Source organism: Antennarius striatus, chromosome 6 (assembly GCF_040054535.1).
Source record: "Antennarius striatus isolate MH-2024 chromosome 6, ASM4005453v1, whole genome shotgun sequence".
NCBI classification, from domain to species: Eukaryota; Metazoa; Chordata; class Actinopteri; order Lophiiformes; family Antennariidae; genus Antennarius; species Antennarius striatus.
In genome coordinates this window covers 18,657,261-18,945,618 of record NC_090781.1, presented here as the reverse complement: position 1 = coordinate 18,945,618, position 288,358 = coordinate 18,657,261, and the positions used below count along the sequence as shown (strand labels likewise).

General features: G+C 41.0%; 6 protein-coding genes across 23 annotated transcripts; 5 read left to right on the top strand and 1 right to left on the bottom strand.

Moving 5' to 3' along the window:
- The first annotated feature begins 25,285 nt into the window (after positions 1 to 25,285).
- Positions 25,286 to 34,160, top strand: LOC137596644 (sodium channel subunit beta-2-like). The gene is made up of 6 exons (XM_068317334.1): positions 25,286 to 25,775; positions 31,562 to 31,722; positions 31,848 to 32,064; positions 32,828 to 33,020; positions 33,207 to 33,261; positions 33,406 to 34,160. The coding sequence occupies exons 1-5, from the start codon at positions 25,688 to 25,690 to the stop codon at positions 33,214 to 33,216; spliced, it is 669 nt and encodes a 222-aa protein (XP_068173435.1). The 5' UTR covers positions 25,286 to 25,687; the 3' UTR covers positions 33,217 to 33,261; positions 33,406 to 34,160.
- Positions 34,161 to 41,733: 7,573 nt separating this feature from the next.
- LOC137597046 (sodium channel subunit beta-4-like) lies at positions 41,734 to 49,175 on the top strand. The gene is made up of 5 exons (XM_068317963.1): positions 41,734 to 42,301; positions 46,683 to 46,846; positions 46,930 to 47,149; positions 47,259 to 47,388; positions 47,549 to 49,175. The coding sequence occupies exons 1-5, from the start codon at positions 42,208 to 42,210 to the stop codon at positions 47,640 to 47,642; spliced, it is 702 nt and encodes a 233-aa protein (XP_068174064.1). The 5' UTR covers positions 41,734 to 42,207; the 3' UTR covers positions 47,643 to 49,175.
- Positions 49,176 to 57,984: 8,809 nt separating this feature from the next.
- On the top strand, positions 57,985 to 179,468 carry mecom (MDS1 and EVI1 complex locus). Of its 16 annotated transcripts, none has more exons than XM_068316932.1 (18): positions 57,997 to 58,590; positions 96,978 to 97,324; positions 154,808 to 154,942; positions 161,805 to 161,907; positions 162,027 to 162,140; positions 162,345 to 162,456; positions 162,540 to 162,687; positions 162,838 to 162,991; positions 166,167 to 167,559; positions 167,739 to 167,826; positions 169,202 to 169,228; positions 172,415 to 172,581; positions 172,666 to 172,743; positions 174,153 to 174,322; positions 175,128 to 175,272; positions 176,940 to 177,179; positions 177,261 to 177,444; positions 177,544 to 179,468. In XM_068316932.1, the coding sequence occupies exons 1-18, from the start codon at positions 58,554 to 58,556 to the stop codon at positions 177,676 to 177,678; spliced, it is 3,777 nt and encodes a 1,258-aa protein (XP_068173033.1). In that variant the 5' UTR covers positions 57,997 to 58,553; the 3' UTR covers positions 177,679 to 179,468. The 16 variants fall into 16 exon arrangements, with proteins under 16 accessions (XP_068173041.1, XP_068173037.1, XP_068173032.1 ...); XM_068316930.1 differs by having other exon boundaries at positions 167,736 to 167,826; XM_068316927.1 differs by having other exon boundaries at positions 162,838 to 163,015; positions 167,736 to 167,826.
- Positions 179,469 to 185,562: 6,094 nt separating this feature from the next.
- Positions 185,563 to 229,023, bottom strand: egfem1 (EGF-like and EMI domain containing 1). The gene is given in 34 exon segments (XM_068316883.1): positions 185,563 to 186,518; positions 187,183 to 187,311; positions 187,452 to 187,580; positions 188,511 to 188,639; positions 188,721 to 188,849; positions 188,946 to 189,074; positions 189,995 to 190,123; positions 190,323 to 190,451; positions 190,547 to 190,680; positions 191,631 to 191,751; positions 191,860 to 191,988; positions 192,086 to 192,214; positions 193,428 to 193,449; positions 193,451 to 193,599; positions 197,272 to 197,403; positions 197,605 to 197,730; positions 198,530 to 198,664; positions 198,859 to 198,993; positions 202,793 to 202,921; positions 203,271 to 203,399; positions 204,904 to 205,032; positions 205,122 to 205,349; positions 205,450 to 205,572; positions 206,304 to 206,426; positions 206,534 to 206,671; positions 207,262 to 207,384; positions 207,767 to 207,889; positions 208,199 to 208,324; positions 209,337 to 209,459; positions 213,667 to 213,789; positions 226,404 to 226,508; positions 226,655 to 226,764; positions 227,679 to 227,813; positions 228,785 to 229,023. Coding segments are annotated over 34 exon segments (4,227 nt in total). The 5' UTR covers positions 228,862 to 229,023; the 3' UTR covers positions 185,563 to 186,450.
- On the top strand, positions 199,619 to 202,708 carry LOC137596392 (EH domain-containing protein 2-like). The gene is made up of 6 exons (XM_068316879.1): positions 199,619 to 200,004; positions 200,102 to 200,278; positions 200,523 to 200,620; positions 200,961 to 201,373; positions 201,465 to 201,629; positions 201,707 to 202,708. The coding sequence occupies exons 1-6, from the start codon at positions 199,784 to 199,786 to the stop codon at positions 202,265 to 202,267; spliced, it is 1,635 nt and encodes a 544-aa protein (XP_068172980.1). The 5' UTR covers positions 199,619 to 199,783; the 3' UTR covers positions 202,268 to 202,708.
- Positions 229,024 to 229,646: 623 nt separating the features above from the next.
- mffa (mitochondrial fission factor a) lies at positions 229,647 to 235,025 on the top strand. Of its 3 annotated transcripts, none has more exons than XM_068316881.1 (8): positions 229,647 to 229,727; positions 230,416 to 230,677; positions 231,066 to 231,232; positions 231,338 to 231,429; positions 232,232 to 232,396; positions 233,281 to 233,337; positions 233,547 to 233,637; positions 233,734 to 235,025. In XM_068316881.1, the coding sequence occupies exons 2-8, from the start codon at positions 230,464 to 230,466 to the stop codon at positions 233,863 to 233,865; spliced, it is 918 nt and encodes a 305-aa protein (XP_068172982.1). In that variant the 5' UTR covers positions 229,647 to 229,727; positions 230,416 to 230,463; the 3' UTR covers positions 233,866 to 235,025. The 3 variants fall into 3 exon arrangements, with proteins under 3 accessions (XP_068172982.1, XP_068172981.1, XP_068172983.1); XM_068316880.1 differs by having other exon boundaries at positions 229,653 to 229,844; XM_068316882.1 differs by lacking the exon at positions 232,232 to 232,396 and having other exon boundaries at positions 229,653 to 229,844.
- The last annotated feature ends 53,333 nt before the right edge of the window (positions 235,026 to 288,358 follow it).

Below are 288,358 nucleotides of genomic sequence, written 5' to 3'. Positions count from 1 at the left end.
GTGACAAGAAGAGTTAAAACGGCACCCAAATATGAGTTGTATACAATCAATATTTCCTTGAACAGAATCTTATTTATGCAAGAACTCTATATATGATTTGCAAATTTTATTTCCTCCTGCTGGTATCTAGATTTGAAGTCCCTTCCAAGGCCTACAAGAATCATGTCATGAATGTGGCACAAGGGAATACAGGACTCAAATGCACAACTGAGGCCGGTGGAAATCCAAATGACAGGCTAATGACCAGGCAGAGGTCGGTAAACAGGAATACCGACCAAAAAAAAGCAGTGGTGTCCAAAACATGAGGCAAAAGGCAAGGTCAAAAAACAGGCAAGGATCATACACTCAAACACTAAGTCTGAAATACGACCATCTAAGACAGTATGTCAACCACGGTCAGAACCATTAGAGGGGATAGACCAGTAACAAAGTCCATGGATATGTGGGACCAGGGTAGTTGAGGGATCGGCAAGGGCCTGGGTTCTCCTGAGGGCTTGCAAGCACACAGAGAACACACATTGACATAGCTGTTCACATTCTTAGCCATCTTAGGCCTCAAAACAAGTGGCAAAAGGCAAGGACAAAGAACAGGCAAGGATCACACGAAGACTAAGACAGGACAAGACTATGACTGAGTGCAAACGCTGTAATGTGAGCAAAGGGCTACGACATGACACAAAGGGGAAATATAAGCAGGACTAACGATTGGACACTGGAGCAGCAGACACAATCAGGGATCAGGTGAACACAGACGAGGAAGGACCGGTCAGACAGGAACAGACAATGAAACAGACAAATCGAGGTCACGACCGAGGAAGAGGGAAGGTGGGACAGGAAAGAGAAAGAGACAGGAAGTGGATTTTTACTATAATACTTGATATTCTAGGTTAATTTTGATATAAACATCTCTGCAACCTTGCAAGTGTACATATTTACTCAAGGCTTTGTTAGAATTTACTTCACATATTCTCTCTCTCCCTCTCTCTCTTTCTCACCATGGAAGTACTTACATATTAGTTAAATTATTAAATTTGCACTTAGCTGTCATGAAAACTTAAGACTATCCTCTGGTTACGAAATTTGGTTTTGAATAAATCTTTAATCAATTAAAGCACTCATCGGAGGCTATTGTACAAAAGTTACAAGTGTCACTTAGAGTGGCAGTAATTATCTCATACACTTAGCTACTGATGACTGTATTGCATTCTGTATTATGTAGAAGTCCATAATGAAGTAAAAACTTTCTTCAATGAACTGCTAGTTTTACGAGGTTTTAAAATTTCAGAGACACTGCAGTAGTCGTGATTCTGAGTCCATTTCTCAGCGGGTGTGCCCGCTGATGGAAAAGAAAAACTGTAAAAAAAGCACACTGCTCATGTACTTTGCTGACGTGACTTTTTATTTTGTGAGTAAAACATTTTGATGAGCCGCAAGTTGGCATTTAAGATGACTCGTGCCCTTTTTCATTCTTTTTGACTCACTGCCCTTCACCATCGGGGAAATCTTTATTTATAGCACATGGATTGAGAATACATGAGGAAAAAACAAATCTTGTGTGGTGACGGATGTGGAATGGGGCTTTGCATTAAAGAAGTAATAGTACTTTTACATTGATGCTCAAAGACATAATGCTAACTACATTTACTGGACATCACATCTGTTAAAAACAGACCGAGATCAAGTTGAGCACTTTTAAATATGAATCTTTATATCAAAAATACTTTAGAATCTTTACAGTACCGGTCACTCTCTATCTTTAGAACCTGGATTAACAAAAGGGACCTCTCCCACTTTACCTATAGCAGCTTCTGTTCAGTCACGAACACTTTATCTTGACATTTAATCATTTATTACAATGAGTTGAAACTACAGTTACATTTTATTTAGACGCCACGATTGTTAAGTGGCTCCCTGATTCAGCACCATGCAAAGAAAATCCATAAACAACACAATCCAGTGCATGGGCCAAACTATAGGCATTATGTGTGTGCAGCAGTAAACCTACTGCAGACCTGCAGACAATCCTTATCTCAGCTATAGGATGCAGGCATAGGCTGCACTCTGGAAAAGGTCATTGCACAGTCTAGTGAATTATGTGTGCAAGCAAGTCTGCGGCAGACCTCGGCTATTAGATCTGGCTTTCTTGTAAGTGATGTAGGATTGCAATGCGTGAGAGGTCATGCTTCTGAAAGCAGATCACTCTACTCAACCAAACCACTTGCAACATGTGACTTTTTTAGTAGCAAACGATGAGGCGCTTAAGTCAATTCAATTCAATGTAACTCAGTCACTTAATTTATGTACTTCCTCGTCTTTTTACTTATTTATTACCTCAAAAAGCAAATTTGGAATACATTTTTAGTCTCAATCACAATTGAATTCATCAAAACAGCAGGATGTTCATTTTGTAAATTTCAGTCCCATTTATCATGAAAATTGATCAGTAACAGAATCATCCATTCATATATTTAAGTCTGTTGCATATTTCTGATAAACAAATACTTTCCTCTTAGGCTTGATTGAAACATGTCAAAAACATCAAATATCGAACTCTTACTGAATTGCAAATCATTCCAGCTACTTTGTCCTCTGTCACTTGGTGATGATTAAAACACGTCGGCACTTGATCACTCAACTTCCAGGTGATCACAGTTGATATGTATGAAGACCCCATCCTGCATAAACTAGTATATTTCATTTAAAATTCACAGGACGTATGATTCTATGATTAGAGATGGAACATTTGGATAGTAAAACATTAAGAATCTGTGTCTGCCAGTACCCACTTACAGACCTACAGTATAGTTGCTTGGAGGAAAGATAGTCCCCAAAACAGCTGAAAACATCCACACGGCGTCTTCTCCCTCTAACAAATACTCATTGTCATTGTCATCACTCCTTAATCCTGATCGGACTTGATTCCACTATCATTTTCACTGTAGTTCGACAAACACATAAAGTTACACATCCATTTGTTTATTCCTTAATTCATAATTCATGGGTTTTGATCAGCCAGAATGTTTGATAAGATTTACAGTCGAGGCATTCCCCGGCATAAAAGGAGAAAACAAAAACAAACAGTCATACACATGGAAATATCTGCCGGATCATATAAAAGTTAATGTAATGATCCTATTGGAGGTGAGACACTGGATTGGAAGTGAAGGGTGAGATGTTTTCCAAAACTTTATGGACTTTATAAGAAAAGAAAATTAACTTAGTTTCACAACAATAATCGTAACACTGTAAATATTTTCCCCTTCTCCTAATACACAACACTCTGTCTGTCTCAAACAAGCACAAGCTGGAAATTAATTTTGAGAAATTCTAATTAATACCAATTTCCATCCACGGCTGTTTTGTGAATGTTTAGATTTGCTTTGGGTTTTTTTTTTAAAGACAAACAGCTGGAGGCATTAATTTTCCAGTTGGATGGCACTAAACCAATGCCGAAGAAGAACACACAGGAAGATGATGCAAATAAATGGGTGCCAGTCAAACCTTTAAGTGGTGAAAACAATCCAGAATGAAGCAAACATGATGAAAATACAGTTTGTTTGCTGAATTAAATTAAAGGTTGCACACGCACACACACACGCACACACATACAGTGTGTGTGTGTATGTGTGTGTGTGTGTATATATATATATATATATATATATATATATACACATCATATACATACATACATCAGGAAGAAGGAACACGAAAAGATTGAGAAGTACCAAGGGTTGAAAGAACAGCTGGAACAGATGTGGAAGGTCAAGGTTAATGTGGTCCCCGTGGTAGTAGGAGCACTTGGGGCAGTGACCCCCAAACTGGAAGAGTGGCTCCATCAGATTCCTGGAACAACATCTGAATCCCCAGTCCAGAAGAGCGCAGTCCTAGGAACAGCTAAGATACTGCGCAGAACCCCAGACTCCCAGGTATCTGGTAGAGGACCCGGGCTTGAGGATGATACACAGATACCACCCCACAAGGGTCAGAGGGACATTTTTTTAATATATATATGTCCACATTTATTTTTAACATATTCTGTGGTGTTTGTGTAACATCGTGTCAGGCATGTTGTCTTTTGTTTCCTCTTAATCTCATTTTCCCCCTTATCCATGAATTGACCCCCCCCCCCACTTCAGCCAAATTCAATATTTCTTACTTAATTTTATTCGTATTTTGTTATGTAGAAATATGGACAAAAAGATGGAAGGAAATGAACTGAGTAGAGGGAGATAGCAGCAGAGATTGGCATGAGTATGAGACAGAGGCCCAGACAGAGGTTTATAGGAAAAAGTAAATCCATCCTAAAAATAAAGACTAATTCAAATTGAGTCTGATGGATAACTTGGTAAATTGTGTAAACAAGCTCATCCCTCTCTTCATTATGAGACACTGGGAAATATATATGGTCAAACAAATAGAGCAAGTTGGTTTGGGTCATATGGGGATAACCTTGGATGAATTTAAGTTTAAGACAGGATGGGCAAGAAAAGAATGGAATAAACACAAACTTTATACATTATGGGAAAGAAAAGAAACCTTATTTTCAAAATTTGAAATGGGAGCAAAATAGACTCTGATACCATTCATGGGAGGCTGTTACAAAAGGTTTTTGTTCTGACATCTCTGTCATCTCCAGCAAATTTTGAATTAAAATGGAGATGAACATGAAAAAGGGAACTAATACAGATCTCTTTAATCAAAAGGGGGTTTGGTACACAGGAAATCCACAAAACAGGCAAGCAATCCAATAAACAAAAGGCAGAGGTAAGATCAATATAGGTAGGGTCCAAACAGGTAACTCACACACTAAGGCTGTTTTTACCCAGCAGGTCTGGATTGCCTATATGTGTTTTGCTTTGTGTTTTGACCACCTGCTTGCATCTGCTTTTAAAATTGACCCTTTGACTTCTTCAGCATTTCATTGATTAAGACTTGTAGTCCATTAACACAACCCCGGTTATATGGAGGACCAAACTCAGGTTCTTTTATCTATACTAAGGTCTTAGTTACTTCATATGACTTCACATCAAGTAATGTGTGGAGAGAGATCTGTTGAACAAACTGTTCAAATTTCCTCGCAAAAAAAACAGCGAGGTGTCTCGCACCCTTAAAAAACACAGCTAGAAATAGTGTCGCTCTTTAAGACAGAAATGATCATATTAGAACAATAACAAAAATGAATCAGTCAATGAACCAAATTCAACGATTCCAATGAGTTATTGGGTAGGCAAATTCAGGACTTCAGACTAATCCTCATTACCGTAAGTGATGCCTTTATGCCACATGCAGAATGCCTACTGCTATGACAAACACTACAATGCTAGAAAAAGCTCCATCTTCTGATTGACTTGCATGCATAGGATATTTTCAGTGCAAACTCATCATTTGCTCTTCCTCTTTCCTGGTTCTCCCAGCCAATCAGCAGCCTAGTTCTCTTAAATCACCAATAGGAATACTAACATCACATCAGTCACATACAACTCTGTTCTAAATAATACTTACAGTAGACATGAAACTACATTAAATATTCAAGAGTAGACATTATTTTGACTACAGTGCATTAACCTGAATAAAAATTGTTACCTATTTACTACCCATAAATATATACAGTAATCCCTCGCTTATTCATGCTTCAAGACACACGGCTTCACTACATCGCTGATTTTTGGTAGGTAGTCACGTGATACCATTTGCACATGCTATTGGCTGACAGCATTCACATGTGCGCTGCATTCCATTCCGTGTATTAAAGGAACTTTTTTTTTATTACAAAAGTGTTTTAAACAGTCTATAAGAGAGTGGGAAAAGGTATTACAGATATAAGGTGATTCAATATCAGTATAGGGAGGATTCATAAATTTTAAAATTACCATAAATAAAAAATAGTTTGTCCCTATATCGAGGATTTTCGTTTATCACGGGTGTTCCTGGAATGCATTAACTGCGAGTAACAAAGGATTACTGTAATCATATTTATTTCCTACTGCATCGTTTACATATGGGGACTGTATTAAGATAGCGACACTCCTTTTTCACACTTTTAGGGGTAACAGTTTAATTTTCAGCTGTGTATGACACACATCAATAGATGACAAACGCAAACTCACACATCCGATTTACATGGATTTAAAAATTTACTTGTTTAATAAGTCATTACAGTGATAATGTTTCCAGATATGAATGAGGCCTGTTTCCAATCCGATTCTACACTGTTCTTTTCCTCCTTAGATATTTATGATGCATATCCAGTCTGTGCCACATCAGAGGAAACTATTGGAATTGGGTCACTTGATCCATGTAGTGTCAAGAGAGGCTGGCCCAAGAGAATTGGAGATACTTCACAAAGCAACGCACATGGATCAGACAATGTTCAATAGGAAGCAGGGATAATGAGACACAGGTGATACCAGTCATGGAAGGGAGATAATCATAGCAGCAGGAGGACGTGGCAGAAGCAGGAAGTCTGAAATGAGAGGGAAGTTGGTGACAAGACAGGAAACGTTAAAAAAAATTTGAATTTCAAAATAAAACACCTTGCCTACCTTGGAGAGATGTCTCAGTTCCAGGATCAGCCACTGACTCAAGACCGCTGGGAAAGATCAGGACTGCAGCTTGCTTTTTTGGCTAAAGATACATTATGATGGGATAAACAGATAGTTATTCTATTATGGCTCTCACCCAAAAGTCCTGACGTTGAAACACCCTGCCAGCATGCACACTGGCATTTAAGAGGGACATCAAATCACCCATTATGAGTTTTATTACTTACACCTGTGCTTTTACTACCATTTTATTTCAAAATGTTCATTAAAAACGCAAAACTTTCAACATTTTGTTCGTAAAGATACCTGAACATCCAAAGAATATCTTTCCAGTCCAAGTCAGACCAACCAGCAGCAGGGGCTATTCATCCCAACAGCCCACAGAATACACATCACTGCATGTTTGGTTCACATCAGCTGGGGTATTTTTCAAATCATGGCTCTTTCTATAACCCAAACACACTTTGTTGATTTAGTATGGGAGCAATAAAAATTAATCCTGTCTTTATACAGTAAGGTTAGTAATATATGCCAAAGATTCTCTTTCATATATAAATACATCCAACGAGAAAAAATACGAAGTTAGTGTTACTATAAAACGACAAAAAAATGAAGATGTTTTCTTATCATTTTTTTTATATCATTCAGAATTTTTCTTTTCCCAACTATGCTTGGCTTTTGAACATAGAAGTATATTTGCAATAGAAAGATGTATTGGTGGTTGGGTGGGTGGGGGGGGGGTGGAGTGTCTGTTGATTTTTCCCTCTTTTGCTCTTCTTTCCCTTAAGATGGAGCTGAAAGGGATGGGGACATGTGGCCGTGGCAGAGAAGAACATATGGTATCTGCTCGAGTAGAAAACCTTAATACGGGGTAGAATATTGGCACCCGCTGCCTCACTAGCATTAACATGATGTCAGAGTTGTTCTGGCAGAACACTAAGTGGAGCACAGTTGCCCAACACTGCTCCCAAGAGTACTGCAGTGTGTCCCTTTCCACTTGCCATCCATCTTGGGCCACATTATCAGAGCTATTATAGAGAGGCAAGAATACAAACAGGGTCTGTTTGTCAGATCTGAAGCCATAGATTCTGTCATAAGTACTGTTCTAGTTAACTTGGTGAGTAAACAAAGAAAACGGAGGTTAAATAAAATCGAGAGGCCAAACGTCAATGAAAGTGACAGTAACAGTAGCAATAACATGAGAGGTAGTGCACAGTGGAGGTTATTATTTATTTTACAGTGTTTACAGCTAAATGTGAAAATGATTACAAAAAGATCACACAAGCTTCAACACGAGCTATAGATGACAAGTAATTACTTGCTGTAGAAACATGTATAATAAAAAAAATGGATTTGGTTCAGCTGCTGTAGTTTTGGCTCCCTTGTATTTAGCGTATCGCTCAATGGGCTAACTGGGAAACTAGATTAGAATGATGTCTGTGTCATTAGTAACACCTGTTCTGTTGTGATGTATATTACCTACCAGGATGCAGGGGATGAAGGTGTAAATTATGATTTCCAGACAGCCAATGTTTGAAATCTCAGTTAAATGTGGTTAGCTTGCATTAAATTAGAAGATGCTACTAAATATCGTTGTTACAATGCCATTAAGATGTTGCATCCCATTTAGATTCAGAAATGTTTCCTCCTGTGGGGGCATTTGGACCCTAAATAATTTTTCTACTCCATAGAGAGCTTTCCCACATCATTAAAACAAGAAAATACCTGATAATAATACCTGAAAAATATTGTCTGTGTACATCTCCTTTTCATAGCTCCTCCTTATCTTTTAGTTTATGCAGAGCTGATGAAAAGCGTTCCTAGTGTAATATTAATTTGTTTTACGTATTTCCGTACATCTCTTGCAGCCTCCGAAAGTTTTGTTCATGTGTGAACACAAAAGCTTTAAATATTCATAGTACTCCACTTTGCCTTGATATTAATATAGTTCTGATCTAATCTAATCTTCCTTACCCGCTTCTTTCGCTGTTGCGTATCACATGGTTGCTGGAGCCTATCCCAGCTGACTGGGGGCATGAGGCAGGGTATATTCTGGGCGTGGCGCCAGTGCATCGCAGAGCCACACTTATGACAGACAAACACACTCACGTACAGGTTTACACCTATGGGTAATTTGAGACTGGCCAATTAATCTGAAGGGCATGTTTTTGGAGGTGGGAAGAAGCCCGACAATTCACACAGACATGGGGAGAACATGCAAACTCATGTGGTACATTAATAAAGTTATTTACCCCCAAAAAATAGTGCTAAAGCTTTTTTTTGTTTTGTTTTGTTATTTATCCTCCTCTTCCTGCTTTCATGTTGGGGGAGAAAAAAGTGTGAAAGGAAAGAGAATAACATCACATATGTTGCTCCATGACTTTACAATACATAAGTGGCTTCCTGTATTCATATTCTTATTTATTAAATGTGTGGAGGGAATATATGTTTACTCAATTAGATAATAACCTTGTAGCTTTCATGTTATTTAGAACATTTCAGGACTGATATTTTCAACACTTCCATGTGTTCTGAAGGCTTTTATTAATGACTCCCCATTGTTAATCCATGGGAGCTGAAATGAATTAGTGAATGAATGCATTCTCTTTTGCACCCCTCCAAGCCCACTGGCTGTGAGAATTTAAATTAACAGATTCCTTTAAGGGAAGCCAGATTTTAGCAGTCAGTCACCATGTGAATGATGGACAGGTGTGAATGGAGTGAAGCGGTAGGCAGTCGCTCTATGATATTGCTGGAGTCTGAAATCCATACTGATGTCAACGTGATTGGCTGTAAATTTAAAATGTCTGAACAATTTGCTGATGTTGATTCGCAGTGGACCTTTTAACCCCCCGCAAAGGCTGACTGGTGTTACTCCTTAGGTCATAAATTGCATCACCGTCTGTCATTATCGCATTAACTCTCAACAGAGGAGCTGCAGCATGCATGCTCCTTACCAAACGCGTGCACACATGCCTTTCCTCTTGAATAAGCTTCAAACAAAATTGTTTATATCGGGGGGGGGGGGGATTCCCTGAAGACCAATAAAAAAGAAAAATGCAAGATGAAGAACAAAAGAGTGCTGGCTTCTGCTTTGATTGATGCAGTGTTTGGAAGATGCCTTGTGCTTTATTTGAACATCTCACAGCACTGGTTGTCAGCATCTGTGTGTCTCTGTGTATATGACTTAATTGTTTTCACTGATGCACATGCATGCAGAGGAAACACTCATCAAGCATTTGGAGAGCATCTTTTGTACCCTGCATGCCAACTTTATAGAAGAGCTTCTGCAGCGTCATCTCTTCAATGCTTATTTTGGATAGTCCTCATTATCTAAAAGCTGGAGTCCTCATTGTGTAATCTGTCTTGTGTCCTTTAATAAGCTGTTAGACTACCTTGATGTTTTACAAAACCACAAATTAGGTTAACTGGAATCCCACCACTAATATCGTTTTTCACAACTAATTAAACATTAAACCTCATTCTCTGTTACAGAGTCTTAGTGGCCTCGACTCATTTTTCAAATCAAACACTCTTTTGGCCAAACCTTAAATGCTGTTCAGGTACTTAGACTCAATTTTTCTTTGCAAAACTTAAAAAGCCCTGAAAACTCAAAAAGCCCTGAAAACTTAAAAAACGTTTAAAAAAATATTGTCAATTACTAAATACATTGTGATACAGTTGTGTTGCAAAATTGCAATCACTGGCAACAAAATGTGAACACAAGTCCGACACAACTGTCTTCTTTTCCACACTACATACTAACATACTAAACAAAAGTGTTTCTATGTTTCCTATAATGTCCTGGGTACGATGTTAAACTGCCTCCAACCTGGAGAAGGATGGGCGCCACCAGGTTCAATTGCCAAAGACACATCAATATGATGACAACCGTCTCTGGTATTGAAACAACCCTCATGAGTTCTGGGATAGGCAAAAGTCGAAGAAGCGAATAAGAAGTTGAATGAATGAATTGTGTACCATTTGGTGCAAATGTGTGATTTTGATACTATATGTAGTATCAGTTGCAATGCTTCATTTTGTAGGATATATGAGGAATTTTGCAGTTTGTGTGTGTGCTTTTGTGAATTGTGTTAAGTATTCGATAAAACAAGCCTAGTTTACATTGATCATGAACTACATCTCCCACAATGTATGTCACCCGTGATGTAACGGCACCCCGACACTAGATTGCAGTGTAACCACAACAGTGTTTAACCAGCAAATTTACCAACAAGTATAATTGAGCAATATCTGCAAATGATTCCAAAATGTTCTGGAGGGCAAAAATAGATGCAGAGGGAAGGCAGTTCCAAGACAGATGGGAAAGAGAACAAACATGTATTTGTGATCCAAGGTTGTATGCTTTTGTGTCATGCTACAGTGTTGGTTGCCAAAACGTGGTCCATTTATGTTCAATCTTACAATTGTATGGCAAAAGAGAGAATATAGCTTCATTGTTTTCTAGAAGGACCCGTGTAAATTACAGACGTTGTTGGATGTTGTGTACACGACTCATGCATTCTAATCATAAAGTGATTTCAGGCAATGTCTATGGAGCTAGTCATAGGTTTTAATAAACCTAAAATCTCCTAAGAGCAGGGTGGGGATTGTAGGACTGAAAATTCACTTTCATGTATTGCTTTTATTTAGCATGTAAATGACAATGTGATCAACCTAAGAGGTCTATAAATTCAATAATCATTCCATAGAAGTCAAAGAGGAAAGAATGATCTCAGAAGTGTTCCTGTTCAAAATGTAACAGCTGTATCAAAAGGTGCAATAGACCCGGAAGAACTCTTTTATCTGATGTAGATAAGAGCTTTTCCTTTTGCCTAAGCCTCTTCAATTATAATATACAGTAGATTGTATTTATTCATCACATTGATGGTTGAGTTAGAGTTATGGTTAAACTGCATCCAACCTGGAGAGGGATGGGCACCGCCAGGTTCAATTGCCCAAGACACACCACATGATGAGAACTGCTGGCCGTCTGTGGTGCCCCAACAACCCTCTAGGTTGATGGGCTAGGCTATTGATCTGTCAATTGGAAGGCATGTGTGAACAGTGAGATCAGCTCAAAGTTATGCTTTGCAGACTAAACCATTGCTGTAGATTATTTGTTCAGGCCACACATTGCAAGGCCAACTCTTGTTCTTGTTTCAAACGTGAGCCTTGACTCAGTATAAGAATTCTTTCACTGTCTTTGTAAACTTTTTGAAGCAACAATCAGGACTTGAGGTATCGGAGGTGGTATCAGGGGTTGCTTGAGCACCTTTATCTGCCCTGATCTTTATATCACTGTTACTGGGACATCTTCCAGTGGTGACGCAGATATCTGGATCTTCAAAAACAGGAGGTAGTTGTCTCTTATTGTTGAATCTTTCAACCCTTTTCAGTAATTTTTTGGGGCGACCACAGACACCGGAGTTGTTTGGTTTAGTGACTACTGTTTCCCCAGAAGAAGTACAGCTTTGTGATTCTTCAGCTACTTTGTTAGCTGCATCTTCACTGCTGCGGTGAGAGCCTTCAAGTTTCCCTGTGGTGAAACCATCAGAGAGCGACTTTAAGCTTCTGGTCTTGGTTTGAAGACGTTGGCATAGAAGGGTATCTCTCTGAGATAAAACCTACCTGAAGACACTTGGCAATCTGTCAGTCTGCTCACTTGTTCTGTTGACAACGCTGGACACATGTTCATTGTGTCCCGAGACAAGGTAAAACTGGAAAATTTTGAGAGACTAGTTAGTGAATCCATGAATCAGTGACAAAAATCAATCAGTTGATCCACCATTATATTAATCTCTACCTGTAGAACAGACACTTACTAGTCTGTTTCCTCAAAAGTCCTGGTTAGGTGCTCCATTGTGATAAATGGGCTTCTCAGAGCTTCTTCTGCAGAGAATCTCTTATCCATCTCAACATTCAGTAGCCCTTTCAGTAGGAAAATAAAATTGAATGTGTCCCACGACTCGGCAGATCCACTTGATGGATACATCTGGATTCATTAAGAGATTCACTTCAGTTCACAAAGTCACTCTGTCTCACAGATACACAATTACCAACTGTTCTCACAATCTAATCTCATACAACAAAACATGCTTACATCCATAAGTTCAAACAGATGCTTGATCCTTTTTCTGCATTTTACTTTTGATTCATCTGGTGCCTAAAGGCAAATACATGAGAACCATTTTGAAAAAAAGTTTCAGTAAAACATTCAATTCAAACAAAGGTGCAATAATATGGTTACTCAACCCTGAGCTTCCATGTGGGACCATCAGCAAATTCCTCCTCCATGAAAAACTCATTGGTAAACATCCCCTCACAGAGCAAATGGTCATTTGGTTGACCCAAAAGTTCAACAATCTCCATCTGAAGATTCAAATTTCATTCACTTCAATATACATTCTGCATAATGTCCTCAAATGACTGTACTTTTTTTGTGTGTGTTTACCATCGCAATAAGGTCGTTTCCATGGAACAGGTGCTGAGCCATGTAGAGGAAGGCCAGGGTGCAGCCAACTCCCCACATATCGATGGCCTCATTCAATGGAAGGCCCAGCAGAACTTCAGGGGCCCTGCAGGAATATAAGAGCAATATAAGTAAGAGAAATGTGAGGCTGCAATGAACAACTGGAGAAGGTGTATGTTTAAGACATATGCTGGTTTAAATTATTGAATGGGTTTTGCCACACAGATACCTGTATCCATCTGGCTGAACAACCATGTTTGGCTGGACTCTGCTGGCTTTTAAAGCCCAGCCAAAGTCTATCAATTTTATCCTGTATGGCTGGTGTACTTTATCAACAAACATAATGTTGTCTGGTTTTATGTCAGTATGCAGGATATTGGCAGCCTTGAGTTCTTCAAGCGCTAGGAACAACTGCAGGAACAAGAAAGGACAAGTTAGAGATTCAGCTTTCTCATGACTAATATTTAAGATTAGTGTTCAGGTTAGGGTTTTCTTCAGTGATGGCTGAGTAGCAGTTTTGCAGAACAACAGATCAGTTCCATACTACAATCTATGTGCAAAGCACACACATTTGAATCTGATCTCGTCATCTTTTGAAAATAGTGTCACTTTCTATGATAAGATATACCTTAATTAGTCCCACAGTGGGGAAACTTCCATTATTGCGGCAGCATTATCAGAGGTAAGTTAGAGGTATTTCTATACCTCTGTAACTGAGCACACAACAATAAAGATAAGTAAGACAGTCAAGAAGGAACACTATATGCCTTATTATAAAGTTGCAATTTAACAATTAAAAATGTACACTGTATTTACAATGCAAGTGCGGCAGTAGCTGAGTCCATTAAGTCTTGGACTATGGACTGGAAGTTGCCAGTTTATGGCCTTGTGTGGATCAAACTCACTTGGAGTTTGAGCTGGGAGTGGGAAGCATTAGTTCACCTCCAGAGCTCTACTGAGCTGCCCTTGAGCAAGGCACCACCCCCCTACAAGCTGGTCATTTGGGGTGCACCTCGATGTAGCATCCACTGCACACTATCATTACGTTTTCAGGCATTAGCCTTGTCTTGTTCTGTGGTATTGACTTTGAAATATTGTGCAGCAAAGTACTGGCCAAGCATGCATGCAAAACCTTCAGACATTTTTGTGGGTCCACATGCACGCTGGCCATTTTCGCAAAATTATTACAGGAATGTAATTGTAGATGGAAATAGTGAAGTGAATTGGTGATCCTAAATTGACATTCATTCATATGTTCATTCATCTTCAATACCCTCTTCTACTGTCGCGAGATGCTGGGTTGCTGGAGCCTATCCCAGAAGAGTTGAGGTGTAAGGCAGAGTGCACACTGGGGGTAACGCCGATGCACTGGGGAGCCACGTGAAAGACAGGCGAACGCAAAACTACACACTTACACCTCCAGACAATTTGAGACTGGCCATTTCACCTGGGGTGCATGTTTTAGGAGGTGGGACGAAGCCAGAGAACCCACGCAGTCACAGGGAGAACATACATACTGTGATTGATTTCTTGATTGAAGGAAAACAATAATAAATACAGAAGAGACAAAAAATTAACCTTGCAAACATAACCCCCTGTAGGTACTATTACCAACCTGCTTTGCGATAGGCCTAATCATACGCAGACTCATTGGCTTACAATCTTTGGCGATCAGGTCAAAGAGAGACTCGTCTAGCTTTTCAAAAACTAGAAAAGTCATTTCATGGTCCACGAATGATTCAAAGAAATTGATGATGTATTTGCTGTCCTTGTTCTTCTTCTTCATGTACTTTAAGGCAGACAGCTGGGGAGAAAACACAGGCATAACATCTCACCATACATCCAGGAGGGCAGCCGGAATCAAATAGAAATCAATTGTGAATGAACTGTGTTATGTATGAATCACATGGAATCTACCTCTCTTTTTATGAATCGGTCATCAGTTTCATCCCTAATCTTCTTCAAGACCACTTGCTTTTTTGTTGTCTCGTTTCGGCCCCTGAACACTTCACCGAAGGTGCCTGAACCAAGCTTTTGGAAAACAGTGTATTCAGCAGTATTGCTCTTGAGAGTATATGTAGTATCCTCTTCCTCAGTTTCTGTCAATGTTAGTGTGAGAAGAGATGTTGATGGTGAGTAAAACGCATTAAGTCTGTGTATTTTGTCTGTCAGATTAATTGAAAGATCACAGCATGCCTGTACGTAGGCACATCCAAACCATAAACAATTTTCTTGAAAAATAAGTAAATGGCTTTTAAGACATTTTTTAAAAAAAGAAGATCAAATACCTGGTGGATAATTGTTGATTATTTCACACAGTGTAGGATTTCCAGAGATTTTCTGAAGATCGCCATTAAGCACCATCTGTCTTAATTCTTTAATTTGATGCCATAATTCCATAAATTGAGGATGATTGTCAGTGTATCCCTGGAATAACATTCATTTCACTTGATATGATTCGTACATCTCAAAGACATAGAATGGTTGTAATTTTCAAAAAGAACGGCTCTATACCCTCATATGGTATACCACCCTAATAGGGTAATAGAGGGTAAAAGAACATCTGTATTACCCTCGTAGTGTTATCTGTGTCATCCCAAAGCTCAGGTTCTCTACCAGAGACCTGGGAGTCCCTGTGGTAGTGGAGCACTCAAAGCAGTAACCCCCAATCTGGAGGGTGGCTCCAGAGATACCAGGAAAAATGTCTGGAGGCCTCCACCCAGGGCACAGCTAAGATAGTGCACAAAACCTTCAAACCCCCAGGCCTCTGACAGAACACCTGAGCTTCAGAGGGACACAGAGATAACTCTACGAGGGATGTTTTGGGTTTTTGTTCTTTTTTTAAATTATTATGAAACAGAATACTTCCATCCATTCATCCATCTATTTTCAATACCATTTCTTCCACTGTCACTTTTTGCGGGGTGCTGGAGCCTATGCCGGCCAACTGGGGGCATGAGGCAGGTTACGCTCTGGGCACGATGCCAGTGCACCATGGAGCCACATGCAGACAAACACTCGCGCACACAATCACACCTATGGGCAGAGAATACTTACATCCAATAATTCAAACAGTGCTTTGAGCAACTTTGTTTGTATGACTGGACTTATTATTTTATTACTGTACATTTATTATGTGTATGTGACATATTTGTTGAAGTCATTTTTGTAAGGACATTAAATATTTAAGTATACATCTTCAAAGGCTTTATTAGCCCTCATCTTTTTTACCTTTGATGACTGCTTTAAATTTTTTAGCTTTGATGTACATTCTGTTTGGTGCTGCAGAAATCCTACATTTACACATCATCACTCAGTTTTTTTGACTGTCACGTGACGGGGAGGGGCGGCACGGTGGCGCAGTGGGTAGTGCAGTCGCCGCGCAACAAAGCAGTTCCGGGTTCACGCCCCACTCTGCACAGTTTGCATGTTCTCCCCGTGTCTGCGTGGGTTCTCTCTGGGTTCTCCGGCTTCCTCCCACCTCCAAAAACATGCGCTTCAGGTTGATTGGCTGTTTGAGTGTATGTGCGTGTTTGTCTGTGTCTCTGTGTGGCTCCACGGTGCACTGGCGTTGCGCCTGGAGTTTCCCCCGCCTCATGCCCTCAGTTAGCTCGGATAGGCTCCAGCTCCCCACGACCTGCTACAGTGGTAAGAGCATGAATGAATGAATGAATGACAAGGGAGACAAATGGCTGGTTGAGTTTAGCCCATTGACAGAGGGCTTGTGCTATTGGCTTTGATGTTATGGCAGAAATGCTGCAGTCAGAAAATAAGTTGCTGAATTTACTCAATCCATTTATGTGAAGAATTTCCACTGAACAGAGTTGTGTTATACTGTATGTACAGTGCCTTGCGAAAGTATTGCCCCCCTCCCCCCAGAACAATTTTGACATTTTGCCACATTTCAGGCTTCAAACTTAAAGATAACAAACTGAAAATATTTTTTCAAGAATCAAAAACATGTGAGACACAATCGAGAAGTGGAACCAAATTTATTCAACATTTTATTTTGTGTTTAAAAATAAAAAACTGAAAAAAAAGGATGTGCAAAAGTATTGGCCTCCGGTTTACTCAGCTCAGCTAAACGACTCCAGAAGTTCCCCAATGACTTCTGAATGATCCAATGTTGAACTAAATGACTAGCAATGACAGAGTGCATCTGTGTCATTTGGTCTGACATTTGCACGTCCTACTTTTCAGTTTATTTATTTGTAAACACAATATAAAATATTGAAAAATTTGGTTCCACTTCACGATTGCGTCTCACGTGTTTTTGATTCTTGAAAAATATTTTCAGTTTGTTATCTTTAAGTTTGAAGCCTGAAATGTGGCAAAATGTCAAGTTTTTGGTGGGCCAATATTTCTCAAGGCACTGTAATTGAATAATATTATTTAGCTGACAATAACTTACTTTGTGATCATGGCGACAGATAGTCTTGTCACCATGACCTGAATTCACCCCCACCCAATCCACTCATTCCTGTCACCTGTGTTGCTGCAGCCACCTGCTTAACAATCTCTAGTCGGGCTCCACCCTGCTTACGCTTTGCTCAGACATCTGTTCACTGCCAGATTGTCATTCACTCATTCTACCTTCAGCTTTTTTGACTACAATTTGATTTAGCTTGTTTCATGGATTTTGACTGTTTATCTGCTCCTTACCTTATCTTCTGACAATTTGATGTAGGGTTTCGGATGATTAAAATTATGAAAATGAACTTCTCCCTGTGTGTGTTAGATTGTTCTAACCACACCTGTGGCAGAGATTGTGTTGGCCAAGTTAAGCAAACTGACTGACAACTATTCTCTGGCTGGCTTAAAGTGTGGAATCGTATGAATAGTCACCCTTAAAAGATACATACACATATCTGGTAATCATTCTTAATTTTTATTTGACTTTTTGTTGACTCAATGTCTCTTTGGGAAAGAGTGTAGAAACAAGACAGAATATAACATATACAGATAATATATAATGTATTATATATACAGATCATGTTCAAGGAGAGACCTCTGACAGGGATAGACATTTTATCCACAATCTGCTCATTTATGATTCTTTGGGATTCTTGGCACCTGTTGTACTATTGGTTAAAAGAGTCATTCAAAACTTGTAGAGATCTAAGCTGGGTTGGGATAATGCTCTGCGACCTGCTGTTTCCAAAGAGTGGATAGCTTGGCTACAGGAGCTCCATCAGCTTGTGGATTTTAAGGTTGATAGGTGCTTGAAACACTTCAACTTTGGAGAGGTTGCTTCTGTGCAGCTTCACCACTTTGCAGATTCGAGGGAGATGGATATGGGACGGTCACTTACTTGTTGCTGCATAATATCCATGGAGAAGTGCATTGTGCATTTGTGATGGGAAATGATTGCATCACCCCATTCAAACCCATCATCAGGCCTCGCATGGAGGTGACCGCTGCAATGGTTGTAAGTAGAATGTAGAAACTGTTTAGGAAGTGCTGGGACAAGGAATACTTGTCACAACTTCATGAGTAGCAGAAGTGGCAGAGCACCAGAGGAAATTTTGTTCCTGGGCTTCTGGTTATCATCATGAATGACTGGAATTGTTGTGGAGTCTCTCTGATAAAGGAGGATTTGCAAGCAGATTTCAATGCGTATTTGCATTATAAAAATCTAAAATGGCTATTTAGATAGGCCCGTCACCTATCCCGCATGGAAACCCGCATGGCCACTGTCGCGGAATGTGCATTTGCATTTGGTTTCATGTTTGTCTCCTGCATATTATTATTAGTGCAGTTATTGCTTCAGCAGTATTGGGGGCTGGAATGTAGGAGTCATCCATGTGAGTTTAAATTAATAGTCTTATGCTAAACCTGCTTGTGCATTGGTACTGGCTCATGCTGGAAAGGGAGTCACTGTGGTCATACTCTGTAATTAATAAGACATTCCACTCACCTCTCAATTATGGGATAGGGTGGTCACCAGGGTGAAATTTCCTGTTGACCACATTTTGAGTTTTTATGTTTTCTGAGTCATTGTCTTTTATTTTATGGGTACTGTAATATGATTGTAAGAGCTGATCAGTGTGAAGCATGAAAATACAGTAAATAAGAGACTATTGATCAGAGCCAGAGGTAAATTGGAGTCGATTGGTTCGCACATCATCAGTTTTGTCTGCAGTGTTAAGCCTGCTGCGGCTGTTTTCTTCATTTGTTCGTTGGTCAGCTGCAACAGCAAAGTTACAATATGGTACAAAAGTATTTTATTTCATTTATGTGTTGTTTTCATGTCCTATTATTGTTTCTGGTTAATACTGTTGCCTCTGTGACCCTGCCTCAGATAATTGGTTGAAGATGGATGGATGGAAATATGTTATAGAACAATTGACACACACAATTAAGAGTCAAGAAGAACCATGCCAAGAAAAATGGATGAAATGGATTATCTTTACAACAACGACAGATCTTCTACCAGTCCATCATGTCCATTGTGCTATTCTATGTGAAAATGTGCTGTAGAGGTGGTGCCAGGAAAGAGGACACAGATTGCCTGAACAGATTCATACACAGACCTGGTTTTGTGGTTGATCTGAGCCCAGACTCTGTGGAGGCAGTTCTGGAGAGGGGGATAAGAGTCAGGGCAATCTGGGAACACACCAGCCACCCCAGGCACATACCTTCTCATAGCTGTGGAGCTGCTTCACTGGTAGATTGCTGTAGCAGAGCTTCTGCAACGATACCTCCTGAAGACCTCCTTTGTGCCCCAGGCAATCAGGGGGTACAATACAACTCTTCGGAAAGGGGGGGTAATGCGTCCAGTGTGGCAAACAGCGAATAAAAAAGGTGGGAAAATGGAATTGCGGTGAAATTGGGATGGTGACGTGTGTGAGGTGAATGATGATGTAGAGGATTTATATGGTTCGTTAGCTGCATATTTGTTTCTTTCTTGATTTATGTTCATATCTCCTTTGTTGTGTATTTACATGCTCCTTGTGTATTTATCTTGTCTCCTTTAGTGTATTTATATGTTTCTTCATTGTGCTGTCTTGTGGAATGTTTCTGAACAGATGGTATACACAATGTCTTTTGGGGTAAATAAAGTATCTGTCTATCATCTATCTTGACACAGCTGTTTCTGGTTCCTCATACATTTCACCTCTTCTTAAATGTTTCTGACCAGTCCACCACTGTCACATATTGCTCTCCACGTGGCATTCCATTTCTGAAGAATTTTGACCATGTCTGTCCCCGGATCAACCACTTCCTAAAGGGTTATGACCCTGCCTGATCTCAGATACCCATTCTGTCCCTGTCTTTGGATTTACTTCGGCTTTCTGTCCCCAACCACAAGTTTGCATTTGGATCCCACTGTCACGTCCGATTACAATCTGGCCAGCATGGATTCAGCAAGTTTCCAACTGCCTTGTACCTTTGAAAGGATTGAGTAGACACTACAAAAGTCCCCCCAAAAATTAAGTTCATTGGGTTTTTACTTTCTCTCATTCACACATACTTCTACTATCATGGACTATTTCCATATAGATATTATCAGCAATCTGATTTCAAGTTATGTACAGATTGACTGCAACTGAGCAGAGCTGTTGTTGTTAAATTTGAAGCTTTAGATTGCTGGGAAGTTTATTTCAATTTAAAAAGAGCGTGCTGCCTCAACATATCTTCAAAACAAATATCTGTTCTCCAGAGCTAATTTTTTTTTCTCTTCACTGTGTGTGAGAGCACCGCACATGCTCAGTTTTCACTGCTGATTGGTTATACACAGAGCCATGTCCCCGGTAATAGCCAATCAGATGGTGCTGTAGGTGGGATAATGCTGGAGACAGAGTTGTGATCGGAGAAAGACCCAGTTTTAAATTAATCTCTTATATCTGATTTTTTTAAAAACGGATGGCTGATATGTAAAAATGCCAAATATTGATTTCTAATTGGCTCCTAATGTTGGAAAATTGTTGAATATTTTGTGTTTTTCCCATTGATCAAATCAAGGGCGCTTATGACAAAAAATATATTTAAAAAAATATAATACATGGGTAAAAAGTTATTAAGGGGGGCATCAAGTGTTCCACTTAATGTACAGAATATTGTGCATGAATGGTTGTTCATCATGCCCTCAAGTCCACTGAGATAGGCTCCAATAACCCCCATGACCCGAGAGAGCAGAAGAAGAGGTTTGGAAAATGAATGAATGAAGTTGACATAAACAACTGTGTTTGAAAAGTTGAGCGGAGGGAAAGAAAACACCTAGTTGAGCAGGACAATCTGGATTCTGTTCTTGTTTTCATTCAGGCCTGGTTTGTTACAACACTAAGATATTTGCATAGACTGTCGTTGTTCATGGCGTGGGCGGCTATTATCATCCCGTCAGCTTTGTTTCCACACCTGTGCGGTATCTCACGTACATTCTGTGTGATCCGAAGTGCCTCCCTTGCATATTTTCCTGTAACCTAATTGTTCTCGCAAATGTGTCTCTAAAAAGAATATCTAAATATAAAGCAGACCTCCAGAGCCAAGCTGGCATATAAAAATGATCTTAAGGGTGATTGGGCTACCCAGCGAATCACCAATGAAAATACATGCAGTCATGTCATCAAGCTCTAGAAAATACAGTGAGCATTATCAGTATGAAATGGATGAGGGTTATTCAGTGTTACTGCAAAGGCTGTGGGAACAATGAAGGCTATCACCACAAGGATGTCTGCAAACATGACAAATGTCAAGGTATTTCAATAACTTGACAGAAGATTACATTCCTGGAGCTCTCCCTTTGTCAGTTAGAGCACTTAAAAGATGTTTGGCTCGTTTTATTCAAACGCATTCCCCATTGCCTCCCTCCCACAGGAGCTCAACATAATTTGAACCCAAAAAGAAACACAGTGGATCAATCAGCAGCGGCATCTTCTGTGGAGGAGACTGCTTCTTGTCACCTTGACAGATGAATGACAGGCATCCTTGTTATCCCATTAAACATCTTTACTTTTATCATTTTCCTACCTCTGTTTTACCAGCACCACCACCACCACCCTTACCTCCATCCTCATTTCTCTCTATTTTTGTTACCGTGTCTTTCTTGTAGTCTTTCTGTAACTGCCATAGATTATTTCGTTTTCTTCATTTGAATACACTTTATTTGGTCCTTTACTCTGGCTTTCTCCACAGGTTTTGTTTTTTTTGTCCCTTCATCTTCTGGTTATTCAAGGACACACAATAGTGCCATGTCTCAGGTCACTGGAGGACTTTTCGAAGTCAACAAGAGAGAGACTGATATGATCTCCCAAGTTCCTGCTTGTGCCCACGCAGACACACACACACACACACACACACACACACACACACACACACACACACACACACACACACACACACAATTTAACTCACACACACACACAATTTAACTCACACACACCAGTGTTAAGCTCTCAAATTCCCCACAAAGAGCTTCACTCCCAAAAGGCATGGCGCCACAGAGAGAAAAATAAAGAGATGGAATGTTTTCCCCACATCCTCCCCTTTTCTTCTTCTCCTCTGCCCGCTGTAGTCTTCAGTACTTCTCTGCAGTCCAGTACAAACATAAAGAGTGATCAAAGAGTGTGGGATCTCAGAAGCGAGGGACAAGATGGACGTGTGTGGAAGACAAAATGAGAGTGGCAGGAGAACGAAGCTGTCAATCAAACATCCTCCCAAACTCCATAGAGCTCGTTTCCCAGCAGCACAACGGTGGATTTTTGTGCTTACCTAAAGGACCATTAGGGCGATGTCATCCTTCCTAATTTGCTGGTGTTGCTGAACTTTATTGCATCTAAATCTGTTAATATTAAAATACATTAATACAATGCATGAGAGGATGAAAGGAACTTTCTCATTTCCTACTGAGTCAGCAAGGAAAAATGGAGGGCATGTTCTTTAAAGGTGATTATGATGCAGTTTGAATCTGCACCGACAAAAGTAGTAAGTATTACATTTTATTTGACAAATCTGAATTAAATCCTAAAAAAATAAATGTTGCAGTGTAAAAATGTGTTAAGAAACCTATCAGAATATAGTAATAAACTATTCATTAACTCACCTGGAGAAATGCTGTTTTTTATTTTAATGTTTTATTTTTGTTTGTATGTGCATTGTGATTTTTAATAGCGCAAAGAAAAAAAAAGAAGAAAAAAATGGTCAGACAGATAAATCGTTTAATTTATTTCGTCCCAAAACACTGCTGAGGTTTCATGGAGTCCCAGCGCCCTCTTGTGGAAGCAAATGAAACAAAAATACAAATGAAGTTGTTTTGTGTCTGCTTTCACCAACACCTGCGTGAAAACAGAAATATATGAATCATGTCTTATTTTTACTCCGGATAAAGTTTATTATAGTGGTGTTAAACTTCTGAATAATAAAGATTGACTCCATCCCAATTAAAATAATTTGTACTTGAGCAGTATCCCAGCTACGCAGCAAAATAAAATAAATAAATGTATTTAAAGTGTTTTACAAGGCATCCTGACTCAAAACACCTTTTCTTAAATGTTACTGAAAGAATATAGCCAAACATATTGGCCCTCTTCCTTAAATCAAATGACAACTCAGTTACAAATCCCAAAATGCACCTCATCAACTTCAAGGTGTAATTGATCAGAGGAAGTTTACATCTTAAATATAACTGTGGAAGACACTTTACTTACCTGCTAGCTGCTGTTTGACTGGAAATATTTTTGAATTTCCCTTTTGAATTTCTTTTTAGTCTATTACTTTACCAGACCTTACCGCTGATTATACAATCAGCAAGAGTCAGAGCAACAACCATACGTAGTTGTACAATATTCCTGCTGCCTAGCAACAAAGGGGCACGCTTTATAGCAGCGTTTCTTCTCTCTGCAGGAAGACAGGGAAGAAAGGGAGAGAAAATAGTTCCTCTATTAGTGTACAGATTTGCTTTAGCCTAATAAGTGTTTGTTGTAATGTTTTGATAAAACCTTTCACAGGTTAAAATCCGTATATAATTTACAGTGAATGCTGGATGCTTGTATGTGCAGTAAAAGTATTGCATCAAACAACATTGTTGTTAGGTTGCCCTTAGAGATGCAAAAAGTTTGCAATTCATACATATAAGTTCAGCATGCATGGAGAGCAACACCAAGAGACACGACATCTCATTTTGTGAATGATTTGAATCAAATTTTTTCCAACATCAAAGTTAAATATTTTTGAAGTGTTCTTAATCATATATGGTGTTATAAGCAAATCACATTTACTGCAGAATACTGCAACATAAGCACAAACTGGTTCTGTTGTTGTGCGAGAAGCACAACGTAAGTTGTTTTTTCTGCTGACATTATTTCACAATGTGTCATCACTTCAGACACAGAAGTTATTGAAATTAAAATAGAATTACTGTACCTGTATTATACAGTGTTTAATAATTTTTTTGTTATATTATTTTTTGTGTCCAACCATCATACATAAGGCTATTTCATAAACTGTAATCTGTCATTATAGTCACATGAAATGATTAATCACAGACTGTAACCCAGATCTTCCTTCTCTGCCTCTGTTGCAGCTGTAATGGTTTAATATTTTCAAACCTCTCTCTCTCTCTCTCTCTCTCTCTCCCTCTCTCTCAGTTTGCCCCTTGTCTTAGCATCACAGCTTCTCCCTGTATTGCTCCTTATCCTGCATCAGCTTCCTTCTCCCTCCTCATGGCTGACATTAACCATTTTTGTGGGAGAGGGGTTCAGATGATGACTTGTATCCTCTTGCATCACTTTTGTTTGTGAACATCTCTGTTCACCTCAAGTGAAAGAGAACACAGACATGTGACCACCATTCAGATCTCCTCTCTTCTCTTCCAGCCTCTAGCCTTCTGCTGAGGAGGTGGATAGAGAAATGCATTACAGGAGCGATGGTCTCTCTGCTTAATTTTCTGTTTGGCTGCATGGCAGCCTTCTTCCTCTCAGTGGATCCTCCTCATCAGTATAACCTGTAAGACAAATCCCTTCCTATTTCATCCTGCTTTAAAATGGTTGTCACACAACATACGTCATTTACATTTCATCTGTAGCACATGAGTGACAACCAAAGGATGGATGATGGATGACAGTTTCTATAAAATGTTTCTACAGTCATTGCAGCTCTGGTGGGGAAAAAAGCTCATTTATTCACAATAGGTTTAATGATGGCTTCTAACACACTGTTCTGAGATGCCTCATAGGTGTTAATTTTATTAATTATTATTATTATTATTATTCTGTTGATGTTGTTGTGTTAGTGGTGGTGGTGCTTATATTATTTTTATTTTATTATTTTTATTTTATGATATATTGAGCCATATTTCGAGTCATCCCAGGCTTTTATTAGCTTTAAACAGATTTTACTATGTCTTTGAGGATGTACACATTTATTTTTTATCTTTATATTTAAATGATTTCTCCATCTTCACGTTTTCTTCAAAAAAGTCATTTCTTTACAAACAATCTGGTGTTAATGTTAATGCGGATCCCGCCCGCCTGCCGTCCCTCCTCCACCACTAGCGCACTAGCAACCATGAGACCAACCATCCTAGGGCTACAGCCACTGCCAGCCATGTCCTGCCTCTGAAACCAAATCCTACTGTTTTTACTATTTTAACGCGCACGCCACCAGATTCTTTTTTTATTATTATAACAATTTTTCTTTATATAAAAGCGGTATTTTTTGTAATAAAGGACAGAAGATGTCTTCCCACGCTCAAGAAAGGAGGTCTGGCGCTCAGCTGATAAACGCGCCGCTGCCGCTCCTTCTGCTGCTCCTCACGCTCTCCGGTAAGAAACGCAATAGCCTGAAAGATCGATGCTTTCATACATTGATACGCGGATCAACAGCTCAATAAGATGATACCCTACACACCGTTCTGTATTTAGGCCTCCACCCCCACCCCACTTCGCTTGACTGTATGAGGGGGGGGGGGGTTGACGGTGATGTTTGTAATGTCAAATGGAATTTCTCCATTTTGATAAAGGCGTCCGAAAAAAGGGGATTGTTGTGGGCCCTCCCCAGGTGAAACTCAATTTCCGATCACTGGTGGCAGCTGTGGATCATTCCGCCCCTTCCATCTCTATTAAGCCTGCTGATGGCTAAATTAGTACCCTGGTGAATCAGAGCCTGTAAACAGGATTATGGTGCACTATATAAAAATAAATATGTGCTTACTCTGCGCACAGAAGGTCTCACTGATGATGAGCAAAAACGGGTCTATAATAAGGCGCTACCAATGTGCTAATGGTATTTATAGGCCCTCTATTTACTGGCTAACGCGCAACCCGACTGTACACTTGTCATCTAACAACGTTATGAATTTATATTCGGGGGGGAGGGAAGCATGAAGCAGAGAGCAGATGTGGCCATAACCAACCCAACCAGTTCATAACCATTAAAAAAAATAATAAAAAACACACCAAAAAACAACAACATCAAAACATCACGTGACCCGCATCTGCCAGCCAACAGCATCATCGCTCCAGTCACAACGATGAGACAGGTTCAGGTGGGCAGCCTGTGCTCTCTGTTGATGGTAACAAACAGCTTCCTGCTGCATCACCAGTGGTCCTGATGCGTCATTAGTTTCCACAGTGAAAGAATTCCCATGGAGAACCCAGGTCGAGAATGAAAGAAAGATAAGAAACATAAGGACGTGGTGTTAAATCTTATCATACATCATTAGGGATGGCTGATCATGTAGAAAAACAGGAGATGGATTTATTCTAATTTGATCACCAGTTTTATTATCACTTATGTGCTTTGTTTTGTTTTTACAAAAAGATACGGCTTCTGTTGAAGTCAGAGTGATCAAATGACCATGGTACTGCTTTATCTTTATTTACTAGTAAGTATTGTGATTGGTCAAAATAAAGACGATTGCATAGATATACATTGCAATGAAACCAACAGATTTGATTATAGATAATATTATATATATATATATATATACACCTGTACTTACATTTACCAGTAACGTCCTCCCTTTACATTTCTCAGCGTTACTGCTGCAGTTCCTCCAAGTAGGCGCCAGAGCGCAGCAGCGCGCTGAAATCGAAAGGCATGCACAGTATTTCCTATTTGGCATCAGCAAACACAGAAGCATCAAATTATCACAGATAGAGTCAAGTCCTTAACGTCATGACTTCTATTTATTTTATTTTTCTACAAGATAGGTGCTCTAAGCATTAATTTTGCATGGACATTCAGTATTCATGTGAAGGGTGGCTGCTCTGTAGTTTAGTTGCTTGAAGCACCTGCTTCATAAACAGATGTTCACATCGCAGCTGTTCTTGAAAGAGACATTCACTTTAAAATAAAAACTAAATTGAAACTAAGTTTTTTTAGACTAAAATCAGTTATTAAATGTGGAATTAAAGTCTAAATGTTGTTTCACTAAAACAAGTGGCGATTGCATGTACACGTTTGTGTTCATGTGTGTATTTGCATGTTTCTACACACCTACATGCATACCGGATGTAGATTCCATCTGAAGCACATGAGTGCTTCTTGACGGTTAAGACGTGGTGCAGCTTAAAGAAGCCAGACTATCTGACTCTGCTATAAGTGGACCCGACTGTCAATAATGCATAGCATTGAAAGAGCAGAAGGGAGAGAACAAAGAACGTAAAGCACATTTCATCTGTCACTTAATCCAGTCGATAGTTTCCAAGTTGTGTTTCCAGTGAAAGAGGACGGGACTGTGTATTTATTTACGGGAAAAGAGGTTTGCACGTAAGCTTGTAGGGATTAACCGTGTTAAATATGGAGCTAAGGTTAAAAAAAAAAATCATTATGTAGGATGTCAAGATCCTCAGGTCTTCAATGGAGCTGCCGAAAGAAGCTGCTGATTGAGTTAAGCAAAGAGACTGAAAGCTCAAAGACGGGTAATAATTTGGAGATCAGCTGATCTCTTCATCCAGGCCTCTAAAAATAGTTCCTACCTAAGAAAAAAACAACATTAAGTGTCCCTATTTGATAACCCAATAGTGTAAACACACTCAAGAACAGCAGTTACTCCATCACAACTTTCCAGATCAGCATCAGCACCTCATCATCATCATCTGGAGAACCAACATTTGTTCTCGTTCTGCGTTTTGATGCAGAGTCCCTTAAAATGAGATGTTTAACAGACATAGAATAAATGTCCACCAGGAGGAACCTCTACTGGGAATGTATGTAAAGCCTAAGGAAAAGGTGGACACATGCGGCTGGAATGGGGGGGCTCAAGAAAGATGATGTAACACACCCACCCTTGTTATTACCTTCTCCATGGTGACCTGGTGGGGATTGATAACTGAGGCAAAGAGACAAGTGTAAGAGTGAAAATGCGCTGGTGAAAACCAAAATATTTCTTTTTCGAGGACAAACGAGGGGTCAGATGGAAGAGGTAAGAAAGATGGCAGAGGACCGAGGGGGGGCAGAGAAAGGGAGGAGTCAGAAGAGGCTCCACTGCAGTATTTCATCTTTCAGCAGGTCTCTCTCTCTCTCTCTCTCTCTCTCTCTCTCTCTCTCTCTCTCTCTCTCTCTCTCTCTCTCTCTCTCTCTCTCTCTCTCTCTCTCTCTCTGTGTCTCTCTCTCTCTCTGTGTCTCTCTCTCTCTCTGTCTGTATCTGCCTCCTCACCATCCACAGGACTGCTAAGTCAGCAGGACATTGTATCAGACTGTTACTCAAGCTGTTTATCAATGTACAGTGTGTGTGTGTGTGTGTGTGTGTGTGTGTGTGTGTGTGTGTGTGTGTGTGTGTGTGTGTGTGTGTGTGTGTGTTTGCGTCCATGTGTTGGTAAGTGTGTCATCTGCTTGAATGTGATGCGGTCAGGTGTGTTCAGGTCAGTGTTCTGTGTTGACATTGACGTCAGTGTGTGTGACGGAAAAGAAAAGGCAGACAGCATGCTGCATCACAAGACACCAAATGTTTGCATGAAGGAGAAAATCTGTGTGTGTCTGTGAATTATATATATGGACAATGGGAGGCCAGTGGAGTGGTGCAACAGCAGTGGGAAGGGAGCCAGAACACCCGACTGCAGAGACGAGAATGCTGCAGAATCCCATCACACACACACACACACACACACACACACACACACACACACGCACACAGAGTGAGACAGAGGCACAGATTCCGTCTTAGGAGTGTAAGTCCATGCAGAGACAGAATTCTAGAAGGGAAGAAGGAAGTAAATGATTTTAACTTCATATCGGTTCACATTAATACAATTTTAGGCATTAAAATTAATATACTAAAGGTTAAAAAAGGTTGGAAACGGGACACTGAGCGACTTGACAGGCTCATCCAGAGGGCTGGTTCTGTGATCGGTCAGGATCTGGACCCTGTACAGACTGTCCTAGAGAGGAGGACTATGTCCAGGTTTAGATCGATCCTGGGTAACACCACCCACCCCTTGCACACCACCTTCGCCCAGCAGAGGAGCTCCTTCAGTGGCAGACTGCTGTCACCGAGCTCCTCCACTGAGAGACTCAGGACCTCCTTTGTGCCTCGTGCCATCAGAGGGCACAACCACTCTCTCAGAAGGAGGGGGGCCGAAGCTGCAGGCTCATCAAGGTCGGCTGAGAAGGGATAGACGAGGGGTGCCTGGAATGCACTGTGGATGCACTGTGGGATACTTTGTGGGGGTCCTTAGTGTCAGTTTACAGCTCGGTTCATCCACGTGTTTCTGATCATACATCGTCTATACCCAATGCTTCGTTCTTCTTCATGTCCCTATGCATGTCCCTATTCCTTTTATTTTAGGTTCTTCTGTTGTTATAATTATTTCAGTATGTAAATTATGTAATTTATACAATGTCTTTTGGCTGTGCCATTTTTTTTCTGTCACTGTTATGTGTAGTTATTGTATCTCTTGTGAGCAGATGTCACCTGAATTTCCCTTGGGATTATTAAAGTAGCTATCTATCTGTCTGTCTGTCTGTGTCTGTCTGTCTGTCTGTCTGTCTGTCTGTCTGTCTGTCTGTCTGTCTGTCTGTCTGTCTGTCTGTCTGTCTGTCTGTCTGTCTGTCTGTCTGTCTGTCTGTCTGTCTGTCTGTCTCTATCTATCTATCTATCTATCTATCTATCTATCTATCTATCTATCTATCTATCTATCTATCTATCTATCTATCTATCTATATCTAAAAACATCCAACAAAATGGTTTCTAGCACGTCTACAATAGTCCACATTCTTTTGGGATTTCCCACACAAAATCCAACTTATAATAAAAACTAATAAATTTGCTAAACATATACTGGCAATAAATTGAACAAAATGGGATTTTTTTTTAAAAAAATCGTAAAAGTAAAACTTAAATGTGAACAGGATCAGCCAATATAGTTGGAGAGGGGAGACTGGTACAGATAGGACAAGCTATTGTATCACTTCAAAATACTTCCTAATTACTTGTTCGACGACAATAATTGTAATTACATAAATAAAGAAGGCAGTCAGAGACTGCAACATCCCACGACACCCCTGAATTCAGAATTTTACCCTGTCTTACTTTCATAGGTCAAGGTCATTTAATAAAAGACCCTGGATCCAACATGTAACTGGTGCATTCTACTTGTCGTGAAGTTTCAGAGATGTGTACCTAAAAAGGTATAAAAGTGAAAATGTGACCTTGACCTAGTTTTTCAAGGTGATCGAATTTTCTTCCCCTTGCTTCCCTGAATATAACGCCTTTTGTTTCGTCTTTCTATCTTATCCGGTTCCTGAGATATGTGTAAAATGTCTCTGGATAGAAAATATCTCAGACCACAGATCACACTGACCTTCTCCCTCTTCTTTCTATCTTACCCGGTTCCTGAATGTACTAAAGTTGAAATTTGACCTTGACCTACTTTTCTGAAGGTCATGGTCATCATCTTATTTTTATTTTTCACCTTTGCTGCCCGAGTAATGTGGTTTTTCTTTCATCTCTCTATCTGTAACGGTTGTGAAGATATTTGGTGGACGGACAAACACACGAACACTGACAATTACAATACATCACCGCTTTGAGGGATGCAATTAAAGGTGCTCCTCCGATCCGAGTGGTGACTAAAATATTACACGAGTCAAATTATGTAAGTCAGTACAGGGACAGAATTGGAATCCGTCTGCCACACATGATTTGCGCAAATGATGCATAAATCACTAAGTCATATTTTATCCTTGCACTGGGCTCACACCCACTTTCCCTGAAGGAGCGTAAGTGAACCATACATCTTGGTTTCCACCACGCTACTCGTCTGCACCGCTCCACACATGAGGTTTGACATATTCCAGCAGAAGCATTACTCGATATTAATGACAGAATTCCATCAGCGCCCGCCATCGAGCCGTCAGGCCCCACACTAATGTCACAGAAAGTGATTTGAAAGTTAAAATCCCTGCTTTTCAATGAACTTCACCTCATCTGACTGCGAAAGATCAGTAAAACCATTTGGAAACTGTAGAGAGAGATTGGAAGTTGCTGTGTGAACATTCTGTATATAGAGAATTCATTTCATCCAGAATTGTCTCTTCCAGTTGTTGCAGCTTTAGTATCTTCCATTTGTCCTGGGATGAATAACTCCGGCTTGGTTTTTACGTGCAGGTTGTTCGGCCATGGATGTGACCGTGTCCAGTTCTATCAACGCCCTGAATGGGACGACCGTCAGAATACCCTGCATATTCACTTCATGCTATAAGATGAATGCTGCCAAGTTTGCCATGAACTGGACCTACCAGGAATCATTAAACGACACAGAGGAGATAGTAAGATGGCTCGTCTTTACGCAACCAGGGTGGCAACATGTTGATTTCTAAGTCAGTTATGGCCCATCTCTCACTCCCTCTCTCTCTGTCTCCAATTATCTCTGTCTTTTTGTGTGTCTCAATAGTTTATGACATACTCTAAGAAAAAGGGAATGACGCCCATGCGTTCAGAGCGCTTTGGAGACAGGGTCATGTTTGCCGGGAACCTGGACAAGAACGACCTCTCCTTCAGTCTATCAGATGTGCAGCTGGAGGATGAAGGGGTGTACCACTGCTATGTGAGAAACCCCCCCGACCGAATCCAGGGACACGGCGTCATACAGCTCAACGTTGTCACTGAACGTAAGAAAGTTTTTTTTAACAATCCATAAACTTTGAAATTTAGCATCAGTATCAAGTCAGGATATGTATTTTTACCCCTTGAAAAACATTCTGTGTGGAGGAGGGCCGACCCAAACTCTCCAAAGCTCCTATCACTGCTGTAGTAAACAGCATAAAGACATGAGGAGCATGAAGCTGGAGCTCCACCTTGACTTTGAAGGAGTCTAGAAGGTTTTCCTCGAAACACACCGACTGCCAGGTTTTGGATTGAATTTATCCATCAGAGCTAAAAATGATAATCTTACTCTTTCGTTTAATTTATCTGAAATAAACACACTTGCAAACTATTAATCTGGCTCTTTCTTCCATCAGTGGCATGGCGGAACCATTTACACTGCGAGCTAGTGATGGCAGTGAATGCCAGCACTCTGAGCTCTCTCACCTACTGCACTTAAAGGCTCTCTCGCCCACTGTACTTAAAGGCTATCTCCCAGGCAATAATCATATATAACATACCGCATAAGTGACTGTGCGTGTGTGTGTGTTTCCTGGAGTGTGAGGACCACGTCGTGATGAGTCAGCTGTTTACTTATTAATGACCACCAAGACATTGAACTTAGTAGATCAGCATCTCTTCGGCCCCCACTTGTATACACCGCAGGCTAACTCAGCACCACTTCCATGCCTTCCACTCTGTTTAATCAACCCAGTGGAGCTTTTAGCCGGCACTGCACTTCTCTGTATCGTTTGTCTACAAACTATTTTAACCCTCTCCTCACCTCAGTTCCGCCTCCGAGAGATTCCACCATCGCAGTTGCGATTGGGGCGTCGGTCGGTGGAGCGTTGGCCCTACTCATCCTTTCCATGGTGGTTGTGAAATGTCTTCGCCGACACCGGAAACAGGAACTGATATCGGAAGAGAAGATGGAGGAGGAGGGGAAACTGGAGGCTGAGGGTGTTGCAGAGGAGGGAACCAAGTAAGAAATATCACCACCAGTTCATTCTCAGTTCAGATTCTCACTCTGACCACAGGCTTTTCAACCTGGTACATGATCTCATCACAAACACAAAGACCGCACATGTCAAATGTGTTGACATGACATCTCCTTTAATCTGACTGGAAATCTTCTGCCTGACTGGAAACTCTCTTCTTATGTCAATAGACAGCCCTAGCCAGCTCCTGGGACTGAGCTTGGAGCTTCTTCAACACCTCACCTGGTAAATACTCCCTCAGGTCAACTGATCTAGACTGAGGTTGTGGTTTTTCTGTCATGTTTGTTTGTTTATTTTTTTGACATGCTTCTAGGAGCATTAAACCCTAATACCAGATTGGTTCAAAAGCTCTTTTGTCTTTCCTTCCAGACTTGTGCACCACCACCTCCCTGAAGATCTATAGTAGCCACTGCTTGAACCATCTTCACTGATGCTACCACCCCTTTTGCATGTGTGTGCATCATCAGTATACAAAACTGTGCTATTGTGTGTGTGTGTGTGTGTGTGTTTATGTGTGTGTGTGTGTGTGTGTGTGTGTGTGTGTGTGTGTGTGTGTGTGTGTGTGTGTGTGTGTGTGTGTGTGTGTGTGTGTGTGTGTGTGTGTGTGTGTACAGGTCTTTCTATACTGTATTGTGTTTGAAATTTGTCTTTTTACCACTAAACACATCTTACATTCTAAATTTGTCTCCTGATGAGGAATAGCGTTTTCTCCACAAAGTATTTGACAGGTTGGGGCTTTGAGGTAAATGTTATGCGGCAGTATAATTTAATCCTACAGTTTACAATTCTTAAATGTTCTGGTTTAACATAAAGTGAGTTTATTGTGTGTGTGTGTGTGTGTGTGTGTGTGTGTGTGTGTGTGTGTGTTTTTTTTTAACATTGCCTTAAAGTCTTATCTCTCATCTGCCTGTATGGGCACCGAATTCTCTATGGAGATGAACAGTTAGTACATGAGTGATGTTCTCACTCATGTCTGCTTGTGTCAAAGCAGAGCAACTTTTCCCAACCAATCCTCATACATTAACAATTCATCATATATCACCTATCATGTACATTCTGATATTTGCTACTTTTGGGATTGATGAATGCCTGTATGACACTAAATGGAATTCAACCATCATGAATTTTGATATTTATTCCTGTGGTTTTTTTCTATTGTGACTTGAAAAAAGAATCTGCCGTGAATAAGTCAGGTGAGACAAAGTGCTATCCAGTCATCTCAAATCTTCAAGCCTCTATCGTCTCGTCTCGTCTCGTCTCGTCTCATGATGTTTTAATCTGCTTATTTGGTGACATGAAATGAAGAAGGAGCAGGATTATCATAATTCATATGAGTATAGTCTTAGAAATAGACTAGATAGACTCTAATACCTACAAACAGTAAACAAAACTTTGACAGCAATAAATTATACCAGGAATAACAATAATAACACTAATCAAACTTAAAATAATATTTTTTTTACGTTTTGGTCACTGAAAATTTTTATTGTTGCTGTCCACTAAAACAAGTCAAATTTGTTATTTTGAGGGTGAATCATGAAAAAAACAGACATTAATATAAAACCACTGAAATGCATGTTTGAGCTCTCAGTGATATTATTTTGATTTCATTGTAATGCATATATATTTTTCTCACATATAAAATAGCTATCTGGTTGCACTATGATGAGTTTCATCGGTCTTCTATATCAATACAAACAAACAATGTTTCATACAATGGAAACTAACACTTCCGTAGTATTTTATAGTCAATTGTTATCATTTTTTATTCCGACTACGAGTCTGACAAGAACACTGTTTTATAGTGATGTTAAAAAACACACATTTGAGCCATTATATCTTGACGAACATGTATTTTAATGTGAATTTTTAACCAGATTAAAAACATTAAAACTAACTCCATGGCTTCTTCCCCAAAGTCATGCTTTTACCTCAATAGTGCTTAAAAAGTATAGTTATTTTATTTGCACATTAACACATTGCTTCTTATAAAATCATAGTGGAGAGCATGTGCATTATGGTGATGAGGGAAAAATATTTAAGTCACTTTATTAAGATTATACTGGAATGTGAGGATATTGTAATAAAACATGGCATGGTGATTGTATGATTAATGTGAATTGTACTGACAGTGTTTATTTGTTAGCAGCACCATAAATGTTTAAAAAAAAAAGTTTTACTATATCAGAGGTCACTATTTAGTGTCAGTTTTACATGTTAGAGCATGAGAGCTTTATTAACCTCTGAATGTCCTATGATGTTCTAGTTATGTTGTAACAACACACTAGTTAGTGGTGCCTCATTGATGTTTGGTTATTCCATGATGGGGGGGGGGGGTTAGCGCTTCCACATCTGGTGGCCTGGTTAGATCTGGTTTATGACACTGTTATAAAAAAGCCTGTGGAGGCGGATTGTTTCATTTATTGAATCTAATGAAAAGACTTCTGTTTTCCATTACGGGTGATTGTGTGATTTTTATCTAAAGCACAATTTCAGCATCATATTAATTTGATATTCATGATTATTTGGTGCTCTGTAATGACCGTTAACCTACTATGATCATTTAGCACAAATTTTAAAATAAAAGAACATTGGCAAAATGGTCTTTTCTGATTATGTTAAGACATGCTTACAGATTTGTTCTGTTGGGAGAACACTGGTTCCGTCACATTTCCTGTTGGGTCATGCATGTTTAGGCTGAATATGAGTATAGTTTAACCATAAGGTGATAGCAATCTAACATCTAGGGCAAATTTAATGCAGTTGTTTAAGGTACGGTATATTGTCAATGTGTCTTGTAGAATACACATATCACAATGATCAAAAACAATGTGACAAGAATTCTGTACACGTCGTGCACAGATTTGCTATTATGTATCACTGTTCCCCACCTCCGGCTATAAGTTTGTCCTGACTAGTTGCTGTTGTATCACTTGAAATGTTAGCAAACACCAAACTAATGCTTGCACTGTGCTGCTTCTGAAGCGGCTGTCATTACAGTTTTTTTTAAATAAAGATGATTTAGGAAAACACTGCAATTTTTTGGTGGTTTCTTTTTTATCCATCCATGATGTAGTATGTATAGGATTATCATGTGTAGGAGCTGATCAAGAATATAGAGATGCTTGACAAACAGTTAAAACTACAGATGAATCAGACACGAGGGTTCAGATAATTCAAATCTCCACCAATGCTATCACATTTGGAAGTATTTTTGGAGGAGTGCTTTCCTTGTTTTTGATTGATGTGTTCTTTATATGGTTCTAACTTTCTAAAACACTGCCTGTCCACAAGTACTTTCAAAAGCTTCCTGAATTCAGAGCCTCGTTATCACATAACTCACCTCTAGGACATGCTAGGGTACACGTCTCATGAATATTTCATGGACATCGTTTCATTCAAAATAAACACTAACAGACAATTCAAATGAATCACATAATTGACATAATAATAAACAATCTGAGACTTAGAACAGAATTTATACTAGACACAGTTGATCTAAACTCAGGTATCGTCATCCTGAGAGCAGGAAGTAGCCTCAAACCCAGAAAGCAGACTTTATTCTGATCTCAGTGGACAGGATGAACAGATGCTACCCTGCTAAAGACTGCCAGGGGTGACTTTGTGAATATTGAGTATGCATGTTCAGCGTTTTCATCCCACAGAGAAAAATCAGTACAAAACAGTACAAAACACTGAAAAACATGTAAAACATGTTTCTGGTTAAAGCAGCAATTCTGTTGTTAGGAGAAAAATGTGACAGTCCTCTAGTAAAAGATACTACATGGCTGTAGGCAAGTCATTCCATGAAAATTGTTAAGTTTGGGTCCCCAACATTCAAAGGAGAATAGGAGACATAACAGAGCAGTGATAGTTTCAATGGCTGAAACCATTGATTCAAATTTACTTGTTAACATGAGGTAAAATACAATTAAATAATAAGTATGCAATTTTCTTCTTTTTTTTAAACTTTTTGTGTTAAACTACAATAATTTTCTCCAATGTCACACATTTATTTTTCTTATACTTTTCTTTTAGTAGAGATTGTGTTAATTATATTAAAATTTGCTATTTTTTGGTTAAAATTGTATGATTTATCTGTGTCCATCAAATTCATGTTACATCCAGTCACACTAATTTAATTTTGCACCAAAATACAATACGCTTCCTGTAAGTGACATCACTAACAAGAAGTGACATAATTCAAGAGTTTGAAGGAGAGAAGTTCAAACAATGGTGAGTTTTGGTTTTTCTTTCATAACATTTTTAATAGATTTTCCTTTCAAAACCTTCATTAAGCATTACATCACCAAGTCATGCAAAGAAAAAAAATGGGAAAACAATGTTTTAATCAAATTTGATCTAAATTGTGTGGTTTTTTAAATCTAGTTTCATGCTTTCATGGTGTTAGCCTTTAGCACATCCAGCATTTCTGGCAAATTGCTTAGAATTTCCCCCCCATCACATTCCAGAATATAAATAAAATTAAAAAAAAAGAAAGAAACTCTGATCTTTGGATAAAACGTGTTAAAAACATTCAGAAAATCGTGCCTGAGTTTGAAAAATGTTTTACTGGAAGTTTTACACCTTCTGCATGGTATGAAATTATACAATTCCAAAGTCGAATCTTAACACTTTCCATGGAATGACTCATGCAAACATCCAACAACAACAAAAACAAACACTTAATTAAAAACCTGCAACAATGAAAGTAGCATTCACATTTCACTTAAGAATATCAACCTGGCCCCTCCCGACCGATTCAGAGGCTTAGGGTTACCTAACGTCCTCTTGGTTACCTTCCTCTTGGTTACGTCCAAGAGGACGGAGGTACTCTTGGGACAGAGACCCTAACTCTAACCCTAACCCTAACCCTAACCCTTAATGGATAATGGGATTGACCCACAGCAAATTAGAACACAAGCATGAGGCAGCGCCATGCTAGTTTACATGACAGCTGAACAAACAGAGCCCAAACTGTGGATCAAATGATAGCCTAGTAACTACAACAGATTTGTAGTTTAGAGAAGAGATTAGCGTGTTGCATTTTGTCATTACAACTATGAACAACCCAGCTTTCATATATGCCTACAACAGACATTGTTGGTCTGTCCCTCTAGCGTCTGAATGAGACTTGTGTCCACTTCAGATCCACACACAGATATATCACCATCAGTGTAACCGCACAATGAGACCCGACGTTAAACAAGAGGTAGAGAAGACAACAGTTCAACACCTCTGTGGAAGCAAATGTTTTTTTTCCAAGATAAAACCGCACAATTTTCATGCAAAATCGTGTGTGTGTGTGTGTGTGTGTGAGTGTGTGTGTGTGTGTGTGTGTGTGTGTGTGTGTGCGCGTGTGAGTGTGTGTGTTTGGATATGTACATGTGTTCCGCAAGCAGGTTCTTTACTTTAGACAGGACTCACCTTTCACAGTCTGTGCTCCCGGTCGGACAGACAGGACGGACAGGAAGACAGGAAAAGCACAAACCGTAGGATGAAAAAAACAAAACTGAGAGGCATAAAAGGACAGAACTGAGAAAACAACACATAAACAAAAAATAAGAGACAAGACAAGACAGATTGACCCGCTCACATTGAGGACAAAGAGGAAGAACAGACAACCAGAGGTCGACAGAGGCCCACCCCAGTGGTCCTCCTCCACTCAGGATGCTCTCTGGAATCTGCTCACTCACCGGCTGGTGCAATGAGGAAGAGAGAGAGGGAGAGAGAGGACGGAGTGAGGATTGGGGGATGGGGGTGGTGGTGCGGGTCGAAGGATGGGGTGAGATGAAGGTTAATCAGAGTGGGAGGTTAAAGTGGTGGCTGGGAAAAGGACGGAGGTATGGAGAGATGGAAGGAAGAAATGTCTCCTCCAGGCTGTGATCAGCTGTGTGGCTTCACTGCAGCATTTTACTACCTTTGCTGTCCCAGAAACAGATCCTCCACTCCCCTCCCTCTCTCGTCTCACCCCCTTTACCTCCTGTCATCTCTCCTCCCTTTTGGTCCCATCGTCCCACTACCTTCTCTCTCTCTCTCTCTCTCTCTCTCTCTCTCTCTGTCTTTTCCTTTCTTTTTCCTCCTTGAACCTCTCTTTCCTCTCTCACCCTCCTGATCCCGAACATCCCCCTCTCCTCCCATCATTGTAATGTCCTCTTTTGCTCCGCCTCCCTTTTATACACACAGCTTCCAAGGTCACCCTGTCCAAAGGCAGGTGTGTGTGTGTGTGTGTGTGCGTGCGTGCGTGCGTGCGTGTGTGTGTGTGCATATGCTCACTAGTCATTATGTACTGGTGTGCATTGTTTGTATTTGACTTCCCTTTCCTCATATCCATGTGTGTCTAGGATCTTATCACAGGCATGAATGTATCTGCATGTGGCTCCAGCACGAGGTATCTTGTCATCTATCACCGTCCCCAGTGCACACTTGATGTGACATCAAAATGTCAAGAGATGAATCACCTGACCATATGGAGATGTGCATTGGTTCATGCATGTGTGTATGTGTGAGGGCTGCAAAGGCGAAGCATCCATCATTTTAAACGGAGTAGATCAGGAAAATTTTCAAAAAACCTGACGCTGAAAGTCAAATCTATGTCACGCATCTTTTTTTTTTAGTTTTCTAATTTGAGATGCAAAGTGAAACAATAATGAGCTTGAATGCTTGATTAAGCAGTACAGCATCATAAGATATGTCGGGCTACAAGACAATCACAGTATGCTATAACACACCATGTAAAAAAAGCAAAGAGAAAGTGATACCAAAATATCTCACATAGCTGTGGCACCATGTCATTACAAAAATTTCAAAAATGTGTTGTGCGATCCCTAGACCAAGCCAGCACAGGGTCTAGGGACATCCCAGAAATGTTTCGTCTCAATTTCAAAAGGCATCGGCATGTATTTGAAAGTATCAGTGGCATTTAAACATTAACACATAAGAGGACCGTCCCAAGTAGCATACCAAAAACTCTAACAAAGGTATGAACGGATACAGTTTCAGCGGTTAGCAAGGAGAGCATTCAAGCGTCAGCGCCTGCAGCCAGATGAGCCTTCTGTGGAGGTGCAGCGGGTGTGCTGATTCTGTCACTGAGGTGACTTTGTGTATGGCTGTTTTGGTGCATAAATTATTTTTGATGTATAATGTGGTCCATCCAATTGTCGCCGGTTACTTTATGTTCCATGTTGGAATTGTGCATGTCAGTTTGGCTGTCAGTTTACTAATAATGAACAGTTCAGTTTAGCATACCTGTACAAGTATGGGTTTAATCCACCGATGTCCAACAAGATATTTGACCTGCAACAGAGGGTTAATCCCCTGTCCCTGACTGTAGAAGAATGAGCTTCTGGTCTGGTCCTGTGTGACCGGGATGTTGGTAACAACGCTGTCGATGGTTTGTTTTGTGGGTTAGGAATTCATGAATCCTGCAAAAGCAGGGTCAGCCTCCACATTCAAGTGGTGGCCTTTGATTGCTCTTCACTGCTACTTACCTGTCTTGAGACTAATGACAGGTACACAATAAGTCATTTATGCTCCATGACGGTGTGAATTACACATTTTTATGTCTATGCATGCACCTTGCAGGAAAATTTGGAGGCATGTGAACTTCAACTAGTTTTTCAATGTCAAAGACCATAAGTCACTGAATCCTGGAAACGGGGAAAAACAGTCTTCAACTATATAAGTACCTTTGCCAATTGTAAACATTCTATGAATATATGATAGGGGAAAAGACTCAATTTTTGTTCACGTACTGAATAGAATGCTGTCAGAGCCTTACGTCCGGTTTGACTTGCATCTACAGAACTTTACACAAAATGCTGTTAACAACTTTCTTTGTAGAAAAAAGAATTCACTTGGTTTACTGGAGGTGTTGTGTACAGAACCACTAACAGCTGACTGCAACTGAGTTTAGCTGCAGCTTCAGAAACTGGCTTGCCGTCAAATGATCCAAGGTCATTGTGCTATCATTAAAAAAAACAACAACAAAAAACTGACAGGATGCATTAGTCACAGGCTACATTAGTATATTGTAATTCAAACACACGAAAATAAACAAAGCACAGCATGACCATGCCATTAGGCTTTCCACAAAGTCTTTCTGATGCATCATGGAATGGGAAATGAAATGTGTGGTTTGATAGAAAGCATGTCTGTGGATGTGCTCACATCTGAAGAATTAGTCTCCCCGATCAGAGGTGTAGGCAGACCATGTAACAGGAGACACCGGAAAGTGGAGAACAGGAGTAAATGATGTGGTGAAGTCAGAGACGCGTGGTATGGGTGAAGTCCAGGCACGTACCCGACCCTCCTGAGTAAGGCTGACTCAGCTATAGGTGCAAATATGTGTGTGCCTGCATGTAGCAGCAGATACCTCCCCTCCACACTCACACACACACACACACACACACACACACACACACACACACACACACACACACACACACACACACACACACTTCCCCTCCTTCTCTCTCTCTCTCTCCCTCTTCACCCCTACCTCTGCAGTATCTCTCTTGCTCAATCCTCCCTGTGCCGGCTGGGGAAACACATTTCTGCTTTACTGCTGGCTCTGCTCCAGCATCCTTCCGTGCCACTCGTGTGCTTTTCCTCCCCACCTCCAGCCTATGAACCCCCCCCCCCCTGAAGCTGCTGCTGCTGCCGGAGCAGTAAAGCCGTCTGCTGCTGCGTTGCCATTCTGCTGCCGCTCTGCCTGACTTCCCCGATCTGCCTTCCGCCTCATGCTCTCTACCCCTGGATAACCGCTGCCAGGGTCTGCGGGAGGGGAAGGAGTCAGGCAGAAATCTCAGGATCTTCATTCAGCTGCTGCGTTCTTCAGTTGTCTTTCCCAAGCTGTGTCTTTTCCTGAACAAGCGGAGTGCAGCACAGGGAAAAAAGATTGTTCAGGAGAGACAACCCCCCCTGAAGGAATTCATCCTCCTCTCTCTCCACTTCCTACTGCTGCTCATTTCTGGGACAGAGTGCGGAGGAAGAGAGAAGAAGGAGGGAGAGGGCAGGACTTGAGACTCAGCTGCAAAGATCAGTGTCGCACCTTGCGCCCTAAGATAAACACACAACACACACATTTTTATTTTTATTTTGCATTGACTAGACTCAGCTGAGGCTGACCACACTTGCAGACCAGAACAGAAAACAGACAGACTTGGTGTCATGGCGTCAGTGGACGGCACCGGTTCCACTCTTTCTGGTCGGCTGAGATCAGGGGATCTGCTTCATGCCGGTCTGGTAGTTGCACTGCTGCTGGGTGAGTTGTGTACTTGTCTCTATACCTTTAGTTGCCCGTCATTCCTCATGCCACTGCTTATCTGCATTACACCACAGTTCTATTCTGACTACCAGCTTGTGATTGGGTGAAATCATCCAATTTCCTATGTATTTAAACTTGTTTCAGTGTCCTTGACACCTCTTTCCCTTGCTCCTATGGGTGCATTTGGTTTCTTAATTTCTTATGTCCATCTGGGTGGGTGGTTCTCAGCTGTCACATTAAATCCTTACCTTTTTTTTTATTGATGCATACCAGCATCCTCTGTTCTATCTGCTTCAGCTGTCCTATGTCATCATCCTCTGTGCTAAAATTTATGGTGATGTCACATGACATTTACTTGTTGCTGTCCAGAGGGCATGAAGGTCATTAAAAGCCAACCTTTAGATCTAAATAGCTGAGTGAAGGGCCGAACGACTCGCCATGCGTGTGCTTAATAGGAAGCTTTTTCAAAGGGTGTGTGTGTGTGTGTGTGTGTGTGTGTGTGTGTGTGTGTGTGTGTGTGTGTGTGTGTGTGTGTGTGTGTGTGTGTGTGTGTGTGTGTGTTGTGGTATAACTTGTAGTGATGTAGTGGTGCACCACTGATCTGTGCTGTGATTTTGTTTTAGTGCTCCCATATACTAACATATCCTCCTTGTTCTCAGTTCATAGTTATTAATCTATCAGTTTACTATAACACAAAAATAAAACCTAATTTTGATCCCATTTTATCCAACAAAATATGGCTGATCATATTCTACTGATTGTACAACCACAAATCTTATCACAGAGGAGAAAATAATTGGACCGATTTTCTTCTTGAATGACTTAGATTAAAATTCTGTGTCATAAAACCCACAGAATGACAGATATGACCCAGGTTTTAAGAGAACCAAATAACTGTTCAGCTCCAGCCTTAAACCAACCATTTGCACAACATTTGGATTTGCAGCAGCCAATCGTTTGGTTGTCAAGTTGCATTCACCCTTTGGGATACTTTCTGTGATAATTAGCGGGTCATCTCATTTCATTGTCAATAGCTGAATCAGAAATGTCAACACAAAAATTCTGTAGTGTAGTGACATGGAATTTTACTTCTCTGTTGTGGTCCGTTGAGATCTTCCCCTAGGTTCCGGTAATCTTTATCAAAACCACAGCCAAGAAAAACAAACAAAAAAGAAAATAACACCTCAACTGAAATTTTTGCAGCCCTAGAAACGAAATCTTACTGCTTTAGACAAATTCTTTCTTCTTGTTTTGATGCAGTGATCAGGCGTGAAACAGTAACCATCTGTTCCCTCCCATCCAAATAAAAAGCTTGTGTTCTCATACGTTACTATTCATCCTCAGAATCGCTCATCATCCACACACTGATGACACAAACCATTAAAACAGGATTAAAAATTAGGGTCCGTGACAACCTTACAGACCAAACATGTCTGGCCAATGAAGAAAAAATAAGTTCTGTCCTGTCAAAGCTAGCAGCTCCTCTTCTTCTGTGGTGCCATGTGCTCATTTGGGCTGATTTCAACGTTTCAATAGTAGTCAGAATGTAAATGTGATAATTACACTGCATGCTATGACTTGGTCGCGTGGCTGTTACATAACCGTGTGTCCGTACGTGTGGGTGTCACCACTGTCGCCGCTGTTGATTGGGTTATTTGGCCTTGCCGTCACTCGTTCACCTTGCAGAGGACATCTCAATCCCCTCACCTTTCCTTCATCACCCCTTCCATCATTATCCCTTTACCCCATTCATCTCGCAACTCCCTGTCTATTCCCTTGCTTCTCATAACTACTCTCCCCTCGCCGTTTCTCGTAATAGTATCCTCGGTCAGTTCTCTACGGGTTCACTATAGGAAGCACATTAACCCTTCAATGTCTGGCCTACTTAGAAAAAAAATTAACCTTGCCAATCAGCCAAGGACACACACACACATACACACACACTTATAGTTTGCTATTCCTTCCATCAGCAATCCAGATATTGCAGATATGGATGTTCCTCAACTACAACAAAGAGACATGTGATAATGGAGCTAAAAATACCAGGACATACAGTAGCTCATATACACACACAAGGGACACGCATGTACAACTATGGTATCTTACAAAAGTATGTTGATATGGAGGCGCTGTCATGACAAATTGCAAAGATAGAAGAGTAGAAAGGAAGAAGGGGGTGGAGAGAAAATAGGATAGCCAAGAGAAGAGGTGTAAAGAGAGGGAGGCGTGAAATCTATTTCTGGGCAGGAGGGAAAACACTACGGTCAGATATTTAAAACATTATCATGCGGCCCAGCGTGAAAAACACACTGCGTAACACGTTTACAGTGGAGATTCTCCCTGCAATGTTCTGAGTCTTCCATCTTTATCTGATCTTACATTCAACCCTTGCTCAATGTTGCCAGTGATTATTGATAGAGGGTAATAGATGATTTAAAAGGAACCCCAGTGATTCAGATTGGCAGCAACTACACAAAACCTTCATGTCGACTGATCCCAGCATTGCACCACGTCAAAAAAAAAAAAAAAAACAGACTCAAACATGCACAAGTCTTGAGTCAGTCAAGTCTCGTCTTCATTATTGAATTCCAAAGGAGTAAGTTCTGAGAGTAAGACACAAAGATTCATAAGGGAAAGGACATAAAGTGAGAAAGTGTCTGGCACAAAAAAAAGAAGAAGTTAAGAACCATTTAAAAGAGGGAAACCCCAGAAACAGGAAAGAACCAGAAGAACTTTAAAAGTTTGCCTCTGTTATGGAAAGTAGTCGAGAAAAGTCCAACGAAAGAGCAAATCCACCATGAAAAACTGGAATCAAACTAACAGCTCGTCATTTTTGTATGCTAATTATTTTTGTGAGGTGTGACAGGCTGATACATCTACTTTGAATTTGTCTTGAAACGCAACAGAGAGCTGAATTAACTTAATGACAGCACGTTTAACAGCTGAGAGCTGGAGTCTGAGAGAAGACTGACAAATCACAGCTGTGGTGCATCCGGTTCATTACCAAAGGAGGGAACAACAGCAATGACGCATCTGCTTGCTTCAATGCAGTCATACTGTGTTTATCACACTGTGTTTATTGGATCTGGATGTAATTTTTTTTAATCTATTTATAACTTAAATTTTCACCGAAGCATGAAATCCTTCAGAAAACTAAGAGTCTGAATTATTCTTCAAAATATATGTTTTAACCTTCCAGATCCATCCAGTTGAACAGATCGATATCATGAGTTATTTTCTCAGTGAGGAGGATGATGTGAGGATGTCCGCCAATCAGAGACGGAGTAGGGCATGCGTTCATGTTTTCAATTTGATGCAGCCAGTATGTGATCCACATTCCACATTCCTACCCATCCACGTCAGAATTTAAACACCTCTTCCTTAGTCCAAGATCCACCATATACAAAATTTCATCAAAATCCATGGAAAAACTTTTGAGAAATCTTTCAACTTTACATCAACTCCTGATGGAGGATGTATTATATATGTCTTCTTCTTCTTTTCCTTTTGGCTTTTCCTTTCAGGGGTCGCCACAGCGAATCAATTGCCTCCATCTAGCCCTGTCCTTTGCATCCTCTTCACTCACACCAACTACCTTCATGTCCTTCTTCATTACATCCATAAACCTCCTCTTTGGTCGATGTATTATGTATGTATTATATGTTAAATCTCTACCACGTCAGCACAAAGAACTGAAATAGCAAGATGATGCTAATGGTTTATGTATTTTTTTATTTATTCTTTTTCATTGCTATATGAATTAATACATTTTTAAGTTGAGAAAATGTTATTTGTTTTGTACGAAGACATACATCCTCCAAATCTCCTGTGTCGTCCATACACCCTAACTGTTCACACCATGTCCAAGTGTGACATGATCCAGGGTCGGTCGTGTGTAGAGAACAGGGTTTAAAAATAGACACCTAAGTGTTCGAGAGACATCAGATCAACAATCTGAGAGTTACCATGGCTGATGTTACCACGTAACATCATGAGATTAACCTTCCCCAGCATAACCAAAATTCCACCATGACTAAAAGCAGTTCTGTTGCTTTACTTGCATCACACAACAACAGCATAGAACTCCAGAAATGTTTCTGAATCCATGATTTGGTTTTGATTTGGGAGAATGTTGTCTCTTTTGTAGTCATTACTTTTAATCACTCCTAGACAATCACTATTTAAGTCTGGACTTTGAAAGAAGAAGCAAAAACAAACAGCCTGCTTTGCACAAGAGTAATTTTGACTTGAAACTTTTGTTGCTTCATAAATGTTGTTTTTAATTTTTTTAAAACCTTATTTTTCTTTCTTTAAATCCAAAATAAATCTATTTAATTTCTTAAAGCTTTCCTTCCTTCCATGTTCTCCACTGGTTCAGGTGTATGGAACGTTGGTGGACTGGAGCTGTCAACGGGTAAAACGTCTTCGATTGAAGCAATGAATGGATCCACAGTCCTGCTGACATGCACCTACTCCTCCTGTATCGGCATTAAAAACCTTTATTTTAACTGGCACTATAATGACAACGGAACCCTGATCAAGGTATGACACACATTTCTGCATGCATGAGCAGCTTCCGACTTCCTGTTTATGCATATCTACGGTATGTTTGTTTGTGTGTGCAGCTGTGCGAGGGGGTGATTCGCGCTGAGGGTGTCAAACCCAAGGTCGACATCAGCCATAACCGGGTTTCATTTGTTGGCTCCTCTGAAAAAACCGACATCTCCATCCTGCTGTGGAACATCACCTTTGAGGATGAGGGACAGTACATCTGTTTTGCCAGGAATCCAAAAGAGAAGAACCGGAACCACAGTGCAATCTTCACTCTTTACGTGGTGGACCAAAGTATGGAACACACAAATACTTCCTTGCAGCTGCACATAAAAACAAAACTTCATCTCTCATCCTCTACGTTCTTCATCATGACATCCCTCGTTTCTCTCCCTCGTTGCAGTGAAGGAGGTTGACAAGACGCTTACAGTCATCATTGTCTCTGTGTTGGGTGGAGTCATTGGCTTAGTTATCATTGTCATGGTAATAAAAGCCTTGGTTGTTCACTTCCTACTGAAAGACGATGAGAAAAAGTAAGTAGAACCCTGACTGCATCCCTACCTGAATATCACCAGACCTCCAAGAACATTTATATACTGTATATATATCTATATATACCTTCTCCTGTATCCATGGTTGTAGTTTTGAGTGCTTTTAACATGATGACCTTTGGTTTTGCCTTTCTCCTGTTAGTAAAGAATGCCTGGTGAGCTCCTCGGGGAATGACAACACGGAAAATGGACTTACAGGAGCCAAAGCTGAGAACAAAGGGACACCAAAGGCGTGAATGTAAAGTACGTCTGTATGTTTGTGTATATGTTAAACAAATGTACGTGCTGAGAGGAAACGCTGTTATCACTGGACTGTTTTATCTTACTAGCGGCTAACTAATACATGTAAAAGCCTTTTTTAAATCATGCTTGAGACTTGGAGAGTGCACAGGCCTGGGTCATTCCGTCACCTGGCAGCCCATTTGTTACGTGTTGGCTCATTGTTACCTAGAATTCCGCTCCTTAACGCAACACTTTCTGGATACCAGAGGCTCCGCTTAGTATTCTTTATTCTGGTTTACATCTCTTAAAATAGTCCACAAATGCAGTTTACAAGCTTCAAGCGCTTACATTTGGCTCTTAGATTGGAATTCATGGAGCAACAATGTAATCTACAAGTCAAAATCAAACTTGGATCCAAATAGACCTTTGGGAAAACACTTTTAGTTCATGATGCAGGGCAAAACCACTGAAATGCTTCCCTCTAAAAACTCTTTTGATGCGTATCAAACACTGTTAATCTGTAATCTAGGTATTATTACTGGGTGACTATGTGTGAACACAATTTATTCATTTTTACTCATCAAAAGAATTTAAACTTTTTTCCAGATTGTTCCGTCCTGATTTGACTATCAGAACAAGGACTTAAGTGCTATCATAGCCTTTATCTGGAATGTATACCGTCGATTCGCTGTTGGGGAGAACAGCTCATGAACTCACAGCCGATTCAGTCAACTAGCAGTTGGCTAATGCTAACAGCTGGGCTTTCTTGGGTGACCGAAGAATCCAGTTCTGCACAGGTTTTTATTGTTTGCTTTAGAAAAACACAGGTGCCTGTTCTGCTTCTGCATCCTCTGCTGGTGGGGGGATAAAAAACACAGAAAATTAAAAAAAAAAAAACAACCAACCTGAATGCTCATCAGAGACAATGCCCAAGATGATCTGAGTGAACTTAATCATGCTGCTTCTGACAAATTACGAATGCATTTCTAGCATGTGCGCATTTTATATAACTTCATGTAGGTATATGTTGTCAAGCACCACATTTCAGGAACATTTCACAACGATGTCTTCTAACTGAAACTTTATCAGTTCTTGGACTACAATATTTTTTACCTCTCGAACCAGTTAAGTGAAAGCCAGATCTTCCTATGGGGTGTGTTCACACCAAATATGAAGCTTTTTTTTGTGTGTGTTTGTATGTTTTTAGAAGGTCAGTTTGTGAGTACACAACTCAAAATTTACCAGTCAACACGCAAATTTCATGTTACATTTATGCAGAAATGAAACAAAACTTTATTTATATACCACCTTTCAAATAGCTTGCATGCCAACCAAATAAAAGAGTGGAGGAGACTAATGCACGCCATTTGAAAACAAATAACTAAAGCTGGGCTTGGAATAAGGTGAGCACATTTCTGCACAAACTCTAACTGGATACCATCCAATCCACACTTTCTGCGATGATTGTAATTGACCCATTTTACACAGACAGCACAAAGATGTTGCATTTATGAACAGAACTGGTCTCTTAGCACTTAAATTTTTATTGTTTTAAATTGGGAACATATTTTTATGATGTAATAGAAGGCGCTGGGAGCTGTCAAGAGTAAAGAAAATGGAAAAAAAAAATATATATATATATATATATATATAAATGGAAATGCCAGAACACACCGATATTAAATGGCTTGTAAGAGTCTGGAAATGAACACATTTAGCTTTGCTAAATCCTGAATAGTATAAGTTAATGAACTTGTTAGTGCTGAGCTGCCTGTTGGGAACTAGAACCGACTCTCTCTGTGACCTGCCACGCCCTGACACATAACTTAGATACTGTAGCTATAACAGCTGAATGCTACAGAGAGATATTCTACCGCACTGAAAGCAGAGAGTCGTACGCCGGCCATTCACACTGACAACACAGCACTTTGTCCCAGTTTAAAATGGACGCACAAAAAAAAGTAAATCTTGGATGTAACTCAGAATGATGGCTCTTTTGTTTACGTGACTTGACATGAGATGTTTGTGTCATTTTTGTCAACTTTGACTTTAAACATCATGTTGTCTCACTGGAATAGAGCACTGTGGCAAGATGGGATGTTATTATGAGTTACTATCATCTCAACTTCCAGCGCTCTTCTGCTGGAGTGCATTTCCCTTCTTGCTTTCAATGGAAGCAATAAGACACACATCGGATTATGCAATAACCTGTCATAAGGCACTTTATAGCTGTGTCTGGACTGACCGTGGTGGCAACTCTGTCTCTCCAAGGCACTGTTCATTGTACCAATATATGTACATATGTTGTACTAATGTGCTAATGTTGCAGCTGCTAACAATATAACTGAACAGTGTTAAAAGCAATGTTGTTTGCTCATTGTGGGTTCAGCAGGTGCTGCACAAACACTTGACTTCTTGCCGTGTGCAAACCCCTCATGTAAAGAGGGTACGTACAAACATTGAAAGTCTTCCTGTTGGGAATAGCAATATTGAGGGGTGACGGGGTGCTTGCATGTCCTGACCCTGCGCCTTTGACCATGACATATTTGCAAATCTGCGATTTCATGTGGGGATTGTGATGCATGACTTGTGATGTATGTTCTTGGGCACAAGTTCTACTGCTCATTCTTCTATTTATTTTTAATTATTTAAAATGTTTTCGTGAAATTCCTTTTAACCCTATGTTCCAATAATAATTCTTAAATTATATTATATTAATATACAAAAATAATAAAATATGCATTGAAATTCTTCCTATTATAACATAAAATGATCATGATATTTAGCTATGATAATAATTACACAATGACAGTGGAAAAGATCAAGTATCGAAGTACAGCCATATAACTAAATGCATATGCAGGTATGTGAGGAGGGGGAGGACATTTAAGACTCCCCCTCCTTATTATATTAAAGGCAAATTAGATGTGAAATGGATGGAATATACAATCTGCTGATGCAGTCTTTATCTTGTGAAACCACGTGACCCTGTGGAATTGTATCTGGCTGTGAAACCACAAAAAGTGTTGATTTTTAAGACATTATTCGTGTTAACTAACATCTTCCCTTTGGCGATTTCACACAAGTTCCGTCTTTGTCCATATCCGTGTTGAACATGCCCAATTCAATGCGAATGGTTTTCTGCAGCGTTGCAGACAGCACTGTAAAATCTGTATGACTGCCACCTAGTGGTGGAAGGCAAACATATCAAGTCTGTCCCCACGAGGAGGCGAATCAGACACATCATACACTTGTGGCATTTTGAATCAGACTGCAATGGCTCCGTAGTGAACAAATACAGCTAAATTATTGACTAAAAATAAAGTTTAGATGTAAATGTCCTGAAACTGAGTGTTTAAATTTAAATGCACAATTAGAAGAAAATATTAAATGGTGTTAGAATTATTTTTATGCTCTTTAGATACTCCCATTGCTGCACACATTGGGCATTTATTAAATATGAGTGACACACTTGTGCGAGTTTACAGTAAGACCATACATGCAGCAAGTTGTTTATCATATGTAATGTATATGTACATATACATTATTCACTAAAATAGCATGGAGTCTTAAAGTTATTACTGTATTGACCTTACTGCCAGAGCGGCTGAAACTCATACTGCCAGTCCAAGAGTCTCACGTCTGCTATTGTTACCACACTATTACAGTAACATTAGTATGCACTCATCACTGAAATATATTTAATAATGTATTAATGGTCCTTCAGTGTTAAATTGTGGTTGGTATTGCTCTGTACTACTTCTAGCAGCTGAAACTCACACTGCCAAGCAAAGTGTCTGATGTCTGTTCCCTGCTTCCCACATTCCACGCAGATCAAATCAGATCTGATGTCAGTGCAGCGCAGTGGAAAAGTTAACTGTACAAATCTGATTCTAAGAGATGTTTCAAATGAATGACATGAAACAGATGTATTATGAAAAATGTATTCTGGGCAAACCAATATTGTTCTTCTTGTGAGAATTATCAGATGGCAATGCATTCATGACTTTTCTGTGGTATCCTGTAACTCTAGGACAAAGATTATTTTATTGACCAACCTTAGAAGGCTAGAGATTTGAATCATAAGCATAATCTGACACGGAACTCTTCAGCTGTCCTCGTTGTAGTACTGTATTTTTAACTATTTAAGTTACATTTTTCACACATCCAGTAGCTATAAATATAATTCTATCTTAATCAAAAAGAAAATTCAAATTTACACATTTATTCTAAAGTTATCACATCTGCAGCCACAGCTTTCCTGGATCAAGTTTCCTCTGAATGTCCAGCTGTTTTTCTGTATCTTTCAACATGTTGCTCATGCTCCCTTCATGACTATGCACCACAAACTTCTGATTTGTTAAAACAAAATGCATACAGGAAATAAAATGTTCGTTGAAATTCCAAGAGTGTCAGTGCGTCTTCATTCAACAAGCAAGATTGTATTTGTTCAACATGTAATGCTCATAAAATATTCTCTAAATGGAGTTGTCGTGTCTTATCACACTTTACAGATGACAGAAAGAGAACAACTAATGATCCCTTAAATCAAGACATATTATAGCTTTTAGATTATTATTTTACTCTCTACTCCTATCTTGTGGATATCTGATAGAAGTGCATTTTGTTTTTTTCTCAGAGACTTCTTTGAGGAGCAGAACTGAACGGTGCCCCTGGCGGCTAGTGGTATATAAATATCAGAAACCTGGTTAAGCTTTTAAAATATTTATCAAATGAAAAGGGAGAAGTAAAGTAAAAGGAAATAGAGCAATTTATTAGAATATCTTATCTTTAACGTCCTGTTTTTAATGTTTTGTGCCAGGAAAACTGAAAGTAAAAGTTTGTGTTTTGGAAAGCTACATCCTATTAGGCTGCCATACACCGGCGAAAAGTTTAAAGAAAGAAAATTTAGTTTGTGTGGGTTTGTGTATTAAATGCCTTTTGTTCCACTAATAAAAGACAAAAAGTTTCATCCTGAATTTATTGTAATATTAAAGTTCTTACCAACAAGAAAATTATAGTTTACAGTTTTAATATACTGTAGTACCATGTACAGTATACTGACTTTAAACTGCACGTGCGCCCCCTACTGACAGGATGTAGCATGTGCCAACTTCAATGGTTAAAAAAATGTATATTTGTCTATTTAACAAGGTAACAAACTTTTTTATATGTTTCCAATGCTAGTTAGAACTTGGTGATGAAACAGTCTTTTAATTTTTATTTATTTATTTATTTATTTTTATTTCTATGCTTCCTGGCCTATTCTACTCTATTTTTGATTGCATGAAAGTATGCAGCATACTCTAAAATGGAAAAAAGATGACACGTTGTGGCGGCCCATAGCGGGACAAGCCAAAAGGAAACTTTTAGTTATGCAGCGTACTGTCATCTGATAGCTGAGCATGAATACTTTTTATATACTATTTGCTTGACTAGCAGGAAAAACACATGTGTGGCAAATCATGCTGATTATACCTGTGGAGGTGTTTGCTGCCAGGCCTCTGTTGTTACAGTGAGTGTTCATGTGTGCTAACACCTGGAATATGACGAGTCATGGTTACGGACTGGCAGTAAGAATTAATGAATTTTCTTCCCCTGTGCTTTTGCGTTGGTGTGGAGGGCGATAATGAAAGACTTTCATTGATCTCAGTCCACCTTGAGCCTTTCTGAAGCTAACTGCTGCTAAATGTCTTTTGCTGTATAATTGACTAAATTGACCATCACTGGCCTAACAGGCCATTTTCACAGCTGGTGTTTGTCACTGACATCTCATCATGGTATGAAAAACACAGCAGGCCTCGGTAATCGTCCAGCCATAACAGTGAGTCAGAATGATCAACATTACAGGAGCCCGAAGCAGCTGAGAGACTTTCAACCTGTCTTAATTTGATCATTCACACCTGTTCTGTTCTTATTATGACCTTAAAGAAAAAAATGTGTATTATTTTTGGCTGTATTTTCAGCTTTTGACTCAGTAGCTGCAGGGAAAACAATCACACAAAGTCATTTTGATACCTATCAGCTGTTTCAAGTTCAAATGGATTGTGTAAGCACCGTCCAGCTTATCGACCAGTTGTCTGTCTACATCCCAGCCATCTTTAATGGCCTTCATTCCGGGAACTTGACAAGGATGCACTGCCTGCCCTTACTGGAAACGAAGATAAATTAACCTGATCGAGTGTCCCATTGATTACTCTTAACATGTCACTGTTGATGGGTTGCTAAGGGAACATCGGTTAAAATTGATGAGGATGAGTTTGTATCTCGCAGTAAGTGTATGTGTGGGTAACATCCTCTCATCAGCAGTCCACAGAGATACAGTATATCTGTCCGCAAGTGGACACCGGTCTTATCAATACCACATCCGTGAAATGCCTCGATGGCGAATTGTAATCTGTCAATGCGCTTGTTAAAATGCACTTTACTTCAGATCAATCAGTCACATGTTAGCCTTTGGATACATACCAGGTTCAATGTAGCTGCAGGATTTCTTTAGGAAATTTATTTTCCTTTATATTTGTTAACTTTTGACTGATCTGCATTAAAGCGCGCTCAAGCGGAGGAAGCGGAATGAATGAATGAATGAATGAATGAATGAATGAATGAATGAATGAATGAATGAATGAATGAATGAATGAATGAATGAATGAATGAATGAATGAATGAATGAATGAATAGAAGGGCACAGGAATGTTTTGTGGCCCCGCTCAACAGCGTCCCATAGTGGGTGAAGCAGTACACGTGGATGTCCACTAGAGAGCAGTGCATCACAACAAACGTTCGACAACCAGGTCGCCGCTCTGCCTGTGGAGGACGGACAAGCGCCGACTCAAATCACGCAACAATTTGTAGTTTTTGGTTCTTCGCGTTTGCGGACTTTTACAGATGTTAAACGTGCAAATTAAATTAAATTCAAATTTATTTGTAACTTAATTTTTGATGTTTTGTTGAAAAGCCCATTATTAGACAATGGAAAGACCTTTATTTTATATTATATATTATATTTTGAGGTGACAACCTACATATGGACAGAGATATAGGAAAGGACAACCCTCAACGTCTTTTTCATGTAATATGACACACATACATCGTCATGGTTTTATTTGAATAATTATATTTTGATTACAAATACGAGGCCTACATCGGAGGTTCAATGAATTTTAAAATATATGAGTAAAAACTTTATATTCACTAATACTGCATTAGCATTAGATCATAAAATATCGTTAAAATTGTGAGATTTTCAGACACGGATGACGGGCTTTCTCTTTCTTTAGATCGTCTCACTCTAATTCACATCTCTACTGCCGCAGCGTTGTCCATATTCTATTTGTGTGGAAACACATCGATCTGTCATACAGATATCTTATGGACTGCTAGGACCTCCTTATTATAAAATTTATAATGCCTTTACGCCATTGTTTTACACGTGGAGCTGTACTCAAATTTATGTTGTCAGAAAGGCAGCATAAAATTCCATTTAATTAGAAAAAATAAATATAAATTTTAAGCTCTATTAATCTTCTTTTCGTCTTGATTTCTTTTTTAAAATTCGTTTATTTAATATTCGCTATAATAGGCCTATCATACCAGATTATAGGCCTTTGCCCACTGTGTGGGATTAGTTACTCCATCAGGGTATTATTCCATTGAATTAACTGCTCACTGGAATCTTTCACTGCGTTTGATTGGGTCGATAAATCTCACACTGGGGCAGCGCGCATTGGGCCAAATGGTGGAAATCTTTGCATTTTTAGCACCAGACCGGAACAAAAACCAAGGACGTAATTGTTAAAGGTTTACTCCAGTTTCATGTGAGAATATTATTAAAAGAAAAAAACAAGAGTTCCACACGGGTTTAATTCAGCAGGAAGATCTTTAGAAATGACCGAGACGGAATGTGGTCCTGTCAGTGTGGCGATTTATAGGCTATCGATTTTTATTACTAATTCTAAAATAAATTGATATTGTCGTTATTATTAATATTATTTATCTTTTGAAAAGGAGTCATCTTTAATCATAAATTTGGATTATCTTCTTTGTATTAATAATTATTCTTTTATTGTAGTTATAAATATTATTATCAATATATTCATGTTATATTTTTTCTTTTCTTTTGTATAGTCACGGCTTTGGTTGGACAAAGCAGTGATAAATATGCCTGTTGATCACTTGATTGATTACCTTGCTCAAAGGTCAGGCGGGCGCTGGTAATTTCCTTTCGCCGGAGGCTCTCTTTTCACTTTTAGTCTGCCTCCACAGCCCCCCAACACAGATCGTGTTATTTTTTAACCCCTTAATAGCTGGATTTACTGCTACTGTAATCTAGTTTTGTTTTTCAAAGCACACATCTCAAACCGGTTTGCTTGAATCCACCTCCGTCATTTATTAACCGGTATTTGCGGTACTCGGTACAAATGAAAGTTTTTGCCTTACAATCTCAATCGCGGGGGTCTCGAACCTATTCATGTCTAATAATTACTATCCACGGGACTGTGGCGATGCCTGCGCCGCTCCGCCCTGCCAGCGGGATCAGAGCGAGATAGTTAAATATGTATTGAGAAAGTGTTTGAGAAGGGAGGATAGACGAGGGAGGAAAGGGTGAGTTATTTCGGTGAATGGAAACTGTTTCCATTTAGGCTAATTGAGCGCGCCGCCTGAAGCTCTCTCTCTCTCTCTCTCTCTCTCTCCTCTCTCTCTCTCTCTCTCTCTCTCTCTCTCTCTCTCTCTCTCTCTCTCTCTCTCTCTCTCTCTCTCTCTCTCTCTCTCTCTCTCTCTCTCTCTCTCTCTATCTCTCTCTCTCTCTCTCTCTCTCTCTCTCTCTCTCTCTCTCTCTATCTCTCTCTCGCTCTCTCTCTCTCTCTCTCTCTCTCTCTCTCTCTCTCTCTCTCTCTCTCTCTCTCTCTCTCTCTCTCTCTCTCTCTCTCTCTATCTCTATCTCTCTCTCGCTCTCTCTCTCTCTCTCTCTCTCTCTCTCTCTCTCTCTCTCTCTCTCTCTCTCTCTCTCTCTCTCTCTCTCTCTCTCTCTCTCTCTCTCTCTCTCTCTCTCTCTCTCTCTACGTCAGTTTTCCTTGACGCTAGTGTGTTTGTGCGTACGCACGGCACACCACCTTCTCAGGCACGCTGTATAGGCACAGCCCACTTAATAGCCCCATTTATGTCATTACAGTAGAGGTAGAGTGAGGAGCAACCTTAATAAAGCATCGGCGTCAACCTCTCTCAAGTCGACCATTTAAATGAGGACGAGCAATTCAGAGAAGAATGTTTGATTTATTCTGGAGTTTAGATATGAAAATTCATATTTTTAAAATGACGTTTGACGAAAAATCTAATGATTCATAAATAATAAATTGTCGTTTTATTAGCCTTTATTAGTCTTTTTTTTGGGGGGGGGGGGGCTGACCAAATATGACTTGTTTCGTTCCCACGTGTCGAGGGATGATGTCACGATTTCAGTCAGTTTCGACACACTTCGGAATCGATAGGTCGAGTTCGCAGGAGTTCATCTGCGAGGTCAGCGTGATCTCACTACGATCTAATTAACTGCCAATTAGTTTAATTGCGCAAAAATGCAATTACGCAAAAGTTTGAGCGCAATTTTTATTATTTTGTTTGTTAAATGATTAATAATACAAACAGTGATGATAAATAATAATCGGCTTTTGTATCTGGCTGTAACCGGTTCTATTTGCTGCTAATTATAGGCCCACCTAAAATGTATTTTTTTTTTGGTTTTTAGTCTCTGACAGGAACGTCTTCATCAATCTGATGGGATTTTTTTTAAAAATATTCAGAGCGAAAACAATTAATTCGCTCGTTTTATACCGAGATTCTTTTTTTTTCTCGATAGAGATGTTCATCTTCCAGTTAAATCGAGTGATAACATCCTTTTGAGCCTTCAGTAATTAGCAGGTGATGAGAATTACTCACTGCAGCAGAACCGTCCGTAGCAGACATTAATACAAAGAACTTATGAATAATTTCCAGCACATACACAGAGAAGGGGGGGGGGGGCTCTCATATTAGAGCTATCAGTCGTGTGCTCCATCAGCAGAGGGTGGGGTGGGTGTTGAGGGTGGGGGGGGGACATTTTTCATTAATTTTCCAGTGGTCGGTATAATGGTCAAAACACAATTAAAATATATAAAAATCTTTAATGACTGTATCCAGCAGTGGTAATTTAAGTGAACATTGATTAATGTGACTTCATTTAAAGAGAAAAGGTGCGCAGTAAAGGACCGAGCATAACGTCATAATTAATGTCCCGGGCATAGACCGGTGGTCCAGACTCACACTGTAAAAAGTATCCACGTCAGAAAGCTTTTTATTTAGTGCTCAATGTAAAAGTTGGTGTGTGTTGTTGTTTTTTTCTTTCTTTCTTTGACGTATCTCCGTTACAACTGGCAGATTAACTCGATTTTTAGTCGTCGGAAGCAGGCTGGTTGAATTTGCTGCCTTCTCCAGCCTTGAGCTAAACGGTCCCTTGTTTCCAGATTAAGTCCCGGAACAAGTCAGAACTGCGCTCATTTACAAAGTTTCCTCAAGTGCTAATAAACAAACGGAAAACGGGAACGAATTCCAGGCTACAACAACGACGGACATTTATTTTATTTTTATTATTTTTTTGCAGCATGCTCCGCTTTTCTCGCCCAGTGATGGTTTGAAACTCTCGACACGAAAGGAGATGCGCACGATCAGGTTCATATCAAAGTGATAAATCGTCCCAAACTTTTTCTGGCACTTGCTGCCGGCAAAATTTCGTGCTGTGCGCATGTGCGAAGGTGTCCAGACTGACAATGCTGGAGAGATAGCGCGTTTGGACTGCGAAACCCAGAGAAAAAGGACAGAGAAAAACAAAAAGGAAGGAAAAAAAAAAAAGATCCAAGAAAAATCCAAACAAACCACGCCGAGAGACTGGCACCATGAGGTCCAAAGGCAGGGCACGGAAACTGGCCACGAGTAGGTGCAACATCCCTTTCTTTTTCCTTTTCAAACATGCCTTCTCGCTGTCGCTGTTATCACCGCGTTGATTAATAGTTTCTGTAACGATTTAATCTCCGTCACAAAGACACGATCCTCACTTCTGTCCGTTAACAGCAACAACAAAATAATGACATAGTCGCGGAGAAAACAACGACACGCTGTCACCAGAGGAGTGAAGTTAAAAGTTTCTGGAGCGATGGAGGAAACTTTGCGCCGGGTGAGGGTTCCAAGCAGCTCTCGAAGCGCTCGTTGCATGTAGTGGGCGCTGTAGTGTTCTAAGTGTGCTCCAGGTTGGAGTCCCAGCTCCATCGAGCAGTTGTGTTGCCAGTGCTTCACGCCACTGCTGGAAGTCGCTTCGGATTTTCGGAAGGCAACTCGGGAAAATACAGGATGATGGAGAGAAATAAGGAGAAAGGAGGATTTAGACAGGAATGGTAAATGTTTCAGGGCTTCTTGTTTGTTTGGGACTCTGTTTTTGAGTCAGGTACTTTATTCGAGCTCTTATAAACACGCCTATGTCTTCTGATTAATAGATGATGTGATCGAGGGGGAAAAAAATCTTAATTTTAAAAAAAATTATAATTATTTATTATTTTCGTGCATGAACGTTTGCAAGTCTTGGAGGTAATGTTTATTTGATCATTACAGGCTTCTTATCCGTTTAACGAAATTAATTTTGAAAAAAATTAAAATAATCGATAGGTTTTTTTCTAAATTAAGTTTAAAATCGAGACTCACTCTTCATCACATCGATTTAAATACCTGGACGTAATCAGCCAGAAGAATTGATGCCATGCAGGAGATGATTGATATGTGCATTCACCCACTGATTTGCTTCAATAAATTATGGATATTGTTCATTTTAAAGTCCTTTTATTGCTGTTTGCTCTGAAGTTGTGTATTGTGTCGACTTTTAATTAGACTTTTATCCCATGAATTGTTGAGATTTATCCTCAGACAAGCCATGAATGCAGAATTGTGTTGTTAGACTGAATTTAGAGGGAGGTAAAAACGGCCTGAGCCTGCAGCATTTTAATTCTTACCAATGTTTTATATGTAGAGTTAAAGGAGGTTATAATCAATCAGTCGCTGTGTTCACGCCTGCACTGACTACATGCATCTAATACGTCTAAATAAAGTTAATAATACAACATGCTGCATTACGTGGTGCAGCGTATGACTTTGGGCATTTAACGCCATCAGCATTAATTTATGGAAATAGTTGCTCCACGTGATCACAACAATTTCTAAAAGTAAAAATAAATATGGACATGTTTAAGATTAATAAACGCAATTGCGTGGTCATAACGTCTTTATTGTGATACTATGAACTGTTTGGCAATACTGTGGGACAAATAAATTTGTAATAAATATACACACACTTGCACAAACACACGCTCATCGTCAACGGAAACGGAAATGTTGGCATTGGCTTTGAAACGATCGAAGCACGTCGTCTTTATTGTGTGCAAGAACACGCACAGAGAGGAAAAAGGCAACAAATTGCATCAACTTTTTTTTTTTTTTTTTTGCACCGATCCAACTGTAAAGACTCTGAGCACCGGTTCCTCGTTTATTTAATGGTTATCTACTCCAGATCAAATACAAAGTTTTCTTGAATCACAATGAGGGGACGTTTTCCCGCAGGAGCGGACCCGCTCTGGCCCCCGGCCAACAGAGTCAGCGATGAATATTTAAATTTCCAGACCTCTCATAAGAGCTTCGCTTCTAAATGCGTTCAGTGTGCGACTCCCCGCCTGTCCGGAGAAGTCGTGTTATAACGACCATACACGGGGCCTCCTTCGCAGAACAGTCGTGTAATTAGGAAAAAGGGGTGGATGTAACAGAGAAGGTGATGGAGAGGTAGTAAACGTAAGAGTGGTGGATGGATGCTGACTGATTAGCGCGCACGTCCAGATGTAATGCGGTGCGCCGCAAAAACTCGCGTTTGCTTCCCAGCGCTGAGGCGCGCAGGCCGCACCCCGTGGTGACTTGTGGGCTACAGAAGAATTGTGGTGGGGGGTTGACGATCCAGCCGAGCCTGGTATAGGCCTAATTAAAAGTCCACTTAACATATTTGTGTCTCGATTTAAAAAAAAAAAAAAAAAAAAAACAACCTCTCGGTTATAATTTGTTCCAGGCTCTTTGATAACTTGTGCGTAATAATTACGCGTAATCTCAAGTTATATTGTGAATTGAAGGACTTCATTCTATTTTTAACGCGGTGCTGAGAAAAGTAACATGTAAGCATATGTTCCATTAAATTCTTTCCAAATTTAACAAGTGGCAGTGGGTCTGCTCGCATCCATTGTGCGCTCCAGGCCACGCGTTTGCGCATTTGATCATCTTTGAGCGCAATTTGATAAGTATTTTTCACAGTTTGCAAGATGGTGTCAGCAATTGGTCAGTTCTTCTTGCCTAAAGGAAGGAAGATGCACATATTGCATATGAACATTTTGATTGCTGCGCGCAACAGAGAGAGAGGGGGGGGGGGGTGGGGGGTCGCAGGCCTCAGGGTCTCGCCGTCTATCTGCGCCTCTCCGAAGCTGAGAAGCGCGTCATCCTGCTCACATTGTGCAATGGGCCATGCATCTCGCGTTTGTCTGGCGGAGCTCATTAAAACAGTTAATAGATCAGCCCATTTAAAAGGTGAAAGGGAGCCGGCCGGCGCGAGGAAAGTGAAATAGAGACCCCATTAAACAGTCCTTGTTGTCCCGGAGCGATGCTCTTTGCTTGTGCTCCGCTTGATGCCAAAGCTCCGTCCCGTATCTCCTTCCGTAATGGACTGGGTCAGGAATCATTGGGGCCCATAGCAGAGGTTACTGCGCCTGCTTTTGAAGTTGTTTTCTCTGAGTAAAATCAGTTTATCTCTTGTCCCGCCCCCCCCTTTTTATTTTATTTTTTCATTTTCATCTGGTGACATCACTAAATGCATTCAGATTAGGGTCACACCATGAACCCAGTGGAGGTCAGATAAATCTTGTGCTTCTGGAATTACATAACAAGACAATTTTTTTTTTTTGCCAGCTGCAGGTCATTCTATTTTAAAAATGTTGTGTATTTATATGATTCGATACCATGTGTTTGTGTATTTGTGTGCAGGTGTGTGTCTTTTTAGAACCTAACGTGTGTAACAGTTGTGTCGTACATGTATATGAACAAGCAGCAGCATCTCTGAGCTGTCAGGAGTGCCGCTGGGGGCCTGTCACACCAGGTGTGAAGAGCATCACAGACATCTTTGTGGTTGCATTATTCATATTTTAAGGTACAAGCGTGCTTGTTTGTGTGCGTACATTTGGTGCGATGGGACTTGGGGGGCGGGGTGACTACAACCCAGACCCTCTCATCTATCAACGCCCCCATCTGTCTGACATGTCGTCCACTTTCTTCCTCGCTCAGAAAATGGCTCTTTTGGAAGGTCTCAGATATTAATGAGTGGTCCTGGAACCGGTCTCAGGGCTCTAAACAGAGGGCTGATGAGGTTAGTAGTTCTGTTTATGCACTTCTGTCACCCGCTTGAAGGATGGGCCCTGTCCGGGGCAAGTAGCGCTTCCAGGCCTCGTCGTCACCCCCCTTCTCAGGCCCAGATGACCAGGATCCCCTCTCTCTCTGTCTCTCTGTCATGTCTGCTCCCTCTTTTCCACCCCCCACCCCCCCATCTCCTTCTGTCCTGCATGTGAGGACATTTATGACGTTTAAAATTTCTCAACAATGTAGGTAAAACAGTTTGCTGTCACTTTGTGTTTGAGGCTCTGTGTGTGTGTGTGTGTGTGTGTGTGTGTGTGTGTGTGTGTGTGTGTGTGTGTGTGTGTGTGGTGAGTTGTTATTGTTGTTTGGGGGGTGGGGGGTGGGGGGGCTGTCCAGCAACCCAGACAGGGCAGTGTGGGAACACCAAGGGATGGACTGAGGGAGGGGAGAAGGGTTGGTGGGTGGTGGTGTGCAGCAGTATGTCAAGCCTGGGAACCGCTGTGTGTTTACCACAGGGAAACCGTACCAACACAGAACAATGAGCAAAGCTCACTCCTTTTAAATAAAAAAAAAAAATGCATTGCTGCGTTCATGTCCCTTCTAAAGGTCATGGAGTTAGAGATAGGGAGTCCACACAAAAGCCTCCAGTCTGCCGTCAGTCCGGCCCGGCCCGGTGCGGTGCCAAGGCTGAGGTCATTATCAACAGACCGGTCCCAAGCTAAGCATATTTTTATAGATTGTGCTTGTGTATGTGTGTTTAGAGGCGAGGTGCTCGAGTGTGTGTGTGTGTGTGTGTGTGTGTGTGTGTGTGTGTGTGCGTAGGTGTGTGCACGCACAAAACAAAAGCGCTCTGCTGAGTGTACGCCGTAGCCGTCAGACGTGTGTCACGGTGCCATTTTCTCATCACAAATTGGCCTGAAATAAATGACATTTTGCTGAGTTTACCCGCACATCAAACTGATTTGTGCGTCACCGTGATGTCCGAGGAGTTATATTGTCACCGGAATGCTGACGGTAGCAGTTCAGTCGAGCTATTAATGAGGCGGGCGTGAAGTTAGCACTCCCTGGCGTGGCTTTGAGAAGAGATGTCTGTTAGCTAATTAAAGAAATTCAATCTTTTTTTTTTTCTTCTTTTTTTTTTTAACATTTCAATCAATTACCTGAATCAGGTGTTAGAACCAGGGGCCTGACATCCCAGCTTCATGTCTCACGTCAGCTAACTATACACGAGCTCACTTTACTACACCAGAGGATCGAAACAAATTTATTCTAGCAGTTAATCTTTGTTTCCTTCTATTTACTCTGTACTGCAGATGCGATGCCATATTTTTGCATGTGGGTTTGCAGGGTTCTGTCTTGTCAGATAATGAAGAATATGCCCACTGTGACATAGTAGATAGGCTAAACTGGATACGATTGTTTGTGGACGTTCATATTCATCATCACCGGTGAAAGGCTGACGGCGAGAACACGACCTTTTTTTTTTCACTCTTACCCGCCGTAGGGAGCACATACTGTAGCCATAAACAGGAATTATCCAACAATCGCTTTGTGAATGCGGTAATAACAGTGTGTTCCAGCGCTGCTCGGGGATCTCCCTGGGTGGGGCAGGCTGGCCTGAGGGATGGAATGAGCGAAGGAGGGATGGAGGAATGGAGGAAAATCTTTTCTGATTACAAAGGTAGAAAAAGAGGTTGATGTTGTGTCCATCTGACAGTGATAAGGTTTGTGTGTGACTCCTGTACTCTTGTAATCAGTCAAAACAAGTACACAAATACACACACACACACACCCATCTCCACCACCACCCACTTTCTACCCTGAAGCTCATTTAGACGTGACCTCTCACCCTTCCAGGACAAGAGAGATGAAAAGAGGAGATGGGATCAAAGCTGAGGCCTTGTTGATGAAGTTTTTTCTACGCCACTCTGACATAGCGACAGGCGCTACATCAGAAAGTGTGTTGTAGTTTGGTACCCAAACCTTCTTTAGGCCCCCTCCCAAGTGCATCCCAGCCAAGTTTATGGGAGGTGGATGTTCCTGTCGCACCATAGGTGTTAACTTCACCGTTCCCCCTCCCCGGCCCATGCCTGAGAAAAGGAAACACCATGTTTCTGTCTTTAGAGATCGCCGTTGATGACTTCCCTTTCAGTGTATGCATGTGTCTCTATTATCCACGCACCTTTTGTGTGTGTGCGCACAAGTGGTGTTGGTCCGTCAAGGTCGCGGTAAAGGAAAGAATGCAGCCGTGGAAAGGAATGCAGGGCTGATTAGCGCCGCTTACCTGTAAGTGAACTGGACGTGCCGGCGTGTGATGAGATCGAGGAAACAAGGGAACAATAGGACAGTAGAGATTCCTTTCCTCACCGCATTCCAGCGATCCTGCGGCCGGGGCCCCCCGCTCAGAGCTTTGATGAACCTTCCTTGCAGCTTCCTGGGATTGTCGCTCCTCTGCAAACACAAAAACACCACAAAGCGGCCGGTGAGCGAGGCCAGGGCAGAGAGAGCACGGCCCTCCTCAGGATGTCCTGTTTTGATTAGTGTGAGCATCCTTAATGCACCATAGAAATATTATTGTAACAAAGAGAAGAGCAGAGTGGTGACACATCCACTTCTTTCCACACTGTGACCTCTGGGGTCTGATGCGCTACAGTGAGCCAGAAACCAAATAGGTGCTCCTCACCCAATGATCCGACGGAGGAAATCATGTGAGGAAAACAAGGTGATTAAATGATAAGAGCCTTCAAGGCCCATCAACAGGTGGAAGCTTGTCGGGCCAGCGCTTTAGAACTTTTCTTAGAAGTACTTTACAGTTTGATGTCCGTTTTCAGACATATCAAAGTAGGTAAAGACCAATATAATTATCCTTATTGTGGGAATTAAACGGCTGGAGCCTCTTTTCCTCAACACACACTCAATGGGAGCGTAGAACACAAACCCAAAATCTTCTGCTGCTGCAAAAATAAAACTTTCAAACTCATGGGTTGTCTGTTTGACATGTTCTTACTGTCCTGTAAATCATTTAATGAAACCCAAACAGCTATTCTCATGTGTTATACCTTACTGAGATAAATATAATCAAGCTGCAAATCTGAAAATTACTCTTCTAGCATTTATTCTCAGAAAACGTTGAATCCCGTCGTCTGAAAATTCTTTATGCACAAACAATATTTTCCTAAAAGGAAACATTCTCGTTTTGTATTTTGGGCAGCAGCTCTTTTCCTGTGTCGTCTTTCTGCAGCCCCCACCACCACCACATCTTTCCTGTCTCCTGTGGAATCAGAGAGCGATGAGGCGTTGCAGCACAGTTTGTTGTTTCTCTGGCGCTTGAAGGCTTTAGTTTGACGGGAGGGCACCACTTTGTTCACCTCAGTGTCCAGAGGGGACCCCTGGGGGCCTCGGGGGCCTGGACGTCTCTGTCAGAGCTGTGGCAGGATTGGGGCAATGTCGGTTGGGGAAGGGGAGGGGGGGTACCGTTCACTGGGTCAGTGGACAAGCTAATCGATTTTATCTCCGTTTCACACATGACGCCAAACCCCTACTGACCTGATATTCATATGTTCACCGTTCAGAGGATTACGCTGCTTTTTTTTTTTATCCTCCTCCGCTTTCGTTCTTACTATTCCACCACATTTCGTGTTCCATACTTCTGTTTCTTCTCTGTTTTGTCTACATCCCTTTCACAGTTTCTCCCCCTCCCTCACTCCGTCCCATATTCGCCTTCTTTGAGGAGAGCATTTTAATTTTAGCACATTCATGCCCATCTCGGCTGGTTGGCGCTCCCCCCTCGAAAGAGCCTGATTGGCGGATGGAGGAGTCCTTGTTTTCTTGGCCATTCCTTTGGATGAAGCATTGGAACAAGGGAACGAAAGCTTTGGGAAAGGTCTGGAAACTTCCCATTCATCAGTGTAAGGAGACACTGCGCTGACAGTTAGCAGACGGCCAGCCAAGTACAACACGGGATGGCCGCGTGGGCCTGCAGTGCTCGGCTCAGCAGACAGAAGGAGCAAGACTCTACCGAACACCCCAACCGATCATATCGTTTGAGGAAAGTAACACATGTTAGCGTTTTAGGTATGTATTCTGGTCCTCCTGTGCAGGGTGACCCATGAACCAACAGTAGTATAAGTGAATGATTAAGGATCCAATCATAACTAATATAATCATAAAAAGGGCAAGAGCAGAAAACGGATAGCACAACTGACAAATGGTGATGACAGTCATCACCCACTGGATCAAACCGTCAAGTTATTTTAGCAGGTTTAGCAGATTTTTAAAAAATTATTTTTCCTGGTCTTAAAAGGAAAGCGTCTTGCCTTTCAAAACCATTAAAATGGTTTGTTCTCCGCTCTTCATTTGCATCATGATTTTTCTATTGATTGACCTCTACCTTATCCTCTTAGCCCCTCTGACACACCCTCACATTGTGCCTTTCCCATAAGCTACTGCAGCGGCGTAGAATGCTTGCATGCCCCCAAGGGGCAGTCGAACATGTACGAAAGCTAAGATTTATACGCACCCATAAACACATGCACCTAGACATGTTTGAATATTCATCCGTCCTTTGGACACAAGCCATTCACGTACATAGCCAGACATGTACCTGTGAGGCCGAGCTGAGATGGGACAGCACATTGGTAGGGCAGTTGGTGGGGGGGGGGTTTGCAGGTGCGTGTCTGTGTCTCTCTGCCCAGCCATCAATCGCTGCCATCTGACAGTTCAATCTGCGAGGGGCCGAGCGGAGCAGCCGGCTGGTTACCAGGACTGGTCATTACTGAGCATGGAGGCGGCCAATCGCATCAGCGATCAATGACAAAGGCTGTAGAGAAGGGGGGGGGGCTTGAAAAGTGAGGGAGAAGCAGAGGGAGGTCGGGTTGAGAAAGATAGAGAGTGAGAGAAGCAATGAAGATGTAGGGAGGGGAGAGGAGAAGTATGGCAGGATAAAGGTAGTTACGCCGTTGAAGGTCAGCTCTTAGCTGTGGAGCGGATGACAAACAGGCTGTCAGCAGCCAAGAAATGGAAATATTCATTCGATGCCGCACCATGAAAAATATGGCCCCCTTCACAGGTACACACTCCTAGATGCACACAGAAACAGTCAACGCCATAACAGTCTGAACAAGAGCAGCGGAATCCCTTATCTACAATGGTCGAGTCTCCTGCCATCTTAATGGTCAGCTCCGCCTGTGATGTAGTAAAAGTAGAATAAAAAATAACTGGCTGTGAATGTAAAAAAAAAAAAAAAATCAGTGCATGAAAAATGCCACAACCCCCCCCTTGACCCCGCCTGCCCACTGTGGGTAGCATGGGAACGGCCTCCACGGCGAGGTTCCTCCACTGGTATTTACCTAACCCGGAGAAGTCAAACGCAACCTCACCCCAACAGAAGGAACTGCATTTTCTTTTAGGTATTTATCATATTTCACAACCTATAGTGAAAGCTATTTTCACTTTCTCACCCTTTTCTCTTCAAAAGTTGTCTTTTAAAAATGTTGACACCGGGTTTAATTGATGACATGGGTGACATTGTTTGACCGGGGCTCTGATAAAACAACGGAGAGATCACCGCTCCCCAGAGGCTTATTATAGCTGGACCGGTCATTTATCCTGCACTATCTCACAGAAGATCCAGATCCTTCTCTCAAATACACACACACACACACATACACACACGGGCCATATCATCATGGACACCACTGAGTGATGATGACTCATTATAGTGAGTGTGCCCTTCGACCTCCTCCAGTCTTTATGGATCACCCTCTGGCAGGATCATATTCCCTAATGCCAAGTTCCTGTCCATCTGCCTGCATGTCTGTCAAACGGTCAGGCCTCTTAGAAACTCACTCTTTCTCACTCTCTTTCTCTCTCTCCATCTCTTTCTCGATCTCTCTCTTGCCTATACTCTCTTTTTCCCTCCCTTATATTTCACACACCAGTTCATTCCAGACTTCTCTGTCTCTGTTTATTATAATAACAAACAGGGACAATAAAAAAAAAAAACCTCCTTTTCCCATCACCAAATGTTTGAATGTGATCGTTTTCATGTGTTTTACAGTGAGAATAATGGACAGAAGTATTGATTTGATCCTGATTGTGTTTAGATTAGCTTGAGGAGAGCTTTAAAACGTGTCTGTTATCTAAGGGCGCTGTAGGCGGAAGCATTAATTGTACCTATTATCATAGCCCAACATCATTCGGTGTTGATACTGGTATGCATCAACACTTCAGTTGAATTTCGAGTAACCCAATGCATATCTTTGTATGTTAAGTGTCTCCCCCCCTCTCGTCGTTGCCGTCTTGATTCCTCAGTGGGCAGAGGAGCAGGGAAAGCAGAGGAAAGGAGTCAGTTTGCATTTCTACACATCGTCTTCTCTTTTTCTTTGTTATTTTGATAATCCAATACTACTACTGTGTCAAGGGTACGCAGCGTAGATGAGGCTGCTAATATGTTTTTCTGTGGCCGCTTGGATTTGATCCTTCTCTCGACAAATGCAATTTGTTTGGCCTGATTTGATCAGCTGCAACAACATAGTTGTGTGCAGACAGGAGCGCATAAACCTTCTGTACAATGGAAGCTAAAATGTTTTTTGCGTCTGTGAGGAGGGAAACTCTATTAGAGATATCTTGGGCCACGGAGTCGTGACGGCTCTGATTGAATGCTCTGTGGTTTGTTAATTCAATTCTTATTTTACCTATCCATGAGAGACGCCAACTCTGGGGGTTTAAAACTCGCTCTGAAAGGCACAAAACAAAGTCTGATTGTAAACCGTACAATTACATTGGCCGAAACTTTCAAACGCACTTCCTGATACAACATAGTCATCTCCCTTTGGACAGCAGAGAATGCTGCTGTGTAATTTTGGTAATGTTTTTGCGGAATAAGCATTGTTACATGTGTGCACAGTGCATGCAACTGGTAAAGTGGTACAGCTGCATAGCCAATTACATTTGGATTGTAGGCTTTTGATATGGAACAGACTGAATGGGATTGGCAAGCATGTATAAACAACATGAATAACATGAAAGTCTAGGAGAGCATAAAAACTAGATGTTTGACGGAGGTACTTACTGTTGAGTGTAGAGTCGAGGGATCTGCAGGGACAGAAGGGTTCTATTTCTTTGTCACAAGAACACAGTTGATCTGACAACAAGCTGAAATCACTTGTGTCAAAAACTACAACTATGCAGTCGTCCTTTCATCCAACGCTTTCACCAAATGTACAACATCTGCAGCGACACTGCAGCATCTCAGTAGCTTTGACGATTTCAAATATGATAAGATAGTTCATAGTAATAGTTCACGGTTTTCTCAGATTAGTGCAACAATGATCCTTCCACATCTCCTCAATAACATTTAATAACATTTAAACTACAAACTTGCTTTTTCTTCTGACTTTTAAAATTTGCAACAAAAGGCAGAATTTAACCGTACCAGTCCCCAGATTAAATCCTGCTGGAATTATGGCTGGCCTTGTGAAACAAGTGACCCGTTTAAATCCCCTTAAGGACTCAGAGATATGGGCTGTATGCTAGCTGTCAGACCGTCAGCCAGCCCAGAGCCCTGCAGATCAAATACAGGTATGATTTATGTCCCCTGTCCCAGATTTCACACCGCATGTTCTCCTGCACCGGAGCTGATGGTCAAACCCAAAAGCAGCAGTAATTTGTCTCCTTACATGTGTAGGAGGTGAGGGTCGAAGGTCGGGGAAATGAAAATGACCAGACCTGACTTAATTGTTGTATCTATTTGTGGTTTGAGACAGGATGTCTGTCTGTGTGTCTGTCCATCTGTCTTTCTCACATTTTGGCGCCATGTTTTGTTGTCAACGGGTCAAGATAAGTTATTGCAAAGCAGTGATCTGACCCTACTTGGTGAATAGATCTGTGTAGGTCAGATAGTATCATCATCACAACATGCAATCTGATGGAAAAGCTTCCTCTCATCCATCTGTTTCTTATTAAAGTTAATTTCTCATTTAAGTCCAGTCGTTATTATTGGTTTATTTATCATTTATTATTGGTTCATTTTTTTCATGCTGCAAAATACAATAAATGCTGTAAATTTTAGTAAATGCGGAAAAGTTTGGAATCAAATGCTTTAACACCTCCTTATATCCAATTTCCTCACCAGTTCAGCACGTCTGACAAGGTTAAGCCACAAAATGGAGAGACCTGCTTCCTGTGTGTGATTGTATTTATCATGCATAATTAGTAAGTTCTGCTCTGTCTATGCATGATGTCCTCTGACCCCCTCGCTCCCTCCCTTAACCCCCTATGCCCCTCAAGTATGACAGTTGATGCCAGACACCCAGATGTGCTGTCCAGAAAGTCTAGTTTCCGCTGCAGGATCAAGTGTCTTTGATTATTTAGATGGTTTGAGACCAACTTAATTTCACCAGGTAGACTTGTTCTTTGGAACATCATTGGTAAAACAATGACACCAAATTTTCATTTTTCTTTTTTAAAATTATAGACTGAGACTGGCCTGATCTGTGCTGCTTTAGTTGTAAACATATGCAAATACATTTGCCTCAAAAAAGAGAAAATATTTTTTTGTACCAGATTTATCTACTTGTTAGTTTCCAATTGTCTCTTCAAACATATACAAAACACCATGTAAAAAAACAATGCAAACACTAATAAAAACACAATGAGAAATGTAAATGAGATAATACTGAACTCATAACAACCTGCTTACAGAGGAAGTGACAATAGTGTGAAACCCTCAATGCAGCATTTCCTTAACTTGTTGATGCAACTGTAAAACTCCCCATCTGTGGTCCCTTTGTTGCCCAGGATATAGTTTTCTAATTATTTAAAACCTCCTGTAAATGTTAGTCTTTCCTTCTTCCTTTGTTTTCTCTCCTTTATCTTTTTCTCCATTTTTCTCCAGAGTCCATTGCTCTGGCTTATGTTTTTCCTTTTCCTCTGTTCTTGTACCTTTTTTTGTGCGTTATAATTCCCACCTATTATTTCTGTCCTGAGCCCTCATTAGTCATGTCGCTGTCAGCCGCCAGCTGCAGACACACACACACACACACACACACACACACACACACACACACACACACACACACACACACACACACACACACACACACACACACACACACACAGCCACATGTATTCTTGCACATGCACAGGTATGGAAGTCATCAAGGCAGGGTCAAAGGTCTGTCTCATTACCCAGCTCCAGTGAAAACTTTTGGTTGTGGTTTGCTTTATGCACCGGTATCAAAACGGTGGGGGGAGAAATGAGGAGAAGGAGTGAGATAGTTAATAGGACTGATGTGATTTTAGGAGGAAATTCGAGACAGGAGAATGAGCGACGGAGAGCGAGAAGTATAGTCAGGCGGCAGAAAGACCTCTGCTTCGTCTCATCATCTCTGGGGGTGGGTGTGCCGTGTGTGTGTGTGTGTGTGTGTGTGTGCGTGTGTGCGTGTGTGTGTGTGTGTGTGTGGTGGTGGGGCGTGTGATAGGGTTAGTTGGACGGTTTGGGAGGTTGAGCTCTGGCCATGAGGGACTACTTGTCTCACCCAGCCCTCGCCACAGATGCTGCTAGCGGCACACATGACCGGTGTTTCCTGACGTTAAACACAACATCTCTAAATAAAGTCATTAGGAGCAGTTCGACAGAAGCCCATTCATTCATTCATTCATCCTCTTCTGCTCACACACACACACGCACGCACACACACACTGCGCGGTACGTGATACTCTGACATGTGACATAAAGCAAAGTAGACGTGTGTGTGTGTGTGTGTGTGTGTGTGTGTGTGTGTGTGTGTGTGTGTGTGTGTGTGTGTGTGTGTGTGTGTGTGTGTGAGTGTTTGTGTTAGGGCATCAGCTGGGACCGGTCAGGGGGACACTGGTGATGCAGACTGACATGGGACATAAACACTTAGCGATATCATGAAGGGGTCCATTGTCTCGGTCGCCGCCACGGTCGTCTCTCTGTAATGGAACGTTCTGTCTCTGTATGTTTGTCTAATTGCTCAATCTGTCCCTCCGTCTTCTGATACGTCTATCTCAGCACTTTGCTGCATCCTTCTTTCCCTCTTTTCTCTTTGTGTTCTTTTTTTATCGATATAATCACCCACCGTTTGCTCATAAAACTTTTCATCCCAGGACCTGCTGGATGATCTGCCGACTCCTGGATGCCTGCGTCTGTTTCTCGTACACTCGTGTGCTCTTAACATGTTTTTTCCCTCTATCTCCTTGTCAAGTCATGTTAGTATTTATGATGCATGTTTGTGTTTATCCTTGGCTGTCACACGCCTGGTGTCCAGGAGAATGAGCTCACAACAGGATGACAAAAGGAAAAAAAACAGACCAAATGCAAGAACCGAACGAGGATTTGTCATTCTATGCTTCAACGAACCAAACTTTGGATTTTGGATCACAAGAAGTGTCACAGTTAGTAGCAGGTGGAATTGTTAACAAGTCCAGGGGTACAGAACATGCAAGGGAGTTATGAGCTGTGGGGCTTCAGAGATGCGGTTGAGCCCAAAAAGGAGGTAAAGGTGTGGGGAGGATATGAGATCTTTGGGGTCGAGGTGCCGGGACTGTGATGAGGTGTGTGAGATTAATGGAAGTAAAGTTGTAAAGAGAGGGGGTAGGCGGGTAAGGGTGAGGTGGCGAGGACATGCAGGGTAGCTGTTGAGGATTTGTGCTGTGGTGGTTTGCGTGTGTGGCGTTTTCTACCGTCTTTCTGTCTGTTGCGTTTTCATGCTCCTTTAGTCAGATCCTTAACCCGACGTCCCGTTATATCAACTTCAAATCCCCGCTGCGTAATCTTAAAAATAGGATGGATTATAAAATCCATACGTGGCTGTTTTATGCACACCCCAGGAAGGATTCATTCAACAGCAGAAACATGTGTCTGAAATGGAAAACAGAGAGTCCGAAACCATTAGGATGTCACAAGTCGGAGCTTTACAGACGAACAGAGCGTTGGAGGGAAGGTTTAAATTCATCCACGTCTCTGGGCTGTTTTTATGCTTCCTTAATTCACAGCTTCAAGCACCATCTTGACTTTCTTAGTTAGATACTACTTCAGATTACATTGTTGAAGTCCTTTTTTCATTCTTCACACTGCTGATTGTTAGGCTTGTCACACTTAAACAAAGGCAAACAGCATTTCAGCAGCTCAGACACTCACCGGGACTAACTTGTGTTGTTTTTTTTCATTTTCTTATCCTTTCTTCACACAGTTACCAGTTAGACTACTAACACATACTAAACTGTGTTAATAATCCAATTAGAGTAGTAAGTACTCCAGTGATTGACACTTAAGTCAAACACTGATGGGGTTTGGCGGCCACATCTTCTGAAGGACATTTCCATATGTCGTCTCTCTCTCTCTCTCTCTCTCTCTCTCTCTCTCCTAACGACTATTTGAACAGTTTCTTTTCGCCTCTCTCTCCTCCCTCGCCGATAGTGGCGATTTATTGTAGATGAGGTGTGGATGTTTGTCCTCTCTACACTTGAAGTGTGATGTGATTCTAAAATAATCCTCCCAGCACTTCACTGGATTGTGTTCTGCAGAACACGCTTATTGTAGCTGTTAAAATACATGCTGTGATGACTGCTGTGTGTATTTGTTTTATTTCAGTTTATTTATTCCACAGGAAAAGCTGAGATGTTTTATTAATTTAAAGATCCTCCAGCTAAAAGTCCGGGAGTGTTCATTTGAATTATCCATGATATCTATAAGGCCAAGAGCGTTTCTTTACACATTGCTTAAAGGCCGTATAATGTTTGTCGTTCCCTACAGTAGAAAATGTTTCAGGAACAGTCAGATGTTTGCAGACTGAGCGGAGCATCTTCTTGTTAGCTGATTGATAACTTGTATTAGTAGCGCTTAAAGCTTCCGGGCCTAAAGACTAAAGATGTTGAGGTTGGAGTTAGACACTTTTGAAATCAGTGTATATTTGACCAAAATTGTGTCAGAGTTCAACATCGTGGCCTTAGACCACAACGAGCCTGTTTATTATAGTTCTATTTTTAATTTTGCTTTTTTATTTAGAATTAATTTAATTTTTATTACTGAAATTATTTCATTTTGGTCATTGGTGTTCACCTGTCAGTCCCAACAAGCCTATAGTCTTAGATCACTGGCTGACATCAGTCAAAACTAAATGAATCATTCATATCCTGATATTCATGCAAATCACTCAGTTCTTTTCAGTTACATGATAAAGAGAAACAAGCTCAAGTTAAATTTTATCATGAAATTAAAAACAGTCATATTGTCGGGGTGTCTTTCACCTTGTCTGTAGCTTCTTTTTTTTTAGTGTTGATATAAATACATCATAGAAACACACACAATGGCGGAGGAGGGATAGATGTCAGTGGTCACAGCAGATAAGAATGACAAAGCTCTGCTCTAAGCCACGTCACCGCCGGGCCTCTCACCTGCCTGTCTGTCACACAGACGCATTCAACCATCACCGACTGATTGTTTGTAACCGTGCATGTGCGTGTGTGTGTGTGTGATTGATGCGCTCAACTTTATGGTCCCCCCCACCACCTCCACCGACACCCATCCACCTCTTATCCCACCTCATCCTGGACTGTCAAGGAAACATGGGGCCTCAGTAGATTGCGCCGGGCTCTCCGGGCCGGCCCTCGGCCCACTCTGTCTCTCTTTCTCTTCCCTGTGCCAGTCACCTACTGCTGTGGGAAAAGCAGAGGAGATGAGGCCTTAAAATACAGATCATTGTCCGCCTCCTAGATTAAAGCCAGAGAATGTGAGCATTGTCCACTGAATGGCTAAACCTTCCTGCTGTCACTCAAATGCTGCTCTGAGCGCTACTTCATGTCTAAGAGGCTTATCTGCTCTGAAAGGCCCCTGGCTGCTCTGGGGAGAGAGGACGTAATGAAGCGTGTTTTTTTTTTCCTCTGTAGGGAGAAACCTGCTGCTGGGGTGGATGCGGCGGTGGGTGGGTGGGTGGGTGGTAGGGGATTCAGAGGGTGGACGTGGCCAGTGGGACAGCTGCAGAGCCAGCCCCCCCCCACCACCACCATCACCACCCTTCCCCACTCCTTACCCCAGCAGCCTCCACCCCTTCTGACTGCCTCTCTCCAAAGAATTGCATTTTATCTAGTCTCACATGAAAGGGGAGCGCTGTATACGAGGCGTATGCTACTAAACCCGTTACCGGTGTGATGGAGGGACTTGGGGACATTATGCGGGGACTCGCCTAGGGACCTGCCTGTTGTCCACGCTCAGTCGTCTATGAGGATCATCAGCAGGCCGCTGATGTGGTCCTCTCTTTGTGCTCCGCTGTTTGAAAAGGGGAAAGTTTAAGTGCTGCTCGCATTCAGGGCTGAGGGCCGGCCAGGCTGGGAGGGTTAGCTAAGCCTCCTGGCCTGTGTGTGTGTGTGTGTGTGTGTGTGTGTGTGTGCGTGCGTGCGTGCATGTGTGTGTGTTTGTGTGTTTACATTATCATTGACTGTAAACTTTAAAAAAAAAACTAGGTTCCCTCACCAGAATCATGCACAGTGTGATCACATGGCTCAAATGAGTTATTTGATAAAGTTTTAGCGATCAAAATGTTTTGATAATGTCTTCAAATCATTTCACTTCATGGCCAATTTTCCAACGAGCTGCTCATAAGGAAACCTCATCTATTCCCACAGTACTCCACTTGTTGAATTATGGAACATCTGACATGATCCTTGCCACTGCTGTGTCGAGGGGGCACGTGGGTTTCCCCCAGTGGGTCCACATATTACTTTATGGATGATTTACAGAGGTCAGCAGACCCCGAGCCCCACCGTCCTGTTCTGTCCGCCGTCTCTGCGCCGCGTTTGACTTTGTGCTGCGACGGACACACCTGCTTCCTCGACGGCCTCCTTTGACCCATCAGCTCCGTCCAGTTCCTGCCTGCAGTAGCGCTGCTCCTGATAGTAAAGCAGAGATGCAGTTGGGCTCTTGGCACATACGTAGAAATGTGTTATAACCACTCCAAATGTTTTTGGGTTTGTTTGACCTTCACTGCCTCTTTTTTGTAAATATTTTGCTGCATGCATAACAAAGAGTTTCACTTTATGAGCACAGGGATGGTGCTTGCTTTATCGTCTCCCCTATTGGACCCACGAGTCCTATGTGCACCCTCTGACCTGGGCATCTTTGTGGGGTTAGGGCTGTCTGTGCCTATTCTGTGCTGTGTCAGGAGGTCGAGTGGGCTTAAGAGTCTAGAAGACCGGAGGGCTTGCTGGCTGGAGCGGGACGGGAGGGGGACGTTAAGTGGTGTGGACCAGCTGTGACGAGCAACCCAGCGGTCCATTTAGAACTCCAACCCCATGCCGGGAGGTGGTGCATCCTTACAAGCTGAAAGGACCCAACCCTGGTACCAGCACGCTCTTGGCTCTGTCAAAATGTCAAAATATGAATGTCCAAATGTAGAAACATGGCTTCTGCTGCATGTTAAAATGAATGGTCCAGGTGTCCCGCTGCGTACTATCATTTGTTTGTGGCTATAAGAGCTTGAAGGTACAGTCGAAAGATGAGGAGGAGCAACTCCAGGAGAATTTAGATGTGAAGCGCAGCCCGTTGTGCAACGATTTTACAACGTTCAAACGATGCCCTTTATCTCACAGACTTTTTGTCCATGTCAAGAGGATGAAAATCGGATTCCTGAGAATTTGAATGCTAACTAGAAAATGATTCCTGGGAATGATCGCTACATATCAGCGATTCACATTATACAATGCATCCATGCACCCAACAGTGATAGTTGCCACATTGTGCAGGAGACGGAGAGTGGATTTGAAGGTTCTTTTTCAGTAAACATTTAAAAGAGTGGAGAAGTGAACAAAAGCATTAAAAAGGAGCTGTTTTGTTGCCCCTTTTTTAACCTAAATAGGCGGTCTGTCCGACCGAGGCCTTGGCTTCAAAGTATTATCCCACACATGCAATTACCATTTCTATCAACTAGGGAGAAAGATTATGCTTTTTGGGTGTTCTTCTGCATTTCTTCCAGTGGATTCACTTGGTGAATGTGACACGTTTTGTGTCTCCCACCCCCTATTGAATTTTAAAGTTCTCTATTCTCTGAGTGAGTTGAGGAGAGTCCTACATGCAAGCTGAATAGACACTAAATCTTTCAAGGTTAGGACTTAACCTTCTCCCACTCTAATTCATTTTCAAACTTTAGTCTGAAGCCAATCAATATCAGATGATTGGTAAACAATGTGCAGTGTCTGATAGGCAGGTACCAAGGGCCCTCAATGGGATTGCAAATGCTTTGTGCGTCCTGAGTCGCTTTTGCTCTAAAGCACTGTCACAAAAAGTGAAATTACCATTCGCTTGGAATGATGCCATTCATCTTTGTCAGAGCGCCAAGCTCAGCACGAAAGCCGCTCCCCTCAAATTAATTCCTTGTTTTGCATCAGCTGAATTTGCCCAAATCCAGGAGGATGGCTCCGGCTACACCTCGCCTGCATTCTTTAATATGGCAATTCCAGCTGATTTCACTTTGCACAAGGCCCCACGGCTTTATTTGCTGCCTAATTCACAAAGAAAAGGAAGTAGATATGAAAATAGGTTGGGGAAAATAAGATAAATCTGGTTGTGAAATTTCAGAGACCCTGCATGTTCAAACTAGGAGAGTTAGAGTTGCAAAATATATATCGGTGGCTCCTGAGAGCCCGGTGCGATGTGATTGTCGATTTGTCATTTCATGTTACAAGAGTCCCTGTACATTGGTAATTTTATGTTCTTCCCAGAGGCTCTTAACCATGTAATAGAAAGGGAAAGCATTGTAGAATGAATGTCTGAGGTTTTCATTTGTTATCATGCGTGAGATACTTCACAATATGGCAAGACAGTTAATGTTTTTTCATTGAACAAGATTGTAAACAGAACACATTTCCTTTGTTATCACTTTTTTCATGCGCAAACCCCAACTAATGTGGATCACTGCAAATCACATTGTGTCGGGTCAAAGAACAAAAGAATTAAAGTTCCTGGAAGAATGTACAGTGCGCACTTGTTACTCGCAGTTAATGCGTTCTGGGAATCACACGCAAATAAATTCAAACTATTTATCTTATTTTTTACAGTAATTTATATGTTTATGAACCCTCCCCGTACTGATATTAAACCATCTTTTATCTGTATCACCTCTTTCAACACTCTTTTGTCTCACAGAAATGCGCTGCCTTCTGAGACTCACGGAACGTAGCACACTTCTGGGTACCGTCAGCAAATAGAATGCATGCACAGTATCATGTGACTACCTACTAAAAATCCATGATGAGGTAAAGTCGGGTGTGTTGATGCGTGAATGTGCGAATGTGACTGTACTGGAAATGTGACACTTTGATGAAGGAGTATGTAAAGTGGTAATGTCCCAACTTTTGGATGTTCGACAAAGACAAATGGTCAAGGCGTTTCCACTAGGGCAATGTGACGTGTTCTTTCCTCGCCTCTTTCCTATTATCTCTGAAGGTTTTAGGAAATCCAGTCGCCGCCATCATGAGCCATCTGGCATTTTCGTGGTCACATCTTTGTTGTTTTCTCTCTCCAGCTCATGGACATATAATCCCAGTGTTGCTTCATGATGTGGAGGCCACAGTGACAGCAATGATGTGATTTTAAAGAGCGGGTTGTCTTCTCCTTTCACTGCGTTTTCGCTGTTGTACTGCGATGCTAAAAACAGTTCCAAGGCTAATTTATGGTTGTTGTGACCATTGCCACTGATTTGTGATCCCCCCGTGTTTGTGTTTTTGGAACATGGCTTATTTTCTTCATCTTATCTGCATGCAGATGGACAACATGGTTTGACAGAGTTTATTTAGACGTTTGCTATTTCCGGCACCAAGTATGATGGAGTGCAATTACCAAGAATGTCAAGAGAAACCCTTGGAGTCAAAGGCCTTTTCCTGTCTCCCTCCCTGGCATGAGCAGACCAAAGTCCCATGTTCATACCCATGTATAGGTTTGGCTGTCATTTTTTGACATTTCTAAGCATAGCAAAGGAAGGTGTATGTCCGTGTTACATGTGCGCTTTAGGAATGTCAAGACGCTCTTCTTTGGAGGAATGTGACCGGCGATGATAGCAGTGGGAGACGAAGAAGAAGAGAGGATAGGAGCTGTTGGAGATAAGTAGGTCCGGTCTGAGAGACTGCTCTTCACCTCAGACACCTGCACCTCTCCACAGACCCTCATCAAGGACTCACTTTGTCCCTGGGCTGTGCCATTGTCTGCTGAAGGGTCCTTCACATTTTGCCCTGAATACCTCCCTGTGCTCCTCCAAGTGGACTCAGCACAGCTCCTCCGAAAAGATGGACAAAAAAAAAAACAGATTCCAAAGCGTTGGCCCCTTGGCATTCCCCTGCCTTTGGGGAGATAAAGAGGAGAACTTGAAGATGAGGAGGTTGGGGGAAACAGGAGACTTGCTAGGGGGTAGTGTGAGGGGTGGTCTCAAGGTCTAAGAGTGATTAGTGAAGAACAGAGTGGCGCTCCTTTTTCCCCTTTGGTCCTCTTCCACTGTGGTCACAGAGAAATGACTTCCACTGGGCTTACTGGGGGAGTGTGGGCAGAGAGGGAAGTGGAGGAATTATTCCCTTCAGTATGTCTGTCTGGACTATATTTAACCTGCTTGACAAGACGAATATCTCCAAGGGAATTCTCCCCTCTGTATAAATGAAGCCATTATACTCTGTTCTCTTGTCCTTTCCTTTGCTTTTCATTAGAAGCTGAGGGTTTATGGTGAAATTTCAGGAGGACATTCAAAATACAACCTGAGCAAAAACATGCAGACGTGCTGGGTCACTGCAAGCTGCGGTATGAGTACTGCAACTTCTAATGCTTTTTTTACACAAGGCAGGGATACATTAGTGCACAGCCACACAGAACAATAGATGTCACTTAGTCATGCATCCTTTTTTATGTAGCAGAGCACATATGCTCACTCAAAAGCGCACTGCCATTTATACCCATATACACCACACATACCGCACTTCAGTCGGGTATGTATGGCCAGTCAGTTCAGGCCATAAGAGTTGGAAGTGATTATGGAGAAATATGCCTTTCTCCCTGTAATGTCAGTAATAGGCAGCAGCACATCAAAGTCCGGGCCTGTCAGAATGATCCGGATCAAACCGGCCCCCATCTGGAAGCCATAACTGACTTTTCACTCATTTAAACACTCTTAAAACACACTGAACAGACATGGAGCTCCCGTCTTTGCTCACCACTCACCACCACTCATATCAGCACCCTCTGCCCACCGCATCTGTGTGCATGTTGCTCTTTCAATGATTTGCCCGTCTGCGTGTATTTTTGCAGTCGATGGTCGAAGTCCATATGTTTCTCATTTGTGTATTAGGCTACTAATTTTTGATGATGAATGTTTTCAGTCACACTTTTCACAGATCAGAAGAAATAACATCAATGCTGTGCCAATGAGGCTGTTTTGACAAGTCATATCCAAAGACTGCCAAATGCACAGCTATTTTTAAAGTACAAACATCTGTTGAATGACAAAATGAATGAAAATAACATTCTTCCAGGAGGGCATAGATTGCTTTTCTACTTTTTCAGAGTCAAAGAGTATCTTGTGTGTGCAACAATGACAGTCTAAGACAATGATGCAAATGACCTCCCTTCTTGCCTGCCTGCAGACACTGTGCTGACTGGACTCCTGGACATATATTATCTTTCCAAACACAAGTCGGACACAGCTCTAAGTGTATTTTAATTGGCTCTGAGCCACCTTCCTAAAGCAAACAGCTGATGGTGTAGCTGTTGGTGCGGTGTGCTTGGTTACAGACAGGGTGGCCTGTAGTCACGGTGGGGTGGAGTTCGATTGCCTGTCTGTCCTCGCCACCGACAATCAGTCCAATACAGGACTCCATTGTATGTGTGTCTATGTGTGTGTTTGCTTGATCTGACTGCACACGCCTCACTGCTGGTGTGGGTGAGGCATGCAGTGACTCTAGGGTGTTTCACATTTAAGACAGGCATAGTAATTTTGGTAAAAGTCCTAATGCCTGGTAGATAGCATCTTGAGTTAGAGTGCAAGTTATTTAATACCAACAATTAAAGCAGGCATGTCAGCAGGCAGCCCAGGCCCCTGCAGTGACCAGACAGGGAGTGGACCCTCTCTCATATCTCCACCAGACAGGGAGACAGGGGGCACCTCTGGCTCCAAAAACCGCTGATGCTGCTAATGCACGCTAGCTTTCATTTCCAATTTTTTTCTACTTTGTAAAAACACATCATCGAGAAGAAGTTCTCATTCCTGCTGACAAATTTGCAAATTTCCCTTTCACATTCTCTCCTTCTTCTTCATGCGTCATTTCTTTTATATTTTAAATTTTATTATATCTGTCGTTGAGTCAAAAGCAAGACCTCTTTCAGGTTTGTAACATGAGGTCAAGATGATAACGCAGTGGAGTGACGGAAGGAGGGATCACTAGCTAACGAAAAACGTTTTAGTCTGAACTCGGCGTATGGAAAAAAATCCCTGAAAATGTTTAATTTCCAAGAATCAACATGGTCCAACTCCATCCTCATAAAATCTAGAGACATCCATTATAAAACACCCGGGCCCTTATGAACTGCTTCACCCAAACCCAGCAGCGTAGCCATCTGCTGCCCAAGTTCCCTTTGGAAGTGTTTTAAAAACAAAGCAGGTCTTCGCTTCAACCCCATTAACTAGTTATAATAAACAAAACAATGTGGTTTTAATGGATGGCAAGTCCCGTTCCCATTTTTTCCCCTCCCAGCTCTGGTCCAGAGCGACTGGCCAGTGGTGGGTTTCCCATGACTGCAGCGTGTAGTGTCACGATGATGGATGAGCAAGGTTGGTGGGGGCTGCCTCTTGCCCCTCTCCTCTGGGATGCCCCGTGGACTGACAGGCACATTGTGGCCCTCGATTCATGCTGACACACAGCTTTGCCTGCTGGCACGGCCCTGGACGGCCCCAGAAAATGCCCGTTTTCGAATTTTGCATTCTAGCATATGTTGCCTCACATGCAGACACAGAGGCGCGGACACGTATGCAGAAGCATGTGTGGCGTGTTAGCAACAGGGTGCGTACACTCCACTCATGTTCCTCACCTGAGGTCAGAAAACGGGGATGCAATTCATGTCTGTTGATGGGTAGGCAGATATTTAGTTTTGCAAATGTCTGCAGCTTTTGGTTAGTGTGCACAGACCCCCCCCACTGCTCCACCACGACCACCATCACCCCTGTTTACCTGAGGACCCCAGCTGAGCCCTCAGCGGGGGACACATTAGCTTCCTGATGAATAAGCACCAACAGGAGCCCAGCAGCCACAACACACGCTCCCAGCACCATTACACAAGCTTTAGAGTGACATGCGCTCACACACACGCACACACGCACGCACGCACGCACGCACACACACACACACACACACACACACACACACACACACACACACACACACACACTCTGTCCAGTACTCTCTTTCCCTCACTCTGTGACTCACTCGAACACACAGCACTCCTCTGGAATAAAATTCTCCCAGCTAGTGTAAAACAATCCAATAACAGCACCTCTCAAAATAAAACAATAGCTCAACTCATACTGGTGTTGTAAAACAGCTCAGCCTTTATGTGCGTATGTGTAAGTGTGCTGTAAATGTGCCCTTTGGGTTACAGCCCATTTTTCCTTCACTGGGTGATTTTGGGATTATAGTAATAGCAATAGCTGGTGTGTGTGTGTGTGTGTGTGTGTGTGTGTGTGTGTGTGTGTGTGTGTGTGTGTGTGTGTGTGTGTGTGTGTGTGTGTGTGTGTGCGTGCGTGTGTGTGTGGCACGGTTAATTCAAGTGTGTGTTGCGCACATGTTTTCCCCACATTGTGTTTTATGCACAGAACATGCTTCTGGTTCCAGTTGCTGCATAACATTGCTCAGCCAAACGGGATGCTTTGGGAGGTCAAGGGTTATTTGAATATAGTGATAAGGTACCAGACTCAGACAGACATCACAAGAGTGTGAGCGACCATGACCCCCGCGACCCCGTTCAGCGTGTTTGTAAACAGGATGTCATTAACACTGGGAACCAGCCAGTCTCACAATGACTTTTGTCTCCTTTTCTTTTCTTTTCTTTTTTTTTTTTGAGAAGAGGGTGGAGGAAGGGCGGGGAGCCCAAGAAAGCGAGAGAGGGTGGCGACGTTGAGGTTGATAAAATTTCAAATAAAACACTTCCAAAATCAGCACCCTCGCAGCTTTCTCAGAACTTCCCTTGTACTTTTCTATTCAAAAAAACATCCAGGTTAACTTTTGTCGCATCAGATAAGCGGCAGCTAGCGTGAGGAAAGTTATGGTTTTTGGCGTTGCTGCTGTACTAATGCAGCGGTGGATTGTGTGAAGCTGTATTAAGTGCACCCAACTGTCAGCTCTTATTGTAGTGTCAGTCCTTCCTTGTAATTAGTGTCCTCAGCAGGCAGGAAGTGGGCCTGGGCTGGACTAATCTGTCAGTGAGGCCAGACCATCCTCGCCCCAGTGACTGTTTCCTTAGATAAACCCAGAGCCCTTTATCTAGAGGAGTTGCGACACTCAGGGGGTCTGGGAAGTCCCTAGTGATTCACATACTACTTCATGGATCTACATTTTATGTATCTAATCCAAAACTGGATGGAATTTATGTATAGGAATTACACCCATTATCATAAAAAGCGATTAGTGATTTGATTTGCAGTGTGTGGACACTTCTACATTCACATCGGGGTACTGATTGCTTCGGTGACAGGTGTTGATTGAGCATTAGAGGGAGGAAGCGTAGTGAAGGACACTTCCTGGCAGACATTTTTATCAGAGAGGGAGCGGACGGGTCAGAGAAAGGGTGGATGAGGTTATCGCAACGTGGTGGTCGTGTACTGTAAGCGACTGGTGCGGCGAGAGGCTTCGGCGGCCTGGCACTAGCCCAAAGTTGCTGACCAAGGTAGTTGTCTCGTTCATGTAAACACTACGTGAATTATAGCTACATGTTGGGACCATCAAGTGCAGAAGTTGTTTTTTTTCTACATGGTTTGTACTGTTCTGCTGTGGTTCAACAGGTCACCAAATAGGTGGAAGGGCTTTCTCCGGTATGTCCAAGCAGGACCCCAGGTTGTTTGTGTATTGTCTAAGGGCGCTGACACATCCTGTAAGATATCTCATGCTTGTCTGTATTGCCAGGCGGTCTTCAGTGATGAATGTGTGAAGCAAACAGGCGATTCAAGAAGGAGGATGTATAGTTTAAAGACGTTTTAGCTGATTTACACAGCTGTCACAAAAACAAAACTAGGTAACAGGCTCTGTCAGAAAAAAAACGAAAGTGAGAGAATTGGAAAGGGAGAGTGATGGGGGTGATTTTCTTACCCCGTTCCCTTGTCTGTACTCTCCCTCCTCCATCCTTCTCTTCCTCCTTTCCTCCCTTTCTCCTCCTCTCATGACCAGCAGGGTCCAATTCCTCTAGTTGAGCGCTCAGGGCTAGGACTGGGCTGATTAGACCTGCACCCCCAACTGGGCTTCGCCGAAGACTCGTCAGCAGGACGACTTCAAATGCACCTCGCTCCTGCCACCCCAAATAAAACCTGACTGGTCCTAATGGACACGTTTTAATCTCCCTGGGTTATTTGAAGATTTCTCCAGCCTGCTGCTGGCCACAGCAGAAACAAATTCCTCTGGCTTTGTTGATTAAACCACCTCCTCTCCACCGTTGCTTATCATCCAGCAACGTGCCGTTCTTTTTTAATTAAAAGTGAGACACCACAAGTGTGCAATTAACAGCTGGTAATTAAAGAGCTCTCCAGAAGTGCAACACTCCACCTTCATTTCAATTATATAATGGACAAGTGGCTATTTGATCTTCAAATTAGTGAAGTCTTGTAATATTTGTTTTGTGGCAGATTTAGAGGGTTAATAGTGGCCTCTCTCTTCCATGATTGATGTAAGAGCAGAAAGAGGGATATTATAAACCTGGAAGAGTCCATCAGGAAATGCAAATCACACCTTCATGTTAATGAGCAGGCAATGGGCCGGGCTGGCCAGCCGTATAGCGTTTCAAGTGTGAAAAACAAGCGCCCACTCTGCCGCAAACTGATTAGTACATTTGAATTTGAAAGTTTAATTAACTGCTTCTAATACAGATCGTTTTGGAGAGTGACACATAACATTAAGTTGTTTGATACTTAATTTGGCCGCCTTTTGATTGCAAAGCAAGCATGGGTAAATTTGCAAAGCAAGTAAGCAGTGAGCAGCTATCCCAAAGGAAGCAGAAGCCACACACTTAAAAACCTTTGACTGATAACTGATGAAAATGTATTTAATGACCGTTGTGCTCTTTGAGCGTGTAAAGCGGAACACTTGTTCACTTTTAATTACAATTGATTTTCATCTATGTACATGGCTGTGGTATTGTTAGTTTGGAGTTTGCATTCTTTCACTCGGTGCAGTCCATCAATATGAAAAAAGTGGGTCTTGATTGATTTTTTGGCTCCTCGAGCGCATGCAGCAGTTTGAAATGAGGCGATTATTAATTTGCTGCCACACTTTAATGTCTTTGGGGGATGTTTTCCGTTCAGGCCCTTTTTACCAGATTGTCAATGTATCAAGTGGATCAAAAGAAGTTTAATCTTGTGCTGTTGTGATTTCTAATTGCATTATTTCCCTAGTTAATATACTTCTTATAAAAGTGTTTTTCTATTACAGCAGAGTGCCTTGCCTTGCACTTTTTTTAAGTCACTAAAATGTTGTAGATTTACATAATCAGACCTATTCTGAAATAACGTAAACATTCTTTCACGTAAGCCCTAGGAAAAAGATATCAGGATTTAATTGAGTCACTTTGCTCAGTTAGAGATGTTAAAAATGAAGAAATGCAATTTTAGAAATATTAAAAAGCATTTTTTTTGTTTCCAACATACCGAGGACTAAAAATCCTCTTGAAGAAATAGTGCAGTATCAAATCTGAGATCTCCTGGTAATCTGTTTGACTTTTACTAAACATGATCGCGTTTGAGCAATCTGTCATTAATTCTGCAGTCCTGCCTCTCCAAATACATACACACCAGAAAAACCAAAGAGAAACAAAAAGCATGAAGTCAACAGGCTCAAGTCAATCAAGCATGTCAGATTTTTTTCGTTGGTGAATATTGGCAACTCATTGTGAAATAAACACTGAACATTTAAATTCAAAACAGGTCATTATGGATGATTCTTAAACAAGATGTCAGTCATTAAAGGAGGCCATGTGGCTCTGCTTAGAGTCCCTGCTTGCTTGAATTACGTAGAAGAAATTCGATTTTTGGGATCATTCTCATCCGTCTGAATGACACTTGTTAGCGGACCACAATTCCCATCAACCCCCTGAAGTAGTAGTGATGTGCTTTGTGTGTGTGTCTGTGTGTGTGTGTGTGTGTGTGTGTGTGTGTGTGTGTGTGTGTGTGTGTGTGTGTGTGTGTGTGTGTGTGTGTGTGTGTGTGTGATCTCAGTTTAATCTGGGTTGCTGTTACTGTCATGTTCCTCTCCCTCCCTCGTTGTCCTCCCGCATTCTCACCTCAATCTCACTGTCATTTGGCAGCAGTCACTCCCCATTTATGTCACTGCTCCCCCCACCCCATCACCCCTTACTCACATGGACATGTTAACACACAGCCATTCCTTTAAAGGCAAGCGAGTCAGAGAAATACGGCCGCTTTATTATTTTTTTTCTTAACTGTTTCATATTCTATGAATGTAAACAAATAAAAAATTAGAATTTTCATCCATTTGTCTTCCACCTGTTTCAATGCATTAAATTGAAACAGGTTTTTAATATTTTATAAATTGAGCAATTTGAATATTCATATATATCTCATAAATTAATTAAGAGTAAATCCAGCTTTTTTTTTTTAAGTCTTCAAGCATAATTAATAAAATCACAACAGGACAACATGTAAACATTAAAATGTTAATAAATGTTAATAAAGCATTAGATTGATGGATAAATGTTCCTCTTGGTCTTGACTGTAGCCCACACTGTTCATCCACACACCCGCTCAGAGATATGCAGTACTCGAGCACTACTGTATTGCCGAGTTAAATCACCTCCTGAATAGAGGGAAATCGACATCTATAACAAATAACATAAACATCTTCATGGCTTCGAGGGGGATTTTGTTGCTCGAGGCTCATGGCCGAATGTTAGCCTTCCAACAAGCACTAAACAAACATCCTCTCCTGGACCTTTCCATGCTCGGGTCTATTCCACATGTCCCACTGTGGTTTGGAAAGTCTCTGCAGGCGAGGACATTATTGTATGTAACAAGTTCTGTAACAAAGTTAAGGTGGAATTGGCCTGCTGCTGCGGTGGTGCTTGAGGCAAGCGTACCCAGCCAGTGGAAAAGCAACCCTCAGACAAAGTCTATTCATATCCAGAAATATTAAATGGAAGATGTCAGGTTGGTAGTAGGTGGTCAGCTTGTCACATTAAAAATACTCTTGCTTTCCAATTGTTTTTCTTTCTTTACCATGCACAGACCTAGTTTCTAATTGAATTCAACTTTTTTAAAGGAGTTTCCGGCTTGCTGCCTTGAATTTAAGCACATTCAGACTTCTTTCAGTCTCCATATGCTCATGCGTCTGAAAATTGCAAAAGGATTCTTTTTTTTTTCTGAATTCTTGTGGCCCATTATTAAACAATGGTTGTATTGGTGCATTCTAACCTTTTGTGGTGCCACAACAACAAAATCAACCGTTCCTTTTCAACAGATTCGAGTGGCAACCTGAGGTGAGAGATTCAAGAGATGAAGTCAGGCAAAGAAATATGAGCTGAGGCTTTTTAAAAATCTGTTATTTTAAGATATTTGAATTTCTAATACCATAGATTCTTTTTTGCTAACATGATGTTTCATAAAATGTCTGTGTGTGTGCGTGCGTGCATGTGTACGTGTGTGTGTGTGTGTGTGTGTGTGTGTGTGTGTGTGTGTGTGTGTGTGTGTGTGTGTGTGTGTGTGTGTGTGTGTGTGTGTGTGTGTGTGTGTGTGTTGCTGGCTTTGTGGCCTCCGGTGTGTGTTTGAGATGTCCAAGTGAAGAGTCTGAGTTTGTCAGATGCCTCAGCCCTGAGTTGAGGGCCATTTGTCATTGGTGGGATTCATTATTCGTGTCCCTAACTCCCCTCAGATGGCTACTGTGATCACCATTGACCGCCCCCCCCCCGTGACAACCACGGCACCTTCATTATGTCACTGTGGCCACACTGCCACGGCAGCAACTCTCTAACTGTCTGGGTGACACCCCTGGGTGGGACTCCAATCTCTCATCTGGAGGCCTGCCTGTCAGGAAGGTTGTGTGTGCGTGTGTGTGTGTGTGTGCGTGTGTGTGTGTGTGTGTGTGTGTGTGTGTGTGTGTGTAAGGTGTGTGTGTGTGCGCGTGTGTGTGCGTGTCTTGTTTATCAGTTTGTGTGTCTGAATAAATATCTGAATAAATATCTGAATAAATCGATATGAAATTTATTGTTGGAATTGTTGTTCAATTCATTTTAACAGATTGTTTGCCTGATTTCTCCGGATACATCCACTCGTCTGTTTCCTGTGTCAGAAAACACACTTCTGTTCCAGAATGGCACCTTTTCATCAATTATCCATTAACAATTCTTCAAATACACAGACTGGCCGTTGAATTAATGGAATAATTCTCCATTTTGGTGTGTTTCCTGTTATCCATTCCTGTGGCGTATTATCACATTCTCATTCCCACTGGGATCATTTCAGATAGCACAGTGGACACTGTTATACTATTAATCCCCTCCTATTTTCTAATCAGCAATTATTTAATTATGTCCCATTAGTTGGAGGGTGTTGCCAATGTCTGCGCCCTGGGCGTTTAGCCCCTGCTCTCTGTCAAGAGGGGACCCAGAGGGCCCTGCAGAACGCCTGTGATTAGTGTTGCGTCTGCAGAGAGGTGACAGAATCCCTCTTCAAATATTTTGTCTTCATTTTACGGCTCTGAGATGCAATTATGGAGCAGCAGTTCATTACGGCGGCACGCGGCGCTTCATGTTTTATGCATGCCGCCTCATTTAGGGCCTTTATTAACGAGTAAGGTCTGACTGCTGCTCGAGACGATATTGCCGGCTGCCCTATGGCCACCGCCGCCTTTATAGGCGTGTGCTTCTGTGTGTGTGTGTGTGTGTGTGTTTGTGTGTGTGTGTACACCGGTCATATGAGTAAGCAAGAGTGACGAAGGGAGTAAAACAAATAGAGTGGACGAGAACGAAGGCTAGGTGGAATATAATAAAGAAAGAAAAATGTGATTGAGGGGAAAATGAATGAAGCCGTGAGTGTGTGTGGTCAGTGTAGTGGTCACTTCACCGCCGTGGCCTCTTTATCCCAGCAGCTGGCCTCATAACGTAGTTCTATAGCGCCGGGTTCGGCGCAGGCTTTAAGGCGCTAGATTGAAGGGGTGGGGGCAACAGGGGTGACTAACTGCACCTCCCTCTGCAGAAGAAAACTCCATCTGCATCCAACATTGAGACAGATGAGGCCAATTTGGCTCCTTAAATTTCTGGGCTGTGATGGATGTGGAGAGGCTGAGCACAGCGAAAGGTTCATAGAGGGGTGTGAAGGGAACGGGGGAGAGAAAAGGGAGACAGGTGAGGAAAAGGGAGAAGGAGGGAGAATCCAGGGTGAAAGACAGCGGAGGAGGAGAGGGGTGAAGGAGACGTAAATCCGAACATGAGAGGTTATCGCTTATATTGGATTATTGACCGTATTGGCGTTTCTGTTTTGTTATCACACACAGAATATTATATTATATTATATTATATTATATTATATTATATTATATTATATTATATTATAGAAAGTAAATGTTTGAAAAGTTTCAACTTAAAAATGGTGGAAAAGTTCAGCTGGACTTGAATAGACTGTGAAAAGTTGTGACAGCGTTGCAGAAAATTTCCAAAAGTCACGTGATGCGAACCCCTGAACGCACAGTTTAAGGTAACAAACAGCGGTGTGTAATTACGTGTGGAGCCTAAATACAGTTATGTGTCGACACGGGCTTTCCAGATTTCAGATGAAGGAAATTCAAAGCTAATGCACCATTGCAGGAAATTTGTGTCATCAAAAATTGAATTTGATGGAAAATTTCTGTTGGGAGGGCAGCCAACGACATAATGCACTCAATACCCACTGGGCTTTTTCTTTTCTTTTCAATTCCATAGCATTCAGTGTTTGTTTAACAACCAATGCAAACATGTGGGGATGAGGTTATTGATTTACTGATATACAGTACGGCTCTTTGCATCTGATCTCAATCAGGTGTGTGTCTGATTGTTCTTGTCAAACACTTGAATGTGCCCGACTTGTTCACTCGACTACAAAAAAGCAACCTTTTTTTTTTTAAAGTTACAAATACAAATTTCATGTAGTCCGGTTTGATTCTTGCCAAGCTTCATCTGACTGATGACCCTCTCCAGCCAGACTGGAGCTCCCATCTGTGCCGCAGATTTGCCATCCTTTGATAAGAACTACCATCCTCAGGCCTGCATAAATATTATATCAAGTTTAATGGCCATTGTCAAATCCATCTAATTGTGTAATGTTTTATGAAGACATCAAACTTAAACAAAGCACATATGTTATCATTTCTGTTAATGGCTGGGCAGCCTGGGACGGTCTGGGCTGGCAGTTTTGGTACCCAGGGGCCCTTTCACAGGGCTTTTGGGGTGGGGGTGGGGGGGCAACCCAGTCTGGATATACATCTCCCTCTGCTCTGCCTAGACCTGCCTCACTCACATTTCATCAAAGGAATCAATTTTTCAAATGCGCACAACTGTGAGTCATAATTATATTAGAGCCCGATGGCAGTTAGCCATAACATGAAAGAGAAAGAAGGAGAGCGTGTGTGTGTGTGTGTGTGTGTGTGTGTGTGTGTGTGTGTGTGTGTGTGTGTGTGTGTGTGTGTGAGTTTGTGTGCGTGTTGGGTGCATAGTTGCATCGGTTCAAATTGTATTTTTACCATTATAACTTTAGATTAAACATGTTGCTTCTATTTTGGAAGACATCAGTCTCAAAAAGATAGATGTTAGGTCGGAGGAACATCAGGATAGTTGAAAGGAGCGGTGCAGAACAAATGAATCAAAAAGCTTGGGATGTGCGACACCTTTGTTGGGTGGTGGTGATAGGACTGGTTCAGAGGTGGAGATGGGAGAGATGATGGGATTAAGGGTGTTTGACATGTTCTCTCCACTGGAGGATAAAACAGTCCATGGTCTTGAAATGAAGACATTCATGCTTTAAAAATAAATTCACATATTATAATTTAGTTATTTTTAGCACCCGCCCCCTCTCCCCCACCTATTTTTTTCCTTATTCTCTATCAGTGTCAGTTGGTGAATCAGACACCCCCTTCCAGAGCCCCCCCACCCCCGTCTGATGTATGGCCTGTGGAAACAACTCGAGCACCGGGTTGTTATTCTGTTTGCTTTACATTTGACAGGCTTGAGTTAGCGTCCGACTGGGATCCTATCTCATTAGGCCAAATGCGGGGCTAAAACAATCATCAAAATCATTTGGCAACTGGCATCCCACTTAGGAACACCTGTCAACGTTACAGACGGAGGAGAAACTCGGCACATCAAACTCAGGACCGGGATTGAACCTGGGAGAAGGACAATGATGGAGGGAGGGGGAGGAGGCCCATATGCTCCCTGTCGTTGGCGTTAATGATACGGAGTGGTCGGTTTATGTGGAGGCTTCCTGGTTGATGATATTGATTGCGGTTTTAGTACATAAACTCTTGTGCGTGCGTGTGTGTGTGTGTGTGTGTGTGTGTGTGTGTACGTGTGTGTGTGTGTGTTGCACATCCATCTCTGCATTCATTAAGACTTCATTCATTTACATTTCATTAAAAATAAATGTGGTTTCTTAATCCTTCTTATTGATTATCCCAAACAGCCACAGTAGTAGAAGCACAGCGATTTGTCTTTTGGAACAAAAGCTGCAGGAAACCTGCTTTAGTGCGCGAATGTGAATCACTCAGTAGCCTAAGATTTTATGAATTTGCGTCTCCTCTCACTCTCCAACGCTTTATTTTTTCTTCCTTCGTGCAAACACTCAGCCTTCGCACGAACCCACCTCTCCCTTTTCCTCCACTGTATCGTTCCCTCCTCACCCTGTCCAAACATACATCTTTATCAAGCGGCTGTTGTCAGACAACATTAGATAATTAATAGGCCATTTGTCAGGCCGGTGAGAAACATGTTAAAATCCCAGAGCAGCTCCCCTGATAAATCCTGCCGCGCACATAGACGCCTTTGTTGTGTCAGGCTGCCGTCGAAGCTGCAGATTTACCATTAAAGGACCCTCATTATTAATCACAACTAATGCTAATTAATTGTGTGTCTGTGTGTGTACTCAGAGGGACCGTCTCTGAGTTTCAGTTTATGTATGTTAATTGGTAACTCGGCCCAGAGCCCTTAATGGACTGTTTTCCATTTGGAGCAGTTGGCTAACACAGAGGTGAAAAAACATAGACAATGCTCTCATTAATTAATACTGCGTAAAGAGTGCTCATGCTTTTGTTACTCTCTACACTGTGTGTGTGTGTGTGTGTGTGTGTGTGTGTGTGTGTGTGTGTGTGTGTGTGTGTGTGTGTGTGTGTGTGTGTGTGTGTGTTTAAACAACGTGTGTATTAGGAGCAGATGAATGTGGAGATTTCTGATAACAAATGCACAACGTTACCTAATTTTATTGTTATTTAAAATCAGCACCGTAAGGCAGGATGTCTCAGGTTTCTGTAAGCAACAGGCAAATATGGTAATGAAAGTATATTATAATAAAATGTAAAATAATGTTGAGGGCTTTTTTTTTTTTAATTTCTATTTACAGTCTATGACAACATGAACATCTGTCGTAATTTAATTTCGGTTTAATCAACAACTATATCGTTATGGATTTCTGGTGTTAGTCTAAAACCGTTTGGCTATAACTACCATTAATGCGCTGAGCAAACATAGTTCCTGGTTTGTTTCAATCAGAACCGCAGTCACCTCAATGGACCCGCAAACCAAAAGACTCCCCAAAAGCGGCACTAAAGCCTCCATTAAGCACAAAGACAGAGTTAATTACGAAGCTTATTGCCTCTCCTGAGGGCATGGGGCTCCAAACACTCTCCTATACACCCTGCTGAGGGAATTTGGACATAAACTGATGCACTGTAATTAACAGTGCCTAGAAAATCAGCAACAGCCATTCGCTGTTTGGCAGTAGGTGTGAGAGTGTTAAAATTAAGGAAATTCTTTTTTTTTTTTCATTTGAATTCAATGCCTGAATCTCCCTCAAGGTATAACAGTTTGGGGTTTTTTTTAAGCCAAATTAATGTACAATCACATCATTCACCCCCCAGAAAATACATACTTCTGGTTCTGGTACGCCAGCACAAACATAGTCCTGGTTATCCTGGTCTATAGATAGAAATAGAAAGCTGCAGAATGATGAATAGCACTATTTCAGACTTTAGATGTGATGATAAATGGGGGAGGACGAAGGGGGGTGTCATGTGTGATTATGTTTGACCTGCAGTACAGGGGCGAGCCCCTCGTCCCATTTGTCTGTTATCATAGGCAACAAATTATGTCCACAGATAAGCATAAGGGCCAGTCCTCAAAAGGTGAGAAGTTCATTTCGATATTTCATGATCTACGACGCCATCAGTCAAATGTTACACCTCTATAGGCCACATGAAGTGATCTGTTGATCGGGTTTAGGTGATGAAGATGACTAATGTCCTCATCTAATAAGTCACAGTATTCTGGTCTAATTATGACAAATTTCATTAAAATAATTCTGTCAAATATAAAAAAGAAATTCTTGAGATTATAAAGCATGTAAAGTCTATGAGAGTCAGTCGTGAATGATTACAGTTATGTTTTGTTCAAAGTGGAAACCCACACCTCCTGGGAAGCAACCCAACAACAACCAAAGCCCAGTGCAATCATTTTTGATATGTCTTGGACCTCCAGAACTTTCTACAAAGTGAAGGTAGTTAAAACTTATCAAATCTGTCAACGTGAAGTCTTCTCAGGCCCCGTCGACTTGTTTTATACGTACCGATAGTAGTTAACCTCTGACGTGGTTGGACGTAGATGTCCTGTTGACAAATGTATCTCAATAACCAATCGTGACCAGGGAAACATGGAAGAAGGAGTGTGAAGGACAGCGGTACAAAAGAAAGAGAAAGGGTGGGTTAACCATGTCCACAGGTAGGTTATTTCTCTGTAAACATGTGTATCCATTTGTCCCGTGGGTGCTTCCCCCTCGCCGTCCCGTGTGCAGTGGCTGGAGCACACCTCCATTAGGGGCTTTGTCACAGTGATTAATAGCTCTTTCTATCATCTTTAATTCACTCCCTGATGATGAGGGCCCTGCGCGCTGCTCGGGGTAATCGTGTGATGTATGAGTCAGCCCAACACCCCGTAGCAGAGGTGAAAATCATTCCACCCAAGCAGATAGCCGTCCTGGGAACAAATGTTTTTCCTTTTTTCCCTCTAAAAATTAATGAATTAGGCGTATAGTGCGAACATTTAAATACATGGGATGTGTCGGCGTGTTGTGTTTTTTGCAAAGGGCCGTGATGTATTTTCATATGTTCCCGAGTGATTTCGATGACGAGATAATATTGTTTTCCTCATTATTTTGTGGTTAATTATTTGTGTTGTCTTTGGCATACATCAACTTCAAAGTTTTGCTTTTTTTGAAAGTCACATTTTTGTACTATCACAATGTGCCATCAGTGGTAATGATGCAGTCGATGATGCCACGATGCTGCTCCCAGCTGGAGTTCCCCTTCTCTACCCAGAACTCTCTTTGATGAAGGGCGTCAGCTTGCTGCGATGAAGTAACTTGTGTTGCTGAAAAAACAAACAGGGCTATTTGCTACGAGTGTGCACGGACGTTAAGACGTGCAGACGTGCTCACGGCAATCCCATCATGTGCGTTCCTGCAGCTCCACGCCTCTTGCAGAGCTACGGACTTTGACGTATCAATCATCTGCACATGAAACCACAATTTTTAGAACTCTGAGCATTGAATATTTGCTTTCGGCTAACGTTTACCTTACAGAAATATATATGTTTATGAGCTGAAATGTTTTCATTGAGTCCGCCGGACCAGGGGAATTCCTGGTCTAAATCAAATATAAACTTGGAGACGGGCATGAGGGGGGAAATGTTAGTAGAGAAACAGCAATGAAGGGATACAGTTACCTTTAAAAGCTCTTGTCCTTCTAACATATGGCAAGCTTCACATCCAGGAATAAAAGCACGTCACACATTCTTTGTGCTGAAAATCATTATACTGACTTCCAGAGCCACACTGGGTTTCCTGCCTGGCCCGGTTCGTTTCAACTGAATCTTTCCCTTCAAATATGCTGTGCCAACATGGTGTGTGTCAAACACAATAGTTTCACAGGCACCGCCATCAGGTAACGCTGCAGGAAATGGATGTGAAAAATACTGGAGACGTGGATCAGATTCGACAAAGTGCACATATGTACCGTATCACTCGGAAATCTCGGCCAGATCGCTGGAATAAACCGCTGATTCAGCACAATCTGTCAACATTTTGACATGTGTTAGACTTCCAACCAGCAGACGAAAACAGCTCGTGTACTACTTTTGAAGTAGTCACAGACGTAATACTTTGATCTTGCCAAAGTTGAGGTTACACATAATTTAACATATTTATATGCCTCATCTCACATATGCATCAAAACCTGCAGATTTTCTTAAGTTGTGAACACATGGAAAGCAATGGTTTTTATCCAGACCTTGAGTTAATCTCTCAGGTTTTAGTTTATGGCCACAGTGACCTGTTGGGTCAATCAGAAGCGCGGTTACTTCATGGCCAGTGAACACAGAGTGTGTGTGTGGATCCGTGTGGATCTGAGATCCCGTGGCCGACGGCGCAGCAGTACAGTGTCACACCGGCAGCCCTTCCGGAATGTTCTTCAGCGTAGAGATGGGTTGTGGAGCCTCATTAGTAGAGAGTCCCTCTCGCCGTGTCCTGTCAGCCCACATCAAGCACAATCCATCTCAGTTGCGCCCAACTTCCTGTGAATCATTTCCATTCTTGAGTGTCTGCGCCACACCTGCAGCACGCTGTTGACATAGATGGCTTCTGTTATCCTGCCCCTCCAAAAACTTATCTTCATGCCTGCTTGTTTAGTGACTGCTCGAACACTGCAAATCTCCATTATGCTTTTACGCTCCACTAGCCACGTGTACCGCTCCGAAGAAGCCCCGTGTGGGTTCAGAGGTCATTCTGCTATGTCCTGTTTTACTCTATTCTCAATTAACCCCAGTATGCTTCCCTCTGTTTTCACTGTAGAGTTCAGGAAAAGGAAATATAAAACAGTCAGAGCAGTACAATGCTGAACAGACACTGCTTACTCACCTTGGCATCTGCTCAAACAAATGGCAAACATACCATATTGTTGCTGTAAGGTTTCCAAAAGCCTGTTTTTGACATCGAGTTCTGTTTTTAATTTGGATTATAAATCAAAATGTGTCATACTGATATTTTGTATGGCCAGGAATAGACCCAATGATTAGAAATTGGAAGGAAAATGTTGACGTTTGAAGGAAGTGCGCTCCTTTAATGCTATCCTGGTCTTTATTACTGAACTCAATTAAAAACAAATCCGGACTTTGTCATATAACACCATGTTGTTCCAGTCTTGTAGGTCCTTCTGCTGTTTATTTGACTGCATAAAGTTGTTACATGTTCAGTTTTCAGGAAGTATTTACTCGTTTCCCTCTACAGTAGAAATAAGAAGTGTAGGAAATTATTTATAAAATAATAAAGAAAGAAAAACAGCCTTACCAGGATTAAAGACATTACTGAGCATCACCCTCACATGGAGACTGTTTTCTTCCTCAGGTGATGGTGATGACGAGATTGCCCTTTACCCATCCGACGTCCTGGATGATGTGTGTGGCTCTGATGGTGATCCAGCTCCTTCCTCAGCATTGGTGGAGGACCCGGCCTCTCCGTCTCTCTCCGATTACGAGTCTTCACCCCAGGATCCGCTGTCTTTCCAACACCAGAGCATCTTTTTACATCAACAATATTTAACTGTTCCCCTAGACTTTGAACTACGAGAGTCAGCAGTTTCAGGCGGAGGCCTGGGCATCTGGAGCCGCAGAAGGGTGGCAGCCGGGGAGCGCTTTGGACCCTATGAAGGAGAGCACCGGCCTTCCCTTCGAGACTCCACCCAAGGCTGGGAGGTAGGAAAACGGCAAATGAAGTCTCCATGTGCATAGTCCTCATGTAATCCAAAATTACTGCTTTCATACACATAAATGGTGAATGTATCGTAAAGAATTCTGTGAATGTTTAATATTGACACATGAGGAAAGGTATTTTGTACGGTGACGTCACAGTTTTTCATAGTTAAACACATTTTCTCATGTGCAACAGAGCAGCTTCAGTTTTACTTTAAGTCATCACAAAAAGTGCACTCACAGGTTTTTGTGCAACAGTAGTCGAATTCTTTCTGACAAGAGGGGTTTTCCTTGGCTGATCTACGCCGAAGCGTTCACATCAATACCGTTTTTATTTCCTCCCATGGCGTCATGTTCACATTTAGCGCATTGACCACAAGGCTGCTGGTGTCGCTTGTTGCCTAGTGATGTAATGTTCACTCAGCGTTGCTGAAAGAAAGCGAGTCGAGTTTGTGCTCTTTACTCAATTAAAATAAAAAGCCATAAATATCTTTTTCATCCTGGTTAGGGACCCAATGCAGCTATTGGCAAATCACATATTGGTCAGGCGGCACAAAAAACAAAAATCGAAGGCTGGGTCACAGGACAAGGTCAAAGGTTGGATGTGGTCTCTGTCAGTGTCAGAGTGCTTGGTTTTATGGAGCAGGATTCAGGGACCAGCAGAGAACCGGCCTCATTTAGTCTGTCAGAGCAGATCATCTTCACTTTGGATGGGAGGATTTAGCCCTTCGTATTCACAACTTTGTCCCTTTATATACGGGAACCGAGCTCATTAAGACACGCTAACCGCACATTTCATAAAATGAAAAGTCACATTTTAAAATAAAAAGATGATTCAATACAGCATTAAGTCTCTCGCTAGAGTCTCTCTAACCTCTAAATCCATTTTAATGTTACACTTTAAAACCAACTGAGAACGTGTTGGTAAAGCATCAGCATTCGGCTCATATAAATAGTTTTGGCTTTGGACTGCTGCTCCTTGGGCTTCAATCATGGAGCACTGCTCCAGCCGATCAGCTCTGACTCAGTGGTTTCTGGCACAAACCAAACAAAAGTAGATTTTTTTATCACTCTGGACTACATTTTCTCCAATAAACTCCCTTATTATCAACTGCCGAGTGAGACGCAATATATAAATGTTTCCTAAGTTGCACTCTGCATTCTTGCCCATTTTAGTAACAGAAAATGTTAATAAAAAAGTGTCTGCCCCCATTTACAGCTGGTTGAATAAGCTCTCTGGCTTATTCTTTTTCTCAGGGAAGAAAATAAAGGAAAACGATGTTTCATGAATTTTAATCCTGTGGTAATTTATAGGAATCTCAAATAATAATACGTATTTGAAAAGCTGGGGAGGTGGGATGTGTGAGTGTGTATGGGGCAAGCGGGTGGGGGAATTGAGGGAAAAGATGGGATCCTGGTGAGGCAGCACTGTATCACGATGTTTAATTACCATCCTGACAGAGAGCCATAACTCTTTCCATTAAGTAAATAAGTTGTAAAGAATTTATGATGAAATGCCACATTATTCAGAATGGATATTCAGTGATGACATCCCTCTGCATTAAATATGGTAAACGCCATTAAGCCCTTCTGACTCCCCACCACCACCACCACCGCCCCCGACATTCACCAGTTTACCGCCCCTGAGCCATTGCATCCAAAACCCGACCACCCCCCTCTCCCTGCTTGTAAATCGTCAATATGCCAATAAGCCCACGGAGGGTCTGTAAAAATAAAATTGATATGGTAAATGTGAGTTAAGATAGATATGTTTGCTTTCATCATCAATTCTGCGCTGCGCAGTGAGGTGATGTCACCGACCGTGGAACACTAAAGTGGCGTTCCCATCTGGAGCATTTGATGGAGGGTCCTGTGTGGCCCAGGCCGGTCGTGACAGACTGGGGGAAGTTTGTCACCGGGGAGGCCACCGCTCCTCAGCTGTATCATCATAAATTTGGGGGCTTTATTCATAAAGGGGAAGAGTGAGTTACGATGTCCATAATGCTTTATGAATACAGGAATGGTGACTTATGGGAAAGATAGCTTCAGTAAATAAGAGGTAGAGAGGCAGCTGTTAGGGGTCTGTCAGGCTGAGGCGCTCACCTACAACGTTTGTGGAACGGCAGTCCTGGCTGTCGGTAGTTATATGCTCGGCGAGTGCGTTTGACCTGACACAAATCTATTAATTAATGTTTCTGTTGAGCTTTCAAGTTTGTGTTTAATTCTGTGTAAGGTTTTGATCAATTTGTTCAGATGATGTCATTTATACCAATTAAAAAATACATTCATCGATTTAATACTATATATACATGAATAAATATTTCAAATCCAGATCTTTTTCTTTTGAATGCGGGATAATAGAGCACCCATTTAATTTGCTTCCAGTCCAAGAAATTCAAATGGAATTTTGATCTTTATAGCATTTATAAATATATGTGTTTTATTTCATTTGTGCCTATCCCAAACTATAAAATTACTGTCTTTAACTTAAAGTAAATGGAATAACATATTTCAGTGTGAAGTGAAATATAAGTGTCAATTCTCAAGTCTCTCTAAATCAAGTTCATGTTTAATTTAATCCCGCAATTTCTTGTAAAATGTCATTTAAATTATAAGAATAAAATGAAAACCTATGAATTACAAAGCATTACATTCCAGCTTGTTGGCAGTATTTGCATGTATTTCTTTATGGTCTCAGAAAATGCTCTTAATGCCTGGATGCCCACCAGTCCATATTTTGCTGTCTCTCTCCGAGTTGTTGGGCACATTTAAATTCAAGCTCCATTTGTGTGTGTCCTCTTCTCAGCTGCAGCAACAATGAGATAGAGAGCTAGAGCCTGGGAGAGAGTTCCCCAAGACTCAATGAGCCATTGGACTCACCCAAACCTACAGCCCCACAGGATTATGGGTCCTGGACTTAGAAAGCTGGGTGCCTCCTGCTGCAGCAGCTATGGGCGGAGCAAGTCAGGGGTGCAAGAAGGGTTGGGATGGTGAGTGGGGCAGGATGAGGGGGAACGCTTTGGGGTCTTTGTGCACCTCTTGAGTGAGAGGCGGAGGTGGAGATGGATGTGGAGGCGATAGTGTCGGTGGTAGAGTTGGTGGTGGGAGGTGTTGAAGGAGATTAGCATTGACGGTGAATGGAAGAAGAGGATTAGGTGGCTGGGCAGTGCCTTTCCTGTCTCTGCCTGTCTCCTGAACCTCCTGGTCAGGAGAGGATGGGAGGATGGAAGGAGGCCAGGAGGAGGCCCATCATCAAGAATGGTGTCAGCTAAAAAACTTACATCTGCAACGGCCTGCTGAGAAGAAGTACGATACCAGTTTTCACTGAGTGTTGTTGCAAAGTGTAGGTTTGGAAACCTTAAAGCTGACTTTGAAACAGATATTTTATTTTGAAAAGTGAGCCAAAAAATCCTGCGGTTGTAGAGTTCATACATGATTTGTCATACTTAGAGAGTTCACAGACAGTTTTCGAGCAGTTTAGCAAGTGTGGTGAAACTAAACTTTTGCCATTTTGCCATTTATACTTACAATGTGAGCACTGGCAGAGGTGGAGATTTTTGTGTATCTGTGTTGCTTTTGAGTCCACATACACTATGTGCATGTGTGTGCAAGACAGAATGTGGGAGTGTGGATGGAGGGCGTTTCGAGAGGGCGTGTTTTTTGTGCACGGATAAGCCGCTGTCCTGAATGAATGCAGATGTCTCTGGCTGGCTGTCCGCCTGTCCCTTGAGCACTGATGGCCCGTCGCCTCTCCCTGAAAGAGCCACTCTCAGCCCAAGCCAAAAGCCCCTTAATCCCCGAGCCCCTGCCACATCCCATCCACTGTCAGTGGAGATGGCCCTGCCCTCAGCAGCGCTTAGAAAGGCAGGCGCTAGGGATGAACCTCTCTGTCACTCACACACCTCTCAATGGACACACATCATCACTTTTTCACATGCACATACACACACATGTAGTTTTTTGGGGGGAAATTCAAAGGGGGAAAAAGTCCTACAGCTGCAAAGGCGATGTGAATGGAGGTTGTCAATGCATTGTGTTGTGTGAACACAACGGCTGCTCTGACATCCTTGTGGGACCTGTTTTCTCTCATGAGAAGAGCACCAACCCGGTGACTGAGACACCGTGTCCAATAATGAAGGAGCCCGTCTTGGGTCTCATTGACACTTAGCAGAATGTCAAAGTGGATAAAAAAAGACCATAAGAATCAAATGTGTGTGACCAGGAAGTTAGACAAAATGCTCTGGATATGGTTGTGTTTGACTGCTTAACAGGAGCTCCTCCATCAAGGAAATATAACCTGGAATGTTTCCTTCTTTAATTGTTAACTGTTTTCTATTACAGCAACTAAAGCTACACCTCTTATCTTATAAAAGTTGGGATTCATGGGTGTGTGAGCCTGAGGCTAATATAAGGGATAATATGGACAATACATGAAGACTGGCACAATGGTTTTGGGGCATGAGATAAAGCCAAGACTTAGTAGAGATTTTTTTTTTCTTGTTTCTTTTTTCCTTTTTAAGTCATTTTTAAATCAAAAACAAAAAGATTCCACAGTTACATTCAGCCTGGTCATTGGCTTGGCTAGAAATTAACCCACCAAGCAAAGTGAAGTTTATCTTTCATCCTAATTTCCAAATCTGTTCGAATGGAGAAAATGTCTGCTATGATTCTTGTTGTATGGAGTAGAAGTTATTACACAAAGAATCTGCCTCATCAAGGCTGGTGCTCCGTCCTTACCCCGTTTCAATTCATTCATTTAACTTCATCATAGTTAATTTAACATATTTTTTCTTATCCTCAGTTCTGCAGTCACAAATCTTTTATTCATAGTGTTTTCTTTACATAATTCAAAGATGGGACTTAATTTAATTAGTCCAACCACTTGTGAGTAAATATCATGTCCTTTCTTTTGCTTCTGGTGCAGAGTGCAGACCCTCCCGTTGGTCAAAGCATCCCATAATGCCTTCAGCAGCATGTGTCTGTGTTTGCTTTTGTCTCTCCTGTTGTCTGCAAGGGAGATGAGCCTGTTGGAGCTCCCAACTGGAGCTTGATTGACTTGAACAGGAGTGATGTCCATTCAGAATCCCAAAGACAAAACGAGCAGGGGGTCCGTCTCCCTGCCTCTCAGTTGATTGGTAATCCCTTTCTTTGGGTTAATCTGTTGTTTGTTGGTGCTGGTTGAGGTTTCTGTGTGTGTGCGTGTGCGTGTGCGTGTGTGTGTTTAATGATGTTCTAATCTCATCTCATGTGAGGGGAAGTGTGGAGTTGATGAGGCACATTCATAAAGAGAGTTAAGATTAAGTGTAAAATGCATGCAGGGTCAGTGAATTCCTCCACTTTGTTCAGAAGTGGCTTTACAAGTTTCTCATTTCCCCCCTCATTCCTTCACATACACACAACAACCCCCCTTCCTCCTCCTCCATCACCTTTTCCTTGTCTCGCCTCCTCCTCCTTCTTTTTCTGAGTTCCCAGCGGGGAGGGGAAGCTAGGTTAACTAACTGAACAAAGTCAGAGCGAATTGCTGAAGGACAAAGGCGGGCATAAGAAGGGGCTATGCCAGTTGGAAGGTGTAGCCGGCAGCACAATACCAGGTGAAGGAGGCTCTCGTCAGGGGTCCGTCCAAGCATGACAAAGGTCACGGGCCTCATTAGATCTGAAATAAATGGGAGGAGGTTGGGAAAAAGAAGGATGAGGAAGGAGGAGTTCACCTGTTTGAAAAGGTCAGAGGGGGGACACGTTCCTCTCATGATTATATCTGACCTCTAGGGATGCGTACAAAATCATACTAGCTGATGGCTCATTATTGGAGTCCCAAAACTTGCACAGCATTCTTTGAGCTGAAAAAGAGGAGGACAGACTGATCTGAAACACATTCATGCTAAACTCAATGACACAATGACAAACGTCTAGACAGTCTCAGATATAATAGAATTTATATGTAGGTGCATTGACTTACTGGCAGGGATATAAATGCTTCTGTCTTGTAATATACGTTTACATCATCTGACCTCAGCCGTTACTGCCTGAACAGTCTGGTCTGAGGAAGATGCACAATGCATAGCATGTTAGCTTCACTGTCACACTTTTATATCCGCAACAATTCCACGATTAGATCATTTAAAGAGGAGAGGAAAAATAGAAACGAGAGAAGAGATTAAACCGTGCGACAAAGTTCATTATCTTGAATTGAATTCACCTCAAAGCATTTTTTTTTATAGTCTGAGTAAACTTTTCAGTAAAATGTAAAGCATCCTCTTTTTAATTTAAATGTGCTGAAGGATTGAGTTAAGTTTATCAAAAAAAATTGACGGGAATGAGCATGAGCTACTGACTCCAAACGGGTTTGGAACACAAAAATCACACACATTCCAGGTGTCTACAATAAAGTTATATTATTCACTTACACACACACACACACACACACACACACACACACACACACACACACACACACACACACACACACACAGATGCATATGTTACTGCACACAAGATATGCCCTCTGTCAGATAGGAGTGAAAATGAGGGGACCCCTAAACAGCCTACAGGAAACAGAGGTGATGAATTCCGTGTGCGGGGCCACAGCACCGGGCCCACCGATATCTTATCTGTGGGAATTGATAGGGGAAGGACCTTCCTTTAAAACACATTACTGATTGTTTCCAAATGTCTTCCCAGTGGGATTAGAGGGAAAAGGAGACCACGACTCAGGGGCAGAACTTGTAGGTTTTTTATTGGAAAATAGAGAAGGAACAGCGAGTCTGCCCTGACTTTCCTGCTCTGAGTTGCTGCTAGCGCTTAACTACCAGTCAGATTGCATTACCCAGGCAGTAAATCTAAGTACCGGTTAACGCAAATAATCAAGAGCTAATACTGTTCTACGAAACCACTTTCTCTGTGTCTGTGGTCAGAGCTGCACAAACAAGCTCAGGCCAAGGCCCTCTGTCCTCTTAGCCTCTGCCAGACTCTCCCTCACTCTCTCACGGCTATTATAACTTACACACACACAGCCGCCATACTTATGTATCCATGTGTCCCATATGGAGTGTGCACCTCTGTGTGTAGCGTGTGCACATGCACATGTTTAAATCGCTCTTCTGTCCCTGTGCTGTAGCTCAAAGGGTAATGGGACGCTGCAGTCTGGTTTGAGAGCTTATTACTGGGATAAGCTCTAAAAAAACGCAGGCCGGGCCACATTCAGCACAGTAATACCGGACACCTCTTCCAATTACGCTATATTGCTGCTTCGATTAGAGTGGAACAGATCCAAAACCAGATTTGAGAGCTGCCAGGTTTAACGGAGAGAGAAAGCAGAAGCCCTGGGTGGCAGTAATGAGGTCTCAACCCCAACTTTGCGCTATTATGTCATAATGCTTTAATTCAAGCCATATGATAGGCTGCTGTGCACTCTCATGTTATTGCAAAGTCAATATTTGTGAGCCAGTCCTGTCTGTTGCCCTCTCCCCTCAGATGTGGCCTTCCAAGTAAGTGTAAAAAGCAAAAGATGTCAGACGAGGAAATGATTAATAGACGACCGCATCAGGTTGCTTGGGGAAGGTAAAGGATGTGAGGTGATGGCATGCTGCTTCCTGACAAATTATTAAATAATAAGAAAAATAAGAATGTAACTACCCCGGTGTACAACGCCAGGAACCCCAACCAACACACCTGGGACCTGCCTCTTACTACGGCATCACCTGACATTAAAAAGCAGGGTTTTCTGTCCAACTGTTTGACCAAGTGCCAATTAATTTAGAGCATATTCCTTATAATTTGTACAGTGTTTGAAGGTCACATCATAAATGAGCTTGGCTCTCGTATGTAATGGGGTTAATTACCATAGAAATAACCCAGGTTCACATCCAAATAAATGATTATTTTGTAATTGCTTTGAGGTTGCATAATAGTAATGCAGTCCATTAATTTTATGTCATTGCAAAATTATAGTAGGGGATGTTTTGCTATAGAGTTATATATATATATATATATATATATATATATATATATATATATATATATATATATATATATATATATATATATATATATATATATATATATATATATATATATATATATACATATACACACACACACACACACGAACACACGTATATGGTACACATTGGCTACAAGGCGTATTAACTTTCAGTCTCTGACAAGCACTCTCTGAAGTTTACTCTCAGTGCTGCATTATATGCTACATATGCTGCAAATCAGACCTAATTTGAGTTCTGCAGAGTTACATTTCTTGTTTACACTTGCATCGACTGCAGGAATGTTATTCTAACTGCATTATAGCAGCTTTTGCTGGGTGTCTTTTTCATACCCAGCATTGTTCATTGTTTGAAGATGTAAATTGAGCAATAAAAAGGGAATGCTTATTGAATATATCGGATTAGACGTCCCGCATCCCGAGCACTCGTGTGTTTTGCATTATATATTTTTTTAAACTTCAACACAGGGGCAGGCGATTGAGCCCCAGTCATGGCAGTCACCCTTAAATCCACAGATAGATGCAGCTCACTCATCCGGAGATGGTGGGGAACAGCTAGTGTTTCTCCTCCTGGGAGAAAGTGAAGCGGTTGTCGGGACAGGAATGAAAAAAGGGACTTAAAACATGCTTATGCACAGTGATTGAGGGGGTGGTCTGTGAAAAGATAGGATAGGCAAAACTAGACAAATAGACAGGGTGAAAACAAGAGTGATAGATGAGGCAGAGGAAAGACACGATGGATAAAGGGGAGAGAACAGTACAAGCCGAGAGACCAAATCAGTCACAATGAATGAAAGAGAGACAGAATGAACGAAGGAGGTGGTGAGAGAACTGCATGTCCTGTCTGAGGTACATGTCGAGGGAGACAGATTTCTCGGTGGAACGTTCCCAAGTGTCCCTTGCAATCTGTAATAGGATTTTCCAAGGCTACAGCAGGTAGTCTGCAAGGGAACTTTGTTCATTGGCGCTTACAGATAAGGGTTAATGCAGCCCAAAGGTTCCTTCACTATACAGGGCGCTATGGGAGTCTATCACTCCCTCCTTGCCGGCCCAAGCTGTCAGCACCAATCCGTCACAAAGGATTTCTTCCCGCAAAACTCTGGCCATATCTGAAATCTCCGACAAACTAATTGTTGTCTTCAGTCTTGGTAAGCCCTGTGAAGTCCTAACAAGTTAGCGTCTTCTGAACAGATGAGAACAAATTGCAAAATCAATTTCTCAGCCGAATTATACTTTGCCATCAACCCAAAACAAGGATAGGATGCCAAGACAGAACCAAACTCTGGAGCAGAGTGTGTCTCTTTCTCCAAGTTGTTTTATGGCTGCTTTCCTTTCCTCCTAGCCACTTTATGACAGGCATTGTTATATCTTTGGAGTTCTGGACAGCCTCTGATTGGACCATACAGTGCTTCTTTCTGACCCTGAGTGACAGCAGGATCGGGTCCAAACACCGCTCATTACACAGAGTCATAAATCATCCTGCTGGCACTGAATTCCACCCTCTTACCAGCTACCAGTTCCTACAGGGGACAGGAGTCTTTGTGGGATTCACACATCCAGAACTTTGAGGATTCTCAAGAGCGTTTTGGGTTGAAGATTCCTGGTTTCTCTTTACAGCTGAATGCCAACTAATATCTACTGAATGTAAACACCTGTTGAACAGCATGCCTTGATCCCATCAGCCACTGTTGATATACATCACCATGGAAACTTCCCATTGACGTTGCTATACCAAGATAAAGTCATTAGCCTTCATATCAGCAGGAGCCCAACTTCGTGATTTCATCACTGTGAAGTGATGTGTGAAGGATCATTCTGCCAGAGCCGCGGCGGCCCTCGCCGAAGGTGGCCTCCCTCCATCCCCACCGCCCTCCTTTACATTCCTCGTTTCCACCAGTCACCATCCTCCCTGTGTGTTTGGATGGCTCCACCTCACTGTCAGCCTGTGAGGGACGGCTGTTTTCCTTACAGGCCAGATCAAGACAGGAGATTGGCCCCAGGGGGCCTCAGGATGTGAAGCTTCTGACACGTCCCGTAAATCTGGAGTGTCCCATCTCTACTGCTCGATCTGCACGCAGCAATGAGAACGCCAATGAGGCGTGAGGATGAACATTCCTCCAACCGTTCTCACACACAAACCCCAGGGTTTTTCTTGGAGAGTTATACTTCTTTGCCTCTCTTTCTTGACTCGTGAGCTGTCCACCTCAGCAAAATGTCTGTCTTTCTACCCTCAGTAAAATAAGTCCCTGAACCCCAAACCCTTTGGCCAGAAAAGGTTTCGCAGATACATTGCTGGCTTACTGTATTTTCTCATGTTTGTGTTAAATGATAAATATGAAATAGTGTGTTATTCTAGTGTCTATGACAAGAAGTTATAAATTGCCTGTGTTGATAGACTTAATTCCCGTAGTCCTCTGCCATGTCTGTCTTAATCTAACAACATTGAGGTGGCAGAGCTTCACCTACAGTATTAGACAAATTAATATCCTTCCACATGCTACACTGGACATCGTGTGAGTCCCATGTGAGACTATTTGGACAGTAGTTGTTTATGCATATTCAGTTTGAACGGTTGTCAACACATTTCATCATTCCATGGGACTGTCCATGTCTCAAATGACCTCAAATGACTTTTTTTTTACATGAAATATGGAAATATTTTTAAGAAATATGTTGCCCATGTCTTCCTGATGGGAAGTTGCATTCATGGCCAGAGCAACTGTAGGTGAAGAGATGAAAGTAGACTGACCAATCAGTACAGCATTTTTCCTCCACAGCGTCAGCAACGTTAGCCAGATTTTTCACCCAAATGGAAATGCAGCCTGTCATTTCCCTGCAGCTCTGTCTGTCCAATCTGTCACATCGTGCCAGTGGATGCACAAATAGGCCTGCCACACTCACTGTCATCTTAGTAACGTATGTCCCATCGTTACCACAGAGTGGGCCAAAGAAGCACTCAGGTCCACTTTCTCCCCTACTCATTTTTTTTCCTCCCTCTTCCAATTCTCATAACCACATCTCAGTGATGAGCCTTTTGGACCTCTCCAGGTGTGTGTGTGTGTGTGTGTGTGTGTGTGTGTGTGTGTGTGTGTGTGTGTGTGTGTGTGTGTGTGTGTGTGTGTGTGTGTGTGTGTGTGTGTGTGTGTGTGTGTGTGTGTGTGTGTGTTGGGGGGGCGGGGGTTTCTGGCAATATGTATTTTTGCAATGTGCAATGAATGCTTACTCCAGATTTCCCATCGGGAGTCAAAAGCAGTAGTTTAATAGGAGGAGCGGTTAGGTGGAATAAATTGTGTCCTGGACTGGTAACGTAACAGCCATCATAAATAATGTAGACCTATTTTAAGGGGCAGATGAGGCATTAGAAGCTATTTACACTGCAAGAGCCACGGCTATCGATCAGCGCGGGACGTCCCATAGATAAGAATGGGATGATGTCATGGTTATTTATGGTTATTCCCAATGGAAAGACGACGAAAGGGATTTTGGGGCGACACCATCATCAGTTTTTTTGGGGTGTGGGGGGCATGATGCATTCTGTCATCAGTGATACAATCAGTAGGGTGGCTAAGGGAGGTTAAGTTCAGCAGTAGCATGCCTGTGACGTACACACACATTCAGGCATGCATGGACGCCGGACAACTCGACCTGCACACACACAAACATGCAAAGACAAATGCGATCGGTGCTATTAGGGTTCATAACAAGTAGCGCTGGCTCAGATGAGATACAGTACATCTCTGTCTCCCTGCACCACATACATATAAAGAGCATAATAAAAGACTGATTCTCCACTGGTGTGCTGTGAAGTGAGCCACAGGCCAAATTCAATATGAGTCTGAGACTGAATTACCATTCAGGGCTCACTGGTCAGGTCAGGCAAATACATGAACCTCCGTTTTGCCAGATGAGATTTTAGAAATTGTGAGATATGGAGACTGACTGAAGTGCAGCATGGGATTTGACTGGATGTTGTGCATACTGTAAAGGGAGATGAAATGATGGAAATGCATCATGAAAAAGAAATATGTAATATCTTACGTACAAGTGAAGCCACCGGTCACCTATTACAGCAGTCTGGCTCTTAGCCTTGTGATATGCGAATGTGTGGAGCAACAAGGGAAAAATAATCTGCTGTATAGGCTGTTAATCATTTTAAAATTAATATACTTAATATTTTACGCTGTCTAGTGATATAGTATGGGCCACTGAATGCATACCCCAACTAATGTTGGCTAATGTGGACTGCAGTATCCCCTTTTTATCCACATATTTTATTATAGTGCCATAGAAAGATAACTTATTGTCTAATTAGGTTAAAATCTAATTTTGTTGTGTTTTACTTTAAATGACACTATATTAAATTTGTTTTGTTTAATTTTCATCAATATATGCTTAATTCTAAAAATCTTTTCAATTTGTTTGACCTTTTCCATCAAATAAAACATTAAAACAATTAAACTTTTTTTTACGTTAGCTGCTGACTTCACGTTTAAACACAAATAATTGTAAAATAACATACACACTGTATCTATACTGTGTATATACTATATATATATATATATATATATATATATATATATATATATATATATATATATAGGTATATATATAGGTGTGTGTGTGTGTGTGTGTGTGTGTGTGTGTGTGTGCGTGCGTGCGTGCGTGTATGTGTGTGTGTATAAATACACATGTATGTGTGTGCATATGTATATATTTATGTGTTCATGTAAGTGTATATACAGTGGAGGAAACATCTTTGTCCCTGACATCTTTTGACAGCTCTTTAGTCTTGGAGATGGTGGAGTTTTACAGAGTCTGTGGGCAGCTGACTTTTCATACACGTGACAATTTGGAACAGGTGTCTGTCATGCAGGTAATTACTTCAGTGAGATGAGGAGTATGTCTATGGTCTGTGGGGGCCAACAATGGTCAAGGTTGGTCAGGGATCAAATACTTATTTCCCTCAATGATATACAAATTCCTTTTTCATTTTTCATTTCATGTAATTTTCTCAATATTTTTTATATTCTTTCTGTAAATGTTAAAATAAAGCTGCCATAAAAATTTGAGGCTGTTAATTTATTTCTTAGTATGACAACTGCCAAAATCGGGAGGGATCAAATATGTATTTCCTCCACTGCATATACAGATAAATACATACATAAATACATATATATGCACACACATACATATGTGTGTATATCTATGCAGTATATACACACAGTATATAGCATATACGTAATTTTACAATTATTTGTGTTTAAATGTGAAGTCAGTAGCCAGTGTGAAAAAAAGTTGAATGTTTTCATTGATGGGAAAAAAAATTAGAATTAAGCATATATTGATGAAAATTAAGCAAAGCAAATTTCATATTGGGTTGTTTAATGTATTTTTTAAAAAATATTCTTTTAACTGTTAAAATAAAGCTGCCATAAATATTGTATATGAGACTGTTAAATTTATTTCTTAGTATGACAACTGCCAAAATCAGTGGGGGATCAAATGCTTATTCCCCCCACTGTATGTGTACATTTATGTATATATGTATATTATATACCCAACACACTTCACTGTGCCATAAGCTTTAAAAGTGGTTAAAGACAGAAGGGTAGAACTACAGAAAGAGAGACTCCCTGAGCTGAGGGAGGTGTGGTGGGGTAGTGGAAAGAGGAGAACAAGAGGGGAGTAAAAGCTGGCACGACTCCACAGTGTTTTCTGTCGCTGGCCCCTCTGAGCAGAAACATTATTGTGAATATTAGTTCAGAACTTCTGGCACCCATCCAAACACCGGCCTCTGTCTGTGCAAGAGGGGGGCATAGCAGCAGGGTTCAAGTCCCATCACACACGCACACACACATACACACACACATACACACACACACAACGATTGCCATTAACCACCACCCCCATCTTCTCGGCACACTCTAGACTAGAAAGGCTCCACAACAACAAGATGTGTGGAGCCTCAAGTCCTGCCCAGCCCTGATAACAAGTCCCAGCTTTTATAAAAAATAAGCAAACACATGTGGCTGTTTGATGTTCCTCTTATCTCTGCTAACTTTGGAGAGTTTCTCCCACAAGATCAAATTCAGCAATTAATCTGCTGGCTCTTTTTAATGAAATATTATTGAGCAAAACTTTTGCTCAAACTCAAAAGCTCACAGACTGGTGTTGTTTTCGCGCACCAGCGGAGTTTCCGGCAGGCTTCTTTCATGCCCCTAATGAGAGCGTGGCTGAGAAGTCTGCTGAACTCTACAAAGACTTACTTTGGCCAGAATTTGTGTGAAGTTGTGCGGTTTGTCTTGTATGAATGTTGACGTATACTATGAAATGATTAATGTGTATGTCCTACTAAGGCTCAAACATCCTCATGGTTGCCACAGAGGGACAGATTAGACAAATTTCTTTTCTTTTTTTTTCAAAACAGATTTCATCATTTCTAAATGTATTTATTTTTTACATGAGTTTGACTCAAGGTGATATAAATATAGTTTAATAAATGCAAGGAAAGATAAAAGGGTGTTGCTAGAATCTTGATGCCTCCTTGGGATTTAATAGCTAAAAGCAGTGATGCGAAAGATTATGCACATAGCGGCCTGGCACAGTGTCGAACCACCAGGAAAACACAAAGAAGGAGAAGTCAGAGTTGGGAGCTGTGGAGAGGGCACCTCCCTTACAGGGCAGGAGGAGGAGGGGGGTACTGGAGGGACTATTCAAGAGGTACAAGGAGACACAATGCAAAAAAGGGTCAATGGTGGGTCAGTAAAGTCCATGAACTGCATCATGCAAGTGCTGGCAAGCAGCAGTGAGATTGCAGGACAGGTGAGCTGCTGGCTTTAGCCAGTAGTAACCGATGACGCCTGTGTTTATGTTCATCGTCTCCAACATACATCACAGATCTGTGTCTGCTTTCATTTGTATTCACATTTATGTATTTATTTAAAGGGCGTTTTTGAAGTGAAGACATCTGAGGGGGTTTATTAGGTCTTTTTGACAAGGCCATCTCAAAGGTCATGTATCTATAAGTACTTCTTTGACCTGTCACCCGTGACCCCACAGCCTGCCAACACAACAAGGGGCTTAGAGAGGTGTAACCATGGTAACATACACTCATGGGTCAGTGAGGGGACAGATGAGATGCATATATGACGTGCATAGTATTTTCCTATTTGAATGATCTGAGTGCATGAACGTGTGTTTTTTAGGTTCAGTAAGTGTGATTCCTCAACCAATAAGAGATAAACTGAAGTCTCTTCCGCAGTTTTAAAAAACAACTCTCATCACCAAGGGGACTGGCAAGATTGACTCTTTAGGCTCTCAGGTCTCTATCCCATCCTGCCTTGGGGGAGGAGAGGTTTTGCCTCTCACCCTCTTTTGTTAGAGTATCCCTGTAATAAATCTGGATCTGGTAAATAGCCCATGAATAAAGGCAGATTTTATCCTTGGTGGCACAAGGAAGATTTAGTGGGCAGAGGCTGCGTCGCCTCTCTTCTGAACAACTACAAAGTGGTCACTCAGCGAGTCTTAAGAGGCATAAAAAGCTCACGGTAGTTCATTAAATCTCCAGCATGAAGATGGGACCGCTGCGGATGTGATTTATGGTAGTCAGGTGCATATAGTGGCGGTGGCACTCAGCTCCACCTCTCATTCTCTGTCTGTCCCGATGAGGAAATAACTAAGCATGCTGCGCTATTTATCGACCACATAGTTGGGAAATGCACAGACAGACGGGGAGGATAAAAAAAGACTTGAATGAATTAAATAAAGGGTAACAAGACTGGTGTTGTGGGTTTTTTTTTGGTTTTTTTACCCAGTGATTTTCTTTTTTTTTTGTCTACTGAATAAATCCAGGGAATCATTCCACCATCTTTAAACAAGTGCAGTGGCGAGTTCTGTTTGACCCTCGTGAAGAGTCCGTCGAGGACACACAGGGTAAATGAGGGTCAGAGGTCAAAGCAGAGCGGGATCTTTGCACTCTGAAGTTGGTGGACTAACCCTAAGTGGTGTTCGGGTTTGTGTAACCAAGGAAAGATGGTAGAACTGTCTTTTACTGATGACTTGAAATGGTTTTGCGGACATTTTTCAGGACATTTGAGGTTGAATATTTCCAGTAATCCAAAACATTAGAATCACGATGCATTCTTGCAGTAAATCAAGTATTAAAGCATGTGTTTTCTGCATTATGTTATATATATTCACCATATGTCTCTGGTTTTCTTGTATGTTTTGTATTCGGACGAGACACTGAATCCAGCTGATAAATGGTTCTTGGAAACATTTTCTCTTTAACTCCTCATCATTGCAATGATACCATGCTGCGCATGTGATGCACAAATGCAAGCAAATCTCTGCCTCTTTCCTTGTTTTTACTCTGACTTTGCTGTAATCACTTCACCTTATTTTCCAGTTGAAGTAAGAAGTCACGCTGTCACCTTGAGGCATTTGCTGTCGAGTGACTCAAAGACAGGGAACATTAAATATTTGTTTCTAGATTCTTCCATTCTTTCTGTCAGTGATAGGGCTTTCACTCGCTCTGATCTGCATTTGTCTTGTTCAAACATTCACACGGCAAAACCAGAGGCAGAGACCTTAGACAGAAAGTGTAGCGTGTGATATCGTCACAGTCACAAAGAATATTTGATAATGTTGTTATGGAAATGAGTTATGTTTTGATATGTGTCCAGATTATTTCGGAAAATCAGAACACTTTCCGCATCGTAATGGTCGATGGGAAAGGTCTCATGGAAAAAGAACCACTGAGTAAACTTCTTTAACATTAGTGTCTTTTCATGAGTTTCATTAATGCACTTTAATAAAAAGGTGTACACTGGGTACTGAGCAGACAATCAGCCATTGGAGATAACAGAAAAATGTTCTTATCACTTCAATAAAAATCCCTCTCATATTTCCTCCACATAGTTCTCCTGACAGCATGTTTACTTCTCAAAAAAAAAAAATCCCCTTTAAAAAATGGCCACACAAACTTGTACTGTTTACACCATCGTTCTTCTATCCATTCCTGCCTCTGATTCGGAAGGTCGAAGCGAAGCAAATCTGTTAATCTCTGCACTGAAGGACAGCATAAGGGCAGATAAATGCCATTTACCGTGGGAGTACTGAACTATGACTCTCCAAATAGGATGATTTAGTCTTGTATTAATCAAATTCAGAAATGTCAAGTTTCCCTAAAGATGTAGGGTCTGATCAGTGGAAGCTGATGTCCTTATAGAGACATAATGAGAATGGATCTGCTGCTACCCAGTTTGTCTGCGTGTCCCGACGTGCCGTCCTGTTCAACCACTTATGAAAGACACGAGAGGAGAGTGCAATATGCTCTGGCCCTTAACACAAAGATAATATTCACTGTTTTATCCACCTCAGTCTGACAAATGACAGTCATTAATCAGCAGCCTGAAAGCCTTATGTGTGTGTGTGCGCGTGTGTGAGTGCATGTGTGTGTCTAAGTCATAAAGAAATAGGTAGGATAGAGGTGAACACAGGGCATGTGCCTTTCTGGGTATTTGTGCAAGGATGAAAAGCAAACACATTGGGACACCACACAGATCAGATAAAGGATGTTCACTTATTGGCTTGCATAGTCGGTTCCTCATAACTTAGGTTCACCTTCGTCTTTTGTGTGAAAATGTGCAAAATTGTGCAGAATGAACAAAGTAGAATCGAGGAAGTGAGATGGCAAACAGACAAAAAAAAAGCATTATAAGGATATAAAGAATGTACAAGAAGAACTATCATGACAACAGGCCAGTTTGACGGTCAGAACATGAGGTGTGAGACAGGAAGAGGGCCTTTGTGTGAATGAATGCAACTCGCCCTTCAGTGTTATCATAGGGACGGGTAATTAATCACAATCGTGACAAAATACACAGTCACCGATAATCGCACACTGGGCAGTCAAGTGTACACACAGGTACAGACTATATAAATGTAAATGGAATACAAATGCTCTGTCCGTACTTTCACAAACAGTCCGTTGTGAATCAGGTTGTTGTGAGGATGATTTAAGTAGCTCAGTGTTGTAGATCAGAGCAGGAGTGGTTCCAGGATCCACACCTTTAAACTCTCCGTTTAATCACTTGTTTGAATGGAAATAATAATTTATATGAGATAACTTGTAGTTATTAACTTCTGGGATAGTCTCAAACTCAAACATGACCCAGTTACAAAGACTAACATGATGATAGTATTAAATTATCATTGATACATTTAGACGTTCTTAGATTAATTTCATCCATATTCCTGCAGCCCTAAAACGGGTCTGAACTGACCAGGGCTAGACGCTGAGTGCTGGTGGCCTGCAACGCTGGTATCCTACACAGAGACTCTACTTTCTGAGCTGGCTCCCGGCCCTGGTCCTTCCCTTTGGCCTCAGTCTGGCCTCAGTCGGGGGCCTGCTTTTCCCCAGCCCTGCCAAACCTCCACCACTTCCCTAAGGAGCATCACAGCATCTCAGATCTGTACCACTACACTGCACTCTGCCAAGTACACACTCTAGCTGCCCAACCAAATGCATGCATGACCTGACAGACACACTGCCCTGACTGTGAGCGGAGGCTAACCTCAAACACATGCTACCTCCTCCAATGACCTTGTTTTTCTTTTTGCATCTAAGACCCGATTCTCATATTTATATTTACCTCCATCTGTTTCTGTTTCTAACCCCGTTTCTCATACACATTCAATCCAGAGTCATTTGACACGGATTGTCTTTCATACGCACTCATGCCAACGAAAGAACAAATTGCTTTATGTTGTGTTGACCGTTGTCATAGCGAAGTCTCTTACAGTCCTCATTTTCAACTCTCTAAGACCTTTTCTTCTCAGTGTCCTTGTAAGTGAAGGGAGTTCTTTCATTTGCTTGTGTCCGAGTTGAGGCAAAGGTCCCATCTTTCCCATATTTTGTTGCCCTTTTTTTTATCTTTAGAAACAGAATCACATCTGAATCACATGGCGTTTGCTAGTTTTTTTTGCATTTGTTTTAGCACAATCTTTCTGCAAGATTGGATGTTTTTCCAAAGTTGTAGTTAAAGATTATTAACCGACTCTCTCAGAAATCTAACCTCGATTCCCAGTTAGGATCCAGCAGCTTGTCCCTCTTGTTTGGATGTGCCTCTGTCTAAAGTTTTGTCTTGCCATCTTCCCTCCTGTCACATCTGGTGAGTCTGAACTGGGAAATTCCCACCAGGGCGCAGCCTGGTGCCGGAGCAGCGCTGCAGCAGCTGAGCTGTTCAGCATCAGGAGCCTGTGAAGTTACATGAGAGGTACCAATTCCTGTCAAATGGCTTATTGGACCATGCAACAAGGATATAACATCAGCATAATGAAATACAATACAGCATGAAGTAAGGTAATAATACAGGTTCTGACATGAACCCTCTTATTCTCCTTATTTGCTGCACCATCTCTTGTGATGGCGTCCATCTGTCAGCCGATGTCCTGCGTCCTCCACATGTGAGAGCGTTTAACAAGACTGTAGCCGTTGTGTTTAATAGTCCTAGCGATGATAATTGTGGGCTGTGTGATGGCTTGGTCGTTAAAGCCGTCGCAGGAATTCAGGCCCGTAATTCCAGCTTGTTAGGAAAAGGCCGATCAGGAGCATTTGGCAGAGCTCAACGTCAGTGCGTCTTCACTGTGGTCATGATCTCCAGGGCCGCCATGAAAGCCCCCCCCCCCCCGGAAGTACAGCAGCAGCAGCAGCCGCCATTACATTAACCAAAACCATGCAGTCCCCATGATTTACACATGATATTTTCATTTTATTATGTGAAACCACGTGGCCTTCGTCACAGCAGTTTTAGTCATGTTTGGTGTTATTTTTACTTGCTGTTTCCACTTGTGTGTAAATTCTCCAAATTTTACTTCACGCACATAAAAAATACCTGAATTTGTATAATAAGGTCAAACACAAGATATATATTATATTTGTCAGGTTTAATATTGCTTTATTTTATTGTTACATCATAAGGCAACATATTTCAGTCACATTCGGACTAAATTGCAAAATAAAGGTTGAATTTTTTAAAAAGGTTTAAACATCTTAAATCCTGAAGAGGAGGGAAGTCGCTTCTTACTTTATTTCCAAATAAAATTCACATTTGTTTTACCTTGTGTGTCACTCTTTGAGAGTTTTAGTCAGAGCTAGGTTTAGCCAAGCCTGGAAGTGGATGCTCTGATGTGGCCTCCGTCCCTGTGAGGGGGTGCCTCTGGCTAGTGTATAATTTAAGATTTCTGGTGAGCTAAATAGCACTCTAGCTCAATAGCCATCAATATGGTCGCTTGTAAAAATGTGTCTGGGACCATTTGGTGGCTGGCTGGCTTGTTAGGTGCTGGAAATATTTGAGGCAGGTGGTGGATGGCCAAGGCCAAGGTCCATATGGATCTGATCACAGAACAGTAGTGGCAGCTTATGGGGTTTTGTTGCTTTATTCCAGCACATGGTGTCTCTCTAGTTCCTTGAGTCAGTGGTTCTGTTTCTGAGTGAGTTCTCATCTAATAGTCACACCGGTCTCGTGGAGGGTTTCTGTCGTTCCCTCTGGCCTTTCATGTTTTTCTTTTTACTTAGTAAATACCAATTGTAGATTACTGTATTATAATCTGATTGTATATGCAGTTGCACAACTTTGATGAGTCTGTTTCATACTTGAGCTTAATGTTCTCAAATCCTCATCATCTCAGAGCAAGATTTACAAACTTTTAAAAGCAGTGTCATGCTTTCAAATATACTAAATGAATCCCGTCTTCCCTCTTTGTCTCCAACCTCAAATATTTACTGTTGGCGTTGTCCGTTGCGGCGGGTGAGGGAGCGGCTGTCGGAGGTCGGAGGAGCACAAAACTCTGCCGTATACCTTGGCCAGAGAGGCAAAATGTGGGACCGGCTCTGCCCAGCCCCGAGGGCCCCGAGCGTGTAGCCGGGATGGTTAATTGAGAGCTCAACGTGACATTGAGCGCCAGTAAATTACAATGTGCTGGCCAGGCAAGCTAGAGAAACCTTCATCTCAGCAGGAGTCATGCAAACATGTGCTGTGTGTGTGTGTGTCTGTGTGTGTGTGTGTGTGTGTGTGTGTGTGTGTGTGTGTGTTTGTGTGTGTTTGTGTGTGTGCGTGCGTGCATGTGTGTGTGTGTGTGTGTGTGTGTGTGTGTGTGTGTGTGTGTGTGTGTGTGTGTAGTCGGCTGTGTGTTACGTTCTTTAAGTGTTCTTTTTGGATCATTATCATTTGTGTCTCTACTCTTTGATAGAGCTTTAAAAATCAACGGAACTACCCACCCAAGCCTTTTAGGGGGGGGGATCTGTTTGTTTTTGGAGACATCCACTAGATGATTTAATTGTAACACTACTGTTAAACTCTATAATGTTCACCATGTAGCATTTAGCATTAAAATGTTGTGATTTACTCAAAGGCAATACACTTTTTAATAGTAACAATGGTAAACAATTTAAAAAAACACACAACAGGTTACTGATCAAACCAAAAAAACATGAATTAACACTGTGACGCTTAAAAAAAGTGTAGCCCAGTTTTTGAGATGTGATGTGTGCGTCCGCATCTGTGCAGTACACACACCTTTGCGCAGGACCGCGCTCTACCTGCAAACACACACACACATTCATGTATACAGGCTTGTCAGTCAAGCGGCGTGACTGTTTGTATTTAGAACTTGTAATGAGTGTGATGTCATTTCACCGTGCTCCTGAGAACAATCTGGCAATCTGGATACTGTCAATCACTCAGTGCCTGCAGGCATTTGTAGACTGGGGTCGTTGTGTGCATGTGTGTGTGTGTGTGTGTGTGTGTGTGTGTGTGTGTGTGTGTGTGTGTGTGTGTGTGTGTGTGTGTGTGTGTGTGTGTGTGTGTGTGTGTGTGTGTGTGTGTGTGTGTGTGTGTGTGCGTGTGTGTGTGTTTCTGTAGGGAGGTCGGAGGGGTAGATTTTGGAGGATGTCTGTGCATGTGTTAATTTGGTTTCGAGGTTATGATGAGCAGCTCTTAAAGAAAGTTTCTACATATGAGCTGCACATGGCGCTCATGGGCTTCATCATTCTCACTTCATCACCACAGTGACTGCACTCTCACAACACGCCGAGACACACACCCACTGTCTACAACACTCCTTCACGAGTCCACGCTTTTTCTCCACACACGCATACGTAGGCCTACCTGTCACCCTCATGCACAGCTGCTGCATGCTGACAATGCACTCTTTCATTTACCAACAAACGCCAAAAAAGAAACCACTGGGAAAGAAAGGAAGCAGAGCTTGTTACCTGTTTTCCCCCTTTTTACGTCCTGAACATGCTGTAAAAAATAGAAGGATCTAAATGGATGCTCACGAAAATGATGCATCGTACGTGTGAAAATTGTCTACATTTGTATTTCAGTAATTCACTCTGGCGGGATAAAGCACATTAGTCCTTGTATTCACTTCATTTGGCGCCTTCAAACTCTGCAGGTGTGCATCTGTTGCTTGAAAAGACTAAAAGTGTAATGTCTGCTCAGGTGTGATCTGCACCCTTTGCTCATTAACATCATATTTTAATAATTACTGATGACTTTCCTGGAAGTTATCCCACAGAGCCTGGGGCAGAAAAAAAGGAGAAATATTGTCAATGAAGCGGGCGAAGCGGGCAGCAAAAGCAGGAGACTACAAAGTGAAGCCAAGCGATTGCCGGTGTCCTTGCTCTTTTTGTCAAGTGCATGTTAATGCATTAATTGAATGCAAAATAAGAGGAAAGGGCATCCACATAAATGGCTAATTAAAATAATGAGGAAGAAAAAAAAGCATGTAGTGCGGTGTCACTATTGATTAATTCATTCATAAAGAATGAGCGAGCACAGCGGGTGCGGCCCCCTGACAGCCCCTTCACTTCATCGTGTTATGAGAAGAAAAAAAAAATGGTGGTAGACAGGAGGTAGACAGGCAGAACTTTATTCACCTGCCCAGTGACACCAGAAAACGAACAATATCATACTATAACCACTCCTGATTGATCATGGCTTGTTATTGTCATTAACTGTTCATATAAAGTCTCTTTTTATTTAAAATCCTATCAAAAGCGGCATACCTGAGCTCCATCATTTCTACTTGGTGCCTGGTTTTACCCATATATGGGTGTTAACTACAGTCATTTAACATTCAAGCATTTCCATTGCACCTTCCTCTGAAGGTGACTTTGAATGAAATGTCTGTTTGAGTGTTGTTATCAGGTCATTTGTATGTGTCCTCGGTCTTTGCGTTCTCTTACAGACAGATTAGATTCTGATTCCGCCCCCCCACCACCACCACCACCACACCCCCCACTCCCCTTTCCTGCGTTTCGCTCCCAGCGTCACGTCCCTGCTCTGAACAATGTCGCACCTCACTTCCTTGTTTGATTCTCAAACATGTGAAGAGTACTAATGTGTTCGACCCGTATCAGTTCACTTTGTTCTTAATGCCTTTTTCTCATGCTTCTCCAATAACAGTTTGTCTGCTTTTGTGTATGTGGGACATAATTGCTTGACACAAAAAGGATATAAAAGTCTTAATTTTCCATCGTGGACGATGTCTACCTTCTTATTCATTAACTTTTTTTTTAAGCTGGAGTTGATTATTGAATCACAAACTCACACAAAACCTTGTCTACTTTTTTTTTTTAGATCTCTTAAGAAAAGTCTGAAATGTTCCACCTTTCATTTTCCTCGTCTATATATTTCAACCCTTGATTTTTTTTTTTTAGTGCCAGCAGGGACTGGGCGGCCCGAGCTCGGACAGACGTTCTCTGCTCCCCGCAGAATCAAGTCCCATCAATCATGTTAACATGTTAATTAGTGGGATTTATTTTATTCAGCAAAAATAACAGTGAGGATCCCATTACAGAGACTGGCCTGAGGGCTGTGTGTGCGTGTGCGTGTGCTTGTGTGTGTTTGTGTGTGTGTGTAAATGTATGAATCGGCAGTCCTTTGAGGAAGACCCTCTTTTCTGCGTAACACCTAATTTCACTCAATGACAGATAGTGAGAAATGACAATAAATCTGTAGTTGGCCAAAAAAACATGAAATCAATCTTTTTTTTTAGAAAATGTAACATCATCATAGTACAACAAACAACATCACATTTCCACTAAGTCAAGTTTCAGTCGATTAATAAAAACTAACAGAAATGCAAATGAGCAGCTTATTTTTATTGACTAGCGTTCTGAAGTATGAGAGAAAAGGTCTGTCCAGATACAACTTAAGATTTACACTCCACCGCTCACTTTCAGCATCTAAATGAGATTAGCAAATAATACCCAGTGTTCAAATTACTCCACCTGACAGTCTATGATAGGTTTTGTGTTGCGTGAAAAGCAAAGACATGGACTGTGTTACAGCCTGGCTCAGATGCATGATCTTCCTGTGTGCTCACGCTATGCTGTTATAAGTCTAGCTGTAGATGTAGACATGCTATATGTGCGCCACAATGGTCTTACAAGATACAGCTGAAATTTTCAGTTCCGTCTCACTTCTGCTCTTTTATTAGCCAAAATCAGCTATTGCTAAGAATAAAGTAATTTTCCAATGAGCCTATATGTTTAATGAAAATTAAATTATCCAGCACTGACGCTTGAATTATTATCTGTACATGTGGGATAAAATGTTCCGAATGAGTTTTAAGTTTATAAAACCAGATAGAAATAAAAGTTGGACTGAGTTTGTCATTAAAATTAGCTGTTCCCTTTTTTAATATGAGATTAAAAGTAGAAATGAGTGAAATCTGAGCTGGAGAGGTGTTGGAACTCCTGACGCAGCTGTTTAAGACAACCGGACACCCCCTAAAGAGTCTTTCTCCCCCTTTTCAAATATATGACTGCATGCTTTTTTCAATCAGTGTTCCATCACACAGGCAGGGCGTGTGCCACTGACACATCAAAAAGGAGGTGAAGAGAAGGAGATGGAAACAGGAGCCGGGAATCCGATCCACCTTGTCTTTATCTGGCCCTGTAAAACAACACCACGCTCCGCGGCCTTTCAGTCCGCCAAGGATGTGCACGTGTGCGATCACGCTTGCGTCTCGGTTTAAAGTGTGTGCGTGTGCATGCGTGTGTTTTTGCATTTGTATATGCTCAAGTATTTATGTGAATGAAAGTGTGGCTGTGTAAACAGTTTTTGCAATTTTTTATTTTTTTGTATTTAACACCATGTTTGTATGTGTGTGTGATGTAAGTGCAAATCTGTTTGATTGTTTCACCACCTGTGCCCTCCGTGTCTGCAGATTAGTGCCTCCCACCCTGACACTCAAATCAAATACAGCTCAGGTTTCTCAGGTGTCTTTTGTGTCGGGCATGTTAAGCGATTTTTAAAATGGCCCTATCTGGTTTCTCCTCCGGGCAAAGGGGTCAAACTCTCACTGCTCCTCTCCATTTCTAGCTCTCTCCGTTTGCTGTTTCTTTGGTGAATGCAAATGAGCTTCCTCTTCTCTCCACCCCCCCCCCTTATGAATATGCAAGCAATTAAAGCTAAAAGAAAAGAAAGTACAACTGCAAAGACTAGGAATCATGTATCGACATTTAAACACGATTTTCCAATTAGAAGTTATTTCATTGCTTGACTGGAAGACCCCCAAAACAATTCATTTGCTGCTCTCTCGTCTGCAGGCTCACTCTTCATTCAGTGTTTAACTAGCATCCTATTTGCATAGCTGAGAACAGGGGGTGGGGTGGGGGGGGTGGCTAACGAAGTGACCTGCAGAGTGCATGGATGGAGGCTTGCCAAGTAACCCCCTGCATGCACCCAGCGCTTACTCCCAGTCATCACCGCCCCCCCACCCCCAGCACATCGATGAGGGTACCCACTCTAAAAGCTCACAAATTCTGCTCCCTGTGACAATGGTTAGGTCAGCCTAGATAAAGCATGTCCATTAGAGGCAATTGAGCTGGGGGGGAGACAGAGAGACAGAGACAGACAGGAGGGCAGAAAAGAGGGGGAAGTAGTGGGAGGGCTTTGACAAATACCAAAGGTGGCCATAACTCTGCCTGTCTTTCTGGGAAATTTAAGCTTTTTTTTTTTTCTTTGGACTCCATAAGAGTCTTTGAATCAAATGGGTTTTAATTAGCAGTTCCTAAGTGACAACAGTCATTAGGAAGCTCATTAGCATATCGCCAGGGTGTTTGGATGTTTGGATGGCGATGATGGCGCTGGTGTGTGGAGTTCGCTCTGTCTTTTCTTCCTTTGCAAAAGAAGCACAAAGAGACTCAATGAGAGAGTGAGATAAAATCATTCAAAGATATTACAACCCTTTCTCCTATCTCATCTCTTCTCTCCGGTTTCACTTGCTTTGTCTGGTTGGCTTGTGGTTATGTTGTGATGGAATAGCATGGTTGGCGGTTGGTGGTTGTGCTGGAGGAGCTTCAGGGGGCGATCTATCTGTGACTGTGGTTGTGGTTTGGTCAGACAACGCAGACTGGCCTGCTGCTCTGGTATTACAGAGTAATAGTTAAGATCAAGAGGAGGAATAAGGGTCATCGTAAGCGTTGCCTCAGATCCTGGTTGCGTCTGTTGTACCCTCACTTCCAGGAAGACGTGTATGTTTTGAGGAAGATGTATGAATCCCAAAACATGAAGTTCTACCCAAACCATTACAACTATTAACAACCTGGGTTAACATCAGGGTAGCGCCGGCCAGCTCAAAACCGGTCAGATTCGGCCCACTGTCTGAAACTTTTCCAGATAATCAGCCGCATTTTCTGAGTTTCATTCATTCCTTTGTTTTTCTTTTTTCTTTTTTTTCTTACACCATCTGTGTTTCATTCAGTTTTATTCTCCACATCTGCCTCACATTTTCACAGTACATAAATAAACAACGTCACAAATATAATAGAAAGAAAAAATACAGTAAAAGCATCCATGTAATGATAGTGTTTCCTTGTGGTCTCCTCTCGATCGTGTTCCCATTGGATGAGCATTGGCCTCGCCTTGACAAGAGCTTTGACCTCATGCTGAAACTAACAGCCAATAGTATTGGCAGATATATCTGCACTCGTCAATACGTCTAATAGAGACACACAGTTGGGACATGAACACAATCCTGCATCCAAATGCGAGTACACACAAGCGCATTCTGTCTCACCTCACACCTGCACAAACACACACACACAAACAATCCCACATCGAGTGCCATAAGTGCTAAAGGAGTATATTTGTGGTGATTTTAATTGTGTAGGTGAATAAAACGAGAGATCAATAACTCTCCGAGGAGTGGTAGAAGATGTCAACACCTTCACGACAACGACTGACTAATGAGCGGAGGGGTCTAATGGCAGAGAAAGAGAGTGCAGAGTACGTTCCAGTCCCCACCTCCTATACCTTGCTCCTCACCTCCTCCTTTCTCCTCCTCACATCCATCCTTTTCCCACTCAGACACTCCCTCCACTTCCACTTCCCTACTTATTATCCATCTCCCGCCGTTGCCTCACTCACTTTTTCCTTCTTTCTCTTTTTGGCTTCCATGTGCTGTCTTCTCTTCCTCTCCTCCCCCTTGTATATCCCTCTCTTCATACTTACGTCACTCCGTGGTGATGTGTAATGTTCTAGCGTCGGCCCGGCCCGTGGCAGACTGCTGCCGATATAGACTGATTAGCTATAAATCCGGCTGCAGTGACCAGTGACTTCATGGGGTCAAACAGACTGAAAGGCAGATATGAGAGGAGTTAGAGTGAGCGAGGGAATTTGTGTTAGCCTGTGGTCGGATACCGCAGAGGTATCCACATGCTGCCTGACTTCCCAGGCCTTATTAATACGGCGATGACTGATAACACTCACTTTCAATCCATCTAGCTCCCAGATTAAATATTAAGCCAAAACCAAAAGTCAGGGCGGTGACCTGAGCTTTTCCAGTGATCGTTCTCATGCCTGTTTGAATGAGAAACACTTGATGACATGGTCACAGTCTTTTAACCAACCCCACAGGAATCTGTGTGTGTGTGTGCGTGTGTGTGTGTGTGTGTGTGTGTGTGTGTGTTCATCCTTGTGTGTGTGTGTGTGTGTGTGTTCATCCTTGTGTGTGTAGAGTATGTCTTTGTGTGCTCACTCTTTACTCTCCTTCTCCCCCTGAATCTGATCTGTCAACAGCATTAACTCAAGCGGTTTGTTTTTCAGTCCACGCCGACGGCGAGGGTACGAATCACCACCATTGTTTTCTGAAGACGATTCGATTAACAATGAACTTCCATAATCACTGGTTATAAAGTCATTGATGGTAAGATACTGTCCACTGGATTGTGTCTCCAAATTGAGACCGGAACATGAATAAAAGCAATCATGTGAATGACATGTTCATGTAATGAGCGTGCTCTAATTAAACATGTTTAATAAAGCAAGATGGGAAGTATGGAAATGTTAATTAATGAATAACGACGCAAATTTATTATATAGAGATGACATATTTGACCGAATCAGAGCGCCTCAGCAATTAATTTTCTTATTATTGAAATAGTTCTTTTTAAATATTTGCTTTTGTGCCGTTTAAAGTAATAGACTTCAAATTAATCACTCAGTTAATTCATCAATAAGTGCTCCCTCCGAACCACACTGACATTTGTAAAAAATACATAAAAGTCAACACTTCTTTGGAAAAAGTGGAGCATTCAGAGGAAAACCCCTGTTAAAATGAAGACCATCCAAACTCACAAGGAAAATGGCGAGCGTTCCAAATGTGGTTGTGGATATGAAAAATATCCCCCATAAGAAATTAGCTCAAAATTCACTTAAGGTTGCAGAAGGTCCGTGCAAAAATATGCAATATATTTCAGGAACTTCCAGACGCCGTGTCTTGATCTATTTGGCTCTTGGCTCTTTCTCATTTTAAAACTTTACAGATTTCTATTCTGTTGACAGAAGGGAGGTAGTGATGAGAAGTATGAACAGACAGTTTGACCTTGGCGCCCTGACTCAGGCTTTGCTCCGGTGAGTCCGGAGAATGGCCCAAAGCTTCTCCCACAAAGTGTTCACCACATGTCAAAGACGGGCCGAGAATCAGAATCTTTAATCACATCTCTGTGTTTATTACACCATTCGACTGACTACACTAATAAAATCTGCAGCGTGTGTGTGCGAGTCTAACCCCTCTGCATGTGTTTTCATGACCGCGTCTTCCTTTGCTCGCTGCGTTAACTCAAACAGTGTTGACACCATGATTGTGTGCAAGTTTTAGGCACTGACAGCGATTAGACGTTTATTAGTCGTCTGCCAAAATTCATGAGTATACAAAGTCAGAGTGATGAGTAACAACAAATACGAGGCACTTTGCGTGATAAAGCAGCGTGCAGACCTTTCAAATGCAACAAGTTGCTCACAGTTTCTGCATGATTGCATCACGTAATAGCTATGAATGTTATATGTCACGACATTGTATGGTGTGTATAAATAACAGCTTCAAACTCTCTGGTCAGTGACGATGTTTGAAGTGTGCCCGTCTCGAGGAACACCGTCTTGCACGAGACTTGTGGGTTGGAAGCATGTCTGGACGATGAGCGCATGCTGTTCCACTCAGCACAGACGAGCCCCTCTTCACCCGGCGTGTCTCCGTGTCTGTTGCTTTTTCAAATTGCATTAATATTAACACATGATAATGAAGCTCCAGACACAGACAGAGAGGCCTTTTCTTTCTCTCGCTCTCACTCCTTCTTCCCCCTCTGTGCGTCTCTGTCTCTCTCTTCCTGTGACAATCTAAACCAGATGCCGTGGGTCACGGAGTTAAGGAATAGGGCGATGCTGGTAGTGATGTGTGTGTGTATGTGTGTGTGTGTGTGTGTGTGTGTGTGTGTGTGTGTGTGTGTGTGTGTGTGTGTGTGTGTGTGTGTGTGTGTGTGTGTGTGTGTGTGGGTATGTTGAGGTCCAGATATGTGTGTCTGTGTGTGTGTGTCATTCATAGGGGATCAAAAGTCAAGACAGAAGGTGAGGCTGAGGGGAGGAAGAGGGGAGGAAGGGTAGGGACGTGCTAAGCCAGGAGTCAATCGTCAGGGGTTGGGGGGTGGGGAGTGGGGTGACGGGTCGGGGGGGGGGGGGTAGGATGGCATGGGTCATTAATTTGCTGTCCTTTGTTTTGTCAGTTTGTTTTCATGAGGCCCTGGTTGGGCCGAAAGTAAAAGCAGTCAGCCTGAAAATTGTCTGCCTGCTCTGCAGCATGTTCTCCCCTCAGGGCTGACCAAGCCACCTCTGGGATGACGGGGGAAGGGGGGGTTGTGAGGGTGGGTGGGTAGGGGGGTTAGCTGAGAGAAGGAAGGAGCTTGAGAGAGGAGGGGCAGACAGGGGGCACAGAGGTCGAGCTCACTTCCCTCTCATACCAGCCACTTCGGTCAAGATTGATCACAGATTCCAGCCGGCAGTCCGACCCATTCCGCCGACTTCTCCGTCTCTCACCCGGCCGCTCATCTCCCGGCTTGGCTTTGCCTTCAGACAGGCGATCAGCCAGAGATAAGACCTCACCCCACCAATTAAAATCAGGAAATGAGAGCAAGCAGTAAAGCACTAATCAATGCACACTCATGAACACACAGACTTACTCTTTTACTCATTTGGACGAGGAAGCAGTGCTTTATGTTGTGAAACGTCTTTGATCCCTGGATTTTTCTTTTTTTTTTTCAGGCTTGTTTCAAGAGTTCCAAACCGTTTGTGTTTTTTGAATGAGCTGAAGTGATTACATTACATTTTCTATATTTCTGGACTCACTGGTTCACGCTTTTCCTAGACATTAAACTTATTCATTTGTATTCAGCGATAACACTAATAACATTTTCAGTTGCTGACATGCTCCGATAAAATTTGACATCAATGGTAATCACAATCACTGACCCACATATGAGGAAATTTCTCCACTATCAGTCTTGAGTACATATTGTAAAATAATGTGCATTTCTTTCAATCTTAAACTCCCTTTGACGAGAAGATAAGCATATTCTTTGATTAATTTATCTGTGTACACTATATTATTTTAGCATGCTTCAAGGGAAAAAAATATCCAATCTTCTCAAAAAATGTATTTAAAACTTGTCCTCATTTTTGCTTGAACAAATCAGACCAGAGCAGCACCATGGTTACCTCGGCAACAACACCCTGCGTACCACAAATCCGACCGTATCAGCACAACAACTGTATTTACTAACAAGAATAAAAAGAAGACATAAAAACTTACACACACACAAAAGTGAAACATATTATTCATTTATGTGTGTGGTGGTGTGTGTGTGTGCATGCGTGTGTGTGTGTGTGGTGTGTGTGTGGGTGTGTGTGTGTGTGTGTGTGTGTGTATGTGTGTGTGTGTATGTGTGTGTGTGTGTGTGTGTGTGTGTCGGAGGTATATGGTAGAGTATCCAGCTGCACGCTGAACCAATAAAACTAGAAATCTATAAGTAAAACACTTTCCTACTCTGGTTACACCCCCTGCAGTTTTCTGCTGCATGCTGGAATTCCAAACTTTTCATCCTGGGGTTCACCTGAATCCCCCACAATGCATTGCTGGAAGGGCCTAAAATCCTATGACGCACTGTTAGGAGTAAAGCAGCTGAGGATGAGATGCAGGCGAGAGATTTAAAAGGTGTTGGTACACAGCTCTTGTTCTCAGAGCAGGTACCCCGGCATTATGAGCGGTAATAACTGTGTGGGTGACGAAGAGGAGGAGGAGGAAGGGAGGCAGGGCAGGTCGATGAACGGCTTGAGTGAATGCGATGCCGGCGTGCCACCTTTCCAACCACCGAGCCCCAAACGCAATCAAGCTTGCAGTCACCTCAAAGCGAATCAATACCTGCAGACGTGTTGGTGTGTGAAGGAGCTGCCTGTGCACACGCGTGTGCCGTACGAAATGCTCCAGGGCTCGCAGGCCTTGTTAATGCAGCTTCATGGCTACCGAAGCTAAGAATCTGTGTGTGGGGTGTCTGTGTGTGGGGTGTCTGTGTGTGTGTGTGTGTGTGTGTGTGTGTGTGTGTGTGTGTGTGTGTGTGTGTGTGTGTGTGTGTGTGTGTGTGTGTGTGTGTGTGTGTGTGTGTGTGTGTGTGTATGTAAAAGGGGTGTTACCAAATTGAGGATGGTGTGGGTAGGGGAGGGTGCGGAGAGACATATTTCACAGAGGCACCCCTGCTGAGCGCAATGTACCCACATTGTTATGAGTGCACAGATCTGTAGGCCTGTAAAAATACCAGCGCTCCACTCAGCAGCGGCGCACAAAGGACAGCCCCCGCGCTTTGTTACTCCCCCTGGAGAACGCCAAGTGACATCAGCTTCCCTCTTCCTTCACTCTCACCTCACTCTCTATTCGAGCCCCCCCACCACCACCACCACCACCACCACCACCATCACCATCCATTTACTTTCTGTCTTATAAAGTTTGTGTAACAGTGTTGTAATGTCTCTGTCTGTCCGTGCTCCGGGAGGCCCAGTACAGCCAGATGACTGCGAGTCGACTAAAGTTTCACAACATGTAATTAGGGCCTAAGTAGCGAGGTCAACGCCGCCCGGCTCTGCAACGGGCCCTCTTACCCCTCCTGCTCCGCCTGGCTGCAGATATCTCTCTTTCTCGCAATCTTCACTCTGTAATTAGGTCTCTTTTGCTTTCCTTTCCTGCACCTTCTCCTTCTCTCCCCACACCATCCCCTGTTCCACATATCCTCCTCATCCCATTTAGATAAAGCCAACCATCTCCCAAACGAAATGGAAATAATCCGACAGCCTCTTTTATATATAAACTTTTAATTTAATTGTAGTTGCTGCTTCATAAATGGTTAATTGAAATGCCGGAGGGTAGCTTGGCTCGAAAGTCAATAAAAAGTTCTCAGAATAGAAGTTTATAGGGGTTGTCTATGAACATAATTAAACCCTTCAGGCACTTAAGAAAAAAACAAATCTGTAAAATAAATGGTTATGCAAGAGCAGCCTGCTGAGAGGAGGGATCCAGGGAGACAGAGGGATACAGATAAAGACAGAACAAGAGACTGGGGCTATTAGGACAGTGGCGCTCACAAATCAGGGACCGGCTGACACCTCGGGGATGCCTTCACGGTGGCTGACAAGAGCAATACTCCACATCGCCCTGCCTCCCTGAAAAACCAACAAGGGGAGCGAGGAGAAAGTGCCCATTGACATTTTTTTGAAGTAAAATGCGAAAAAGGAACCTCTCGAAGTGGAGGCTTTCTCTTGAGAGGCTGCTTTTGAATTCAGCTGACAGTTGTTGGTTTTTAGTTGGGTTAGTTCATGTTTCTTTACGATCAACTTACAGTAAGATAAAAAAAAAAGTTTTAAAAAAAAAAAAGAGGAATGCTCCTCAGCCTGCAGCCGGACGGTCGTACATGTCTGACTCATTACTGAAAGTGTGCACCTTTCTGGATCTCCATGGTTAATTGGTTAAAACGGTGTGGACTGTGGGGACTAGTTTAGGGTTACACACACACACACACACACACACACACACACACACACACATTTAAGTACATGGCAAACACAAAAACGCATAGTTTTATGGGTACAGCGCTGTCTGGGGATCCCGTTAAGACTGTGTTGGGATACCGGACCAACGCGACGAACACAACTGTGCTTGCCTCACAGGTCTATATTTCATTACACATGGAATTATGGCTTCTGTTTTAAGGACACGTACACATCCACCACATGCATTTTATCGCCGCACATCTTTTTAAGTCTTTTAATACCGCTGCTAGCCCCTTGTGCTCTTCAATGTGTGTGTGAGTGCATTTGTTGTGTCTGGATATGCACAGACACATTAAGGAGTTGTGTTTGCACTGTCGATGCACATCTGTGTGTATGTTCTCATGTGCCTCACTGTGTGTGTATGTGTGTGTATGTCTTTGTGACTTCATTGGTTGATGGGGTGGTCCAGCTTCTCCTGGCTGATGATAAACGACAGCGCCAGGAGCAGATAACACCCCAGGAGTTTTTTGCTCAGGAGAACAGCATTAGAGAACATTCTGAAACTCCCCGCTGACCTGACACACACTGCAGCCTCTGTCCTGTTTGTTTTCTCTGCCTGACTCTCTCCCTCTCTCTTTCTAACATCTCTGCAATTGCCCCCCCCAACACACACACACACACACACACACACACACACACACACACACACACACACACACACACACACACACACACACACAAATGCACACACACTTTTTTCTGCTTCCTTCTTCCCTCTGGTCAGTGATAGAGGAAAGGCCCAGAGCGACCTGCTCTCTGTGGGCAGCACACCGTTCTTGGCGCCAGCCAGTCGCAGGAGCCCCCTCCCTTACCAGTGATTTGGGAGGGGGGGGGGTTAGGGTTCTGCTGCTTCTCGTCCTCCAGTGTCTTGTTCAGAGCTGGAGAGGAAAAACCTAAGAAGAAGGACTGACATGTTATCAGGTAGCTTTGGTAGTGGGTCGTGCCAGAGCTGCTGTCATTCAGCTGGACATTAGGGTCTTTGTTCAGTGTGTGTGTGTGTGTGTGTGTGTGTGTGTGTGTGTGTGTGTGTGTGTGTGTGTGTGTGTGTGTGTGTGTGTGTGTGTGTGTGTGTGTGTGTGTGTGTGTGTGTGTGTGTGTGTGTGTGTGTGTGTGTGGTTACAGTAAATGCGTGTTGTTATTTTTGTTAGAAGATGTGGTCAGATGAGTGGGTGCATTCAAAGCAGCCTGAAGTCCGGGACCAACAACGATCTCATCGCTTGTTAAATCAAATACTTAACATCTATTGGGGATTGAGGAGGCGTGTGGAAGGCTGCAGGCTGGGCTGTAAAGAGGATTGGTGGTGGGGAGGGAGGGTGTTGAGAGGAGGAGGAGGAGGAGGAGGAGGAGGAAGAAGAGGAGGAAGAGGAGGGTAGTTTGGCTGCTTTTACAGCTGGGCAGCAGCAGCAGGCTCTGTTTAATATGAAGTAAAGAACAGATCCAACTGCGTCATTAACTCTCAATTACAGCCATGACGCTAGCGGGCCGAGCTGAGATGGGCACTGTGTGTGTGTGCGTGTGTGTGTGTGTTCTGTTAGAAATGTACATATTCATGGTGATGGAGGACATACTGAGTGTCTTGGTGTTAAATCAAATCACATTTAAATTCTGCCTTATATAAAACATGATTATATTTAGTACTCTTTGAAAAATGGCAATTATATCTTTTCAGGCAGCTTTTTAAAGTCTTCTGCACTAACTTTAAAATATACAATTAAATTGCATCTGAACTTAAATTTGCATCAGAATTCACTGGAAAAAAGATTTTTCTCTTTGAATTTTAACATTCTCTGATAAATTTTCTCAGCAGCCTTCACTGCAGGTCATTAAATTTCAGCCAGGCTACAGACAGAAGTCATAGGAAATGCTGATTGCATGAGGAGACAATTGTAAAATCCGAGACCGCCTGAATAAAGTGGAAATGGGTTTCACACACACAACAAAGACAAGAGCGAGAGAGGGGAAAAAAACAGCTGTAAGCTGTTAGGATCATTTTGCTTAATTAAATGTCGCTATTAAAACAAAAAGCAGATTATGTGTCCACAGAAAGCTGTCATTTTAAAAGCTAAAGCAGAAACACTCACACTTCACTCACCCCCCCCCCCTCCTCCTCCATTCTCCTCTCTTTGCCTTCCCGTTCTTGCAGATGAGTAAATGTTATAAAACTAGCTGGTCCGGTTGAAGCCCGTTTTGTCTGTGTGTTGCTACGTGTGTGCGGTTTTATATGAACACTTTTCCACTTTCCAATAAACTCAATGACAGCATGTCCAGATCAACAGACGCTAACAGCCACCAGTGAAAGCTCCTGACTTGGTCATTAGCAGGGATGCAGCTGCACCCTGACAGACCTGTACACGGACAGACAGACAGGTATGTAGATGGACAGACAGGCAGCAAAAGAAACGATCATGTAAATACCATAGAATGACAGGGGAGGCATTTTCCCTATAGATTAAAAAAAGATAAACATACAGATAAAGCAAATTTGTTGGGGTTTCAAAGCGGTTGCTGATTGAGGGTATTTTTGGATTATTTTTGCATGTACTGTAAACCATCTAATTCAGTCCAGGATGAATGTATATACTAGAAAGTGGATTTTGAAGTCCTTCCTGTACTGTCTGGTCTCTGGGATGCCACAATGACAGTCTTGTTTTATTGGTTTTCTTTGAGGACATTCACATTGGGACTGGCTCTCCTTCAGTGTTTTGGGTTACACGAAGTTCTTCTTGGCACCCAAAAGAGGGGTTGGATCTGACTCACATTATGCTCTCCTCTGCTGTGCCAGGAAGGGTTACAACGCGGGCAGTTTTTGGCTTGGCAGAGCGCAGCTTGGCTTGGCACCCCTCAGACTGGCATTTCCATCAATACTGAATTTTAATGAATGGCAGTTACATGAGCAGCGCTCATCGGTGGTTACACTGAAGACGATCTTTGAGGAGATCAAAAACTCCACAGATGTTTTTTTTATTCCAATTCAGAGACAAAAATAATAACATAAGATAAAGTGATAATAAAAAATTCAACTCTACTTTATTTGTTGAGAGTAATCCAGTCGTTAAAGGTGCATACTTCAAACTCAGTGAACTCCAGTAGAGCAGCTGCTTAACGATTATCACTTCCTGACAATGGATGCTGTCTCATCATAAAAACTGAATTACTCAGTGTCTCTTCATGTCTCATTTTCTCACTGTCCTTCAGAGCTTCTCTCTATTGTAGTACTCCCTGTCCCATCCTCTCATCCTGCCTCTGTGTTTGTGTGAAGAAGAGTGTTGCCCCGCTGGGCCAGGGTGCAGGGATGCCAGGCTGAAAAGCCCCAAGAAGAACGCTTTTTGAACCCCTCTTGTCCCCCTGGTTTGATGCAGTGCATCTCTCTGTTGTTGGGTGTCTTTGTGAAGCACTCCAGGAGGTGCATTACTTTAGAACCGTCCAACAGGATCCTTTGAGCCTCCCACCCTCCTTAAAATCACCTCATCCTGAGGGCTGCTATCCTGTCCTCCTGGTAGAGCAACAAGGGTGCTGCATGTTCACATGTAGCTTCTACTTGTGATCAGGGACACCTCGTGCATTCTTATTTTCATGAATATCAACAAACTGGAAGAAAAAGTTAAAGTTCATATCGTTTTGAGCCTTTGAGAAAAGGTCCTGAAGTTGTAATAAAGAATTTGAGATAGAGCCAACAATTCATTGATTAACTCTTTCAGCTCTTTGGGTTTTATTTGTGCGATAACAGTCAAAAACAGACTGCACATCACTCTAGCATTAAACATAGACTGACCCCATTTGTGAACCTGAGGCCATGTGTGCTAGAGGTTTCCGAGGGGCTGCCCAAGTCTGAGAACCAGGGGGCTGTATCTGAGAGGTGTGCTGTGCAGGGCTTCTCCCTTGGTATTAACTGGGGGATCCTACTGTTTGGATTGGTGATTTAGGATGTTCACCGGGTCAGAGGGCACAATTATGCACTGGGGCCGGGGTCAGCGGTGGATTGCGTTTCTACCAGCTCTTCTCAGTTTACCCACGACGCCAGCCCCCCCCCCAAAATCCATCCTCTGACTCATACCAGGCATGTCCGGGACACAGAACACCATTTATAGTCCCGATAATCTGATAATAATTTGTTAATATTCCTAAAAGCCATAGAGAATAAAGAAACGGAACAGAGCTCTGGCCATTGATTCCCAAGCAAGTAAGTCTTCATTTTTGTGCAAACTTGTTCAAAACGACTACATGGAAACACAAATGTGCCTTAAGTTTCTTCGCACAAATTGCAAAGTGTCATACATGTATAACATCAGAAAATGTTTCCAAATTCCAGCCATGGCTCTTTTTTCAAGCCATTCCTCTGGAGTTATGGGTCTTCCCCAACGTAACCGCTGACGGGCTTTTACGGTAAAACCTTCGAGAAGCTGAAAGGACATGTGTGTGTGCGAGAACACCCTGACTCCCTCGCTCAGCTCGTGTGAATACATTAATTCATTTACCACTTCGAGGTCGCCAAACCAAAATATTTACCTCTGCACATATTTAATATTTATGATGACGAAAGCAAACAGTGCTCGGTGGATTGAGTGACACGGCGAGGTCAACCTCTGGGCTTGGACCGATCGGGCAAACGGGAACATTATAGGTGTGTGTGTGTGTGTGTGTGTGTGTGTGTGTGTGTGTGTGTGTGTGTGTGTGTGTGTGTGTGTGTGTGTGTGTGTGTGTGTGTGTGTGTGTGTGTGTGTGTGTGTGTGTGTGTGTGTGTGTGTGTGTGTGTGCTATCCTGAGAGAGCCTGTCCACATCTTACAATCGGTCCACACTGCTCTATTTGCCCTGAATCACACATGCAAATATGACATGGTTTGGCTAACAGTTAACATGAATTTGTGTATTGTGGATTCATGAGTGTAAATCTCAGTTTATCTATTTAGATTAGCTGTTTTAATGGGGAGGTGTTAAAACACACACCTGGGGTCATTGAAAGTAGGGACTCATTGGTTTATGTGAGTGGATCTGTTTCTGTTTCGTGTGTGATTGTTGTTCATGGACGTGCTTTTTGAGTGTGTGTCTTCTGTTGTTGCGGTGATCCATTAAGGGGGACAGTTTTATGAGCTGGTCTCAGATCTGGATCAACTCATATGAGATCCTGTTTCTTTTGGACTGATCTCCCTCACCAATGATTCCGGTTCTTGAGCTGCATGACTAAATGGTGCATACCAAATCTCTTTTGAACTGCAACCCCAAAAGAAGAGGCCTTAAATTGTAATATCAAGTTTACTGAAAAGCTCTACTTTCAGATTGAATTCCAAGCAGCCTTTTGAAATTTACAATCCTTCCCTTTTGTTAGAATCATTGAATTGAAGATGGTAAGAAATAAAGACTTCCACACCTTTTGCGATGCACAATGGCTTTTAGTTTTTGAAAAATGACCACATTCATGAATTAATATGTATAAAAGTCTGTGATGTTAAAATAAAATGAACACACACAGTTTTTTGACATCCACCTCCTACCCACAACCTCACAACGACCTCTCAGTCTGAGAGGAATCGAAGGAGCAAACTTTGGAGATCTTTTATACACAATGATCACCTCTTCACCTCCTTGTCCTTATCTCCTAACATTCCTTTTATCCTCTTTTATATGAGATATCTTTCTTCCTTTTTTGTCCTTCCTCCTGTCACCTCTGATAAGTTATTGTGCAAGTTTGTGGAATGTACACAGGCCAAGGATCTCGGCGAAGTGTCATTGTTCAGTTTGTTGAAAGGCAATCCGCTGTCTTTCTTCTTGTCCTCTGGATATGAGCATGGGAAGAAAGGGTCTTCATGGCAGAGTGATAAAAAGTCCTTCAGTGAAAGAGACACAAAAAGATGAAGAAAGTGAGAAAATCCTGCAACAATATTTGACAATGATTCACCTACAGTTCACACTGCTAAGAAGAGATATGGACATTGTGACCTAGTCAGTGAGAAGCAGGTATGAGGTATCTATCAAATATATATATATATATATATATATATATATATATATATATATATATATATATATATACTGCTTAACCTCCAGCCATTCTGTGAATTCATCATTTCAGTCTAAGTAAAGAAAAAATTATTGCCTCTGACAGCAAGCAGTTTTTTGGCAGCAGGCAGTACAAAATTCATTGAAACATACCTTGTCAAATATTATACAGAATATAATAATTTAACTATGTTTAGATGATTTAATTAATTATTCCTGAGCCCATAAATTTAAATCCTTTATAGATTAATGAACCTAATCTCTTTCCTGCCCAAAACTCAACTGTTAACAAATTTAATGTGTAATATTTAATAGTCTCATCCTCAAATAATTTGAAACATGTTACTGTCTTCAGATATTTTTTTCATACATTTTGTAAAACCAATGTAGTTGATGACATACAGTACTAGTAAATTATCACTGGGCTGTTTGCAGTGATGTTGAGCTGATATTGCCCATATTAACTTAAGAGAATTTAGGGGGGAAATCAAAAGAACTACCCACAATACATGTATAAAAGAGTAAAAACTTTGGTCATAAATGAGAATGAAATAGAAATGTGGAGGAAGCACAAGGGGAGAACATAGAGTAACAAGATGTATAGATGCAGGTGAGTCATGCAATCATATAGGATTACAGTTAATTAAGAATAACCAAACGATGCAAAACAAGGAATGAACTACATGGATAGAAAAATAAGATCCACTCATTTGTTTTATTGGCATTAAAATTTAGAGAACAACCTTCTTGAATGTTGTCTTGTTCACGCTATCCATTGAATTCAGAACACCGGTTACGCCGCCAAACTGACCGTCTCGGTGGGAACAGAAAATGTTTAATTTACAAGGACATGAGTTGAAGCCACCAAACCCCACAGTGTTTCACAAGGACAAAGCCTCATGAAATACATGTCTAGTGCGTACTTGTAAAAAGACAAGTGGAGTTACTTTGTGTAAATTAGTAGAATAAAGTAGTCAAGGCCATGGTCATGGTGGTGTTGCAGAGGGAGCTGGAGCCTGTGTGGGAATGACCTCACCGGGGCAGCTGGCAGCACTCCCTCTCTTCTTTTGTCAACTGCAACCATTTGATGCCATTGAAACGGAGCAAGGCAAGAGAGATTGAGAGTGCAAAGGCGATTGTTGGTGTGAAGGTGCAGAGCAGCGTGATGCAATGTGAGATAGCAGCTGAGTTAGCGCTCTCTGTGTGGATGTCTGTGCATGTACTTGCACATGCATGAGTGTGTGAGACTAAACTCTAAAATAGTGCTCTTTTTCCATTATTAACTCTCTCATCCCTCATCCCTCCTTTCCACCCTCCTCATCATCTGTCCATCCTTCAAGCCCCTTCTTTCATTTTGCCAGAAAGTGAAGGAGGTGTAGGAATTAACTGTTGGTGGTAGAAATGGTGGCACTGGGGCGGGGAACTAGATGGTGTTTTGAAGGCTTTGAGTTCCACACCTGTGGGTGTAAAGATAGTTTGTAACCTTATCTCCCATGCTTTGTGTGTCTCCCTTTTCTTTGGCGCTGGATGTGAACAAATTGAGCATTGTGTTTAGGCAGGGGCCAGGAGGATTTTTGACGGAAGGAAGCTAGCGAGCCTGGTCTCTGCACAGCAGTAGCCTGAGACGGGAGATCAGGAGTGATTCCATGTGTAAGATTCCTTCCTTCTCACGGACAGTGCTAATGAAGTGTGTGCACCCTTTGTTAGACAGGCTCCTCATGTAGAGCCAAGCACTCTTTCAGACATCCAAGACATTCTCTCCAATATCTTTGGGTTACAGCGCTGTTGCTGCACTGAAAGTGTGCCAAAAAGTTTGTTGAAATACGATTTAGGACTTACAGTTAAAAATGTTATCATTAGCTTTATTGTTAAACTCTATTGCAGATATCAGACAGGTTTAGACATCTCTGTTTACATGCAATTTCTGCATTTATGGTATGCATCATTAGAAGTGTCATTAAAAGGACATGTCTGCATAGAGTTATCAGGCTAATCTCAGACTCTCTTGTGTCTCTGCTCTGTTGAATGCAGATGAGGTGGGAAATTAGCTTGTGTGGGAATATGGGAAGAGACAGATACCATGCATCCTAATAAAAAGACTCCTGTTTCCAATTATAGCCAGCTGTAATGATAATGCGACGTGAGCGGCAAGGCAGTTGTGCAGCTGCGTGTCTACGCTGCATTTCCCAGTCTAGTGCCTGAGAGAGGGTGAGGAGGGGTGAAGAGGGAAAGGGAGGCAGGGTGAGGAGCAAAGATGAATGGGAAACGATGGCAGTTAATAAGAGGGAGAAAAAAAACATTTGGCGTATTTTTAGGTTCATCTTTTCCAAGGATGTTCACATACTGTCATGGGAGAAAACATAGGGGTGCAAAACCACAATAAAATAAACACATGAGTCCAAATGACAGCTTAAAGTATTTATAATGTGCTGTTGCTATATCTTGCTCAACAGAACTTGGACAGATCATGTCGATAAATTAAGCACTCCAGGCAGTTCTTCTTGTTTTCATATTTCAGATGTACTTCGTCAACCTCTTTTTCTATTATTACCACTGCCAAAGTCCTCATCATGGTGCTCCTTGGGACTGGAGAAGCTAAAGAGAATCTTCCAGGACCACAACTTTCGCCCTTTTACTCCCACTCCACACTCTATCAGTCTTCCTCACCCTGGCGTGACCCAAACATACAGTCAGTGAATCCAATGGGTTTTCTATGGAGATACAGGGAAGGTATAGAGGCTCCAAACCAAACCTCAGCCATGCCAGGCCTATGAGGGAAGGAGGGGCCCCTTTTTGAGGAAGTCATCACAGATCCCAAATAACAGGGTCGTTCCCGCCTGGGGCCCGCTGTCAGGCCAATGATCGATGGTCTCAGTCTCAAACGCCTGGCCCAACTGGCCAGTGGTGAACAAAGAAGAGCAAATATAGAGACAGAGATGGGGTCATCCCTGCCACGGTGGGAATGATAGTGGGCCAGAGAAGGATGGAGGGAGGAAGAGAGCAGAATAGGGAGGGAGGCTGTGTAAACCCCAGCATGTTGATTGCTAGTCTCTTCTTTGATTCAAAAAACAGACATGTCGTGCTGTTTTATTTCGTTTGTAATGTCTCCAGAAATTGTCGGCATTGAGACAGCGCTACGTTTTAGTGATTGCAGCTCCCACAGCTGTGGCCACAGGAATGCAGCCTGCCTTCCGCGCCTCTTTCCTCTCCTCCATGTCTCCCCTTCTATCTCTAATCCAAGTCGTCTTGTTCCCTCACCTCTGTGCCTACCATTCCTTCTTTTACTTCTGTCTTTTTTTCCCCAATTTTTAAGAAAGCCATCTCTGTTCTTCCCCTTTCGTCTTTAGTCCTCTTTCTATCATCCAAAGCTTTCCTGAGGTTCGTCAAACATCGGTCAGGCCTCTGGAGGGTGCTCTGCTTCATTTGAGAAGGAGGTATGAGGTAGACTCCCTGTTCTGCCAGAAGGGTGGTGAAACACATCATCTAACACCTCCGCCATCCATGTCTGTCGCTGAAGTATGCATCTGGACTTGGACTAAAGATTCACATAGTTAAATACTGGAGAAAGGTTCTATTTTTTTTTAAGGAAGCAGGTGAGAGCATTCTGGGGAGTTGAGCAGCAGATTGATTATGTTGAAGGTGTTTTCTGGTGATTTCTGTGTGTTAAAGAGGGTTTATTTTTTATAATGTCATTATCTGAAAGAGAACATTTCAAATTCCATCAAAATAAAGTGGAAATTTGTGATTTCAGACCATAAAAAATAAAATTTGACTTAGAAAGGGTGTTATTGAAATTGTTGCTATTAAGGGATTTGTCAGGGTCCTGTCGTCTTACAGACAAACCTCAACAACCAAAATACCCCTTCAACAATAGGCTATCCATGAATGAGAGACAAGTCAGCTCTGACTGTTTTGGCACCCATGTTTCCGGAACAAGTAAACTGAGCTGAAGGCAGTCAGATTATTTTTGAGGTCTTACACAATGACCACTTTCCCCACATCTGCGCCAAGTAAGGCTTACGAGAACCAACGCCAACTGCAAACGTTTGTAATGGGAAATAGACAGTGTTATTTGGCTGCTTAAAAATTCTGACCAACTATGATATGGTTCTAGCAGAAAACTGAATATTGTTCAGAGTAGTTTTGGGAGAAACCCTGGCGATATTGACTGTAGAGTGGAATCCAGCCGTTTCCTTCAAGGCCCTGACACACAAGTACTTATTGTTGTCTCCCCACTCCATATAAGTCAAACTAAGTTGACTGAATGTACTTGACCCTTCACCCACTCCCTCTTTTCTCTCGCACTCCTCCACTCTTTGTCTTCTCTCCCCCTCTGCGTGTGGTCTCACTTTAACCACCTGTCTCTATTACTATGGGATTGTCCCGTATCTGGACTAACATGTAATTGAATGAGGCCTCATATAACTCAAACCAACTTGAGTGAGCTTCTCCCCCAAGACTGCTGAAGTAATGCTGCTGTTATTTAGGTCTGTCTTCTCATCTCATCATTAACATAAGCCCCCTGACCCCCCACCCCCCCGCCACCTACCTGGTCTGGGCTTTCTCTCTTCTCTAGCTCATCCTTTCGAGATGTAAGCGCAGAAGAATCTGAAGTGTAAAGAAAAAGGCGGTGGTTGGTATTGGTAACCACAAGCTGGATGCTGAAATCTAGCTTATGTATATTCAAATGAATTAAAACATTTGAGGTCATCAAATCCATCCCTCAGTACGTTCGTTGTTGTTTTTTTTCTCTTTAGCTCCATGTAGCCAAACTAAGCACAAGTCATATTTTAATTGAACCTCAGCAGGGATTAAAAACATACATCATGTCAGCATGTTATAGCAAAACTACTCATGCAGTCAAGCATCAAGAAAATGCCACTTGATAAGCCCAGAGAGGTAGCAAGCTAAAAATAAAACAATTCACTCATCAGTTGAAAATCTATCATGATGGATAAATCACTGGCTCCTTTACTTTTTGGTTTTAAAGTGACAGGTTAAGGACTTCAGCTATAATTGACCTGTGCAGGGGTGACCAGGGCAGCCAATAATGGCAGCTGCTTTCCTCACCATGTGCTTGACAATGATTTCAATCAGCTGAACCTTTGCCGATGCCAGAAACCATACAGTCTGTTTTCGCTACACTGCTCACTGTGTTTCACTCACTGTTTAAATAAAACATAGCCCAGACTTTGTTCCATGAAGATTTGATCTTGCCCACCTCTGCTCGCTCAACAGACCTACAGAACATGTTTTTCTTTTTTCTTTTTTTTAACTTTTTATGTGGTACAAGATGTGTGTGTGCATGCGTGTGTGTGTGTGTGTGTGTGTGTTTGTGTGTGTGTGTGTGTGTGTGTGTGTGTGTGTGTGTGTGTGTGTGTGTGTGTTGGTGTCCATGTCTACTCATACTCTATTTAAGTTTTAGTGTGTCATCTTCTTTTCCTCAGAAGGCCAGACAGCACTAATTAGCAGCCAGGAAATGAGTCAAATTCCCTGCTGCAGTGAGGGTAGTGTTTCGAGGAAATGACCATAGATGATCAACTGAAGAAGAGGGGTGACTGAACTGAGGAGTGTACCTGTCTGTGATGTTAGTTGTTAGCCATGTATGGCCAAATGGAAAAATTCAAGCCTTAGAAATATGACATAATTTCATCTAGCAGCGAAACACTGAAGCATTTCATGAGTAAGTCTCAACTTCAGTCTGAAGCCAGTATTAGAAATATGTGACGCCCACAACAACCAATAGGGCCACTTAGAAAAGAAAAAGTGATTTGTTGCTGCTTGGAATAATGGAGCATAACTACAGCTTGAGTACTGCACCACTGAGACGGTACATTTTTAGGAAACAGCATTTCATTTTTTGCTTCCTGCACCTGGATATACCAGCCTGATTTATTTTTAACTCAATCCACATGTGTAGAACAACTACCCGCTGCATTTTTGTAAAGGCGTCTAATTAGGCTATTTCCCAGCATTGTTTTTACTGAGTTCTGGGATATATATTCAAAATAATATCATCTAATATCTGATGGTTGCCCGTTGAGGTAGACAACTGTTTTCCCCATCGTTTTCCAAGTTCTCCCATGCCAACTGCTTACTTTGTGTAAACCTTAAGCTATGCAGGTGGGCAGCATTAGAGAACTCAGGGAGGAATGCTGATCGGATGAGATATGGTTGTTGGTTTGTTCATGCATCGGTGTGTGAGTGTGTGTGTTTGCAATACTCTAAATGCGAGGCAGATCATTTGGTCTGCTGCTTTAAAACAAAAGGGATATGGTCCAGTTTACTCCCAAGGGGAGGCTACCTTTGGCCAGGAGAGAGAGAATGAATGAAACCACAAGGCTTGTTGGGCTCACTCCTCCACAGTGCTTCAAGGGGGGGTCAAGGTAGTTAACTGGCAGGTGTTCAGATGGGTTCTGCTCTGACTTCAAACAGAGAACATTATGGCCGTGCGCGCCCACAGGATATTGCACTGTAAGGCCACTAAACATGGTCGGGTTAGAGAGAGGAGGCTTTGTATTGAGCCCATTAGAGCTCTAAACCGGTACTAATGAAGCCGTTTCCTGTACAAACAGAGCAGCTCTGGGGAAACTGGCTCAAGCTTTTAATAAGGCCCTCTCCAATCCCAGCAAAGATGCTGGAATTTTTAATCTAGGCTCTGAGTGGGTTACCTCTGGTTCCGAGCAGAACCTCTGTTTGGTAAAGTTAATTACGCATGATTAATGGAGCGTTTTCCTTCCAATGATATCTGTGACAGCACAAAGCTGTCGTAAGGCTTGTCAGGCCCAATTCGAGCTGAATAAGTATTTATGTGATCGCATGTGATGGGCCTCCTCTCACCAGCACCAGCCCTCATCAATCAAGCACTACTGCTCGCAGTAGTGGGAAATTGGTCTATCAGTGTGGCTGCCTCCCCTCCCTCTCCTCCTCCACTGCCACCGCCACCTCCCTCCCTCCCCATTCAATCAAGCCCGAGGCTACAATGCTTCTTTAGCTCTTACTTCTGACCAACGCAGGGGTCACGGGGGGGAAAAGTGGGAGCCAGAGCTGAGCCCATCCATTACAGCTCTTGTTTCTCTCGGTGGCAGCCGGACGACGGGATTCTATTAAGAGCTCCGTCTATTCAGCACTGAGATTACACCAGGGCCCTCTCTCTGAACACACCTCACCACCCATCCCCAAGCCCTTCACCAAAACCCCATAGCCACCCTGGGGGCTTTATCGCCCCCACTACCACCACCACCACCATCACTACCACACCCCAGCTCCATCTTTTTTACACTTCCCTTTAGTAGTGTTGGTTTTTTCAATGATGAGTACAGAGAGAGAAAATAAAGGAACGAAACGAAGAAATGCTCGAAGGAGAATGAGACCGGACACCCATCCTGAAGCCTGTTTCTGGTTTAGTGTGGACGCATTCACTGTCCACCTGTCTGGACAGCATTTGGCCTACAAGAGCTCTGCCACACACATTCAGAGTGGCTACGGGGAAGGAGGGTGGGGGGCACTTCAAAGCCGTGAGCATATGCTCCCTCTCACACAGAAGAAGACGTAGAGCTGCAACACCTGGCGAAGAGACAAGGGACATCTCCACCGCAGTATAAACACACTTCGATGCGTAACATCGCAAACACAACTCCGCTGCCGTTACGCCGTAAACACCAACCGACACTAGATCAAACCGCCACTCCTCCAGTGTTTAAGAAGCTCGTTTGTCTCCCGCCGGCCTGAAGAGGCTCTTCATTTACTTAATATGTGTTAGCACTTCAGAAAGAGAAAAAGAGGGGAGTGCTGCTGGGGTCGCGCCCCCTGCTCAGATGGATGGGGGTCTTCCCGTCAAGGAGAAGGAGAGAGACAGCACTCCTGTCAAACAAATAGAAATTTAATACGTCGTCCTCTATCAGGATGTCCACAGTGTGTACATACTCTCTTAGGCTTGATTATGAACAACCTCCTCTATCTTATAAACAAGTGGAGTGAAGGCATTCATCAGGGATAGAGAGGTAAGGGTGTGAAGAAGGTGGAATGTTCTCTCGTCCGAGAGCCTGCTGTCGTGTCTCTGAGTGGAGGGGATGATGGAGGAGAATGAGCAAATCCAAAACAGAAGGCGGATGAGAGATGAGAAGAAATGGGAGGGATAAAAATAGAGGATATAGAAGTGAAGAAGCAGCAGGAGATGAGACAAAACGTGGTAGAAAGCAAGTAGAGGAAAGTACGAGAGGACAGGTGGTTGTCCCGGGCAAGGAGAGGGCATTCACTGGGAGGTAGTAGGTTTTACTCTCCCTTTACTTCGGTGCATGTTTTGGATTTGGCAGCCAGAGTGTGTGCTAACAGGATCGGAATGCTTCTTCAGGGGCAGCGTAATCAGCACCAACTTCCTCTCATTCAGAAAGCGTAGGCTCTGCTCTCCGCCTCTTTTGTTTCGGCCAGGGCTCCGCTGACAGCGCAGAGGAAGCCGCCGTCTGACGGCCAGGGGAGATGTTGAATGTGCATAAACACATATTAAGGAAAGGACAGCAAGAGAAAGAACTTGACTAAGTTCAGCGTGACTTGAGTTCCTGCGTGTCAGTGTCGCACTCGTACCATCTGTGTGCGTAGATGCACTCATTTGTTTGTGTGTCTTGGCGGTGTTTTGCCGTGGAAAACACGCAAGATGTGTGTGTGTGTGTGTGTGTGTGTGTGTGTGTGTGTGTGTGTGTGTGTGTGTGTGTGTGTGTGTGTGTGTGTGTGTGTGTGTGTGTGTGTGTGTGTGTGTGTGTGTGTGTGTGAAAGAGAGGGGGGGGGGTTATACGAGGGACTCTGCAGTCTTCTCCAGCTGCCCGCCTTAGACTTTTGTCTTTGTTAAATGTTGTGTGACAATGAGATTTTCCAAAGTGCCGTCTAGATAAAGAAGTGGCTTCAGAGAGAGAGAGGGAGAACAGAGACAGGGAGCTGGTGGGGGGGGCGACTCCGATAAGAGCTGAGATCGTCTGGTCATAGTCTAGCGGGCCTTCGCCGCCGCTGTAGCCTCAGATATATCTCTTCTCACACACACCTTCATCACTTTGTCTTTCTCTCCGTCACCCTCAAACTCACAAACACCCAACAGTTCTACAGCTGCACCCAATCTATATAAAACCCACACCCCTCCGTTCCATCACCGCAGCTCTAGATCCACAATCGATCCTGGCAGCACCCCAGCCCCCAGCAGACACCTGCAGGTGATTGATCCCCAAATCAGTCCCTCACAACCCCTGTGCCGTAAAAACCATAACAACCCATCATAAAAGTTGATTTATCTGCACCTAGCCCTCAGCCTCACAGTTAGAATATTAACCCAAAAGTGTATGACACCAGAATGATTGGTTTGGAATTGAATAAACCTTTGGAGTATTGAAGCACATGTCTGATGGTTCACATCAAGTCTGGCTACTCAAATGTTCCCTGTGGGATTTTCTTAGCATAGCTCCTTCTGTAGACGAGCAGAGATCATTTCTACTAGCTTCCAATCTTATATTTAGAAACCAACACCTGTAAGAAGACACTTCAGTATTATCATTGGTAACTTTCAGCACAATCATTTTCTATGAATGAAGAATCTCTTATTAAAAACTAAAAATATAGCAAGTTTTTGTTTAGATCTTTGTTCATTTACCATTTAGCAAATGAATGCAAAAGCAGGTGAAAATAATACCTGTGTACTTAATTCTAGACTGTATTCATGTTCTTTATGCACATTTGTCATGTTGTAATTCTGCAGGAGCAAAGGGCAATGTTATTTAATGCATGTGTTTTCAAACACAATTTGTGTCATTTTTGCAAGCACAACTTGTACGATATGATGAATTCTAGATGAGCACATATCATCCAGACTTTAAATACAGCACCCAGCGCATTTAGTCGACAAATTCATTTGGTAGTAGAAATTTAAAAGTCTCACATCTCATATGATCACGCTTGATTGATCATATTGCCATAGCAGTATGCTTTGTTGTTTTGTTTTGTTGTTGAGTATTTTTGTGCACGTCCACGCCATTCCCCGTTTGTGTATTCCCCTAGGAAATGAACCCAAGCCACATTTTAATGAGAGCGTTGGCCTGAAAGCCAGAGGCATGGTGTACTGGCAGCAGCATCAGTATGTGCCCTGGAACAAGCTATTGGGTTAAATATAATCCCAGCCTAACTCAGGGGCCTCTTTGATGCTACTGAAAGCCAGTGAAGCCTTTAATGGGAGCCACTCTGTGTCCTGGTGTTCTGTGTGAGCCGCTCCGATTTAGGGTTGTTGCAAATGATTTGTTGTTTTCCAAGTTAATTCTGACTTTAATCATGCCCACATCCACTGTGCTTACCTCTGTGGATATGTGTGTGTGTGCGTGCGTGTTTCCACATGGACACACTGAAAACACTTCCACAATCTGCTTACGCTTTGCACTCATTCAAACACATTTTCTCACTTTCTCACTTTGCAGTTTTGACCACTTGTAAATTTTGGATTAAAAAAAAAAAATCCCATTATTCCCATTCATCCACTTTTTTTTCCTCCTCAGTAAAATAAAAGCTGTTTTCTTTGGTTTGCAAAAAAAAAAAGGAAAACACTCAATAAAAGTAAACTTGCTGAAGGGTGTGTATGTGTGTGTGTGTGTGTGTGTGTGTGTGTGTGTGTGTGTGTGTGTGTGTGTGTGTGTGTGTGTGTGTGTGTGTGTGTGTGTGTGTGTGTGTGTGTGTGTGTGTGTGTGTGTGTGTGTGTGTGTGTGTGTGTGTGTGTGAGAGAGAGCCATCTGCCTTTCCTTTAAACAGCTTTTTCACCAAAATCGCTGCACCGTCCAGGAAATTTAAATTGATTTTCAGCTGTAACTTTTCAACTTTAAATTAATTGTAAACTCAAGACGATGTATTCTTTACCTCCAATCAGCATCTTTACATCCCACCCGTCATTAAAATATGAGCTTTTGCTGAAAGCTTTCTATTCCGTGGGGTCTTGGCAGTATTCAGCTGACATGGCAACATTTTCTCCTCTCACACCGAACAAGCATGTCGTCTGTCTGATTCCCACCCCCACCCCCCAAACATTAAAATATTAGCCTTCCAATTGGACACAGTATATGAAAAGCAGATTGTTGCAGCTCTGCATCAGACCCCGGACTTTAAACGTGAGAAGAGAGCTCAATAAATGTAATGAATGTGTGACACTTAAACATCTGAAGTGCAGTGTTCAGCTCCATACAGCGTTACCTCTTGAACATGAAAACCTCTTTTAAAGATGATATCTATAACCGCTTTAGAGCCGATTTGTTCACCCTGCAGCCAATGGCAACATGCTCTAATTACCCCCCACCCCCACCCCCCTGCTTCTCTGCTGGGCCCAGGTGGGGTAGAGTGGGTTGTTTAAGTTTCCAGTCTGCCCCTTACATATTGGAGCTGTGTGCCCACTGAATTTATGCTTGAAAAACGTGACCTTTGACCCCTGTGCAGCTTTATGGCACCCCATAGCCCACATACAGTGTGGCCCTGTATGCTGAGCCTCTGCAAAGGAAGTGTCTGCAATTACCACAAACACTTCCTCTGCAGAGCCTCAGAGTTTCTGTACACCCCCCCCCCTTCCATCCATCCTCACCTCTTTCCTCTCTCTCAGAGACCACCCCCCCCCCCAAACACACACACACACACACACACAATTTGCCACATTTCAGGCACTGTTCCTCCAAACGACAGCGCTCATCGGGTTCACTTGAAACCAATTAAATTTAAATGAACCTAAATTAACATTTGACGCTCTCTGTTTTCAGACTCTCAATGCTCAAATGTTTTTATTACACGATCGCTTCTAACCCTCGAGCGATGTATGTTGGTGAGGTTGTTCCATTCCAGCACGGAACACAACAGGCTACAGCTCAAGCTATATTAAATTTGCGGATTATTCTAATTAAATACCCATGATGGAGATATGAGTCTATTTATTGGACATACAAGTGCACCATTTAATTTTAACCCAGCAGCTCGGCTTCTTAATGAACGCTTATAGGCTACATTTTGGTCATATTTTCCAGATAATTTTTTTAAATATATATTTTTCATTTAAAACAGTGTCCCCCCTCCATCGCCGCTGTCTGCCACTTAGATTAAAACTGTATTTTAATGATGAAACACCACAATACGCCTTTTGTGAGAAGCCTCTCCCACACCCTCCTTCTCTGACCTGCTAAATGAGATGAGATCATTTATGTCTTCTCATAAATCCTCTCGGCCGAGCGTCGTGTCCTGTGATGGCCCTGCCTTGTTACAACATTGTCTCTATAAAAGTGATTAAACAAACGTCTGCTCTCGTGGATTACTCACTGGAAGAACTCCTCATCCTGAAAGCAAACCATTGTGTCAGCTGCAAGGCAAATGAAGGGTGTATTGATTTAGACGTGCATGGAGCGACGCCGCCAGCTTCACCTCGCTTGTCAAAGACGGGAACTGTCAGTGCCGAAAGAAAATGACCTGGTACTGATTCTGCAAACACGCCAGGCCTGTTCCTCCACAGGCCACAGAATTTGTCAAGACATCATCCCTCCTCTCTTTCTCTCTCTGTCGGAATGCCTGGCTGACCCCCGGCAAATGAAAATAATCCAAAGTAATTAGAAGTGAGCTGGTCTGGGCCTGAGAGCCCCCGGGCGGCCGGGTAAACATGGCGGAGGGGCCGGGAGGGGCCAGTGGAAGGAGGTAGGGGGGGGAGTTGGGGGGTGGGGCTGACCTTGTCCACATAAAGCAGTGATTTATGAAGTGCAGGGCACAGCAGCAGGGCTTCTGTCTTCTCCCTCAGAACCAAATTACTGAGGTGGAGATTAACACGCCGCTCACAACGGGCCTACTTCCAGACCCAGGGAAATTTTTTATTTACATTTTCCCCTTTCATTTCCGCTGCTCTGTTTTAATGGTAATTGGGCTATGGACACCAGGTCTATCCTTTAATGGAGGGACTTGAAGCTGCACAGCTTGCGTATGGAGCACTAATCTCTGCTGAGTGATGTGTTAATTAAAGAAAAAGTTGTGCAAACTGGAGGATAAGCACCGGTTTGAGCTCTGAATGAGTTTTTGTTTTTTTGTTTGTTTTTTTTACACTTTTTAACCCACATTTAAGCAAAATGAAATGTTGGGCAGTCGATGTGTACACAGAGTAATGATGGAGACTGAATGCAGCTTTTTGCCTGTCAGTGGGAGGTCCCGCTGTAAATGCTACCACTATTTCATGTGGATTTGTCTATGATATTCTCTTTCTTCCTTTCTTTCTTTCACTTTTCCCCTGCGCTTCTGGAGGATACGCAGGAATGCACCACACAGGCCTACACACAGCTTCCATGTGGCCCCACGGATGCAGCGATGTAGACTTCGCAGCTTGGAGGCCAGAATTAGTTTGTAACCCACACGGGAATCCACCTCTTCTCTGGTGTCATCTCATCTGACTCCACACTGCAGCAAAAGTCCACTTTTTAGACACCGTCCAGAGAAATATCATTGCAAAGTTTCCCAAAATTACTCCAAAACGTAGCAGGCCTGTGTCGTAAAAGCAGGGCCTCAGATCAAGTGAAACACTGAGTTGTTTATCGTTCAAATTCTCTATATTCATTTATAATTATTTGTCACTATAACAAACAAAAAAAGCCGCAAGCAAACTAAGCGTAGGCCCATTTGGGCAATTTAACCTCCCTTCAAGAATTTCATGGTGCTTTAAAGCATCAGCTTGAAACATGAGAGGGAATGCAGTGTATTTTAAGAGTCGCGTAAATAGGTATGAAATGCTGTGTGGCATGATATAGTCGGAAAGAACATACCCTGAAGCAGGCGTGCATGTGTTCGGTTTGTAATTTGTTGATAAACAGCTTTTCCACGCTGCTATTTAGTTGCCATGTCAAAGTCATTATGACAAAGAAACGGCATAATTCAGATAAACACATCTATTTCATCTCAGCAAATCGGAATGGTGTTTATGGGTGATTGGTGAAATAAATATAGATTGGAGCTTGGCGTGCGCCCTGCACATCACTCCTGTGGTTTATTAACAAATGAACAAACATGTAGAATTCACACCTATCAGTCTCTTCAGTGTGGAGTCAACAGCTTTATAGCCATTCCTTCAGGTGAAGAATCTTTCATGGGGAATTTGAAGCCTTGATTTAGATATTTTTGCTATGATTCCTGCAAAGGAGACATAAATGCCCCCCCACATTCGTCAAAAAGGCTGAGTGATAACAAACTGAGATGAAAGCAGCAGAGCTTTCGGCATTAAATTAAAACAACTGCTCAGAAATAAATGCCTTATACCACATATTATACCTCAAAATCTATTTTAAAAGTACAGTATAGAAAAATTAAAATGCTGCTGCTGATGATGGCATAAACAGACCATATTATATTTCTCACATTTCTGTACAGAATGTGTTCATTCCATGCAGTATTTGATTGTGTAAAAATAGAGATGGACCTTCCAAAAGTTAAATACAGGTACTCAACGAAAAACGGTGGAATCACATGCATTGTTTTGTCTTCTGAAATGTTCCAGCCATTCAGAAATTTCCCAAAAGTTGGCTTCAGTTGACCACGCCATCTCCTGACGGGGAGAAGAAGTACATTTCGTCGCGTTGCCATGTTTTAAAGGCTCCTGTTACTCTTAACCCAGTTTTACCCCTTGATGCCACAGTTTATCCTCATTTTACAGACATTTCCTTCTTTTCAGAAAGAGCTCAGACCCCTTCTCTGTATCATGATCCTCGATCAGACCCGGAGAGGCCGTGGAGCAATCACTTTCCCAGATTACTTGTATTTAATACACAATGCATCATAAAACAAATCCCTCATCCTGACAGGAAGAAAATAGAACAGCTCATTCGACTTGAGCTTTCCCAATTTATGGCTAAATTAAAAAGGGTTCCAACAATGGACAAGCCGAGGAGAGGCAGGAAATCGATGACCGGGCGGACCGGGGGTCTCTCCTCGGTTCTCAAGAAGCGCTAGACGATGGGAATCGGTGGCGGGGTCCTGCCTTATTTACACATGATTTTTCCTGTTCTTCCTGCACATTTGCTTCGCGATTTTGTAAAACAATGGGGATTATCTGGGATGGAAGGTCAATGTCACAGTGTGAGACGTTATCCATCATCATCTGCTCTCATCAGCCAAAGCCCTGTCCGCTCCAGCTTTATGAACTGCCTAATAAACTCCGAGCGTTGACAGCGTGGGCGAATCTTAAACATATTATCTCGTATACCTTACTCCGTTTATCCACAGCACGGTTTCACTAGTTTTAATACAGAAGGAGATCAAACTTTTAAGAAATAAAATGAATGCAACGTTTTCTATCCCGTTTTGAGCCAGTGGTGAAGCAGGTGCACAGAAGCCGCACCCACATTCTGAGGAATTAAACTGTTCTAATTCCAGAATTGATTAAGACCGGACAGACGAGGTCTTGTTCTTTCCTTTGATTAAAAACAAAACAAAACACACAATTAAAAAAAAACACTCAAACTACTTATATTTTGTATATTTGTAGCGAGAAAGGAGAGTTGGGGGAGAAGTGTGTGTGTGTGTGTGTATCAATGTAGTATTTTGCGTCCAAGTCAGGAGAAAACAAGTGATTATAGGTCAAAGTTACTCAAATGTTGCCACTGGGACGTCTAATATTCCTAGAGAGATTACTTAAGGAACGCTACAGCCAATTTATTGAATTATTCCGCTACAAGCACAAATACTATTTGAGAATAAGAGAATAGTCTTTATTTTTGTTGGTCTAATTGGTTACACTCTTGCATCCAATCATAAATGTTATTCTAAATCAAAAGCGTGGAGGTAAAAGAGAAAAAGCGTTCCCATCTCCGGGTAAATATTATGAAAAGGTCTGAGAACCGGAGCGGTGTGTTGTGGAAAAAGTTGGGGGACACGTGTGTAATACCGCGTTCGTGTTTATGTTGGTTCATTAAATTGTGCTGCCTGTGTGTAGTTCTTTAGAAGCCCCATCCCGACCTCTCCCTGACCCCACTCACCCTCTCCAACCCCGGGCCCTGTCACTTTAAGATTTACTGCGGAGAGGAGTCGCTTCCGACCGGGGACGGGGGGCACAGACAGTCCCGGGATTTGAGACGCCTGGAGTCGGGCTTTAGGGATGGACGCGCTGGATCCGTCTGTACGTGACAATGCGTAAAGGAGAAAGATCACTCAAACCGTCCGGGACGCGCAAAGTAGGGGGCGATGCTTGAAGCCAACCACCACCACCCCCCCTCTCCCTCCCCCTTGAATCTCTCCGTTATCATATAGACGACACATCCCGAGTGGCTGAAGAAGGGGAGAGGAAGAGAAAAATGAAAAGTTGAATGGTTACTAGATGACACCTGGGTGCGTCAGGACAGGAGGGGTGACAAGAGGGGCGCGGACGAGCCGAGCGAAGCGCACACAGTGAAAAGTTCGGAGTAAGTTGATGTACCGGAGGTGATTTTCGTTCGGACTCCCGGTGTCTGCGAGACGGTGCGAAGAGATCGACCGAGACTAAAGTGTCTGCGGTACAATATAGAGGTGAGAGAGGATTTACTTCTGCCGACGGCGCTGAGGGAGAGTCGCACCAGCCAGGACTCGACTCGTCCTGCGACTCCGAGACCCAAAGACACCGAGAGACAAAACGGCGATCTCGCTTTCCCCCACTATCATCCAAATCTGGATAACTCGCCGCGATTTAAAAAAAAAATAATAATCATTCAATAATCTTAGTGTTTATTTGACTGTCGAGTTTTTGGTCTTTCGCAGTTTTTTTAAGCCGGAGTTTTGAGCACTTTTTGTTGGTTAGCTGTTCTTTTCCTAAGAATCGAACCCCGGGTCAAAAGAGACTGAAAGGTAAGAGAGAAAGATCATAAATAGAAGCAATCATTTTAATAATTAATTTGAAATTAAAGAAAAATGTTGTGTTTTATAATTGTTAATATGATTGTAAACAAAGTTTACCCGTTACATTCATTACAGATGGAGTGTTTCTTTTTTCTTTCTTTTTTTCTGGTGCGCAGATCCAGCGCTCATCCGCACAAAGAGCTTTTTATGCAAACTAAATATTTATTCAGTGGCAGGTTGTACAAAGGCAGGAGGACAGATTTCTGACCCCGGGAGAGATTTCGTTTACATCCCAACAATCGGCTCTGTCCTCATATTCTTATCACGTGTGGTTTCCTACATTTGATTTGTTCCCCAGTAAATTTTATAGTTGTATAATAAAAAAAAAACTTTTTAACCTTTAATATTCGTTGTGAATAATTATTCTTTAATGTTTTGTCACCGGTAGAAAGCCAGTAATGTTTGGATTTGCATAATAAGTCAGGTCATTGTGTTTTTTTTGTCATTTTGTTCTGTGTGTTTGAAGTGTTTTTGTGTTGTAGGGTAGTGATACATTTGTTTGTTTTTCGTTTATTTTCATAATTACAGTATTTCAATTATTTTTATTACTGTAGTTTATTTTAAATATTATATAAAATTAATTTTTCTACAATAAATCTTTTTTTATAAAAATCAGTTGTTAACTTTTTCACGGTTTAGTGATTTTTTTTTAATGACTATATTCTCAGAAGCGAGTTGAAATGTTGGCTGAATTCACTTTAGAATAATATAGTAGAATTCTCTCAATCTACTTCTTTTATTTCCTTAATCCTTGTTAAAGACATATCAACAGCCTTGATAATGTGATTTTATTAATTCATGTTTTCTTTATCGGTAAATTCGTCTTCCAGAAATTTACTTCTTATTGTCAAAATCAAATAATTACGAGACTTTTTATATTGCAAATATATTTTTTGAATTAGCATGGACCACATTCGCATTTCGTGTGTGTGTGTGTGTGTGTGTGTGTGTGTGTGTGTGTGTGTGTGTGTGTGTGTGTGTGTGTGTGTGTGTGTGTGTGTGTGTGTGTGTGTGTGTGTGTGTGTGTGTGTGTGTGTGTGTGTGTGTGTGTGTGTGTGTGTTGCTCCAAACATGTGGGAGGTATGTGGTTAGTCAGTGTTTGGACACAGTAACCTGGACTGATACTGATCAAAGTCTGATCTCCCTCTCCCCCTCTGCAGATCTTGGACAGGTCAGGCCATGTAAAATTCTGCGTGGATGCGAGCAAGCCAGATATTGGAAGCTGGCTGAAGCATATCCAGTTTGCCCCAGCGGCCAAGCAGCATAACCTGACAGCGTGCCAGATAGATGATCAGGTACGTGGAGACACTCAATTCTGTTTGAAAAAAAAACAGCTTCAGCAATAAAAGTCGAATATGATATGAGAAAAAAGACAAAAAACAACATGTGGACGATTTGAAGTTGAACTTCGGAACGGTGATTGGTCATTTGGATCTTTCTGTCGGACTGGATGAATCGAGTGCAACTGAAAATCATTCAGATCTTTGAAGCAGTGTTTATATATATATATATATATATATATATATATATATATATATATATATATATATATATATATATATATATATATATATATATATATATATATATATATAATGCAGATCTCTTGCCAGAAGGCTTTCCTCTCTTTTCCAGTGACTGTCCTGTCTGCACGCTGTTGTGTTAAAAGGTGTTATTGTGATCCGACTCAGATAGCCCCCCGTTAGCCATCGGCCCACCCTGCCTTCAGCGCATGCATATGCGCACAGCTGTCCCACACACGGCACCAGGGACTCGTCTCTATCTGCGTGTGTTTTCCTTCTGTAATTGTGTTCTGGCTTATGCCGTGAGAGGACCACAGACCAGGATCAGAGGCGGCCCGCCAAGATGATCATTCCACACACTTCCCTGTCTCGCTTGCGATATAAACTCTTAGACATGCCAGGAATGCCACAGTCCTTTTGCTGCTCACCTGGCTATACGGAAAGGTGTGTGCGTGCTGCGCACATGAGGGTCTGCCCTCCCCCCCCAGCCGGTAATCCGATGGCCAGACGCCCCCACTACACAGACATGCACACCAATGAAGAAGACAAGTGTCTACACTTTATTTGACATGGCATATGGTTACATACCAAAGCCTGACCCGAATAAAAAACATAATCTAGGCTGCATGTTCGTCATGGCTTCTCAGCGGTGGTCCATCTAGATTACTTGTTAACTATCACCTGTGGAAATGTAAGCAAAAAAAAAAAAAGTTTTTTAAAGTGCACGATTGTTTCAGAACTCAATCCAAATGCATGTCATAAAGATAAAAAGCTGCACATGGTTGGCCCGGAAATGATTAGAAAAATCTTTACATTGAAAAATCTCAGAGTTTTGTCAGGAAAAACCATTCTCACCCTTTCCATGCTCTCATTTCTCAAAGGAAAAAGCGAAAAAGCTGAGGGGGGGTAAAGAACCCATGCTCTTTACATGAACAGATCAGGGACAGAAGAAGAAGAGAGTCTTTCCAGGAACACTTAGCCCCCTCACTTTTAGAGGAGACAGACAGACAAACAAGCAGAATAAGCCCCACCCCCCCCCCCAGAGCTGCCCTCTCCGTGAGGTGTGACTCGCTGTCAACACCGTGGTTCTGCTCGGGTAGCTGTGTAAGGCTCCGACAGGTCACGGACATGGCTATGATGAGGTGATTGTTAAGTATTACACACTGTCACAACACCGCACAATGTCCCGTCTTTAAGCCTTCCGGCCAACATTAGCGTTATTGAAAGCAGAGTGTAGCGCCCCACAATGCCTGTCTGTACGTTTAAAATGAATAGGCGAAAAGAGGAGGAGGTGGGTAGGGGTGGGGTTTTTGTTTTTTATTTTGGGGGGGGGGGGTCTCGCAAAGCACTTTTTTGGTACTGTGTGTGGATGTTGTGTCTCCATGCGTGCAGATGTTTATGCGCATGGACTCCTTTGTGAAGCGCATTACGCAGAGCGTGCGCGCACACCTGTAGCCATCCGTGTTGGTTCATGCGTGGCGTGTGTGTGTGTGTGTGTGTGTGTGTGTGTGTGTGTGTGTGTGTGTGTGTGTGTGTGTGTACGTACGTGTGCGCCCGTGCACTCGTGCGTGCGCGCTGCTGGACTGTGGATCGTTCAGTGAGGTTTAGATGACTCCCCACGTTCCTCATTTGGAGCTGGAAACATTAAAACATGCATAACCTGATTCCAACAGGTTTTTATTGCCACTGAGAAAGTGCTGAGTCTCAACCTAGCCTGAAACCACAATATTACACACTCCCAATGTGTGCCATCACCAGGCGTCCACACACATCAGCCTGACCAAGCTACCCGTGGCTCACATATTTCTTGCTCTGTTAAACGGTCCCTCAGCACCAAAATTTAAACGAGTCCTCCCTCCATCAGCAGAGATCCTTTTATTTTAAGACAAATGTCTTACAAGCAATTTCACACAAGCAATTTCCAGGTGTGCTGGTCGTTATTTAGTCCTGGTTCTCCTCAAGCACCAGCTTAGCCCTGCCAGTGTGGGAGTATAACTGGCGGCCGTCTTTTTTTTATTTCTGACCCAGTTCTGTTTATCATAAAACTTTATGGCCAATCTCAGGAGGGTGCAGAAGTGAGAGGGGAACGATTCAGGGAGAAAGCCTGTTTTGTCTTAATGGAGAAACTGTTTGGGGTCCTGTTTCTCCTTTTCCTCTCACAATTTTAGTTTTATTTATTCCTCGGCCCCGCCGCGTTGACAATAAAAGATGTGTGCCGTGAAAGAATCTGCAGGTAACTATAATCAAACTGATTCTGCAAGTATGAAAAGAATAGATATCAGGCTTTATCTGAGGGGATGAGAAGATGCACTTCTTATAAGAAGTTCAAAGCACATCAAGTCAATTTTCTAGTCATTGGAACTGACAGTGATATACTGCGTCATAACGCAGGATGGCTGTCATCCGCAGCGTGATGATTCCTCACATGTCCGCAATAACAAATGCAGAATATCAATTTAAAAACTGAAATAAAAGCAAATTTAAAAACTGACTGCGTCACCGTAGAGACCCAGTTTCTTGTTGGTCTTCTAGAAATAGCAGCATATTCTATGTTTTATCTAAATGTGACACGAGGAACCTTTTTTTTTTTAACGACCGTTCTGCTTCATTGCTTTAATTGTTTGACTCTACAGAGTGAAAAACAGCAGGAAGGAACTGGGGAAGAAAGATGACAGGTGTTACGTCCTGGCTTTAAATTTAAATCCAGTCTTCAATAAGAAAAAAAAAAACGTCTGAAGAGTTATGATGTCTTTTTAATTAGTTATTTTCTATTTAAACATCATTTAAACTATTTATAGAAAATAACGAATGACGAAGAATCTTCCCAAAGCTGATTTGTAATTATCAAATCATTTAAAGTTCACCTGAGGCTTTATTTTGTTGTGTTATTCTGTGCTTTTGTCCACCTCTGCACCCTGATGCTCTGCTCCTGTTATCTCATTTGTTTTCCTCTTCCGCGGCCTGAGCGCCACTCTAACGGATCCCTCCGCGTCAGCTCGTTTTGTCCTTAAGATAATTAGGGCAATTAGTGGCTGAAAACCCTCCGCTGCGCTCCTCACTCTGCGGATTCGATTGAAAGGAAAATGGATTAAAAGTGTAATTAGGATCGTCCAATGAGGCCCTGAAGAGCCTTTCATAAGACAGTGCAGAGGGATATGAGAGTTAATCTCATTTGCTCTATTGATTCTCAGTCAGTATTGAGTGAGATGAAGTAGCTGGTGGGGGGGTGGGGGGGGCTGTTAGCAAAACCCTGACAATTATTTACCATGTAAATTCCCTGGAGGTGAAACAAAGTGTATCTACATAAGATAATGTCTTGATATTTGTCATCTTATGACAGGAATGATTAGAGTCCATCATGAACAGATCAGAGATCACATGTCAAACTTAAAGACCATTAATTCAACACACTTTTTTGAGGACCTATCGAATGTTATGGTTATGCTAAGTTTCCTCCTGACATTGATTAAGATAAGATATCCTTTAATCGTCCCGCAGTGGGGTAATTTGTGTCATCATTCCATTACTGCATGACACACTAATGCTTTGTCTTCCTCACAGATGACTCAGTTTAACATGTTAGTCCGCCTCCGTTTGGCTTCTATACATCCAATTTGCTGGAACCAGCTGCAGGTTGTACGCTCATACATGAAACAAATTTGTTTAGCATCCAAGTGATGACGCCTGCCAAACGCACTGCACATCCTATACTTGACCCTTGACCCTAAGAGGTTGCGTCACACGTGAGCCTCCACTGTCATCCTATTACTTACAGGAGTCAGAATTAAATTTGCCTTTGTTGCTGCTTTTTTTTATGTCTTTTGCTGGGAAAACAGAACGACGTGATTTTTGTCATATCTGTTTAACCTTTTTCAATCATTGCGGCTCGAGCTTTGGTTGTCGGTCAACTTTTTTTTCTTTAAAGCCGCACATAGACCGAAAGTTCTTTATGGTGGGACCTCGCCTGTGAATGACATACCTGTGGAATGAGCTCGGTGTGAGTTGGCCAGCAGGGTGTGTCCAGGGAAAATGTGACTGTTGATTCTGCTAATGACTAACGATGTCAAGGTAACACTCCAGTCAGATTATTACCTCTGATCCTCTTGTAAACTTTGACAGAGAGAGTGAAGTGGTGACTAAGTGAAGAAAATATGTAGCAGGAAGAAAAACATATCTATGAAGACAGAAAATATTCATCAGCAGATCCTTTTACGAGCTTCGGTCAGTGAGTCGTTTCCTGTCTGGCTCTGCACCTTCCTCACGGCGGCCAAGCCCTCCGGCTTTCTCAACGCGAACCAAAACACCTCGGCTATCTTATCACACTTAACCTGTTATTTTAACTCAATCTGATGTGTATGGGTGTGTTTGTTAGCATGTAATTGACATGGAAAGCCATTTTGGCGCGAGTCACCTTCTTGTTTGTGTGTTTTGGGTTTTGTTTTGTTTTTTGTTTGTTTGTTTTTTTCAGATTTTTGTCTGTGGAGGTCCTTGGATGGAATTCCCCTTACATCTCCAATCATAATCACACATCCCAACGCAACACATCCTCTCCGTCCAAAGGGAGAAAGCTACGAATAGGGCTGTCGGGCTCGGACTCATAAATAATTCAGCGAAGTGGATATTTGCTGCTGTTTCCTCCTCGTGCGTCACAATTATCTCCTGTCATTTGTACAACATATGGTCATATCGTTCCACCCATGAACTCACAGCCTCACACTCATGGACAAAGTGGTTTTGGCAGTGTCCATTAATGTTTACATTTGAGACCTCCTTCAGGAGGAGCCTCTCTCCTCCCCCGTCCCGCTATCAGTGTCACGGAGCGGAATCCCTGCAGACCGACACGTCTGTTTAAACCACCGTCTGATTGTTTCTGAACCACAATATTTTCTTGGCCTCACAGAGGTGATAGACGCGGGAAAGAGTTTGTGCATTTGTGCACAGTCAAGTTTGTGTTTATGGAGAGGAGAGTGGGGTCAGAGGTCAAAGCTCCTGTAAGGACCCTCCAGCTGCAGTTCCCTTTATCCTTTCTAAGAAACAATGGATCTTCAGCTCTGCTATTTCTGATCAGAATTTCTGTCCAGACATCTAATGCCCCAAAAAATAAATAAATGAATTAAACAAACATATTTTCTCTCAATTGAGTTCAGCGGTCGTATCAAAGCAAATGAAAATATTTCAAAGTAAAACGGTACAAAGATGAAAACGAGGATATTTTTGGAGCAACATTTAGTGGTTAATGTGTAATGTGTCTCTCCTGGTATGGATAATTGTAATGACTCTGGTCTAGCCCTGTAATGGGAGTCAGATTGGGAGTCGTTCTTTCCCACTGAATTTTTTGGCTCACTTAAATTTTTAATGCCTGAATTTACATCATACTTTCATTCTACTACAAAGCTCCGTTGGTTACTGTGTGCCGATTATTCCTCCTCCCCTTTTCTTTCTCACTTGATCTCCCTTTACTCCAGACTCTCAGTCTTGGAACTTCCTGTATGTCAGCGACTCACAGTGGAGTTCGAAATCTATCGTGTCATATTCAGGATTATATCATTTGTCAGAAGTTCGAACAATGACATAAATAATTATAGCATAGAATGCTCCACAGTCTTTATTATGACCAGGGGGAGGTAATGCACCTCTTACACCCAGAGCCCCCACCACCACCACCGGTGCATTTCTAATAAATTCCCCCATCATCATTGTCATGTCGACACAGCAGAGGAAGGTAATATGTTAAACTCTAAAGCACGTCCAAAAATAACGCCACGTCTGATTGTGTCGCAGAGAAAGGCCATTGTTTGTCCATGGGAAGCGCCGCAATCCCAGGGTCTGTCAGCTGACTCTGTCGAACCAATGACCCGACACACACACATACACACACACACACACACACACACACACACACACACACACACACACACAAACACACACACACACATGTTCAACAGCGACATGACTCCTTAAGCTGTAGGTAGTTCAGATAAAAGCGGAAGCTTTAAATATAAGTCGATCGAGGTGGAATCAAACACAGAAGGAGCTTTGGTTCATTTATATCTGTTTCTGGACATTTCATTCATCACTGAAATTCTAAATTAATAGAATTTATTTTCCACAGCTGTGTTTGTTTTTACAGTTTGTCACCACACATTAGTGATCTTACTGGGCACACATTTCGTTTGCTGCTTCCTGCCAACGATAAGCATTACTAGTGTGTGTGTGTGTGTGTGTGTGTGTGTGTGTGTGTGTGTGTGTGTGTGTGTGTGTGTGTGTGTGTGTGTGTGTGTGTGTTGTTGTTGCAGCGTGGCTGCTTGTGCTTCGATTAAGTATTGAAGATGGATGTTGTAAGTGATGATTTCACACAAGTAAACAAGTGCGTTTGTGTCTACATGTATGTCTAATGTGTGTGTGGCGATAGTGCAAATACAAGAATCGTGTATACATTGTAGCGATTTTTTTTCCCGGATTAAAAATTAGACCAGAACAAAATCAATTTCAGAAAAAAAGAATAACTAACAAACTCCCTGTGTGTGTGTGTGTGTGTGTGTGTGTGTGTGTGTGTGTGTGTGTGTGTGTGTGTGTGTGTGTGTGTGTGTGTGTGTGTGTGTGTGTGTGTGTGTGTGTGTGTGTGTGTGTGTAGATTTTCTACAAGGTCACCAGAGAGATTTTCCCCGGTGAAGAGCTGCTCCTTTTCATGAAGGCTGAAGAATATTCATGCGACACCATGGCTCCTGATATTCATGGTTGGTCCCACAAACACACACACACACACACACACACACACACACATGAACACACATTTTTGCGCTTTGACAGTCACACATCTCTCTAACTCATGATGTATTCCCCTCTGACCACGCAGAGGAGAGGCAGTATCGCTGTGAGGACTGTGACCAGCACTTTGAGTCCCGCAACCAGCTGCTGGACCACCAGAAGACGCCATGCGGGATGCCCCCCTCCTCCTTCCTCAGCCCAGGTTTGCCTTTTATTCATGCAATCATAAATAACAACCACTGATGAACATCAAAAAGGAAGTTGCTGGACAGGGAGAATATGACAATGTTGTGAGCCAATGAAATGTTCCGTTTAATTTAACTTGCAGTGAAATATTGCAAACGGAAGGTTGACTTTATAAGGTTCTTCTCGCTTAACTTTATCTTTTTGTGACATACATCTGCAGGAGGGGACAGTGACCTGAAGGCCCAGGAACCTCAGGACCTGCGACCCCTCCACATGTCCCACGGTCTGCAGGAGTGTAAGGAGTGTGACCAGGTGTTCCCCGATGTCCAAAGGTAAGTAAATCATCAAGACTCCTTAGATAGCTCATGAAACATGCAACAAGCATCTGAACGCTCTCTGGTTTTATCTTCGCCAGCCTGGAGGCACACACTCTGTCCCACTCCGAGGAGAGGGAATATAAATGTGACCAGTGTCCCAAGGCCTTCAACTGGAAATCCAACCTGATCCGACATCAGATGTCGCACGACAGTGGCAAGCACTACGAATGTGAAAACTGTTCCAAGGTAAAGTGATAACTTTTGAGGGCTGGGGTGGGGGGAAGCGTTCATCTGCACGTCTTTTATTTGATCATACTTTTTTTTTTTTTTGATCATTTACCTGCAGAAGCAGATAGTAACTCCCCCGTGTGTCTGTGCGCTTGCTTCCCCCAGCAGGTGTTCACAGACCCCAGTAACCTGCAGAGGCACATCCGCTCGCAGCACGTCGGGGCGCGGGCCCATGCCTGCTCTGACTGCGGCAAGACGTTCGCAACGTCTTCTGGCCTCAAGCAGCATAAGCACATCCACAGCAGTGTCAAGCCCTTCATGTGTAAGTCACTAAGACCCTACCTATGTAAGTCTCCTCAGTACGTTATAATAATAATAATGATAATATGCTTTTGACATGCCTTCAGCAGATACATGATGATGTCCTGACAAAAACACATTCTTGCCCCTCCTCAGCTGTTTTTCCAAGATCGTTTGTGTCGCGTTCCGCAGGATATGTTTGAGTGGCGGCGCCTTTTTTTTTTTTTAAACACGAGTAGTGTGTTTCTGTCTGCATCAGAACTCACACGCTGCTGATGTGGTGATAACAGCATCTGAACTAGAGTGTAATCTGACTCACTTCCACTTGTCTCACCTTACTCTGGCAGTGACCCGGCTTCACCTACCGTTGACGCCACGGCTAACGGCCGCTCTCTTTCTCGCCCCTCTTAACTCTTGCAGGACCCAAACACATTTTGACCTTTCACACTTTCACCACCGATCACCCCTTCCCCTAAAGCGTTATGACCTTCACCCTCTGACCCGTATCTCTGGCTATGACCTCGAGGCAAACACACACACACACACACGCACATTAAATACACACTCCTCAAATAAATACGCATTAACACACACATATGCATACACGACTGCATCTCCGCTGCAGACCCCTGCTTCCCCTCTCTCCTCCTCTCTCACCCTCCACCACATGCACCATTCCTCACAAATAGTAACCACATGTACGACCCTCTTCCCTGCAGTCCCGCCGAATAGGCGTCCATTTGCTGTAATCAGCAGAAAATATGCAGGTTTTAAAACGACTAATAGCTGTGTAAAAAAGACAGAAAAACCCTCAAACATGACAGCCGCTTGGGAGAGACCATGTGTACATCTGAGAGGATGTACGTGTTTTAGATAGAACTGTACATACACCTTAATGTTGCATTTTAGTTCATGAAATCTGTTGAAAGTGTGTGTGTGTGTGTGTGTGTGTGTGTGTGTGTGTGTGTGTGTGTGTGTGTGTGTGTGTGTGTGTGTGTGTGTGTGTGTGTGTGTGTGTGTGTGTGTGTGTGAGAGAGAGAGAGAGAGAGAGATCCTCGATGAAAGTGAACCACTCAGACCTGCTGGGCTATTAATTTGGACTCTCAGCAAGCCTTCTTCTTGACCACCACTCTCCTCTCAGGAATGTGTTTATAATATTTTGTTTCGGTTTATTGAGAGTTGACGAGTGCGCGCGTGGAGCGAATCAGATCTCACACCCAGTGTGTCATGTGTGTGTGTGTTGTTAGTCTGTAAATGTCACAACTACATGATTTATGGCGCAGGGCTTTTTCTTGTAGTTCGCCTAGGCCATGTGGTTATACTCGTAAAAACGTACTCACACACACACACACACACACACACACACACACACACACACACACACACACACACACACACACACACACACACACACACACACACACGAAGCAATAGCGATAGAAGGCTACATTGGTACACACTTATTTAGATTTTATTTCAAGTTTACAGCATTATTCGAGCTGCTCAACAAATGATGACATGCTGATAACCTGAGATCAAACAGATTGATTTTTAATCAGCTGAAAGGCAATCAGCTGCAATTCCTTTCCAGAGTTTCTTCATGTCCTTGACAAGCACAGCTTATTAGGGAGACAACGTACATAATCAAAGGAATCAGGCACTTCTTCTTTAGTAGACATTGTCTAAATGTCTTCCGCCACCATTCCACGCTGACTCTTTCTTCCAAAGCCAAGCCACAAACACACTTCATTTCAATTTGCTTGTTTTTGATCTACTCATTAATATTCATTACTTTTTTTTTTCTTTTTGCAAGTTTATCTTCGGTCTTGGCTCGAGCGCTGCCATTTGGAATTCCTCTGGGGTGTTTATTTAAATCTGTTTCCACAATACTTTTTCCTGCTCTTCCCCTCCATTTCCTTAAATTGCCTCTTGTGCACCTTGGGGCTGGAAGGCATCCAAAGTATCCAGAAGTGTAATCACAGTGTGAGCCTAACCACTTCCTGATCCTCGTTTTGAAGATCTAATAACAATGTGAGAAGAATCAATCATGCAGTGTTGCCTCTAAAGGGTTTCTGATAATATTGGATGATCAAAGTCTTATTGAAACGTCAAATGTAGTGCAGCTGAATTTTTTTTAAAATCCTATAATTGGGGAGTGGTGTGGGACTATCTTCCCTTCTCATAAGCTGCATTCTTGACTTTAATTTGAATAACAAGAGAAAATAGAACGTGAAAACAATATACATGGTCACCACCCTTCTGTAAATTTGTAAATCATCCCCTGGTAGTAGATAAAGCTGACAGACTAATAATAATGGCAGTAGATAATGTCGGACAGGTTTTGTTTCAGGGCTAGATGCTGCCATTGTACGTCTCCCAGGGTCAGATAGAGCGACGCACGGCCATACGAGGGTTGACTGTGGGAAGGTCACTTAGCACAAGATGACAGGGACTCGGCTATGGGGACAAGAAAAGAGGCCGGGGGGGGGGGCAGAGGGGGAAGAGGGTAGAAGAGGACGTGATACCTGTCCCTGGGAACCGGACTGCAGGATAGGATTCATTCAACTCCGCTTCCTTCACAAACTTTAAATAGAGCCATTGTACTGCATGAGGCCAAGAATATGTGTGTGTAGGGGTGTGTGTATGTGTCTGTATGTTTGTGTGCTTGTGTGTGTTATTCAGTTTCTGTGTGATGTGAATATTTTGTGAATGTTCCTGCATATCCGTCTGTGTGTGTGTGTGTGTGTGTGTGTGTGTGTGTGTGTGTGTGTGTGTGTGTGTGTGTGTGTGTGTGTGTGTGTGTGTGTGTGTGTGTGTGTGTGTGTGTGTGTGTGTCGGATTGTTTATGGACTCCCTGGGAGCGTCCCGGGGAGGACAATAGGGCTGGAGATGCCTGGGAATTCGGTTTGATGTGCAGGTGATGAGTGGCAGCCACTGACTCACACCATCAACCAAACAGATTCCTTTACAATGCCAGGATCTGAACACACCTCTCTTCCTTATTTTGCTGGAAAACTCTTGTCAGTGTGTTGATGGGAACACAAGCACATCATTTAGAATGCATTTCCTCTGCCATAGCCTCATCCAGTCTCTAAGTATGTTATCTGTAGATGCCATATCATGTGATTTTATATTGTGCGTGGGGGGTCCGTTGTGTTGCATGCTGATGCGTCGTCTATCTGTCTCCCTTTCTGCAGGTGAGGTATGCCACAAGTCCTACACTCAGTTCTCTAACCTGTGTCGTCACAAACGCATGCATGCTGACTGCCGCACACAGATCAAGTGCAAGGACTGTGGGCAGATGTTCAGCACCACATCCTCCCTCAACAAGCACCGGCGCTTCTGTGAAGGGAAAAACCATTTCACAGCAGGGGGATTGTTTGCTCAGGGTTTGCCACTCCCTGGTGCCCCTGGCTTGGACAAATCAGCTCTAGCGATGGGCCACAGCAGTGCCGGGTTGGCTGATTATTTTGGAGCTACTCGCCACCACGGTGGGCTAACCTTCCCTGCCGCCCCAGCATTTCCCTTCAGCTTCCCTGGCCTCTTCCCCACTGGACTGTACCACCGACCACAGCTTATTCCTGCCACCTCTCCTGTAAGACAACCAGCCCATGCACCTCTCGCTGGGCATGGCGCAGAGCTAAGTAAGAGTCCAATGCTGCCTCCAAGTCCCGGAGTTCAGGATTCTAGAGAGCTCCTCAAGGCTCTCTGTAAAGATGGGGGTCTACATGGCGACCAGATGCCGGGTTCAGAGTTGCACATCCAGAGCTCCTCGTCCTCTGCAAAGCAGCGGAATAAGCAGAGCGACCAGTCTGAGAGCAGCGATCTGGACGATGTCAGCACGCCCAGTGGAAGTGATCTGGAGAGCACATCGGGCTCCGAGCTAGAGAGTGACATGGACAGTGAGAGGGAAAGGGGGGCTGCTCGAGAAAACGGCAAGGGCCCTAAGAGGAAGGCCAGTGAAGGAGGTCTCCAGAGCCCCAGCCTGACGGACGGCAGTGCTGCTAAAGACTTTCCAGGCCCTTCCCTCATGCCGTCCTCACTGGATGAACACACAGCAGTAACAGGAGCTGTAAATGACTCTATTAAGGCTATTGCCTCCATTGCTGAAAAGTACTTTGGCTCTACAGGGCTGGCTAGCCTGCAGGACAAGAAGGTCGGGTCTCTGCCTTACCCTTCCATGTTCCCACTGCCTTTTTTCCCAGCATTCTCTCCTCCAGTTTACCCTTTTCCAGACAGGGAAATCAAACCTACAAGTCTGAAGGGTGAGCCACAGTCACCAGCCGATGACTGCAAGAAGGCCCAGGGCAAATCGTCATCCGGGTCACCTTTTGACCTCTCTACTAAGCGAAAGGAGGAGAAGTCAGCCACGTTTGCCCCTTCAAAACCAGACGCCTCCAACACCACAGGTCAGGATCAGCCGCTTGACCTGAGTCTGGGGACAAGGGGTCGTGGACGCAATCCAAGAGAGGAGGACACAAAAAATAACCAGGGGTATGAAGAAGAGAAGACAGTAGTGGAAATCCCAAAAGCTGACACCTCCTTACAACATGCCAGGCCCACTCCTTTCTTCATGGACCCTATCTACAGGTATTGTCATTCCCAGTGGCTTACTCTAATTCCACATGTTAACATAAGTACCACCATTGTATATGGATTTATCCAACAGTGCATGATTGCTAATTATAATTTATGATCTAATCCTGAATATTAGCGCACCTTTATTTGCTGCTATGTGTTAAGAGCTAACACGAGTCTACTATTAGCAGGGTTGAGAAGAGGAGATTGAGTGATCCGTTTGAGACTCTGAAAGACAAGTACATGCGTCCAGCACCCGGCTTCCTCTTCCATCCACAGGTAGGTTCTGACTACATCAGCAAGAACTCGGTCCACTTGGGATATTCAGAGGGAATACAATAAACACACACATTCTCTCCTCCCCAATGGTTTTTCCAATCAACAATCACAATTACCCAACATCACTAAAGCAAGTTCAATGCTAGCTTCCCACAGTTATGAATGTGACTTAAACCAGGCAATCAACAATATGATTATTTCTATTAGGGGCTCCAAATCAGAATGGTTGTCCACGCTGCATGAAAGACAATTCATATGTGGCTGCAGCCTCATACAAGCCGTCACATGTTAAACCTGTCATTTGCTATTTGAAACAGATGTGACAGACAGAAAGGGAACGCTCCAACAGTTCTACCCATAACATATCTTTAAATATGATATAAAAAACGATATCCTCTTAAAGCCATAATTTCTGCCCCGGGGTTCAGTATTTCCAATGAAAGACTCCATATGCTCTGTGTGTGTGTGTGTGTGTGTGTGTGTGTGTGTGTGTGTGTGTGTGTGTGTGTGTGTGTGTGTGTGTGTGTGTGTGTGTGTGTGTGTGTGTGTGTGTGTGTGTGTGTGTGTGTGTCCATGGGTGTATCCACATGTCTATGACGTGTTTCATTGACGCTCATTTGTTCAATCTTCCCCCACTGGTGAGAACGGTCCATCGGAAAGTGAAAACACCACTTTCTCAGGCTTGTGATTTTTTTTCCTCCTTTCTGCCCGTTTCAGGTCTGGTTTTTACAGGCTGTTTCATTTGTCTGATTTATGTCCCCTGTCCAGACTGCTGCTTGGGCCCAGCCTGCAGCAGCCACATGGCCGTCCTACACGCCTTAATGAGGTGTCCTATCAGTAGAAACACTAACAGAGTGCTTAGGCCATCTTTATGACTTTATGATGTCTGGACATACAAATCATTCCCAGAAACACCAGACCTGGGCAGGTCGAAGCCAGACCAGGGAAGGGGCCCTTCTGTACACGTTTGAGGGTTTTGTTTTCAGTCACCTGACCCACTCTTAAGCTATATTTCAAAAAGGGGTTGCAACGCTGAGGGTACTAGAACTTTTTCCAACCTTTAGTGATTCAGCTTTTTTATTTCCTGGCAGGAAATTTTACTACTTAGCCTTGCTGGCTTCGATTACATACTGGAATTGTATTTGTAGCCTGCTATAATGAGCTTATTGAACACCAGGAAGTGTTGGGAGCTATTAGAGCCTCTCATACCTGCCGCGCCATAACTCTGGAGATAGGCAGCTTGTTGCTCATTCAAAGTTAATCGCGCCGAGGCCTATCGTTCATTCTCCACCCATATGTGTCCAATCAAAAGCTGTTGATTCATGCACTTCCTGGTTCTGACTGCTGTCTCTTTTCCTTCTGTTCCGCTCTTCAGTTTCGTTTGCCAGATCAGAGAACTTGGGTAAGTTCCTCTACCTGTACCTCAACCAAACAGACTCCATCCCCCAATTAATGCATGGGCTGTTTATCAGTTTCCTGCTGCCATCACTCAGCCTTCGCATGGCTTTAGTTGATCGCTGTCACGCTCTGACTGGACTTGTGTCCATCTCAGGCCAAAGAACCACCTTCATATTTTTATAGAAAGAGATGAAGAGCCTATTTACACAATGAGGCAGGGCTATTACAAATGGGCAAGGCGCAGTGGAGGGTGGTGAATGAGGAGGCTGCTTTACATCAGCACAAGGATAACAGTCTCTTAGGGACACTGGTCTGAGGAGTGGGGGGTTAGCTTCTCCATCCAAACATCTGGTTCCAGATAAAGATCAACAATTGAGAATGCATCTCGCTAATTAAGCCCCTCACAGCATCACTGACATCTGAAGATAGCCAATCAACTGCTGGTCCCAGAGCGACGCTACAGCAACAAGCAAGTTCACAGACACATTGCCTTGGGGGGTGGAAGGACAAGTGGGATTTGGGAGGCATGTGCATGTGTGGGTTTTGGGGGGGTCTCTTAATACAAAGGAGTGGTGGGGGGGTTATAAAACCTTTGAAAAAAAATCACTTTAAAGCAAAATGTGGAGCCATTTATCCTCTTGTCTTTTAAGTTGGATATTTCACACACACAGTGGCCTAATGAACCCAGCTCACCTTCCATAAAAACAAATCAGTGCCTGACATTTTTTGAAGTGTAATGTGTGGCATGCTGATAGTTACGAGTTTCAATCATTAACGTATCTAATCCATTAGATCTTTTGTGTGAATTATTTATTGCTCGTCTCCAAGCAAAGAAATCAAGAGGTTTAGAGAAACTGGCAACAGTTTTTATTGCTTTTAAAACATTTCTAATCCTTCATAATATAAGATCGTATAATAGATTATTTTGTCATCTGACTCCAATATGGATCACTCAGAAATGGTTTGAAAATCACTGGACACAGAATCAGAACGCATTTCATATAATCTGCAATCTTAATTTATTTTGACTTTAACTTCAGCTGGATATTTCGTTTCAGACAAAAACATATTATTTTTTGGAAAAACAGCATTCCAGTGGTGCCCATTATCAACAGACAAATACCATCTTTTTACAACTAGGGCTAGTTTCACCAATACAAAGGTAAAGGTGTGAGATTAAACGGTTAATGGCGAGGAACAGCACTAGTGGGTGGAAGTGGCATCGGAATTCCTGAGTAGATGGAGCCAGGATGAAGTAGTTCCAGCTCTAAAAAAGTGTCTTATCGGACGAGCTTGATACTGTCGACAGTTTTAGGGGCTCTAATGTTCACGAGAGTTATGGCCTCTCATTGAGCACGGCAGACAAACCAAGCATTCACGCCAGCGCCTGAAAAGAGCCCAATGAAATACTAAGTGCACATTCAAAAGAAATATGAAAGTATTCCACCTCCCTCTTCTCCACGAGTCCTCGACTATATTTCAATTCATTGCCTTCCCTCTTTCTCTCACTCTGTTCTCTCCCTTGCTTTTTGATTCATGGCATGCAGCATTGGCATATTCATAATCAAATGGACCTGACACTCCACATCCTCCCTCATTGGGAATGTCGACGGCTGCGGCTGGAACTTTACACCCGGCCGTCACTCCTAATCAGCCACTCCCACTGCCACACTACTCCATCTTTCCTTCTTTCTTGCTTTCTCTCTATTTCTCTCACTCTCTTTTAGTTTTTTTTACATCATCTTCCATTCTGTTCCTCTTCACTTTCCCTGTCCTTGGTCTACTCCTTCCTTCCGTGTCTCATATCTGAGAATGACAAGTGTTGAAAGCGAGAGATGAAATGTGAGCGTCGGTGCAGGTCAGCAATGGAGGAGTGAAATCACTGCTGATTGTTTCTTCTGCTGTGATTAATTCAAATCACTTGAAGAAGCATAAAGGAAGAAATTAATGTTACATACAAAATAATGCAAATTTGTCTGTTATCTGTAAAAAAAATTCAACATACATTTTTTAATTTTTTATGTGTGTACGTGTGTGTGTGTGTGTGTGTGTGTGTGTGTGTGTGTGTGTGTGTGTGTGTGTGTGTGTGTGTGTGTGTGTGTGTGTGTGCGTGCATGAGCGAGATGTGCTGACAGGCCCTGAGGCCTTCTGGGTCCCCCGTTGCCGCTCCCCCTCCCTCTCCTCCTCCGTCTAGTTTTCCCTTCACTCCCCCTCCAGACCCTGCTCCTCCCCCCATCCCGCCCCCCCTTCAGCACAGCGATATCATTATTACCCGTGTCTGGCCCTTGATCAGTAATGTCAACATCTTTCATATTGACGAATGTGCTGTCTGCCCACATTGTGCACAGAATAGTTTACAGCCCAGCAGTGGACATGAATCACTCCTCTGCCACACACACACACGCACACACACACACACGCACACGCACACACACAAGCGCGCACACACACACACACAGGCATGTATCTCACACCCACCCATGTGCAGTACATACTACACACATGCCTGTAAGCCCACACATTCTACACACACACATATATAGAAATGCATTACAAATACATTCTTCTCTTTCACACATAACATATATTTTCTCTTTCACACACGTTGATGGCAATTAATCAACTTTGGCCACCATGCAGCCCCTAGTTAGTCCAGACACACACAAACATACACACACACACACACACACACACACACACACACACACACACACAAAATGCACAGACCAGCTGACAGGAAAACATATTTCCTTGTAGAGCATCTGATGAAAGTAACTGTTAAACTTCATTAGCAGATTGGTTGCAGTCCTTAATCCAATGTGTGTGTGTGTGTGTGTGTGTGTGTGTGTGTGTGTGTGTGTGTGTGTGTGTGTGTGTGTGTGTGTGTGTGTGTGTGTGTGTGTGTGTGTGTGTGTGTGTGTGTGTGTGTGTGTGTGTACTGTACCGTGTGTGTATTAGCATACAGAACTTCCCACTTGCTCTTATTTGTGCATCAAATTCCCACATCATGCAAAAAAATCTTCATGTAATTTCTCTTCATTTCACCTGGTCAGGTTATTGTAAAACACGTCTCTCTCCTTTCACCAGAGCTGTTGTGGAATCACATAAAAACTTTATTTTAACATTCTAGTTTGCATGTTGGACCTGCGTTGAAGAATAACCGCTCTCTCTGTCTGTTCTGTCCCTGCAGATGTCGGCCATCGAGAACATGGCAGAGAAGCTGGAGACGTTTGGCTCACTGAAGCCCGAGTCCAGCGACCTGCTGCGCTCTGTCCCCTCCATGTTTGACTTCAGAGCCCCACCCACAGCACTTCCAGAGACACTGCTGCGCAAGGGCAAGGAACGCTACACGTGCAGGTAACCGAGGCAACAGCACAGTTCAAAAATCATCAATTTTATTGAACTTCTTCATGATCGATTGCTATTGAAAATTCTTTACAGATATTGTGGAAAAATATTCCCACGTTCTGCCAACCTGACCCGCCACCTCAGGACTCATACAGGAGAGCAACCGTACAGGTAAGACTTGAACACCTGTACTGTGTGTATATGTGTGATGAAGAGATGTGTGATCAATATCTGAATAACACCTCCCTCTCTCAGCATCCATCCATCCTTTCCTTTTTGTTAACAGTGCATGAACAGGTTCCCAGAGAATATACAGTACCGCCACAGTCAGACCAGAGTTAATGTGTGTTTTCTTGTGTCGTAAAAGCTTGGAGTAATTATCCTACTGCTAAACAATTTGCCCGCTGAAAAATGGTGTCCATGTCTGGGGTGACAGGACGAGGGGAGTTGGAGGGGGTGGTGTTTTGAAGTTAGCCTGGTAAAAGAGCAGACAAGAGAGGAAGGGAGGAAGTTGGGTGAAAAATTGGGGTGATGAAGAGTGCGGGCAGATGTCCAGGCCCGGCAGCTGTATGCATTTCTCTTCTGCGTCGATGAGACCGAAGATGCGAGCCAGCTTGCCACTCGCCCCGCATCAAGCGGCAGTTCTTGTCAGTGAAAAAGGATTACCGCAAGATGAAACACTATTTTTTTTGTTGCAGAATTCTAATGCAGTTGCATGAAGTTTCTTAGCATTTGTTTAACCAGAAATTTTGGTGGTTGTTGGAAAGACTCCTCGACATCCGCTGCAGTTTCTCAGTTGCTGTTGAGACCGACGCGGCAGCACTGTACTATACATGTAAAATAAATCTCTTCTTGCATTCGGTGCATTGGGATCATGACTATACCCTGTTTAGCACTGCTCTGCTTTGTAGTTACTAAGGTAGCGGAATGTTGGCCCAAAGCTTGGAGGAGGCCTGCTGACCACAGGGGAGAGAGAGAGACAGACGCAGGTCCCTGATAGCCTACACTCCACACGCTGGCATGCCATTAAAGATCACCGCTGTTTATTGTAATTTTTTGTGGAGATAACAGGGGGGGTTTCCTGAGGGACAGCCAATCGAGCGAGCTAATTCCACCAGAAGAAAAGATGTAATCTTCTCGTATAATTTTGCATGAAGAAACTTGGCAAGAGGCTCCAATTTTGCAGGGCAAGAACCAAATCTTTTGCGTGCTTATTTTGTGAGAGAAGAATGCAATTTTATTGCGCTGGCTGGAGATAAGAGGCAGAGCTGTTTCACCTTAAACAAGCTCCTCCATCATGCCTGGGACTGTGGGACCGCTGGGACTGTGTGTTTGTGTGTTTGTGTGTGTGTGTGTGTGTGTGTGTGTGTGTGTGTGTGTGTGTGTGTGCGTGCGTGTGTGCGTGCGTGCGTGCGTGTGTTCTACATTATGCATCCATTATGTTTCCTACAGGACAAACCACAGCTCCTAATCTGTTATGTGCTGGGGTCATTCTTACAACCAGCGGCTTGTGCGTTTTTCCATTTTTGTCATTTTAGAATTGTTGAAGTGAAACCACCTCCATCCACTCTTTTTTGCAGGTGTAAATACTGCGACCGATCCTTTAGCATCTCCTCCAACCTCCAACGTCACATTCGCAACATCCACAACAAGGAAAAGCCCTTCAAGTGCCACTTGTGTGATCGTTGCTTTGGTCAGCAGACCAACCTGGACCGTCACCTCAAGAAGCACGAAAACGGCAACCTGTCAGGTGAGAAGAACACAATGCAAATGTTTAATCAGAGTAAATCAGTGGATTTGAGACATTGCAGTGTATCGCATTCATAAATCATGATTGGACACTCTGATAATCTAATTTTCATAAGCGTATGTCTGTGAGAGCACGAAAAATGTTCCGAACTGACTGTTTTAATCAGCAACGCCGCTTTTGTGTTTGATACGCCGCATCTCTCTGAATCAGCTGAACAAGCAGAAACACCTGGCCACCGGCTGAGAGCAACGATGCTCAGAGGAGCTTTCCACTTAATCAGACACCATGTTCCATCGATCAAATACTAAATCAATTATCTTGCAAGCTCTCCCTTCGCTGCATCCCGACCCCACGACACAGAGATGAAAGGATTCGCAGAGAGGCGCTGTCATCGCAATGACAATAAAACATTTGTTGCTTGAATCTCAAAGATAATTTGGCAGAACCATTATTACAAACACATTTTGTTGGTGAATCATTGTCAGAACTCACATGATAAAGCTCAGTGACAACCAATTTATCATACAGTATTCCTTGGAAGCATACAAAGCGTACAATTCCTTATTTCCCTGTGTAATATGTCTAAGATTATATGATTATTAAAAGATGATTTTGATTCATCAGGATAGAATATGCCACATCAGTATGGGAGTAGATTGCCTGCTTTGTTTAACGCAGAAACAATCCATTTCAAATCAATTTTATGAGTGGATTTTATCCATAATCTAGAATTTGAAACATCAACAATATGGACACATCAAAATGGATCCTTGGACACAAAACTGGAACGCATTTCTTTCCTCAGGCACTGCGATGTCCTCCCCACAGTCCGAACTGGACAGCGGCAGTGCCATACTGGATGACAAAGAAGATTCTTATTTCAATGAAATAAGAAATTTCATCAGCAACACGAGCCAGAACCACACATCCCCGGACCCCTCCGAGGAAGGGTAAGCCCAGGATCAACCTGTTTTACTCACCGGACCTCACCTGCATCATCGCTTTGTGAACTCTTGCATTTGCTGCTCTTACGGCTAAATTAAAATCAAATCAGGGCCGTCTGGGCTTGAATGAGTACGGATAATGGGTTAGCTGCTATCGGCCCATTTTAGACTTACATACCACCCACTCAGCCCTCATTAATAATCACATCATACTAAGAGATCTGGTGCAGAGAGCAATCATCTATGATGACATTTCAGATAGTGGCAGGTCCTAGTAACATGCATCAGATCCCTTCTGGCCACATGTACAAACAGATATCTCTGCTCATGCAGCCACGTCTGAGCATTATGCAAATAAATTCTTGGAGCTGCGATCGGGTCGGATAGCAGCGGAGAGGTCTGCTCAGGTCTCCCAGTTTGTTTTCACGTGCCTTACACTGGTGTGATCACAGAGCAGATTGTAAGCCCAGATAGAGATCTCCCAGACTGGAGTGTGATTGTGCAGAAGAGCCTGTGAGAGCAGAAGCTGGCAGCAGAGAGTCATAGGGATGGGGAGTGCAGCAGTTAGCCCGCCACATCTGGAACCAACATGTCTGCCTACAGGAAGAGGGTAGAGGGGGTGGGGTCAAAGGGTCGGCCCGTGTTTCCTTTCAAAGTGCTGTGCTCCTGACTACTTCTGATAGATACTTTATCCCCAGCAAATTACCACGTTTGAAAGCGTAATTAGCGAATCTGTTTTCTTAATCACAGAGCTCTCGCTCTCTTTTTTTGGATCCAGTCCCTTTTTTCTCAGCCCCGCAAGTTTTTGACACGGCACGAATACCACCTCATCAGCCCCGAACTCTCCATCCCCAGCCAGAGCTCTGTTGAAAGCAGAGCATTATCAGCTGCTGGTGGTGAAAGTATGCTGTGTTAAATATACTCTCCAACAAATCTCTTTGCTACTCCTACGGCCAAACTCCTCGCTTCAAATCCAGCATAGGTATCCTGTTTACAGGCGTCCTATCATGATGTGGTGACGTGTTTTTGATGTGTTTTGTTTTCTATCTCCACTTCTTCAGCTTTCAGTCCTCATCTCTCATCCCTTGTAAGAGAAATGGAATTTTTAAGAGCCGACGAAAGACGTCCCTGAGCGTAATTAGTGAATCGGTCTTAATGTGGTTCCAGATGATTTACCAAATGGTGGTTTCCTGTGGCGCTGAGACAGAGGGACAGATTAAGACTCAGGCAGTTTGGATAGTCGGCCTCTTTCCCTCCGCGGGGACGAAGGAATGGGCCGGTTGGCAATGGTCTTATAACTCTCCCACCAAATGGGCCTGTCAGCTAAATATTTTGCCTATTTGATGAATACGAGATAGTAGAGAAAATAAACACAAGGAAAGTCAGAGCACTTCAGTTAAGTGCAGCGGTGATCAACCCAGTGCTGCCGTGCCCAAAGGAGCCCCAAATGATGACAAACAGGGTTCTAGCTCTCTCCATACCAGCTTCCATGTCCTGTCTCCACCCGTCTGGTTCCTTTTGCTATACATTTTATTGTTTTTCTACATATAAAGACAAAAGCAGTGCTATTCTAATGAATATAAAAGCTCTTATAAAATAAAAAATGTCTTATATTTGTCCTTCAGTGGCCTGCTGTGTTTAAATGTATTCAAATCGATGTTCCTGGCTGGTAGGTTAAACGGAGGTCCGTTTGAGGAGGAGAAGCCACTCATGGCCAGTCGTGGGTCACGTGACCTGGAGGACGAGGAAGTGGAGGAGCTGGGTGCTGATGAAGATGGAGAAGAGCCTAACGGCCCCCCTGGGAAAACAGAAGACGAGGCACTTCCTTGCAGCCTTGGTGATGACACACAAGACAAAATCAACTTCAGCAGTCCAAAAGACTTCAAGCTGAACTGCAAATCTTCTCCTCGGAGGTAAATTGGATGCAGCGGTGTGAAACTAAAATGTTATTTTAGCTGGTGATATCTTTAAGTAATTTTCTACCTGACGTCCAGGTATGACGAGGAGGAGCAGAGCGGCTACTCAGCGTTGGATCACATTCGACACTTTTCAGAAATGCGTAAGCTCGAGGAGAGTGAGCTGAGCGAAGGAGACGGTGAGGATGACAACGGATCATTTGGCTCCCCCTCTCTGACCGAGGCCATCAAGCAGCCGCTCTTTAGGAAATCTAAATCTCAGGTAAAGAAACATTGATGCTTCACACAAACACACACCCTGCTCTCTTCATATAACCTTTATGCATCACTGTTAAATATGGCCCGTCTTGTTCTCCGTCAGGCATACGCCATGATGCTGTCTCTGGCTGAAAAGGACTCTCTCCACGCGGCCTCCCACAACCCGGCCACCATGTGGCACAGTCTGGCACGGGCCGCCGCTGAATCCAGCGCCATCCAGTCCCTCAGCCACGTATGACCCACCTGTGCCATCCCTTTCACCTTTGAACCACCAAACTTGACCTATGGCACTGGGAGTCCATTGACGGGGCCGTGTGTGTGGGGGCCCTCGATCGTCCACAGACTGACTGCTGAGCAGAACTTACAGCCCATCTGTCTGCTGAGCAGTGGCGCCTTCCCCACCGCCCGTGCAGACCCCTCCTGGCATCCAACAAACCCCCTTAAGTAATAGAGAACGATGTCCCTCTGAGACCCTAAAATCGATTTCTTACATTAACACCAACTGGGATGATAGCAACCATGATGATCGTGGTGAAAATAATAAATGGAAAAGTAATAATAGCTGTATTTATTCTGATGAAATTCTGTTTTGCACAGCAAAGGCAGCTGGTGGACGAGGAAAATGGATGTGCTGATGTATCACTGCTAGAAAGCGATTCTTTCCCAGCACACAAGGAGAGGAGAATGTTACGCTCAGAGAGGGTAGGGAAGTTGGCTTATGTCTCTAAGACATCCAGTTTCAGCCTTGTGTGTTTAACTGTGCATAGATGCAAGAAAACCTCGGCCCATCTGATAAAAGTAACTTTAAATTTTAACCCTTAGCCCCCGTTCGCCCCGAGAGATCCACTCGTATCTCATAAAAACATGTCCATGATGTTAAAACTGAAGGGTAAAGTTAGCAGCCTCATTTCAAACGAAACCCGCTTCATGTCAGAGTCATAGAAGAACAAATGAAAAATTGTGTAACTTTAAATGAAATCAGGCCAGTTTCCATCTGCATTGCCATAGTTGTGTGTGTTTACACAATCAGAGCACTGTCCAAGTGTCCGTCAACTGTTAACACTCCATCTCACTCCACCTGCGCTATCTGTGAAAGGATATAAATAGATTGTCTTTTTAGTGGAAGAAGAGAAAACACAAATGTTTTTTGGTTTGTTTTTACTGAGATAAGTAGCCAGTGCTGAAGTTAATTGTTGTTCTGTAAAGGGCGTATGTCTTTTTTCTTTTTTTTTTCAAAAGCCTTGAATCCATCCTAGTCAGCCAACAATACCACTAAATAGCCTGAATGCTAGTTGTTAGCTTCTCCATGCTCGTGTCTTTCATTTTTAGACAATCATGATTTTTGTTGTCATTTTTTGTTGTTGTTGTTGTTGTTATTTGCTGTTGTATGTTGAGAACTGTATTTATTTCTTGGCAAACTGTAGTTTGTTTACTGAATAGCACTGCTCTTAGCCCAGGTGACGGGGAGATTCCTCACCGGGCCAGTCCCAGAGTTCAATGGGGTAGTAGATTACATTTGAGTGCCGGATAGTATTAAATATACAATTCACTCCTTATTCTTCTAATGAAACCGGTCGATGAATAGAGGTTACTTAGGGTTTGTTTTTTTTCTATGACAATTTAATGATTCAATAGTAAAAAATGAAAAACATTATAAAGAATGAATAATAAAAAATTTAAAAAAGCCAGGTATAATTTCTTCACAAACGCATGATTGGTCTGGTAAGATCTGTATCTGACATTTTCTACGGTTGTCTGCAAGCTTGTGTGACGTTCGGTTCATGTTAATCCCTTGTGCCAAATTTATGACGAATAACAGATTATTTTCATTTATTCTCCCGTTTTGAGGGACCAGATTTTTTGTTTGTTTGTTTGTTATTTGTTGTTGTTTTTGTTTATAATCGATTTTAAAAAGTAATCAGCAAGTTGAGGTACTTTTGTTTTAATGCTTTTTACAATGTAACTGTTATGCATTTCAATTCAATACTGTGGGAGGAACAACTAAAAAATAAAGGACTACAATGTGGACTGACATGTCTTCTTCTTTTCCTCTTGAATGTTTCGCTGGACTTTTGTGTCCCTCCCCGCTCCATATAGGCCTTCTGGCTGCCCATCATTTTGGCTTAAAAAGAAATTTATACTAAGAGAAGTGAGTTAGAAAACCACCTGGCACTTCCTTCTGGCACTCCCATGGCCTCCAAGAGGGAGGGAGAGCCTGAACTCTGGTCCTCTATTTTTTCCGGGCTTTGGCTCACATTGAGAGAGGGAAGGAGAGAAAAGGCTGGAGAGAGCTTCAGTGTGGTAGTGGGAGCGGAGGCAGGAATGTGTCCTCTTTATTTGTGTCCGTTTGTGGGCCATGATGGATGAGTTGGGTAGATGTGATGACCCGGCTCATCGCTCAAACGCTCAATAAGAGTCCCATCCATGCAGCAGGCCTCCCCATCCGGCACCCCCCTCCGTCACTGCTGCCAGCCGACGTGGGCGGACATTGTGGCTGGGAGGGTTGGAGGTTCAGCGTCTCCATTGTCCGGCGAGCGGCTCGGGCGGGGAGGGGGTTGGAGAATTGGGCATGACAGTGAAGATGGCTGGCGCTGACACTCCACATTTACAGTGCTCTTGGCACCCTAATGGATGGGGTGTTTTCTTAGGGCCTGTCGTCAGCCTTAAGGGCGTCACGGGGCGTCCGGCTTTGATGAGGTCACGTGGGGTCATGCAGTGTTGATGAGGTCAGGGTGGGTCGTCCAGCTTTGATGAGGTCAGCTGTGGTGATGGTGGTGATGGTGTTAGACCAGTGCAATAATGGAGTGGAAGTGGTAATGGTCCCCAGAATGAGCTCTGCCACCTGAATTTCTTTGAGATTATTTTAAGATGATTTTGTCGTCACTTTTTTTTTTTTTTAAATGCTCTGGAATCAGCTGCTTTTGGGTCGGTTTTAGTCAACACCTTTGAGTTCTAGCATGGACCTTTATTTATTCCCTGTTCACTTTCACCCAAACTTTTAAATTTCCTCCTCTGAAATACTGCCAGGCAATTTGGAAAAGTTCACCTGCACATTTACCGCCCGCCTGCTGGATATCTTCCTCACCAGTTGCCTAAAAACAGGGCAGATTCGACTTTTGGGAGATGCTGCTTATTTTCAACAAAATGCCACATGATCCTTTGTTAGGTTATCCTGAGCTCACAACAGTGCGAGAGCTGAATGATTAAAAGCCAGCCTCGGCTGCGAGGGTGAAGTGCCTTAAATGGCTTCAGATGTGAGAAAGTCTTTAACGGCAAAGCTGCTTGTTCAGGGTCTTCAGGGGGGGAGTGTGTAGCAGCTTTGAATCAGGAGACAAGCTTCTTGTGTTATCTCACCATGTTTTTGAGTGCAAGCTTCTCTCTGAAGAAGGTAGTTACTGCACTTAGTGGCTTTATAATGTGTCTGTCCCATACATAACTTTTTAATGATGTCATATGTGCTACTGAGACGCCAGGTGTTTATTTTTTAAAAGTCTGACACTAGAGGAAAAGTTTTGGACTTGACTCTTGACTCAACAAACCCAAGAAGCGGAAAGTGTTCAGCGTGTTTTTAACAAACAGGAATAACACCTTGACTACATCCCCAACACCCACTATAACGCCCCCCCCCCTCACTGCAATACAAATTGTGCATGTAATTACATCACCTGTAGAACATCCCCCCAGACAGACGTCCAAGTGCTCTACGTCTGAGAAGAACAGTGTGTGTGCAGAGCGAAGCGGGGATGTCGTGGCAACTTAACTTTTAGCCGCCGTCCGTCCGCCTGTTTGACCAGCATTGATAACCACGTGCCAATGTCACCCCCATACACACACACACACACACACACACCCGTCCACTCACACTTAATCAACACCCTGGGACGAGTTATAGCTGCCATGAACCCACAGCCTCTCATAAAGGGCTCAGTGTGTATGGAAGTGTGGCTGGCGAAGCTCTGTAAGCAAGTGTGTGCATGTGTATGTGTGTGTGTATGTGTGTGTTTGTGTGTGTGAGGACGGGTGGTCACAAGGCGGGTGACGCTTCATGGGGTCTGGAGCCACTCAGCTAATGGGGCAGCTGGCACAGCCTCAGAATCCATCGGGCCTCATTACGGCTCCTGTTCTGACACCGTCCCTCTCTCTTTCTTTCTTTCCATCATTCTCTCCTCACCCCTAACACTCCCTCTTTCCCCCCCGTGCCACCCGTTCGCACAGCAAACCCTGTGTGGCATGTAGCTGCCCTCCTACCCTGGCTGGAACATATATCACGCCCCCGCGGAGGTCATCACAGCTGGCAGCTCTCATGCTGATTGACTTGGCACCCACGCTGACTCAGGCGCCAGGGGAAACATTTTGGACAGGGAGGGTGGGCGTGGGAGTGGAGTCTTCAAGGAGGCATGGCGATGGGGGTGGGAGGTGAAGGTGTGGCACGGTGCTTGCTAACAGTTGGCACAAATGAGGAGGTAATTTGGAATGAAAAACCATTGCATTAAGATTTTTGTTGCATTTGCAGTCAGCTTTCTGCATCCTGTGTCCATGTGTCCTCTGCTTCTTCTTCTATGGTATAAAAGCAGCAGAGATGAGGGTCGCAGGTTATGTGTTATTATAGTTATTGATGCACACTTGGCACAGTAACAGGTAAGAGACTGGGACAGATCTGGAGGCAGGACTCCTCATGGATCATGGAGCAGAATAAAAAAGGAGTTCATCCTGGGAGGGAGCACATGGCTTTTAGCTCCGTGTTTAAAAGAGTTAAAACATTTTAAATGTAAAATATACCGTTCAGCGAAAGACAATTTAAATATTTAAACTTGATTTGCTTACTTATAATACACCTTGTGCCTTTGTTTCATGTGTTCTCACCTGAGGTTCCGTGGTTCTTTATCTATTTTGAGTGCCATCTAGCGGTTAGAGTATGAAAGTACACCCACCTACATCATTTAACATCTGATCCATTGAATAAACAGTTTCTGTATATCCATATAGGTTCTGAAATGATTTCTGCTCAAGTAATACACACATGCTGACACGTGTGAAGTCATTGAAACCAATCTGACTCGTTCACATCAAACCGCTTCAGAGTGTGGGAGAGTTTCTTGATACACATCTTTTGCAGCCTTGACGTTTAGCATTTATTTTTCCAGGCCAAACAGCCAAACAAATGGTGCAGGACTTGCTGAGATGATTTCCACCCCCCCACCCCCCTCATTCTTTTATCTGTACCGACAACTTTGCCAGCTGCAGTTCACAACACTGTGGCCTTCTGGGAGATGTGGTTCAGTGCTGAGGGGCAGAAATTTTCTTGGGGACATGAAGATAAGGGTCGTGAAGCGATAGAATCTCTTTTAGTAAGACTGGCGTATGCTTAATCACAGTGAAAAAGTACCCGTGATGCGATCTTAGCTTTTATGGGCTATTTCATCACCGGTTTTCCTGCATCGTTCCGCTTTCCTCTGGATAAACCCACATGCACACACCAGTGGGACATTTTATTGTGCCTTTAACACAAATAGAGTCTTTGTTCTTGTAATTACTTGTAATGAAATGTGATTTTCTAAGCCAAACCAAAATGATGAATCAGCTTCTTTGAGCACCATCAGCTCGAGCGTGTAGCCTTGTGCTCTTTTTTAAACTTACCATTTAGACACATTTTTGCACCACGGCTCTTCTTCCATGTCACCTGGAGTTATGTCGGAGTTATGTGTGGAGGGCTTATCCGGAGGTGCAGTGGCCACCCAGAGTTGTGCGGATGGATGACCTCCCCGGGCCTGTTTGACTGGAAACAGGTGTGTGTCATCTGAAGATGAAGGCCCGGCCGATAAACATTATTGGAGAACATCTGCTGCTTGTCACAACACGGGGCGAGCCGGAGCAGCCCCCCCATCCATCAGCCACACCAGAGAGCAGTATGGGGGGTGGGGTGGGGGTGGGGGATCCATCTTGAGCTGGTGGGTCCGTTCACCCATCACTCACCCCTGGGATGCTGGATGTGGTGTGCACGTTCGGTCCAGGCACCTGCCTGCCTCTGCCAGACCAGATCCGCCTCTGGCCCATCGAAGAGAAAACGCTCCAGCGCACTTGAAAAATGCCTCTTTCTGACACTGGTACCCCCCCCCCCTCCCCACTCACACACATACAGGGGAGAGGGGCCATACACACACCTTACACCATCAGTGTAACCTGTTCATGTGCTCCAAACACCCCCACCCACTTTAGACTACTGTCAGGCGTGGCCTTAATGCTTGACCCTTCTCTGGCTGATGAGAGATGTCTGGTAATAGCTGAGCACAAAAACACATCCGAGACCCCATTGCTCTCTATGACAGCTGGAACCTCTCCCCCTGTTTTCAACTTCCATGCTTTACCCCCACCTTCATCACCGCTGCCACCGCCGGCACTACACAGCACTGGACCCTCCCTCCCCAACAAGAGATCAGAGAAATCAGTAGAATCGCAAAAGCAACGCTGCATTCAAGGACCACAATGCAAAAACATACAGTTGTCCTCAGATATTTCTGATGTTATTCCTTTAGTTTGTGATTCTTTTTCCTCTTAATGTCAAAAGAAGATCAGAGATGACAAAGACACACCAGCAAAGTAAAACGACAACGGAAAAGATAGGTTAAATCAGATATACAAATGAAACCAGTACAACTCAATGTAGCACCGCTGACATAGGCAGGACTGGGAATGAGCGCAGCAGGTTCTGATGAATACAACCGTCACTGACCTGAGAATATTACAATGTGAAACAGCCACCTTTAAATCAAATGTACATGTATGGTAAATAATATGTTTCAGATTTGTGTGGTTATAGAAATATTGTATACGTACCATGAAAAATACACACAGATGGAGAAGAAGAAAGAAGGATGGAAGGTTTGTCTGGGATCTTTGGATGTGCGGAAGTCAGGAATCAATGATGAATGATAATGAACTGAAAATGTTGACAAGAGTTCATGGACATAAAATAAGTTGAAAATCTCCCTAGAACAATCAGTAAATCAACAAACTGAAGAACTGAGTTATTTTCTGAAAATATGCATGCAGTAAAATGTCTACGACACAATTTTATCAACAAACTGTAAACAAGGTGTAAACATACATTAGCATTTTAAAAATTAAATTGAAACACTTTTTCCTCCTGTAGACATTTGACCTGCGCTGTACAGAATGCCATGAGCTGTTTAAATATCAATAATCGTTTTCACATTCATCTGCCAAAAGAAATGTTTCTTAAATCTGAGATTGTAATGTGAATATTGTGAAATTAACAGACCGGGTGAGCAGGGCTCAGGGAAAATACACTGCTCAAAAAAATTAAAGGAACACTTTTTAGTCAGTCTAGCAACCCATCAGTCACACTTCTGGGATATTGATCTGGTCAGTTAAGTAGCAGATGGGGTTGTTAATCAGTTTCAGCTCCTATGTTGTTAATAAAATCAACAACAGGTGCATCAGAGGGTCAAAAATGAGACGAAACAGGAATGGTTTTCCAGGTTGAGGCCAGATACTTTTTTCCCTGAATGCTATGAGGTATCGAGATGAAATCCTTGGACCCATTGTCAGAACCTACGTTGTTGCAGTGGGACCTGGGTTCCTCCTGGTCCACGACAATGCTCAACCCCATGTGACTATAGTATGCAGGCATTGATACCATTGACTGGCCCCCACGTTCACCTGACCTAAACCCAATAGAGCACCTCTGGGACATTATGTTTTAGTTCCATCCGGCGCTGCCAAGTTGTTCCTCAGACTGTCCAGGAGCTCAGTGATGCCCTGGTTCAGATCTGGAAGGAGATCCCCCAGGAAACCATCAGTCGTCATGTTCCGACATTGTCAGGTATGCGTACAAGCACCTGGGGGCCACACAAACTACTGACAATCATTTTGAGTTGCTACAATGACATTTTGGCAAAATGGACCAGTCTGCTGCATAATTTTTTCACTTTCATTTTTGGGGTGTCTTTGATTTCCCCCCTGTCAGATGATCATTTTCATTTCTATCAAATTATGTGGCATCATTTTGTTCCTACTACATCACTGATAATAATACATATTATCAGGAAGTATATTCAAAACCACCCCCCCCCACCCGCCCCCATTCAGGTCTGATGTGTTTTCGAAGTGTTCGTCTAATTTTTTTGAGCAGTGTATATCATAACGTACAGATATGCAACCAAGATCAGAGTGTAGCTAAAACTATGCCGATTACGCACCTTCAAAAGTTTTTAAAGATCCTTGAAACCACCATTAGTGATTTTCTTTTACTATTATTATTGTAACAAGTGTGGTTCCAAATTCCATAGTAAGGTTTTCATGCTCAAGGAGTCAAATAATGAGGATCCAATTATCATGGGGCTGATGCGTTCAGGTTCAGCGACATAATAGGAAAACTGAGCTGCCTTGGCAGAGCGCTGTCTCATTTTGGCTGTAACCCTCACGCCTGTATGTGATAATCTTAATATTTTATCTTACAAAATAACTAAATAAATCACTCATATAAATATAAATGTGTTTTAGCAATGATTTAGTGTTTAATTTTCACCGTAAATATGTATGGAATCGCTGTGCAAACCATTCAGTTTAATGTGGACACAGAAAAAAGTCAATGCTAGACATGGCTGTAAAAGCTCTCCAGTGACACCGATTCAGACTCACATCCATATGCCAAACCGAGCCCTTAACAGCTCATGAAAAGTTCCACTGGAAATCAAATTAAGAGCTTTCAATCAGCAATAGTCTCCAATATGTTGTGGGATTTCTGTGTAACCCTGGAAATTCTGGAGCGGGTATTGGATTTATGGTCCTTCGCGGGCCCCTCTCACGCCAGGTCCCCTGGGTGATTATCACAAGCTCCAGGCTCAATGATGAGGCACCCTGCTCTTTCACAAAAACATCGTTTCACTGGCATCAGCTGTGCCGAGATGATCCAAGGAGCACTCCGCAGAGCCGAGCCCCGTGTTTGACCTTCCCGTCAGGAGTTTGCACCTCTGCTTTGGTTATGTGGTTACGCTGCCCCTCTTCTCTTTCTCTGGGACGCAGAGAAGTTCATCGGCCCTGGGGTCTGGTGCAGAGCTGGTGAAAAGACATGCAAAAAAAAAAAAAGCAAGAAGATATCAGGACTATTTGAAAATGAAAAGCAAATGTTCTGGGTTTTTGTGGAGAAGCAACTGGTCCGTCGTCTCCCTCGTGATCGGCTTTGAGGAGGTAAAGTGAAGACAGCCTCCGGCCCGGCACCACGCTGGGTGCAGATTAAAATAACTGTCAGGAGACAGGAGCAGCGATTGAGAGAGACAGGGTGACACACCGAGTGTCTCACACTTCATGACACAGTATTTCAGTAAAGCTGGTTCAGCTTTACAGCCCATGACCTGTGTGTGTGTGTGTGTGTGTGTGTGTGTGTGTGTGTGTGTGTGTGTGTGTGTGTGTGTGTGTGTGTGTGTGTGTGTGTGTGCCCCTTTCACGCAGCCTCTTCCAGCTTTCTGCTGTCCCAACATTCCATATAAACACCATGATGGCATGATGGAAGGGGTGGGGGTAGGTCAGTCTCTGAGTCCACAGCAAAGGGGGCAAGACAGGAAAGTGCTATGTGTGCAGCCCACAATCAGAAGATTTAAAAAGCAGTGATTAGCTAAGCAGTTAGCAGCTAAGAAAAAAAATCCAGCAGAAAAATATTTGGGGATGAAAAATATTTAAATAAAAACCCACGTGCGTCTGGTAAAGGGAGCTCAGGTGTTACCTTTGCTACACGTGGGGCCCAGCCAGTTGAGTGGGCAAAGGCATCGCCCAGTCAGCCCATCGCAGCGGGACCCGTGGGAACACTGGCACGGCAGGGCACAACCGGGGCCAAAGCGTTCTCCACCACATTCTGAGACGGAAAAGAGAGAGAGTGAGTGAGCACAAGGAAATGAGAGTCATCAGAAGATGACAGACACCCGATGGTAGAAGAAAGAGTCATGGGGACAAACTGCTTCACCCATCAGTTAATATGGGAGGGTTAACATTTACCTTCCTCACACCTCGGCCCTGTCCTTCCTGGGGGACAGAGGCACCGCCCCATTGACGGGTCACATGGCACCTCACCAGCACAGTGACACAATCGGGCACAACTCAACCCAAAGCTGCCATTGTTACACTCTGGAAACAACACAAAAACAGGTAGAGGATTAAGGTCAGGGTTAGTGTTAGGGTAGGGGTTAGATTTAGGGTCAGGGTTAAGGTTAGGGTAGGGTTAGATTTAGGATTAGGATTGTCTGCTTCACCAATCAAGGTAATTTATTCTTCATATGTACTGTTACAGCTAGGCATCCAGACTAGGTGCACATACTTCATTCATGTACATATCTTTTAATGTTTTAATGAAATGTTTAATGAAAAGTTTAATTCAAAATCCATCAGTTAGACTTTACATTTTGAATTTTTCACCCATCTTTTCCTTCTAGCACCCGACTGGAAATAGGATGAGGTTAAAAAACACCACTGATTTTCGGTCTAGTTTGACAAAACGTTTTCTCTATTTTAAAACAAAATGAACATCTATATCTAGGGCAGGTTTTGGTCAAGCGTGACTGACTTTGCGAGTTGTCTTGAGTCTGAAAACAGTTTTTTAGAGAAAAAGCCACATTCATCTAATCCCGAATGACCACTCCCTTGTTAAGCTAACCCATTACTCCAAAAAAGCATGAAGACTGGGGAGAAAATAACATCTGCAAGAACGCCACAGCTGGAGTGAGGTGACCGGGATCGTGCCGTTTGACATGCTGGAGGCGAGGCGGTCCACCGGACGTGCTGCCAGGGCAGTGAACGCTCACCATTCCACAACAGTGCATGCACACTAGCATTATGCAGCCAGAGGAACGATGACAGACTGCATGCGCTTTGGTCAACCATAAATGAGGACTTGGAATCGAGATCAACATATCCCTGCTGCAGCACAGAAACTTTGTCAGTGCTGTTTTTGCTACAGATTAAATTAGGATTATCATTCCTATTTAATAACAAAATGCAGGTGTCATAAAACAAAAAAAGCCCAAATCTGCATTTTATTGTCGTACAGTACATACTTACGTTTTTGGCAGTGTGGGCCAACGTAGCCTGGGGGACATACACAACGGCCTGTGTCTTGCTCACATGTCGACCCCACTTCACAGTCACAAGTATGGGCACAGTTCACTCCAAAGAACCCAGAAGGACACCCTTAGAGACACAAGAGATGCTACATTCATGTTACCCGTTCAGAGTATGGTTAGCAACGCTCGTTCACCAGTGTTGGCATACTGTGTTGACAGGCATGGCCGTAGTATCCAGCAGCACAGCTGCAGGCGCCGGTAAAACGGTCACAGGTCGCGTTGTTGAGGCATGGACAGTCTTCAGTACAGCTAAAACCATATTTACCCTGAGAACAGGCTTCACACACACACAAACAATAATGAGAACAAAAATCGTATTAAGCACGAAGAGAACAATTGTGTCCAGTTGTGTCTTTTGACAGCGAAGTCGCACCCGTGTCACAACGCTGTCCCGTCCAGCCCAGGCCGCACTGGCATGACCCATCGGCAGGATCACAGAGACCCCCGTTCTGACAGACACATATGTTTCTGCACTGTGAGCCATAGCGCCCCCTAGGGCATGCTGGAGACACATTCAGACAAGGGTTATAGTTAATTTTAGCAACAGTTCATTAGAGAGATGGTAAAGTAGTCTAATCTGGCAGTGATATAAAAGAATAATCATGTTTCTCCGGGTAATTTAGATTGGGAAAACAATACGTAAACCATCCTTAATTCCCCTCTTTATTTATTTGCATCCTTGCCAAATCCAGCGACACGGAACACGGAGAATGAGCTACTTATAGGTTCCTGTAAACATTCAACAAGAAGAGCTTAAGTGATTGTATGTCTAAGTACGTGCAGGAGGGTAAAGAAGAGAACATTTAACGCTAACAGTGATGGAAATCCCCGTTCAACTGCTGATAAAGGGAGATGAAGAAATCATGAAAAATGTCTCTGCTTCCTGGGAAAATAGGGCCGTGATCATCAAAGGTCTAAAGAAATGAGAGAGCTCTGCACTTAAATATACAGAGAAAAAACATTTGATAAACGCTCCCTAATTTTAGGGGTTGTTTGTCTATCTCCAGTTTGGCCTCCTCGTTCGGAGGAACTCATTAAGGATGGAGGTTCCCACTGACGCATGCCAGCCTCAGGCAGAAGGGTGAGAGCTGAACTGCCTCTTGAAAATTAAGAAAAATTCATTTCTTTTAACCTCAAATTACATTGAGGAAAACACTTTACTTCATATCAGGCAAAATACTTTCAACCAGACTGCTTTAATTACTAAATGTACTTTTTTTTTTTTTTTTTACTGTTTTGCTACTTAGCTTATATACGTCTTCAGAAATTACTAGTACAGTACAGTACAGTAGAGTTTACTGCAAATTTCGTCCATAAAAGAAGACACTGGACCAAAAAAAAATTCTAAATGCAAAGTGAAACCACAGAAGGTTGACTGCTGCATCCTAATTCACAGACAATCACACTTTATCTTAGATTTACCTTGTTTGCAGGACTGCCCCATCCTACCAGGGGCGCAGATACACCTCCCGGTTACTGGGTGACACTGGCCTCCTTCCCAACAGGTGCACAGTTTAGCACAGCCCTTCCCATAATATCCCTTCGGACAGCCTGCGTAAATAAGTGTGTCTTTATTCATACAGACTATTAACATTAAAAAACCAACAGTGTAGACACAAAGATGTAAGAAATGCACATCCTTATTTTACAGACCTGGTCAGAATTTGCAGATAAAAGCAACATTAAAAAAAATGCAGACCGACAGTTTTCATTCTGGGACACAGACAGGAAGAAGAATGACTTGACTTGCTTGAGCTGCAGTTTGCTCCGATGAATCCAGGAGGACAGAAGCAAGAACCGGTCCTGAAGTCACAGCGGCCGCCGTTCACGCAGCTGCAACGCAACCTGCAGTTTGGTCCAAAAGAACCTGCTCTGCATCCTGACAAGTGAGGGTAAAGATCACCAAATGTGTGATGTGATTGAACAGAATGATGATTTGAAATAGCATCAGTGGTGAATCAACAGCTCACTCACGTAGGTCACAGCGACCTCCGTAGTAACCGGGGAAGCAGCTACATTTCCCCGTCACAGGATGGCACTGCTCCCGGTCTCCTGAACACCGGCACAGCCGGCTGCAGTTCAGGCCAAACGTACCTTCAGGACAGGCTGTAATGAAGGTAGAGAAACACATCAGGACAGGGGGGACATCAGGGTCAAATTTAGAGGGGTGGTCAGAAGATTTGTGGTGTCAGTGGTGCTCAAAACAACAGGCACACATTCCGTAGGAACAACTGGCAAGTTCCTTTCCTGACTCTGACTGGGATATTCAACATCGACCGGTAACAAAACCAACACTCCCAACAACTTTCCCTCGTGCCCAAACCCAGAGGCCCGTTCTTTCACACACCCTTTCAGCATACATACAGTATATATATACACTCATCACAATAATGAATGGAGTCCGCGGACAATCAGTCATAGCGAACAAGATGAATCTGTGAACCGAATGTGTTTTCGGGTGAGACCGCGGCACTCAGCTACTCAGTCAGGCAACAGCAGGCGGCGTGGGGGACAGATAAGAAAGGACTCCAGACTAAAGAGGTAATTACGGCGCTGTCATTATGCATGTCTGCCTTCCAAAGGCCCTTATCCGCCGCCGAGGAGACAAAAACAATGCCTTCTGTTTTACTTGGCAACTGGTGTGTAACATTTATCAGATGTCTGGGGAGTGTGTGAGGAGAGGAAGGTGGAGGTGGGGGGGGGAGGCAGAGTTGCTTGTTCGTGTAGAGTCCTACAGGGTATGGTCTGCATAATGAAACATTAGCATAAAGTCCTGTGACAGCGAGGGTTTAGAACCGAGAGTCCGTCGTTCCCCAGAATGGGATAGACGGTAATCTTTCCCTGGAGGATGAGGAGAACAAAAAGACCTTTAATCAGTATTAACAGATTCTTGGTGATCACTTTGCTCCCATGATGCCTTTCTTTACTGGTAAAGGGGTGCAGCATTTGAGGGTGACAGCACGTCTGTCAATGAGGTCCATATGTCAGCCGGCGTGGTTCAATCCAACCAGGGAACAACCCTGTGTTTGTGCTGCAAAGTTTCTTTTTGTGCTTATGTTTCTCGCAGACAGGTCCGGTGTGTCCGGCCGGACATCCGCACCTCCCCGTCTCGTGGTCACAGGACACCCCAGGCTGGCACTTGTGGGCACAGGAAGCACCGTAGGACCCAGGAAGGCAGCCTTGGTGTCAACACGGGGTAGACAGAATCACTTCAGTTTCACGTCCAAAGCGTCCGCATTGCCAAGTTCATTCTTTTGCAACTTCCTCTGTCCCACGCCGACACTCACGCTTGTCACACCGGCCTCCCCTCCAGCCTGACTGGCACTCACAGCGGCCAGTCACATGGTGGCAACCTGTGCCGCAGACGCAATCGCAACGACGCTCACAGCCCTCACCGAAAAATCCCTTAGAACAGACTTCAGACAAAAATCCACAAGCGATTGTGTTCAACATTTTTAGTCTGGGGGCAAAACTTTCATATTAGTTTCAGTGGTGAAACATTACTGAAGTCACCTGACTGGCATGACTCTCCTGTCCAACCTGGGCGACACTTGCATCTCCCCGTGACTCTGTCACATCTCCCTCCATCCTTACAGCTGCATGTCCAGGTGCAGTTCTCTCCATAAAATCCTTCCTCACACTCTAGGAAAGACCGAAATGAGACCTCAGATAAAAGTTAAGCTCAGGAAATTATTCATATAACTTATAAAAACAGGGTATTTTCCCTCTCGATCAGAGTGTTGAGTCGTAGATAGGAAAAATTTGTGGTCCTATTGGTTGATGCCTGCCTCCTAAAGTGTGACTCCCCAACTACAAATATTTACTTTAAAGTCTTTAACATCTGAAAGTCCTGGGTTTAAATCCACCTGAGAAGGTGGGACTTCTCTGGGGGGGGGGGGGGGCATTAGCATGCTTTCCCTGTTTGCATGGGTACCAGAAAACAAAATGTATCCACGTTCCTCATAAATAACAGGTTCAAATGCAAAATGGATAACAGTCTTCTGAAACGCTGCTCTTTTGTAGTAAATGAAATGAAAAAAATCGCTTGTATATTTTCCTTGTAGGAAAGGAGTTTTTGACGGGGTTGTCACGCACGAGTGATGAGCGACACCTGTACATCCCCCAATCCTAACCCCGACCCCAACCCCGACTCTGACTCTGTACACACACAACAACATATGATAACATGAAAATACACATTCTACATTCACTCGAAAGGCATAAAAATGTATGTGACTAAAAGATATTTTGAGACATGGCTTTTTAGCGCACACGCTGTAAAGTTCTCTTTAACGATCAAAGTCCGACATGACATTTGGAGGAAGGAGGAGGAAAATGCGCTAATGACAGAGATGCATCATTAAGTCATGCTAGTGGGTTTTTGGTGACTCTTTCTCTGGCAGTTGCGACCACAAAATGGCTGTGGAGAGAGGAATGTCTTGAATAAGTCTGCAGAATGACAGACTCAGAAGTTTAGTGGGTATTTCACAGGATTCATTAAAACAACGGCATGAAATCCTCAAGAAACTTTGGCATGAGAATACTGATTGGGTTGCTTCTAACGAGTCTCCTGAGTTACATTCTCCTTCTCCTAATGTTGATCGCCATAAACACGTGGGTGCATTTATCCAGAATAGGCCTCATTTAAAGTGTGTATGCCAGAGGGTAACTCCCCCCACCACCTCCACCATCCTTTCTCCATTCTACCCATCCCTAAATAAGTCATTGGCAATGTCTCATTATGGAGATAATTGTTCACAAACACATCGTCGTTGTGTTTAGGGGGGAGGATGTCGTGATGGGCTGCACTGAGGGCCTCCCTCACACCCCGTTTTAATGATGTGGCTTCCATTACCCAGAATGCAGTGTGGTCCTCCCCCAGCCGGTGGTGCATAGGCAGGCTCCTGTGATGTGGCGGCAGCGGGCACCGTTCCTGCACTCGCACATCTGGCCACAGTCAAGACCATAAAAGCCGTCCGGGCACACCGCGGCCCGGGATAAAACATCCGACTGGTTAGGGCTGGCAGCTTCGTAAAAAAAAAAGGAAAAGAAAAGTTTGGGATGCCAACTTCTTCATCGCCCTTTCTCTTCCCTTTCTCCCTTTCTCATCCTCTCGTCCGCATCCACTTTCCCCTTCTTCTGCCTCGCCGCCCAACAAACGAACGCGTCGATCTGAGCTTGCAGTAACGCGCCGCAGAGGTTCGTTTGCAGAGGGTCTAACCTTCGGTAAGTGAGTTCATGTTCCACATGTGGGGTGGATCTGCGCCACATCAAAGTTGACGGCAACGCGGAGGCCGATTTTTTTTTTTTTTTTTGAAGCAAAAAAGAGCTGGTAATTAGAGCACCTGCTGAGTGCACAGGCCCCACCAAAAATGAAACCAGGACAGTGTGCCCCCCCCCCCCCCGCAACACATACCTACACTATCACTGCAGATGCAAAGAGATGCCAGCTTCAGATCTGTTTCTCATTCTCAAGGAGAGCCTGAAAGATTGTTTAAGTGTGCGTCGAGTCAATTGACACTCAGAGAGTTTGGTAAACACAGTGCCTCCGATCCAGGACCAGGCCAGGGGCAGCAGGATGAACAAGCCTTTCCACTACTGGGATGTAAATATTGTCAGTAAGCATGACTTCACCAGAGCAGGAAAGAATGACTTTGTTTATTCCCAGCCTCTTTTTGATCACTCAATTTGTCCCTAAAGACATCCCATTCTTAGTCATGTGTGATGGTGTTCGGCAAAACAAACAATCCATTCAATTTGGTCTCCCCCCCCCCTTTTTTTTGCACAAATGCACTGTTTGAGTTCAAGCTCCAGTAACGGGCAGCTGTTACATTCCTCTCCTCCGAGTGCCCTCTTTATGGACTTTATGGATTTCGTCTATCTATAAGGAAAAGCACTGGGGCCGTGTTCAGAAAGGGAAGGAAGCCACAAATTAAGGGGGGGCAGCAGAAATGTGTTACTTTGTGGTCTGGTAGCGCTCACGGTGTTTCCCCACCATTTATGCATCACACCCTCCTTCTCCAGAGTTGGATGCTGTATGCTCCTCCTTCTCCTGCCTCAAATTGTGAAAAACATCCTTCCTGCTCAGCAGTTTCACGCATTGTTCATCGACGGCATGACGTCTTTACCCACATCTGCAGCGGTTAGGATGCAATGTGTAATAAAGCCAGGCTGCTGATGATGCTGTTGCTTTAACCCGAGTCTGTGGTGGGGCTGTTTTTTGCATTGATGATAGCAATCACTGACATGCCTACGGGGATATGTGTGAGGTATGCTTATCAGAATTATCTTTTATCTACTGATTTTGATTAAAAAAAAGGGACTCAAATCCATCTGTGATGTTGAAAAATAAACATCACAAATGGATTTGAGGAGCGACGATCCGGTTTAACAATGCCTTCATACCAGACACAATAATCACCTCAACATGTTTAAATACTCTCCTTTTTCAAATGCAGCAGACGTGGTTTCCTGCAGCGCACACACTCCACGTTAAATCTTCAGGGGACGGGCTGACACTTGTGAACGGCAAAGTTTATTATTTGTTTATTCCAGCAGGGGGCAACTGGTTTCCATATTAACCGCAGTGCTGCAATCTGTCATCCAGTGTTAGTGCAGCATCTGCAAGTGTTTTTAAGTGAAGACTCTTCGCTGTGTGTCTTTTGTTTATAGGTAGGCACAGAGGATTCAGCCCGCCGCCACACACACACACACGCACACACACACACACACATGCATGGAAACACACAGTGTGCCATCATTGAAAGACTCCATCTCTAGACTAAATGAGCTCTTTAAGACAGGAGGATTATTTCCAGATCCCCGGTTGTGTAAGAGCCACTGCTGTCAGCCCATAAAGCAGGTCCATGGACCACACAGCTGGGGAGAGCAGGCCACAGAAATAGAAGGGATAGACAGAGCATAGAATAGAACTTCCTGGTGCCATTCAGGGTACATACACTAAAAGAGAGGAACACAAACTAACAAAACAACCCAGTTTCTTTCACAATAACGTAGATGTTGCGATGAAAAGAAGCTATTTCGAAGCAAACATTAAAGCTGCAGATGAGTAACGGAAGACAGAAGTCTGTGTTCATTTAAGAAGTGGTTTAGGGGGCACGACTCATGTCAGCACAATACCGTGTTTCCACTGACAAAACCTGCCTGAGATGTTGTGCCACAAGAATGCTTTGCATTTAAGATTCTTACAGAAAATAGAGTGGATGAAAATCGCCCACGTAGAATCAAATAGTCAGAGGGAGAGTCATCTATTTCCATTTCGACGCTGTGAAACATATGAACTAGAGAGTTCTGGTCCTTCTCACAGCCCAGACCTCTTCCTGACTTCTCCTGAAGGAAGAGGCCCAGCAGAAGACTGAGAAACTGGACACCTCTTTTGGAAGAGGAAAGGCCCTCCGAAAACAGAATCTGGTCAGACCAATCGTCCTATTTCCACTGCAACATCCAATCAGAGTGACGTCTGTGTCTGAGTCCATTAGACTGTTATGACTGGAGATGTGAAGCTCTGTTCTAGTGTGACACGACCGTGATTTACAATGCCCTGTGCTCTGTGGAGATGGAGTAAATTTCTGGGCCTGGTAGTACACTTACACTAAATCTTACACTTTGTAATAACACAAGGCCACTTCAAGTCAAAAGACTATAATCAAGAACAAATCTATTATGTCATTAGGACCCTTGGACTGTAGGTTTGTCTTTCAGTTAAGCAAAAAAAAAAAAAAAAAACCTAAATGAAGAGGAGAATATTAATTGCATGACGGGTTTTCCATGGCAGGATATTTGAGTCTACAGCTAATGAAATACAGTCAATCTATTCCAGAGTGACTAATATAAATTATATCTTTGGGATTTGTGTGGTTTAAAAGTGGTTTTGCTTACGATATTACATGGACACTACGATGATTCATCTGTATGATTATTCACTGCAAGCATTGAGATGAGAAAATCATAAGCATGTCCTGCACTGCCCTCTGGCGTCTGAAGCACGTAATAGCACTATAATGGACAGGAGTCACCATCAGTGGGAAGGAGGTGAAGAAACAGGTTCAATCTGAATCTGACAAAGAAACAGATTTCCTAAAAGTATCACAGGTAAATTAAATTTTTAAAGTCAGACTCAAGCCATGATGTCCACAGTTTAGTAAAATTACTAATGAGTTACTGCTGGGACGAAACTAAAAATGCAGAAAACCCGTTCTCTCGCTCTTTTCACGGAAGTCTCCAATGAAGCCGGCCCTGCACCCACACTGAGCGATGACTGGGTCCCAGCACAGAAACGACTCTTCACACTGGCATTTATTGAGGCCACCAGCCCCCCCGTAACCAGAATCACATGCTGCGAAGGTGAGAGTACATTACTAAAGTCTCCAGTCTGTTATTTCTTTAAGTACTATTTAATGATGTGATGATGTTTGTAAAAATATCTACAGTTCTCAGATGTTACACATTCATGACTGCTTGTGCCCGAGGGGCAGACAGAGTGACCGGTCTCCCTCCTTACCTAAATTTCAGTCTGTCTCCATTTTTCTTTTCTAGTATCACATGTCCAGCGATATTCTTGTGTTTTGATATTCATCAACTGTTACCAGATGAATGTCTTCATTTTGAGACACAGACTAAAATTACTTTAAACCATCATAAATGTAATTGTCCATGAACTTCTGTTACTTTAAACTCACCACTCTGGCAGGAGTTTCCCATGAAGCCTGGTTTGCAGTCACACACACCAGTCTCTTTGTTGCAGGAGCCTCTGTTCTCACAGATAGGACATGATGACTGGCACTTCAACCCCCAGAATCCATCAGGGCAGTCTGACGAGCATGAAATACGGACATTTGTCTCAGTTATTTTTCCGTAAAGCAATACAACAGCAGGTCTTATTTAGAATCACACAACACGGACTTGTTTCTGCCACCCACAAGCATCAATGAGACTTGGAATCCTTTGATAATTTCATTGATTGATTAAAAATAAGACAAATGTAACATAAAATACATATAAAATAAAAGTACCTTCTTGACAGGAGCTTCCAGTTTTCCCAGCAGGACAAATGCACTGTCCTGTGACACGATCACAAGAGGCATCTCCACAGTCACAGGTCAGATGACAGTTCTTACCATATCTCCCTGGTCTGCAGGCTAACAAGAGAAATAAGATTAAAACATTAAAAGGAGGCAGCTGCAATGCATCTGTCACAGCGAGATATTCACACAATCCCTAGGAAAGATTGTGCAACAAATCCAAAACCATTTGAGAAAGAAAAACTTCTCCTCTTTAGTTTATTTATTCAAAGACTGCCAGTAACTCCTGCACTTGTAACTTGAGTAATTCCCTGCTGCAACCTGGCCTGAACTTTATGCTGAGGACAATCCAGAAAATAAAATCAATTCTTTTTATTATGGCTTTGGAAAACAGCAAGTTGAGGCCTTGCTTGCACTAGGGCTGATTCTCCTCCCATCAACCACTAGAGTTAACATCCTGCCCTAAAGAGACATTCCTACTGTCGGTTTGTATTAAATTAGAAAACTCACTCCGAGGAGGTGAATTCATTTCTCCCACTGAACCCACTCAATCCATCAAAGGATGAACACAAATAATAAAAACTTTTATAAGCATATTAAAAGGTGACAATGAAAATAAATCCATCCATAATAAATTGTGCTGACAGTTTATTGCATAGGGCACACAGTCCCACAGACATGAAGTCAGCGATCAATAACTACACGTGTAGACACATACTGTACATCAGCAGGCATGCGCTTTTCTTGACACAATTGCAGTGGTTACATGTTCTAGCCACACGAGGGCGCTGTTTAGCTTTAAAAATGGAACGTCATGCTGGACTTAGATGAACGTACACTTGACGGCGCTCCTCCTTCATCCCTTTACAGTCATAATTTTGTGCAGTAATGCAATAGGATTTTTTTTTTTACTCACCTTGCTGACATTTGTCTCCATGAAGCCCTGGGGGACATTGTGGGCTGCACTCTCCGCTCCTGGGGTCACATGACCCACCACCTGGACAGTCACATGACTGCTCACAGCCTTCACCAAAGAAGCCAGGCTCACACTCTACAAAAACAAACATATAGAGAGAGGAAAATACGCTTGAACCACCTACAACCTATTATTGAGTTAGAAATTACACATATATGATGTTGTAAAGACTACGGTCACAGTAATGCATGTCCACTGCATCACGCTGTGGCTCGGATGTTCATAATGTCATTGGGATCCCTCATGCTGGCTTTAGGAAGCGCCTGTACCTTTCTCGCAGCGTGGGCCGTGGTACGAGGCCTTGCAGACGCAGCTCCCTGTTTTGGGGTCACAGCCAGAAGAATGTTCTTGAACACAGTCACATTCCTTGGAACAACCCGCACCGTGGGTCCATCTGGGACAAGCTGAGGGCCGAACAAGATCAGTTTTGAAACAGAAGAAATGCAAATCAGGCTGGAGAATGTTTGCATGATACTCTAGAAAAAAATACATTTGATTTGTACTTTTTCCCTTTAAGATGTACACCAGAGGTTAAGGTAAAGTTAGGAAAAGACGATTTTGTTTGCTTAATTTCTAGCTGCTGTACTTAATAGAAAACAAATGTTAAACTAAATCCCTCACTGCGATCAGATTTCATTTAGTATGAGCCAAACAAACACACCCAGCTACCAATGTTATCACAACATTGGATTTTGAAAGTTCAAGTCACATGATCACTGCCTCTGGTTTCATATGATTTACAAAATTTCTGTAAAATTGCAGGGCACCTTTTTTCTAAATTGTCTAAGAAGAAGTTCAAGCAGGAACAAGATTTTTGTCAAGTTGGTATTTTTCTTCAAATCATAATATGATAAAAACTGAACAAATACATACAAATACACATCAACTTAAAAGTGTAGTCAGGGTAGAAGCATTGGATGTTTACAACAATAAATCTACAGGAATTTTGCCAAGATTGTCCCAACTCAGAAACAAAAACTTCACTCCACCCTGTCCCTCTTGATATTGGCTTTATGTTAGCTGCAGCTGCAGGGTCTGGTTACACCCTCTCCACCCTCTACATGTCCCACTGCTGGACGGAGCAGACAGCTGTGAAAATCTGATAATATTCTCCTGCACATTCCTCCATCGTTCAGTTTGGTCTTAGAGTAAGCAGCCTCCACACTGACGAATTAAGAGCAGAAATCCGTCGCCATGTCCATCCGGAGGCTCAGGAGCAACCCGAAAACACTTGGGGACGTCAATAAGGTGACAGAGGAACTGAGGAATCTTTATTATAAGAGACTTCTGCCCATAGAGAAATATTATTCCTTCCATCACTTCCATTCTCCGTGTTACGAGGATGCAGACTTTGACAACAAGCCAATGGTCTTAGTGATGGGCCAGTACTCAACAGGAAAGACCACTTTCATCAGGTGAGTTTTACAACTTCCTTGCTTTGTGTATTCTGAAAGAGAAGTGTGGATGTGTTCATCCGAACGTGTCGGAGGTAGTGATGTCAGTTTTTGTCAGGTATCTCATAGAACAAGAGTTTCCTGGTAGCAGAGTTGGTCCAGAGCCAACCACCGACAACTTCACCGCCCTCATGTACGGAAGGGCGGAAAGAATCATCCCTGGCAATGCCCTAACGGTAGACCCGAAAATGCCCTTTCGCAACGTCGACCCCTTTGGAAATACTTTTCTGAACAGGTGATGAGAATCAACAGAGAAATGAGAAATGGGGGGAATGGGAGCAGCTGGAGGACAAACTAACGCTGTAAAAGATTTCTGTCTTTTTTGATTGTATATCCTTTACCTTTGGCCAGTTTTGTTCCTTCAATAGTGAAAATATCAAATGAGTCATTCCAATTTTTATTAAAATAAAGTCTTGCGAGATATAATACTTCAGATACTTTCAGCTGCTTCATGTCAATACTCGTTGCTTTCTTTACAGGTTTCAGTGCGTTCAGATACCGAATAAAGTCCTTGAGAACATCAGCATCATCGACACGCCGGGCATCCTGACTGCTGCCAAAAGACGGCTGAGTCGAGGTGAGACAATTATTTAAGTTTTAAGCCGTTCGAACTGGAAGGTATTTGCTGTGAAGTGCATTTTTTTATCTTCTTGGTAAGAACAGACTTAAACCAGATGCAATAAAATCGGCCCTACATACTTGAACAATTGAAATAAGCTGCTGAAAGTAACATGACACAGAGTTGGGAGGAAAAAGAGCGAGCCATCTTTACTTTGTTTAAAGGACGCGTTAATGGATGGGTGTAACCCGTGTGGGCCATTGGGATGAGCTGCATGTTTCTCCAAATCCTGAAGCGGGGACTTCTATTACACGTAACGTTAATGAAAACCCTGTGTCTTCATGCTTTAACCCCTAAGGCTACGACTTCCCGGCAGTGCTGCGCTGGTTTGCAGAGCGTGTGGATCGAATCATCCTGCTGTTCGACGCGCACAAACTCGAGTTCTCCGATGAGCTCACTCGGGCCTTCGGGGCTCTGTGTGGCCACGAGGACAAGTTGCGAGTGGTTCTGAACAAAGCCGACAGGGTGGATTCGCAACAGCTCATGAGAGTGTATGGCGCCCTCATGTGGTCGCTGGGCAAAGTGTTTCGAACCCCTGAGGTCATGAGGGTTTACATCGGATCTTTTTGGTCGGAGCCCAGGCAGACGTGTGACCACTACCAGCTGATAGAGAGAGAGGAGGAGGATCTTTTGTCTGACATTAGGAATCTTCCACGCAATGCTGCGCTGCGCAAATTGAACGATCTGGTGAAAAGAGCACGCTTAGTTAGGGTAAGGGAATATCCACCCCATCCTTAAGGCGAATATTTCCAAACTCAGATGCACTTGTGGTTATTTTAAGCTTCATTTTGTTCACTTCCAGGCCCATGCACATATTATCAGCTACCTGAAGGAGGAGATGCCGGCCATTTTTTGCAGAGAAAGCAAGAAGCACAATCTGATTTACCAGCTCCCAGTGATCTTCACCAAGATTCAACAACAGCAGCGAGTCCCAGCCGGAGACTTTCCCGACTGCACCAAGATGCAGGTTGTTAGTTTTTAAATGCTGTCTAAATACTCGATGTGTTTGTTCTGCAACACTTACGCCATTTCATGCATTTCCAGGAGAAACTTCTGGGGCAGGATTTCTCAAAGTTCAAGACACTAAAACCAAATTTAATGGCCTCTTTGGATAAACTCCTCACCAGTGATATCGCAAACTTGATGCCTTTGCTTCATCAGCACGACTTGGAGAGGAAACCCCTCCCTGGGGTGTTGGATGGGGACTTTTTGGGAACCTTCAGACCCGAGCATTTCAAGAGAGACCCTTTCAAGGAACTCCCCAGGGATGATGAGAACAACAAAGCAGATTTCGACGAATGGCCGGTAGAGAAATTCAAACCAAAATACGATGAGATTTTCTATAACCTCAGTCCAATTGAAGGCAAACTGAGTGGCACCAAAGTCAGAGAGTGGATGATGACCACCCTCCTGCCAAACTCTGTGCTTTCTCATGTCTGGAGGCTGTCTGATGTCGATAATGATGGGATGCTGGACAACGAGGAGTTTGCTGTGGCTGTCCACCTCATTGAGGGGAAACTGGAAGGTCACTGGCTGCCTCGGGAGCTACCATCTCACCTGGTACCGCCATCAAAACGGATAAGAACAGCCAGCAATGAAGAGTGAACTGCAAGATATTATTTCAAGCTAATGGTTCATGTGCTTTATCTCTATAAATTGTAAATAGTTTCCTCTATATGCTCTAATCTGTCAGTAGAGGTTATAAAACGAACAAAGTGATTGGTGCCTGTCCACAAACCTGAGCCATGTTTATTTTAAATAATCGATGGATAGTTCCTCTTTGAGGAAGGTTGAAATCAAAATGGAAAACCAGAAATGACAGCATGAAATAGGTCAAACTGACAGTGTATAAAAAAACCATTCCTTTATCACGATGTCTCTATCACCAACACTGAAGGTTAACTAGTTTGGTACTGATCACAGCAACTTTTTCACATTATGTTTCATCTCACCTTTCACTTCTGTGTGTACTACACTTCTACAATTTCCTTTCAGGTTCTATATTTATTGGAGTTACTCATATCTAGTATAAACTTTTTATTTTTATTTTGTTGAACTTTTAATTATGATCACCCATTACCATATTGTTTACGATACAAACATCATCACCATAGCAACATGGGGACTCACACAGGTGGCAAAAGCGACCATATAGTCCTGGAGAGCAGAGGCAGCCGCCGTACAGACGATGACAACGTCCTTTATTGGGACAGTTGCACTTTCTTCTGCAACTCCTCCCAAAGTATCCCATTGGACAACCTGTCAAAGTGAACAATGCCATTTTAATCATGTTAATCATTATATATAGAGATTATTAAAAAGCTGTAGCAGCATTTAAAAAAAGACTCATGAGTCATAAGGACTCATGAAAGCGCTGCAACGTGTGAGTCACGACGCCGCTGAAAAAAGTATGATAAAACATCACAAAGCTTTTTTACTTTTTGACCCTGTCTTATGACATACTGTGATTTAATCCTTTACTACCTCTGAAATGTTTTCAAGTTAAACAATGATAAAATACCTCTTCCAAACATATAGCTAACGTCTTAACGCCGGTTAGCTGCAATAACATCTGTGTGTGCATCTACAGGAATGTGTGTGTACTAACCATCTTCACAGAACAGACCCTTTACCCCCGGGGGGCACAAACACTTCCCAGTCACGGGGTCACATGAGCCTCCATTCTGACATTGGCACTGGCTGCTGCAGGCCTTCCCATAAGTCCCCTGTGGACAAGCTTTAGGGAGGAGCGCAGACAAAAACAAAGAGTTATGGTTCATCGTTAGGGAGTCCATCAACACCTCCATCCTGCCTTTCCCATGGCTGTGCGCCCTCCTGACACCTTGAATCTCTCCAGTCTTGTTAGCAATTACATGGACCAGCTGGTTGTTTAAAATGTGTGTAAGTGTTAGAATCCATCATGTGAAGATCTGCTTCAATCCCATGTCACATTTTCTTTTTTGCAAATTCAGGAGAGACCATGCCAGTTTCTTGCAATGCCAAAATTTGTGCACAATGATAAGTGTGAAATCACTTTTCCCAAATATGATGCAGACATGTATAAATCCAGTGAACAGTTTTGTGAGGTACTGACTCTGCCTCATTGTGACTGCATTGACAATTGGTTTTTCCTGAAGGCTTTTTTTTTTGGAGAGCATGGAAAACATGCAGAGCTGTTTAAACAACACTAAATGCTTTTATTGCTCCTCCAGTGACATGAAAAGTTAACAGGTTACATCTGGAATAGGATTCTTTGTTTTTCTGTTTAGTCAGCGCTTTGATTTCCATTCTGCTTTCAGGACAGCAGAAAAGACAATATGTGTATGTAAAAAGTATTACCAACAAATACAGTTACCGAAGGAGATCGATCCAAATAAAATCCTGATTTTTATATGTTGTCATGTTATAATAACAAAAAACATGTTTTTTACATTTACTGTAATTTAGTAAAAGGGACAAAAGCATGGCAGGAATACTGTATACTCAGTGTGGTACATTTGGTACTCTTTATCTAAACCTTTTATTCTATTATTTCTCTCATAAAATGAGTCAGTGAACGACTCCTATGGATGTAAATCCTTGTAGACCTTTGGTAATTGTCTGCCACCCCATCAGGAGTGATATTTTCTGAAAATACTGCCCATGACAAGAACGTCTGCTGTGGGTTTGCATCTGAATGCCGTCACCTTAGGAGCGTGTTTCTAAAATTGATAGGTGGCCTCTAACGGGCCCGTGTGGCTGTCCTCTTATGATTACCAGCCTGAGTCGGGTTCAGACCAGAGACAGCTATTAATCATGGGGCTGGATGGGAGCAGAGGAGCTATGCTTTCCCAGCCAGCACCGGACATTTCTGGCCTGAGGCAGCGTGTGTTCGTGGGCCCTGGCCCGACTCCAGCAGCAGACAGATTGATTCCCCTCGTGCTCCTGTGTTCTGGCGCCCATAAACAACCCAACCTCATGCTCAGAGGAGCCAGCAGGGTCTGATCCACGGCCCCAGATCGATGCACATCCCTCTGTGAAACTAGACTACATGGCTACAGGACAGATCTGTGAGTATAGTCGAACATTTATCTGCAATATTAAAGATTATCTTTGTTCAATTATTCATAACAGTTATGAGCCATAGGCAGGAGCTGAAATAAACTAAAGTGAATTAAGGGGAGGATGAGGAAATAATCTGTGTTGAAAAGAGAGAATCTAAAACTAGATAGAACTAGATAGAAGTGGTGTCAATATCATACTCATGTTGCAGATGGTTCCAGTCCATCCAGGTGAACATTCACACTGGTGTCTGCTCTCACTACACACTCCATTCAGACAATCTTCACAGCTGACACTGCAGTCATCCCCGAATGAACCATCCAGACATGCTATAAAAAATGTTTTAAAAATTTATGTAATAAAATGATGAACCCTTCATTTCATGGCTTTGGTTTATCCCTGATACTTCTGACTATACCTATGTTGCTGTCCAGCCTCAGCTCTCCTCGACGCTCCCACTGGGCCTCTAATTCTTTTCCTCCATTGCCATTGTCACTGTCATGACGGGAGCGCAAGGCCGCTGTGTACCGCAAGAGCTGAGGAGCCTCTCGAAACAACAACTCCGGTAATCCGTGGACTTCCAGCAGATCCTCCTCTTCTTCATCCTCCTCATCATCTTCTTCTTCCAGCTCTAGACCATACAGAGCTGAACAGGCCATGAAACAACAAATTACTTTACAGAACTGATACCCTCATGCGCAAATTGCAGGAAAAGCACCAGTAACTCTTAGAACCCAATGTCTCACGTATGCAGGAGCGCTGGTCCTGAGCCAAGCGGAAGCCCTGTTGACAAAAACACTTGTATGTTCCCAGCGTGTTGGCGCAGCGGTGTTCACAGTCTGAGGTTTCCATCAGGCACTCGTCAATGTCTAACAGAAAACAGCCACAAGCAACCAGAATAAGAAATAACAGCAGCCGGGGGTCGATGGCAGATCAAACTAAGGTGAGCCATGTTGTGTTTTTTTCCAGTCAGATAAAAACATCATTTTTCATAGGTTTTATTTCTTCTAATGATGGGAAGACATTTTGTTCACTGATGGACAAACTACTAATGTTCTTGCTTTATTTTCTGAAATCTGCGTTCAACCTGAAGTGGGAAACACAACAACAAATCACAAAACCAAATTGTAATTCACAATTAACTTGTATTGGAAAACAGGCTAATCACTGATTGGATGGAGCCACAATCTTTTTTTATCAGGAGGGAACTGTGCCATGGGCATTTTTCATCTGCAAATTGTTTGTGTGTTTAATCACTTCCTCTTGTTCTTCTTGTTCTGTTTTCTTTTAACATTTTGTTTTTGAGCATCTTGCCTTCTGATGAGTGGGCCAGCCAAGGATGTGATGGGAATCGAGCCAATGGCTAACACACAAAGACCAAAGCATCTGTACACGGGGTCGCACACACTCTTAAATAACATCATCTGCACCCTGATGTTCTGTTTTCTATTTGTCCCTGCGTTTTGTCCTTCAGGGCCACTGTAGAAATGGCATTGTGGGGCTTCATCTCAGTGAAATGTTCAGTGAGTAAATATGCAATGGATATTTGAGCTATGCAGAACTCTCACAAGCAAAGTGCCAGTTAATGTAATACTCTTACCATCGCAACCACAGCCGTCTGGATTCAGGCTGTGGCCGGCTCGACAGCCGCATTCATAGCCGCCTGGGTAGTTTTTACAAAAGTGGCTACAGCAGGACTCCCCATTGATGCACTCGTCACTATCTGTGGGACACAAGTGTGGAGGGGGTTGAAGCAGATGGCCAAGAAGACAGGAGCAAAAAGTCAGAATGTGAAAAATCTAAAAACGGCATCGCATAGGAAGTCCTTACCTATGCATGTCTTCCTGTCCTGATCCAGCCTATAGCCGTGGTTGCAGGAGCACAGTGGTCCGTTGGTGGTATGTTCACAGTGATGAGAGCAACCTCCATTGTTCTTCTCACAGCTGTTGATGATCTCCATCTCGATGCCTGAAGGAGAGAGGATCAAAACCACAGAGAAACGTGCATAAGCAGAGCTGAGACACATGGACAATGTCATGGGGCATTTCTGAGGATTACTTTGGTTTGTCCCTTGTAAGTATTAGCTACAGTTTAGGGGAGGAAATTAATCCATTCATGAGGACAGATGTAGTTTACATTAGAACAGAACTACAACTGTATGTAATTTTGTTTTGGTTTTTTTACCGACATACCAAATATAATTGAGATTTGATCAAATTTAGATCGGAGAGTTTTGAAGCTATCCAGGCTTTTATTATTATCTTTATTATTGCAGGCCCATATGTTTCCTTAATACTTTTGTTTTCCAGCGAGAAAGAATTTATGCATTGCAAGCAAGTCAGAGTGCAGCTTACTCATCACGCACTTATTGCCCTCAAAATTCTATCCTAGTCTGTCATTTTGAGGTCAAGAAGCAAATAATCACTGAAGTGAAGTGAAAAAAGTGAGAATCATTATAGTTTCTGTCATTTTTCCTATTTGCAGGACAACTTTAGGAAAGTGCAGACATTTATTCGCTCATCTGCACAATGCCGGCAGCCAAATTAATTGTCACTTACGGTAGCACTGTTTGCCATCAGCACCGAGTTCAAAACCTGGATGACAGGTGCAGCTGAAGGAGCCCAGCATGTTCACACATCCATGGGAACACCTGGCGAGACCTGAACCGCACTCATCAATGTCTGAAAACAAGGAATCAAGTTAAGCCATAAAGGTTGACATATTTATGATGCATCACACTCTTGCAAAGTAGAACAATAAATCTCTGGGTCATATTGAGAAACAATCATGGTTCACTATATCTTCTGATCACAGTTGACTGGAATGAGTCAAAGAGCGGCAAGTCTTTCCAGTTTTGTTGCGAATTATTGCAAGCAGTCGGGTAACTTGGATGGCCAGGTTGAACTGTCATGTTCCAGTGAAACAGTTTCCTCAGCACTGACAGCAAAACTGAGCCAGCGTTGCATCAGCTCAATTCACAACTCAAAAGAGCTTGAGAGTAAACTAGGCAACAAATCCAACCCAAAGTATGTGTTTGAGACAACACACACAGTGTATCCTCACCTTCACAGGTCCTGGAGTCTCTGGCGAGTGAGAAACCGGGTCGGCAGCTGCAGTGAACCCTGCCCCCCTCTGAACGGCACAACTGGTCACAGCCTCCTTTCCTGTCTTCACAGGGATCCGTCACTGACAGACAAACATGGGTAAACCCAAACGAAGCCAGGATACCCCAGCAGGTTATCATCTGACCCAGGTTGTTAGCTCACAAGCACATATTCAATTCTGAACTGACCTGATGTGTTTTGAGGTAAAAAAAATTTTAATCTGCTTAAGTTCATTTCCTTTCTACAGCTTCTTGTAATATGTTCTTATTTCTGCCGTAAAATGGTGGAATTTCAAACAGTAAGCACCTAACTCTGGTCAGAAAGTTGACCTGCTGTTATGATCTCTGAATCCATTCTGACCTACTCGTGAACATCTGACAAAAACACTCACGTTCACAGTGCCTTCCGTCTCTCTTTAACTGGTAGTCCTTTCGACATTCACACTTGTATTGATTGTTCTCCATCTCCACACACTTATGTTCACAACCACCGTTCAGTATCGAGCAAGAGTTCACAGCTTGACAGAAAAAGACAAACACGTATAGAATTAATGGACATGAACTTTAGGCTAGTTTAAACATTATCATCATGATGGAAATCATTGAATTTCTTTTTCATTAATTTATCATACTTCAAACTGTGTAGTGATGTAATTATAAAAACACTTGGTCAAAGGCTGGAAACTGAAGAGAAAATCTATTTCATGCTGGGACCAGTGGATGCTGCTAGTTCCTCTAATGATCTTTCTATTCCATCACTCCTGTTATTTAGTGATGTGCCAAATATGAAAATCAGTCCTGTGCCTTCAGGGTGCTTTAAACGCAGATATAATGACACTAACAGGTTGTTAAACTCAGAGATGCTGACTTTGAATGCTGATGACTTCCACAGAACAACTGTATACCCCTTAGCCTCCACCGCTGAGCTCCACCAAAGCTGTGGTCAGAAAATGGGAATATTAGGAATGAAAATAAGGTGGAGTGCTATAAGAGCAGCGTCGCTCAACAAATGACAAACTCATTACCTGCATGATTTACAGTAAAAAAATGGAAAAGCACTTAAACATCTGATCTATCCTTTTTCATATATTTTCATACTTTCCCCCCTAGGATTTATCATAGTGTTAGTGTTTCATTCTAACAGTTGTAATGTTGGACAAAATTACATATTTATGAGGTGATGGACAGGTCGCTGTTGCTGTTTTTGACTATTTGTGAATGTATTTTATTGTATTTGCGCAACTATTGCGTTATTTGCCACTGAAAGGCAGCAGAGAATCAATAAAGTTACTGCTCATCAACTAAAAAACCTAAATTGCATAACGCATCATCATTAACTATAACAGAGGTATCGATCATCTAACAATTCTAATCTATGTTGAATATTTTGTCTTTCATCCGTGGCACTGATGACATATTTTTTAATATGCTTTAATATTAAACAGGCAAAAACTGTGTTGAGGAGGAGGACGGCTATAAAAACGAATGAAACCAGGGAAGTACAGACATGTATTTTTCTCTAAAGCTTACCCAAACACGTCCGACCATCAGCGTGCATACGGAAGCCTTCCCTGCACTCGCAGTGATATGATCCGGGTGTATTGACACACATTTGTTGGCATCCTCCATTGAGCTCCTGACACTCGTTAACATCTAAACACACAAACACACACATAGATAAGGTATAAACATTTACATACATACGATAGAGAGAGACACACATGCAATAAAAGAGCATGTACAAGACTGTCTGAGACCTTCACAATGCTGAAGATGAACCTGGGAACCTGGAGACAGTGTCATGGTAACAAAGAAGAAACAAGAAGCTGATACTGACCATCTTCATTTGACCAAATCTCCCCTTTTTTCTTTCTTTAACTTTATTCATGCAACTGCATCAGGGTTAGCAGTTCCATTGTGAAATTTGAAACCTATTCGCTGTTGGCTGCAGTAAATTTTTCAAAGCTAGACTGGCTTCTGCTGCTTAATACCACACTAATTTATCTACACAATATAAGGCTAATCTATGTGCATTGAGCATGCATACAATAAGATAATTAGGAACGGCGGCATATTTCTGACTGACACTCATGTCCCATGGAGGTAGACACAAGCTACGAAGACAGTGTACCTTAACACTCAAGGACACTTCAGCTTTACTACACATCTGGACAACACATCACACATCTTCCTGACCTCCTCCCGGTTGTCATCTCCAACTCGCAAGGGCTTCCTCTGTTTGCACTAGTGATGATAGAGTATATGCGTGCAAAGGGGGAAAAATAACGTTGCATTCAACTTTTCTCGAGAGGAGGGGGTGTCGGGATGTTCAACATTAAAAACATGTGGTTTGGTTTAATTGAGCATGCAACACAATCATCATTTTGGCCACATAGGTTTTTCTGAGGTCAAAGTATTTCTCAGATAGTTCAAATATAAGAAATCATTTTTGAAATAATTTGTGTGTGAGAGAGTGAGAAGACCCATGGGAAAAATTATGTCAGGGCTTTTTTAATTACTTTGTTCCAACTAAAGAGAGGAGGGGGTGCAAAACCGGTGGCCTTTCAATAGGAAAAAAATCTTTTTATACACTACATATTGTAGTCAGGTTAAGATAATTCATATTCCTTTGCCTATATTGTTCAGACATCTGCTGACGCAAGTCATCAACTTAACACCACCTGTGAAGAATCACATATTCATGAGCCAATCTATTATTGTGGGCTCTTTTGTAATTTAACACATCAGCAGCTATTTTGGAGGATGCCCAAAATGAGAATAGACACGCGGGGGAGGGGTTGTTAAGGTTAATATACTTATTGGTCTCCTCATGTGAGAGGATTTCAATGGGAGAAACAAAGGCTGCTTTTCAGCGGGTAAGGTGGGGCGTGTGACGGGGAATGGAGGTGGTAGTGTCAGAGGTCGGGGGGCATGAGGGCTGAATGCTATCGCGTGACACTGTCTGGATCTCACTGAAGCTGCTGGGCTGGTTTCCTACAACCAGACAATGTGGTAGACTAAATATTTGGCAGAGCTGCTTTGATAGAGGAAAGAATGCAGGAGGTCTTCAACCTAAGCGCCACAGGAAGTGTATATATTAAAAAGAGGGGTGACCAGACACACTCTTTTATGAAAGGAAGAAATTTAACATGTTATCTTATATGATTTATTTTTCATTATGTCTTCACTGTGTGATTACTTTTTGAACAAGTTTAGCTAATCATGTCAATGGCTTCAAATTTGACAATATTGTGATCAAGTTTGAGGTTAGAGAAGTTGCAGACAGCAACTTAAACAAAGTGGATGACACATCCATCCGTTTCCCGAGTGACAGTATAGCATAAAGCTGTAAGGCAGGGGTGCTCGATATGCCAACGGTAGTTCTACCATCTCAATACCAAAGAAGGGAAACATGGAACGGCATTTTCTGACTGTTGGTAGAAACTACACCACCAACCAAAAGGAACTGAAAAAAGTTGTCTGGACAGCAGTGGTTTTTCTCACAGCCAACTTCAAAAGCAAAAGATGCCACCAAAGCATCGTTCTGGGTGAAATAAGTCCTTCCAAGATGGAGAGATGGTAATTGCTGACTCAATTAATTATTCATTCATTCATTCATTCATTCATTCATTCATTCATTCATTCATTCATTCATTCATTCATTCATTCATTCATTCATTCATTCATTCATTCATTCATCTTTCAAACCACTTTATCTGCTGTAGGGGGTCATGGAGAGCTGTCTTAGGGCGCGAGACAGGGCAAACTACGGGCGCAACACCAGTGCTCCGTGGAGCCAAATAAAGACAGAAAACCATGCACGCTCACACTCACGCCTACGGGCAATTTTGAACGGCCAATCCACTCTCCTGGAGTGGAAGATGACATGTTGACACTACAAGCTGACATTGAGCTGAAGTCCAGAGCTCACGGATTGGCATGGAACCTACTCAGAGGAAAAGTACACAAACATGAGGAAATGTGCCACTTCCTTGACTGCATAATTCAGCTCCACTTTTTTATGACTCAGCCTTTTCCAACATGAAATACTTTCATTCCAAGTACTGTTCCGCCATGACTGATGATCATTTGGAAGTATGCTTGAGGCTGGCTGTCAGCAGCTACTGTCTGGACTATGCATCTGTGGCTGATTCCATTCAGTTTAAGTCATCAGAAAAAACTCAGGACATGACAAAAATTTACATAAATAATTGAGCTATGTCGTGCAATAAGGGCGTGTGTAGTTATGCAAGGTACATCAACTTTTATTGCACATATAAAGAATTCTCAATATACTTATGAATAAATATACGTGTGTGAGCAGCACAGTGACGGAGTGGGTAGCACTGTCGCCACACTGCAAGGCAGTTCCGGGTTTGAGTCCTGCTCTGTGCAGAGTTTGCATGTTCTCCCCGTGTCTGGGTGGGTTCTCCGGCTTCCTCCCAACTCCAAAAACATGCACTTCAGGTTAAACGGCCATTCCTAAATTGATCGTAAGTGTGAGTGCGTGCGTGTGTTTGTCTGTCTATGTGTGGCTCCGCAGTGCACTGGCATTCGTGCCTGGAGTTGTCCCCCCCTGCCTCACGCCCCCAGTCAGCTGGGATAGACTCACAATACGCAGAACAAGCCGTTAAAGATGAAAGAATGACTGAATTTTTTTAGTAGGTAGACCTTTTTGACTTGATCTTATATAACTAACTTGCATGCTTAAAAAGTGTGAGCACTCTAAGGACTCAAAATCAAACTTATTTGTCTTCCCCATAAATGCGACCACACATACAATTCACACAAGGGCCTGTAAAAGTAGAACCTAGCATCTGCTCCATCAGTTGTTTCTCAGCCTTTGAATTATTGCCAAGTGGCAATATCCTGTACCAAAGGTTAAAGGTCAGGGACACTTGCTCACACCTGCAGCTCTAAAGAACAAATGGGCCTCAGTGCCAAATTCAAGCTTAGCATATTTCTGTCAAATGAGATGGGTCAAACTGAGGACAAGACTATTATAAAGGAAGCTGCTTGCAGGGTTTGGTTGAACAGCCTGACTGCTGGCGGGTTAAGTAGGTATTTAACTAACAAAAACAGGCTGAAGAGTGTTGATCTCTTGACATAGAATGATAAAATTATCATTACAATCATTCCTTTCATTCAGACGGACGATGGATAGCATATTATTCAAGCACACATTACTTTATTTGATAGCTAACATACATGTTATTACTCTGCTAATTGTGTTATCATTGTGTTTGCTAATAAGTATTTAAGAGCATGATGTAAATCACAAGGATTTCTTGGTTTAAAACTACTAGGGAGAAAAAAATAAACAGAAATAAAAATTCCACATGATACCTTTAAATGCATTAATATTTGTTGTACAAAATGCACAAAACAAAGAAACGTTTTTGATAAAATACTGAGCAAAACTGTCCATTTTGTCTGAAATTTCATAGATATTTGTAAAATAAAGCTAAAACTCAAAATTCCATTTCTCAATCCTGTATTGATGCTGAAGGGTAGGATGTTTCTCAAATCTTCTATGCAAAACAATCTTCTTTGAAAAGAATGTTTCTTTTTCAACACTAAATAAAATATTCGGGCGCAGCTCAGAATTTAATATAGCAGAGCGATCAAAATTAACTGAAACTAGCACAAAGAGGAAAGAGTCTCAGCTCAATATTGTAGACATCATGAATCAAAGACTTGCCATTTTACATTTTTTGCCAGGTTCAGGATCAATGCAGATCATGTTGGATTTTAACATAAAGTAAACATTGCTCTATAGCCTTCTGGAAGTCCCAGCTGAGTGAAAAGCATTGTACTTTTGAATTTATGTACACTGGCCACATCCAGTTGTCAGTCTTACCATCACATGTCTTTCCATCTGGCCCAAGTTGACTACCTTCAGGACACTTACAGTAGTAGCTGCCAAAGGTGTTGCAACAGTAGCCTTTGCAGCCCCCTTCATCCACTTCACATTCATTAATATCTGAAAGGAAAGAATGGAAAAAAGTTTTACAAAAAATATGAACCATGCTTTAAAATTAAGTTTCAGCTAATATTTAAAGTTTCAGCTAATATCTCTTCATTTTTCTCAATATGAAGTTTAAATCCTGTTTTTGACTCATCATTTTGGAGATAACAAACATGTATTGGAGGAGAGGTGAAAGTCATTTATCTCCAGAAGCAAAAATATCTCTTTTTAAAATTTCCATTACAGGAATAACAATCAGTCAAATCAACAAGTTAACTGGACATCTAGATATGCGGTTGAGCTTACAGAAAGTCTTCAAAGAAGAATGCAACACCAACAAAATGAATACTTTTTGAGTTGGGGCCTGGCATATCAGAACCTTAATTTCCACTATTTTTGTGAAACAGGGGACATTACTGGGAGCTGGGTATACTTTTTCCTAGTCAGGAAGGCACTGGAAGAGCAAAGGGAAGCAGGAGTTGGTTTTGTACCTCACTTATCAAAACTCCCTCCCAAGGGGGACTGATGACTGTCTATGGTGTTGAACCTACTTCTGGAAGGGAAGACACAACTGTCACTCACCAGTGCATGTACCCCTACCATGAACTTCACACCAGAACCTTGCATGTGTGCTACATTCTATTCCAAAAGACAACAAATTCCTTTTACTGGGAGATTTCTACACCCACGTGGTCAGACAGTCCCAGTCATGGTCGGGTGTCATTGGACCTCATGGTAATGGACAAGAGAAATGAAGCTGGCAGTTGCTTCTTATTCTATACGAGAATAAACGTGACAGACAACATGTGATGACTACAGAGGTATTTCACTACACAATACTGCAGTGAGGATCCTGGCCCATGTCAGCCTCATCACCTACTGCTCTCTGGAGGAGAGTCAGTGTGGCTTCAGGAGAAACAGTACAATCAACATGATCTCGATTTTTTAATTTAATATACTTTAGTAATCCCCGAAGGGAAATTAAGAGCACACTCCAGTGAGTCAGACAAATCCAACCACATGCATATGTTAGTGTGTACAGGCCCTGAACAAACAAACACACACAGGGGACCTGTACGCATGCAGAGGAGGTAGAGTGGTGGGCAGCTCCTTTGTAGTGCGCTCCAAATGAGCAACTTGTAAGGGGGATGGCACCTTGCTCAAGGACACCTTGGCAGTGCTCCGGAGGTGAGCTGACACCTCACACTGTCAGATCATCTCCAGGTGTTATTTTGGGCGGGAGCAGGAATCGATCCGCCGATCTTGGAACATTGGACGACCCGCTCTACCGCCCGCTTTACCACTGAGCCACCGCCACCGAAGTGCCCTGTGTATGAAATCTAAAAAATTTTCTCAACAGTTCCCATGGCTGACTGATCTTTCAGGAAATGTCCCTCAACAAAGCACTTTAAAAAGGTGTGGATGAATACTGCGCCAGAGAAAGACAGACATCAGCTGGAAAGGTTCCTGAACAAACGGCATTAATGCTGCATGACTGCAAACACCTGCAGAGCTCTCTGGAGTGAAGACAATGACGCTGCCTCTGTGAGTTGAGAAAAGGAACTGCATGCTCAATTTGTGGCCAAATATAACACATCTTTAGACATGAGGCACAGAACATATCAAATCCAACTGTGAACTGAAAATTCTGCAGGACCTCAGAAACTAAGGATGGGTCGCCATATCTGTTTTTCAGGCCACACCCACACTTGGTTTCTAAGGGCGGGCAATGTTTCTGGGTGATCTTCAGGGTAAAACTTTCAGGAATTTCCAATGAAGATGATAAGGTGAGGAGTTGCTGGTGCTGATTTAGCTGTAGTTTTCCTTCTGGTTACAAGTCAGTCTGTGTCTATATATTTATTACACATTGTGTTAGAACTACGATATCAGGATGATGTGCATAGCATTTCTTGTTAAGTTATCTTTAAAATTAATCCTAACCCATAAATACATGGCATTGTGACACTGCTCACTGCAGCTTTTCAGCTCCTCTTTGACCTCCTTGGGTGGATTGCCCTGCAATGGACTTTTACGATCCTTTACTGACAAAGTCGTCAAGCATTCAGCACATTCCCATTCGCTATGGGGGTTCTAAGAAACCGTCAGTGTAGCCCTGAAAAATGCACACACACACACATATATACAGACACACACACACACACACACACACACACACACACACACACACACACACAGACATAATTGCACAAAGAGAAGTAACTCTGCACTTTTCATTACGTGTTAGGTAAGTGACAGTGACCTGTAACCTCAGGGCTCTGCCCTTTTACTCATCTCCACTTTGACCCCACACAGCCCTAATGAGCCCCACGTATCACTTCTGGGTCATTTGCCACCATCATCATCAAGATGCTCAGCAAAAAGAGAAACCAAATTTTAAATGACATTCATTCAGGCCATGATGAAGATTGCCAAAATGTACTGCTACAACTCATCCTCATCAAATTTGTTCAACAAATATAATTTAAAGTCCTGCAGTAGTTTGTAAATCAGTGTAAAGGAGTTGAAGAATTGCATTGATCAGCAGAATGAACATCTATGACAGTAAATTTATTTCATTTCTTTTGGTCAAGAGAAGGAATATTAATGAAAATATCCTATGCTTGAAAACAAGGATTTACCCTTGTGAATGACATCTGCAATACAGATTTGCTCTGACGACAAAAGCTGGGAACCCACCACAAACATTCTGGGCAGATATTCAGCGGCATTAAATATATTTTAATACCCCACAGAAAGCACATGCTTTCCAAAAGCTTTTGATACAAAAATGTCATATGGTCAATTAATCCTTTAAGGAACTAAAAATATATCATTTCAATCATTCATTCATTCATTCATTTGCTGAAGTCTGTCCGAACTGACTTACAGGCATGAGGTGGGGAACACTCCGAGCATGACGCCAGTGCACCTCAGCATTTAGGTCATGTAGAGCAGATATCTCAGGATATTATCAGTCATGGTTGCAGCTAAGAATAGACCTGATCTTTGCCGAAGTCCAATAAGTAAATCTTTAATTGTGTACCATTTTTTCTCATTATTGTAAATGAATAAAAAGTATGCAAATAGATTGCATAGTGTAGAAAAGCCATCGTAAATAGAGCCAGATGGCGTATTGTGTTAAAGCTTCCCGTCAGGCATGACAATATTTCTCAGATGCTCACCAAGATCCGCAGTCTTGAGTGGTTTATTTAATAACCCAGATTATCTCGCTACACATGTAACTGTAAAACCCGCGGTCTTAAACTGATTTGCTGAGACCCACACAGAGTCAAAGGATCTGTGGAAATTCATCCTGTTTGAATCTGAACAATGTTGCTGTTGGCACATATTAGTACTGAGATAATCATTTCTGCCTTAGGTCACCTACTTTGCATTCAGGTGAATTACACTCGCCATCCACATACAATTAGCAAAAGTGGATGCACACACACAATTATTTTGGTAGTCCAAAAACATAAAACATTTTTATAAAAAATGCTCATGTATCAAACATATTTCTCTTTCTTTAATACTTTATCTTAATGTCCCACATGTGTAATGTACACATGTATCAATTCATCTGCTTTCCTTGAAAGACAATGGAAAGAGCCAATTTTCCTGTTGGTTTATGAAAGATAGTGATAATGGTTTCCCATCAGGCAACACAGAGACCAGACAGCTGCTTAAATGTTCTTGCATTCTCCATGGACAAACATTGGTCACTAAAATCCAAAGCCCTGCTTATCCCATCAGGTTACTGGCATTACTTGTCCTCTACAGTACAGTATTTCCTCCTTCAGTTTCTCCAAGGACCGGTGTTCTTCCTCCCATCAAAAAAAAAATTACTTCAACATTTTATAAATCAACCAAACTTTGAATGTTTATCAATTACACAAATGTTAAAATCATTACACAAAGAAAGGGAAAATCAATAACTGAACTGGGAGGCCTTGGTTGCATGGCATGTCTCTCAGCCACTGTTCAATGAACATGGAAGGCTCAGATCTCCACATTAGCAGTCTGAAGAGATTTACAGTTTCTTCCTGACTGTGTGGTTTTTGAGTCTCAGGCTGGAATGACTTGTATTTCCTTCATTTTCTCAGTCTTTTTCCCCCCACATTTTTATTTCTCTCCTGTAAACAAAAAAGGAATGCAACCTAGAAAATAAGTACCCCATGTAATTTCTATCTGCAGGCCTAGCAATTTTCATTTTATTGTATAATATTCATCATTTCAAACCTATGCCTCAACATTTGATTTTTCTTTTCCTTTTTTCTTTAATTTGAATGGGCAGTGCTGAATTGAGTTCAAACTACGGCCACTTCTCAGGTTACCCATCAGGAGCGCTTCTAGATTTCTTTTGGAGGGGGGGTATACAAAAGTGCACATGGTATTTAATTTTGCATCATCCGAACTATGATAAACCCAGGTGGGTAAGTGAGACCTACAAAGAAAACATTCAGCTCATAAAACTGTAGAAATGTCTGCAGTTTGGCAATGAGATGTAAGGTCTAATGCTGAGACGTTCCACCTGAAGATTTTAAAGGCTCATTCTCATTTCGTTCCTCTAACTGCTCTTTGAATTATTATTTTTTTGCGCTGAATACTGCCAGCTACCCATTCTCTAATCTAATTGCCAGGGGAAATTGTGGAGGGATGAAACCTCTGTTTTCTTTTACAATCATTAAATACGCGTAGAATTATTATAGGAATAGTAATTATTAACTTATCATTGCTGCACTTGCTCTGGTTCCAAGTCCCCCCCAATGATTACTAATCCTTGCAATCCTTAGATAGTCTCTCCATAACTGAACAAAACAAATGAGGTAATCTTTCACTGAAATATTAGCTAGTGGTGCTAGTACATGTGTTTTTGGCACTATTATGGCTATAACACTTTATATCAATGCAACCTGCTGGTCAACATGTATTGCATTATGTTTATTATAAACATACATTCCGAAACTTTTATGTCATGCAATCATGCATAAAAATGGAAACTGATTTTTAATCTGAATCTACATATTTAATCTGAAGTCAGAAGCTCCGCATTGCTTTCGCTTTGTTGTTGCTTAAAGGAGCAAAGGAATCTAGTTTTGTAAAGAATACACAAGATCCTGTGAACTAAACCAGAAGTCAAAGGTCATTCATAGACAGCTTAGCCACAATAAAGAACCAATCAAAGAGGGGAAATTAAGCTTCAACAAACATCTCAGAGACAAAAGTGGGATTGTAGCACCGGGACAGACAGCTAGCTAAAGAAATGGAACAGATCATGTCTTTAAACAGTGAAGAAGGATGTTGTTTGTTCCTACTTTCTACTTCAAGCGTGTAGTAATAGACCAGAGAGACGTATAGCCGAGTTGCTATTCAAGTGTTTTATTGACTGCTAGGTAATGAGCTTATTTCTCATTGTTATCATTACAGCATGTAAGTGGAAAACCACATGTCCGCATGCTTCTACCACCTCACGTTTTCTATCCATCTCTTCAACACTGAATTTATGCTCTAATACAATGTGGGACATTCAGACTGTGTAATTTATGTTTGACTGTCATGGCAGAGTCTCTGTAGGACGCAGTTTCTTTATTTATACATATATTTTCCTTTTTCATTTTTTTCTAATAAAATTTTATTTATTTCTTCACTTTACAGAACAATTGGCTGGGTTTTTAGAAGAACCCTGTGGGAACACTTTGTACCCTAGGACCATATGTTTGAGAGCTATTGTAGGAAGACATGAATTAAATACCTCTTGCTCCATGAAATCCATTTTATCTCTAAGAAATTCTGTAGGAAGTTATAAATTAAATTGTGAATTTCTACTTCAGGTATTGGGAGAAAGCGAGTATTGGAAATGCATTCACTCAGATTTTGGTTTCATCACAAGAAGAGGTCATTGAAGAAACGTCAGCATCACCTGACAGTAGACCATCAATGACAGATTTACAAATATAGCAATAGTATATTCCAAACAGCTGAATATCACCCATTCCCATGGATGAGACTTGGATTGTCTATGATTCATTCTAATCATAGACAAAGAAATAATCGAGAGAGAGGAACCACACACAGTCTCCAAGTCCAAAGAAGGTCACATTGGTAAGATCTGTTAGCAAGGTGACAGTTTCCATTTTCTGTGATGAAAAAGGAAGTACAGTACTGCAGATGGGCTGCCTGGGAAACTCCACACCATTACAGGGGACTAGATACTAGTCTTTTTTAAAAAAAATCAAAAAGATTCTGAATGGGACACTCATGAGAGGATTGTTTTTCCACCAGGACAACAGGGCTGTCATCCAACTTGTCCAACATTCCTTTCAAGTATCTGGAGGTCTGGAATTACTTTTTCAGAGATGAAATCTGCATCCAATGGAAGATACCATGTTGACAACTAAAAGTGCAGGTTTTCTTTAGCTAATTTGCTTGAAGGCCATTATCAGTAACCTATATTTAAACTTACAGTACATGTCCATGTGAAGGATGACTTCAAGCTAAGTGCCTTCAAGCTAACAAGCTTGTTTTACCAAGCCTAATACTCACTACACTTGTTAAGCCAATCAGGTTCAAGGAGGAGTAATTGGAGCAGCCTTTGAATGTACAGTATTTATTGAAGAAATATTCAGTGTAAAATATCTAGAGGTCCAGTGAAGCGACAGTCCTCCCCTATAAAGGTCCAAGGTCTTTAGCTCCCTACAAACATGGATGGTTTCAATTCAGTTCATATATAGCTAGTGGTTGATAGCAAGTCACACAGAGTAGTTTTTACTTTACAAATTTTAAGTTGATATCCTTTAGGTCTGATGTCATGTCTGAGATTAAAGCACCACCACCACCCCCCACCCCCCGACTGCTAAAGCAATGGAAGGTGCACTGCTTCATTGTGTATGACAGAATAGATGAGAGAGGACCAGTGTAGATCAGGTATGTCATCCAGGTGTGTGTGAAGTTTCATAACGGCTTTAAAGACCAGGATAGACTCAGAAATTATAGATCTTGTTGTAGGTAGTCTGTTCTGTCGTATCAGAAGACTCCATTGCCCTTTTCGAATATCCCATCTTTTGGGTATTCTGTGGCCTCTATGCCCCGCTGTTAATGTCTTTGCCGAATGCTAAGAGATGGAACAACAACAACCCTTCAGTACACTTTTATAACAGTTATAAAGATGAGAGCGTTGTACTGCTGCTACTGTCGGAATCTCAAAGGGAACCGTGGGAGCACATTGTCAGACAAACACACCATGAGCTCCAACCTACTGAGCATTAACCTAGTAAACAGTTGTGGCATGATGTATTTGGAGAAATGAGGGTGTGCTTGTTCAGTATGTGAGAACATCCCTGTCATATGGCAGTCATTAGTGCACCAATGAGCTTCTTCCTCTGATAGCTATGTTAAGTATGTAGCACTTGTCCAGTCTCTCGTTCTATAAGGCCAGCTACCTCCAAGCCCACGTCTCACACAGCCATACAGCTAATGGCATACTTGAGGAATGAAAACAGGAAGGCGAGAGCTTAAAGAGCAATATTGGCAAATGATAAGTAAATATTAGCTGTTTTCACGGATAGAACTGTTAATTTACAGAAAGGCCACCCAATACTTTCTTTGTTCCTCTTGTGTGTTTGTGTATTCCCCCCCGCTTTTCCAGATGTCCACAGCGGAGATCAGATCATGTAGTACGTATCCTATATGAAGCAGCTCAATTTATTTTATTTTTTTTTCAATTTAATTTTTAATTGTCGGCACTGTACTTGCTGATTTACTTCTAAATCTCAGAAGTTTCTTCCATTCTTCTCCCATTCATTCTCTACCTGTTATCCACTCCACTAATACAATAGATTCCTTCATCCTGACCATGTGGTGCATTCACATTCATCCAATCATCCAGTCAGTCACAAGACTTCACTGTTTTGTTTCCTGACAGTCGTATAAAAAAAAACTAAAAAGAAAACAGCTGACAAAGAATAAAAAATGTTACTCTACTTTTATCCCAGCAGCTTTTCTTAAAATAATAAGAAAATAGAAATAGACTTAACAGTACAAAAAATTGCTTAATACTCTTGGCTATTCTACTAGAAGTTACAATGGGCTTTGATTCAATTTTTAATAAGTATCAGTATAATGTATAATTACCTTCAGTAATATCCATGAATATATTTAGTATCTGTCCTGCACTTCTGTAAGAAAGCAAAAATATTTAGCAATACATGGGCTACAGCGACTACATTTTGGAAAAGAAATCTTTCAAAACAAAATTAAAACAAACAACAGGACCTGTCTTCTTTCTCACCACATGGTTCCCATCATCAAACCAAAACACAGCTTGCTGTATACTTTAAATTCAGTTGCAGCCCTTTTTACTGTATTGAAAGACTCAGGGAGGTGAAGCTCCATCAGTGGTGTGTTAGTTAACTTAAGCTGGAAACATCATACCAGATCTGTTAAAGACATCACTGTTCCTGAGTGTTGTGAGAATAACCGCAGGAGCTACTGAGATGTCACCGATTACACTCCGTTTTCAACAAAATGATTTCAGGTCTACATACTTTTTCTTTTCCTTAGCTTTTAGTGAATCATCCATTTTGGTAAAACATCACCTTGAAATTTTGAGTAGACTACATACTGTATTACTCCAATTAATCTGAAAGCAAATATAGTCTCACTTATTTTAAAGGACCATGGTCACGAGTTAAAGTTGACTGCGAGATAAACCTTTTTGTCAATGGAGATCATTCACAGCTATGAGCTTTGAAAAAGGTGATGTGTGATGATGAGGGTGTGTGAATGCAAGGAATGACACACAGCTTGGACCACCAATCGGAGACCACATGACTCAACCAAGCTACTAAAAATTTAAATTGAAAACTGAGCAAGGTTTTCACACATAAAAATGTGTATCATAGTCTGGGCCTCCATTATACTTAAGGCACAGAGGACGTCAGGGTGGCACCAATTCCTCATCTTTCAATGTTAGATGAGTTTCATTTGAACGACTGTGAAGGTCGTCTCCGCAACATATTGGTGGCAGCTGTCTTACAGTACTGTAACATACATGCTGCCACCTTTCCAAATATCTTAATCACCCAGATTCAGATTATGATTTGAATCTGGATCCAGTTTGCGCATAAAAAAAGTTGTACATTCGTGTTATTATTTTTCTTGACCTTCAGTAAATTAAAAGAAAGACTTCCAACTAGTTTGGCAGAGGTACAAACAGCTGCCTGCTGTATATTCTTCAGGTCAAACAGAGGAATCATAAACAGGAGGAATATACTGAAGATTTCGAATCGAGACTCCTGAGTCAGCAAATTCTTCTCAAGTGTTTTAGTTACCTGCTGCTTAATGCTGTGAAGATTATTAACGGAGGCCTTCGCTCACCATGTGGTCCTGCATGAGTATGTATTTCTTGATCGACCAGACTTCTATATCATTACATATAGATACTGCTCTTACATTTAGAGTTTGATGATGGTAACTTTTCTAGAGCTGGGTTTATGCAGATAGTAGAACCAAGTTACAATCAATTCTATCAAGAATATACAGTAATTCCACTCATGACTATACAAACAACAACAACTTAACACAATTTAAATACGATAAAAAGCATGTGTCCTGATGTTTCAATAAAGGAAAACAAATGTTTCCTTTTTCAAGAAGGAAGCCAGACATGGTTTCCATGACTGAGTGGAGAATTAAGACTATGGCAGACAAGCCCAAGGTCCTAGGCATTAAATACTCCAGTCATATAAAGACAGATGGTTCCCATGGTTATTTACAACTCAACTGCAACAAACGTAAAGCTTTCTCTTTTGTTTTCTGAGAGTGAATGCTTCATGATAACACAACAGTTTTACTGGAAAAGATAATTTCTGAAATGATGAATTCCATTTTGACTTTCTATATAGTAATTCAGTGCAATCTTGTTTTTACTCATTCCATCGAGTACCTGAGTCATTTGGCTGTCTTATTACTCAGCTAAAACCTCCAGTAAAAAGGATCCAGTCTCAGGCAGTGTCTATAATGATTGAAAACAACCATACTCCTTTAGTGAGGACCAGATGGTTCCTGTCCTCACACTGTTACACGCCTGTGCTCTCCTAATTTCATGCAGATTTCAATGCACCAATTTAAGTGAAGCAAAGCCTAATCCTTGGTTTAATAGATTTTGACAGCATGCCATTCATAAATAGAGCCAAACACATCCACTAGAGCACGATCCAATGTCTCAGCACATGCTCAGGCTGTGTCCATCCTCACAATGTCAACACCATGAACTTGGTGGCTAATAGGCTAATATGGTTCCTTCTAGTATATCATGTTGAACTCAGGTGACCCTACAATACACAGCATGATGTACCACCACAACTTGGTAGGAATCCCAAAGAGATTAACCCTCAGGAGATTGATCCACAATGAAAACTTAAGGGGAGCAGAGCATGGAGTCTCATTTAAACTAATGATGGATCCAGATGGTTACTTGAAAGCTCTCTCAGTTTATATTCTGTCTCTGCTGAGGTTTACCTGGATGAAATGGCGAAGCAGATACATCGCCTGTACAGCGACCCACAATTATCTTTCATCCTTCAAAGTTTTAGTAATATTAACACCGTACTAAAATGACAGCCAAACCTTGAAACCCAAGCCTCAAAAAACAACAAATCATATTTTAAGTTGATTGATAATACTTCTTAGTGAATGGTTGTTATTTTACCATCCAGCCGTTATGAAGCTCAGAGAATCAGAGTCAAGCTGCCAAACTTTCAGCGCTGTTTGGTCTCATGAGACTCTAGCTGCTCTACTTTGTTCAACTTTTTGCTTTTGCTTTTTGTATTGTATAAAACTGTACGACATGCACAGTGGATTTTTTTGACGAGCGTGGTGACCATGAACTAAAACAAGTAGCTAAAAGACACTGTGGTACTGAAATCGAAGAATATAATGATCCAAAATGAAAATGAACACTCAGATACATACATACATACATACATACATACATACATACATACATACATACATACATACATACATACATACATACATACATACATACATACATACATGAACAGACACGTTGATTAGAAGATGGATTAACACTATGTGCACAGATGTATTCATATGCATGTATGCTTGTATGTTTTATGCCACTTGACCAAGTATTCTACAATTAATCATGTGGTATCAAAACCTTACTCCTCATTATTGGTGAACAGAGCTTCAGCTCCAGGCAGAGGCTCGGTGAGGGAGCCTGGATCAGAACAGGAGCTTGGCTGACTCTCTCCTTGTATAATGACTCTGGCAGAGGAGGGAGGATAAATCAGTCTTGAGAAATAAGAAAAGTAAAAGCAAAAATAGATGGGAAAGAAGCGAGTGAGAGAGAGAAAGAGGGACATGGAGGACTTGTGTTTGGATCTACCTGTTCCTAGTCTGTCACCCCAATGTGTGAAATGCAAAGAGCCCATGTCAAAAACCAACATATGAGAGCGCCACTGCTAACAAACAACAACACATTCCTGTGAGATGTACAAACAAGAACAAGAAGGGCTGTTAAAAACTTCTGGAAGGCAGACTCTCACTGCTGGGAAAGTCAATGAATCAAATGGGGGCAAGTCACTGTGTGTGTGTGTGTGTGTGTGTGTGTGTGTGTGTGTGTGTGTGTGTGTGTGTGTGTGTGTGTGTGTGTGTGTGTGTGTGTGTGTGTGTGTGTGTGTGTGTGTGTGTGTGTGTGTGTGTGTGTGTGTGTGTGTGTGTGTGTGTGTGTGTGTTCTGTTGTGTTGGGGGGTTGGGACCAAATATCCTCTGTTCACCATTCTGTCTCAGCAGGACTCTTCCTAAACACCAACAACCCTCCTCCTGGCTGCGCACAGACATTGACCAGAAGAAGTTTGGAAGTGGAAAGAAAAAATCCTCAATACAATGAGATAAAGTTTAGAGATGGTCGAGACAATCCAGTTTCCTGTTTTTAGTTATTACATTTATGATTCACTATTTAATGACGAGAGACACCAGGTTCATTTGCACTCTAGCCTCAAGTTTGTAATCTTTTTAGTTTGTTTTGATACAATTAAGAAGCTAATAAATGATTACATCATATAAAAACAAATCATGTTGAAATTTTGACAAATTTCCTTCCTCGCCTTCTAGCAGAGAGTTAAATTTAAGTGCCAGTGGGTGGATTTTATCACTGTTGGACATAACCAGACTAGCTGTTTCCTCCTATTTCCAAAATTATGCTAAGCTAAACTACTAATTCTGAAATATTGTCATACGTGACATTATTTGTTCTCGGCTTTTTCCTTCTCAACCACATGAAAACAGAAATGCATATCCCCTCTTTAACATCTAGTTTTTATGGAGTGGAGCCTCAGCTGGGTGAACCGCAGAACCCCAGGCTCCAGCCTTCAAAGAAAACCCTTCCTCCCAGAGAGCACTTCTACCTTTAACTACCCAGAGACCCCACGGAGCGTTCTCGTTCAATCACTGCTGCGCTACAGCCTCACTCTGCTTAAACATGATGAAACTTTAACGACATATTATCTTCTGAAAATCAAAGCCAGTCAACTGGCAGAAGTTATTGGTGTACACAGGTTTAAAAAACACAAACAAATCTGACAACAACAACAACAAAAACTCACCATACTGGCATTGTGTCCCTTTGAAGCCCGTTGGACAATGACATATCTGGTCTCCGGTCGATGCACACTGGCCTCCATTAAAACATGTATTGGCACTACACACCCCTGGAGACACCACATATCATATAGAAAGACTGCTGAGGTGTGTAATAGGCAATTTTTTGGTTCAATTATTGCATTAAATAAGAAATCATATATATGTACAACAGCTTCACAGCAGAGTCAGCTCTGACAACATGTGGCATGCTTACTCTGCAGACAGCCGATGTCTTCACCCACTCGAGTCCAACCAGGACAGCACTCATAGACTGTGACCAGGTCTGTGCTGTACATCTGCCTATAGGCTGTGTAGTAGGCTGTCCTGAGGATAGGGAAAATCTGTTACATAATAGTTTAACTCTAAATATTTATACAGGTTATAAACATTTTTATGAAGATGGCGTGCTCTCTAGACCAGTGGTCCCCAACACCTGGGCTGCAGACCAATACCGGTCTGTGGGTAAATTGGCCGCAGAGAACGAAAACATAACTTACATTATTTGTGTTTCATTTATTATCTGATTCCGATTCTGTTTTGGAAAATGACCGGATTCCCTTCTCCACATCTGTCTATGAGTCACTCTTTACAGTCAAATGACTATCTTCTTAAAGTGGCCGCTCCAGCCAGTGATAGAAAAAACATTACCGCTAAATTGAAACTCCCAAGCTAGCAAGACGAAACAAACTTTTAAAGCCGGATTCTGTCTTTGTTCTTTGTCAGATTGTCTTGTAGTTCTTCTACATCACATCGCTGTAGTTATTGGCCACACCTGAAAGGCCGGACCATGAAAATAATGTCTGACATTAAATTAGTCCGTGGTGCAAAAAAGGTTGGGGAACTCTGCTGTAGAGGATGCAGTCTATTATTTCAACTCACTGTCACATAAAAGTAGCTTTAAAAATCACCTCATAACACTTGGACTAAACAAAAAGTTGATGAATGATATAATCCAAGTCATGAAATTTCTAATTGAGAATTTTAGTATTATCATCTCCAGTTCTACTAAGGAGGCAGACAAAAAGAGAGATGGTCCAGCCTCAGTTATTGCACTGGACCTAATGAATAGCAAATACATGGCATTGGAACTTGAAAAGAAAGAAGCAGTGGCATACCGTGGGTTATTATAAAGCACTCCAGCATAACTTATCAACATCTGTGCTTGTGAATGAAATGTGTCCATGGAACAGTAACCGCCAATAAAGCCATGTGCATTCTGAAAGTATTTCTGCTCTTACCTTCTCTCATAGCCCATACACCACCTGTGCCCAGTGCAGCCTTGTTTCCACACCTTAACCATACGGGTAAATGCCTGGACACAAGGCTGACGCACCGCCAGCATGGACATCTCCTGGTCAGCACAAACATTGGGCCTGGGAATGGGAAATATACAAAAAAAACAGACAACGAACAAATTAACAGCTGCAACCAAAAGTCTTGTTCCAGAGTAAACAATCAGCAATAACTTTAAGAAAAAAAAGGTCAAAGCATACATCACTGTCTTCATTATGTATTATATAATGAGTAGATGACTGAGATGAGATTTAGGTTGTCCTAGCAAAGCTGAAGTTCCACATGTTCTGCATATGTTAAGCTGCATGAAAACAGCACCAGCACACAAACTGTCAAAAAAGTCTTAATTGGTGCAATATGCTTGGTTAATAGTCCAAATATAGCCATTTTTTGGGCACTGCCTCCAGCACACAATAAACAGCCAGCAAAATTCAACAGGATTTTTTTCCTCCAGAATTGATTACATGTTAGTATGTGTACATACATGTATTGGTGTGTATGTGTTGGTTATACAGCAGCCTGCATCTGTGGTGCATCTCAACTATCCAGAGGTGTCATCCACAAACATCTGGATTCAATACAGAGCACTGAAGTTAATTAGAGGAAGCATTCAGCTTCACTGGTAATTAAATCATGTCCAGGACATTCTGCACGAAAAAAAACTATAGTAGAACTAATTTTTTTTAAAAACACAACAAAACCACATGCCACCGAATGCCATCTTGAATGAGGACGTTATAACAGGGCTTATGCACGCATCCGTCCTCACATGGGACTTGACAGAGCGACCCCAAGTGGAATCTGAGCAGAATGCACCCCAGTGTAAAAAGAATTACAAAGAACATTAAATTACTTGTCGAACAAGGATTATGTAAATTTCTGACTTTACTTTTTTGTGTTGGCTATGCCACGTTTACTTTACCAAATTGAAAATCATGCAAATATAAAGTTTGTTATTCACTTGGTTACTCAATAAAATACAACAGGCTGAGTATAAACTGCAAGCAATGAAACAAAGCGAAACGAAATTACATTGCGAGTGGTAACTTACATCCCAAGGTGGAGCTCCAGAGATGATGCGATGTGCACGGTGCTGATAAATATCACACATAAAATATCTGGAAACATAATTTCATCCGGAGATACTTATTCAGTCGTCGCAGCCTCTGTATCCATCAAATGAGTTGCATCCTAACATCATTCCTTTACAAAAGTCTTCCTAAAAATATAACTCATTTGATGCAAATCCTTCATTCATAATTGCGGAGATCCATACGTGATTCCCGCACACTGGTTATGCAGAAGCGCGACTTAAGTCTTGTCAATAGCAGCTTTGAAATGGCTCCTGGTAAATGCACCACCCACAGCCATTTAGGGGGCCACCTCCCAAAGCCCCCCGCGACAGTGACCTGTGCATTCGCCTATTAGCACAGACTGAAAGGCTCTATCTCTCATACGCAAGCAATAGAAACAACTAGAATTAATTAATTAATTAATAATTAAAATTAATTATCTCCATAAATTCAGTTATGACTATGGTGAAATTCTGCTCCTCTTGTTCATCAGTGTCAATTGCTTTGAAATTTAAAAAAAAAAAAAGTTAATTACCACATGAGTAAGAATTACATTTAAATCAGCGATGACATACAGAAATTTGGCCAGGATAGAATTTTTTAAGAAATAGACGATATTTTTAACTGAAATATTGACATTGCTCAATGAAAATTGAAAGTAACAGCAGGAAAATTAAAAATAAAAACAGACGCAGAATTAAAATTATACATAATTTTAAACAGTAAATAAAATGACAATTTTGTGTATTAGTGTATGTTAACTTCTATTGTTTTTGTACGGTTTCTTTCAATTTCAACGTCGAAAAGTTTGGGTAACGTCACTTCCTGCCGACTGTAGTACTTCCTGTTTTGGTTTCAGACAGGAGAGGAGGTCCCTCTCTTGTTTGAGGGAATGATTTACAATTTCATCAGTTATAATAAGTAAGCTTTAACGGTACCTTTCATCTTATATGTACATATATATGTCCTAGCTGCCGTTGGAATTTAATTAATTATTCGTCGCAGAGGTAGCATACATCATTAGCCACAAAGCAAACGGTAAGAAACTAATTAGCGCTAGCTTGAAATGGCGCAAATGTGTGGTCTAGCTGGTCAAACAAAATGTACAATAGATTTAACATTCGTTTTAGTCACCCATCCTACAATAATTTGATTAGTAAAGATTTTTTTGAAGTAGACTGCATTTCACATATAGAAAGACGCTTTAAAAAGGGCAAGTATAATTACCCTTTTTTACCCTATAATTGCCCTTTATTCCTATGCTGATATCAATTCTCATGTGACAGTAAATGCATGTCTTGTAATTCCAACAGCAGATTTAGCCACTCTTGTCTTATGTAGCCTAGTTTTAACTGTTTGTTCTGTGTCCTGCAAAGTCAGAAGACACTGAATTGTCAGTGAGTTGCGTTATTTTTAGTCAGTAACTCTTTCCTACAGCCAATCAGTATTTTTTAAAGAGATTCTTACTTTGTGGTTTGTCTTCAAAATGTACTAGTAGCTTTTCTACATGGCATTATCAATAGAGATGAAATCATTCACCTCAAGACTCTCATATTGTTACCTCAAGACTCTCACATTGTTTTGCTTTCTGTTTTGTCTTTGTCACAAGATTTACAGCTAGCTCTGCGTTGTTGAACAAATTACTACACACAAACAAATGAACATAGCAGCATTCCCTTCCTCCATGGGCGATATGGCTGAGATGAACCGTATTCAATATGAGCTTGACTACACCGAAGGCATCAGCCAGAAGATGCGCATCCCTGAGATGCTCAAAGTGGCTCCTCAGCACCATGAAGACACTAACTTTGGACCTCAGGATGTCCCCCAAAGTGTCATAATGCAAGTTCCAGAGAGAATTATGGTTGCAGGTCAGTGTACTAGGGAAGATTTGTGTTTCCTGTAGATTTCAGTCTTTTACTGCACCCGCATGTATGACTGATTAGCTGAATGTAATCTCATTGTTACATGTTTTTAATATGATGATTGAAAGATATTAGATTTTACCTTCACCAGTGGCCCAGGACCTTTTTCTTCCTATTTCCATTTAGTTATTAGGATGAATATTATTTCAATTCTCTGTGAATTCCACAATTCATTATGAGGCACACTAGCATGTTGCTTCACAACATAAGGAAAAAGTACCAGAGGTAATTGTTTAACTCCAGCATCTTATCACAGTACCATGTTTATATTGTGTGATGTATAAACTGCTTCAGTCTCTCATTCTTTACTTCAACACACACCTTCCTTTGTCAGGAGATAGTAATGACGCACAGTTCCCCAGACCCAGTGACATGGACCTAATCCAGTCAGCACTAGACACCCTGTCACTGAAGACTCCGCCTAGAGTCCTCACCCTCAATGAGCGGCCCCTGGACTTCCTGGAAGAGGATCAACAGGCAGCTTCAAGTAGTGAAGAGGTGGTAAGTAAAAAAGCAATCAAAATTTATTACTAAGAGGGCCACAGAATACGCATTCCTGACTATATACCACATCCTGAAAAAATTATTTGTCATTTCTCATTTTAGGTGCAGCCCCAGGGACGATTAAGAAGAGAACGCTCAGCCAGTGAGAATATGGCTGCTCGTCATCACAGTCAGCTGTTGCACAATGATTCTACGTAAGTAATGTACCAGGTATTCGATTATTAGATAATTTTCTGTATGCATGGTTATTTTTGTTAAATAGTTTTTCCATTCACACTTTTGGTTGTGTTGTGGGAGCTGTTGCTTTCAGCTTTAAATCAGATTTCATTGTAATCTGTCACTGGTACTCATACATTAATGCGATTATTTTAAACATTTTGTCTCCTATGTATTTGATGTGATGATTTATCAATTAAAAAAGGACAATTGTCATACAGGCTGTAGATTTTCTGCAATGCTCCCGAGATGTCAGAGTATACTTGAATTAGCAGAGCCGGGCAGAGTTTCTATCCAGTGTGCCCTGTAGCCTTTTATTAGAACATTATGACTGTTGCACTGAAAATATGAACAATTTTACTGTTTTGCAATAAATGTTCATTATGTCTTTAGTCAAAACAAGAGCAAGTGACATCCTATTATTCTTGAAGGTATGGTTGCCGCCTGTTTGGCGGCTCAAACAGTGAACTTGAAGGTGTTCTGTCATGAGTAATCAAATCACTAGTGGAATAATTTGCTCACTCATTCTTTAGTTCAGATCTCCTTTTCCTTTTCTGATTTTTTGTTTTATAGATTGAATATCAGCGTCCAGTAGGTCAAACCTGCAGATATTGCTGATATTATTTTTATTCACTTTCAACAGACTTAAATCTCTCAAATCAGTAAAAAAAGGAGGTTTTTTTCCTTATTTCTCTCCCCCCCTCTTCCTTTCTTTCCTCTTTTGTCTTTTCCTTCCCTCTCCCTCTGAATTGACTGCTCTTAATGCTGGGCACTGAACAGTGCGACCCAGTCCCCCCCAGTCACTGTCCATCTTTTCCCCCCTCTCATGGAGACTGAGGAAGAGCACAGTCTGTACAGCACTAGCGGTGTTCTATCTTTCATCCAGTCCACTACACGTCGGGCTTACCAGCAAGTCCTGGAGGCCATGGATGAGAACCCTCGCAGGTGATCTCCCAATCATCTGGTCTTTTTTTTATCTTAAATATTGGAAAAATTTGGCTTGCAAGTTAACAATACACACTCAACCGACTGGGGGAGATTGGGGTGTTTCAGAAATCTTGTTTTGCCTGTAGTTACAGTGGAAAATTGTGATGGTTTGTGTGATTAGCTCAAGCATTACATGAGCATTTTCCATCTGGAAGTTTGTAAAATTCAGTAAGAATGCTACTACAGCTAGCTCACAATCTTTGGCATTTTTAATATTTACATACCCACATATTTCAGCCTGTAGATGTGTGCTTGTGGATGTAGAGAAACTTATGTGAGCTGTAGAAGGCCTCATCAACTACATATAATATTGAAAAGTAATATTGAAATATAATATTCAGTTTGGAAAAAAGTTACTGGTCCCTGTTTAGAATCTTTAAACATCTGAGAATATTAAGATTTTACAGTTCTGATGTTTGCTTCTCCTGAGCAAGGTGAAAGCCCATTTCAGATGATTGATAGGCAAAACTTTTGATATTCACATTCCACATTATCAGCCTTGTGTCTGTTAAGAAAAGGGTTTTAAACAGAAGTGTTCCATTGAAGCGACTTGATGAATCTGCCAGGAATCAGAAAGAGGGGCAGACACCAAAAGTCATTGACTAGGAGCAAAAGTGTTTGTTTGGTTTTTTTGAATGGCATGCGCTGTAATCATTCAGCTCCAGAGTTCTATATCTCTTTTTTAGAGACAATCGAAAGAACAGTCTTTGAGAGCACTTGTGTTGTTTCATGAGACATCATAATTGACAGGGTGAAGTTACCCTGTTAATGTCCAGGACATCACATTGCAATCTCTTCTTGTCCGTCCCTTGTTCCAACTCTGTCTTTCCCCACCTCTATAGCAAACCATCACTGCGAGGGGGGTCGGCCTCAAGTTCCAACCCCCTGCATGAATCCAGGTAATGTCACCTGGCTATCTTCGGTCTGATCCTTTGTGCTAGTCCTCATCCTTTCCTCTTCTTCCATTGTGATTTCAGGTTCAGAACTAATATCCTGGTGAAATGTTGCCTGTTAAAATTATTACTGTTGGCTTGGGTAATATATCTAAAGCATGCTTAACCAATCAGTCCCTCGCTGCAGCACTAAAAATGTCTGCTTTCTTTTGAAGGCATAGCATTACATTATCAACTTATGACACCTCGCTGGACGGTGGGCCTGATGACATGACCGTGGTTGACGCAACAACACTTCGACGTCAGGTTAGTTTGTAATAAATATACTCCATCTTTCATCTGTAGACCCACTCATGTATCACCTCTGACTAAGACAATATGTAATGAATTATTCATTTATAGCTCATCAAGTTGAATCGGAGACTCCAGCATTTAGAAGAGGAGAACAAGGAACGAACAAGGCGAGAGATGTTCCTGTACTCAGTCACTGTTGCTTTCTGGTTCATCAACACCTGGATGTGGTTGCGACGTTAGAGCCGGCCTGTAATTCTCTGCCAACATGGAGGCAGAAGAGCACTCTATACTCTACAGTAGTTCTTGTGTCAAAACTTAGCTACTTGCTGCACTCAGTCCTTCTGTAAGAAGACCTGTACATATTTACATTAAGGTCTTTTGCACTGGGCAAATATTTTGATTTTGTTTATGACAGTTTTTGTTTTTTTTTACTCTTCTTTCAACCTGTCTCCTGTTTTATTTTTATTATAAATTGCTCACCGTAATCATGACATGTTGTAAATATTTCTTCATGTAACTCAGACCATTGGAAAGAAATCCAAAGCTGCACTGATAATAGTTTACCAAACAAAGTACAAGTACTCTGCAGCGCGAAGACATGTTGCATATTTATTCTTGCCAGAGATATATGTGATTTGAACCTGGAAGTATGACAAAATTAATAAACCCATACATGTGCCATGTTGTTTTTCAATCTTACAATGCTATGAATGGCTTAAATGTATCATAATTCTGTTCTGTGAAGTAAGAATATACTATCAGGTGTGCATTGGCTATTTTGAAATCATGTTGTCATTGGACTGAACACTTAGTGAAACTCGAGCTGTCAATTTAAAAGAATAAAATAGTATCTGATCTGAACAATTCACGAGAAAAAAGCATGAACAAACATCAGAAATGTTTATTTTACATTGTTCGACAATGAATTACTTGTCCAAACTTCATTCATTCATCTTCTTGAGGCTACAAGAGGCTCGGATCTTCTATACCTCGGTGGAGGACCCAGAACCTTGTTTCTGATTCTGATCTAGAGTCCCACCGAGCTCCTGGAACACATACGACCCGACACAGGACCCTGTCTTCAAAGGTGATCTCAGCCTTGCTTGGTCACTACAGCACGTGTCAAACTCAAGGCCCAGGGGCCAAATGTAGCCCACCAAGCCCATTTTAATTTTGACAAAAACGTTTTGAACAAAGTTAATGTCCTAACGTCTGTTTGATGTTATTTTTCTGTATTCACTTGGATATTTTGATCTTTGATTGATGGAGTTATGTGGGTTTGATAATCTGACAAAAGGATTTGTTATAACGGAGAAAAAAGCATTTTTTCTTTGCAACTCTAATGTTTGTAACTTGAATAAGTAATAAATTGAGATTTATAATTTGTTATTTAACATTAAGGAGTAGTTATGTTTATTTTACATTTGAGTTGTGTTTAGTTACATTTATAAGTTACATCTGGCCGTTTGATTACATCAATTATGCTGATGTGGCCCTCAGTGAAAATTAGTTTGACACCCGTGCTCTATAGCAGTGGATAGACCTCCAGACGGTCATACTACTAGTACTTTGCATGTAGGTGTGAGTGTGAACATGTCTGGCTTTTGGATGAGCTGGTATCTCATCTGGGAGGCATCCTGCCTCTTGTGTTAGCTAGCTAACTAACTTTAGGAGGGACACACACAATTATAATATAGGTAACTAAGAAACTCTCCATGTTCTGTAAATAAGTATGTAAGGAGTACAAGCTATAATAGTACAAGTAGGACTCACGTAAATTACACGAGTAGGTCAAAGCCTTGATCTACTCCTCGTGATTGTACGTACTGCATGATTGCTTGTGCAGTGTACTCTCCTTGTGATACGATCCACAGTGTGTTACGGTCGTGCACACTAACTAACTTGAGGGACAAATGCAATTATACATATTATATAGATTATATATAAGTCAATCACCCAGTCAATCAAAGAAGGGATCATTGCAACAGATGAACCCCTGTCTGATACGTTGTATGTCTTTTATTTGCATCATCAATATTTAAATTGCAGTTCAACACATTCAATGTTAATTTGAATTAGATGTTTGTCTTCACTGACTGTACTTTCAGATGACACACCGGACATGACATTGAACTAATAAATAAACTACCCAGATAAGACTAAGACAAGAGGAAGTAGAGTAAATGACACATTAACAGAGACGGTGTGGGGGGATGTACAATAACAACAAGAGGACATTGTCCAGGTTAAGGGTCATCTTGGACATGACTACATCCTGCGGTTTAAGACACTGATGGGACACAGGAGGAACTTTCCCACCAAACTACTGAGCACTAGAAGGGATCTCTGCTGCTCTTGCAACTGGTTTGGTAGTTTTCTAGGTTGGGTTTGCAAAAAGAATAGACTAGAGGGTCCACGGTAAGTCCTTATGGATGCAGCATCAATAGGTACATACTGAATCTTCAATGTCTACTGTCCCATGCAGCTGACAGGAAGTCATAGAACCTTTTCCTCCATCCTTTGACCTTTTTAGTCTCTCTACTATTTTCAGTGGTGGCTCCCTTTGTACCAGATTGTTGCTTGTCAGCATCAGAACCAGTGGCAACCTTAGAACCATCCGTAGTGTTTGTTCCTTGTGTACCAGAGTCATTAACAGAGGCTGTGTTGGTTCCAAATACATCATTGGTCCCTGCATGGGTAGCTTCATCTTTCTTGTCATGATCTGAGATAGCAAGTCTGAGTCCAACCAGCGGTTGTTCCAGCTGGCAGTCCTCAATGGCCTGAGCGGCTGATTGCACATACTCGTCACAGACGTATCATGCCCTACGTCATGGTTTCATTACAATGAAACACTATTTCTGCTAGGTCTGCACGCGGTCTGCACGCGAGGTCTGCACTATTTCTGCAAGGTCTGCACGTGGTTGAATGGAGGGGATGAGATGTCAGCCTGTGCTGCAGTGTAGCGGGCCAAGGTGTTGTGATGTTTTGATATTAGATAGTGACGCCTTATATTTTTGACCATTGTGAGATAGATATTAGATAGATATTAGATATTAGATGTTGTGATTTTAGATAGATTTTTTGATATTATATAGATATTAGATTTGATATTAGATCGTGACGCCTTACATTGTAAGAATGGTGAACCTTACCCACCATGTGGGCCTCCTGCTAATTTTCTCTTGAACTTTTTTATTATTATTTATGTTATTTTATTTTATTTTATTTTAATTTTATACTGTTTATATTTTAGTTATAATTTAGTATATGCCCTGTTAATGCTACATGTGTCTGTTAGTGTAGTGTATGTCTTGTGTTATGTCCTTTGGTGTCGGTGTTTCTTTTTTTTATCCAGTATTTATTCATTAAGTAATGCCTGAGGGGTGGATATGTGCTATTTCCCCCAGGATTAATGAAGTATCTATCTATCTATTTTGAAATCATGGTGTTCATTACTTTTCTTTAGTTGGAGTGAATACTTAGTGAAACTCGTGTGCTATCAATTAATAGAATATAATAGTATCTGTTCTGATCACAATTAATGTACTAGGTAAAAACATGAACGAAAATTAGAAATATTCCTTTTACATTGTTCGACGGTAAAATACTTGTCCAAACTTCATTCATCTTCTTGAAAACAAGATTGTCATTGTCTTGTCTTCAGCCACTTATCTGCTGGAGTCTGTTCCATCTGCCAACAGGCAAGCGGCAGGGTACACCCCGGATTAGACTCTATCTGGAGTGGCATGCGCATACGCCACTAAAATTATATTTGACCCGCCGGTCACCCAAAAATACCCTTATGTGATCCGCCAGTCAACAAAAATAAGAAAAATTATTGATCAGCCAGTCAATAAAAAAAAATTTTTTATTGACCCGCGAGTCAAGAAAAAAAAAGAGAAATTTGTACAACCTGCTGAAAAGCCAAAGAAATAATTTTATTTGACCCGCCGGTCACCCAAAAATACCCTTATGTGATCCGCCGGTCAATAAACATAAGAAAAATTACTGATGAGCCAGTCAATAAAATAAAAATTTTATTGACCCGCAGGCCAACAAAAAAAAGAGAAATTTTTACAACCTGCCGAAAAGCCAAAGAAATAATTGTATTTGACCCGCCGGTCAACCAAAAATACCCTTATGTGATCCGCCGGTCAATAAACATAAGTAAAATTATTGATCAGCCAGTCAATAAAAAAATTTTCTTTAATGACCCGCGGGTCAATAAAAAAAACAAGAAATTTTTACAACCTGCCGAAAAGCCAAAGAAATAATTTTATTTGACCCGCCGGTCACCCAAAAATACCCTTATGTGATCCGCCGGTCAAGAAAAAAAAAAAGAAATTTTTACAACCTGCCGAAGAGCCAAATAAATAATTTTATTTGACCCGCCGGTCAACCAAAAATACCCTTATGTGATCCGCCGGTCAATAAACATAATAAAAAATCTTTGATCAGCCAGTCAATAAAAAAACATTTTTATTGACCCGCGGGTCAACAAAAAAAGAAAGAAATTTTTACAACCTGCCGAAAAGCCAAAGAAATAATTTTATTTGACCCGCCGGTCACCCAAAAATACCCTTATGTGATCCGCCTTTCAATATACATAAGAAAAATTATTGATCAGCCAGTCAATAAAAAAAATTTTTTTTGACCCGCGGGTCACAAAAAAATACAACCTGCCGGAAAGCCAAACAAATAATTTTATTTGACCCGCCGGTCAACCAAAAATACCCTTATGTGATCCGCCGGTCAACAAACATAAGAAAAATTACTGATCAGCCAGTCAATAAAAAAAACATTTTTATTGACCCGCGGGTCAACAAAAAAAACAAGAAATTTTTACAACCTGCTGAAAAGCCAAAGAAATAATTTTATTTGACCCGCCGGTCACCCAAAAATACCCTTATGTGATCCGCCGGTCAATAAACATAAGTAAAATTATTGATCAGCCAGTCAATAAAAAAAACATTTTTATTGACCCGCGGGTCAACAAAAAAAACAAGAAATTTTTACAACCTGCTGAAAAGCCAAACAAATAATTTTATTTGACCTGCCGGTCAACAAAAATACCCTTATGTGATCCGCCGGTCAATAATCATAAGAAAAATTCCTGATCAGCCAGTCAATAAAAAAATTTTTTTTCTTGACCCGCGGGTCAAGAAAAAAAAAAAGAAATTTTTACAACCTGCCGAAAAGCCAAAGAAAGAATTTAATTTGACCCGCCGGTCACCCAAAAATACCCTTATGTGATCCTCCTTTCAATAAACAAAAGAAAAATTATTGATCATGCAATCAATAAAAAAAAATTTTTTATTGACCCGCGGGTCAAGTAAAAAAGAAAGAAATTTTTACAACCTGCTGAAAAGCCAAACAAATAATTTTATTTGACCCGCCGGTCAACAAAAATACCCTTATGTGATCCGCCGGTCAATAATCATAAGAAAAATTCCTGATCAGCCAGTCAATAAAAAAAAATTTTTTATTGACCCGCGGGTCAAGAAAAAAAGAAAGAAATTTTTACAACCTGCCGAAAAGCCAAAGAAATAATTTTATTTGACCCGCCGGTCACCCAAAAATACCCTTATGTGATCCGCCTTTCAATAAACAAAAGAAAAATTATTGATCATGCAATCAATAAAAAAAAAATTTTTATTGACCCGCGGGTCAAGAAAAAAAGAAAGAAATTTTTACAACCTGCCGAAAAGCCAAAGAAATAATTTTATTTGACCCGCCGGTCACCCAAAAATACCCTTATGTGATCCGCCTTTCAATATACATAAGAAAAATTATTGATCAGCCAGTCAATAAAAAAAAAAATTTTTATTGACCCGCGGGTCAAGTAAAAAAAAAAGAAATTTTTACAACCTGCAGAAAAGCCAAAGAAATAATTTTATTTGACCCGCCGGTCAACCAAAAATATCCTTATGTGATCCGCCGGTCAATAATCATAAGAAAAATTCCTGATCAGCCAGTCAATAAAAAAAAATTTTTTATTGACCCGCGGGTCGAGAAAAAAAAAAATTTTTACAACCTGCCGAAAAGCCACATAAATAATTTTATTTGACCCGCCGGTCACCCAAAAATACCCTTATGTGATCCGCCGGTCAAGAAAAAAAAAAAGAAATTTTTACAACCTGCCGAAGAGCCAAATAAATAATTTTATTTGACCCGCCGGTCAACCAAAAATACCCTTATGTGATCCGCCGGTCAATAAACATAATAAAAAATCTTTGATCAGCCAGTCAATAAAAAAAACATTTTTATTGACCCGCGGTCAACAAAAAAAACAAGAAATTTTTACAACCTGCAGAAAAGCCAAACAAATAATTTTATTTGACCCGCCGGTCAACAAAAATACCCTTATGTGATCCGCCGGTCAATAATCATAAGAAAAATTCCTGATCAGCCAGTCAATAAAAAAATTTTTTTTATTGACCCGCGGGTCAACAAAAAAAGAAAGAAATTTTTACAACCTGCCGAAAAGCCAAAGAAATAATTTTATTTGACCCACCGGTCACCCAAAAATACCCTTATGTGATCCGCCTTTCAATATACATAAGAAAAATTATTGATCAGCCAGTCAATAAAAAAAATTTTTTTTGACCCGCAGTTCACAAAAAAATACAACCTGCCAGAAAGTCAAAGAAATAATTTTATTTGACCCGCCGGTCAACAAAAATACCCTTATGTGATCCGCCGGTCAATAATCATAAGAAACATTATTGATCAGCCAGTCAATAAAAAAAATTTTTTTATTGACCCGCGGGTCAAGAAAAAAAGAAAGAAATTTTTACAACCTGCCGAAAAGCCAAAGCAATAATTTTATTTGACCCGCCGGTCACCCAAAAATACCCTTATGTGATCCGCCGGTCATTAAACATAAGAAAAATTATTGATCAGCCAGTCAATAAAAATTATTTTTTTTGACCCGCGGGTCAACAAAAAAAGAAAGAAATTTTTACAACCTGCCGAAAAGCCAAAGAAATAATTTTATTTGACCCGCCGGTCAACAAAAATACCCTTATGTGATCCGCCGGTCAATAATCATAAGAAAAATTCCTGATCAGCCAGTCAATAAAAAAATTTTTTTTGTTGACCCACGGGTCAAGAAAAAAAAAAAGAAATTTTTACAACCTGCTAAAAAGCCAAAGAAAGAATTTTATTTGACCCGCCGGTCACCCAAAAATACCCTTATGTGATCCGCCTTTCAATAAACAAAAGAAAAATTATTGATCATGCAATCAATAAAAAAAAAAATTTTACTGACCCGCAGGTCAAGAAAAAAAGAAAGAAATTTTTACAACCTGCCGAAAAGCCAAAGAAATAATTTTATTTGACCCGCCGGTCACCCAAAAATACCCTTATGTGATCCGCCTTTCAATATACATAAGAAAAATTATTGATCAGCCAGTCAATAAAAAATTTTTTTTTTGACCTGCGGGTCAACAAAAAAAAAAAGAAATTTTTACAACCTGCCGGAAAGCCAAAGAAATAATTTTATTTGACCCGCCGGTCAACCAAAAATACCCTTATGTGATCCGCCGGTCAACAAACATAAGAAAAATTGCTGATCAGCCAGTCAATAAAAAAAAATTTTTTATTGACCCGCGGGTCAAGAAAAAAAAGAGAAATTTGTACAACCTGCTGAAAAGCCAAAGAAATAATTTTATTTGACCCGCCGGTCAACCAAAAATATCCTTGTGTGATCCGCCGGTCAATAATCATAAGAAAAATTCCTGATCAACTAGTCAATAAAAATTTTTTACAACCTGCCGAAATGCCAAAGAAATAATTTTATTTGACCCGCCGGTCACCCAAAAATACCCTTATGTGATCCGCCTTTCAATAAACATAAGAAAAATTATTGATCAGCTAGTCAATAAAAAAAAATTTTTTATTGACCCGCGGGTCAAGAAAAAAAAAAGAAATTTGTACGACCTGCCAAAAAGCCAAAGAAATAATTTTATTTGACCCGCCGGTCACCCAAAAATACCCTTATTTGACCCGCCAGTCAACAAAAAATAAAAATTATATTGACCTACCAATAACCACAAAAATGACTTTATTTCACCCCCCTTTCAACCAAAAGCACTTTTATTTGACCCGCAGGTCATGAAAAAAAAAAAAAAAATTATTGACCCCCCGTCAATGGAAAAAGAAAATTTCTTGACCCGCTGGTCAAGAAAAATGAAAAATTATGTAGACCTTCCAATAACCACAAAAATGACTTTATTTCACCCCCCTTTCAACCAAAAGCACATTTATTTCACCCGCAGGTCATGAAAAAAAAAAAAAAAAAAGATTGACCCGCCGGTCAATGGAAAAAAAAAATTACTTGACCCGCGGGTCAACAAAAAATAAAAATTATATTGACCCACCAATAACCACAAAAATGACTTTATCTCACCCCCCTTTATACCAAAAGCACTTTTATTTGACCCGCAGGTCATGAAAAATAAAAAACAATTATTGACCCGCCCGTCGATGGAAAAAAAAGATTTCTTGACCCGCGGGTCAACAAAAATTAAAAATTATATTGACCCACCAATAACCACAAAAATGACTTTATTTGACCCCCCTTTAAACCAAAAGCACTTTTATTTGACCCGCAGATCATGAAAAATTAAAAAAAATTATTGACCCGCCCGTCAATGGAAAAAGACAATTTCTTGACCCGCTGGTCAACAAAAATGAAAAATTATGTAGACCTTCCAATAACCACAAAAATGACTTTATTTCACCCCCCTTTCAACCAAAAGCACTTTTATTTCACCCGCAGGTCATGGAAAAAAAAAAAAAAATGATTGACCCGCCGGTCAATGGAAAAAAAAAATTACTTGACCCGCGGGTCAACAAAAAATAAAAATTATATTGACCCACCAATAACCACAAAAATGACTATCTCACCCCCCTTTAAACCAAAAGCACTTTTATTTGACCCGCAGGTCATGAAAAAATATATATATATATTGACCCGCCCGTCAATGGAAAAAGAAAATTTCTTGACCCGCTGGTCAACAAAAAATAAAAATTATATTGACCCACCAATAACCAGAAAAATGACTTTATTTCACCCCCCTTTCAACCAAAAGCACTTTTATTTGACCCGCAGGTCATGAAAAAAAAAAGAAAAATTATTGACCCGCCGGTCAATGGAAAAAGAAAATTTCTTGACCCGCGGGTCAAGAGAAATTAAAAATTATATTGACCCACCAATAACCACAAAAATGACTTTATTTGACCCCCCTTTAAACCAAAAGCACTTTTATTTGACCCGCAGGTCATGAAAAAATATATATATATATTGAGCCGCCGGTCAATGGAAAAAAAAAAATTTCTTGACCCGCTGGTCAACAAAAATGAAAAATTATGTTGACCTTCCAATAACCACAAAAATGACTTTATTTGACCCCCCTTTAAACCAAAAGCACTTTTATTTGACCCGCAGGTCATGAAAAAAAAATAAATAAATTACTGACCCGCCGGTCAATGGAAAAAAAAGATTTCTTGACCCGGGGGTCAACAAAAATGAAAAATTATATTGACCTTCCAATAACCACAAAAATGAATTTATTTCACCCCCCTTTAAACCAAAAGCACTTTGATTTGACCCGCAGGTCATGAAAAAAAAAGAAAAATTATTGACCCGCCCGTCAATGGAAAAAGAAAATTTCTTGACCCGCGGGTCAACAAACATGAAAAATTATATTGACCCACCAATAACCAGAAAAATGACTTTATTTCACCACCCTTTAAACCAAAACCACTTTTATTTGACCCGCAGGTCATGAAAAAAAAAAAAAAAAATTATTGACCCGCCGGTCAATGGAAAAAGAAAATGTCTTGACCCGCGGGTCAAAAAAAATTAAAAATTATATTGACCCACCAATAACCACAAAAATGACTTTATTTGACCCCCCTTTAAACCAAAAGCACTTTTATTTGACCCGCAGGTCATGAAAAATAAAAAAAAATTATTGACCAGCGGGTCAATTGAAAAAAAAATGTCTTGACCCGCGGGTCAACAAAAAATAAAAATTATATTGACCCACCAATAACCACAAAAATGACTTTATTTCACCCCCCTTTCAACCAAAAGCACTTTTATGTGACCCGCAGGTCATGAAAAAAAAAAAAAAATTACTGACCTGCCGGTCAATGGAAAAAGAAAATTTCTTGACCCGCGGGTCAAGAGAAATTAAAAATTATATTGACCCACCAATAACCACAAAAATGACTTTATTTGACCCCCCTTTAAACCAAAAGCACTTTTATTTGACCCGCAGGTCATGAAAAAAAATATATATATATTGACCCGCCGGTCAATGGAAAAAAAAAAATTACTTGACCCGCGGGTCAACAAAAATTAAAAATTATATTGACCCACCAATAACCACAAAAATGACTTTATTTGACCCCCCTTTAAACCAAAAGCACTTTTATTTGACCCGCAGGTCATGAAAAATAAAAAACAATTATTGACCCGCCCGTCAATGGAAAAAGAAAATTTCTTGACCCGCTGGTCAACAAAAATGAAAAATTATGTAGACCTTCCAATAACCACAAAAATGACTTTATTTCACCCCCCTTTCAACCAAAAGCACTTTTATTTCACCCGCAGGTCATGAAAAAAAAAAAAAAATGATTGACCCGCCGGTCAATGGACAAAAAAAAATTACTTGACCCGCGGGTCAACAAAAAATAAAAATTATATTGACCCACCAATAACCACAAAAATGACTATCTCACCCCCCTTTATACCAAAAGCACTTTTATTTGACCCGCAGGTCATGAAAAATAAAAAACAATTATTGACCCGCCCGTCAATGGAAAAAGAAAATTTCTTGACCCGCTGGTCAACAAAAATGAAAAATTATGTTCACCTTCCAATAACCACAAAAATGACTTTATTTCACCCCCCTTTCAACCAAAAGCACTTTTATTTGACCCGCAGGTCATGAAAAATAAAAAAAAATTATTGACCCGCCCGTCAATGGAAAAAGAAAATTTCTTGACCCGCGGGTGAAAAAAAATGAAAAATTATGTTGACCTTCCAATAACCACAAAAATGACTTTATTTCACCCCCCTTTTAACCAAAAGCACTTTTATTTGACCCGCAGGTCATGAAAAAAAAAAAAAAAATTACTGACCCGCCGGTCAATAGAAAAAAAAGATTTCTTGACCCGCGGGTCAACAAAAATGAAAAATTATGTTGACCTTCCAATAACCACAAAAATGACTTCATTTCACCCCCCTTTCAACCAAAAGCACTTTTATTTCACCCGCAGGTCATGAAAAAAAAAAAAATTATTATTGACCCGCCGGTCAATGGACAAAAAAAAATTACTTGACCCGCGGGTCAACAAAAAATAAAAATTATATTGACCCACCAATAACCACAAAAATGACTTTATCTCACCCCCCTTTATACCAAAAGCACTTTTATTTGACCCGCAGGTCATGAAAAATAAAAAACAATTATTGACCCGCCCGTCAATGGAAAAAGAAAATTTCTTGACCCGCTGGTCAACAAAAATGAAAAATTATGTTCACCTTCCAATAACCACAAAAATGACTTTATTTCACCCCCCTTTCAACCAAAAGCACTTTTATTTGACCCGCAGGTCATGAAAAATAAAAAAAAATTATTGACCCGCCCGTCAATGGAAAAAGAAAATTTCTTGACCCGCGGGTGAAAAAAAATGAAAAATTATGTTGACCTTCCAATAACCACAAAAATGACTTTATTTCACCCCCCTTTCAACCAAAAGCACTTTTATTTGACCCGCAGGTCATGAAAAATAAAAAAAAATTATTGACCCGCCCGTCAATGGAAAAAGAAAATTTCTTGACCCGCGGGTGAAAAAAAATGAAAAATTACATTGACCTTCCAATAACCACAAAAATGACTTTATTTCACCCCCCTTTCAACCAAAAGCACTGTTATTTGACCCGCAGGTCATGAAAAAAAAAAAAAAAATTACTGACCCGCCGGTCAATAGAAAAAAAAGATTTCTTGACCCGCGTGTCAACAAAAATGAAAAATTATGTTGACCTTCCAATAACCACAAAAATGACTTCATTTCACCCCCCTTTCAACCAAAAGCACTTTTATTTCACCCGCAGGTCATGAAAAAAAAAAAAATTATTATTGACCCGCCGGTCAATGGAAAAAAAAAATTACTTGACCCTCGGGTCAACAAAAAATAAAAATTATATTGACCCACCAATAACCACAAAAATGACTTTATCTCACCCCCCTTTCAACCAAAAGCACTTTTATTTGACCCGCAGGTCATGAAAAAAAAAAAAGAATTATTGACCCGCCCGTCAATGGAAAAAGAAAATTTCTTGACCCGCTGGTCAACAAAAAATAAAAATTATATTGACCCACCAATAACCAGAAAAATGACTTTATTTCACCCCCCTTTCAACCAAAAGCACTTTTATTTGACCCGCAGGTCATGAAAAAAAAAAAAAATTATTGACCCGCCGGTCAATGGAAAAAGAAAATTTCTTGACCCGCGGGTCAACAAAAATGAAAAATTATATTGACCCACCAATAACCAGAAAAATGACTTTATTTCACCACCCTTTAAACCACAAGCACTTTTATTTGACCCGCAGGTCATGAAAAAAAAAAAAAAAAATTATTGACCCGCCGGTCAATAGAAAAAGAAAATTTCTTGACCCGCGGGTCAAAAAAAATTAAAAATTATATTGACCCACCAATAACCACAAAAATGACTTTATTTGACCCCCCTTTAAACCAACAGCACTTTTATTTGACCCGCAGGTCATGAAAAATAAAAAAAAATTATTTACCCGCGGGTCAATGGAAAAAGAAAATTTCTTGACCCGCTGGTCAACAAAAATGAAAAATTATGTTGACCTACCAATAACCACAAAAATGACTTTATTTCACCCCCCTTTCAACAAAAGCACTTTTATTTGACCCGCAGGTCATGAAAAAAAAATAAAAAATTATTGACCCGCCGGTCAATGGAAAAAGAAAATTTCTTGACCCGCGGGTCAAGAGAAATTAAAAATTATATTGACCCACCAATAACCACAAAAATGACTTTATTTGACCCCCCTTTAAACCAAAAGCACTTTTATTTGACCCGCAGGTCATGAAAAAATATATATATATATTGAGCCGCCGGTCAATGGAAAAAAAAAAATATCTTGACCCGCTGGTCAACAAAAATGAAAAATTATGTTGACCTTCCAATAACCACAAAAATGACTTTATTTGACCCCCCTTTAAACCATAAGCACTTTTATTTGACCCGCAGGTCATGAAAAAATATATATATATATTGAGCCGCCGGTCAATGGAAAAAAAAAAATATCTTGACCCGCTGGTCAACAAAAATGAAAAATTATGTTGACCTTCCAATAACCACAAAAATGACTTTATTTGACCCCCCTTTAAACCAAAAGCACTTTTATTTGACCCGCAGGTCATGAAAAAAAAAAAAAAAAATTATTGACCCGCCGGTCAATGGAAAAAGAAAATGTCTTGACCCGCGTGTCAAAAATAATTAAAAATTATATTGACCCACCAATAACCACAAAAATGACTTTATTTCACCCCCCTTTCAACCAAAAGCACTTTTATTTGACCCGCAGGTCATGAAAAATTAAAAAAAATTATTGACCCGCCCGTCAATGGAAAAAGAAAATTTCTTGACCCGCTGGTCAACAAAAATGAAAAATTATGTAGACCTTCCAATAACCACAAAAATGACTTTATTTCACCCCCCTTTCAACCAAAAGCACTTTTATTTCACCCGCAGGTCATGAAAAAAAAAAAAAAATGATTGACCCGCCGGTCAATGGAAAAAAAAAATTACTTGACCAGCGGGTCAACAAAAAATAAAAATTATATTGACCCACCAATAACCACAAAAATGACTTTATCTCACCCCCCTTTATACCAAAAGCACTTTTATTTGACCCGCAGGTCATGAAAAATAAAAAACAATTATTGACCCGCCGGTCAATGGAAAAAAAAGATTTCTTGACCCGGGGGTCAACAAAAATGAAAAATTATATTGACCTTCCAATAACCACAAAAATGACTTTATTTCACCCCCCTTTAAACCAAAAGCACTTTTATTTGACCCGCAGGTCATGAAAAAAAAAAAAAAATTACTGACCCGCTGGTCAACAAAAATGAAAAATTATGTTGACCTTCCAATAACAACAAAAATGACTTTTTTTCACCCCCCTTTCAACCAAAAGCACTTTTATTTGACCCGCAGGTCATGAAAAAAAATATATATATATTGACCCGCCGGTCAATGGAAAAAAAAAAATTACTTAACCCGCGGGTCAACAAAAATAAAAATTATATTGACCCACCAATAACCACAAAAATGACTTTATTTGACCCCCCTTTAAACCAAAAGCACTTTTATTTGACCCGCAGGTCATGAAAAATTAAAAAAAATTATTGACCCGCCCGTCAATGGAAAAAGAAAATTTCTTGACCCGCTGGTCAACAAAAATGAAAAATTATGTAGACCTTCCAATAACCACAAAAATGACTTTATTTCACCCCCCTTTCAACCAAAAGCACTTTTATTTCACCCGCAGGTCATGAAAAAAAAAAAAAAATGATTGACCCGCCGGTCAATGGAAAAAAAAAATTACTTGACCAGCGGGTCAACAAAAAATAAAAATTATATTGACCCACCAATAACCACAAAAATGACTTTATCTCACCCCCCTTTATACCAAAAGCACTTTTATTTGACCCGCAGGTCATGAAAAATAAAAAACAATTATTGACCCGCCGGTCAATGGAAAAAAAAGATTTCTTGACCCGGGGGTCAACAAAAATGAAAAATTATATTGACCTTCCAATAACCACAAAAATGACTTTATTTCACCCCCCTTTAAACCAAAAGCACTTTTATTTGACCCGCAGGTCATGAAAAAAAAAAAAAAATTACTGACCCGCCGGTCAATAGAAAAAAAAGATTTCTTGGCCCGCGGGTCAACAAAAAATAAAAATTATATTGACCCACCAATAACCACAAAAATGACTTTATCTCACCCCCCTTTCAACCAAAAGCACTTTTATTTGACCCGCAGGTCATGAAAAAAAAAAAAGAATTATTGACCCGCCGGTCAATGGAAAAAAAAGATTTCTTGACCAAGAGAAATTCTTGGTCAAGAGAAATTAAAAATTATATTGACCCACCAATAACCACAAAATTGACTTTATTGACCCCCCTTTAAACCAAAAGCACTTTTATTTGACCCGCAGGTCATGAAAAAAAAAAGAAAAATTATTGACCCGCCCGTCAATGGAAAAAGAAAATTTCTTGACCCGCGGGTCAAGAGAAATTACAAATTATATTGACCCACCAATAACCACAAAAATTACTTTATTTGACCCCCCTTTCAACCAAAAGCACTTTTATTTGACCCGCAGGTCATGAAAAAAAAAAAAATTATTGACCCGCCGGTCAATGGAAAAAGAAAATTTCTTGACCCGCGGGTCAACAAAAATGAAAAATTATATTGACCCACCAATAACCAGAAAAATGACTTTATTTCACCACCCTTTAAACCACAAGCACTTTTATTTGACCCGCAGGTCATGAAAAAAAAAAAAATAAATTATTGACCCGCCGGTCAATGGAAAAAGAAAATGTCTTGACCCGCGGGTCAAAAAAAATTAAAAATTATATTGACCCACCAATAACCACAAAAATGACTTTATTTCACCCCCCTTTCAACCAAAAGCACTTTTATTTGACCCGCAGGTCATGAAAAATAAAAAAAAATTATTGACCCGCCCGTCAATGGAAAAAGAAAATTTCTTGACCCGCGGGTCAAGAGAAATTAAAAATTATATTGACCCACCAATAACCACAAAAATGACTTTATTTGACCCCCCTTTAAACCAAAAGCACTTTTATTTGACCCGCAGGTCATGAAAAAAAAAAAAAAAATTACTGACCCGCCGGTCAATGGAAAAAAAAGATTTCTTGACCCGGGGGTCAACAAAAATGAAAAATTATATTGACCTTCCAATAACCACAAAAATGAATTTATTTCACCCCCCTTTAAACCAAAAGCACTTTTATTTGACCCGCAGGTCATGAAAAAAAAAGAAAAATTATTGACCCGCCCGTCAATGGAAAAAGAAAATTTCTTAACCCGCGGGTCAACAAACATGAAAAATTATATTGACCCACAAATAACCAGAAAAATGACTTTATTTCACCACCCTTTAAACCAAAAGCACTTTTATTTGACCCGCAGGTCATGAAAAAAAAAAAAAAAATTACTGACCCGCCGGTCAATGGAAAAAAAAGATTTCTTGACCCGGGGGTCAACAAAAATGAAAAATTATATTGACCTTCCAATAACCACAAAAATGAATTTATTTCACCCCCCTTTAAACCAAAAACACTTTTATTTGACCCGCAGGTCATGAAAAATAAAAAAAAATTATTGACCAGCGGGTCAATTGAAAAAAAAATTTCTTGACCCGCGGGTCAACAAAAAATAAAATTATATTGACCCACCAATAACCACAAAAATGACTTTATTTCACCCCCCTTTCAACCAAAAGCACTTTAATTTGACCCGCAAGTCATGAAAAAAAAAAAAAAATTACTGACCCGCCGGTCAATGGAAAAAGAAAATTTCTTGACCCGCGGGTCAAGAGAAATTAAAAATTATATTGACCCACCAATAACCACAAAAATGACTTTATTTGACCCCCCTTTAAACCAAAAGCACTTTTATTTGACCCGCAGGTCATTAAAAAAAAAAAAAAATTATTGACCCGCCGGTCAATGGAAAAAGAAAATTTCTTGACCCGCTGGTCAACAAAAATGAAAAATTATGTTGACCTTCCAATAACCACAAAAATGACTTTATTTCACCCCCCTTTCAACCAAAAGCACTTTTATTTGACCCGCAGGTCATGAAAAAAAATATATATATATTGACCCGCCGGTCAATGGAAAAAAAAAAATTACTTGACCCGCGGGTCAACAAAAATTAAAAATTATATTGACCCACCAATAACCACAAACATGACTTTATTTCACCCCCCTTTAAACCAAAAGCACTTTTATTTGACCCGCAGGTCATGAAAAATTAAAAAAAATTATTGACCCGCCCGTCAATGGAAAAAGAAAATTTCTTGACCCGCGGGTCAAGAGAAATTAAAAATTATATTGACCCACCAATAACCACAAAAATGACTTTATTTTACCCCCCTTTAAACCAAAAGCACTTTTATTTGACCCGCAGGTCATGAAAAAAAATATATATATATTGACCCGCCGGTCAATGGAAAAAAAAAAATTACTTGACCCGCGGGTCAACAAAAATTAAAAATTATATTGACCCACCAATAACCAGAAAAATGACTTTATTTGACCCCCCTTTCAACCAAAAGCACTTTTATTTGACCCGCAGGTCATGAAAAAAAAAAAAAAAATTATTGACCCGCCGGTCAATGGAAAAAAAAAATTTCTTGACCCACGGGTCAACAAAAAATAAAAATTATATTGACCCACCAATAACCACAAAAATGACTTTATCTCACCCCCCTTTATACCAAAAGCACTTTTATTTGACCCGCAGGTCATGAAAAATAAAAAACAATTATTGACCCGCCCGTCAATGGAAAAAGAAAATTTCTTGACCCGCTGGTCAACAAAAATGAAAAATTATGTTGACCTTCCAATAACCACAAAAATGACTTTATTTCACCCCCCTTTCAACCAAAAGCACTTTTATTTGACCCGCAGGTCATGAAAAAAAAAAAAAAAATTATTGACCCGCCGGTCAATGGAAAAAAAAAATTACTTGACCTGCGGGTCAACAAAAATTAAAAATTATATTGACCCACCAATAACCACAAAAATGACTTTATTTCACCCCCCTTTCAACCAAAAGCACTTTTATTTGACGCGCAGGTCATGAAAAAAAAAAAAGAATTATTGACCCGCTGGTCAATGGAAAAAAAAGATTTCTTGACCCGGGGGTCAAGAGAAATTAAAAATTATATTGACCCACCAATAACCACAAAATTGACTTTATTTGACCCCCCTTTAAACCAAAAGCACTTTTATTTGACCCGCAGGTCATGAAAAAAAAAAAACTATTGACCCGCCGGTCAATGGAAAAAGAAAATTTCTTGACCCGCGGGTCAACAGAAATTAAAAATTATACTGACCCACCAATAACCACAAAAATGACTTTATTTGACCCCCCTTTCAACCAAAAGCACTTTTATTTGACCCGCAGGTCATGAAAAAAAAATAATTATTGACCCGCCGGTCAATGGAAAAAAAAAAATTACTTGACCCGCGGGTCAGCAAAAAGTAAAAATTATATTGACCCACCAATAACCAGAAAAATGACTTTATTTGACCCCCCTTTAAACCAAAAGCACTTTTATTTGACCCGCAGGTCATGAAAAATAAAAAAAAATTATTTACCCGCGGGTCAATGGAAAAAAAAATGTCTTGACCCGCGGGTCAACAAAAAATAAAAATTATATTGACCCACCAATAACCAGAAAAATGACGTTATTTCACCCCCCTTTCAGCCAAAAGCACTTTTATTTGAATCGCAGGTCCTGAAAAAAAAAAGAAAAATTATGGACCCGCCGGTCAATGGAAAAAAAAAAATTACTTGACCCGCGGGTCAACAAAAAGTAAAAATTATATTGACCCACCAATAACCAGAAAAATGACTTTATTTGACCCCCCTTTAAACCAAAAGCACTTTTATTTGACCCGCAGGTCATGAAAAAATAAATAAATAAATTATTGACCCGCCGGTCAATGGAAAAAGAAAATTTCTTGACCTGCGGGTCAACAGAAATTAAAAATTATACTGACCCACCAATAACCACAAAAATGACTTTATTTGACCCCCCTTTCAACCAAAAGCACTTTTAATTGACCCGCCGGTCATGAAATGAAAAAAAAATTAGTGACCCGCGGGTCAATTGACAAAAAAATTTCTTGACCAACAAAAAATAAAATTTTTATTGAAATTCCAATAACCACAAAAATGACTTTATTTGACCCCCCTTTCAACAAAAAGCACTTTTATTTGACCCACAGGTCATGAAAAAAAAAAAAAAAATTATTGACCCGCCCGTCAATGGAAAAAGAAAATTTCTTGACCCGCGGGTCAACAAAAAATAAAAATTATATTGACCCACCAATAACCACAAAAATTACTTTATTTCACCCCCCTTTCAACCAAAAGCACTTTTATTTGACCCGCAGGTCATGAAAGAATAAAATAAAATTATTGACCCGCCGGTCAATGGAAAAAAAAGATTTCTTGAACCGGGGGTCAACAAAAATTAAAAATTACATTGACCTTCCAATAACCACAAAAATGAATTTATTTCACCCCCCTTTAAACCAAAAGCACTGTTATTTGACCCGCAGGTCATGAAAAAAAAAAGAAAAATTATTGACCCGCCGGTCAATGGAAAAAAAAAAATTACTTGACCCGCGGGTCAACAAAAATTAAAAATTATATTGACCCACCAATAACCACAAAAATGACTTTATTTGACCCCCCTTTAAACCAAAAGCCCTTTTATTTGACCCGCAGGTCATGAAAAAAAAAAAAAAATTACTGACCCGCCGGTCAATGGAAAAAGAAAATTTCTTGACCCGCGGGTCAAGAGAAATTAAAAATTATATTGACCCACCAATAACCACAAAAATGACTTTATTTGACCCCCCTTTAAACCAAAAGCACTTTTATTTGACCCGCAGGTCAATAAAAAAAAAAAAAAATTATTGACCCGCCGGTCAATGGAAAAAGAAAATTTCTTGACCCGCGGGTCAACAAAAATTAAAAATTATATTGACCCACCAATAACCACAAAAATGACTTTATTTGACCCCCCTTTAAACCAAAAGCACTTTTATTTGACCCGCAGATCATGAAAAATTAAAAAAAATTATTGACCCGCCCGTCAATGGAAAAAGACAATTTCTTGACCCGCTGGTCAACAAAAATGAAAAATTATGTAGACCTTCCAATAACCACAAAAATGACTTTATTTCACCCCCCTTTCAACCAAAAGCACTTTTATTTCACCCGCAGGTCATGGAAAAAAAAAAAAAAATGATTGACCCGCCGGTCAATGGAAAAAAAAAATTACTTGACCCGCGGGTCAACAAAAAATAAAAATTATATTGACCCACCAATAACCACAAAAATGACTATCTCACCCCCCTTTAAACCAAAAGCACTTTTATTTGACCCGCAGGTCATGAAAAAATATATATATATATTGACCCGCCCGTCAATGGAAAAAGAAAATTTCTTGACCCGCTGGTCAACAAAAAATAAAAATTATATTGACCCACCAATAACCAGAAAAATGACTTTATTTCACCCCCCTTTCAACCAAAAGCACTTTTATTTGACCCGCAGGTCATGAAAAAAAAAAGAAAAATTATTGACCCGCCGGTCAATGGAAAAAGAAAATTTCTTGACCCGCGGGTCAAGAGAAATTAAAAATTATATTGACCCACCAATAACCACAAAAATGACTTTATTTGACCCCCCTTTAAACCAAAAGCACTTTTATTTGACCCGCAGGTCATGAAAAAATATATATATATATTGAGCCGCCGGTCAATGGAAAAAAAAAAATTTCTTGACCCGCTGGTCAACAAAAATGAAAAATTATGTTGACCTTCCAATAACCACAAAAATGACTTTATTTGACCCCCCTTTAAACCAAAAGCACTTTTATTTGACCCGCAGGTCATGAAAAAAAAATAAATAAATTACTGACCCGCCGGTCAATGGAAAAAAAAGATTTCTTGACCCGGGGGTCAACAAAAATGAAAAATTATATTGACCTTCCAATAACCACAAAAATGAATTTATTTCACCCCCCTTTAAACCAAAAGCACTTTTATTTGACCCGCAGGTCATGAAAAAAAAAGAAAAATTATTGACCCGCCCGTCAATGGAAAAAGAAAATTTCTTGACCCGCGGGTCAACAAACATGAAAAATTATATTGACCCACCAATAACCAGAAAAATGACTTTATTTCACCACCCTTTAAACCAAAACCACTTTTATTTGACCCGCAGGTCATGAAAAAAAAAAAAAGAAATTATTGACCCGCCGGTCAATGGAAAAAGAAAATGTCTTGACCCGCGGGTCAAAAAAAATTAAAAATTATATTGACCCACCAATAACCACAAAAATGACTTTATTTGACCCCCCTTTAAACCAAAAGCACTTTTATTTGACCCGCAGGTCATGAAAAATAAAAAAAAATTATTGACCAGCGGGTCAATTGAAAAAAAAATGTCTTGACCCGCGGGTCAACAAAAAATAAAAATTATATTGACCCACCAATAACCACAAAAATGACTTTATTTCACCCCCCTTTCAACCAAAAGCACTTTTATGTGACCCGCAGGTCATGAAAAAAAAAAAAAAATTACTGACCTGCCGGTCAATGGAAAAAGAAAATTTCTTGACCCGCGGGTCAAGAGAAATTAAAAATTATATTGACCCACCAATAACCACAAAAATGACTTTATTTGACCCCCCTTTAAACCAAAAGCACTTTTATTTGACCCGCAGGTCATGAAAAAAAATATATATATATTGACCCGCCGGTCAATGGAAAAAAAAAAATTACTTGACCCGCGGGTCAACAAAAATTAAAAATTATATTGACCCACCAATAACCACAAAAATGACTTTATTTGACCCCCCTTTAAACCAAAAGCACTTTTATTTGACCCGCAGGTCATGAAAAATAAAAAACAATTATTGACCCGCCCGTCAATGGAAAAAAAAGATTTCTTGACCCGCGGGTCAACAAAAATTAAAAATTATATTGACCCACCAATAAACACAAAAATGACTTTATTTGACCCCCCTTTAAACCAAAAGCACTTTTATTTGACCCGCAGGTCATGAAAAAAAATATATATATATTGACCCGCCGGTCAATGGAAAAAAAAAAATTACTTAACCCGCGGGTCAACAAAAATTAAAAATTATATTGACCCACCAATAACCACAAAAATGACTTTATTTGACCCCCCTTTAAACCAAAAGCACTTTTATTTGACCCGCAGGTCATGAAAAATTAAAAAAAATTATTGACCCGCCCGTCAATGGAAAAAGAAAATTTCTTGACCCGCTGGTCAACAAAAATGAAAAATTATGTAGACCTTCCAATAACCACAAAAATGACTTTATTTCACCCCCCTTTCAACCAAAAGCACTTTTATTTCACCCGCAGGTCATGAAAAAAAAAAAAAAATGATTGACCCGCCGGTCAATGGACAAAAAAAAATTACGTGACCCGCGGGTCAACAAAAAATAAAAATTATATTGACCCACCAATAACCACAAAAATGACTTTATCTCACCCCCCTTTATACCAAAAGCACTTTTATTTGACCCGCAGGTCATGAAAAATAAAAAACAATTATTGACCCGCCCGTCAATGGAAAAAGAAAATTTCTTGACCCGCTGGTCAACAAAAATGAAAAATTATGTTCACCTTCCAATAACCACAAAAATGACTTTATTTCACCCCCCTTTCAACCAAAAGCACTTTTATTTGACCCGCAGGTCATGAAAAATAAAAAAAAATTATTGACCCGCCCGTCAATGGAAAAAGAAAATTTCTTGACCCGCGGGTGAAAAAAAATGAAAAATTATGTTGACCTTCCAATAACCACAAAAATGACTTTATTTCACCCCCCTTTCAACCAAAAGCACTTTTATTTGACCCGCAGGTCATGAAAAAAAAAAAAAAAATTACTGACCCGCCGGTCAATAGAAAACAAAAGATTTCTTGACCCGCGGGTCAACAAAAATGAAAAATTATGTTGACCTTCCAATAACCACAAAAATGACTTCATTTCACCCCCCTTTCAACCAAAAGCACTTTTATTTCACCCGCAGGTCATGAAAAAAAAAAAAATTATTATTGACCCGCCGGTCAATGGAAAAAAAAAATTACTTGACCCTCGGGTCAACAAAAAATAAAAATTATATTGACCCACCAATAACCACAAAAATGACTTTATCTCACCCCCCTTTCAACCAAAAGCACTTTTATTTGACCCGCAGGTCATGAAAAAAAAAAAAAATGATTGACCCGCCGGTCAATGGACAAAAAAAAATTACTTGACCCGCGGGTCAACAAAAAATAAAAATTATATTGACCCACCAATAACCACAAAAATGACTTTATCTCACCCCCCTTTATACCAAAAGCACTTTTATTTGACCCGCAGGTCATGAAAAATAAAAAACAATTATTGACCCGCCCGTCAATGGAAAAAGAAAATTTCTTGACCCGCTGGTCAACAAAAATGAAAAATTATGTTCACCTTCCAATAACCACAAAAATGACTTTATTTCACCCCCCTTTCAACCAAAAGCACTTTTATTTGACCCGCAGGTCATGAAAAATAAAAAAAAATTATTGACCCGCCCGTCAATGGAAAAAGAAAATTTCTTGACCCGCGGGTCAACAAAAATGAAAAATTATGTTCACCTTCCAATAACCACAAAAATGACTTTATTTCACCCCCCTTTCAACCAAAAGCACTTTTATTTGACCCGCAGGTCATGAAAAATAAAAAAAAATTATTGACCCGCCCGTCAATGGAAAAAGAAAATTTCTTGACCCGCGGGTCAACAAAAATGAAAAATTATGTTGACCTTCCAATAACCACAAAAATGACTTCATTTCACCCCCCTTTCAACCAAAAGCACTTTTATTTCACCCGCAGGTCATGAAAAAAAAAAAAATTATTATTGACCCGCCGGTCAATGGAAAAAAAAAATTACTTGACCCTCGGGTCAACAAAAAATAAAAATTATATTGACCCACCAATAACCACAAAAATGACTTTATCTCACCCCCCTTTCAACCAAAAGCACTTTTATTTGACCCGCAGGTCATGAAAAAAAAAAAAGAATTATTGACCCGCCCGTCAATGGAAAAAGAAAATTTCTTGACCCGCGGGTCAAGAGAAATTAAAAATTATATTGACCCACCAATAACCACAAAAATGACTTTATTTGACCCCCCTTTAAACCAAAAGCACTTTTATTTGACCCGCAGGTCATGAAAAATAAAAAACAATTATTGACCCGCCCGTCAATGGAAAAAAAAGATTTCTTGACCCGCGGGTCAACAAAAATTAAAAATTATATTGACCCACCAATAAACACAAAAATGACTTTATTTGACCCCCCTTTAAACCAAAAGCACTTTTATTTGACCCGCAGGTCATGAAAAAAAATATATATATATTGACCCGCCGGTCAATGGAAAAAAAAAAATTACTTAACCCGCGGGTCAACAAAAATTAAAAATTATATTGACCCACCAATAACCACAAAAATGACTTTATTTGACCCCCCTTTAAACCAAAAGCACTTTTATTTGACCCGCAGGTCATGAAAAATTAAAAAAAATTATTGACCCGCCCGTCAATGGAAAAAGAAAATTTCTTGACCCGCTGGTCAACAAAAATGAAAAATTATGTAGACCTTCCAATAACCACAAAAATGACTTTATTTCACCCCCCTTTCAACCAAAAGCACTTTTATTTCACCCGCAGGTCATGAAAAAAAAAAAAAAATGATTGACCCGCCGGTCAATGCACAAAAAAAAATTACTTGACCCGCGGGTCAACAAAAAATAAAAATTATATTGACCCACCAATAACCACAAAAATGACTTTATCTCACCCCCCTTTATACCAAAAGCACTTTTATTTGACCCGCAGGTCATGAAAAATAAAAAACAATTATTGACCCGCCCGTCAATGGAAAAAGAAAATTTCTTGACCCGCTGGTCAACAAAAATGAAAAATTATGTTCACCTTCCAATAACCACAAAAATGACTTTATTTCACCCCCCTTTCAACCAAAAGCACTTTTATTTGACCCGCAGGTCATGAAAAATAAAAAAAAATTATTGACCCGCCCGTCAATGGAAAAAGAAAATTTCTTGACCCGCGGGTGAAAAAAAATGAAAAATTATGTTGACCTTCCAATAACCACAAAAATGACTTTATTTCACCCCCCTTTCAACCAAAAGCACTTTTATTTGACCCGCAGGTCATGAAAAAAAAAAAAAAAATTACTGACCCGCCGGTCAATAGAAAAAAAAGATTTCTTGACCCGCGGGTCAACAAAAATGAAAAATTATGTTGACCTTCCAATAACCACAAAAATGACTTCATTTCACCCCCCTTTCAACCAAAAGCACTTTTATTTCACCCGCAGGTCATGAAAAAAAAAAAAATTATTATTGACCCGCCGGTCAATGGAAAAAAAAAATTACTTGACCCTCGGGTCAACAAAAAATAAAAATTATATTGACCCACCAATAACCACAAAAATGACTTTATCTCACCCCCCTTTCAACCAAAAGCACTTTTATTTGACCCGCAGGTCATGAAAAAAAAAAAAAAATGATTGACCCGCCGGTCAATGGACAAAAAAAAATTACTTGACCCGCGGGTCAACAAAAAATAAAAATTATATGGACCCACCAATAACCACAAAAATGACTTTATTTGACCCCCCTTTCAACCAAAAGCACTTTTAATTGACCCGCAGGTCATGAAATGAAAAAAAAAATTAGTGACCCGCCGGTCAATTGAAAAAATTTTTTCTTGAACCGGGGGTCAAAAAAATGAAAAATTACATTGACCTTCCAATAACCACAAAAATGAATTTATTTCACCCCCCTTTCAACCAAAAGCACTTTTATTTGACCCGCAGGTCATGAAAAAAAAAAAAAAATTATTGACCCGCCCGTCAATTGAATAAAGAATTACTTGACCCGCGGGTCAGCAAAAAATAAAAATTATATTGACCCACCAATAACCACAAAAATTACTTTATTTCACCCCCCTTTCAACCAAAAGCACTTTTATTTGACCCGCAGGTCATGAAAAAATAAAATAAAATTATTGACCCGCCCGTCAATGGAAAAAGAAAATTTCTTGACCCGCTGGTCAACAAAAATGAAAAATTATGTTGACCTTCCAATAACCACAAAAATGACTTTATTTCACCCCCCTTTCAACCAAAAGCACTTTTATTTGACCCGCAGGTCATGAAAGAAAAAATAATAATTATTGACCCGACGGTCAATGGGAAAAAAAAATTACTTGACCCGCGGGTCAACAAAAAATGAAAATTATATTGACCCACCAATAACCACAAAAATGACTTTATCTCACCCCCCTTTCAACCAAAAGCACTTTTATTTGACCCGCAGGTCATGAAAAAAAAAAAAGAATTATTGACCCGCCGGTCAATGGAAAAAAAAAAATTACTTGACCCGCGGGTCAACAAAAAGTAAAAATTATATTGACCCACCAATAACCACAAAAATGACTTTATCTCACCCCCCTTTCAACCAAAAGCACTTTTATTTGACCCGCAGGTCATGAAAAAAAAAAAAGAATTATTGACCCGCCGGTCAATGGAAAAAAAAAAATTACTTGACCCGCGGGTCAACAAAAAGTAAAAATTATATTGACCCACCAATAACCACAAAAATGACTTTATTTGACCCCCCTTTAAACCAAAAGCACTTTTATTTGACCCGCAGGTCATGAAAAAAAAAAAAATTATTGACCCGCCGGTCAATGGAAAGATAAAATTTCTTGACCCGCGGGTCAACAAAAAATAAAAATTATATTGACCCACCAATAACCACAAAAATGACTTTATCTCACCCCCCTTTAAACCAAAAGCACTTTTATTTGACCCGCAGGTCATGAAAAAATAAATAAATAAATTATTGACCCGCCCGTCAATGGAAAAAGAAAATTTCTTGACCCGCTGGTCAACAAAAATGAAAAATTATGTTCACCTTCCAATAACCACAAAAATGACTTTATTTCACCCCCCTTTCAACCAAAAGCACTTTTATTTGACCCGCAGGTCATGAAAAATAAAAAAAAATTATTGACCCGCCCGTCAATGGAAAAAGAAAATTTCTTGACCCGCGGGTCAACAAAAATGAAAAATTATGTTCACCTTCCAATAACCACAAAAATGACTTTATTTCACCCCCCTTTCAACCAAAAGCACTTTTATTTGACCCGCAGGTCATGAAAAATAAAAAAAAATTATTGACCCGCCCGTCAATGGAAAAAGAAAATTTCTTGACCCGCGGGTCAACAAAAATGAAAAATTATGTTGACCTTCCAATAACCACAAAAATGACTTCATTTCACCCCCCTTTCAACCAAAAGCACTTTTATTTCACCCGCAGGTCATGAAAAAAAAAAAAATTATTATTGACCCGCCGGTCAATGGAAAAAAAAAATTACTTGACCCTCGGGTCAACAAAAAATAAAAATTATATTGACCCACCAATAACCACAAAAATGACTTTATCTCACCCCCCTTTCAACCAAAAGCACTTTTATTTGACCCGCAGGTCATGAAAAAAAAAAAAGAATTATTGACCCGCCCGTCAATGGAAAAAGAAAATTTCTTGACCCGCGGGTCAAGAGAAATTAAAAATTATATTGACCCACCAATAACCACAAAAATGACTTTATTTGACCCCCCTTTAAACCAAAAGCACTTTTATTTGACCCGCAGGTCATGAAAAATAAAAAACAATTATTGACCCGCCCGTCAATGGAAAAAAAAGATTTCTTGACCCGCGGGTCAACAAAAATTAAAAATTATATTGACCCACCAATAAACACAAAAATGACTTTATTTGACCCCCCTTTAAACCAAAAGCACTTTTATTTGACCCGCAGGTCATGAAAAAAAATATATATATATTGACCCGCCGGTCAATGGAAAAAAAAAAATTACTTAACCCGCGGGTCAACAAAAATTAAAAATTATATTGACCCACCAATAACCACAAAAATGACTTTATTTGACCCCCCTTTAAACCAAAAGCACTTTTATTTGACCCGCAGGTCATGAAAAATTAAAAAAAATTATTGACCCGCCCGTCAATGGAAAAAGAAAATTTCTTGACCCGCTGGTCAACAAAAATGAAAAATTATGTAGACCTTCCAATAACCACAAAAATGACTTTATTTCACCCCCCTTTCAACCAAAAGCACTTTTATTTCACCCGCAGGTCATGAAAAAAAAAAAAAAATGATTGACCCGCCGGTCAATGCACAAAAAAAAATTACTTGACCCGCGGGTCAACAAAAAATAAAAATTATATTGACCCACCAATAACCACAAAAATGACTTTATCTCACCCCCCTTTATACCAAAAGCACTTTTATTTGACCCGCAGGTCATGAAAAATAAAAAACAATTATTGACCCGCCCGTCAATGGAAAAAGAAAATTTCTTGACCCGCTGGTCAACAAAAATGAAAAATTATGTTCACCTTCCAATAACCACAAAAATGACTTTATTTCACCCCCCTTTCAACCAAAAGCACTTTTATTTGACCCGCAGGTCATGAAAAATAAAAAAAAATTATTGACCCGCCCGTCAATGGAAAAAGAAAATTTCTTGACCCGCGGGTGAAAAAAAATGAAAAATTATGTTGACCTTCCAATAACCACAAAAATGACTTTATTTCACCCCCCTTTCAACCAAAAGCACTTTTATTTGACCCGCAGGTCATGAAAAAAAAAAAAAAAATTACTGACCCGCCGGTCAATAGAAAAAAAAGATTTCTTGACCCGCGGGTCAACAAAAATGAAAAATTATGTTGACCTTCCAATAACCACAAAAATGACTTCATTTCACCCCCCTTTCAACCAAAAGCACTTTTATTTCACCCGCAGGTCATGAAAAAAAAAAAAATTATTATTGACCCGCCGGTCAATGGAAAAAAAAAATTACTTGACCCTCGGGTCAACAAAAAATAAAAATTATATTGACCCACCAATAACCACAAAAATGACTTTATCTCACCCCCCTTTCAACCAAAAGCACTTTTATTTGACCCGCAGGTCATGAAAAAAAAAAAAAAATGATTGACCCGCCGGTCAATGGACAAAAAAAAATTACTTGACCCGCGGGTCAACAAAAAATAAAAATTATATTGACCCACCAATAACCACAAAAATGACTTTATTTGACCCCCCTTTCAACCAAAAGCACTTTTAATTGACCCGCAGGTCATGAAATGAAAAAAAAAATTAGTGACCCGCCGGTCAATTGAAAAAATTTTTTCTTGAACCGGGGGTCAAAAAAATGAAAAATTACATTGACCTTCCAATAACCACAAAAATGAATTTATTTCACCCCCCTTTCAACCAAAAGCACTTTTATTTGACCCGCAGGTCATGAAAAAAAAAAAAAAATTATTGACCCGCCCGTCAATTGAATAAAGAATTACTTGACCCGCGGGTCAGCAAAAAATAAAAATTATATTGACCCACCAATAACCACAAAAATTACTTTATTTCACCCCCCTTTCAACCAAAAGCACTTTTATTTGACCCGCAGGTCATGAAAAAATAAAATAAAATTATTGACCCGCCCGTCAATGGAAAAAGAAAATTTCTTGACCCGCTGGTCAACAAAAATGAAAAATTATGTTGACCTTCCAATAACCACAAAAATGACTTTATTTCACCCCCCTTTCAACCAAAAGCACTTTTATTTGACCCGCAGGTCATGAAAGAAAAAATAATAATTATTGACCCGACGGTCAATGGGAAAAAAAAATTACTTGACCCGCGGGTCAACAAAAAATGAAAATTATATTGACCCACCAATAACCACAAAAATGACTTTATCTCACCCCCCTTTCAACCAAAAGCACTTTTATTTGACCCGCAGGTCATGAAAAAAAAAAAAGAATTATTGACCCGCCGGTCAATGGAAAAAAAAAAATTACTTGACCCGCGGGTCAACAAAAAGTAAAAATTATATTGACCCACCAATAACCACAAAAATGACTTTATCTCACCCCCCTTTCAACCAAAAGCACTTTTATTTGACCCGCAGGTCATGAAAAAAAAAAAAGAATTATTGACCCGCCGGTCAATGGAAAAAAAAAAATTACTTGACCCGCGGGTCAACAAAAAGTAAAAATTATATTGACCCACCAATAACCACAAAAATGACTTTATTTGACCCCCCTTTAAACCAAAAGCACTTTTATTTGACCCGCAGGTCATGAAAAAAAAAAAAATTATTGACCCGCCGGTCAATGGAAAGATAAAATTTCTTGACCCGCGGGTCAACAAAAAATAAAAATTATATTGACCCACCAATAACCACAAAAATGACTTTATCTCACCCCCCTTTAAACCAAAAGCACTTTTATTTGACCCGCAGGTCATGAAAAAATAAATAAATAAATTATTGACCCGCCGGTCAATGGAAAAAGAAAATTTCTTGACCCGCGGGTCAACAGAAATTAAAAATTATACTGACCCACCAATAACCACAAAAATGACTTTATTTGACCCCCCTTTCAACCAAAAGCACTTTTAATTGACCCGCAGGTCATGAAATGAAAAAAAAAATTAGTGACCCGCCGGTCAATTGAAAAAAATTTTTCATGAACCGGGGGTCAAAAAAATGAAAAATTACATTGACCTTCCAATAACCACAAAAAAGAATTTATTTCACCCCCCTTTCAACCAAAAGCACTTTTATTTGACCCGCAGGTCATGAAAAAAAAAAAAAAATTATTGACCCGCCCGTCAATGGAATAAAGAATTACTTGACCCGCGGGTCAGCAAAAAATAAAAATTATATTGACCCACCAATAACCACAAAAATTACTTTATTTCACCCCCCTTTCAACCAAAAGCACTTTTATTTGACCCGCAGGTCATGAAAAAATAAAATAAAATTATTGACCCGCCGGTCAATGGAAAAAAAAGATTTCTTGAACCGGGGGTCAACAAAAATGAAAAATTACATTGACCTTCCAATAACCACAAAAATGAATTTATTTCACCCCCCTTTCAACCAAAAGCACTTTTAATTGACCCGCAGGTCATGAAATGAAAAAAAAAATTATTGACCCGCCGGTCAATGGAAAAAGAAAATTTCTTGACCCGCTGGTCAACAAAAATGAAAAATTATGTTGACCTTCCAATAACCACAAAAATGACTTTATTTCACCCCCCTTTCAACCAAAAGCACTTTTATTTGACCCGCAGGTCATGAAAGAAAAAATAATAATTATTGACCCGACGGTCAATGGAAAAAAAAAATTACTTGACCCGCGGGTCAACAAAAAATGAAAATTATATTGACCCACCAATAACCACAAAAATGACTTTATCTCACCCCCCTTTCAACCAAAAGCACTTTTATTTGACCCGCAGGTCATGAAAAAAAAAAAAGAATTAATGACCCGCCGGTCAATGGAAAAAAAAAAATTACATGACCCGCGGGTCAACAAAAAGTAAAAATTATATTGACCCACCAATAACCACAAAAATGACTTTATCTCACCCCCCTTTCAACCAAAAGCACTTTTATTTGACCCGCAGGTCATGAAAAATTAAAATAAATTATTGACCCACCCGTCAATGGAAACAGAAAATTTCTTGACCCGCTGGTCAACAAAAAATAAAAATTATACTGACCCACCAATAACCAGAAAAATGACTTTATTTCATCCCCCTTTCAACCAAAAGCACTTTTATTTGACCCGCAGGTCATGAAAAAAATAAGAAAAATTATTGACCCGCCGGTCAATGGAAAAAGAAAATTTCGTGACCCGCGGGTCAAGAGAAATTAAAAATTATATTGACCCACCAATAACCACAAAAATGACTTTATTTGACCCCCCTTTAAACCAAAAGCACTTTTATTTGACCTGCAGGTCATGAAAAAAAAAAAATATATATTGACCCGACGGTCAATGGAAAAAAAAAAAATTACTTGACCCGCGGGTCAACAAAAATTAAAAATTATATTGACCCACCAATAACCACAAAAATGACTTTATTTGACCCCCCTTTAAACCAAAAGCACTTTTATATGACCCGCAGGTCATGAAAAAAAAGAAAAAAATTATTGACCCGCCGGTCAATGGAAAAAAAAGATTTCTTGACCCGCGGGTCAACAAAAAAAAAAATTATATTGACCCACCAATAACCACAAAAATGACTTTATCTCACCCCCCTTTATACCAAAAGCACTTTTATTTGACCCGCAGGTCATGAAAAATAAAAAACAATTATTGACCCGCCCGTCAATGGAAAAAGAAAATTTCTTGACCCGCTGGTCAACAAAAATGAAAAATTATGTTGACCTTCCAATAACCACAAAAATGACTTTATTTCACCCCCCTTTCAACCAAAAGCACTTTTATTTGACCCGCAGGTCATGAAAGAAAAAATAATAATTATTGACCCGACGGTCAATGGAAAAAAAAAATTACTTGACCCGCGGGTCAACAAAAAAAAAAATTATATTGACCCACCAATAACCACAAAAATGACTTTATCTCACCCCCCTTTCAACCAAAAGCACTTTTATTTGACCCGCAGGTCATGAAAAAAAAAAAAGAATTATCGACCCGCCGGTCAATGGAAAAAAAAGATTTCTTGACCCGGGGGTCAAGAGAAATTAAAAATTATATTGACCCACCAATAACCACAAAATTGACTTTATTTGACCCCCCTTTAAACCAAAAGCACTTTTATTTGACCCGCAGGTCATGAAAAAAAAAAAAAATTATTGACCCGCCGGTCAATGGAAAAAAAAAAATTACTTGACCCGCGGGTCAACAAAAAGTAAACATTATATTGACCCACCAATAACCACAAAAATGACTTTATTTGACCCCCCTTTAAACCAAAAGCACTTTTATTTGACCCGCAGGTCATGAAAAAATAAATAAATAAATTATTGACCCGCCGGTCAATGGAGAAAAAAAAATTACTTGACCCGCGGGTCAACAAAAATTAAAAATTATATTGACCCACCAATAACCAGAAAAATGACTTTATTTCACCCCCCTTTAAACCAAAAGCACTTTTATTTGACCCGCAAGTCATGAAAAAAAAAAAAAAAAATTATCGACCCGCCGGTCAATGGAAAAAAAGATTTCTTGACCCGGGGGTCAACAAAAAAAAAAATTATATTGACCCACCAATAACCACAAAAATGACTTTATCTCACCCCCCTTTATACCAAAAGCACTTTTATTTGACCCGCAGGTCATGAAAAATAAAAAACAATTATTGACCCGCCCGTCAATGGAAAAAGAAAATTTCTTGACCCGCTGGTCAACAAAAATGAAAAATTATGTTGACCTTCCAATAACCACAAAAATGACTTTATTTCACCCCCCTTTCAACCAAAAGCACTTTTATTTGACCCGCAGGTCATGAAATAAAAAAAAAATTAGTGACCCGCCGGTCAATTGAAAAAAAACTTTCTTGACCCGCGGGTCAACAAAAAATAAAAATTTTATTGAAATTCCAATAACCACAAAAATGACTTTATTTGACCCCCCTTTCAACAAAAAGCACTTTTATTTGACCCGCAGGTCATGAAAAAAAAAAAAATTATTGACCCGCCGGTCAATGGAAAAAAATGATTTCTTGACCCGGGGGTCAACAAAAATGAAAAACTATATTGACCTTCCAATAACCACCAAAATGAATTTATTTCACCCCCTTTCAGCCAAAAGCACTTTTATTTGACGTGCAGATGATGAAAAAAAAATTAAAAATTATTGACCCGCCGGTCAATGGAAAAAAAAATTACTTGACCCGCGGGTCAAAAAAAATTAAAAATTATATTGACCCACCAATAACCACAAAAATGACTTTATTTGACCCCCCTTTAAACCAAAAGCACTTTTATTTGACCCGCAGGTCATGAAAAAAAAAAAAAATTACTGACCCGCCGGTCAATGGAAAAAAAAGATTTCTTGACCCTGGGGTCAACAAAAATGAAAAATTATATTGACCATTCCAATAACCACAAAAATGACTTTATTTCACCCCCCTTTAAACCAAAAGCACTTTTATTTGACCCGCAGGTCATGAAAAAAAAAAGAAAAATTATTGACCCGCCGGTCAAGAGAAATTAAAAATTATATTGACCCACCAATAACCACAAAAATGACTTTATTTGACCCCCCTTTAAACCAAAAGCACTTTTATTTGACCCGCAGGTCATGAAAAAAAATATATATATATTGACCCGCCGGTCAATGGAAAAAGAAAATTTCTTGACCCGCGGGTCAACAGAAATTAAAAATTATACTGACCCACCAATAACCACAAAAATGACTTTATTTGACCCCCCTTTCAACAAAAAGCACTTTTATTTGACCCGCAGGTCATGAAAAAAAAAAAAAAATTATTGACCCGCCGGTCAATGGAAAAAAATGATTTCTTGACCCGGGGGTCAACAAAAATGAAAAACTATATTGACCTTCCAATAACCACCAAAATGAATTTATTTCACCCCCTTTCAGCCAAAAGCACTTTTATTTGACGTGCAGATCATGAAAAAAAAATTAAAAATTATTGACCCGCCGGTCAATGGTAAAAAAAATTACTTGACCCGCGGGTCAACAAAAATTAAAAATTATATTGACCCACCAATAACCACAAAAATGACTTTATTTGACCCCCCTTTAAACCAAAAGCACTTTCATTTGACCCGCAGGTCATGAAAAAAAAAAAAAAATTATTGACCCGCCGGTCAATGGAAAAAGTAAATTTCTTGACCCGCGGGTCAACAAAGATGAAAAATTATATTGACCCACCAATAACCAGAAAAATGACTTTATTTCACCCCCCTTTAAACCAAAAGCACTTTTATTTGACCCGCAGGTCATGAAAAAAAAAAAAAAAATTATTGACCCACGGGTCAATTGAAAAAAAAATGTCTTGACCCGCGGGTCAACAAAAAATAAAAATTATATTGACCCACCAATAATCACAAAAATGACTTTATTTCACCCCCCTTTCAACCAAAAGCACTTTTATTTGACCCGCAGGTGATGAAAAAAAAAAAAAAATTACTGACCCGCCGGTCAATGGAAAAAAACAATTTCTTGACCCGGGGGTCAACAAAAATGAAATATTATATTGACCCACCAAAAACCACAAAAATGACTTAATTTCACCCCCCTTTCAACCAAAAGCACTATTATTTGACCCGCAGGTGATGAAAAAAAAAAAAAAAATTACTGACCCGCCGGTCAATGGAAAAAAAAATGTCTTGACCCGCGGGTCAACAAAAAATAAAAATTATATTGACCCACCAATAACCACAAAAATGACTTTATTTCACCCCCCTTTCAACCAAAAGAACTTTTATTTGACCCGCAGGTGATGAAAAAAAAAAAAAAATTATTGACCCGCCGGTCAATGGAATAAAAAATTACTTGACCCGCGGGTCAACAAAAAATAAAAATTATATTGACCCACCAATAACCACAAAAATTACTTTATTTCAACCCCCTTTCAACCAAAAGCATTTTTATTTGACCCGCAGGTCATGAAAAAATAAAATAAAATCATTGACCCGCCGGTCAATGGAAAAAAAAGATTTCTTGACCCGGGGGTCAACAAAAATGAAAAATTACATGGACCTTCCAATAACCACAAAAATGAATTTATTTCACCCCCCTTTCAGCCAAGAGCACTTTTATTTGACCTGCAGATCTTGAAAAAAAAATTAAAAATTATTGACCCGCAGGTCAATGGAAAAAAAAATTACTTGACCCGCGGGTCAACAAAAATGAAAAATTATATTGACCCACCAATAACCACAAAAATTACTTTATTTGACCCCCCTTTCAACCAAAAGCACTTTTAATTGACCCGCAGGTCATGAAAAAAAAAAAAAATTAGTGACCCGCTGGTCAATTGAAAAAAAAATTTCTTGACCCGCGGGTCAACAAAAAATAAAAATTTTATTGAAATTCCAATAACCACAAAAATGACTTTATTTGACCCCCCTTTCAACAAAAAGCACTTTTATTTGACCCGCAGGTCATGAAAAAAAATAAAAAATTATTGACCCGCCGGTCAATGGAAAAAAATGATTTCTTGACCCGGGGGTCAACAAAAATGAAAAACTATATTGACCTTCCAATAACCACCAAAATGAATTTATTTCATTCCCTTTCAGCCAAAAGCACTTTTATTTCACGTGCAGATGATGAAAAAAAAATTAAAAATTATTGACCCGCCAGTCAATGGAAAAAAAATTTACTTGACCCGCGGGTCAAAAAAAATTAAAAATTATATTGACCCACCAATAACCACAAAAATGACTTTATTTGACCCCCCTTTAAACCAAAAGCACTTTTATTTGACCCGCAGGTCATGAAAAAAATAAATAAATTACTGACCCGCCGGTCAATAGAAAAAAAAGATTTCTTGACCCTGGGGTCAACAAAAATGAAAAATTATATTGACCTTCCAATAACCACAAAAATGAATTTATTTCACCCCCTTTAAACCAAAAGGACTTTTATTTGACCCGCAGGTCATGAAAAAAAAAAGAAAAATTATTGACCCGCCGGTCAATGGAAAAAGAAAATTTCTTGACCCGCGGGTCAAGAGAAATTAAAAATTATATTGACCCACCAATAACCACAAAAATGACTTCATTTGACCCCCCTTTAAACCAAAAGCACTTTTATTTGACCCGCAGGTCATGAAAAAAAAAAAATATATATATATTGACCCGCCGGTCAATGGAAAAAGAAAATTTCTTGACCCGCGGGTCAACAGAAATTAAAAATTATACTGACCCACCAATAACCACAAAAATGACTGTATTTGACCCCCCTTTCAACAAAAAGCACTTTTATTTGACCCGCAGGTCATGAAAAAAAAAAAAAAATTATTGACCCGCCGGTCAATGGAAAAAAAAGATTTCTTGACCCGCGGGTCAACAAAAATGAAAAACTATATTGACCTTCCAATAACCACCAAAATGAATTTATTCCACCCCCTTTCAGCCAAAAGCACTTTTATTTGACGTGCAGATCATGAAAAAAAAATTAAAAATTATTGACCCGCAGGTCATGAAATGAAAAAAAAAATTAGTGACCCGCCGGTCAATTGAAAAAAAAGATTTCTTGACCCGCGGGTCAAAAAAAATTAAAAATTATATTGACCCACCAATAACCACAAAAATGACATTATTTGACCCCCCTTTAAACCAAAAGCACTTTTATTTGACCCGCAGGTCATGAAAAAAAAAAAAAAAATTATTGACCCACGGGTCAATTGAAAAAAAAATGTCTTGACCCGCGGGTCAACAAAAATGAAAAATTATATTGACCCACCAATAACCACAAAAATGACTTTATTTCACCCCCCTTTCAACCAAAAGCACTTTTATTTGACCCGCAGGTCATTAAAAAAAAAAAAATTATTGACCCGCCGGTCAATGGAAAAAGAAAATGTCTTGACCCGCGGGTCAACAAAAATTATAAATTATATTGACCCACCAATAACCACAAAAATGACTTTATTTGACCCCCCTTTAAACCAAAAGCACTTTTATTTGACCCGCAGGTCATGAAAAAAAAAAAAAAATATTATTGACCCGCCGGTCAATGGAAAAAGAAAATTTCTTGACCCGCGGGTCAACAGAAATTAAAAATTATACTGACCCACCAATAACCACAAAAATGACTTTATTTGACCCCTTTTCAACCAAAAGCACTTTTAATTGACCCGCAGGTCATGAAATAAAAAAAAAAATTAGTGACCCGCCGGTCAATTGAAAAAAAAATTTCTTGACCCGCGGGTCAAAAAAACATAAAAATTTTATTGAAATTCCAATAACCACAAAAATGACTTTATTTGACCCCCCTTTCAACAAAAAGCACTTTTATTTGACCCGCAGGTCATGAAAAAAAAAATATATATATTGACCCGCCGGTCAATGGAAAAAAAAAAATTACTTGACCCGCGGGTCAACAAAAATTAAAAATTATATTGACCCACCAATAACCACAAAAATGACTTTATTTGACCCCCCTTTCAACCAAAAGCACTTTTAATTGACCCGCAGGTCATGAAATGAAAAAAAAAATTAGTGACCCGCCGGTCAATGGAAAAAAATGATTTCTTGACCCGGGGGTCAACAAAAATGAAGAACTATATTGACCTTCCAATAACCACCAAAATGAATTTATTCCACCCCCTTTCAGCCAAAAGCACTTTTATTTGACCCGCAGGTCATGAAAAAAAAAATATATATATTGACCCGCCGGTCAATGGAAAAAAAAATTACTTGACCCGCGGGTCAAAAAAAATTAAAAATTATATTGACCCACCAATAACCACAAAAATGACTTTATTTGACCCCCCTTTAAACCAAAAGCACTTTTATTCGACCCCCCTTTCAACCAAAAGCACTTTTAATTGACCCGCAGGTCATGAAATGAAAAAAAAATTAGTGACCCGCCGGTCAATGGAAAAAAAAATTACTTGACCCGCGGGTCAAAAAAAATTAAAAATTATATTGACCCACCAATAACCACAAAAATGACTTTATTTGACCCTCCTTTAAACCAAAAGCACTTTTATTTGACCCGCAGGTGCTGAAAAAAAAAAAAAAATTATTGACCCGACGGTCAATGGAAAAAGAAAATTTCTTGACCCGCGGGTCAACAGAAATTAAAAATTATACTGACCCACCAATAACCACAAAAATGACTTTATTTGACCCCCCTTTCAACCAAAAGCACTTTTAATTGACCCGCAGCTCATGAAATGAAAAAAAAAATTATTAACCCGCCGGTCAATGGAAAAAGAAAATTTCTTGACCCGCGGGTCAACAGAAATTAAAAATTATACTGACCCACCAATAACCACAAAAATGACTTTATTTGACCCCCCTTTCAACCAAAAGCACTTTTAATTGACCCGCAGCTCATGAAATGAAAAAAAAAATTAGTGACCCGCCGGTCAATGGAAAAAGAAAATTTCTTGACCCGCGGGTCAACAGAAATTAAAAATTATACTGACCCACCAATAACCACAAAAATGACTTTATTTGACCCCCCTTTCAACCAAAAGCACTTTTAATTGACCCGCAGCTCATGAAATGAAAAAAAAAATTAGTGACCCGCCGGTCAATGGAAAAAAATGATTTCTTGACCCGGGGGTCAACAAAAATGAAAAACTATATTGACCTTCCAATAACCACCAAAATGAATTTATTTCACCCCCTTTCAGCCAAAAGCACTTTTATTTGACGTGCAGATCATGAAAAAAAAATTAAAAATTATTGACCCGCCGGTCAATGGAAAAAAAAATTACTTGACCCGCGGGTCAACAAAAAATAAAAATTATATTGACCCACCAATAACCACAAAAATGACTTTATTTGACCCCCCTTTCAACCAAAAGCACTTTTATTTGACCCGCAGGTCATGAAAAATAAAAAAAAATTACTGACCCGCCGTTCAATGGAAAAAAACGATTTTTTGAACCGTGGGTCTACAAAAATGAAAAATTATATTGACCTTCCAATAACCACAAAAATTACTTTATTTGACCCCCCTTTAAACCAAAAGCACTTTTATTTGACCCGCAGGTCATGAAAAATTAAAAAAAATTATTGACCCGCCGGTCAATGGAAAAAGAAAATTTCTTGACCTGCGGGTCAAGAGAAATTAAAAATTATATTGACCCACCAATAACCACAAAAATGACTTTATTTGACCCCCCTTTAAACCAAAAGCACTTTTATTTGACCCGCAGGTCATGAAAAAATAAATAAATAAATTATTGACCCGCCGGTCAATGGAAAAAGAAAATTTCTTGACCCGCGGGTCAACAGAAATTAAAAATTATACTGACCCACCAATAACCACAAAAATGACTTTATTTGACCCCCCTTTCAACCAAAAGCACTTTTAATTGACCCGCAGGTCATGAAATGAAAAAAAAAATTAGTGACCCGCCGGTCAATTGAAAAAAAAATTCCTTGACCCGCGGGTCAACAAAAAATAAAAATTTTATTGAAATTCCAATAACCACAAAAATGACTTTATTTGACCCCCCTTTCAACAAAAAGCACTTTTATTTGACCCGCAGGTCATGACAAAAAAAAAAAAATTATTGACCCGCCGGTCAATGGAAAAAACTGATTTCTTGACCCGGGGGTCTACAAAAATGAAAAACTATATTGACCTTCCAATAACCACAAAAATGAATTTATTTCACCCCCTTTCAGCCTAAAGCACTTTTATTTGACGTGCAGATCATGAAAAAAAAATTAAAAATTATTGACCCGCCAGTCAATGGAAAAAAAAATTACTTGACCCGCGGGTCAAAAAAAATTAAAAATTATATTGACCCACCAATAACCACAAAAATGACTTTATTTGACCCCCCTTTAAACCAAAAGCACTTTTATTCGACCCCCCTTTCAACCAAAAGCACTTTTAATTGACCCGCAGGTCATGAAATGAAAAAAAAATTAGTGACCCGCCGGTCAATGGAAAAAAAAATTACTTGACCCGCGGGTCAAAAAAAATTAAAAATTATATTGACCCACCAATAACCACAAAAATGACTTTATTTGACCCTCCTTTAAACCAAAAGCACTTTTATTTGACCCGCAGGTGCTGAAAAAAAAAAAAATTATTGACCCGCCGGTCAATGGAAAAAGAAAATTTCTTGACCCGCGGGTCAACAGAAATTAAAAATTACACTGACCCACCAATAACCACAAAAATGACTTTATTTGACCCCCCTTTCAACCAAAAGCACTTTTAATTGACCCGCAGGTCATGAAATGAAAAAAAAAATTAGTGACCCGCCGGTCAATTGAAAAAAAAATTTCTTGACCCGCGGGTCAACAAAAAATAAAAATTTTATTGAAATTCCAATAACCACAAAAATGACTTTATTTGACCCCCCTTTCAACAAAAAGCACTTTTATTTGACCCGCAGGTCATGACAAAAAAAAAAAAATTATTGACCCGCCGGTCAATGGAAAAAACTGATTTCTTGACCCGGGGGTCAACAAAAATGAAAAACTATATTGACCTTCTAATAACCACCAAAATGAATTTATTTCACCCCCTTTCAGCCTAAAGCACTTTTATTTGACGTGCAGATCATGAAAAAAAAATTAAAAATTATTGACCCGCCGGTCAATGGAAAAAAAAATTACTTGACCCGCGGGTCAAAAAAAATTAAAAATTATATTGACCCACCAATAACCACAAAAATGACTTTATTTGACCCTCCTTTAAACCAAAAGCACTTTTATTTGACCCGCAGGTGCTGAAAAAAAAAAAAAATTATTGACCCGCCGGTCAATGGAAAAAGAAAATTTCTTGACCCGCGGGTCAACAGAAATTAAAAATTATACTGGCCCACCAATAACCACAAAAATGACTTTATTTGACCCCCCTTTCAACCAAAAGCACTTTTAATTGACCCGCAGCTCATGAAATGAAAAAAAAAATTATTAACCCGCCGGTCAATGGAAAAAGAAAATTTCTTGACCCGCGGGTCAACAGAAATTAAAAATTATACTGACCCACCAATAACCACAAAAATGACTTTATTTGACCCCCCTTTCAACCAAAAGCACTTTTAATTGACCCGCAGCTCATGAAATGAAAAAAAAAATTAGTGACCCGCCGGTCAATGGAAAAAGAAAATTTCTTGACCCGCGGGTCAACAGAAATTAAAAATTATACTGACCCACCAATAACCACAAAAATGACTTTATTTGACCCCCCTTTCAACCAAAAGCACTTTTAATTGACCCGCAGCTCATGAAATGAAAAAAAAAATTAGTGACCCGCCGGTCAATGGAAAAAAATGATTTCTTGACCCGGGGGTCAACAAAAATGAAAAACTATATTGACCTTCCAATAACCACCAAAATGAATTTATTTCGCCCCCTTTCAGCCAAAAGCACTTTTATTTGACGTGCAGATCATGAAAAAAAAATTAAAAATTATTGACCCGCCCGGTCAATGGAAAAAGAAAATTTCTTGACCCGCGGGTCAAGAGAAATTAAAAATTATATTGACCCACCAATAACCACAAAAATGACTTTATTTGACCCCCCTTTAAACCAAAAGCACTTTTATTTGACCCGCAGGTCATGAAAAAAAAAATTAAAAATTATTGACCCGCCGGTCAATGGAAAAAAAAATTACTTGACCCGCGGGTCAACAAAAATTAAAAATTATATTGACCCACCAATAACCACAAAAATGACTTTATTTCACCCCCCTTTCAACCAAAAGCACTTTTATTTGACCCGCAGGTCATGAAAAAAAATAAAAAATTACTGACCCGCCGGTCAATGGAAAAAAAAGATTTCTTGACCCTGGGGTCAACAAAAATGAAAAATTATATTGACCTTCCAATAACCACAAAAATGAATTTATTTCACCCCCCTTTAAACCAAAAGCACTTTTATTGACCCGCAGGTCATGAAAAAAAAATAAATAAATTATTGACCCGCCGGTCAATGGAAAAAGAAAATTTCTTGACCCGCGGGTCAACAGAAATTAAAAATTACACTGACCCACCAATAACCACAAAAATGACTTTATTTGACCCCCCTTTCAACCAAAAGCACTTTTAATTGACCCGCAGGTCATGAAATGAAAAAAAAAATTAGTGACCCGCCGGTCAATTGAAAAAAAAATTTCTTGACCCGCGGGTCAACAAAAATGAAAAACTATATTGACCTTCTAATAACCACCAAAATGAATTTATTTCACCCCCTTTCAGCCTAAAGCACTTTTATTTGACGTGCAGATCATGAAAAAAAAATTAAAAATTATTGACCCGCCGGTCAATGGAAAAAAAAATTACTTGACCCGCGGGTCAAAAAAAATTAAAAATTATATTGACCCACCAATAACCACAAAAATGACTTTATTTGACCCCCCTTTAAACCAAAAGCACTTTTATTCGACCCCCCTTTCAACCAAAAGCACTTTTAATTGACCCGCAGGTCATGAAATGAAAAAAAAATTAGTGACCCGCCGGTCAATGGAAAAAAATGATTTCTTGACCCGGGGGTCAACAAAAATGAAAAACTATATTGACCTTCCAATAACCACCAAAATGAATTTATTTCACCCCCTTTCAGCCAAAAGCACTTTTATTTGACGTGCAGATCATGAAAAAAAAATTAAAAATTATTGACCCGCCGGTCAATGGAAAAAAAAATTACTTGACCCGCGGGTCAACAAAAAATAAAAATTATATTGACCCACCAATAACCACAAAAATGACTTTATTTGACCCCCCTTTCAACCAAAAGCACTTTTATTTGACCCGCAGGTCATGAAAAATAAAAAAAAATTACTGACCCGCCGTTCAATGGAAAAAAACGATTTTTTGAACCGTGGGTCTACAAAAATGAAAAATTATATTGACCTTCCAATAACCACAAAAATTACTTTATTTGACCCCCCTTTAAACCAAAAGCACTTTTATTTGACCCGCAGGTCATGAAAAATTAAAAAAAATTATTGACCCGCCGGTCAATGGAAAAAGAAAATTTCTTGACCTGCGGGTCAAGAGAAATTAAAAATTATATTGACCCACCAATAACCACAAAAATGACTTTATTTGACCCCCCTTTAAACCAAAAGCACTTTTATTTGACCCGCAGGTCATGAAAAAAAAAAAAAAAAAATTATTGACCCGCCGGTCAATGGAAAAAGAAAATTTCTTGACCCGCGGGTCAACAGAAATTAAAAATTATACTGACCCACCAATAACCACAAAAATGACTTTATTTGACCCCCCTTTCAACCAAAAGCACTTTTAATTGACCCGCAGGTCATGAAATGAAAAAAAAAATTATTGACCCGCCGGTCAATTGAAAAAAAAATTTCTTGACCCGCGGGTCAACAAAAAATAAAAATTTTATTGAAATTCCAATAACCACAAAAATGACTTTATTTGACCCCCCTTTCAACAAAAAGCACTTTTATTTGACCCGCAGGTCATGACAAAAAAAAAAAAATTATTGACCCGCCGGTCAATGGAAAAAACTGATTTCTTGACCCGGGGGTCAACAAAAATGAAAAACTATATTGACCTTCCAATAACCACCAAAATGAATTTATTTCACCCCCTTTCAGCCTAAAGCACTTTTATTTGACGTGCAGATCATGAAAAAAAAATTAAAAATTATTGACCCGCCGGTCAATGGAAAAAAAAATTACTTGACCCGCGGGTCAAAAAAAATTAAAAATTATATTGACCCACCAATAACCACAAAAATGACTTTATTTGACCCTCCTTTAAACCAAAAGCACTTTTATTTGACCCGCAGGTGCTGAAAAAAAAAAAAAAATTATTGACCCGCCGGTCAATGGAAAAAGAAAATTTCTTGACCCGCGGGTCAACAGAAATTAAAAATTATACTGACCCACCAATAACCACAAAAATGACTTTATTTGACCCCCCTTTCAACCAAAAGCACTTTTAATTGACCCGCAGCTCATGAAATGAAAAAAAAAATTATTAACCCGCCGGTCAATGGAAAAAGAAAATTTCTTGACCCGCGGGTCAACAGAAATTAAAAATTATACTGACCCACCAATAACCACAAAAATGACTTTATTTGACCCCCCTTTCAACCAAAAGCACTTTTAATTGACCCGCAGCTCATGAAATGAAAAAAAAAATTAGTGACCCGCCGGTCAATGGAAAAAGAAAATTTCGTGACCCGCGGGTCAACAGAAATTAAAAATTATACTGACCCACCAATAACCACAAAAATGACTTTATTTGACCCCCCTTTCAACCAAAAGCACTTTTAATTGACCCGCAGCTCATGAAATGAAAAAAAAAATTAGTGACCCGCCGGTCAATGGAAAAAAATGATTTCTTGACCCGGGGGTCAACAAAAATGAAAAACTATATTGACCTTCCAATAACCACCAAAATGAATTTATTTCGCCCCCTTTCAGCCAAAAGCACTTTTATTTGACGTGCAGATCATGAAAAAAAAATTAAAAATTATTGACCCGCCCGGTCAATGGAAAAAAACGATTTTTTGACCCGTGGGTCTACAAAAATGAAAAATTATATTGACCTTCCAATAACCACAAAAATGACTTTATTTGACCCCCCTTTAAACCAAAAGCACTTTTATTTGACCCGCAGGTCATGAAAAATTAAAAAAAATTATTGACCTGCCGGTCAATGGAAAAAGAAAATTTCTTGACCCGCGGGTCAAGAGAAATTAAAAATTATATTGACCCACCAATAACCACAAAAATGACTTTATTTGACCCCCCTTTAAACCAAAAGCACTTTTATTTGACCCGCAGGTCATGAAAAAAAAAATTAAAAATTATTGACCCGCCGGTCAATGGAAAAAAAAATTACTTGACCCGCGGGTCAACAAAAATTAAAAATTATATTGACCCACCAATAACCACAAAAATGACTTTATTTCACCCCCCTTTCAACCAAAAGCACTTTTATTTGACCCGCAGGTCATGAAAAAAAATAAAAAATTACTGACCCGCCGGTCAATGGAAAAAAAAGATTTCTTGACCCTGGGGTCAACAAAAATGAAAAATTATATTGACCTTCCAATAACCACAAAAATGAATTTATTTCACCCCCCTTTAAACCAAAAGCACTTTTATTGACCCGCAGGTCATGAAAAACAAAAAAATAAATTATTGACCCGCCGGTCAATGGAAAAAGAAAATTTCTTGACCCGCGGGTCAACAGAAATTAAAAATTACACTGACCCACCAATAACCACAAAAATGACTTTATTTGACCCCCCTTTCAACCAAAAGCACTTTTAATTGACCCGCAGGTCATGAAATGAAAAAAAAAATTAGTGACCCGCCGGTCAATTGAAAAAAAAATTTCTTGACCCGCGGGTCAACAAAAATGAAAAACTATATTGACCTTCTAATAACCACCAAAATGAATTTATTTCACCCCCTTTCAGCCTAAAGCACTTTTATTTGACGTGCAGATCATGAAAAAAAAATTAAAAATTATTGACCCGCCGGTCAATGGAAAAAAAAATTACTTGACCCGCGGGTCAAAAAAAATTAAAAATTATATTGACCCACCAATAACCACAAAAATGACTTTATTTGACCCCCCTTTAAACCAAAAGCACTTTTATTCGACCCCCCTTTCAACCAAAAGCACTTTTAATTGACCCGCAGGTCATGAAATGAAAAAAAAATTAGTGACCCGCCGGTCAATGGAAAAAAATGATTTCTTGACCCGGGGGTCAACAAAAATGAAAAACTATATTGACCTTCCAATAACCACCAAAATGAATTTATTTCACCCCCTTTCAGCCAAAAGCACTTTTATTTGACGTGCAGATCATGAAAAAAAAATTAAAAATTATTGACCCGCCGGTCAATGGAAAAAAAAATTACTTGACCCGCGGGTCAACAAAAAATAAAAATTATATTGACCCACCAATAACCACAAAAATGACTTTATTTGACCCCCCTTTCAACCAAAAGCACTTTTATTTGACCCGCAGGTCATGAAAAATAAAAAAAAATTACTGACCCGCCGTTCAATGGAAAAAAACGATTTTTTGAACCGTGGGTCTACAAAAATGAAAAATTATATTGACCTTCCAATAACCACAAAAATTACTTTATTTGACCCCCCTTTAAACCAAAAGCACTTTTATTTGACCCGCAGGTCATGAAAAATTAAAAAAAATTATTGACCCGCCGGTCAATGGAAAAAGAAAATTTCTTGACCTGCGGGTCAAGAGAAATTAAAAATTATATTGACCCACCAATAACCACAAAAATGACTTTATTTGACCCCCCTTTAAACCAAAAGCACTTTTATTTGACCCGCAGGTCATGAAAAAAAAAAAAAAAAAATTATTGACCCGCCGGTCAATGGAAAAAGAAAATTTCTTGACCCGCGGGTCAACAGAAATTAAAAATTATACTGACCCACCAATAACCACAAAAATGACTTTATTTGACCCCCCTTTCAACCAAAAGCACTTTTAATTGACCCGCAGGTCATGAAATGAAAAAAAAAATTATTGACCCGCCGGTCAATTGAAAAAAAAATTTCTTGACCCGCGGGTCAACAAAAAATAAAAATTTTATTGAAATTCCAATAACCACAAAAATGACTTTATTTGACCCCCCTTTCAACAAAAAGCACTTTTATTTGACCCGCAGGTCATGACAAAAAAAAAAAAATTATTGACCCGCCGGTCAATGGAAAAAACTGATTTCTTGACCCGGGGGTCAACAAAAATGAAAAACTATATTGACCTTCCAATAACCACCAAAATGAATTTATTTCACCCCCTTTCAGCCTAAAGCACTTTTATTTGACGTGCAGATCATGAAAAAAAAATTAAAAATTATTGACCCGCCGGTCAATGGAAAAAAAAATTACTTGACCCGCGGGTCAAAAAAAATTAAAAATTATATTGACCCACCAATAACCACAAAAATGACTTTATTTGACCCTCCTTTAAACCAAAAGCACTTTTATTTGACCCGCAGGTGCTGAAAAAAAAAAAAAAATTATTGACCCGCCGGTCAATGGAAAAAGAAAATTTCTTGACCCGCGGGTCAACAGAAATTAAAAATTATACTGACCCACCAATAACCACAAAAATGACTTTATTTGACCCCCCTTTCAACCAAAAGCACTTTTAATTGACCCGCAGCTCATGAAATGAAAAAAAAAATTATTAACCCGCCGGTCAATGGAAAAAGAAAATTTCTTGACCCGCGGGTCAACAGAAATTAAAAATTATACTGACCCACCAATAACCACAAAAATGACTTTATTTGACCCCCCTTTCAACCAAAAGCACTTTTAATTGACCCGCAGCTCATGAAATGAAAAAAAAAATTAGTGACCCGCCGGTCAATGGAAAAAGAAAATTTCGTGACCCGCGGGTCAACAGAAATTAAAAATTATACTGACCCACCAATAACCACAAAAATGACTTTATTTGACCCCCCTTTCAACCAAAAGCACTTTTAATTGACCCGCAGCTCATGAAATGAAAAAAAAAATTAGTGACCCGCCGGTCAATGGAAAAAAATGATTTCTTGACCCGGGGGTCAACAAAAATGAAAAACTATATTGACCTTCCAATAACCACCAAAATGAATTTATTTCGCCCCCTTTCAGCCAAAAGCACTTTTATTTGACGTGCAGATCATGAAAAAAAAATTAAAAATTATTGACCCGCCCGGTCAATGGAAAAAAACGATTTTTTGACCCGTGGGTCTACAAAAATGAAAAATTATATTGACCTTCCAATAACCACAAAAATGACTTTATTTGACCCCCCTTTAAACCAAAAGCACTTTTATTTGACCCGCAGGTCATGAAAAATTAAAAAAAATTATTGACCTGCCGGTCAATGGAAAAAGAAAATTTCTTGACCCGCGGGTCAAGAGAAATTAAAAATTATATTGACCCACCAATAACCACAAAAATGACTTTATTTGACCCCCCTTTAAACCAAAAGCACTTTTATTTGACCCGCAGGTCATGAAAAAAAAAATTAAAAATTATTGACCCGCCGGTCAATGGAAAAAAAAATTACTTGACCCGCGGGTCAACAAAAATTAAAAATTATATTGACCCACCAATAACCACAAAAATGACTTTATTTCACCCCCCTTTCAACCAAAAGCACTTTTATTTGACCCGCAGGTCATGAAAAAAAATAAAAAATTACTGACCCGCCGGTCAATGGAAAAAAAAGATTTCTTGACCCTGGGGTCAACAAAAATGAAAAATTATATTGACCTTCCAATAACCACAAAAATGAATTTATTTCACCCCCCTTTAAACCAAAAGCACTTTTATTGACCCGCAGGTCATGAAAAACAAAAAAATAAATTATTGACCCGCCGGTCAATGGAAAAAGAAAATTTCTTGACCCGCGGGTCAACAGAAATTAAAAATTACACTGACCCACCAATAACCACAAAAATGACTTTATTTGACCCCCCTTTCAACCAAAAGCACTTTTAATTGACCCGCAGGTCATGAAATGAAAAAAAAAATTAGTGACCCGCCGGTCAATTGAAAAAAAAATTTCTTGACCCGCGGGTCAACAAAAAATAAAAATTTTATTGAAATTCCAATAACCACAAAAATGACTTTATTTGACCCCCCTTTCAACAAAAAGCACTTTTATTTGACCCGCAGGTCATGACAAAAAAAAAAAATTATTGACCCGCCGGTCAATGGAAAAAACTGATTTCTTGACCCGGGGGTCAACAAAAATGAAAAACTATATTGACCTTCTAATAACCACCAAAATGAATTTATTTCACCCCCTTTCAGCCTAAAGCACTTTTATTTGACGTGCAGATCATGAAAAAAAAATTAAAAATTATTGACCCGCCGGTCAATGGAAAAAAAAATTACTTGACCCGCGGATCAAAAAAAATTAAAAATTATATTGACCCACCAATAACCACAAAAATGACTTTATTTGACCCCCCTTTAAACCAAAAGCACTTTTATTCGACCCCCCTTTCAACCAAAAGCACTTTTAATTGACCCGCAGGTCATGAAATGAAAAAAAAATTAGTGACCCGCCGGTCAATGGAAAAAAAAATGACTTGACCCGCGGGTCAAAAAAAATTAAAAATTATATTGACCCACCAATAACCACAAAAATGACTTTATTTGACCCTCCTTTAAACCAAAAGCACTTTTATTTGACCCGCAGGTGCTGAAAAAAAAAAAATAATTATTGACCCGCCGGTCAATGAAAAAAGAAAATTTCTTGACCCGCGGGTCAACAGAAATTAAAAATTATACTGACCCACCAATAACCACAAAAATGACTTTATTTGACCCCCCTTTCAACCAAAAGCACTTTTAATTGACCCGCAGCTCATGAAATGAAAAAAAAAATTATTAACCCGCCGGTCAATGGAAAAAGAAAATTTCTTGACCCGCGGGTCAACAGAAATTAAAAATTATACTGACCCACCAATAACCACAAAAATGACTTTATTTGACCCCCCTTTCAACCAAAAGCACTTTTAATTGACCCGCAGCTCATGAAATGAAAAAAAAAATTAGTGACCCGCCGGTCAATGGAAAAAGAAAATTTCTTGACCCGCGGGTCAACAGAAATTAAAAATTATACTGACCCACCAATAACCACAAAAATGACTTTATTTGACCCCCCTTTCAACCAAAAGCACTTTTAATTGACCCGCAGATCATGAAAAAAAAAAATAAAAATTATTGACCCGCCGGTCAATGGAAAAGAAAATTTCTTGACCCGCGGGTCAAGAGAAATTAAAAATTATATTGACCCACCAATAACCACAAAAATGACTTTATTTGACCCCCCTTTAAACCAAAAGCACTTTTATTTGACCCGCAGGTCATGAAAAAAAAAATTAAAAATTATTGACCCGCCGGTCAATGGAAAAAAAAATTACTTGACCCGCGGGTCAACAAAAATTAAAAATTATATTGACCCACCAATAACCACAAAAATGACTTTATTTCACCCCCCTTTCAACCAAAAGCACTTTTATTTGACCCGCAGGTCATGAAAAAAAATAAAAAATTACTGACCCGCCGGTCAATGGAAAAAAAAGATTTCTTGACCCTGGGGTCAACAAAAATGAAAAATTATATTGACCTTCCAATAACCACAAAAATGAATTTATTTCACCCCCCTTTAAACCAAAAGCACTTTTATTGACCCGCAGGTCATGAAAAAAAAAAAAAAAAAATTATTGACCCGCCGGTCAATGGAAAAAGAAAATTTCTTGACCCGCGGGTCAACAGAAATTAAAAATTATACTGACCCACCAATAACCACAAAAATGACTTTATTTGACCCCCCTTTCAACCAAAAGCACTTTTATTTGACCCGCAGGTCATGAAAAATAAAAAAAAATTACTGACCCGCCCGTCAATGGAAAAAGAAAATTTCTTGATCCGCGGGTCAAAAAAAATGAAAAATTATGTTGACCTTCCAATAACCACAAAAATGACTTTATTTCACCCCCCTTTCAACCAAAAGCACTTTTATTTGACCCGCAGGTCATGAAAAAAATAAAAAATAAATTATTGACCCGCCGGTCAATGGAAAAAGAAAATTTCTTGACCCGCGGGTCAACAAAAGTTAAAAAGTATATTGACCCACCAATAACCACAAAAATGACTTTATTTGACCCCCCTTTAAACCAAAAGCACTTTTATTTGACCCGCAGGTCATGAAAAAAAAATAAAATAAATTATTGACCCGCCGGTCAATGGAAAAAGAAAATTTCTTGACCCGGGGGTCAACAGAAATATAAAATTATACTGACCCACCAATAACCACAAAAATGACTTTATTTGACCCCCCTTTCAACCAAAAGCACTTTTAATTGACCCGCAGGTCATGAAAAAAAAAAAAAAATTATTGACCCGCCGGTCAATGGAAAAAAATAAATTACTTGACCCGCGGGTCAAAAAAAATGAAAAATTATGTTGACTTTCCAATAACCACAAAAATGACTTTATTTGACCCCCCTTTAAACCAAAAGCACTTTTATTTGACCCGCAGGTCATGAAAAATTAAAAAAAATTATTGACCCGCCCGTCAATGGAAAAAGAAAATTTCTTGACCCGCTGGTCAACAAAAAATAAAAATTATATTGACCCACCAATAACCAGAAAAATGACTTTATTTCACCCCCCTTTCAACCAAAAGCACTTTTATTTGACCCGCAGGTCATGAAAAAAAATATATATATATTGACCCGCCGGTCAATGGAAAAAAAAAAATTACTTGACCCGCGGGTCAACAGAAATTAAAAATTATACTGACCCACCAATAACCACAAAAATGACTTTATTTGACCCCCCTTTCAACCAAAAGCACTTTTAATTGACCCGCAGGTCATGAAAAAAAATAAAAAATTATTGACCCGCCGGTCAATGGAAAAAAAAAAATTACTTGACCCGCGGGTCAACAAAAAGTAAAAATTATATTGACCCACCAATAACCACAAAAATGACTTTATTTGACCCCCCTTTAAACCAAAAGCACTTTTATTTGACCCGCAGGTCATGAAAAATAAAAAGAAATTATTGACCCGCCCGTCAATGGAAAAAGAAAATTTCTTGACCCGCGGGTCAAAAAAAATGAAAAATTATATTGACCTTCCAATAACCACAAAAATGACTTTATTTGACCCCCCTTTCAACCAAAAGCACTTTTATTTGACCCGCAGGTCATGAAAAAAAAAAAATATATATTGACCCGCCGGTCAATGGAAAAAAAAAAAATTACTTGACCCACAGGTCAACAAAAATTAAAAATTATATTGACCCACCAATAACCACAAAAATGACTTTATTTGACCCCCCTTTAAACCAAAAGCACTTTTATTTGACCCGCAGGTCATGAAAAATTAAAAAAAATTATTGACCCGCCCGTCAATGGAAAAAGAAAATTTCTTGACCCGCGGGTCAAGAGAAATTAAAAATTATATTGACCCACCAATAACCACAAAAATGACTTTATTTGACCCCCCTTTAAACCAAAAGCACTTTTATTTGACCCGCAGGTCATGAAGAAAAAAAAAAAAAAATTATTGACCCGGCCGTCAATGGAAAAAGAAAATTTCTTGACCCGCTGGTCAACAAAAAATAAAAATTATATTGACCCACCAATAACCAGAAAAATGATTTTATTTCACCCCCCTTTCAACCAAAAGCACTTTTATTTGACCCGCAGGTCATGAAAAAAAAAAGAAAAATTATTGACCCGCCGGTCAATGGAAAAAGAAAATTTCTTGACCCGCGGGTCAAGAGAAATTAAAAATTATATTGACCCACCAATAACCACAAAAATGACTTTTTTTGACCCCCCTTTAAACCAAAAGCACTTTTATTTGACCCTCAGGTCATTTAAAAAAAAAAAAAAATTATTGACCCGCCGGTCAATGGAAAAAAAAGATTTCTTGACCCGGGGGTCAACAAAAATGAAAAATTATATTGACCTTCCAATAACCACAAAAATGAATTTATTTCACCCCCTTTTAAACCAAAAGCACTTTTATTTGACCCGCAGGTCATGAAAAAAAAAAGAAAAATTATTGACCCGCCGGTCAATGGAAAAAGAAAATTTCTTGACCCGCGGGTCAACAAAAAATAAAAATTGTATTGAAATTCCAATAACCACAAAAATGACTTTATTTGACCCCCCTTTCAACAAAAAGCACTTTTATTTGACCCGCAGGTCATGAAAAAAAAAAAAAATTATTGACCCGCCGGTCAATGGAAAAAAATGATTTCTTGACCCGGGGGTCAACAAAAATGAAAAACTATATTGACCTTCCAATAACCACCAAAATGAATTTATTTCACCCCCTTTCAGCCAAAAGCACTTTTATTTGACGTGCAGATCATGAAAAAAAAATTAAAAATTATTGACCCGCCGGTCAATGGAAAAAAAAATTACTTGACCCGTGGGTCAAAAAATATTTAAAATTATATTGACCCACCAATAACCACAAAAATGACTTTATTTGACCCCCCTTTAAACCAAAAGCACTTTTATTTGACCCGCAGGTCATGAAAAATAAAAAAAAATTAATGACCCGCGGGTCAATTGAAAAAAAAATGTCTTGACCTGCGGGTCAACAGAAATTAAAAATTATATTGACCCACCAATAACCACAAAAATGACTTTATTTCTCCCCCCTTTCAACCAAAAGCACTTTTATTTGACCCGCAGGTCATGAAAAAAAAATAAAAAATTACTGACCCGCCGGTCAATGGAAAAAGAAAATTTCTTGACCCGCTGGTCAACAAAAAATAAAAATTGTATTGAAATTCCAATAACCACAAAAATGACTTTATTTGACCCCCCTTTCAACAAAAAGCACTTTTATTTGACCCGCAGGTCATGAAAAAAAAAAAAAATTATTGACCCGCCGGTCAATGGAAAAAAATGATTTCTTGACCCGGGGGTCAACAAAAATGAAAAACTATATTGACCTTCCAATAACCACCAAAATGAATTTATTTCACCCCCTTTCAGCCAAAAGCACTTTTATTTGACGTGCAGATCATGAAAAAAAAATTAAAAATTATTGACCCGCCGGTCAATGGAAAAAAAAATTACTTGACCCGTGGGTCAAAAAAAATGTAAAATTATATTGACCCACCAATAACCACAAAAATGACTTTATTTGACCCCCCTTTAAACCAAAAGCACTTTTATTTGACCCGCAGGTCATGAAAAATAAAAAAAAATTAATGACCCGCGGGTCAATTGAAAAAAAAATGTCTTGACCCGCGGGTCAACAAAAAATAAAAATTATATTGACCCACCAATAACCACAAAAATGACTTTATTTCACCCCCCTTTCAACCAAAAGCACTTTTATTTGACCCGCAGGTCATGAAAAAAAAATTAAAAATTACTGACCCGCCGGTCAATGGAAAAAAAAGATTTCTTGACCCGGGGGTCAACAAAAATGAAAAATTATATTGACCTTCCAATAACCACAAAAATGAATTTATTTCACCCCCTTTTAAACCAAAAGCACTTTTATTTGACCCGCAGGTCATAAAAAAAAAAAGAAAAATTATTGACCCGCCGGTCAATGGAAAAAGAAAATTTCTTGACCCGCTGGTCAACAAAAATAAAAAATTATGTTGACCTTCCAATAACCACAAAAATGACTTTATTTCACCCCCCTTTCAACCAAAAGCACTTTTATTTGACCCGCAGGTCATGAAAAA

What these genes read in the sequence shown, in the direction of transcription:
- mffa (XM_068316881.1), top strand. Translation starts at nt 230,464, where the DNA reads ATGAACATAGCAGCATTCCCTTCCTCCATGGGCGATATGGCTGAGATG. An exon ending in CTTCAAGTAGTGAAGAGGTG is followed by an intron (nt 231,233 to 231,337) that starts GTAAGTAAAAAA and finishes TTCTCATTTTAG; the next exon opens with GTGCAGCCCCAGGGACGATT. An exon ending in CTGTTGCACAATGATTCTAC is followed by an intron (nt 231,430 to 232,231) that starts GTAAGTAATGTA and finishes GGCACTGAACAG; the next exon opens with TGCGACCCAGTCCCCCCCAG.
- LOC137596644 (XM_068317334.1), top strand. Translation starts at nt 25,688, where the DNA reads ATGTCTTCCCACGCTCAAGAAAGGAGGTCTGGCGCTCAGCTGATAAAC. An exon ending in GCTGCTCCTCACGCTCTCCG is followed by an intron (nt 25,776 to 31,561) that starts GTAAGAAACGCA and finishes TTTTACGTGCAG; the next exon opens with GTTGTTCGGCCATGGATGTG. An exon ending in TAAACGACACAGAGGAGATA is followed by an intron (nt 31,723 to 31,847) that starts GTAAGATGGCTC and finishes GTGTCTCAATAG; the next exon opens with TTTATGACATACTCTAAGAA.
- LOC137597046 (XM_068317963.1), top strand. Translation starts at nt 42,208, where the DNA reads ATGGCGTCAGTGGACGGCACCGGTTCCACTCTTTCTGGTCGGCTGAGA. An exon ending in GGTAGTTGCACTGCTGCTGG is followed by an intron (nt 42,302 to 46,682) that starts GTGAGTTGTGTA and finishes CCACTGGTTCAG; the next exon opens with GTGTATGGAACGTTGGTGGA. An exon ending in TCTTTACGTGGTGGACCAAA is followed by an intron (nt 47,150 to 47,258) that starts GTATGGAACACA and finishes CCCTCGTTGCAG; the next exon opens with TGAAGGAGGTTGACAAGACG.
- mecom (XM_068316925.1), top strand. Translation starts at nt 58,554, where the DNA reads ATGAGGTCCAAAGGCAGGGCACGGAAACTGGCCACGA. An exon ending in CATGGCTCCTGATATTCATG is followed by an intron (nt 161,908 to 162,026) that starts GTTGGTCCCACA and finishes CTGACCACGCAG; the next exon opens with AGGAGAGGCAGTATCGCTGT. An exon ending in AAGGAACGCTACACGTGCAG is followed by an intron (nt 172,582 to 172,665) that starts GTAACCGAGGCA and finishes AATTCTTTACAG; the next exon opens with ATATTGTGGAAAAATATTCC.
- LOC137596392 (XM_068316879.1), top strand. Translation starts at nt 199,784, where the DNA reads ATGTCCATCCGGAGGCTCAGGAGCAACCCGAAAACACTTGGGGACGTC. An exon ending in GGAAATACTTTTCTGAACAG is followed by an intron (nt 200,279 to 200,522) that starts GTGATGAGAATC and finishes CTTTCTTTACAG; the next exon opens with GTTTCAGTGCGTTCAGATAC. An exon ending in CAAAAGACGGCTGAGTCGAG is followed by an intron (nt 200,621 to 200,960) that starts GTGAGACAATTA and finishes TTAACCCCTAAG; the next exon opens with GCTACGACTTCCCGGCAGTG.